This window comes from Cervus elaphus, chromosome 22, assembly GCF_910594005.1.
Source record: "Cervus elaphus chromosome 22, mCerEla1.1, whole genome shotgun sequence".
Taxonomy (NCBI): domain Eukaryota; kingdom Metazoa; phylum Chordata; class Mammalia; order Artiodactyla; family Cervidae; genus Cervus; species Cervus elaphus.
The window spans coordinates 49,222,787-49,449,002 of record NC_057836.1 but is presented as its reverse complement, the minus strand read 5'-3'; the positions used below and the strand labels follow the sequence as shown (position 1 = coordinate 49,449,002).

General features: G+C 44.4%; 1 protein-coding gene and 2 non-coding genes across 4 annotated transcripts; 2 read left to right on the top strand and 1 right to left on the bottom strand.

The window, feature by feature from the left end:
• The first annotated feature begins 22,290 nt into the window (after nt 1-22,290).
• Nucleotides 22,291-22,397, top strand: LOC122680942. Its single transcript, XR_006336850.1, has one exon. It is a non-coding gene; the product is annotated as a U6 spliceosomal RNA (small nuclear RNA).
• Nucleotides 22,398-43,781: 21,384 nt separating this feature from the next.
• RFX4 (regulatory factor X4) lies at nt 43,782-218,364 on the top strand. Of its 2 annotated transcripts, none has more exons than XM_043882365.1 (18): nt 43,782-44,220; nt 72,592-72,678; nt 91,961-92,021; nt 113,110-113,233; nt 142,236-142,297; nt 146,551-146,764; nt 150,622-150,699; nt 158,071-158,234; nt 165,986-166,086; nt 168,087-168,145; nt 172,281-172,425; nt 176,934-177,028; nt 177,458-177,575; nt 189,420-189,539; nt 190,016-190,174; nt 206,576-206,738; nt 208,417-208,555; nt 216,773-218,364. In XM_043882365.1, the coding sequence occupies exons 1-18, from the start codon at nt 44,178-44,180 to the stop codon at nt 217,043-217,045; spliced, it is 2,205 nt and encodes a 734-aa protein (XP_043738300.1). In that variant the 5' UTR covers nt 43,782-44,177; the 3' UTR covers nt 217,046-218,364. The 2 variants fall into 2 exon arrangements, with proteins under 2 accessions (XP_043738300.1, XP_043738299.1); XM_043882364.1 differs by having other exon boundaries at nt 190,013-190,174.
• On the bottom strand, nt 139,925-139,995 carry TRNAY-GUA. Its single transcript has one exon. It is a non-coding gene; the product is annotated as a tRNA-Tyr (tRNA).
• Nucleotides 218,365-226,216: the final 7,852 nt, after the last annotated feature.

Genomic DNA, 226,216 nt, shown 5'->3' with positions numbered 1-226,216 from the left:
GGTGTGGCCAAGAGGACAGGCCTAGAAAGGCCAAGATCCCAAATAGAAAGCAAGCTCCCTGAGGCGAACCCAGCTTCTCCACCACTTTTCCCCTCGTAGTAGTCTGCTCTGGATGCCGCAACTGGATGCCACAGACCGGGCGGTTACACAATAGACATTTATTTTCTCACAGTTCTGGAGATTCAGAGTCCAGGATCAAGGTGCTGACAGGTTTGGTCTCTGGTGCAGACGCTTGTTTCTTCCTGGCTGCAGACAGCCACCTCTCACAGTGTCCTCACATGACCTTTCTTCTGTGTGTGTAAGGAGAATGAGTGAGCTCTGGGTCTCCTCCTCTATTTCAAAGAACACCTGTGACGTCATTTAACGTCAATTACCTCCTTAAAGGCCCTGTCTGCAAATAAAGCCACATTGGGAGTTGGGGCTTCAACACAGGAATTTTGGAGAGGCACAGTTCAGTCCATCATACCCGTCAAGGCATTTGCCAGCTCATAGCAGCACTGGCTGGCCTGCTCGCAGTGTCTTTTAAAGCCGAAAGTGCCCAGCAGAAATGTGTGTGTATGTCTTATCCGTAGGCAGGAGCAGAAATGTTTCTAATAGTACTGTTGTAATAGCCCCAACTTATAAATAATCCCTGCCTATTAACAGTGTGATATAGAAGGAAGTGACAGCCCACTCCAGTATACCTGCCCTGGGAAATCCCATGGATAGAGGAGCCTGGCGGGCTACAGCCCATGGGGTCAAAAAGAGTCAGACATGACTGAGCAACAACTACTACTATTAATGATGAAATAGATCTGTTATAGGATGTTTGCAAGTGGAACACTATATAGTGATGAAAAGCCTCACACAGATCACAGATAATCTCACAACCGTAATAGTGGGTTAAAAAAAAAAAAAGCTAAATACAAAAGAATGCATACTATATTGATTCCCTTTAAATTCAGAAATAAGCAAAACTAATCTATGATCTAAGAAATCTTGATAGCAGTTCCTATGCAGAGTGGGTGGCTGGTGACTATGTAGTACAAGAAGGGGCTTCTAAGGTGCTGGCTGTATTTTTTTTTTACCTAAGTTGGTTATATGGGTGTTTATGAAAACATACTGAGCCACATACACAGGATTTTTCACTTTTCTGAATATACATTATGCTTCAACAAGTTAAGTTTTTAAAAAGAACACAGGTTCTAAACCTGTGGTTCAGCCTCTTCATCTAATGGCTTTGTTGCCCCAACTGTCATACGTTATCTTTGCTTGAGTTTATCCATTTTCAAAATGGGAAAAAGTAACAAAACTGACACTCAGGGCCCGTTTTAGAGGTTAAATGAGGTAATATGTCTAAATGACTCAGCGCGACGCCTGGCGCATGATGAGTGTTCACAAGCACTTGTTACTGTTTTCAGTGACGGAGTTCAGACTCCTCACTTAAACCGCCGCCAGGACGGGCCTCATCAGGAAAGGGTCAGGAAAAGTAAGCCCCTGGTTTCCTTTGGAAGAAAGAGTATGGGAACCAGGGCCAAGGGCAGAGACTGGAGGGTTCTACCAAAGCTGTTTGTGAAAGCTGCCCTGGTTCACGGTGATGAGGGGGAAGGAGGGTGGTGGGATTAGAGAGCACACTTCCCTGGAACAACCATTTTATCGCTGACATCAAAGTGAGGCCTGTCATCGGCTCGGGAGTCCCGGAAAAGTTTCTCGACGCCCACAGAACCAGATCTCAAAACACTTCCATGTGCGGAGAGTCTAGTCAAGGGGGGGAGGGGCTTGATTGGGTGCTATATATTAGGATAGTTTTCAGCTGCTTCAGAGCGTTTGGGGCCAACACCTTCATTTGCGGTAATGAGTCACATGAGCGCGCGCAGGAGGGCTGGTGGCCGAGCCCATCCGCAGCTCTGCCGGCTGAGGAATAGAGAAGCCAGGTTCCCAGAGACCTGTAAGTAATTCCTTTGTGAGACGGATGTTCAGAAAAGTGACTGTAAAAGTAGCACCTCCTCACCGTCCATATTTACTCCATATGTGTCTTGAAAACAGTTTATTTCATTTGCTGACTAAAAGTTGGACTTTTACTACACCAGCCCCACGGGGCCAAGATTGGTGGGAAATTACTGTCAAGCCTTTAAAGAGGCCATTTCAAATGGGGGGAAGAAAATCAGCGGTGGCAATCCAGAAGTATATATACTCTTTGTTATCGAAGCCAAGCTACCAATTTGGATTTCAGACATGGGCTCCAGAAGCAATTAGGAGATTTGCTTCAGCAAATCAAATTTATTGTGATCGGGATATCATGGCAGACATTCTCAGGACAACCTGAAACTCACATTCTTTACTCAGGTCTAAAATCTCATACCAGAGTCCAAGGACTTAAAGTGTTTTTCAAGTCCAGGTAGTAGATCTCATTCCATACATAATAAATTTTAGGTCTGGTAACTCCCGATCATCCATGTTAATGAAGGCAAGGAGTAGTGTGAATAAATTAAAACAGATGAGGGATCCAAAATCTTTTGTATGGGATGCTGGGGTGATGTTTACATTCACATTTTTTATATAGTTTGAGTGGAGGTTAGGTAAATTTACTGTGTGTTAAATAGGGACTCCTATGAACACTGTCTTTGAAGACACTGGAATGATGCTAATAATACCATTTATGGTTAAGTAATGATAACTGCTGTTTGGAGTGGGGCAGGTAGCCTCACTCAAAGTGTGGTCCCTGGACCAGTAGAGGCATCAATGTCACCTGGGAACTTGTTAGGAATTTGGGTGGAACACAGAGGTCTGTGGGGCTTCCCAGGTGGAGCCAGTGACAAAGAACCTGCTTGCTGATATAGGAGACGTAAGAGACATGAGTTTGATCCCTGGGTCAGAGAGATGCCCTGGAGACGGGCATGGCAATCCACTCCAGTATTCTTGCCTGGAGAATCCCATGGACAGAGGAGCCTGGCAGGCTACAGTCCATGGGGTTGCAAGGAGTCAGACATGACTGAAACAACTTAGCACATATGCACAGCAGTCTATGGATTGATGAACCAGCCCTCTAGGTGGTTCCAATGCAGTCTAAATGTTGAGACCCACTGTTGTAAGCTGCGTGAAGAGCTTTGGATTCCATCCTCTCTTAGAACCAGCCTTTGGATTTTTAGGGGTGCCAAAGAAGGCACACATTGAAAACTAACCCCCCACTCTCTCTCCTGTGGGGTGACTTCCCCTTAAGAAGCAGATTGGCTGGGCCACCCCTCCCACAGGGTTCCAGCCCTACCTTCCCACCCACCTGCGGCCCACCCCCACCCCCTGCCGGTAGAGAGGAAATTGATCATGAAAGGCCAGATTTCTGCGGGAGAAAACTCCCCTCCAGCAACCTAGGATGCTGCCGCCACTTGTGCTGACGGGATTCTGACTCTCCAGCCCTGAGGTTCCCCTTCCTCCTCCTGCAGCTTCTTTCCACTCAGTCCAGATCTGCCTGCCAGCCCCACAGACACATCCCACATCGAAGGTGGCCGTTTTCTCTCCAGAATACTCCAGTTTCTGTCTCTATCTCTGCTGGGCGTTTCAGTGACCTGTCCGGGTCCTCCCGGGGTACCACAGTGTCACCTCTCCCAAAGCAAAGCTCAAAGCCAGCAGAGATGCGCTGGGTGCCCCACAGCTTCTGTGGGCCCCGCAGGGCTAGTCTGGAGCTGTGCTTTTCCTGTTCTTTCCAGGTGCTGAGCCTGTAGGCATGGGTGAGGGAGCCCCAGAGCCACCAACCTTGGAGCTGTTGCCTGAACAGGCATCGGCAGTGGTGTTACCCACAAGGAGAGGGAGACAGCAAGCAGAGCTCTCTGCCCCTCCTGCACTGTGCGTGTGAGCACAGCAGAGGCGACGCCCGGCCCTGCGCGTCTCATCTGTTCCGTAGAGTGACCTGCCTGCCTGCCTCCTCCCCCCGACTCCATCTTGTGCAGGAGTGAGAATAGTGCCTACCCCACAGGTTTGGGGTGAGATGAGTTAATTCAGGTGAGCAGTGCCTGAAAGTGAAAAAGTTCCTTGCTCAGTCTTGTCCTACCACTTTTTGCGACCCCATGGACTGTAGCCCGCCAGGCTTCTCTGTCCATGGAATTCTCCAGGTAAGAATACTGGAGTGGGTAACCATTCCCTTCTCCTGGAGATCTTCCTGACCCAAGGATCGAACCCGGGTCTCCTGCATCGTGGGCAGATTCTGTAACTCCTGAGCCACCAAGGAAGTCCCTCCTGCCCCCCTGGTAAACACTCAATAGAGGTTAGCTTTCCTCTCCCCATATGTGTAAACATCTAGAGATCAGTTTCTCAACCTCTGCGCTACTGACATTTTGGGCCAAATAATTGTGTGTGTGTGTGTGTAGGGGGTGCTGACCTGTGCACTGTAGTATTGAGCAGCACCTCTGACTTCTACCCACTAGATACCAGTAGCTTCCCCCAGTTTTGATGATCAAGAACGTCTCCAGACAGGGCAGATGAAAGCGGTTTACATGACAAACCAGACGAGAACAGTTTCAGACTGCAGCTGTATGGATTGGCCCTCAGACGGGCAGCTCATATGCCTCTGGATGACGGAGTGACTATACTAACAAATGTTAACCCGAACCACAAAGCCCTTGTCTTCAATGTCCCCGTCGTAAATGACATTGGATAAAACACGTCAATCATGTTGGTCATTACATTGTTTCATTCCTATTGTAAAATGTGCTTTTATGTATGTGATGATAATGTTACAGATACCAAAAAAATAAGATTCGTTATAATCTACATTTCTATTCACATCTGCCCACAGCCTGACGTTTTAGATTTCTCCTATTTTTTGTTTTTGTCAAAGACGCGTGCTGATTCTCATCTTTTACCCAAGCAAAACTCAGCTTTGCATCTGCCTGCCATGTGGCAGGGACTCTTTAGCCCCCCATCTACTCCAAACCCAAAGACTGCCCTTCCTTTGAGTAATCCTAGGGGAGTAAACAGGGTCGTAGCCATCCCAGCAAGCCAGAGTCCCGCCTGCCCTGTATGGTGACAGCCCTGGGCCGAGGGCTGGAATCTCAGCAGCAGCAGCTGTCTTTCTGAGTTCCTAGAAATTTTTCTGAGTTCCTAGAAATTTTCCTTCATTGTTACTCTGGGTCTTGCACGTCCCATGTAGGTCTCCAACCTTTCAGAAACTGAGATAATATCAACATCAGGCCAGAAAATGAAACACAAGGCTCTTTGTGATCCGTTACCTGCTCTGCCTACAGGGAGAGTTACTCTAATTACCTTCCTCAGTGTCAGATGTTACAAAAATCTAGGAGTGAATATTTGCAGAGATTGAGACAGGCATGGTTGTGATATCACAGATGTTGTAAGACCTTTTTCTTTTCAATAAAATCAGGGATGCTAGTACCACCCATGTGCTTCTTTTCTGTGTCTGCATCCCTTTGGCAGCTCTCTAATTAATCATGACAGTCTACCCTGCTAAACCTGAATTCGGCCTCAGACCTACGGAGCTCAGACCACCAGCCCCCACCAGCTGGGAGGCCAGGACCATGGTTGGGAGCTAGGATGCTGCAGTCACACTGCTTGCCTTCAAATCCTGGCTCACCACCTACTAGCTGAATGATCTTGGGCAAATTATTTTGCCTCAATTTCCTCATCTGCAAAATGAGGTGAAAGTGGCTCAATCATGTCCAACTCTTTGTGAGCCCATGAACTATACAGTCCATGGAATTCTCCAGGCCAGAATACTGGAGCAGGTAGCCTTTCCCTTCTCCAGCGGATCTTCCCAACCCAGGGATCAAACCCAGGTCTCCCACATTGCAGGCAGATAGATTCTTTACGAGCTGAGCCACAAGGGAAGCCCAAGAATACTGGAGTGGGTAGCCTATCCCTTCTCCAGTGGATCTTCCTGACCCAGGAACCAAACTGGGGTCTCCTACATTGCAGGTGGATTCTTTACCAACTGCGCTATCAATGAGGTAAGAATATTCAATTCATGTGACCCACATAAATGAGTGCTCGATAAATATCAGCTCTCATTATAATTGATTGGAAGTGGCTTCCGTATGGAACCTATTTGCCTTTCCTGTATAATAACATCTCTCCTCTTTCTGAATCAAATCCAGTTCAGCTGTGTGATTTGTTACCTGCACGCGGCAGCCTATAATACCGATAAAGCAAGGGTTTGATCTTGGTTGGAGCGGTAAGTTTAAATTGCCTCTCACTTCTATTCAGATACTCCCAAGTGTGTGCCTTGGTTACAGTGGAGACTGGGTCAGAGGGTGTGGTTGACTGAAAATAAAGCTGTTTCCACTCTTGGAAGCAAAGAGCTTCAAGTATTTTAACCCTAACCCTAATACTGGCTTAGGAGCGCCATCTTTGCATGTGAAAGAAATTCAAGACATGCCCATAATGTTGCTGGTCTTCCCATCCAGCATCCTGACACCCTCAGTTACTAGGTTTTATATATTTATATTCATATATATGTATTCATTTTCAGCTGTGTGCATTGAACTCCACATTAATGTCCCCCACGCAAGAATCTGATGACCTGCGTAAGAAAGAATTTGTGCCTGAAAGAATCTTTGGCTTACGTGCAAAGGAAAAAGTCTCCCCTGGAAAAATGCAGGCCTTACACATTTAACAGACCCTCATGTCCACAGAAACAGTCATTGGCAATTAGGCGGCTGCCCAAAGATCAGAGGCAGGAGCCCGCACATGAAATAGAGGCGGCGTGCGGAGATCGCCGCCTTCTATCTCTGAGTTATGGGCGGCCCAGGCTGCTTCCCCCTGGGCCCAATCTACTCTGAGCTTTTCCTGCTGTGGACGGAGGCCCCAGGGACTTTTACGCACCCCAGTTTTCTTGCAGCTCGCTGATCCCTTTTCACATGAATGAAAACCGCCTTTGATTTTGAACACTCACGTCTGTTTTGTGTAACACTGAACTGATGTGCCAGAATCACTCTGTACCTTAAAGGGGGTCTCGCACTGGGTTATTAAAATCAGTCCTTCTGTGAAGAGTCACTTTGCTCACTTAAAGGATAACTGCCCTGCCTCTCTTAATGATGCTCATCTCGTTAAATCTGGATTAGGGAAAAGAGGGGCAAGCAGACCAGTGGCTGGAACACGGCCAGAGCCCATCGATGGGTTGGTCCAGCCACCAGAGAGGCTTCAGAGAGATATTATCTGCTGATCAGCTGATCTGGAGCCCTCTCTGCCTTTCAATCCTGCCCCTCTCTGGGAACCCTGCTTCAGAGCATTAATTGCAGTTAGAATCCTGGGAAGGGAATAGAGACCTTGAGCCAGTGGATCTGCTTCATTTGTTCAGGTGACATAATGGGCTGTTTCACTGTCTGTGGAATTCCCCACCCCTGGAGAGGTCCAAGAAGTTAAACCATCAGTTCATTCAACCAACATTCTCTATTTCTTCTAAGTGGAGGGCTTTCTCCTAAGTCCTGGGAATATAGTCATGAGTTAGATTCTCAAACTGGGAGGGAAGACAGAAAAGATACATGCTTCCCCAGTGGCTCAGCGGTAAAGAATCTGCTTGTAATACAGGAGCCAAAGCAGACACAGGCTTGATCCCTGGGTCAGGAAGATCCCCTGGAGGAAGGCTTGGCAACTCACCCCAGTATTCCTGCCTGGAGAGGAGCCTGGCGGGCTGCAGTCCATAAAGTCGCAAAGAGTCAGACACGACTGAAGTGACTTAGCACACACTCACGCACAGAGAAGCTATAACACGAGGAGGGAGGCTGCCCTTCACATACGTAACTTTGGCAAATTCAACTACATGCTCAGAGTTGGAAAAGAGAGGGAAGTGTAGTATTGCAACAAGGCAGACAACCCCTCATCTAGATTAAATAAAACATAATCTGCCATCCCCTGTGCCCCTCACAGTGTGTGAATCTCTGCTCTGGTGTGAGTTTCTAGAATTAAAATTGTAGGTGATTTTTTTTTTTTTTGGTACATTCTGGGCCCTGAATTTAAGATGCTGTCTTATTAGGTGGTCAACCAAAGAAATAGCCAGTTGTTCCAATGCTGAGGAGTCTATGTGGTCTTCAGGAGTAATTTTGACTTTTTCTCCCCCTTCCGTGCTCACTGTAGAAGCTAATTCCCTAGTGAGACTGGGTTCCTCCATCACACCCCAAAGGGGGAAGCCGGCCTGTGACGTCACAAAGTGGGATCTCCCAAGCAAGTTTCCCAGAGGATGAGACTCCCAGAAGTGATTTTTGATGAATGAATGGACATTGGCCAATGGAAGGATAGTCTGGGTTGGGACTGGAGGTGAGAAGGAGGAGGAGGAAGAGGAGGGTGGGTGGAGAGAATAAGGAAGTAGAATTGATGTTGTAGGAGGTGAGAGATGGAGAACGGAATCAACAAGAAACTCAGGAGTAGGGGCATGGAAAGGCAGCTGGGTAGTGAGCCACAGGGTGAGGAGTGGCTGGCAGAAAGCTAGTGGTGGGGGAAGTGGGTGATGATGTGTTTCACTGGGAATGTACTGAGCTGGGTGCCTATGGGCACCCAAGTCAGCGGCCCTTCCTGAGATGAGAGGCCAGGCTGCCAAGGTAGACCTGGAAGTCACTGGGGATCAATGTTTCCGCTGACAATGTACAAAGTTAGGTTAATTGGAATTTGGTTTTTAAGACTTTTATTTAATTTTGTGTGTTTTTTTTGTTTTTTGATTTTTTATTTTTTTCATTCATTTATATTAGTTGGAGGCTAATTACTTTACAATATTGTAGTGGTTTTTGCCATACATTGATATGAATCGGCCATGGATTTACATGTGTTCCCCATCCTGAACCCCGCTCCCACCTCCCTCCCCATCCCATCCCTCTGGGTCTTCCCAGTGCACCAGCCCTGAGCACTTGTCTCATGCATCCAACCTGGACTGGCTATCTGTTTCACAATTGATAATATACATGTTTCAATGCTATTCTCTCAGATCATTCCACCTTCACCTTCTCCCACAGAGTCCAGAAGTCTGTTCTATACATCTATGACTCTTTTTCTGTTTTGCATATAGGGTTATCGTTACCATCTTTCTAAATTCCATGTATATGTGTTAGTATACTGTATTGGTGTTTTTCTTTCTGGCTTACTTCACTCTGTATAATGGGCTCCAGTTTCATCCACCTCATTAGAACTGATTCAAATGCATTCTTTTTAATGGCTGAGTACTATTCCATTGTGTATATGTACCACAGCTTTCTTATCCATTCGTCTGCTGATGGGCATCTAGGTTGCTTCCATGTCCTGGCTATTATAAACAGTGCTGCGATGAACATTGGGGTGCACGTGTCTCTTTCAGATCTGGTTTCCTCGGTGTGCATGCCCAGAAGTGGGATTGCTGGGTCATATGGCAGTTCTATTTCCAGTTTTTTAAGAAATCTCTACACTGTTCTCCATAGCGGCTGTACTAGTTTGCATTCCCACCAACAGTGTAAGAGGGTTCCCTTTTCTCCACACCCTCTCCAGCATTTATTGCTTGTAGACTTTTGGATAGCAGCCATTCTGACTGGCGTGAAATGGTACCTCATTGTGGTTTTATATTAAGTCTAGTTTCTATCCCTGTCTTCTCCACCTTACATACTTCCTTCTCTAGGTAGCCATTTAAATGTTACACTTCTATTGATATATTTTTAACTGTATACATATATCCTCCTCCTTGAAAAACAGAAACAACTACATATACTTCTCCACCTTGATTTTTTTCTCATTTAACACTGTATCCATGAGACCTCTCCATGGTAGTGTATAGAATAAATGGGTCTCTGTCAGTGGGATCAGATATTACACACTACTTTGTAGGCTGCCTTTCATCACCTAATATCCCAGATGCCTCCTTCCCGCTTCGCCTCCTGCTCTGGAAATACAGTCAGATGCACACCACTTTGTGGGAGGATCCCCAAGACTACTTCTCAGGATTTCATTTTCATCCTTCAGCTAACGACTACACATATGCAGCCCATCAGTTTTATGTCAAATAATACATAGAGTTTCAACACATTTTGTAAACAATAAAAACAATGTTTTAAAATTATCTCCACTTGTTTTAAATCTGTGAAAGAGATGATATTTGCCTTTTTTTTTTAACCCAGGTTTTATATGCAGCATGATGATGAATGGCTGGAGACCTAGGTGAGGGTTTCCATCAGTTTTTTCTTTTCTCACTATTAATTTTTACTCAGTTAGAAAATCCTAAGTCACAAGTCATAAGTGGTTCTGATAGGTAGTTCTGATATTCATTGTGGAAAGTGTTTCTATTGCCACCTTGAACCACCTGGGAACTCAGCAGCTTAAAGCAACAGTTTATTTCTCATGATTCTGTGGGTCAGGAATGTGTGCAGGGCTCAGCCAGGTGGTTCTTCAGCTCCCTGCCATGTCAGCAGGCATCTCTAGACTGTGTTCAGCTCTGTCTGGTCCAGGAAGGCCTCACTCACATCTTGGGGCCTCAGCTGGAGTGTTTGGAATGACTGACAGCCTTTCCCACCATGTGGCTTCCCAGAAAGTGTCCAGACAGTTTACAAAGGCAGCTGGGCTCCAAGGCTGAGTGTTCCAAAGGGACAGCCCAGGTACTTCTCAAAGACAGCTTATTTGTTCATATCCCGTTGGTCAAAACAAGTCACATGGCCAAGTCCGGAGTCAGTGTGGGAAGGACCACAAAGTGTGTGAACCCTAGGAGGCATAACCAGGAGCCACCCATGCACCAGTATACACAGGAGACTTTCTCGTTTCAGCCTCCTTTTAGCACTCTGTGAGACTAGCTTCCAAATGTTTCCTGCCCAACAGCTGGAAGGGTCACTGTTTCAACTTGGGATGTAGTGATCAGGGCACCCTTTGTGGCAATCTTAGGATTTCACCCTTGAAAATGTTTCCCTTCCATTGCAGCACTGGGATGTGGCTTCTTTGTTTGTTTTATGCATGGCATGTAGGATCTACCAGGGATCAAACCCATGCCCCCTGTAGTGGAGGCACTGGAAATGCAGAGTCTTAACCACCACACTGCCAGGGAAGCCCCTGAATGTGCTTTTTTTTTCATATAAAGATGCCCTGATTTATTCTGACGAGTCAAGAAAAATAAAAGGGACTTCCCTGGTGGTCCAGTGGTTTAAGAATTCGCCTGCCATGCAGGGCACATGGGTTCTATCCCTGGTTCAGGAAGATCCCATATGCCGACTGAGCCCATGTGCCACAACTACTGAAGCCCATGCCCCTAGAGCCCCTGCTCTGCGACAAGAGAAGCCACTGCAGCGAGATGCCCAGGTACGGCCACTAGAGAATAGTCCCTGCTCACTGAAACTAGAGAAAGCCCATGCACATCAACAAAGACCCAGCACAGCCAAAAAGAAAAAAAAAAAAAAGGGAGGGGAGGGGATTGGAAAACATTCACACTTAGCATTTAAGTCATCTGCACCAGTTGTCCTTAAGAAGTCTTGATACCGGCTCCTCCTAGAAAAACTCACGGAATCCTAGCCCTGAAATGATAGGCTCTGGCTGCACAAAAGTACTTCCTGTTTCACTGAGGTGCCCTTGAGCAAGACACCTGTAAATCATCAAAACAGTCCTTTCTGGCATTGTCAGCATCATGAAAAATGTTTTATCTCATCCCTCACTTTAAAAACTCATAATAGTAATTACTCCCAGGGCAAGAGGATCAGGAATGGTTGTCAGGAGTCTTTAGTTTTATCCGACCTTTTTGGTTTTCTATAATCAGGTACTATTTGTATAATTAAAGATCAAATTAACAGAGAAGAGGCAATTTGCATGAACACCTTCACCTCCACAGCCAGCACACTTCGCTTTGGAAAAAGCCTGGTCTTGGGTTTATATTTCATATGGGTCCTGAGATTGAGCCCTATTCAGTTTTCACTATTTCCCTCAATGCTGAGTCCAGATTCAGAAGCTTATTACGCTGACTGTTTTCTGTAATTCCAGGGCTGTGTGTTGGCTTTTATGGGCAACTCCTTGTTAGAGAATATTTCTCTTAACCTTTTTATCACTTCTAGTCCCTGCATACCTTATCCTGTCCACACCACCTCAGATAGAACTAGCGATTAATCAAGTGGGTAAAACATCTTATTTCTTGTGTCAGTTTTCACTAATAAGAAAACCCACTTTCAATATGCAGTTCATGTTTGTCTCTGTGTGTACTGCGATACACTGTGAGCAGGACCATGATCTGTGATGTTTCATCCAGCTGCGTGCACATCCACACAAGGACTGGTCCATGTTATACACCACTGTTAATATCTACACCCTTCAGGTCATTTGAGAAAGGAAAGCCTCCAGATGATCACACCACTCTTTTTCAGAACATAATCTTTTTCTTTTTGACTGCATCCTGTGGCATGTGGGATCTTAGTTCCTGTCTAGGGATTGAACCCATGCCCCCCTGCATTGGAAGTGTGGAGTCTTAACCACTGGACCACCAAGAAAGTCCTTCATGCACACCAAGATAGTGCATGCATGCTCAGTTGCTAAGTCGTGTCTGACTCTTTGCAACCCCGTGGACTGTAGCCTGCCAGTCCCTTCAAGCATAATCTTAATAGTGCAGTTGGTTTCAGGTAGAGTGACCTGTGCTGAGGGCAGTTGAGGAGGAACTGCAGCGTAAAGCTTCAGGAGGCCAGAGGACCTGGGTTTGAAACCCAGTTCTGCCACTTACTAGCTACACGCATGGACCATTGGATAGGTGACCAAGGTCAACCAGTTAGTAGGCCCCATTTTGAGAACTACTGCCTGAAGCATAACATAAGAGTCCTTGGAACAGCCCGTGGTGGTGAGGAGTGAGGCTGAGTCCCCACATTCATACGCTTCTCAAAGGTGTTTGTGACCATAAAAACCTTTATTCATGTAAAGAAAGAATGCTTTTTGCAATCATTCTTACCTGGCCAGCAGGAAGAGAGGGCTCAAGAAAGAAGATACCTTTAGGGTTTTCTATATAGAGGATCATGTCATCTGCAAACAGTGAGAGTTTTACTTCTTCTTTTCCTATCTGGATTCCTTTTACTTCTTTTTCTGCTCTGATTGCTGTGGCCAGAACTTCCAACACTATGTTGAATAGTAGTGGTGAGAGTGGGCACCCTTGTCTTGTTCCTGATTTCAGGGGAAATGCCTTCAATTTTTCACCATTGAGGGTGATGCTTGCTGTGGGTTTGTCATATATAGCTTTTATTATGTTGAGGTATGTTCCTTCTATTCCTGCTTTTTGGAGAGTTTTAATCATAAATGAGTGTTGAATTTTGTCAAAGGCTTTCTCTGCATCTATTGAGATAATCATGTGGTTTTTATCTTTCAATTTGTTAATGTGGTGTATTACACTGATTGATTTGCGGATATTAAAGAATCCTTGCATTCCTGGGATAAAGCCCACTTGGTCATGGTGTATGATTTTTTTAATATGTTGTTGGATTCTGTTTGCTAGAATTTTGTTAAGGATTTTTGCATCTATGTTCATCAGTGATATTGGCCTGTAGTTTTCTTTTTTTGTGGCATCTTTGTCTGGTTTTGGAATTAGGGTGATGGTGGCCTCATAGAATGAGTTTGGAAGCTTACCTTCATCTGCAATTTTCTGGAAGAGTTTGAGTAAGATAGGTGTTAGCTCCTCTCTAAATTTTTGGTAGAATTCAGCTGTGAAGCCGTCTGGTCCTGGGCTTTTGTTTGCTGGAAGATTTTTGATGACAGTTTCGATTTCCTTGCTTGTGATGGGTCTGTTAAGATCTTCTATTTATTCCTGGTTCAGTTTTGGAAAGTTATACTTTTCTAAGAATTTGTCCATTTCATCCAAGTTGTCCATTTTATTGGCATAGAGCTGCTGGTAGTAGTCTCTTATGATCCTTTGTATTTCAGTGTTGTCTGTTGTGATCTCTCCATTTTCATTTCTAATTTTGTTAATTTGGTTTTTCTCTCTTTGTTTCTTAATGAGTCTTGCTAATGGTTTGTCAATTTTGTTTATTTTTTCAAAAAACCAGCTTTTAGCTTTGTTGATTTTTGCTATGGTCTCTTTAGTTTCTTTTGCATTTATTTCTGCCCTGATTTTTAAGATTTCTTTCCTTCTGCTAACTCTGGGGTTCTTCATTTCTTCCTTCTCTAATTGCTTTAGGTGTAGAGTTAGGTTATTTATTTGGTTTTTTTCTTGTTTCTTGATGTAAGCCTGTAATGCTATGAACCTTCCCCTTAGCACTGCTTTTACAGTGTCCCATAGGTTTTGGGTTCTTGTGTTTTCATTTTCATTCATTTCTATACATATTTTGATTTCTTTTTTTATTTCTTCTATGATTTGTTGGTTATTCAGAAGCGTGTTATTTAGCCTCCATATGTTTGAAGTTTTAACAATTTTTTTCCTGTAATTGAGATCTAATCTTACTGCACTGTGGTCAGAAAAGATGACTGGAATGATTTCAATTTTTTTGAATTTTCCAAGACCAGATTTATGGCCCAGGATGTGATCTATTCTGGAGAAGGTTCCGTGTGCACTTGAGCAAAAGGTAAAGTTGATTGTTTTGGGGTGAAATGTCCTATAGATATCAATTAGGTCTAGCTGGTCCATTGTGTCATTTAAGGTTTGTGTTTCCTTGTTAATTTTCTGTTTAGTTGATCTATCCATAGTTGTGAGTGGGGTATTAAAGTCTCCCACTATTATTGTGTTACTATTAATTTCCTCTTTCATACTCGTTAGCGTTTGCCATACATATTGCGGTGCTCCTATGTTGGGTGCATATATATTTATAATTGTTATATCTTCTTCTTTGATTGATCCTTTGATCATTATGTAGTGTCCTTCTTTGTCTCTTTTCACATCCTTTATTTGAAAGTCTATTTTATCTGATATGAGTATTGCGACTCCTGCTTTCTTTTGGTCTCCATTTGCATGAAATATTTTTTTCCAGCCCTTCACTTTTAGTCTGTATGTGTCTCTTGTTTTGAGGTGGGTCTCTTGTAGACAGCATATATAGGGGTCTTGTTTTTGTATCCATTCAGCCAATGAAAATTACTAGAGCTAATCAACGAATATAGTAAAGTTGCAGGATATAAAATTAACACACAGAAATCCCTTGCATTCCTATATACTAACAATGAAAAAACAGAAAGAGAAATTAAGGAAACAATACCATTCACCATTGCAACAAAAAGAATAAAATACTTAGGAGTATATCTACCTAAAGAAACAAAGGACCTATACATAGAAAACTATAAAACACTGATGGAAGAAATCAAAGAGGACACAAACAGATGGAGAAACATACCGTGTTCATGGATTGGAAGAATCAATATTGTCAAAATGGCTATTCTACCCAAAGCAGTCTATAGATTCAATGCAATCCCTATCAAGCTACCAACGGTATTTTTCACAGAACTAGACCAAAGAATTTCACAATTTGTATGGAAATACAAAAAACCTCGAATAGCCAAAATAATCTTGAGAAAGAAGAATGGAACTGGAGGAATCAACCTGCCTGACTTCAGACTCTACTACAAAGCCACAGTCATCAAGACAGTATGGTACTGGCACAAAGACAGAAATATAGATCAATGGAACAGAATAGAAAGCCCAGAGATAAATCCACGAACCTATGGACACCTTATCTTTGACAGAGGAGGCAAGGATATACAATGGAAAAAAGACAACCTCTTTAACAAGTGGTGCTGGGAAAACTGGTCAACCACTTGTAAAAGAATGAAACTAGAACACTTTCTAACACCATACACAAAAATAAACTCAAAATGGATTAAAGATCTAAATGTAAGACCAGAAACTATAAAACTCCTAGAGGAGAACATAGGCAAAACACTCTCCGACATAAATCACAGCAAGATCCTCTATGACCCACCTCCCAGAATATTGGAAATAAAAGCAAAACTAAACAAATGGGACCTAATGAAACTTAAAAGCTTTTGCACTACAAAGGAAACTATAAGCAAGGTGAAAAGACAGCCCTCAGATTGGGAGAAAATAATAGCAAATGAAGAAACAGACAAAGGATTAATCTCAAAAATATACAAGCAACTCCTGCAGCTCAATTCCAGAAAAATAAATGACCCAATCAAAAAATGGGCCAAAGAACTAAACAGACATTTCTCCAAAGAAGACATACAGATGGCTAACAAACACATGAAAAGATGCTCAACATCACTCATTATTAGAGAAATGCAAATCAAAACCACAATGAGGTACCATTGCACGCCAGTCAGGATGGCTGCTATCCAAAAGTCTACAAGCAATAAATGCTGGAGAGGGTGTGGAGAAAAGGGAACCCTCTTACACTGTTGGTGGGAATGCAAACTAGTACAGCCGCTATGGAAAACAGTGTGGAGATTTCTTAAAAAACTGGAAATAGAACTGCCATATGACCCAGCAATCCCACTTCTGGGCATACACACTGAGGAAACCAGATCTGAAAGAGACACGTGCACCCCAGTGTTCATAGCAGCACTGTTTATAATAGCCAGGACATGGAAGCAACCTAGATGCCCATCAGCAGATGAATGGATAAGGAAGCTGTGGTACATATACACCATGGAATATTACTCAGCCATTAAAAAGAATTCATTTGAATCAGTCCTAATGAGATGGATGAAGCTGGAGCCCATTATACAGAGTGAAGTAAGCCAGAAAGATAAAGAACATTACAGCATACTAACACATATATATGGAATTTAGAAAGGTGATAACGATAACCCTATATGCAAAACAGAAAAAGAGACACAGAAATACAGAACAGACTTTTGAACTTTGTGGGAGAATGTGAGGGTGGGATATTTCAAAAGAACAGCATGAATACTATCTATGGTGAAACAGATCACCAGCCCAGGTGGGATGCATGAGACAAGTGCTTCGGCCTGGTGCACTGGGAAGACCCAGAGGAATCGGGTGGAGAGGGAGGTGGGAGGGGGGATCGGGATTGGGAATACATGTAAATCCATGGCTGATTCATATCAATGTATGACAAAACCCACTGGAAAAAAAAAAAATAAAAAAAAAGTGAAAAAAAAAGTGAAAAAAAAAAAAAAGAAAGAAGATACCAAAGATGATTTTTGGTGTAAACAGAAGTTAAAATTGGATATTTTGTGACCCAAAAGGCAAGAGCAATGATGTGTTCCCATTTCCTAGGTCAAGGTGCTAGACCCTCTCCACAGAACGTACTGAGATTATGAAACCATTCCATCAGTAGCAGGAATCATCCATGTCTAGCCTACAGAAGGAAGGGGTGGAAGAGGCCAGAAGGAGAGAGTTTCTTTGGAGAGAGGAAGTGGATTGTTGCATCATTTCCCCTTCCCCTCACCTATGAAAGCCAGTGAGATAGGGGATTCCTCCCTCCTGTCAACCCCAAAGAGAGGGACTTCAGGGGTACAGTTTGGAGGCTTCACAGTGGTCCAGTCTGAATCCTGATACATGCCCAAGAAAGCAAAAAGTGAGAGCCTGTGGCCTTGGGGCTGAGGGAGCAGAGGAGAGGGGCAGGGCTCTGCACTTTCACTGATGACAAGGACGAGGCAATGGTGAATTTTCCCAAGGGCCAAGTGGACCCACAGGAGGAAGGCTGCCTAGTGATACTGTCACAGGGACGGCAGGCATGAGGACTGTTTCTAGAACTGAGACACAGACTTCCCTGGTGGCTCAGTGGTAAAGAATCCACCTGCCAATGCAGGAGACATGGTTCGATTGTTGGCTGGGGAAGATCCCACATGCCACAGAGCAACTAAGCTTGTGCATCACAACTACTGACCCCGTACTCTAGAGTCTGGGAACTGCAACTATTCAGCTCACACCACTGAAGACCGGTCACCCTAGAGCCCAACCTTCGCAACAAGAGAACCCATTGCAATGAAAAGCCCACGCACTGCAATGAAGAGTAACCCCCACTAGCCACAACTAAAGAAAAGCCCAAGCAGCAACGAAAACCAAAAATAATTAATTAAAAAAACTTTTTAAAGAGTTGATGCAGCTCCGAGAGAGTCAGAGTAGGAAAGCATTAGGTAAAATTTGTTTTACTGCAAGTGAGGACAAATTAACAATGGCAACACTTAAACAAAAAGGAAGTTAATTTCTATCAAGTAAGTATAAGCAAATGAGGGCTAATATGGTGGTTCCACAATCATCAGGGGTCCAGGATACTTCTGTCTTGTTGCCTTGCTATACTCAATACATGGCTGGCACCAAAGGACCCAGCATGGCTATTCTGGCTCCATCCATCACTTCTGCATTGCAGACAGCTGGAATAAAGGAGAAAAGCAGCCTTTTTGCATTTGAGGACAATTCCCAGAAATTGCAAATATGACTTTCATTTACAAATTATTGGATCGAACATGCTTATAGGCCACAGACAGCTACACGGCAGGCTGGAAAATGATACTATTCCAAGATTCCATGTGCTCAGCTACTTGGGGATCCTGAGTAAAAAGGGTAAAACTGATATTGGGAAATAATAGGTAGTCTCTATCACATTGGTAGACTGCCCATGATTAAGAATTGAGATATAAGAGTCTAGGCATATGAAAGGCATTACCCAGGTCAAAAAAAAATTGCAGGAAGCTTCCATCAAAAGCATTGCCAAGGGCTTCCCTGCTGGCTCGGTGGTAAAACAAAAACAAAACATCGGCCTGCCAATGCAGGGGACATGGGCTCGATCCCTGATCTGGGAAGATCCCACATGCCATGGAGCAATTAAGTCCATGCACCACAAGTATGGAGCCTGTGCTCTTGAGCCTGGGAGTCACAGATGCTGAAGCCCACGTACCCTCGGGCTCATGCTCTGCAACGAGAGAAGCCACCGCAATGAGGAGCCTGTGCACTGCAACTAGAGTAGCCCCTGTTCTCCACAACCAGAGAGAGACCCTCACAGCAACAAAGACCCAGCACAGCCAAAAATAAATAACTTAAAAAAGCATTGCCAAAAACATTCTCAAAAGCACTCCTCAGAGGGAGAAGGAGAGGGTGGGATGATTTGAGAGAATAGCATTGAAACATATCTATTACCATATGTAAAACAGATGACCAGTGCAAGTCTGATATATGATGCAGGGCACCTGAAGCCGGTGCTCTGGGACGACATGGAGGAATAGGGTGGTGAGGGAGGTGGGAAGGGGGTTCAGGATGGAGGGGACACGTGTATACCTATGGCCAATTCACATTGATGTATGGCAAAAACCATCACAATATTATAAAATAATTAACTTCCAATTTAAAAAAAGTCTGAGTGCCAAAGAAATCGATGCTTTTAGACTGTGGTGCTGGAAAAGATTCTTGAGAGTCCCTTGGACTGTTAGCAGATCAAATCAGTTAATCCTAAAGGAAATCATCCCTGAATATTCAAATACCCAACAATTCTGCTCCTAGGTATACACCCAAAAGAACTGAAAACGTAACCACACAGAAACTTGTCTGTGAATGTTCCTAGCAGCATTGTTAATAAAAACTAAGAATTCTGAACAACACAAATGTGCATCAACTGATGAATGGACAAACAAAATATGGTATATATCCACAATGGAATATTGTTCAGCCACAAAAGAAAGTACTGATGAAATTTGAAAACATTATGCTAAGTGAAAAAAACAGATACAAAAGGCCATGTATTATATGACCCAATTTACATAAAATATCCAGAATAGGCAAATCCGTAGAGATAGAATGTTGATTAGTGGTTGCCAGGGACTAGGGGGAGGAGAAAGTGGAGAGTGACAGCTATGGGTGTGGATATTCTTTTCGAAGTGATGAAAATGTTCTGGAATTTGTTGTGATTCATTGTAAAACTTTGCGAACATATTAGAAACCACTGAATTGTACACTTTAAGAGGGTAAATTTTATGGCATTTGAACTTTTAAAGTTTAATATATAATACTAGACAGGAAGTTATTAATCCTTCCTGAGATTTCATCCAGAGCTGGGGAAAGAATGAGCCCACAGGCATATCTAAGGGGACAGTGGGAGAAAGAGTTGTTTTTTAATTGTACTCAATAGAGCCCAGTCCTTTCAGTATAATGGTTACATCTGTGAGAGCTCATCTAGGATTCTTTGTATTAAACAGAAGTGATAAAAGTTTTTAAAAGATCACTTGTCATTCGATATTTCAAATTAAAACAATGAGATGCCACCACATACATATGGAATGGCAAAACTCCAAAAAAAACTGACACTACAAATTGCTGGTGAGGATGTGGAGTGGGAGGACTTCTCATTCATTGCTGGTAAAAATGCAAAATGGACAGCCACTTTGGATGACAGTTTGGCAGTGTCTAACAAAAGTATACATTGCCTTACCATATAATCTAGCAATCATGAGGCTAAGAATTTATCCAACTGATTTGAAAACTTATGCACAAAGGAAAGTCTGCATAGGTATGTTTATAGCAGCTTTATTCATAATTCCCAGAAGAAGGGAAGCAATCAAGATGTCCTTCAAGTCAAACTGTGGTACGTACATACAATGGGATATTATTAAGCAATACAAAAGAGCAATCAAGCCACTAAAAGATAAGGTTTAATCTTAATTTTATATTGCTAAGTGAGATTATCTGGAAAAGGCAAAACTGTAAAAATGAGATGGTAAAAATATCACTGATTGTCAGGTGATTGGAGATAAAGTAGGAGGTGGAATAGGGGATATGAAGCACAGATATTTTTAGGGTGGGTAAATTATTATATGTGATACTGTAATTGTGAATACATGTGAATACATTGATATTAGGCACTTGTCAAAATACGTAGAACTTTATAGCATAAAGTGTGAACCTTAATGTGTGCAAAGTTAAAACATTATATAATGTTTTAGATGGTTAGATGGTTAGATGTAATGAGGTTAGATGGGATATAAATGTGACTAAACAATCTCCATTACAGATGAATGAAGCAACTTTATTGAAGGGAGTGGGTAGGAAAGGTACCGTCCCAAGTTACTTTGGAAATCAGTGGTCTGTAAGACCTAGGCCCCGTCCTCTAGCTGATAAAGTTGTTTCCTTTGGGGGTATAGGTTAACGATTTCAGTGCCACTATACAATACTGGAATTGAACAGTTAAGAAAATGGTGGTATATGGTGAGAGCCAGATTTTTCACTGTTGGAGATGGAGGGGCAAGAGGAAGCCAGAGGACCCTAAGGAGACATGATTACCAAATGTAATGTGTATTTTGGATGGGATTCTGAAATAAGAAAAGGACATTAATCAATACTGAAGAAATGTGGATAAAGAGCTGAGTTTAGTTAATAATGATGAATCAATGTTGGTTCACTAGTTAACAAGTATATCATACCAGTGTGAGATGTTAACAAGGGAAAATGGTGTGTGGGGTTTATGTGAACTCTCTATGACCTTTGCAACTGTTCTGTAAATTTAAATTCTTCTAAATAAAAAGTTTTTTTGGAAAAAGCATTGTAGAAAATAAGAGTTCCTCAGAACTGTAATTAGAATGATCTAAACTGATATTTCAAAGAAGGTGATAGCAACCCACTCCAGTACTCTTGCCTGGAAAATCCCATGGACAGAGGAGCCTGGTAGGCTGCAGTTCATGGGGTTGCAAAGAGTCGGACACGACTGAGCAATTTCACTTTCACTTTATACTTTCATGCATTAGAGAAGGAAAGGGCAACCCACTCCAGTGTTCTTGCCTGGAGAATCCCAGGGACGGCGGAGCCTGGTGGGCTGCCGTCTATGGGGTCGCAGAGAGTCGGACACAACTGAAGTGACTTAGCAGCAGCAGCAAACTGATGTTTAATCTATTTATGGCAGTATAACAATAAATGAAACAATATTGAATGCTAAAATTTTAAAGAATTAGAGAAAACACAATGAAATACCAATAAGCCATTATTAGGATGACTAAGAATGTTTAAATTTGACAGTATCAAGTGATGATCTGAAGATGTGGAGACACTGGAACTCTCATGCTGATGGGACTGTAACGTGCTACACATGCTTTGGGAAACTATTTGACTTGTTAACTTATAATAACTTAACTTATAATATATATAATAATATAATATAAATATAATATAAACATATTTATATTTAATATATTTATATGAAAATTTAATATATTTATATAAAAATATAATATAAATATAATAATTTAATAACTTAACTTATTCTCATAAGTTAAACATGCACCAATCCTATGGCCCAACAATTTAATTTCTAGGTGTTTCCCCAAGAGATATAAAAGCATATACATATACAAAGACTTATTGTGAATGTTCGTACAAGTTTTACTCATACTTGCCCAAATTGGTGACTGACTAAACAAAGTGTGGTATTTTTATGTAATGGAGTACTACTCAGAATTAAAAAGGAATAAACCTATTGTATATGCAACAAAGTGTATCAATATAAAAACCATTATACTGTGCTTGCTTCGGCAGCACATATACTAAAATTGGAACGATACAGAGAAGATTAGCATGGCCCCTGCGCAAGGATGACACGCAAATTCGTGAAGCGTTCCATATTTTAAAAAAAAAAAAAACCATTATACTGAGTGTAAGAGAGACTTGAGGGAAGTCAAATCTAATCTATAGTGATAGAAAGCAGATCAGTGGTTGCTTAAGGCTGAGGATGGGAGGTAAAAACTGAAAACGGACAAAAGGAACAAATGATCACAGTAAGACACAGGCAAAAAGTATTAATGCAAATAAATAAAGGCAATTTAGAATAAAGGGCAAACTGCACAATGCAGACCTTACATTTATATTTATTTATGCACCAATTATAATAATCTAATTCATAAAGCAAAAATATTTTAAAAAATAGAGAAATAGAAGTAGGATACTTCATCTCTTTTAGCCTAAGAGATAAAGTTCACAAAATAATAAATAAGCTAAGTAAAACACATACAACAACTTGGAACTGTACACAACCAAAGCAAATAATTGTTATTTTCTTAAGAATCATGCAACATATGACATTCTCTAGTCCTAATGCAAGAAAACTAAAAATCAATGGCAAAACTAGGAGACAAAGAAAAACAAAAAAAATCACCAACTGTTGAATCAAAGAAAAAATTAGAGAATATTGAAAAAATAACAGTAATGAAAACATATTTAAGCTGGTGGTCTAGAGAGAAAAAGATAATATTTATAAATAATTTTAAACACTAATAATCTAACTCAAGAAATTAGAACAAAATAGAATAAATATAAGGGGAACAGAAGGAAAATCTAATTTAAAAATAGAATTTAAAGATTTAGTCAGCTTTCACCAAAAAAAAAAAAAAAGGCCCTCATGGTTTCCCAGGGGGAATTGAACTAAAATTTTAAGGAACTGCAATGCTTTAAATTTTCTTCTGGAAAATTAAAGAATATTGTTCTATAAATGTATGCATTGAGGTACTCCTTTTTTTCCCCCCCGAGATAGCAACAATGGACAAAATACTCAAACACAAAATTAAACAAACATAGCCAGATTAAAAGATGAATCAAATATGTCTTTGCACTGGGAAATAGGACAGTGATACATGAAATGCAAACCTCACCTAAAGAAACTGGCAAACTGGACCCAGAACCTGCCATGGCAGCTGAGAGTTTATCCTTTGCAGGGTTAACTGGGTCTAAACATAATCATATGTAGTCAAGGTCATGCCCAGAAACCAGAGGCTGTATTAGGGCTCCCCCATCTGTATCAGGAGACTGAAAAATCATTGCCAACTGCTGCCTTACAAGGCTTGCATGAAGCTGTGGTCCTGGGTAGGCATGACCAGGAATTAGACCAAGCTTTCCACCAACAGCTTGGCAGCAAACTTCCATTGCTTCAATATCACCATGGGGTAGGAACCCTTGCATTGCTAAATAAGACCTGATTCACGACCAAGACGATAGGGTAGAACCACTAGTCTGGCTGGCAAGAGAGTAGAGAAAGGGGAGGGTGGGATAGGGAATGATGGCAAAACAGACATTTTCCAACATACAAAGACTAAAAGAGTGTGTTACCCATTAAATGTGTTCTTTGTCTGTGCTGCCCTTAGGCACTCAGTCATGTCCAACTCTTTGCAGCCCCATGGACTGTAGACCACCATGGGGATTTTCCAGGCAAAAATACTGGAGTGCGTTGCCCCTCCTTTAGGGGATCTTCCCAACCTAGGGATTGAACCCAGGTCTCCTGCACTGCACACAGATTCTTTACAGTCTGAGCTACCAGGGAAGCCCAAGGATACTGGAATGGGTAGCCTATCCCTTCTCCAGGGGGGCTTCCCCACCCAGTAATCGAACCAGGGTGTCTTGTGTTGCAAGCAGATTCTTTACCAGCTGAGCTACCTAACAAGAAGAAAGCTGTGGGATTCAAGAAACAATGGTGAACATAGAAATTAATAAATGTGTGGATAAACTTAATTAACTCTAGACTATAAAAGTCATTAACATTCTGTGTATAGAAAAATGAAACATTATGGGAATCAATATTAGGTGGGGTTATATTCAATGGGCGGTTAGCATGTTAAGATTCTTGTTTTATTTGTGATTCTGGGATTTGTATAAGAAAATTGACTAAATATATTTGCTAAAACATCAAGGGCAACCATTAGAAGAAGAGAAATACAATCAGCACAGAGGGAGGTAAAAGAATATAGAAAATCTTATTTGTTATGTCATAATGAATTACCACAAACTCAGTAAGTTAAAACAATTGAGGTTTATTCTCTCTCGGTTCTTGAGGCCAGAAGTCCTCAATCAAGGTGTCAGTTGGGCCGTGCTTCTTCTGAAGTGTCTAGGAGAGAAGGCTTCCTTGCATCTTCCAGCTTCTTGTGGCTTTAGGAGTTCCTTTGGCTTGTGGCTACATAACTCCAACCTCTGCCTCCTTCACATGGCCTTCTCTTTTCTCTGTGTCTGTCCCCTGTATGTGTCTTATAAAGACACTTGTCATCAGGTTTAGAGTGCCTCTGGATAATCCTGGTTGGTCTTATCTCAAAACTCTAAACTTGTTTATATCTGCAAAGATCCTTTGTCCAGATGAGGTCACATTCACAGGCTATGAGGGTAAGGAAGTGGTCATGTCTTTTGGGAAGTCACCATTCAACCTACTATAAAGGTTAACTTGTTGTTCAGTCTCTCAATTGTGTGTGACTCTTTGTGACCCCATGGACTGCAGCACGCCAGGCTTCCCTGTCCTTCACCATCTCCTGGAGCTTGCTCAAACTTATGTCCATGGAGTTGGTGATGCCATCCAACTGTCTCATCCTCTGTCATCCCCTTCTCCACCTGCCTTCAATACTTCCCAGCATCAGGGTCTTTTCTAATAAGTTGGCTCTTCACATCAGGTGGCCAAGGTATTGGAGCTTCAGTTTCAGCATCAGTCCTTCCAATGAATATTCAGGACTGATTTTTCTTTAGGATTGACTGGTTGGATCTCCTTGCAGGCCAAGGGACTCTCAAGAGTCTTCTCCAACAGCACAGTTCAGAAGCATCAATTCTTCAGCACTCAGCCTTCTTTTTGGTCCAACTCTCACATCAGTACATGACTACTGGAAAAACCATAGCTTTGACTAGATGGACCTTTGTTAGCTAAGTAATGTCTCTGCTTTTTAATATGCTGTCTAGGTTTGTCAGAAGTTAACTTACCTATTAACAAAAACAGAGACTATCAAATTGGATTTTTATAATATAGCTATACACCAATTACAAATCACATATAATGACCAAAAATCAAGGGATTTTTGTATCCTGGTTCCTGGTTCACCTCAGACCATTCATTCTTTGATGACTCATTTCAACTCTGTATTAGTTCCTCATTCTTCCATCGAAGTTGAACCCTCAGTTTTTATACAGCGACATTAATGCTCAGTTTAAAAACTAGAGTTTCCAACCTCCCTTGTAGCTAAGAATGGGCATGTAACAGTTCTGAGTGATAGGAGGTAAGCAGAAGCATATGGCAACTTACAGGAAACTTCTGTGGTTGTTAACCTCCAAAGATGGCCCCCAATAACTCTCCCCCTCCTGTATATACCACTCTTCACATCAAGAGGTGGAATGTGTCCACTATCACCCCCTTCTTTGGGCTTGTCCTGTGACTGTTTTGACCAGTAGAATGCAGAGAATGGACATTTAGGCACTTCAAAGCTTAGGCTTTAAGAGGATTTGAGCTTTCATTTTCTTCCTCTTTGAATATCCATGCTTGGAGTGATATTTTTTTAAGTGCTATTCATTTTTCAAAAACAGTTTATTTATCTGGCTGCATCAGATCTTGGTTGTGACACGTGGGGCCTCTCATTGCTGTGCTAGGGTTTCTCTCTAGTCGTGCCGTGCGGCCTCAGTAGTTATTGTATGTGGGCTTAGTCGCCCCACTACAGCTTGTAGGATCTTAGTTCCCCAACGAGGGATCGAACCTGTGTTCCTTGCATTGAAAAAGGAATTCTTAACCACAAGCACTGGACCACCAGGGAAGTCCCTGGAATGATACATTTTGAATGCAACTTCCAGGCTGTGAGGGACCCCAAGCAGCTGTGAGGAAAAATCCTCAAGGAGGGGAATTGAGGCTTCAGGCCATGGCCCCAGTGAGCTTCTAGATAAAAGCCAGTGGTTGGGATCACCTTGGATCTATCTTTTGTCCCTGAATGCTGGCCAAAAGCAGGTGAGGCAGAACTGTGGTAGTCTGCTCACAGAATCATGGTGTAGAATAACTTAATAAATTATTGCTGTGTTAAGCCACTAAGTTTTGAGGTGGCTTGTTATGCTTCAGTAGAAAATAAAAACACTTTCCTTAAAATATGGTTATCATCAAAAAGTTGGCAGTCTACAACTTGGAAAAGGACAGTGACAAGAACCCAACCATACTGGCCCAGGGATCTTACACCTCCAGCCTTCAGAACTGTGACAAATAAATTTCTGTTGTTTATAAGCCTATATACATATATGGTTATCATATGCTGTTTGCCTCTGTTTTTTCCTGTATCCTTCATGTATGTGGGAATATATACATTATAAACAGAGCTGGCTATGAGGTAATCTTAGGACTGTAGGTCATGCAGGAAAAAATAACTTGAAGTATCTCTACTTCATAAAAGGAGCTTCTGTCTTGAATAAGCCTCTCCATTCAAGTTGAACCTAATTCTAACTATATTGACTCATTCTTAGGCACTGCTCAAATGATAACTTTTGCACATCCCCTCAGTTTTTTTTCAATTTGCTTGTTCTTCTGTTTATTTTTAAACTCAATTTTGTTTTATCAAATATACATGTGTATACAGTTTTAAAGTCCAAATAATTTGCTAGTTACAGTTCCTCACAAGATGAAGGATCGGTGTAGCCTCACTAATCCCTTCCTCTAAATCCTATTTCATAAAAACCAGGAGGAGGTTGTGTGACTCCTAACACAAATGCATGAGAAACCTCTGGTGCAATAGGAAGTGTTTAGGTCATGATGTGGGAGAAGTGAAAACCCAGAACCGAGCATGGCCGAGCCTCGGGGATGCAAACGGGGCAAGTGGATTGCAGAGACTTTGAGATATACCTTCTGCTCTTCAACATTGTCCTGGGCAGGCTTTGCTCATCTCAACGCCATGGTGAAGCAGGAAAAACAAACAAATAATCAGTGCATACTGTCAGGACTACCAACATAACATCAGAGTAGGCACTCCAGCCAAGCTGTATGGTTAAGAACTGGTTAATAATATGTGCAAACAGACTGGCTAACCCCTTAACGTTCCTTGCTAGGGGAAGAGGGAGACATCAATTCACAGTCTGTATCCTGCAAGAATGGGTGCATGCTTCAGTCGCGTCCAACTCTGCAGCCCTGCTACTGCTAGGGACTGTCAAAGCTACCAGAAGCCTGACCTTAGACTCAGAGCCCCAGACTGTGAAAAAATAAAATTCTGTTGTTTAAATGACCCAGTCAGTGGTATTTTGTTATGGCAGTCTGAGCTGACTAGTTTGGTGGGAAAAAAATGGTTAATTCTATTGAAAAGAAATATATATATATCTACTATATATGTAAAATGAACTGCAGATGGATTAAAATTTTGGATGGAATGATAATGACTAGATGGACCTTTGTTGGCAAAGTAATGTCTCTGCTTTTTAATATGCTTTCTAGGTTTGTCAGAAGTTAACTTACCTATTAACAAAAACAGAGACTATCAAATTGGATTTTTATATATCTATTATATATGTAAATGAACTGCAGATGGATTAAAATTTTGGATGGAATGATAAAAAGAGTAAACTAATGAAAGAGGAATAGAAACCTTATAATTTTGGAGAAGAAAAGATTTCTTAAATAAGACCATTAAAGCATAAACCACAGTGTGGGGGGAAAAAATGAAGTGACATCCCACAACTTGTGCTGAATTCTATTCATTAGAAATGAGTCAATAGGTCCAGCGCACACTCAAGGAGAGAATTACATGAGTGTCTGAATTCCAGAGGTGGGGATTTAAATGTTGCTTAACAGAACAGAAATAAGCAATCCACATGGGACAAAATGTTACCATCTAATTAATACAAGAAACGGTGCTGAGCCTCACTAGTTAAAACAGCAATTATTCACCATTTTTGCTCCCCATCTGGCTAAAAAAATTTTTTAAGTGATAACATTTAGCACAAGCAAGGGCATGCATGTATTTTCATTCACTGGTGGTGGAAGTGTGAACTGTTAAACTTCTGAGGAAAGCAGTTCATCCAGGTCCTTCAGATATTAAATGACCTAGTACTCCTGTTCATGGCAATCTATTTGATAGAGTACTTAAGTGCCAGTACTTAACATAAGTGCAAGGAGGCCTGTTGTAACATTATTCACGATGGCAAAAAAATAACAGCAAAAAAAACACAAACTGGAAACATCCCTAAAAACCTTCAATAAAAGAAACACCGGTGAAATTATAATACATCTACACTATGAAATAATCTCACCCAGTTCATTTGTTTCTGTTTGAGCTTGGAGAAATGTGTAGAATCACATATACTAAACTATTAATATATATTATCAAAATAGAATTATGGGGGAGGGAGAGTATTAATTTTTAATACATGCTTATATATAATTTGAGTTTTTATTAAAAACATATTACTGTTGTTATTTGCTTTGTTGCTTAGTCACTAAGTCATGTCTGACTCTTTGTGACCCCCATAGACTATAGCCTGCCAGGCTCCTCTGTCCATGGGATTTCCCAGCCAAGAACACTGGAGTGGGTTGCCATTTCCTTCTCTAGGGGATTTTTCTGACCCAGGAATCTAACCTGTGTCTCCTGCATTGACAGGAGGATTCTTTACCACTGAGCCACCAGGGAAGCCCTTTTGTTATTTAGCAAAGATGAAAACTCATTTTTAAAAAAGATAAATTTACATTTCCAGATGAATTAAAATTACTTTGGCGTTTCTTTTAGAATTGAAGTGCATAAATTATTTTCTACCAATCACTTTTGCCTTCTTAAAGCTTTATGTAGTCCAAGTCTGACCTGTCTACTATATGTAGAAGGACCTCCCAAGAGTAAAACATTTCATGGTGGTAAATCAGTTCTTATGATGAATAACAACAGGGAGAGATTTTTTAGGACTTGGACGTGGGTCTTCTTTGCACCTGTCAAACCAAACCAAGCAACTGAGTTTTGAAGATTCTATCTTGAAAAACGGGTGGAGCACAAAGCTTTGTGCCATTCTCAGTGAATATCTTTTCTCACAAATGAACTGTTGATAGGAATCAAACAGGAGAGTGTTGGAGGTCATGTGCTCCAGCAAGGCAAAGACCTGGAGCAAAGGAATTCATGGACAAGATGTATGTTTTGTTAGTTGAGTAGAGGGCCCTTCCCACTACCCAGCATGAAGTTATGCAAGGCTGATCCTCTTTTAAATGGTATGGTAGACACTATTGCCTCCCTACCCATTCCTCTCCTTCTTCCTTGGTAACTGAACACAGATTTGGCTCATGTATCGGGTGTTTGTGTATTTCGGAGGAAGATGGACCCCTTTCTACCAGGGGAGAGTTTTGGTTCATCTTAGCCTATTATAGTGTTTATATGATTTGCCCTTTGTCTTTCATCGGTTAAGCAATAAACAGGCAAATCAAATTCCCAATAGGACAGGAGGGAAAATCTTTGAAAATGTTTTTGAGAAAGTTTTCCTACTTTTAAGAAAAGACAAAGGAAGAGAGATATCCTCTTTTCTCCTTCCTGTCTTGGCAAGAGGTTATTTATCTTATAATTCTCTTTACTGGCAGTTCATCCCTTTCTCTTTCCTTTCCTTTCATACTTTCCAAAATTGATGACAAATACCAAATCACAGACCCAGGAAGCTCAGAAAACATCAAGCAAAATTTAAAAAACAAAACAGAAAACCACGCCACACATAGGCATGTCATACCCTAAATGCAGAAAACCGAAGACAAGGAAAAGTCTTGAAAAAAGTCAAAGGGGAAAATAAAAACACCTTACCTAGAGAGGAACAAGGAGAGGAATTACAATGACCTTCTCATTGATACCGTGCAAATAAGAAGAGAATGGACTGATATAAAGTAGGTTTTGCTTTTTTCTTTTAAAGAACACCAACTTGGAATTCTGTTTCTAACAAAATTATCCTTCAAAGTGAAGAGATAAAGACATTGTCTGACAGGCAAAAACTGAGGAAATTCATTGCAATAAATATAAAAAGAAGTTTTTCAGAGAGAAACAACAAAAAAAAAAATCAGAAACTTTGATCTGTGTATAAAACGTAAGAGCATTGGAGGAGGAAGAAATACAGGTAAAATAAAATCATTTATTTTCCTTATTTGTAATTGATCTAAAAGCTCACAGTTATTTAAAGGAATAATGGTAACAATGTAGTGTTAATGATACCATATGAATAAGTGAAATAAATGCCAGCAACACATAAGAGATGGGCAGGAAGAATCGGGACCACTCTGTTTTAAGGTGAACAATGGCAACCCACTCCAGTACTCTTGCCTGGAGAATCCCATGGAGGGAGGAGCCTGGTAGGCTACAGTCCATGGTGTTGCAAAGAGTTGGACACGACTGAGCACCTTCACTTTCCCTGGTGGCTCAGCTGGTAAAGAATCCGCCTTTAATGTGGGAGACCTGGGTTCGATCCCTGGGTTGGGAAGATCCCCTGGAGAACCTGCACTGCGTGTTAAATAGAATAGTGTCATTTGAAGGTAGATTAGATTAGTTAGAAATGTATATTTAAAACTCTAGAGCAGTTACAAAAAAAAATGTTTAAGGTATAATTTCCTGAGAGAGGAGATAAAATGCTTAATTAAGACTTAAAAATGAAAGAAGGCAGAAAAAGAAGTTTCTGGCAATGAATAGAAAACGGTTACAAATGTATTAATGTTTGGTTGATGTCAACCCAAGTACATCAATGATCACTTTAATACAAATATTTAAACATACAAATTAAAAGACAGAGATTGCCACAGTATGTTAAAAACATGAGACTCAACTATATGTTGTCTACCAAAACACTTTAAACACTCTGATAGGTTAAAAATAGAGGGATAGAGAAAGATATAAGCACTGTGCTAACACTAATCAAAAGAAAGCTGGAATACTATTAATTTCAGACAAAGCTGACTTCAGAATAATAGAAATTATTAGAAGGGTACAACTTAATAATAAAAAGATAAATTGTCTAAGAAGCTATAACAAATGAATAAAGTTATAACAAATGACAACTTATCTACAGATACCCTTCCCAAGGAAATTTAAAACAATTATTTGCACAGTCCTTGAAAAATATGCCCTAATAACCAAATGCACCAAAAAACCTTAAATGACATTCACTAAGTACACTGTTAATAATAATATAAATATTCTGAAACTATCACACACGCACACAACTATCAAGAGCACTGCCCGGTCGTTCAGGGACTTGGGACCAAATGCAAGAGACGGACATAAAAGCTATTAATCATGGACATGACAAGTAACGTAGGGTGTGAATAAGATGCTGGGGTGATAGCCAGGAGGAAACACAACTTTGCATAATAAGGTCAGGAAAAACTTCCTAGAGGAAGTAACAACTGAACCATTATTTTTCCTTCAGTTCAGTTCAGTTCAGTCGCTCAGTCGTGTCCAACTCTTTGTGACCCCATAAATCGCAGCACACCGGGCCTCCCTATCCATCACCAACTCCCAGAGTTTACTCAAACTCATGTCCATCGAGTCGGTGATGCCATCCAACCATCTCATCCTCTGTTGTCCCCTTCTCCTCCTGCCCCCAATCCCTCCCAGGATCAGGGTCTTTTCCAATGAGTCAGCTCTTCGCATCAGGTGGCCAAAGTATTGGAGTTTCAGCTTCAGCATCAGTGCTTCCAATGAACACCCAGGACTGATCTCCTTTAGGATGGACTGGTTGGATCTCCTTGCCGTCCGAGGGACTCTCAAGAGTCTTTGCCAACACCACAGTTCAAAAGCATCAATTTTGCGGCACTCAGTTTTCTTCACCATCCAACTCTCACATCCATACATGACCACTGGAAAAACCATAGCCTTGACCTGACAGGCTCTGTTCACAAAGTAATGTCTCTGCTTTTTAATATGCTATCTAGGTTGATCATAACTTTCCTTCCAAGGAGTAAGCGTCTTTTAATTTCATGGCTGCAGTCACCATCTACAGTGATTTTGGAGCCCAGAAAAATAAAGTCAGCCACTGTTTCCCCATCTATTTGCCATGAAGTGATGGGCCCAGATGCCATGATGTTAGTTTTCTGAATGTTAAGCTTTAAGCCAACTTTTTTACTCTCCTCTTTCACTTTCATCAAGAGGCTCTTTAGTTCTTCTTTGCTTTCTGCCGTGAGGGTGGTGCCATCTGCATATCTGAGGTTAGTGATATTTCTCCCGGCAATCTTGATTCCAGCTTGTGCTTCCTTCAGCCCAGTGTTTCTCATGATGTTCTCTGCATATAAGTTGAATAAGCAGGGTGACAATATACAACCTTGACGTACTCCTTTTCCTATTTGGAACCAGTCTGTTGTTCCATGTTCAGTTCTAACTGTTGCTTCCTGACCTGCATATAGGTTTCTCAAGAAGCAGGTCAGGTGGTCTGGTTTTCCTATCTCTTTCAGAATTTTCCAAAGTTTATTGTGATCCACACAGTCAAAGGCTTTAGCATAGTCAATAAAGCAGAAATAGATGTTTTTCTGGAACTCTCTTGCTTTTTCTATGATCCAGTGGATGTTGGCAATTTGATCTCTGGTTCCTCTGCTTTTTCTAAAATCAGCTTGAACATCTGGAAGTTCACAGTTCACATATTGCTGAAGCCTGGCTTGGAGAATTTTGAGCATTACTTTGCTAGTGTGTGAGATGAGTGCAATTGTGTGGTAGTTTGAGCATTGTTTGGCATTGTCTTTCTTTGGGATTGGAATGAAAACTGACCTTTTCCAGTCCCGTGGCCACTGCTGAGTTTTCCAAATTTGCTGGCATATTGAGTGCAGCACTTTCACAGCATCATCTTTTAGGATTTGAAATAGCTCAACTGGAATTCCATCACCTCCACTAGCTTTGTGCGTAGTGATGCTTTCTAAGGCCCACTTGACTTCACATTCCAGAATGTCTGGCTCTAGGTGAGTGATCACACCATCATGATTATCTGGGTCATGAACATCTTTTTTGTACAGTTCTTCTGTGTATTCTTGCCACCTCTTCTTAATATCTTCTGCTTCTGTTAGGTCCATACCATTTCTGTCCTTTATCGAACCCATCTTTGCATGAAATGTTCCCTTGGTTCTCTAATATTCTTGAAGAGATCTCTAGTTTTTCCCATTCTGTTGTTTTCCTCTATTTTTTGCATAGATCGCTGAGGAAAGCTTTCTTATCTCTCCTTGCTATTCTTTGGAACTCTGCATTCAAATGGGAATATCTTTCCTTTTCTCCTTTGCTTTTCACTTCTCTTCTTTTCACAGCTATTTGTAAGGCCTCCTCAGAGAGCCATTTTGCTTTTTTGCATTTCTTTTCCATGTCAGGCTCTCTGTCTACCAGATCTAGTCCTTTAAGTCTATTTCTCACTTCCACTGTATAATCATAAGGGATTTGATTTAGGTCATACCTGAATGGTCTAGTGGTTTCCCCTACTTTCTTCAATTTAAGTCTGAATTTGGCAATAAGGTGTTCATGATCTGAGCCACAGTCAGCTCCTGGTCTTGTTTTTGCTGACTGTATAGAGCTTCTCCATCTTTGGCTGCAAAGAATATAATCAATCTGATTTTGGTCTTGACCATCTGGTGATATCCATGTGTAGAGTCTTCTCTTGTGTTGTTGGAAGAGGGTGTTTGCTATGACCAGTGCATTCTCTTGGCAAAACTCTATTAGCCTTTGCCCTGCTTCATTCCGTACTCCAAGGCCAAATTTGCCTGTTACTCCAGGTGTTTCTTGACTTCCTACTTTTGCATTCCAGTCCCCTATAATGAAAAGGGCATCCCTTTTGGGTGTTAGTTCTAAAAGGTCTTGTAGGTCTTCATAGAACCGTTCAACTTTAGCTTCTTAAGCATTACTGGTGGGGCATAGGCTTGGATTGCCGTGATATTGAATGGTTTGCCAAACGAACAGAGATCATTCTGTCGTTTTTGAGATTGCATCCAAGTACTGCATTTCAGACTCTTTTGTTGACCCTGATGGCTACTCCATTTCTTCCAGGGGATTCCTGCCCCCAGTAGTAGATATAATGGTCACCTGAGTTAAATTCACCCATTGCAGTCCATTTTAGTTCGCTGATTCCTAGAATGTCAATGTTCACTCTTGCCATCTCCTGTTTGACCACTTCCAATTTGCCTTGATTCGTGGAACTAACATTCCAGGTTCCTATGCAATATTGCTCTTTACAGCATCGGACCTTGCTTCTATCACCAGTCACATCCACAACTGGGTATTGTTTTTGCTTTGGCTCCATCCCTTCATTCTTTCAGGAGTTATTTCTCCACTGATCTCCAGTAGCATATTGGGCACCTACTGACTTGGGGGGTTCCTCTTTCAGTATCCTATCATTTTGCCTTTTCATACTGTTCATAGGGTTCTCAAGGCAAGAATACTGAAGTATTCTATTTTTCCTTGGGGGTTGAAAAATATATTATTTAATTCTGTCATTCCTGCTGCATGTATTAACTGGAATTCTCAATTAAAAATGTTTCCATCAACTGTTTTGTTGCCTTGAGATAGATTTCAGTATGGCAAAAACCACTACAATATTGTGAAGTAATTAGCCTCCAACTAATAAAAATAAATGAAAAAAAAAAGATAAAGATGAGATAGATTTCATAGAGGAATATCAGGACAGATGTTTGACTTTCCCACTTTACTTACCAGTGTTTAAAATAATAATTCTATTCCCTAGATTGCTCCAAAGGTTAATCTCTTAGGGTATTTTATTGTAGAAGTGTTATGACCTCATAGCATTAACACATTTGATATGCTTCAACCCATTGTGGTGGTTTAGTCGCTAATTGTGTCTGACTCTTGTGACCCTATGGACTGTAGCCTGCCAGGCTTCTCTGTCCATAGGATTTTCCAGGCAAGAATACTGGAGCGGGTTGCCATTTCCCTCTCTGGGGGATCTCCCCAACCCAGGTATCAAACCCAGGTCTCCTGCACTGCAGGCAGATTCTTTACAGTTTGAGCTACCAGGGAAGCCTGCGTCAACCCATTAAGTTATTATTTTCAAAGCTAAAATTGTACCATTTTTAAGTTGGCCTCTGTACTTTTTGACAAGACCCTTGTGTTTTTCCCCTATCTTTTTAAAAAATCTTTATTGAATTTGTTACAATATTGCTCCTGCTTTATATTTCGGTTTTTGACCCTAAGACATGTGATATCTTAGGGACCAGGATCAAACCCACCCATTGCATTGGAAGGCAAAGTTTTAACCACTGCCCAGGGAAGTCCCAACCCTTGTGGTTTTCATAGCTTCCTTTCCCTTTGGCGCGACCAAATGATCCAGGATCATCTTATACATTTCTTGCCCCACACATGGAATCAATCATTTCTCTAAGGAACTTTGGTTCCTTCAAGGAAAGTGATATTTAGAGCATTTTGTAAGTTTTTTTTTTCCATTTATTTTTATTAGTTGGAGGCTAATTACTTTACAATATCGTAGTGGTTTTTGTCATACATTGACATGAATCAGCCATGGAGTTACATGTATTCCCCATCCCGATCCCTCCTCCCACCTCCCTCTCTACCCGATCCCTCTGGGTCTTCCCAGTGCACCAGGCCCGAGCACTTGTCTCATGCATCCAACCTGGGCTGGTGATCTGTTTCACCCTAGATAATATACATGTTTCGATGCTGTTCTCTCTAATCATCCCACTCTCGCCTTCTCCCACAGAGTCCAAAAGTCTGTTCTGTACATCTGTGTCTCTTTTTCTGTTTTGCATATAGGGTTATCATTACCATCTTTCTAAATTCCATATATATGTGTTAGTATACTGTATTGGTCTTTATCTTTCTGGCTTACTTCACTCTGTATAATGGGCTCCAGTTTCATCCATCTCATTAGAACTGATTCGAATGTATTCTTTTTAATGGCTGAGTAATATTCCATGGTGTATATGTACCACAGCTTCCTTATCCATTCGTCTGCTGATGGGCATCTAGGTTGCTTCCATGTCCTGGCTATTATAAACAGTGCTGTGATGAACATTGGGGTGCACGTGTCTCTTTCAGATCTGGTTTCCTCAGTGTGTATGCCCAGAAGTGGGATTGCTGGGTCATATGGCAGTTCTATTTCCAGTTTTTTAAGAAATCTCCACACTGTTCTCCATAGGGGCTGTACTAGTTTGCATTCCCACCAACAGTGTAAGAGGGTTCCCTTTTCTCCATACCCTCTCCAGCATTTATTGCTTGTAGACTTTTGGATAGCAGCCATTCTGACTGGCGTGTAATGGTACCTCACTGTGGTTTTGATTTGCATTTCTCTGATAAAGAGTGATGTTGAGCATCTTTTCGTGTGTTTGTTAGCCATCTGTATGTCTTCTTTGGAGAAACGTCTGTTTAGTTCTTTGGCCCATTTTTTGATTGGGTCATTTATTTTTCTGGAATTGAGCTGCAGGAGTTGCTTGTATATTTTTGAGATTAATCCTTTGTCTGTTGCTTCGTTTGCTATTATTTTCTCCCAATATGAGGGCTGTCTTTTCACCTTGCTTATAGTTTCCTTTGTTGTGCAAAAACTTTTAAGTTTCATTAGGTATTTTGTAAGTTTTTAAATGGCAGTCTCCTATGTCTAGTTTCCCTCTCTTTGAAAGCATTCTCCATCCTTTATGCTGTCTGATGATCTTTCTCTAATACAAATTGTGTCCCATACCTGATGATAATCATCCATGCTGCATCATCCTCCACAGTTTCAAGTCTCAGCCCCTTAGACTGGCACACAGGACCCTTGTTTTGGTCTGTCTTTGTGGTTTACTTTCTATCTACCTTTTTAGCCTACTTTCCTGGTCACACTCTGTCTTCCAACCATATCAAAGTATTTTGAAGCTTTCCAACTAAGATGTGCATTTTGTTTTTACAATTACATGCTTGTAACCATTTTCTATTCAATGCCAGAAAATTCTGTTTCTACCTTCTCTGGTTTTCATTGATCGTTTTCTGACTATCGATGACAACTGTAGGCAGAAATCAATTTAGCCCTCAGGTGGTTCCTGAGAGGGAGCTAGGGTGTCCCTTCCTCCCATAGCAGCTACAGGCACCCTCCTTGTAGATTCCCAATCCCGCTGTTTTATAGTTCTTCTTGACTCACCTTCGCTGAAACAAGACAATGTAAGATAAACACACTCTCACTGGATTACTTATCCCACCTTGCAGAGGTGCGTAGACGGTACCCCAGCAGTGTTTGCTGAAGTGATTACTTACCTATGTCAATAACAAATGAATCATTAACAAACACAAGTTTGGGCTCATATCTTTACTACAAGATCCACGAAAACAGGGATATTGTTTATCATTTGTTTGTTTATCATCAGACCTCCTAACAGCATGTAAACTCCGGGAAGTGCAAGTGAAGGGAAGGGAAGGGAAGAAACTTGTCTATCCTGTTCATCTCTAAACGTCTACTTAGAACAAGACTGATTCTTCATGTATTGGCTAAAATAAAGAAAAGATGGAAGGAAGAGTCAAGAGAGGGAGGGATGACGGCAAGGGAAGGGAAGGAAAAGTGAATCTTATTTAGCAGAGGTTTCTCTACTGAAGGTGCTCTGGGCCTAGAGCCACACATAATGCAACTCTAAGATATAAGTGTGCAATTGGCGATGTTGATAGAGGAGATATCGTCTTGCAGATTTCATTTTTAGAGTCAGTTGCACACAGGGACTTCCCTGGTGATCCAGTGGCTAAGATTCTGCACTCCCAATGCAGGGGGCTCAGGTTTGATCCCTGGTCAGGGAACTAGATCCCACTTGCTGCAACTGAGAGTTCACATGCCACAACTAAAGATCACGCATGCTGCAATGAAGATCAAAGATCCTGTGTGCTGCCACCAAATAAATAAACTAATTAAAAAATAGCCACACAGGGCTCTGATTTACACTTAGAGCGTTTCAGTGCTGTGCCAAATGTGAAGCTCGTGTCCAGGGACTTCACTGCATGAGGCAGCTCCATTAACCTATGCTCTAGCGAGTCTGTCACCTGCAACCAGTCAGACCAGTGGACGGACCATTCACAGGGATCAATAAATGCTGTCCAGAGAGAGGAAGGACAGCAGTGAGCAAGAGTTCCTGCCCTCCTAAGGCTTCTGTTCTGGAGTGGAGAGGCATACAGTGAAGAAGGAAACAAAACCATTTTAGATGGGGGTAAGTTCTGCGGAGGAAGTGAAATCAGACAGGTAGTTACAAAAAGGTGTTAGGACTGGGAAGTACGAGGGCCTGTGCAGACTGCAGTGGTGGAGGCAGAGCATCCCAGATGATCTCAGAGGGATCCGCCCTGCCCGACCTCTTCTGTGCTGCTCCTTCCTCCATTCCAGGGGCTTCAGCCACCGTCCGGGTTTACACAGCAGTGCCAACTCCGCACTTGTGTGGGGCTGCCTGCTCTCACTGCTACTGGGCTGCTGGGAAATTTTACGAGCTCTTCAAGTCACCTCTCTGTTGCTGCCAGATCCTCCCTCCTCCTGCCACTCCCTCCCACAACTGGACAGTCTCTGTGAATTGTGTCAATAGACCAAGCAGGAGCCCTGGCCATCACTTCACCCTGACCCTCACCGGCACATCATCCAGTCAACACCAAGGCTGATAAACTCGACCTTCTCAGTGTCTCCTGAATTCAGTCATGCCTTCCTGCCCCTACTGCCATGCCCCTATTTCAGGCCGTCAGGATTCCCCCCCCCCCCCACCCTCAGTGACCACCACCTCTAGCAGCCTCGTGTCACACTGTAGCCACGATGCTATCTGCAAAATGTGAATGTAGAGCTGACTCATTGGAAAAGACCCTGATGCTGGGAAAGATTGAGGGCATGAGGAGAAGGGGACAGCAGAGGATGAGATGGTTGGATGGCATCATCGACTCAATGGACGTGAGTTTGAGCAAACTCCAGGAGATAGTGAAGGACATAGAAGCCTGGCGTGCTGCAGTCCATGCGATCACAAAGATCTGGACGTGACTTAGTGACTAAACAGCAACAACAAGTCCTGTATGTTCAGATCCCTTCCAGGATGGGGTTAGCATGACCCTCCTGATCTGATTCCCCACCTATCTCCCAAAGAAATCACCTGTTCTTCCTTCCTTCCATTCTATGTGCAGCCACGCCAGGCTCCAACCCCCAAATATACCACACACTCTCCTCAATATATATACTCTCCTCAATATATAACACCCTCAATCCCCCTGCCTGGTGAATCCAGTTCCTGACTTAGTCATCACTTCCTGGAAGAGGTTGCCTTGACACCCGCCTCTCGGGCCCAGCTTCACTCCCCACTCTTGGTTCCCACAGTACCCACGCTCTCTCCACTGCCCCATCACCCATGTATTTATTTTGGAGGATAGGAGCTGCATCACTGATTGTATTCAGTGCCTGTCAAGGGCAAGGGAGCTCTACACTGCACCTGAGTTGTCCTCCTTTCTAAAAGTGGGGGCAACAATAATACTTACATGTTAGCTGTACTGTGAGGGTTAAATGAGATAATGAGTAGAAAATACCTATCACAGTTAATACATAAAGAGTAAAGGATAGCTATTATTACTAGATGATGTTGCTCACACAGAATTTAAACAAGCATTGACGTTTGAAATGCATCCAGAAAAAGGCATAAAATCACATGTGTACAGAGCATAATGAATTTTCACAAATGAATGCACCCTTGTCATCAGCCCCAGATAGCACTATTTTATTTTTTATTGAAGTATACTCAATTTACAATGATATGATGGTTTCAGGTGTACCGAAAAGTGATTCAGTATTTGATGTTGTTCAATCGCTCAGTCGTGTCCAACTCTTTGAGACCCCCATGGACCACAGCACGCCAGGCTTCCCTGTCCATCACCATCTCCTGGAGTTGGCTCAAACTCATGTCCATTGAGTTGGTGATGCTATCCAATCATCTCATCCTCTGTCATCCCCTTCTCCTCCTGCCTTCAATCTTTCGCAGCATCAGGGTCTTTTCCAATGAGTCAGCTCTTCACATCAGGTGGCCAAAGTATTGGAGCTTCAACTTCAACATCAGTCCTTCCAACAAACATTCAGGGTTGATTTCCTTTAGGATTGACTTGCTTGATCTCCTTGCTGTTCAAAGGACTCTCGAGATTCTACTTTGTATATACTAGTGTGTATCTGTTTATCCCAAGCTCCTAATATCCCTCACCCCCTTCTCCTTTTAGTAACCATAAGTTGGTTTTTTGTGAGTCCGTTTCTGTTTCTGATTGGTAAGTTCATTTGTATCTCTTTTTTAGATTCTGCATATAAGTGATATCATATAATATTTGTCTTTGTCTGACTAACTTCGTTTAGTATGATGATTTCTAGGTCCATCCACGTTTCTGCAAATAGGCATTATTTCATTATTTGTTATGGCTAGTACTTCATTGTGTATATGTGCCACATTTTTTTATCCATTCATCTGTTGATGGACATACAGGTTGCTTCCACCTCTTAGTTATTGCAAATAGTGCTGCTATGAACATTGGGGTGCATGTGTCTTTTCAAATTAGAGTTTCCATCTTTTCAGGATATATGCCCAGGAGTAGGATTACTGGATCATATGTAACTCTATTTTTAGTTTTTTAAGGAACCTCCATAGTCACTACACCAATGTACATGACCACCAACAGCAGACAGCACTTTAAGGTTCAAAGGTTACCTTCTCAGAGAGGCCCTCTGTTATGTCTTGCCCCCTACATAGAACTCATCATCAGACATCCTAAAGAATTTAACTATATATTTTATACATTATCTATCTCACCTGACTCCAACATAAACTGCAGGAGAATAGGATTTTGAGGCGGGGGATCTATTTTGTTCACTGCTGTATCCTCAGCTCCTAGAACAGCGCGAGACACAGTAGGTGCACATTCAGAGTGAGTGCACAAATGCTTATATTCATTTCTTTAAGATCCCTGGTGCTGCCGGCACTGTCCTATCTGAGAAACAGTGCCCTCCCACGTTAGACAGCGCAGGGCAGGGACTGGCTGCTCCTAAACTGCGCAGGGCACACAGCCCATCCTGCGTGGTCCACCTATGAGTTCTTTATCCTCACTACTCCCTGGCGAGCCTGGTCCACCCCGCCCCATTTCTGCGTGCCTAATAATTAAAATAAGAATACTATCTACAGCCATCGTCATAATCTGGTCCGCCGTCTAGACACTACCGGCCCGGCATCCCTCAAGGGCTTTCCCCCGGACCTGAAGCACTCCGGGTGGTGGTGGTCCTGCCACCTCCGCAATGCACCTGGTCAGTCTCCCAGCCAAGAGTTCTGCCTTCCGATGGAGAGTTTTATCATTCACCCCATTTCGTCGGGGGAGAAGCTGAGGCTGAGAAAGGACCCGGCCACTGGGATCTTCTGACTCCGAATCCCGCGGTCTTCGCCACCACGCCCACCCCGACCCCGTGCGGTGATTCACCACGATCGCCTTTGGTTGGTTTCATACCCCTTTCCCCTTCACCAACCATCGCGGCCGGAAAGAATGTGCAGGTGCGGCTCTGGGCTCAGAGCAAACGGCTGAGAGCAGAGTTGCTGCAGAAACAAACGCGTCAGGAACCAGGCGCTGGCGGCAGCAAGAGGGGCCCCTCACACGGGGTGGTCAGGCACACTCCGGGGGCGCGAGGCTTGGCTGGGACCAGGGTGGTGGGAAGGAGCTGGTCCCTCGCGGTACGTGTTGGGGACGGGTAGGTGGTAAGGAGGGATCCACGCGGAAACAACAGCAAGTACTCAGCTCCTTTTATATCCACTATCTTGTTTGATCTTACCGCACACTCTGAGGGGGATATTTCGGCCCCATTTTACAGACTAAGAAACAGAGGCCCATAAAGATGAAGATGAAGACTTTTACCGAGCTGGGATTCGAACCCGGCTCTCTGAAATACACTAAGCTGAGGCTCTGTCCAGCCCGCATTCCCCGCCCCCTCCTTCTTCCCGCACCGTGGCCTTAACTGGCACATGCTGGCCCCTCGCGCTCCCCACCTCCCCGCACCGTCCCACTTAGACCCGCTCGGGGAGGGCAGACTTGGGGTGGAGGCTCTCTCAGGGACCGCGGGAGCCGCAAGGGGCTTGGGGTCCCGGGTTAGAAACCCCTTGAGCCGGCGCGAGGGACCCCGCCGGCGCGCCCCGCCCCGCCCCTTGGGCGGCCGGCCGGCGCTGCCTCTGTCCATGGTCAGAGCACCCGGGTAATCCGCCTTTCTCTCCGCCCGCCGAGTCCCATTCATATTCTAATCACAGCGCGGCCGGCCCGCGAACGCCCGGCCACTCTATCCGGGCCCGCGCAGACGCAGCCTGCCCCCCGCCCCACTTCCACTTCCAGCCCCCCACCCCCAGCTCCTCGCCACCCCCCCCCTTTACTGCACTTTACACCCGGCAGAGGAGGGGGGTGCCTGGGAAAACCGCGTCCCCCCCTTCAGACGCCGAGGCTTCTCACCAACTTCGCGGCTGGCTGGGGGCGGGCGCGGGCGGGGGAGGGAGGGAGGAAGGGCCGGAGACACAGACAGACTGACAGACAGGGTTACGGGAAGAGGCGGGGGCTGCGGGGGGTGTCCGAGAGACCAAGGGGGATAGAGACAGAGAAGGGTAGAGCCCCAGGGGGAGACAAAGAGATGAGGGAGCAGGGGCTAGACAGAGACGCAGGCAGCCCAGCCCGGAGAAGACGCGGGAAGAGAGGGACAGAGGGACCGGGGAAGGAGACAGATATTCCCAGAAGACGGAAAGTTCTGGAGGGGATGAGTCAGCCCCCCCGCCCCCTCCCGGCCAAGCGGCCTTGTCGCCGCCCAGGTTGGGGATGGGGCGGGGGTCCTAGGGCCACCGTGCCCCCTCCCCTACCCCCCTCAGCTCTCCACCCTCCCCACGCGTGTCCGTGGATCCCCGTGGCTGGGACAAGGCTTGCTTCATCCCCAAGGCTCCCACTCAAAATCTAACCCGGGACCAAACCTGGGGCGGGGGCCACAAGAGGAGAGGGAAAGGAGTGGGGCCCACTCGTGGCCGCGAAGGCGACTCCCCAGGCTCCTCGGGGTCCCCTGCCGCCGCCCCCCACTCACCCCCTTCTCATGCCTGCGCCGTGCCGGGCCGGATCGGGGGAGGGGTAGGCAGAGGGGGAGGGGGCCACATCTAAGCCAATTTTGATTTCGCCTGTAATGAGTGCCGGGCGAAGGCTGGAGAAGGCCTCTGGAACTTTAAATAAGAAAAACGTTGCTAATGCTATAATAGAAGGGGGAAGTCGGAGGGCTGGGATTGCGTCGCTCTGAGCCCCCCTTTTCGGAGGCGGCTTTTCTTATTCAAAACAGGCCCACAATGGGCTTCACAGTGCGCCTCGCCACGGCCCCATCTGACGAGCGGCCATTCATCAGGCCGGCTGGCCTATCAATGACATTGCTCCCATCGGGGCTCCTATAAAATGATGCTTTTTCCCATGAAACATCCGCAAACATTTTGACGGGTTTGGCTTTGCCCGGCTGGATTACTGAGTGTCCCCTCTCTGGCTCGCTCTTTCTCGCTCCCCCTTCGAGCTCTTTCCCTTCTCTCTCTCTCTCCTTTCTTCTTTCTCCTTCTGCCTTTTCCTTTCCTTCTTTCTATCCTTTCGTCCCTGCACTCTCTGCGTCTTCCCTTCCCTCCTTCCTCCCTTCCTCCCTGGGCAGCTCTAGCACAGGGGATCCCCAAACATCAGGATTTTTGGGGGGCGCCTGTGCTGTCCATGGGAAGAGCATGCATTGTGGGTTACTGGAGGAACCCGACATGGATTCCACAGGTTAGTCCTACTGGTGGGGGTTGGGGGTAGACATTGGGAGGGAAAGGAGAGGTAGAAGGGGAACTTCAGAAAGAGTCGCAAAAAGTTCAGAAGGGTCAACTTGACAGTGGAACCCCAGGAAGTAATGGAGCGTGCAGAAGTTTTCAATACCGTGCGATGCGCGATGTGTGTAAGTGGATGCGTGGAAGTGTGTGTGAGTGTGTGTAAACGTGTGATTGTGTGTGTGTAAATGTGTGTGCGCGCGCTGTGAAGTGCGCTTTCGCTTGCCCTGGACATAAAGTTACGTAAAGATTCGCTGGCTCGCGGCGAGCTCGAGGTGCCACTTGCAGAAACTTTGCGAGCCGACCGCCCCCTCCCGGGTCCAGCTCCTCCCCCGGTTTGGGGGTCCCGGAATAGCGGTGCGTTCCGGGGCTGGTGGCTGGGGCCAGGAAGCCGAGCGGAACGCCCCAGAGGCGGGGGAGGGCGACGGCTCTGCACAGCGCCTGGGAGGTGGGGACAGAGGCTCCAACTGGTGGAGATGCGCAGCTGGAGGGAGTGGCGGAGGCGAGCCCGGTGGTCCTGTGGAATCCGCGCCCGGTCGGGAGGAGGGAGCCCCGGGCAGTCCGAAGTGCGGTGCAGCCTCCTTGTCCGGAAGGAGTACCTGACGGTGCGTTCCGCTTGGGGACAGTAACTCTACGGAAGAGAACAGGATGCTGCGCGGCTGGCAAGGCCTGGCGTCTGGGTCTGCAAACTGATCGGCACTTTGGGGTCTGTTGGCTGCAGGCGCCAGGTTTGGGGGTCGCGGCCGTCCGTAACCACGGAGAAAGTAAGCCAAGGCATCTTTTACAACGAAAAAGCCCAGCGTCTCGGTTCTTTTTCCAGTAGAGCCTCGCAGCTCTAGTACGTTTGAGGAGCCGCCAAACTTCTAGATCAGAGTTGTGCTCCCTACCAGGTGGAAGAAATTCTCCGGAAATTCACCTCCTCCCTCAGTCGCAAAGAGTCGGGCATGACTTAGCGACTGAACAAGGACAACCCTCAGTTGCAGTCTTCCAACCAGTGCACTCCTATCCCGGCCAGGTTGCAGCCTCGGAGTTTCTTGGAGAGGCAGAAACAGCAGTAAGAGCAGCCTGGGCCGAGACAGCAGCTAGACGCGATGCTTGGGAGAACGCCTACGAGCATCCGCTGCTGGACTTTGCCGCGCGGAGCAACAAGTGCCTTCCAGCCGCTGCCGTCCTTAACACACGCGCCTCTTCCCTGAGCAAATAAACAACACTCGACGGCTTCCCCACCTCCACCTGCAGGCTGGAAATGAATGTGGACTGGGAGTAGGGGTCATTCGGGCATCGCTCCAGATGTTCTTCTTCCCATTCTTGCAGAAGGGTTTCCAGCCCCTCCTAGCTTCTGCTGGGGCCCTGGTGGCCAAGATGCCCCCCCTCTGGCCAGGGGTATCTTTGATTTTCCAGGAAAATTGTCTATTTATGATCTAAAGAGATCAAACCTCTCCTTTGCGGTCCCCGCCAAGTGGGTGTGGGCCCCCTGGGAGTGGGATGGGCTGACCCCGGCAGCCTTCCTTACTACATGCAATGACAAATGAAGGCAAGGAGAGCGGTTAGGACTGGCTACCGAGTGCGGGGCCAGCCCTGACCGGGTTCTCTCCGCTGGCGGTAAAGAGGGCGCCCAGAGAGAGAAAGCATCCTTTCCCTCCATACTTCCATGAAAAGTATTTGTGCCACCATGCATGTCCTAGCACCCCAACTTTAGAGATGAATATCCTTGAACAAAAGTAAACCCATGTCTGCATGGTTTGGGGCCAAGTGTTGATATTTGAAAGGGGTCCAAGCAGGACTTGGGGTGTCTGTGCACCACACCAGCCACAGCCCAGCTGGGGGTTTTAGCAGCCACCTCAACAGGACTGGAACTTGTCTGTGCGTCCTGGGAGAGCTGCGGGGTTGTGGAGGCCTTCTGTTTTCTGTTCTACATTGTGGTCATGGAGACACCTTGTCCCATTTACTTAATGCAGACACCCTCAACGGGTTCTGAAAACTTTTCTCCCGTCCACCAAAGGGAAGGGCGTGGATGGCTAGATGGCCATCCTGAACTCAAAAAGTTCTGGGAAACGGCAGCGAGATGAAATGACACGAGGCGCACCAAGTGACATTCTCCTGCGGGTTTGCAAAACGGACGGCGAGGGAAGTGCAGCTGGCTCAGCGTGGTCCGGTCCAGAACCTTCCCTCACCTCGCTTCCAGAGAACTTAGCTTTTCTTTGGAGTTTCCCTTGTTATGTAAAGGTTCCTTTCTTCCCAGCTAGCTGGGACCAGCGCTCCTTGAAGCAGTTCGATTCTGCTCCTTTAACGGCAGATTGGGCGCAAATCTAGGGCCCAACCACGAATATTATTGTTAGTATTTCATTCCGAAAGGTCTGGCACAATCGATTAGCAGCAAGTGCTGAGGCGAACTCCGAAGCATCCCGGGCCAGAGAGGCCGGTGGGCCAGGCCTCCGTCCCCTACTCTTAAGAGGAAAATTCCCGCAACGTGCCTCGGGCCCTGCAGGACGGTTTTGCAGGGGCCGGGGCTCTAGTGTTGCGCCCGGGGGCCACTTCAGCGTGACCTGCGGCAACGCGCCCCTTTGTCCCGCGCACGGAGCCGGTAATATATTCCTCGAGTTTTCCCCAAATACTCAGCAAGTGTGGGTCTAAGACAATGGCCCCGTCGGAGGAGGTTGGGGAGCCGCCGGCGCGCGCCTCTGGGCCCTGGGCTAGCCCGCCGCCGAGCGCCACAAAGCAGAGCCGCTCTCCCCGGAGCTCCGCGGCGCGGCCGAGCCCGGAGAGGCGGTGGGGGCCTCAGGGGCGCGCGTGGGGCCCGGGACGCGCCGTCCAGCCGGTGCGCTGGTGGCAGTGATATTGTTCCCGGCTCGCGCAGAAGCCCCGCACCGCGCAAAGCCTCGCGGATCCCGGGGTGGCCAGCCGTCCCCACGCGGGCCGCCGCCGCGCCGACGTGTTGGTGGCCTGTGGGTCCAATCCCGGCTGTCCTGCCAGGCGAGCACGCTCAGTTACTCAAGGTGCCTGGAGATTCGAGAACGAGAGGGGGGAAAGTAGGTCGAATTTTAGGCCACAGAGAACTTGTGCAAAGTGGGCCGGGGCCAGGTTGGTCGCCTACGCAACAGAAGAATTGTTTCTTGTTAAACGGGATGGCGCCTTAGCGACGGGCACTGATGAGCCCGACCTAGAGACGTCTGCCTCTACCCGCTTTTCACCCGGAACTCCAAAATTCAGAGCCGCCAACGCACCCCTAGAGCCTGCTTTGAGGCCCCTGGACCACAACGGCGGGAAGGCACTCTGGTCTACAGGCTCCCGGCTCAAAACAAGGCCCGACCTGGCTCCGTGGGCCTGCAGGTGGGGACATTCAGTGGCTTTGGCGTGGGGCAACGGGACAGAGAGCGCCCGGGTGGGACGGGGCTCTAGGCCTCCTCAACCCTCTCCCAGGCACGGCCCTAGGAAAGGAGCCGCCTTCTCTGGCCCTGGGACACGGACTGCGGGCTTGGGGAACAAGGATCCGAGCTCTGAACTTGGCCCTCACGTCCAAACCGGACTATCTCGCCCTCCTTGGACCTGTGTGTGTGTCCCGTAAAGGAGGCATGCTCGCCCCACCCTCGCCACCTGCCAAGTGCCGGCGTCTGGCTTTGGCACCAGGATCCAGTAAGAGCCGCGCGGCTCCCCAAGCCGTGTGGCTGCAGCACTAGGCAGCACGGCGTGCAGCCGGGGATCCCGGAGTCCAGCTGGCGACTTGGTGCAAGTGGCCCAGGACAGCGCGCTTTCCCACCCGGCCTGCAGGGCCTGGAGACCCGGAAAAGTTTGCTGTGGCCGCCGCGCGGCTAGGCCCTGGGATTTCCATAGCTGCGCGCGCCCCCCTCCCCAGCGCGTCGCCATGGAGACTGCTGGAAGTTGGTGGTGGAAAACAGACCCAGCGCAAAGCAAAATATTATGAGTGCAGTTGGGGTGACTTCAGGGGGGCAGGGGACCGGAGGGCATGAGCGGGAGCCAGAGGCAGAGGCCGACAACAAAAGGCCGAGTACGCGGAGAGAGGAGTTCGCACGGGGCCTCCCTGCCGCTGTGTGAGACCCGGACCGTCCTGCTTCCCAGAGGCCCCGAGGTCTCTAATTTCTCTCCAGCAGCTACACCTTTTCTCATCCCGCTTGCGCCCCCACCCCGCCACCCCTCCTCCTCCGGGTTCTTGTCCAGCCTCCCTCCCCATCCCAAGGTTAGGCGCCAGCTGGGCAGTATGCCCGCCTCCCCCACGAGCCACAGGCTTTCCAACGTGAAAGGTTCTGGCATTTCTTCCCCAGGACCCGTGGGTCGCCCCGGATGAATTTCTCAGCCCCGCTTCTTAAACGGTATCTGAAACAGTGAGGGGTTAGAATAATGCGGGAAAGAGAAAAGCAGGAGGTGCCTGGTCAGAAATTTTGGAAGACTAGGACGGGTAGTAAAGAGAAGATTCTATGGATTTTTTTTTACTCCTTGTGCAGTGGGGAAAGCTCCAGGTTATAATTCTGATTGAAGCACTTTGGGTAAATCTTTGAGCTTTTACAAGATTAATTTTAATTGTCTGTAAAATGAAGGGTTAGACAGCTCCCAGACTGGGATTCTCTGACAAGTTAGACGGATCCTTCTCTACCATGGAGGCCAGGTTACCACTATCCCAACTGTGATCCACTGCACAATTAGGGAATCTCTCCTCAAACTAATAATATACTAAAATAGTTTTTACAAGTCATTTAGGATTTTAAGAGTCAAGAACCTTGGATAACCCCTTTTTAAAGGCCTATGCTTGCCTTTGTCAATTACACCTAAGGAGCATTCCTTAAGGCATTAGGTTTTATGGGGCTGTGGCTAGGGTCGATTTAAGAAACACTAAAATGCCTCTAGGTGATGAAGCCACCATCCCAGACCCTCACCTATGCTGGATAAGAAGACACACTGGCCCATGTGACGAGATGCTACCATCAAAAAAAAAAAAAAAAAACGGACTTTACTCTCCATTGCTCAAGCTTTTAGGAAGAGATGAGGTTCCTCTCACACCTGGCCACTCATGGTGATACATTCAGAGGGGAGTCCTTCCCTTCTCTCCAGATTCTGTGGCCTCATCTGTAAATGAACAGACTGGATATAGAGACTGCCATGGTCTGAGAGTTTGTAGCTCATTTACAGGCCTGTGTGTCTGTGAACTCTGCCTGGGACTTGGTTTATAAAGTCGTTAGTTTATCACGTATGTGAGCCTCATAGGCGCCCCACGAGAGGGGCATTTTTTGTGACCTGCGTCAGGCACAGGGTTTCTCTTCCATTTTCAACACGGCAAGGTAGTGATTCTAAGTCAAGCTGATGCTTGTGTTTGCCTGGTGTCTGTGCAACAAAAAGGCTGAAAAGATATGGAACAGTGACATCACTAGTTGGATGCCAGAGAGTCAGGTCTCCACTTGCCTAGGCCCCGATTGCTTGCCCCTGCCTGTTGTACAGGCCTTTGGGGACACTCTTCAGCTGCCCCTGGGGCTGCACGGCTCTGCAGGATAGAAAGGTGTGTGTGTGTGTGTCGGGAGTGGGGGTGGATCTCTGGTGTTTCTTTCCCACTCAGTACGAGATACTTGCAGTTTTATCAAGGTTAGGGGAGAGAGTAACGCAAAGATAATGTGGAGGTGTTGGGTAAAAGTAAAAAAAAAAAAAATACTTTGGATGAATTTATCAGAGTTTTTATTTTATTTTATTGAAATTTTAGTCTGTCTCACTCACTGAGCACCTGTTGGGTGGCAGAGCCTGGAGAGGAATAAGGCCACAGTCCTCGCTGTGAAGGACTTGAAAACGTTTTGATGAGGGAAGGTATGGGCATATTCAGAGCGGTGAGCGCTACAAGGGACAGAAAAAGAGAGTCCCCTTGGGGCCTGGAGGAATGCATGCTCTGTGTTGTTGACTGTCTACCATATGGCAGCCGTGTTTAGGGCATTTTCCCACACATTAGCCATTTATCTGTGTGCTTAGTCGCTCAGTCATGTCCAACTCTCTGCTGCCCCATGGACTGTAGCCTGCGAGGCTCCTCTGTCCATGGAATTTTCCAGACAGTACTGGAGTGAGTTGCCATCTCTTCCTCCAGGGCATCTTCCTGATTCAGGAAGCGAACCCATGTCTCTTGCATGGGTTGCCATCTCCTATTCCAGGGGATCTTCCCCACCCAGGGATTGAACCTGTGTCTCTTGCATCTCCTGCATTGGCAGGCGGATTCTTTACCACTAGGGCCACCTGGGAAGCCCTTGGCCACTTAAGGCTGATCACAATTCTGTGTTGTCCCATTTTAGGATGAAAGAGAGTCTGGAACTTCTGTGGGGGTCACAACTAGTACCTGGCAGAGCTAGATCAGAGGCCAGGTTGGGAAAGCCCATTCCCTCTCTCCACCCAGGCTGTCTCAGCTGGACACTCATAGAGTGCTAGGCTGGCGGGGCTTGGTGATGACGCTGGCCACCAGGTGGGATTGAATCCCACCTGGTGAGAAGGGAAATGCATGGATGAAAGTGAAAGAGCAAGGAATGTTGTGCCCTTGCACTCCAGAGAAAACCTCTCGGAAGCTGTCATGTGATCTGGATTTGAAGAGGATTTTAGATGATGGCAGTGATAGAGAGCAGTGCATCAAAATGGTTGAGAATAGCCTTTGGGTAAATGTTAGCTTGTTTCATTCCTCCATTCAAGAATTCTATGTGTCTTCTATGTGCCTGCCCTGCATTCTGCTAAATGCTGGGCTTAAAAAATGCCATCTTTGCTCCTCTGGAGCATACATTCTAGACAGACAAACAGATAAATACAAAAATAATCTCAGCCAGTGATACATACTATGAAGAGAAAATGTTCTCTAGATGAATGAAGATAGAGCGTGGTGGTGGGTAGGTTCCTGCCTTTCATAGGGTGCCCTTCTGCCCCACGGAGCTGTGTGTCTTTGGTCTGGAAGCTTGATATTGCTGGGCTTCAACTTACTTATGGAACTGATAGAATGGTTTGATAGGACAGTTGTGAGTATGCGATGTGAAAGTGGTACTAGGTAGCATATATTCAATACTTACTATATGTCTTTGATAAGCATTTTAATTTAAATGCATTATCTAAGTAATGCTTGCAATAATGCTATGAAGAAGAAACTATTATCACTCACAGTTTGAAGGAAGAAACTAACAGGCTCAAAACAAGAAAGTTTCTGAACTCTAGAAGCTAAGCTAAGATGCACCTTGACAGCATGGGAAGCAAGATTGATCTTAATTGTGTGTGCTATAGTTTCCTGGGAAAGAATGCAAGTAATTCATCTAGCTTTTTGTTTTCATTTTTAAAGCTAATGGTTGTCAAATGCCTTTCATATGCCAGGCATGTACTAAGCACTTTAAATTCATTATTAGTTATATTTTAAAATATATATTAGGGGTACTATTATTATCCACTCCATTTTATACATTGGAAAATGGAGGCAGATAAAGGATATCCTCGAAGTGGGTAAGTACCCTAACCAATAAGTATTCCACACTGTTGGTTACAAGGCTGTACTATCTTTTTCTTCTTTTTTGTTTTAGCAAGGGAGAGGGTTGTGTTGGACAGGATGTCCAATGAAGTACATATCATTTTAGCAAAACATGCTATTATCTCCCCATAAGAAAGTGTAAGGATAGTCCTTTATACTGTGGAGACAAAATTTTAAATTATTGTTGGCAAAAATAGGGACAAAAAAAGGACATCTCTTGGAGAAGTAAATGATAACCCACTCCAGTATTCTTGCCTGGATAAGTCCATGGACAGAGGAGACTGGCGGGCTGTAGTCCATGGGGTTACATGACTGAGCATGCATGCATGAGGGTAGAGGGAGATGGGTTGGGAGCAATAAGCTGGTAGAACTAAAAAAAAAGGGACATCTCTTTACTTCAGATGTGAAATGCACTGTGGGGATTCATTTGAAGTTTAGTTATCATTCATTTTGTCTCTGTGAATGTCTAGGCTTCATTCACGCTCATATATAGACACAACCAAAACTTGAGGCAGAAGCCGTTAAGTACTATGATTATTTATGTAGCCTTTTGGTAATTTAACAAATGATATATTGTTTGCTAGAAGTCATTCACACGTATGTGTGTTAATCCATGACTTCAGGTGGATGTGGGTGTGACTTAATGAAAAGGACCTGGGCTTTGCCATCAACAGACCAAGGTTGAAATCTCAGCTCAGTCACTTGCTCGCTGTGTGACCCGCGGAAAATGACCTAGCTTCTCTAAGCCTTGCCTTCCTTATTTTTGTGTGAAAAATCCCCTCCTTACCTTCCAGTGTGCTTCAGAGGATATAAGTGCCTGGGGAGGGGGAGGTTGTTAGGTGAAATAGGTGAAGGGGATTAAGAAATATAAGCTCTGGCTATAAAATGAATAAGTCACAGGGATGTAGTCAATAATACTGTAATAATTTTGTATGCTGACAGATGGCTACTGGACTTGTCATGGTGATTGTGTGGGAATGTATATGATTGTCGGATCACTGTGTTGTACACTTGAAACTAACAATATTGTATGTCAACTCTACTTCAATAAGAACAAAAAGAGGATATGATGAGATTGTGCACTTTAAGCTTGGCTCCTAGAAATTGCTCAGTAAGTGGCAGATCTTATTATTATTAAAAATAACTATCTGGTCTTTCTCTGCTAAATTCTAGGTGTCTAGTTGGGAAAAGGGGATAAGAATCCTGAAAAAATTTAGATTGTTTCAGCATATCTAGATGTTTTCTGTACTAAGTGTGGTGCGTTGCTCAGCTGCTTCAGTTGTATCCAACTCTCTGCCACCCCATGAACTGTAGCCCACCAGGCTCCTCTGTCCATGGGATTCTCCAGGCAAGAATACTGGAGTGAGTTGCCATTTCCTCCTTCAGGCGATCTTCTCAACCCAGGGGTCGAACCCATGTCTCCTTCGTCTCCTCCATTGCAGGTGTATTCTTTACCACTGAGCTACTGGGGGAGCCCCCCAATAGTCTCAATTCTCATGTCAGGATAAATAATTCTTTACTAAGAGGATTGGACTGAGGGATTCATGTTATTTTCATTTCTCTACCTTTTCCATGAACAAGGCATTTTCATGCTTCTGTTCGCCATGGATTTTACCATTGTGTTTTCCAGTTTGTTAAAGGAAGAGGAAAATGTGTCTTTGTAGAAGCAACACCTGTTGACGGGGATGAGACTCATGGAAGAGAGTTGCATGGCTCTCTCAGAGAAGCCTCTGGTAGAGGTCCTTGCACAATCCCGATGCCCTCTCAGTTCTGGGAGGTGATGGTCCACGTTCTTCATCCACCCCCTCCATACTTGTAGGCGTCAATCTTCTAAAGACTGAACCATTTTACACTTGGTTTTCAAGAAGTAAAGAATTCAATTTCAAGTGAGCCTTTCTCTGAAACTCGTTTCAACAGGAAACTGTTTAGTCCTTTTTGCCTTTCTTGCATATTTTTCTACTGTGAGGAGAAAATGTCCATTTGTTCTCTTTCTGTTTTTACAATTTGATTTTATCTACATTGTGCTTTTTTTTTTTTTTTTGCTTTTTTTTAGTTTTTGAACTATTTAACAGCTGTCTTTAAGAGAGAAAAAGATCACACAAAGCAGAAAAGAATGAAATTTGGCCCTTATGTTCTCACAGGGTCCAAATTTGGGCAACGAGGACTGGATTGACCTGTGCCAGTAGGTTATGTGGTCTCTGTTGTCAGTTCCGATCCTCAGAGCAGAAGTTCTTTAAAATAGGTGTATAGTTTCCGCTTTTGTGGTTGGTGAATCCTCAATGAAATATAAAAGCATAATTTGCCTCTGAGAAATCAAAAATCATTAGCAGACAAGTGAATCTGGATGTGTTGGGTTTATATTGTTGTGATTGTTTCGCTTTAATTTAAGGGGATAATGAGAAAGGCTTTGAAAAGGCTGCAACCCAGAGAAGGTTGTTTAGGGCGTAGTGTCCTGCGTGTTTTCTGACTACCGATTTGTGCTAAAGGTCAGCATTGTTTAGACGCAGCCTAAGTGAGATTGGTGAATGCAGCAGGTTTTTATTTAACTGGAAAGAATTACTACTTCATAAGCACTGATCCTCTGAATCCATCGTGTTGAAGGAAGTGCACTACCAGTGAACACAGAAGTGAACTACTCCTGAACCAGATTTTGGACTGTCATTTGAATAATCTCAAGAGTGATTAGTGATTGCTAATCATGCTGGCAACTAATTTTTGAGGCACAAGTGCATCTGGTGGAGAAACATGTCAGCACGTTTGTTTTGAATCTTGGGACCGCTGTGAAGTCATTTCAAGCTAGTATTAGACTTTTGAAGAAGGAAGTGTGTCTTTGAATGTTACAATTACAAGATTTATAATTTTTCAAAAATGAGCGTGGGAGATACTTGAGATATATTGATGATGTTCCACATCGTCTTTTTTTCCAGATGATTAGTCTAAATTAGTGTTCATGCATGTACTGTATTTATACTTTGTGTACTGCTTCTAAATGCTCATGGGTAAGTGAAATTCCTATTGAAGTTATTGGTCTTATAAAGTTCCAGAATTGGGCCCATGGCATAAACTCACATCTGTTTATGATGGAATTGATTAATTAAACATTTTGACATGTTTCCTTTGTGGTGTTCAGTTTCACTGCTGATAAAAAATCTAGAGTTGGGGGAGAATTTGAATGCCTCTTTAAGCTCTTTATTCGGCCAAAAAAAAAAATAACTTATTTTATGTCATCCTTATGCAACTACTAAAACAGCTAAAATTTCTGTTTTTAATTTTTTTTCTTTTACTCGATGACTTCTTTTATACAACCAAATAGTTTATACATAAAGCATTATTAGGCATCATAAAAAATAAATAACTTTGGCTGAAAAAGCCTTGGGAATTTTACAAGGAAAAAGATTCCAGAGGGTTTGAGGCTCTCAGTTAAAATGTTCAAATTTTTAAACATTGGAAAGAAGATTTCTAAAGTATTGAGCTGTTGTTGTGAGAGAGCCTTTGGTCTCCATGAACTTTTATTTTCGACTCAGTGGGCAAAGTTTTTGAGGTTGCTGTGGTTTGGGTAGGGGACCTTTTCAGAAATGCCAGGCTTTTAGAAAAAAAAAAAAAAAAGAAACAAACCCACAGCTTTTCTTCTAATCAAGGCTCTGTTTTAAAGTTTGAAAACTTTGCTGTGATTAGAAGAATGAATTATTTCTCTGTTTCATTGGGGTTTCCTCTGGGTGCCCAGGCTGAAGAGTGTTCTCCGCCTGGGTTACCTTGCAGGGCACCCCAGAGGCGCTGGGAGCCAGGAGGGCTGCCTGCCTGGATCTGGTCCCTGCCGCACCATACTGGGCCATGAGCATCGCTCAGAGGCAGGCTGAGCCCTGAGCATAGCTGGGAAATCACACTGGGCAGAGGGGGTCCAGAGAGATCCAAGAGATGAGGAACCTAAAGATAGCATTCCCAGTGGGTCTCTGTTTTGTTTAAAGTTTTTCTTGGTATTGAAAGGTGATTTAAAAAGAAGAAAGGGAAAAAACACACAAAATCCATCTAATTGTACATAGTACCTGGAGACTATATATTGATACATAGATTATTTTCGGGAAGGGAAAGGGAATGACGAGAGAAAGAAGGAAGAAAGAGACAGAGGGAGGAAAGGAGAAAAGTACAGTGAAACTATTTTGGTAATCAATGGCAGGCTGACCTAATGAGCTATTTTCAAAATTATTCGTTGCTTTTTTAACAAAGTGACTCACTTTTTGAAATTGGATGACAGGTTAGTAACATTTATAATATTTTCCAATCACTATGTGAAATGCTGATGCATGTTAACTCATTTAATTCTCGTACCCAACTTGTGGCATTAGTTACCCATCTTGTAGAAGAGGAAATTGAGGTGCAGAGAGCCCAGGTAACATCTCCAGGCCAAACAGCTAGTGGCAAATGAAGATTTGAACAGCAATTTTTCTGATTTCAAAATCAGGCTGCCTCCTTGCTGCCTAAGACCAGGAGTTAGAAGGAGACCTAGAGGTGTCCATCCTAGCTCACCTGCTCTACTACATAAGGAAGCAGGAGGTCCGGTCACCCCTGAACCTGGGGGAGACAGCAGCTCACTCTGCAGTTTCCTGGCGTGCACTGTATGGCTGTCCCTGGGCTTCCGGCTGCCATGGGCACCAGGACATGACTTTGGCCAAGGCTGCTGACTGAAGGCAGTCAGGGGCTCCTCCTGTGGGGCTGCCTTCATGTCGTGTGTTCCTTTCATCTGAGTTCCACCTGGCACCACCGCTGGGAAGGTATTCCCCGCCTGCCAGTCACTCTGGCCAATTTGACATCTTCCATCATCACAAGCTTCACACCTGTTTACTGTCGGACTGCTTTTCCTTATAATGCACATGTGCGTGCTCAGTCAAGGCCAGCTCTGACTCCACGGGCTGCAGCCCAACCAGGCTCCTCTGTCCATAGTGTTTTCCAGGCAAGAATACTGGAATGGGTTGCCATTTCATACTCCAGGGGATCTTCCCGAACCAGGGATCGAATCCGTGTCTCCTACATTGGCAGGCAGATTCTTTATTACTGCTTGGTTCGCCATAAAAACCTTGGTTGTTAAAATAACAGCCAGCCCCTCCCATTGCATAGCATGTTATCGTTTGCCATCACTGATATAATCATTAACTGCTCTGGCTCTGGAATCCCACAGGCTTAGTAAGAACCGGATTTGCCATGGGCTAGATAATTGGAACTCAGCAAGTCACATGACTGCTCTGAGCCTCAGTTTGCTTGTCAGTAAAGTGGGGCCATGCATAGCACCTACCTTATAGGGTGTTGTGAAGATTAAATGAATTAGTGCATATAAAGGGGTCTGCACAGGACGTTTGCATGTTGTAAAAGCTCAATAAACAAAGGGGTTTTGAGGACTTGCTTCTCCTTGAGTCCCCGTAATAACTTCCAAGGCCCTCTCTCCACTCCCTGTCTCTGCCCTCCTCCCAAGACTGCATAGGAGAAGAAAACACTTTCTACAGCACTTCTACTACGTTCAGTCTTTTCAACACATGACCACCATACGCCTGTGATCTGGGCGGGATCATTCCCATCCTGTACTTAGGGAAATTGCCACTCCGTGGGATTCAGTCAGGTGCATTGATTCATTTTTGTTGTTGCTGTTTAGCTGCTAAGTTGTGTCTGACTCTGCGACATTGTAGACTGTAGCCCACCAGGCTCCTCTGTCCATGGGATTTCTCAGGCAAGAATACTGGAGTGGGTTGCCATTTCCTTCTCCAGAGGATCTTCCTGACCCAGGGACTGAACCTACATCTCCTGCATTGCTTCATACGGCAAGAGTATCCAAACTGAGGTTGTTATGCTACCGAAGCTAATTGTACTTTTTAAAGCCAGGCCATCTCCATGCCAATTAAAAACATGCAGTTGCAGGGAAGGGGCTGGGGGTTTCTCTTGTGCCTCAAGTTCTGACGGCCTTAACTTTGCCTCTCAGTGCTCTTACCCACATGGGCCTACAGTGTACATGCTTCCCATCCTCGTTTTCCCTGTTGACTTGATGCTTCTTCCTTTCTCAAGATTTCCACCCGTGTCATTCTTCTCTGTGCTTAGTGAAGTACAAAGCATCTGCCAGAGTGTCTGACACAAGTCAGCACTCAATAAGTGTTTATTTAAGATAGTTATCAACACCTGTTTCATAATGTGAGGAATGCTGCATCTCTTTGCCTGCCTTCTAGAAAGCCTGACTCAAGGCTCTGTGCAAGCAAGTCCTTGATAGATTAACTGCAGATTCACGGAGCCCCTGTGAACCAGGCATGGAGCTGGTGCTTCATTCATTTATTTCTTTCCCTTCCTCTTCTCTCTCCTCATTGATCTGCTCTTCTGTGCCAAGCACTGTCCTAAGAGTGGGCAATCAGGTACAGTCAGCTCTTAAGGAGCTTATTCTCAGGAGCATATTAGTACTAAGTACTAATATTAAGTACTAAGCAGTTTAGTACTAAGTACTAATATTCAGTTCAGTTCAGTTCAGTCACTCAGTCGTGTCCGACTCTTTGCAACCCCATGAATCGCAGCACGCCAGGCCTCCCTGTCCATCACCAACTCCTGGAGCTTACTCAAACTCATGCCCATCGAGTCGGTGATGCCATCCAGCCATCTCATCCTCTGTTGTCCCCTTCTCCTCCTGCCCCCAATCCCTCCCAGCATCAGGGTCTTTTCCAATGAGTCAACTCTTCACATCAGGTGGCCAAAGTATTGGAGTTTCAGCTTCAGCATCAGTCCTTCCAATGAACACCCAGGACTGATCTCCTTTAGGATGGACTGGTTGGATCTCCTTGCAGTCCAAGGGACTCTCAAGAGTCTTCTCCAACACCACAGTTCAAAAACATCAATTTTTCGGTGTTCAGCTTTCTTCACAGTCCAACTCTCACATCCATACATGACCACTGGAAAAACCATAGCCTTGACCAGATGGACCTTTGTTGGCAAAGTAATGTCTCTACTTTTAGATATGCTATCTAGGTTGGTCATAACTTTCCTTCCAAGGAGTAAGCGTCTTTTAATTTCATGGCTGCAGTCACCATCCACAGTGATTTTGGAGCCCAAAAAAATGAAGTCTGACACTGTTTCCACTGTCTCCCCATCTATTTCCCATGAGGTGATGGGACCAGATGCCATGATCTTAGTTTTCTGAATGTTGAGCTTTAAGCCAACTTTTTCACTCTCCTCTTTCACTTTCATCAAGAGGCTTTTCAGTTCCTCTTCACTTTCTGCCATAAGGGTGGTGTCATCTGCATATCTGAGGTTATTGATATTTCTCCCAGCAATCTTGATTCCAGCTTGTGCTTCCTCCAGCCCAGCGTTTCTCATGATGTACTCTGCATATAAGTTGAATAAGCAGGGTGACAACATACAGCCTTGACATGCTCCTTTCCCTATTGGAGCCAGCCTGTTGTCCCACGCCCAGTTCATTAGGAGCATATTATTCTCCTAATCCTCATAATAACCTCATGGGGTGGATATTTTTAATATAGGAAGAAAATTGAGGTCCATGAAGTTAAGTAATTTTTCCAGGGTTGTGGAGTTTACCTAGTCCATTTTAAGGGGAGAATTAGAATTAATGCCCTCCTGGCTTGCCAGGCCATTCACCAAGAGATCCAAGTATCAAACAGAATGATAACAGGAAGGAGCTAAAGAGTAATGCTGGGGAGGTGGGCCTGATATAAGGATTATGTAGCTAAGACTTACATAGTGCTTATCATGGAAACACTCTATGTCTCACGATACAAATTCCATGAGGTGCCATTATTACCACTCCCATTTTGCAGATTAAAAAAATTGAGGCTCAAGGAAGTGGAGTTGCTCACCCAAGGTAATCCAGTAAGACAGTCTGACTTGAACCTGGCAGTTGAGCTCACGGTCTGTGTCCTTAACTACTACAATGTTAATTCAAATGAGCCAGAAAAGTGCCTCAGACATAAACAGATGCCTGGGACTCATGGTGGTTCCATGTGTCTATAACTTGCTCTGTGCCACCTGCTCTCCAGGTATGCTCTCCCCACTGCTAGAAGTGGAGAGAAAATGACATTTTTACCACCTGGTTATGCAATTATGTACATTAACTCCAGTGTTCTCAGGGATATTTTCAGAGCAGAGAGCTGCTTTTACATTGCGTTTATCTTTGACAGGGGATGGCACTGAACATCTTAGGTTTCGTTTTCTCTAGTCTCCAGAAACTGTTGGTGAATTCAGGATCTGTGAAATGTTGGCATTGGTGTATCCTTGGGCTTCCCTTGCTAATTCTTGTTATGTTGCAAATAATGACATCTTAATTAATCTTTGCTCACTTCAGAGTTTTCTATATTGAGTTTCCCTAAAGTAAGAAGGGGCGGTAACATTTTTGAGCACATATTGTGTGTCTGGTATTATCTTAGTTAGACACAGCTTAGTGCTCACAATGAGACTTTAAGGTGTGTGATTATGGGTCTCATAACATTGCCGGGAGAAATATCAACAACTTCAGATATGCCCATGGTACCACTCTAATGGCAAAAAGTAAAGAGGAACCAAAGTGCTGCTTCATGAGGGTGAAAAAGGAGAGTGAAAAAACTGGCTTAAAATTCAACATTCAAAAAACTAAGATCATGGCATTCAGGCCCATCACTTTGTGGCAAGTAGATGGGAAAAAGTGGAAGCAGGGACAGATTTTATTTTGTTGGGCTCTAAAATCACTGTGGATGGAGACTGCAGCCATGACATTAAAAGATGCTTGCTCCTTGAAAGGGAATCTATGACAAACCTAGACAGCATATTTAAAAGCAGAGATATCATATAGCTGACAAAGATCCATACAGTCAAAGCTATAGTTTTTCCAATACTCGTGTATAGATGTGAGAATTGAACCATAAAAAAGGCTGAACACTAAAGAATTGATGCTTTCAAGCTGTGGTGCTGGAGAAGACTCTTGAGAGTTCCCTGGACTGTAAGAAGAGCAAACCAGTTAATCCTAAAGGAAATCAACCCTGAATATTCATTGGAAGGACTGATGCTGAGGCTGAAGCTCCAGTAATTTGGTCATCTGATGCAAAGAGCTTACTCACTAGAAAAAATCCTGATGCTGAGAAAGACTGAAGGCAAAAGGAGAAGGGGGCAGCATAGGATGAAATGGTTAGATAGCATAGCTGACTCAATAGACATGAATTTGAGCAAACTCCAGGAGATAGTGGAGGTCTGAGGAGCTTGGCTTACTGCAGTCCATGGGGTCGCAGAGTTTCCCATGACTTAGCAAATGAACAACAACAACAAAACATAGGTTAACGCTTAGGTTAGAGTTAGCTGGCTCAGTTGCTAGGCTGTGTGATCGTGGGCAAGTCATTGCTCTGATGATGATGTTGACGAGGATGATGGTGCTTGCTTTGAGAGGCAGCATTCCAGGAGATGGTAATAGTGTCACCTTGGACTCACTCACATCATGCAGTGACTGAGACCCCAGCAGATCAAGAAGAGACATGGGACACCGTTGCTATGGCTAGGTCGGTTGGGTGTATGCAGTTAGCTAGAAAGAGGACACATTTCTTATCTCTTTTCATCTCATCTGTTCTGACTCAAGCCTTGAAGACTTAAACTCTTTAGCGGCCTCCTACTAGGGGGATATTAGGTGCCAGTTAGCCTGGGACAGTCCTGGTTCACATATAGTGTTTCAGTAGCTCAGTCGTGTCTGACTCTTTGTGACCTCATGGACTGTGTAGCAAGCCAGGCTCCTCTGTCCTTGGAATTCTCTAGGCAAGAATACTAGAGTGGGTAGCCATTTCCTTCTCAAGAGGATCTTCCCGACCCAGGGATCAAACCTGGGTCTCCTGCATTGCAGGCAGATTCTTTACTATCTGAGCCACCGTGGAAGCACCCAGTTTATGTATATGGTCCCAGCAAAATCCTTATCAGCATTGCTTTTCAATATCAGAAGTGTCCAGGTTTAGATGATAAGAGGTATGATCTCATGCTTCCCTTTCCCTCCCCCGCTAAGACTGTGTTTAGCAGCCCCTGATGGAGCTGCCCGCAGAGCTGATTTGCTTCTGCCACACTCTGCTCGAAAACTTTTAGAGGTTCTCAACCCTCTACTGAATAGAATCCAGACTCCTTAACCCAGCCCTGAGTATGAAGGCAGTGCTTTTATGTGCTCATACCCCATAGCATCTTACAGAGTGCTAGTTAAACAGGATAGTCTCATTAAACACATGTTGAATTAATACCTGTTCTTGAACGTGTCATTTTCCTGCCAGCTCCAGGGCCTTTGCACATGCTGTTTCTTCTGCCATCCTCCCTCTCTTTACCTGGGGTCGTAATATGTGTCTTCTTACTATTCAGCTGCCAGTTTGATGCTACTTATTCTGAGAAGCTTCTCTGACTCTCATGAGCTAGATCAGACCTTTTTTTTCCCCCTCTCCCCTGGCTTTCTTGGTAATGACATCTCTATTTGTGAGATTATTGAATAGCTGACTCCTGCACTAAATGCTAACGTTCCACAAAGACAGAAACAGTGTCTTCTTCCCTGCTATGTTCCTACTATCTAGCTCAGTGCCTGTAACAAGTTACCCCATAAAGAGTTGATAAAGAGACAGTGGGATGTATGAATGTAAGGCCCCTCGCAGGCTGAGGCTGTCCTTTCTGAGCCAGTGCAGTTCATGTCACCTGATTAAACCCTGCAACAGAATCTTAGCACACTTGGAATACATATGAGATTCTTACTCCGGCCAGCAAGTCCCTACAAACTTTGGGCGCATCCTAACTTCCTGACCTCATTTCCTTCGGCCTTCCCCCTTCCTCCCTCTCCCCTACCATGCTGGTTTCCCAGCTCTTCCTCACACCCTCGAGCCCCCTCCCACCTCAGGCCTTTGCACTTCAACATCACCTCCTCTGAGAGGCCCTCAGGGTCCCTGCCCCTTAAAACCGCGCCCGCATCTCTCTCTATCCTAGGTTCCCTGGCTTCATTTCTTCATGACACTCTGTGCTCTGAGTCGTCTTGTTTATTGGTTTTCCTCTGTCTCCACCACAGATTATAAGCTCCCTGAGAGCGGGGACCTGGCTGCATGTTCCCTACTAGAGCCTCAGAGCCTGGCAAACAGTCGGTGCCAAATCACTGTTTGGTGGGCCAGGGATGGAATGAGCGCAGGGCCAGGGTGGGGCTGCCCCTTGGAGACAGGGACAAGGGCCCCTTCCTGGAACCCAGCGGCCCCTGGGGCAAGGCCTGTGGTGTCGCCATGGCAACCCACTGACCTAGGCGCCCCCACCCTGGAGAGGCCAGGGCTGCCTGCCTCCTGGGCCCACTTCCCACACGAACCTGTGTGTCACCACCGTGGGGAGCCCCGGGGGAGAGAGGAAAGGGGCCGAGACAGAATGAGCCAGAGGAACGCACATCTTGGCCTGAGGGGGCACAGGAGCAGGCCCCGGCGGCGCGGGTCCACTGGTAATGACTGGGGTCTGGGGGAGGGGCGTGAGGGTGCGCCCTGGCACCCCCAGAGGGACCTGGGGCCCCATCCTCCCTGGGTAGCTCCACCTGTGGCCTGTCAGCTCTTTTATGTAGCATTTCTAAAGCTGCGTGTTCCTAAAATAGGCCCCAGCGCAGCGCCCCGGAAGACTGTTGATAGAAAGAGGATGAATGCCGCCTTCTATTAAAACCCGGTGACACTTTCTAAGTCAGGCGGCGTTTTCCTCAGGTATTGCATAAGTCAAGAACTCCCTGTTCTCACCCCGTTCCTCAGAAACAAAGCTCATCGTGTTATTCCCCCACTGCTTCAAAACCATGGCCGGCTCCCAGCTGCCTGCAGGCGTCTTGGCCTGGGAGAGGGGGCAGTGAGGCCCTTGCAGTCTGCTCCTAACGGAATCCCCCACTTGTCCCCTACCATGCCTTGGGTCACGGGTCAGTGGGTTCTTCACCTTTCCCAGAGCCCATTTTGGGCCTTTGTCCGTGACGGTGGCCCTCTTCCCCAGAATACCCTTCTCTCCTCCTCGCTCTGGCAGATGCTGACCCGTTTAAGGGCCTGGTGAAATGCCCTCCCCCCTCCCCTCTCTGAAGCAGCCCAGCTGAGCTGGAAGCCCCTTTTTGTCATCTAGATGTACTCCCGGTTCCCTGCTGGCTTAGCAAGGCGGGGTGCCGGGGTGACAGCCAACAGCACTGGGGTCAGACGTGTAGCGGTGACTTCACCTGGCTTGTCTGACACTCTCTTTCCTCCTTATATGTTGGAGCTGCTCAGGGCTCTGTTTCGGAACTGCTGTGAGGAGGAGAGGGAAAGCAGAGTGACCAGCGTGGGGCGGGCACTCAGTAAAGGCTGTGTGTGTGTGCTCAGTCCCGCGGTTGTGTCTGACTCTTCACAACAGAGCTCGTCAGGCTTCTCTGTTCATGGGATTTTCCAGGCAAGAATACTGGAGTGGGTTGCCATTTCCTCCTTCAGGGAATCTTCCAGACCCAGAGATCAAACCTGCGTCTCCTGCATTAGCAGGTGGATTCTTTACCACTGAGCCACCTGGAAAGCCCTCAATATATGCTTGACTGTCCCCACCACAGCTGTGAGCATCTGGTGGATAGAGACCATGCTTCCCTCATTTTCCCACAAGCCCAGCATGCTAAGTGCTTCACCTGTGTCATTTTAGTTAATTTTTGGAGAAACCTGGGAGGCAGGACTTTAAAAAGGTTCAGGAGCCACCTCAATGTTACATAGGTAGTCAGTGGAAGGACTGGGCTTTGAAAGCTAGTTTTTCTCACCACTGGCTCCACATTGTTCCTGGCCTGCCTCTATCTTCTCTTTCATCTTGTACCGTCTCCCTGGGGTCACTCTGCATCAGCCATAGACAGGTTCCATAAACAGATCCCTCATGATCCACCTGTGAGCCTTTGTCTCTGTGGTCCCAGGTCTCAGAACCTCGGAAGTCCTCACTCCCTCACCACGTTCAGTCTCTGCTCCAGTGCTGTTTCTTCCCAGAGGTCTGAGGAAGGATTTCATCCCCGAGGAAGGATGCCCTGCCCACTGCTCCCTCTTGTTTCATTCACTTCATCACAGCCATCACTGCCAGCTCTGCACTTGACACCGCTCCAGGCTCTTGGGGACTAGGTACCAAACAAGATACTCAGTGTTGTTAGAATTTACATTTTTAAGAAGGAGGGAGATGTTGTTGTTGTTCAGTGACTCAGATGTGTCTGCCTCTTTGAGACCCCATGGACTGCAGCATGCCAGGCTTCTCTGTCCTTCACCACCTCCCAGAGATTGCTCAAACTCATGTCCATTGAGTCAATGATACCATCCAACCATCTCGTCCTCTGTCGTCCTCTGTCGTCCCCTTCTCCTCCTGCCTTCAGTCTTTTCCAGCATCAGGGTCTTTTTCAATGAGTTGGCTCTTTGTATCAGGTGACCGCAGTATTGGAGCTTGAGTTTCAGCATCAGTCCCTCAAATAAATATACCAGGTTGATTTCCTTTAGGATTTACTGGTTTGATCTCCTTGCTGTCCAAGGGACTCTCAAGAGTCTTCTCCAGCACCATAGTTTGAAAGCATCAATTCTTCTGTGCTCAGCCTTCTTTATGGTCCAACTCTCACATCTGTACCTGACTGTTGGAAAAACCATAGCTTTACTATATAGACCTTTGTTGGCACAGTGATGCCTCTGGTTTTCAGTACACTGTCTAGGTTTGTCATAGCTTTCCTTCCAAGGAGCAGGCGTCTTTTAATTTCATGGCTGCAGTCACCATCTGCAGTGATTTTGGAGCCCAAGAAAATAAAATCTGTCACTGTTTCCATTGTTTCCCCCTCTATTTGCCATGAAGTGATGGAACCAGATGACACGATCTTAATTTTTTGAATACTGAGTTTTAAGCTGAGTGAGGGAAATAAATAAAAAGAATGCATAAGAAAACAACATCTTTTCAGGTCCTGAGACCCTCGTCCATCAGAAATATCCTGCTGTAATATATTGGTTTCCTGTTAAATAGCTTTTGTCCATCTCTTCTTCTTTTTTTTTTTTACTTTATTTTTTTTTTTTTTCTGTTTTTAAAACCTTTTCACTTTTTTTTTTATTATTATTATTTTTTTCCAGTGGGTTTTGTCATACATTGATATGAATCAGCCATGGATTTACATCTCTTCTTTTTAAAATTATTTTATTTTATTCTTTTTTTTTTTTTGGCCACACCACCTGACATGTGGGATCTCAGTTCCCTGACCAGGGATTGAACCCTTGCCCTCTGTACTAGAAGTGCGGAGTCTTAACCACTGGACCACCGGGGAAGTCCCTATTCATTTATTCTGTTAGAACTTTACACTGAAGACCTCTGACAAGTATTTGCAAAATGAATAGATGGATGGATGAGAGGGAACAACTGGCCTGTGCCTGATCTTGGGTGGCCTTGGATGCAGTGTCTTGAAGCAGGGTTCCCGGCCAGAGTTTGAAGTCAGGCCACGACAGTGAGAGCACTGAATCTGAGCCGCTAGACCACCAGGGCCAGTGGCCAGTGGCAAGGCCCTGGCCTATCCTAGAGACAGGAGTGAAACAAGTAACGTGTTTATTAGGAGGAAAAATGGTACATGCAGACAGACATGCAGGTAGGCTCAGGGAGACAGAGTGGTGGTTTGAATTACTTCTATGGGGCACTTCTGCTGGGTTTCCTTTGGCCAGTCATCTTGCTTTGCCTGGTTCTGAGTCTGTATTGGGTGTATCTTAGGGTCCTCCTCTGCGTGTATGCACATCTCTTAGCCAAGATGGATTCTGGGGAAGAGACCTATGGGTAGGTTGGCATCACTCACTACGGGTGGTGCCCCTTCCCCTTTTTGACCTCCAAGGAGCCTTTCTGTGCATGTGTAGTCAGGGAGGTCTCCTTGACTTCGAGAATGAGGAATGTGTGGTCTTTTATCTTTTATCTGGGCAGGGTCCAGCCTCCTCCATGATCCTGCTGTTATGGAGTTTCTGTCCACAGGGGAGAAACTATTCAGCCTGGGGCCCATCTATCTCCTGCCTCATGCCCAGGAGGGTGCAGTGGGAAGAATAAGCATAAGCTTTGGAGCCTGAAGATGTGGGTTTGAATTCTGACTTTAACACCTTTGAACTGTGTGACCTTGGCCACACCACTGCCAACAGGCCACAGCTCTGTGCAGCTTCCTTATCTGTGCCTACGCACTCAGTCGCTTCAGTTGTGTCTGACTCTTCGTGGCCCTATGGACTGTAGCCGGTCAGGCTCCTCTGTCCATGAGATTCTCTAGGCAAGAATACTGGAGTGGGTTGCCATGCCCTCCTCCAGGAGATCTTCCCAACCCAGGAATTGAACTCACATAACCTTCGGCTACTGTGTTGCAGGCGAATTATTTACCGCTGAGCCACTGAGGAAGCCATTCCTTATCTGTAACGTGGTGTAAATTTCTGTCCCATGAGGTCGACTGTGAAGCTCAGATCAGGTTCTCCGTGTCAGGGTGCCCTGTAAACTTCAAGGATTATGTGCCTTTTGACAACCAACGTGGTCGGCTCCTCCTGCCAGGCCAATGTATGTTCGTGAAGCCCTGCTCTGAGTCTTGGACGGGCTTGGATGTGCCATGCCCCCAGTGCAACTACTTCCTCATTGTTACTTGCTGCTGCTGCAAAGGGAAGCGAGATTTCCTCCTGGGAAGCCCAATAACCATTTAAGGCTCTGCTCAGCCTCATTTTAGGAACTTGAGAAAGTCACTTCAAATTGGGGTTTCCAAATCTCTGATCTGAAGTGGGGAGGCATGAAGATCGGCCTCTAAGGAATGTGGGTTAAACTCCCTGTAAGATGAAAAATCTATGAGGCATCCTCCTTCCTGCCCATGATCCCAGATGAGTCAGGTGAAAGGATGCTTTGCAGCCCAGGAGCCTATGCTCACAGTCATCAGTAAATCCTGCTGGACACTTAGAGCAAGCCTGGTCCTTCTCAAAAGGTCAGATGATTTTTATGGATCAAGTATGAGACAGGTGGGAACAGGAGGTTATCCAAGTGTGAAACTGCTTCTCCAGTGTCCCAGAGCAGAGTGCCAATAATGCTGTGCTGATCACAGTATGAGAACTTTTGTTTTTCATAACAATAAATATAGATATTAAGACATATCATATCATATTGTCCTGAGTTTTAATTTATGACTTTTGCACACATGCAAAAACTCACATAGTATCTGGCACATAGTAGGAACTTACTGTTGTTTTTCAAAAAAGTAATGCATTCAACAACATATTTATTACACTATATCTGTGCAACCAGGCACAGTGCTAGCTCCTGGGCACAGGTGAACAAAAATGACAGGGTCTCAGCAATCATGAGCTGATGGAGGAGCATCCGCCTTGTTTTTTTGATGGCAACTAGAGGGCAGAAACCAGTCTTATTCATGTTTATATCAGACTCACTTGACTACAGCTTCTTGATCTACATGGGACAAAATACATTTTTGTTGAATTTTTATTTGGAAAATTGCCTTTGATGTGTTGTCCTTTTATGCTGCATGTGGTAGAAAAGAAAGCGATCAGGAAATTCTTTAGACGTGTGGATATGTCTCCTTACACAGTGTGCATTTTTTTATATCATTCATGTCAATAACATAATGTTCGTTGAGGCCAGTCTATGGGAAAAACTTTATACCAGGCACTAGTGGAGAGTCAAGAGAAATAAAATAAAATGGACTGTGTTCTTAAGATGTTTAGGTTCTAAACTGTGGAGCCTGTTATGTAAAACAAAGGCTTGCAAAGAAACATGTAAATGAACTTAGCAAAACTTGTAATATGTAAGTTGAGTTTTAGCACAAGTTGTAACACAGGGCAGACTGTGATCATTGCTGCAATACTGGCAGTGTGTTCTGGAGACCATATGGGATATGGGATAAGGAGCGCTCAGAGCACACTTGGAGAGACAGCACTGTGGTTATGACCTGAGTGTGAATGCTAATCCTGCCTCTTACCAGCTGGATGACTTTGGACAAGTCATCTAATCTTTCTGAGCCTTAATTTCCTGATCTCTAAAATGGGCTTATTGATAGAACCTATCTCATAGGGCTGTTATGAGGATTATGTATTATGGTGTACCAAATGCATTTACATAATGCTTGACCCATAAGAGCTCATAATATGGTGGCCTTTGTTAAGCTACTTAATCTACAAATGAGGGCTTCCCAGGTGGCTCAGTGGTAAAGAATCCATTTGCCAACACTGAAAACACGGGAGAGGAGTGTTTGACCCCTGGGTTGGGAAGTTCCCTTGGAGGAAGGAATGGCAATCCGCTCTAGTATTCTTATCTGGAAAATCCCATGGACAGAGGAGCCTGGCAGGCTACAGTCCATGGGGCCACAAAGAGTGGGACATGACTGAGCACGCTCACACACACACAATCTACAAATGTATAAGATAGATGAATGCAGTGTTTCATTAAACATTCAATATGCCTGTCATTCTGGTTGATTAATTCTTGATCTTTGTAAAACCATAACCCATTATCAATAGTTTTAAAGTATGTAATGCTTACTTCAGGTGATGAATAGAGGCCTTTCAGTCCTATGGAGCAACCTGACTTATGAGACACGAGCTGCAGTTGGCACTGTTAAGGGTCCCCCTAGGGAAGAAGACAAACCTCAAAAATCACCTGTGACTCCAAGGCCTGGGGCCTCTATAGATTTTTCAGAATGTTGCGTTCATACAGTCTGGAATGCACGACCTTTGAAGGCTCTGGAAACCCCCATGTCGGTTCTGCCAGACCCGGCACTGCTTAGACCCCATCTGAACCCTCAGCGCTCACCGAGCCCCACGTGTTCAAACAGACGTTGATTAAATAGAAGATGCCAGAAGCAGGAGAACTGAATGGCTAAAAAATAGAGGAACAGTTTCTCCCAAGAGAGTGCTGAAACAAGTGGGGTCCATTTTGACTAGAAAACAATGCATACATGTGGCTTCCTCCTATATCTGACATGTGCCTCAGAGACCAGACCTACTCTGCGCTGCTCCAGGGGGCAAAGCTGGGCAGCGGAGTGGATACACGCTTAAGCCATGGGTCAGAGGGGCCTGAGTGCGGGCAATGGATGGGGGAAAGGAGTACTTGGTGGGATTTCTTCTCTCTCCTCTCTCTCCCTCCTGTAACCTTGTTTTCATCTCTCTCCAGGGTTGGGGTTGGGCAGTGTGGGGGAGAGGGACTGCCCTCAGGACAGCTCTTTCTTGACTCGAACTCTTGTGGATGGTTGTTGCATCTCTTGGCCCACCTGGTGACCAGAGCCAGCTCCTTTCCAGAATGCTGCGGTGAGCTCTTCAGAGAGGGTTCCCCCTCCAGTTGCTGGGGATTCTCACCTGCAAGAATAGGCCCTTTTTGCGGAATAACAACGATGATAACAAACCTGATTCTGGTACAGGCAAATGGGTGAGAGTGTTTCCTTTTACTGACGAAAGAGAGTGGCGGTGTATTTGTGAATGTGTGTGCCCACACGCGCGTGAGAGTGAGTAGGTGTGCATACCTAGCTAGGGAGACCAAGGGCTGGGCTCGAACAATAGAAATTGATTTTGGTGGTATGGTTAGGTGGAGGGAGGGATTGCAAATTTCATGGGATGCCATCTGACCTCAGCCACGGCTGTTGCCAGGGAAAATGTGCCAGGACTTGAAAGGGTTAGAAGATCTGAGGAGAGACATTCTGGAGAATTCTGAAAAGAATTCTGGAGATTTGTATCCAGATGTGGTTTTGCATAAGATGTGATGACAAACACCACCCTGTGTCATCACAGCTCCGAAACCCTTGCAAGCTGTTTCTTTCTACGTTGTGAATTTGCTCTCTGGAAGGGGGTAGCGTTTTAATGCTTTGAATCTCTCGCTGTTTGTTTCTATGTTGTGAATTTGCTGTCTGGAAGGGGGTAGCGTTTTAATGCTTTGAATCTCTCGGCTACTCCCTGTTTCCTTAGAAATACCAGATTTCCATATCCTTTTAACAAGCTGGTGCCTGTTCCACTCCTTGGATATTTCTCTGCTACTTATTTACAATTTTGGAAGCAGCTTTTTAAAAAGCAGTTTATTGAAACATACAATACCCACCAAACCCCAACGTTTCTCTCTGCTGTTGGCACTTGCCTTCCCCTCACTACATTGCTCACTGTTAGCGTGGTTTCCTTTAACAATATGTTACCAAGTAATGAACTTTTCCTTGGCTCTTTGAATTATGAGGCGTCACATTACTCGATTAAGCTTCAGTTGCTCTCTAGGGAAACTGGAGATGAAAATCCTTACTTCAGAGAGTTGTGGTCAGAATTCAATGAAATATGTTAGCATTAAAATAGGGGTTCAGTAAATGCCAGCTCCCGTATTATGAAGAAGGCAGCAGGTGACAGCACCGCTCAAAAGCACACATTCATAGGTGTAATCAGTTCTGCTCTAGTACTGATGTGCATCCCCCCGCGTTACCACCATTCTACAGAACTGCACAACAAAAAGGGCAGCATTCACTGGAATGATAAACTAGGGGCACAGCGCTTAAGAACTTTGTCAGCGACGCATGGGGAAAAAGATAGGACCCTAATAAAAAGGAAAGCACAGTTTTACACATGTTAAATGGTTAAGAGGCATATAGATACAATAAGTATGGCACTTGACCTTGAAAAAGACTTTAAATTTGCTTTTGGAAGTGGACTTTGGTAGGGCCACAGCTTGTGTTTTTTGTGAAATGGTGGAACATAGTCTATCTGGGCAGGTGTGGCTCACAACCCATGCCGTAAACTCAAGTAAGCTGGTAGATGTTTGAGGTGTGAGCACCTGTGTCTTTTGCATATTCCTACAGGGCTCAGTTCAGCTATGTGCAGTTTTTACATTCACTTCATGTTTTCTAAGAATGAAATCAAGCGTAAGCAAACAGAAAATTTGTGCTAGGCGCAAATGGTTCCCTAATGTATCACTTGCGTTGAACACATTTGTGGTTTCAAAACAAACATTGTAGCAGAACTGATGTACTTAGCTGATGCTGTTGAATGAATGAATGAATGAATGAATAGTGGATGCTCTGGATCATAGAAAAAGCATTACCCTACTTTGTGGAAAATACATTTGTAGTGTTTGGAATTGGATTTTTTTTTTTTAAATCCCATGATCTTTGGGTTTTAAAACTAATGGGGGGACTTCCCTGGTGGTCCAGTGGCTAAGATGCCATGCTCCCAATGCAGGGGACCGGGGATCTATCCCTGGTCAGGGAACTAGATCCCACACGACACAACTAAAAGCTCACATGCCACGATGAAGACTGAAGATCCTGTGTGCCACAACTAAGACCCGGCAGAGCCAACTAAATAACTTTAAATAAATAAAGTAATAGGTAACTATCACAGACCTTCTGAAGCCTCCTCCTGCAGTGACTTTCAGTCTGGGCTTGGAAGAGCCCCTGCAGGGGTCACTGACAGAGTAGGGGTGGAGGAAGCTGCAAGTTCCCTGCCCTCCTCTTCAACCAGAACCCTCAGGGTTGTATCTGCTTTTCTTTTTGTTTTCTTTTGAATTAAGGGTTCTGCTGCTAATTCACAAGTCTCCAAACCATCAGTGATTCAGCTGACCAAATTTTGTTTTACAAACTAGTTCTCAGGAATGTATTAATATCTTCTTTTTGAAGAAAGTTAATCCTCAGTGGATACTCAGTTGGTACTAATACTCCAAAATTAATTGAATTTGGCCAAGAAATACTCAAGTGGGCTTTTGAATTACCATTTTGCCTCCAAGCTACTCAGCAAAGTCTCATCAGCAATGATGCATACTGGGCTTCATGTTGAGGCCAACTCCAGTCTGGGCAGATCTCAGGTGAAAGTTGATGGGCATTTAAATCTAGTGCATTGATTATGTTCCTGTCTCTTTGCAAACACCAACAGTGTGATTTTCTTTATTTTTCGTTTTTAGAGAGCTGGATTGAAAGATGTCTCAACGAAAGTGAAAACAAGCGTTATTCCAGCCACACATCTCTGGGGAATGTTTCTAATGATGAAAGTAAGTGCTTAAAACTCAATCTTCCATGATGTCCTGGCTATGGGCTGTATTCTGATGAAGAATGGTGCTTCTGGAATGCTAGACTAGGGCATGTCACCCGAAACAAGAGGCTCTCCAACCGTCTATGAAATACCCAAGCCTTCCTTATAATATCCTCCAGGAGGGAGTTCAATGCATTCAGATGGATGTGGAAACTGAGGCCACAGCAAAAACTTGCTGTTTACACATTCTCATTGTCTGAGTCCCTAAAGACTCCATCTCAGTGATGCTCCAGTGGGGAAATGTGGACTTTGAATGGGAAAGGCCATTCTCTGTAGATATGGATTTAAAGGAGTGTGTCATGGGACTGTTGTTTTAAAGTCACAAATGTCTTTGGTGTTGGAAAGTAACAACTTCTTCTGCATCTTGAACTAGAGAATTGGAATCGATGGGAAGATATTAGCTGCTGTGTTTGCTCCTTTCCTGTGTTATGTCAGGCTAGGGCTTCTGGGTACCTTATATTAAGAGCAGAAGACGACTTGGGACTTGTATTTGCCCCTAAAGCATTATAAAAAGGGGGCAGCTTATTATAAAGTCATTTCCAACAGGGACAGAATGTCTTTCTTAGTTGGTAAAGTGCATCTCCTTAGTTCAGTTTTCTCAAAGATTCAGGGAATCTTCAGGGAAGATTTAGCGTTACTGTTGTATGTCACAGTAGTTTTCTTTTTCATTGCTGCATAGTACTCCACTGTATGCTTCTACACAGCATATGTATTGATTTACATGTTGACGGATATTTAAACTGCTTCGTTTTTGGCTCTTTAAACATCTCTGAACATTCTTTTTTAAAGTTTATTTTAATGTGGTAGAGTATGCCTGATGTAAAATTGATCATTTTAACCATATTAAGTATGTAATTCAGTGGCCTTAAGTACTTTCACCTCATTGTGCAACCATCACCACTATCCATCTCCAGGACTTTTTTCATCTCCCCAAACTAAAATTCTGTACCCATTAAACAATAGTTCTCCATCCTCCTTTCCCCCTAGTCCCTAGCAATTACTACTCTACGTTCTGCTATTCTTTATGAATTTGACTAACTGTAAGTTAGTCAATTCCATATTGTGTATTCCAATTAGTAAATTCCATGTAAGTGGAATCACATAGTATTTGTCCTTTTGTGACTGACTTATTTCACTTGGCATAATATTCATCCCATGTTGTAGCATGTATCACACTTTCCTTCCTTTTTAAGGCTGAATGACATTCCACTCTATGCGTATACACCACATTTTGTTTATCCATTCATCCATTTATGGACATCTGGGCTATTTCTATTTTTTTGCTATTGTGAATAATGCTGCTATACAGACAGGTGAACAAATAACTGGTTGAGTTCTGCTTTCATTCCTTTTGGATATATAACCAGAAGTGAAATTGCTGAATCGTATGGTAATTCCATATTTACTATTTTGAGACACTGCTGTAATTCCATGTGGCTGCACCATTTTACATTTTCACCAGCAATGTGCTAGAGTTCCAATTTCTCAACATTATTGCTAATATTTGTTATTTTCTGGGGTTTTTTTGTAATAGTCATTCTAATGTATAAGGTAGTATCTCATTGTGGTTTTGATTTGTAGTTTCCTAATGATTAGTGATGTTGAGCATCTTTTCATGTACTAAGTGACCATTTGTGTTATGTATACTTTGCAGTAATGCCTATTCAAGTCTTTCAGCCATTTTTGAAACATAGAGCTTGTGAACTTTGAAAATTTAATTTGTTTATTTTTGGCCGTGCTGGGTCTTTGCTGCCGCAGGCAGGCTTTCTCTAGTTGCAGCGAGCGGGGTCTCCTCCCTGGTTGTGGTGCACAGGCTTCTCATTGGGGTGGCTTCTCTTGTTGAGGAGCATGTGGACTCTAGGGTGCACACGGGCTTCAGTAGCTGTGACCCAGGGACTCACTTCCCCCAGGGCACATGGAATCTTCCAGAACCAAGGATCAAACCTGTGCACCCTGTGTTGGCAGGCGGATTCTCGACCATTGAACCACCAGTGAAGTCCTTTTGATCATTTTTAAAAAATCAGACAGTTTATTTCTGTGGTTGCTGAACTGTGGGAACTTCCATAATGATTAGTGATATTGAACAGTCTTTCATGTGCTTATTGATTATTTGTTTTATTCTTTGTAGAAATGTCTATTTAAGTCTCTCAACTGCTAGTTCTTTATATATTTTGTATGTTAACCCCCTATCAGGTATATGTGTTGCAAATATTTTTCTCCTGTGGGTTGCATTTTACTCTGTTGATTGTGCTCTTTGATGCACAGTTTTTTATTTTAATGTAGTCTAATTTATCTATTTTTTCTTTTTCTTAAATTTATTTATTTTTAACTGAAGGATAATTGCTTTACAGTATTGCCTTGGTTTCTATCAAACATCAATATGAATCAGCCATAGGTTTACCCATGTCCCCTCCCACTTGGACATCTATTTTTTCTTTTATCTGTGCTTTGGTGTCCATATTCAAGAAATCATTGCCAAATCCAATGTCATGAAGATTTTTCTTTGTTTTCTTCTGAAAGTTTTATAGTTTTAGCTCTTATGTATAGGTCTTTGATTCATTTCGAGTTAATTTTCGGTAACTTTTCACTTTTTTTTCCCTCAGTTTACATCTTTTTAAAATTTCATGTACTTCTGCTCTTATCTCTAGGTTTTCCTCCCTTGCAATTTCTTTGAGTTCAATTTTTTGCCTTTTTCTGTTGTGAGACAGACACTTAGATCATTGATTTTTCAACTTTTTCTAAGGTAGGCATTTAAAGTTATAAAAATTCCTCTAAGTACTACTTAACTGTATCACATAATTTTTCTGGTGTCATACTTTCATTGTTGTACAGTCAAACTTATTTTTTAATTCCTATTGTGATTTGTTCTTTTACCCATGATTTATTTAGAAATCTATTGCTTAATTTCTAAAAACTTGGGGATTTCCTAGTTGCCTTTCTACTACTGATTGCTATTATAATTCCACCATGGTCACAGAACATACTCTGTATGACTCCAATGTTTAAAATTAGTAAGACTTGATTTTTGTCCAAACATATGTTCAATTTGGCAAATGCTCACATATGCTTGTAAGGAATGAGTATTCTGCCATATTTGGATGGAATATCCTACAGGTATCCATTAGACCAGATTGGCTAGTCATGTTTTTCGGATGTTCCATATCCCTATGGATTTTGATTTTGTCTCTAAGGTACTGAGAGAGGTATTACAGTGTGATTACCTATCTTTTCAGTTTTGTTAATTCCTGCTTTACATGTTTTGAAGTATTCATTTCTTAGAAATTTAGGATTGTTGAATCCTCTTGTTGAAATGATATCCCTCCTCATATTGGGTTTCCCAGGTAGCTCAGTAGTAAAGAATCCTCCGGCCAATGCGGGAGACACAGGAAACTTGGGTTCGACTCCTGGTTGGAAAAATCCCCTGGAGAAGGAAATGGCAATCCACTCCAATATTCTTGCCTGGAGACTCCTGGACAGAGGAGCCTGGCGGGCTACAGTCCATGGGGTCACAAAGGAGTCACACATGACTTAGAGACCAAACAACAGCATCTCCTTATGTCTAGTAATACTTATTACCTTCATGTCTATTTTATCTGTTACTATAACTATACCAGCTTTCTTTTATATTGGGATTGTTGTCGTATATCTTTGCCTTTTTATTTTCAACCTTTCTGAATTCAATGTTAAGATTTTTAATATAGTTTTAAGAAACCAGTCAGATTATCTTTAACTGGAATATTCAGATCATTTAAATGTAATATAGTTACTTACATTGTTGAGCTTAAATCAGCAAACTTGCTGTTTAGTTTCTATTTCTCCCATCTGACTTTATTTCTTTATTCCTCCCTTGTTCCTTTTTTATGGGGGGGAGGGATTAACACAGTTATATTTTTTAAATTGTTTTTCTCTGCTAACTCTCCAATTAGATGTTCTTTTAGAGTGTTTCACTGAGGGATCACATTCTGCACCCTTCCTTTCATGTCTGCTTCACATGAATCCTTCCCCCACTTCAAATGCAGGGCATAGACACTCTCACAGCTTGACCTAATTGAACACTTTTCCAGCATCTGTGCCATTGCTTTAGTGTATTTTACATCTACCTATGTTATAAGCCCTATAAGACATTTTTATCATTGTTTTACACATTAGTCAATATATAATGATATTTATTCACACACTGACCCTTTCCAGGGCTCTTCATCCTTGTCAGCAAGTCTGTGTTTCCATCTTGGATAACTTTTTTCTTTTCCTTCATAGCTTTATTTATTTAGGCTGCAATGTGTGGCATGTGGAATCTTTGTGGGATCCTAGTTCCCTGACACGGGATCAAACCCATGACCCCTGCATTGAGAGCACAGAGTCTTAACCAGTGGACACCAGGGAAGCTCAGGGATCATTACTTCTTTAACCCAAAGAAATCCCTTTACTATTTCTGATAGGGACATATAGAGAAGTGTAGATCATGAAAACCATTGTTATTTCACCTTTATCTCTGAAAGATATTTTTGCTAAATAAAGAATTCTAGTTTGGTAAGATTTTAATTTCCCTTTCAACCCTTTAAAGTTTTCATTGCATGGTTCTCTGGTTTCTAAAAGTTAGTCATCAGACTTAATTTTACTCATTTGAATGCAGTGTGTCTTTTTGTCTCAGACAAAAAGATATCTGTCTTTAGTTTACAGCAGTTTGATTGTGATGTTCTATCCCAGGTTCAATCCCTGGTCCGGGAACTAGATCCTGCCTGCAGCAACTAAGATCTGGGACAGTCAAATAAGTAAATAAATATTTAAAACATTTCTTACCTCTTAAAAAAAAAAAACTGTCTCTTCTGTAGTTCCCTGCTCTCAAAGAATTTTCATTCCAGAAAGGAAGCTAAGGCACATGTTTGCATATTTGTAAGGCAAGGTTGTATGTGATAAATTCCACTTGAATTGTGCAGGGTGTTCACTTTGCCATACCAGTTTTGTTCCTGGACTCCAGTATGACCTCACTGGAAGCTTGTTAGAAATGCAGACTCTCAGGCCCACTCCAGACCGACTGAGGCACACTGCATTTTAACAAACCCCCAGGTGATTAGAATGCCTGCTAAAGTTTGGGATCAGTCACAGAGTTGGAGAATGACTAGGGAAGGCATCTTGAAGGAAGCAGCATTTGCGTTGGGTCTCCTAGGATCCATGTGGTTCCTTTAAGTTAAGGACTGGGAGGAAAAAACCCACAAGGCGTGTTTTGGACTTGAAGAGTTTCCCACACGGTCTTAAGCAGAGAGATGGAAGGGGCGTGGGGACCAGGACTGGGGAGGAGAGTTTGGGCCGTGTCCGTGAGGGACTTGGATTCTGATGAGGGGTTTGGAGCCGCAGTCACGGTGCCACTGCAGGGGCTGAGTGAGGGGTGTCAGACCCCAGTTTTCAGAAGGCGAGTTTGGTTCTCTGCAGGTGAATTGGAGCCAGGAAGACACTTCAGAGGCTCCCACCTGGTCCAGGTAAGGGGACGAGGCTGAAGCCCAGGGTGATATCAGTGGGACGGAGGGAACTGGACAGACTGGGGTGATGGGATGGGTCCGAAGAGCAGGAACCCAGTGGGATTCCTTGGGATTCCTGTTTCCCTCCATGGGAAACAAAACAAGTGACTGCACAGTCCTGTAACCCTGCTGGGCCCAAGTCCTCTGGGCTTCAGGTCATTGCTTCCTTAATAGCTAAATCAAATGACTTCGGCCTCTGTCTTAGAGCCTGGGCAGAGGTCTAGAGTTTTCCCTGTATCTCCAAGAGTTATCAGACTGTGTGTGTGTGAAAGTGTGTCAGTGTGTGTGTGTGTGTGTGTGTGTATTAGTGACAGTCCATACGAAGTCCTGTTCCTTCTGCTCTTTGACAACTCCTAACACCTAACTGTCAGACCCTTCGGCAGCTCCCTCCCACCTGCCCGGGTGCAACATCCGCTTCCCTTACCCTTCATAACCCTTCACCAGCTCATTATCCCGGTTACTGACAGACGGTGAAGGATGGTGAAGGAGGCTATTTATACCACGGGGACAGGAAGAGTTGGAATTCAACAGCACAGAGGCATAGAACTGGGGTCACAGTGGGTCACCACTTGATTCAACTCGTCATTAACATTAAAATCCCATCGAATTCCAAGGCTAGAGAGGTGTAAGTTACTTTTCTCTCCCCCTACTCGGCATGTCTGGTTATCATCCAGTTTGGTATTTTCTCACTCCATAAGACAGGGTTCCAGAGAAATGTGGTTAAACTGGTCCACATTCCCATGGGGTTGTAGGCAAAAGCCCCCAGCCCTGCCAACAGCAGAAAGGCTTTGGGACAGCTCCTAGAGCAAGAACAGGGGCTTAGAGCCAGAGGTCTGGGGTGGGAGGCATGCCACAGAGAGTCTGCCTAGGATGGCTTTCAAAAACTGGATTGCCCGTGTGGGATGGACCCTGAAGTGTCAGTCCCGGCTGAACACCTAGGTGCAGCCCTGCAGGCGGGCTTAGGAGGCCCAGTGCTTAGGTTATGATTTAAGACAACCTCCAACTCTTGCCCTTCCTTGGCCTCCATACCCATCATGGGCTGCCCTGTTTTTTTTTTTTTTTTTTTAATATTTTCTTGAACATGTCACATGGCATGTGGAATCTTAGTTCCCCAACCAGGGATCGAAGCTTGCATTGGAAGCTCGGAGTCTTAACCACTGGACTGCTAGAGAAGTGTCCCTACAGATTGCCGTTTCTGCCCCCTGAGTGTCTATCTGTCCTCTCCTTGTGGAGAATTAGGTAGTTTCTCCTCTGTACATGAAGCCCACTGCCAAGCCCTTCTGCACCTCCGCTTACTCCCTCCATGGCTGTCAGTCCCTGTGGGGAAAGGAGTGTGTCTGATGGACTGGGCCTCACTTAATATAGAAGGCCTGGGGCATCAGAGGTGCTTACTGAATGCTTATTAAGTAGTGGGTTTTAGCAAAGCAAAATACTGTACAAAAAAAAAAAAAAATACTGTACAGCCATGCTAGATTATGGTCTGTATCTGTTAATTTACTTTCAGCTTTTGGCACTCCAGGACCATTTTAACTATTTGAAGAGGTTCTTCCTCCTGATATTAACCTCCCCAATAGGATCTTTTAATTTGTTCAAAATTATAGTATTTTTGGATGGATAATTCACAATGATATGGATCTAAAATCAAAATGCCGTAAAGGTACTACTGAGAAGTCTTGGTCCCTCCCTGGTCTTCCCTTCTAAGCTTCCTAATGGAAAGCATATTTGTTTATTGTGCATTCTTCAAGCATTTCCAATGTTTATTGTATATTCTTCCAGCGTTTGATTTCTTTATGCAAACTAACATTCATATATATGTTCTTTTTTTTTTTTGCCATTTTCTCTTTTCTTGCCACTTTCGTACACACAAAAAATAGCACCTTATATGCACTTTGCTGTGACTAGCTTTTTTCACTATAAATCCTGGAGTGTAAGGATGGAGAGAGCATTCTCATTCTTTTCTTGGTTTTTGTCTCCTTTTTCACAGCTGTGCAGTATTCCACTGTGGTGTCATTTAGCTAACTAGATGAGCCCTGGGCTGTTTGCAACACTTTTGCTGTTATAGCCAAGTTGCAGTGAACAGTCTTGTGTCTGGTCATTTCCCACGTGTGCCGGAGTAGAGGCAGTGTCTGTTCACAGATGCGGGGCTGCTGGGTAAAGGACATGTAGAATTTCAGTGATTCTGTGAGATGTCTTTCCGCATTGGGGGAGGTCATCATTTTGCATTCTCCCTGCAAGATAGGAGTCATCTGTTTCCCACAGCTTCACAGCAGAGTTTTGTGATTGTGGTTTGGATTTTTGCCAATCTGATAAGTGAGAAATGGCATTTTAGTGTACTGTTCATTTTCATTAGAATCGATGATCTTTTCACATTTCAGGAACATTCGCATTTTCCACCAATCGTGTATCTTGTATGTATGTATCTCGTATGTATCACGTGTCTTTTTTAAAAAATATTTATTTATTTAATTTTGGCTGTGCTGGGTCTTCGTTACTGCATGGGCGTTTTCTCTAGTTGTGAGCACCGACCACTCTCTAGTTGCAATGCTCAGGCTTCTCACTGCAGTGGCTTCTCTTGTTGCAGAGCACAGGCTCTAGAACTTGCAGACTTCATTAGTTGCAGCTCCCAGGCTGTACAGGACAGCCTCAAGAATTGTGGCCCACGGGGTTAGCTCTTCCGTGGCATGTGGGATCTTCCGCCATCAGGGATTGAACCTGTGTCTCCTGCATTGGCAGGCAGATTCTTCAACACTGAGCCACCAGGGAAGCCCTCTTTCTGGTTTTATTGGAGCACTTTCTAATAAAAGAGGAGGGAGGTGAGACTGCTGTCTGTGGTATGATTACAATTTTCCCAAGAGAGTACTTACGGTGTGGGTTTTTTTCCCCCACATAGAGACTTGAGATTTTTCTCATGTAGTAAAATTTCTCAAAATTTTCTTGTATGGCTTTGGGCTTTGTATCAACATTAGAAAGGCTCTTTCCTGCTCCAAGATTATGAAGGAATTTACCCAGAGGAGGTGAAAGGAAGCAGGTGTGGGGCCCCCTCTGAGCGGTGCTGCCAACATCACAGTCTTGTTTGGGACTTAGCCCCATTCCCACGGGGAGAAGGGTTTGCTGCCAGAGGCTGATGCCCACTGCCAAAGGCCTAGTCCAGGCACCCTGATCATCAGCTGGTGCTCTTTGCAGGGGCTGGAAGGGAAGTAGATAAGGGGGAACGAAATGTTTGGCAGCCCCATTTGTTCCCAACAGGTGAGGTCTGGCCAGGTGCAGCCTGATTAGTATAATGAAAGGAAATAGAATTAGAACTTTGAAGTGAAACTTGAGGCTTACATAAATTTGAACCTTTCCTGGGATTTGAAAAGCAGTAATTAATTTAGAAATGTTCTCCATCCATATTAAATGCTGCCACACCAGCTCTAGGCAAGAAATATTCTAAAATAAAGTTCCCAAATATTGTGAATTCAGCCAGCATAGAGGCAGAAGACAAATGATAGGTAGGTAATACGCTCCCTAAAAGTCTTTAGTTCAGTTCTACAGGTTTGAAGGGAGAATGAGGCTTATAAGTGTTGGGGTTCAGGGAGGTTGGGGTGTCCATTAGCCTGGGTCCCTCTCCTGGCTCCACTGCTAAACTGTGTGATGTAAGGTAAACCACTTCACCTCTCTGAGCCTCAGCTTCTTCCTCTGTTAAAGGGGATAATAGTCATAATTAAACCTAACATTAACTAAGCACTAAGAATGTTTCAAGTATTTGATGTTTCACATTCATTAAATTATTCACTGTCTCAGGAAGCTATGACAACTAAATGCAGTAATGTGAAGAGCTTTGCCCAGTACCTGGCATGTTATAAGACCCCAGTGAACATTCCCTGATGAAAGTGAAAGTGTTATTTTCTCAGTTGTGTCCAACTCTGCGACTCCATGGACTGTAGCCTGCCAGCTCCCCTGCCCACGGAATTCTCCAGTAAAGAATACTGGATAGTCATTTGCTTCTCCAGGGGATCTTCACGACCCAAGGATCGAACCCATGTCTCCCACGTTGCACGCAGACTCTTTACCATCTGGGCCACCAGGGAAGCAGTACTGTTATTTTATATGCTTACTGCAATCAGATGGGTAGACTCAGCTTTTGATTGTGGTATTATCTTAGCCATTTATTCATTCCACAAATACCTTCCATGTGTGGGTATTAGAGATACCATGGCGATTGTGGTCTGTGCCCGCAGAGCTTACAAACCCCCAAGGCAGATGCGCTGGTCAGCATGTAGTGATCACATGCCGTGACAAGAGCTTTACTAGGGACCAGCCAGGGTGCTGTGGAGCCCAGGGGACAGAGTGGATAGCTGTCCAGGTGGCCGTGGATAACTGCCACACCCAGGCCAGTGGGCAGGCAGGGCAGGGCGGGTGCACACCTCTCTGGGGGGGTGACAACTGTAACTACCAGGGGCCCTTAGACAGTGCACACGTTGTGCCAGGGGGGTTAGTTAGCTCTCACGGTTAGTGCTTAGAATCATTATTACCCCTATTTTACAAATAAGGAAACTAAGGCACCAAAAGTTTGTTTGCGGTCACACAGCCAGCAAGTGACGGAGCCAGGATCTGAGCCTGGGCATTTTACTGCCAAGTTAATATTAGGACATAGATCCAGGAGGGGGAGTAGAGGCACTCACCATTGGGAAATGGACCAAGATTCCCTGGATGGGGATATTAGGAATTAAAACTGCAAGTGGGAGCAGAATAGAGGGGCAGAGAGAAGACCGGGCACTGGGCAGCATCTCAGTGGGAGGAATTTTAAGCCAATGTTGCTCTCCGGCTTTGGTAGGACGAGCGGTGTGGGCCTGGAAGGTGGATGGCTCAATGTGGGCTGTGAATGGCTCCAGGAACATTGTCGGCATGGAATTCTGCCTTACAGGGTGAATCTTATTTGGTTTGAAGCATTTCTGCCTGTTAAAATGAAGAGGTACTTGGCAAGGCTAATTCCAAAAGTCTCTATCAACCATGGCTATGTTCATTTTTCTAAAACGTGCTCTCCTGTCCTCTTCGCCTAGCTGACTCCTGCTGCTCCTTCAGATCCCAAGCCTGGGCTTATACCCCGACTCGGTGCTGCCGTAGCTTCTTAGGTCTGCCTTCTCAGCTCTTGCCCAAGACTTACATTTTATTGGCTGACAGTTTGAGCTCAAGAGAGTAGAGACCATGTCTGTTTTTTCTCTCCCTTTAGCCCCTGGCATGGGGCTGGAATATATGCAATAAATATTTGATGAATGAGTGTATTCCCCAGCACTTCTGGGGAATTAGGATTGAGAGCCATCAGATAAGAGGATGATGCCTGAGTGTGACACACACGGTCTTTGAGGAAAAGATGCTGGGAAAAGTCTTCGAGGAAAAGACCCCAGGGGTCTGGAGGGAAAGTGCCTGCAGAGGTTGGAGGCCTCTGTTTGATGACTGAGCCAAGGGTCTCTGTTGGCTCCAGGTAGACTAGCTCTTCTCTAAATGCTTTCAGTAGCCACCTGATGCCCATCATTGAGGGAAGTCCAGTCTCCATTCATGGGGTGCATGGCTTCCTACAAGTGTTTCAGTCAGTTCAGTCGCTCAATTGTGTCGGACTCTGCGACCCCATGGACTGCAGCACGCCAGGCCTCCCTGTCCATCACCAACTCCCAGAGTTTACTCAAACTCATGTCCATTGAGTCGGTGATGCCATCCAACCATCTCATCCTCTGTTGTCCCCTTCTCCTCCCGCCTTCAATCTTTCCCAGCATCAGGGTCTTTTCAAATGAGTCATTTCTTTGCATCAGATGGCCAAAGTGTTTCAGCCTCATGCAAAGCTTGGTTTCCTTACTTATAAAAGGATATAAAACAACTTCTTAACACTGTTGGGAGGACCAAAATAAGAGAGCAAATGAAAAATGGTGTACAGTGCCTGGTTTAAGTACTTAGCTGGTGAATGCTATCAGTATTTTTATGATCCTCTTTTTAAATGTTTCTAGTATTTTTTTTTACATAGTTTGTGATATTTAATCCTCAAACAATCTTTATGACATCAGTTATGATTTTCAGGTTTTAGGGGAGGGCCCTCCAATGTTAATGAGTCAAGTGACTACTTAGGCTCTCACAGAGTTGAGGATGAAGTTGGAATTCGAACCCAGGTCTGCCTGCCCTCAAAGCCGATTCTCTTACCAGTGGTTGGTATTGGAAATGGGGCCTTAACAAAGTTTAGTTGGGGAAAAAACCTGATGCAATAGAGATAGGTAACCCCTGAATGGGCTTCCCAGGTGGCTCAGTGGTAAAGAATCTGCCTTCTACAGCACAGAGACACAGGAGATGAGGGTTTGACCCGTTTTTCAGGAAGATCCTCTGGATTAGGAAATGGCAACCCATTCCAGTATTCTTGCCCGGAAAACTCCATGGACAGAGAAGCCTGGTGGGCTACAATCCATGGTGTTGCAAAGAGTCAGACAGGACTGTGCAACTGAACATACATGCATCCCCTGAACAGGAAGCACTAGGGTATAATCCTGGTAATGGGAAATTTTCTGGCTCCAGACAGTGGGCCATTAGCCTTTCCTCTCCCCCATGCCTTTCCTCATTCCGCTTGCCATCCATCCCCCCACCCCGAGCACCCCCTCCCTCAGCATCCCCCTCTCAAAATCTGACCTGTTCCTGTAAGTGTGACTGAGAGAGACAGTGTACAAGCCAGGATGTGTTATGTGAACGTCACTACCCTTAAGTTAGGTGTGTTGTGTGTGTGTGCACTTGGGTGTAAAAGAGAACACTGAAAAAAGACTGGTGGTAGATAGGATAAAGAGTTGCCAACAGTGTGTCCTATTGAGAGGCACTTGGATTTCCAGAGATTTCCATTTTCCATGTGTTTTCCAAATTAAAAAAAAAAAAGTGTATTATTTTTGCACACAGTAAACAAAGCTGTGTTTTAAATTCGGATCATCTCTTCAAGGTCAGCTCAAATGCCACTTCCTCTTTGGAGCTGTGCTGTCCCCTGCTGTGTGTTTGCCGTGCAGGGTCCCTATTAGTGCGGTTGTGTTTGCCCCCCGTAAATTTTCCCGAGCAGAGAGGCAGCCTCCCTTGCCTGCCTCCTGCGGCAGATTTCAGCTGAACAGAGACACTCCAAGGCCTGCGAGCCAGAGCAGCCCAGGGCAGCCTTTGCCGTGCAGCTCCGGCACTGATATTTCCCGGCTCTTAGCTCTGTGCCCTGCTGTGAGTCTCTGGCTGTGGATTCTCACTGTGGCGGCCTCTCTTATGGCAGAACACGGGCTCATGGACTCAGTAGCTGTGGTGCACGGGCTCAGCTGCCCCATGGCACATGGGATCTCAGTTCCCAGACCACGGATCAAACCAGCGTCCCCCTCATTGCAACGCGATTCTTAACTACTGGACCACCAGGGAAGTCCCTGAGTTCCTTTCACTCAATCTTCCCTAGTACCTTTCAAGATAGGCATTATTATTATTACCGTCAGGTTAGAGACCAGAGATTGTCTTAAAGCTCGAAGGGGATTACCAGATGTCATAGCACTTCTCCAGCGCCCTTGCACCCCTTCACCTCTTGACCAGGACCTTCAGCCACCTTGCTTCTCGGAAGGTGGCCTGATTTTTCAAGTGCCCACAGTTTTATCCCCTCACCTTCTCCACCCTACCCTTGACTTTATCTCACCTTCCTTGACATCTGGTTCCCATCTTTGGCCCAGTCCAGGGTTTGGCTTACTTGTGGTTTCTCTTAGGAAGTCTTTCTTGATTGGCCCTGCTTTTTCATGTCGTCTGGGTTGGCAATATCCTCTCTGCCTACCCATATCACAGCATTTATCACTTCTTATTGAACCTGATTTCTCTCGCTACTGTTTGTCTCTTTCCCCAACCAGACTCTAGGACAAGAGCTTAATTTCTTTATCCTCAGTGTCTAGTTGGCACACATTAGATATATAATGAATTTTTGTTGAATTAATTAACAGGATCCCTTCAATAGCCCTTTAAAATGATTAGGTTTACAAGTGAAGAAAAAATAAAGCCCAGAGGTTGAGGGGTTTTCTCAATCACGGCCAGTAAGGTTTTGAATTGATTTTAGAATATAGATCTTTTGTGACCCACGTTGACTGATGTGCTGAAATTTAAAGAAGCAGAGAAAAATAGCTACCCACTCCAGTATTCTTGGGCTTCCCTGGTGGCGCAGCTGGTAAAGAATCAGTCTACAATGTGGGAGACCTGGGTTCAATCCCTGGGTTGGGAAGATCCCCTGGAGAAGGGAAAGTCTACCCACTCCACTATTCTGGAGAATTCTGGAGAATTCCATGGACTATAGTCCATGGGGTCGCAAGGAGTCAGACACAACTGAGTAACTTTCACTTTCAGAGAAAAAAGTCCTGCCAATTCTAGGGGAAACAAAAATGTAAATCATGAGCCAGCACAAGCTGGACAGAGATATATTTAGGTTGTTTATATATTTTTCCTTGTTTAAAAAATGCAGTTGCTGTTGTTTTTTAACATAGCCTTCCTTTCAGTTATTTACTTAGTGTAATTCTTAGGAGTTGAGTTGTGGGGCCAAGTGACTGAATATTTTAGATAGCTGTCAATATTACTGCAAAATTACTTACCAAACTATTGTACCAGTTACCACTACCTTCAGAGAAATGTGACACTGTCAATTTGACCATTTGCACACTAGCATTGGGGATTATTATTTTTAAAATTTTTGTTCTCAGAGATATAAAGTTGTGCCTCATTATTTTCTTTTTATTTCTTTGTAAACAGTTGAGGTTGAGTATTGTTCTTTGCATCTGTTTACCTACGTTCTTATGAGACTCATATGTTCATGTTCCTTTTTGTGCAATTTTTTTAAGATTGTTGAAGACATTTGTGGAAGGCAGACTCAACTATTTAATTAAGTGACAATGGGAGGCATTGGCTGGAGGGAACACAGAGATGAATAAGATACCATCCTGCTTTCTTCTTTTTTAAATTGAGATGTGATTGACATACAAAACACTATATAAAGTTCCAGGTGTATAATATAATAATTCAATACTTGTATATATTACAAAATGATGACCCCAGTAATCTAGTTAACATCCATCATCATACATAGTAACAGAATTTATTTTTCTTGTGATGAGAACTTTTAGGATTTACTCTCTTAACAATGTTCAGAGAGTACTATTAATTATAGTCACCATGTTGTACGTGACATGCCCACAACTTATTTATTTTATAACTGAAAGTATGTACCTCTTGACTCCTTTCACCACTTTCACCCATCCCCTACCACAGCCCATGGCAACCACCAGTCTCTATCTGTTCTCTTTATTTATAAGTTTTTTGTTGTTCCACATGTAAGTAAAATCATATATTTGTCTTTCTCTGACTTATTTCACTTAGTATAATGCTCTCAAGGTCCATTATTATTGTTGCAAATTACAAGATTTCATTCTTTTTATGGCTGAATAATATTCATGTATCAGTTCAGTTCAGTTGCTCAGTCATGTCTGACTCTTTGCAACCCCATAAACCGCAGCATGCCAGGCCTCCCTGTCCATCACCAACTCCCAGAGTTTACCCAAACTCATCTCCATTGAGTCGGTGATGCCATCCAACCATCTCATCCTCTGTCATCCCCTTCTCCTCCTGCCCTCAATCTTTCCCACCATCAGGGTCTTTTCAAAGGAGTCAGCTCTCCACATCGGGTGGCCAAAGTATTGGAGTTACAGCTTCAACATCAGTGCCTCCAATGAACACTCAGCACTGAGCTCCTTTAGGATGGACTGGTTGGATCTCCTTGCAGTCCAAGGGACTCTCAAGAGTCTTCTCCAACACCACAGTTCAAAAGTATCAATTCTTCAGTGCTCAGCTTTCTTTATAGTCCAACTCTCACATCCATACATGACTACTGGAAAAACCATAGCCTTGATGAGACGGACCTTTGTTTGCAAGGTAATGTCTCTGCTTTTTAATGTGCTGTCTAGGTTGGTCATAACTTTCCTTCCAAGGAGTAAGCATTTTTTAATTTCATGGCTACAACCAGCATCTGTGGTGATTTTGGAGCCCAGAAAAATAAAGTCAGCCACTGTTTCCCCATCTTTTTGCCATGAAGTGATGGGGCCAGATGCCATGATCTTGTTTTTCTGAATGTTGACCTTTAAGCCAACTTTTTCACTCTCTTCTTTCACTTTCATCAAGAGGCTCTTTGGTTCTTCTTCACTTTCTGCCATAAGGGTGGTGTCATCTGCATATCTGAGGTTACTGATATTTCTCCCGGCAATCTTGATTTCAGCTTATGCTTCCTCCAGCCCAGCATTTCTCATGATGTGTTCTGCATATGAGTTAAATAAGCAGGGTGACAATATACAGCCTTGATGTACTCCTTTTCCTATTTGGAACCAGTCTGTTGTTCCATGGCCAGTTCTAACTGTTGCTTCCTGACCTGCATACAGGTTTCTCAAGAGGCAGGTCAGGTGGTCTGGTATTCCCATCTCTTTCAGAATTTTCCACAGTTTATTGTGATCCACACAGTCAAAGGCTTTGGCATACTTAATAAAGCAGAAGTAGATGTTTTTCTGGAACTCTCTTGTTTTTTCGATGATCCAGTGGATGTTGGCAATTTGATCTCTGGTTCCTCTGCCTTTTCTAAAACCAGCTTGAACATCTGGAAGTTCACAGTTCACGTATTGCTGAAGCCTGGCTTGGAGAATTTTGAGCATTACTTTACGAGCATGTGAGATGAGTGCAATTGTGCGGTAGTCTGAGCATTCCTTGGCATTACCTTTCTTTGGGATTGGAATGAAAACTGATCTTTTATAGTCGTGTGGTCACTGCTGAGTTCTCCAAATTTGCTAACATATTGAGTGCAGCACTTTCACAAAATCATCTTTTAGGATTTGAAATAGCTCAACTGGAATTCCATCACATCCACTAGCTTTGTTCATAATGATGCTTTCTAAGGCTCACCTGACTTCACATTCCAGGATGTCCAGCTCTAGGTGAGTGTGAGTGGTCATACCTTGGTGATTATCTGGGTCATGAAGATCTTTTTTTGTACAGTTCTGTGTATTTTTGCCACCTCTTCTTAATATCTTCTGCTTCTGTTAGGTCCATACCATTCTGTCCTTTATTGAGTCCATCTTTGCATGAATGTTTTCTTGAAGAGATCTCTAGTCTTTCCCAGTCTACTGTTTTCCTCTATTTCTTTGCACTGATCACTGAGGAAGGCTTTCTTGTCTCTCCTTGCTATTCTTTGGAACTCTGCATTCAAATGGGTATATCTTTCCTTCTCTCCTTTGCTTTTCACTTCTCTTCTTTTCACAGCTATTTGTAAGGCCTCCTCAGACAGCCATTTTGCTTTTTTGCATTTCTTTTTCTTGGGGATAGTTTTGTCCCTGTCTCCTGTACAATGTCACGAAGCTCCATCCATAGTTCATCAGGCACTCTGTCTATCAGATCTAGTCCCTTAAATCTATTTCTAACTTCCACTGTATAGTTATAAGGGATTTGATTTAGGTCATACCTGAATGGCCTAGTGGTTTCCCCCACTTTCTTCAATTAAAGTTTGAATTTGGCAATAAGGAGTTCATGATCTGGGCCACAGTCCACTCCCAGTCTTGTTTTTGCTGACTGTATAGAGCTTCTCCATCTTTGGCTGCAAAGGATATAATCAATCTGATTTCAGTGTTGACCATCTGGTGATGTCCATGTGTAGAGTCTTCTCTTGTGTTGTGAAATATTCATGTATATATATATATATAAACTATTTTTTATCCATTCATCTATGAGTGGACGCTTAGATTGTTTCCATACCTTAGCTGTTGTAAATAGTGCTGCAATATACGTAGGATTGAAATATCTCTTCTTATTAGTGTTTTCATTTTCTTCAAATAAATACCCAGAATTGCTAGATCATGTGGTAGTTATATTCGAATTTTTTGATGAATCTGCATACCGTTTTCAACAGTGGCTGCACCAATTTACATTCCTACCAGCAGTGCATGAGGAGTCTCTTTCCTCCGCATCCTCACCAGCACTTGTTATTTCTTGTCTTTTTGATAACAGTCATCCTAAAAAATGTGAGGTGATCTCTCACCATGGATTTAATATTGATCGTGTATATATCTCTTGGAAAAAATGTCTATTCAGATCTTCTGCCCATTTTTGAATCAGATTGTTTAGGGGTTGTTGAGTTCTTTATATATTCTGAATATTAACTCCTTGTCAGACATATGATTTGCAAATATTTTCTTCCATTCGGTAGGCTGCCTTTTTTGTTGTTGCTATTTCTCTTTGCTGTGCAGAAGATTTTTAGTTTGATGTAATCTCACTTGTCTATTTTTGCTTTAGTTGCCTTTCCTTTGGTATCAAATCCAAAAAAACCACATTGCCAAGTCCTATGTCAAAGTGCTTATTGCCTATGTTTTCTTCTAGGATATTTATAGTTTTAGGTTTTACATTCAAGCCTTTGGTTGATTTTGAGTTAATTTTTTTATATGGTGTAAGTTAGTGGTGCAGTTTAATTCTTTTGCATACTGCTATCCAGTTTTCCCAACACCATTTATTGAAGAGACTGTCCTTTTGCCATTGTGTATTCTTGGCTCCTTTGTCACAAATTACTGACTGTGCATGTGAGTTTATTTCGGGGCCTCTGTTCTGTTCCATTTATCTGTGTCTGTGTCTGCCGGTGTTCTACTGTTTTGATCACTATAACTTTGTAGTTTAGTTTGAAATCAGGCATCCTTGCCTTCTTAAGTGGGATCTTCTTAAGCAAGGTACTCAAGTCAGAGAGATGAATGTGGATATGTGTAGAAATAATAGTGTTGTACAGTTCAGATGGTTTTGGAGGCAGGGAAGTGAATAACCAATGAAAAGAGGTTTTATTAACTCAGAAAATTGTCTTATCTCACCAAACAAAGATGCAGGGATTTTTAGGGTTGGTTAATCAGAGGCCCAGCGTGATATTCAGAGTCCCCAGGATTTCCCCTTGTCCTTGCTGACTTCCTTGGCATTGAATTTGTCCTCAGACTGCTCTTTTCCCAGTTGAAAGTTTGCTACCTCACTCCAGTTATCATGTCCACTCACAGCCATGTTCAAAAGTGGGCCAAGCCATGGGATCACTCCTATTTCTTACCCTCTCCTCCCTCCCTCCCTTCCCCTTTCTCCCTCTTTTCTCCTTTCATTTCTTTTCTTTCCTTTCTTCCTTCCTCCCTCCCTCCCTCTCTCTCTCCCTCTTTCTTTCAAAAGCAGACTCCCCCCATCCCACAGTTTTGGAGACCAGAAATTTGAAATCAAGGCCCTTTTCCCTTTTTGTTAGGAAAAAAATAACTTTCCCAAAAGCACCACAGGGCTTCTTCTTAATCTGATAGTCCAGATCACCATGTCACATGCCCCACCTAATCCATCATGGGTTAGAGGATATAAAATTACCATGATAGATTTAAGTTGACCAACGTCCATGTCTCTAGGATTTGAAGGGGTGCAGTCATACTATTCAGTGATGGAGATAGCTCTTCAAACTATAATGTATTATGTCAAATAAAAATACAAATTGATATAAGATTTTTCTGTAAAAGTCAGTTTCTCCTTTTTTTCTTGTTAAAGTGTGATAAATCTCTTATGTTGAAAAAGCCAAAATGCCCTTGCTCTCAAAGCATCAACATTTGAGGACAATGTAGTCTTTTGAAACTTGGGAGAGGTGAAAGACCCGTGTGGTTTCCTACTGAAGTTCACTGCTTTTTCTTTTAACAGATGAGGAAAAAGAAAATAACAGAGCATCCAAGCCCCACTCTACTCCTGCTACTCTGCAATGGTAAGTTCCATTCTGAGCAAGTTTTCTCTTGATGCGAAGCTCATATAACTGGTCTTCTTGCCAATAGTACAGCATATCAGTTGGAATGTCATAGTAACTTGACCCAATAGCCCATTGCAATCAATTTAATTTTCAGGTGTGTAAAAAATACTCAACTTAGATATAGCCTGGAGATTTAAATTTTCATATTTATTTTATTTGGGAGCAGACTTATTTTCCCAACATCAAAACACTGACAAGGACTGGATTCCACATGGATGTTATTGACTTCAATAGAATCTATTATTTTAATAAATAATGTTGCAGCCAATTATAGAGGCAAAGGTCTGTTCTCCCTTACCAATGACCCCTCAATAAATTAATAATTAATTGCAACTATACTACACTTGGGGCTTCCCTGGTGACTCAGAGAGTAAAGAATCAACTTGCAATGCAGGAGATCTGGGTTCTGTCCCTGGGTCAGGAAGATCCCGTAGAGAAGGGAATGGCTACCGGCTCCAGTGTTCTTGCCTCGGAAATCCCATGGACAGAGGAGCTTGGTGGGCTACAGTCCATAGGGTCATGAAAGAGTTGGATGTGACTGAACGACTAATACTTCATACTATAATTATTTTTTGACATTAATAACGTGAATACAAATTATCTGCCTGAGTGGCTCTCCCTTTACCATCTGGAATTCCTGGACTTGATGTTAACAGTTAATGATGTGGTTTAAGTGTTTGTACTCATGTTTGATACGTACAGGTAAACGCTCCTCTAAGAGCTGGACTTACAAATTATGTTGTAGCTTTGAACACCAAGGCTACAGGAACACCCGACACTCACCCCTCAGAGGATTTTGTCAGTTAAGGGCTATTACTGCTTCTAGGAGTGCAGCCCACAAAGGCGAAGGAAGTGAGGAATTAAGGGGAAAGAGAGAGAAAGGGATGAATCTACTGTGTGCCAGGCTACATGTTAGGCACTTTGTACAAGTCTCTCACTTCATTCTTACAATTCTGTCAAGCTGGTATTGTTATGCCCATTTTACAGATGAGGAAAATAAAGCTTAGGGGGTTAAATCATTTACCCAAATATACACACAGCCATGAAGTGGCAGAGGCAGGAACCTGGCTGGATCCCTTTAACTGCAAAGCCTTTGCTTCAGAAAAAAAGGAAGAGAAAAATCAGGAAAGATGGAGAGACCAGATCAGAAAAGGAAGCAGATGGGCTTTAATGAGCAAATCATATTAGATTCTTTTGACTAATCCACCCACAGGTGAGAGGAAAACAACGTTGGGAGAAAGCATTCAGGAATGCAACTCAATCTTCTCCAACAAGAGTCTCAGTAGCTTGTTTTGCTGCAAGGATAGCAAAAGTTGTTTTCAAGAGCTCCATTTCCAGGCTTTTGGGCTGCTTCTTTCAATTTGTCCCTACATTCCTTTTCTCGCTGCATTTGCTGCTTTTTTGCTTTATTTAAAATTCTACTCTACTTCCCTCTTCAAATCTCTCCCCATACCCTTCTGCCCAAATTATGGCCACACAGATTCCCACAATGCCAGCACACTGAGTGAAGGATCAACATAAAAGACTTCGGGAGTGAGAGTTTCTAGAAATGCTAGAAATCAGCAGACACTCTTGGTTTAATCATCTGAACACATTGTACACTTCAGAGTGAAAAATTTGAAAGGCAGCAGAAGAAAATCACCTTGTTCACATCTGTTTTTCTGTGATCTTCTGACATTTGCCTGGCAACAGAGAGACTGTTGATAGTGTAATCTCTTACATCAGACTGCGTGCATGCGTGTTAAGTTGCTCAGTCATGTCCAACTCTGCAGCTCTATGGACTGCAGCCCGCCAGGCTCCTCTGTCCATGGGATTCTCCAGGCATGAATACTGTAGTGGGTTGCCATGCCCTTCTCCAGGGGATCTTCCCAACCCAGGAATCAAACCCTCATCTTCTACATCTCCTTCACTGGCAGGGGGTTCTTTACCACTAGTACCACCTGGGGAGGACTGCCAGGAATTAACTCCTAGCTGTGCTTTTCCGTGTGACCTTGGGCAAGGTCGCTCACCTCTCTGCGCTCTCCGTCTACTCACCTGTAAAACGGGGATGGCAGTCGTATTCTCCTCATAATGTAGTCACAAAGAGAAAATGAGAGAGTATGAACAGTGTCTGGAGAAGAGTGGGTGCTGGATAAACCTTAGCAACTGTGGATCACTCAGCAGGCATCTTCCTTCTGAGTCCCACAAGGACATCCTGGAATAGGGCTTCTCTCCTTCCTGATAAACTCATAGGCAGTTCTCCCACTGCACCTAAGTCTATACAAAATATTTCTTTTTCTAAATAAGAGGTCCCATATGTCATTCCAGAAGAAATTTCATTTTCCAATTCACAAAGCCAGGCAGTGGATTTGTTTTTGTGGGAAAAAAAATCTGTTTTCAGAGCCAAATCAGGTTTGAAAATTTGTAAAATTTAGTCTTATTATTATCAAGAGGCATCAGGTCGTTCAAACCTCAAATTTTCATATTTTTAAGATAGAATTTCAGTCCTTCACTAAATTAAGAAATATTAGCACCTACTGTTTGCTGGCCCCTATTCTAGGCTCTGAGAATGCAGTGGTGGATAAGACAGACCAAGAATAGGGGATGATGAAAGAAAAATTTGGGTGACAATTTTAAAAAGTATTAATTATAAATAAATAAACAAGGAATATACTAGAGATAAGCGCAGAGTGAAGAATTAGAATTAGCTGAGATGATAGTATCTCAGAGGCTGTTTTAGGTTGAATAGTGAGGGAAAGCTTCCTTGAAGCGGTGACATCTAAGTGGACATTTATGTGACAAGAAGTCCTCACTACACCACAATAGTGTTAAAATCAGGGAAACGTTCTCAGTAGAGGGGACAGTGTGGGTCAGGCTCTCCCAGAGGCAGACCCTGAGCAGAACTATGCGTGCAGGTGGTTTATTAGGGTGCCCAGTATTGACACCACAAGGGTGTAAGGAGGGTTATTGGGCTGCAAGGGGGGCTATGGCAGTGGCTTTGGTGATCCCACAGGGAGTTCTGAGCTGGGGTGGCCTGTCGGGGATAAGCCCTTCAGAGACTAACTGAGGTGATGGATCCGGGCCTTTATTCCTGCACCTCACTCATCACAGCAGGTAGGCAGCCCCCAGGAACAGGGCATAAATTTGGGCGAGGCAGTTCCCTTCCAGTCCTGCTGAGGACGACTCCCCGGGCAAGCTTCAGCCTCAGCAGTCAATCTCTCAGCAGTGGGGAAGAACGCCTCAGTCCTGAAAGGTAACCCAGGCATGCACCGATGGCCTGTTCACTCTCTCCAGGGTGGAGTAGGCGGAGCTTGATCAGGGAGCTGCAGAAGGTGGTCTGTGTGATGGGAGCTTAGCCAGTAAGGAAGACAGTGACACTGATGAGATGGGATAAGGAGGCAGGGAGACTGTAAACAGCAGGGAAGAAGCAGCAGGACATTTCTCTAAACTTAGGGACAGCTGTTGTTCAGTCGCTCAGTTGTGTCCAACTCTTTGTGACCCCATGGACTGCAGCACGCCAGGCTTCCCTGTCCTTCACCATCTCCCAGAGCTTGCTCAAACTCATGTCCATCGAGTCAGTGATGCCATCCAACCATCTTATCCTCTGTTGTCCCCTTCTCCTCCTGCCTTCAATCTTTCCCAGCATCAGGGTCTTTTCCAACAAGTTGGCTCTTCACATCAGGTGGCCAAACTACTGGAGTTTCAGCTTCAGCATCAGTCATGCCAATGACTATTCAGGATGGATTCCTTTAGGATTGACTGCTTTGATCTCCTTGCTATTCAAGGGACTCTCAAGAGTCTTCTCCAATAACACAGTTCAAAAGCATCAATTCTTCAGCACTCAGCCTTCTTTGTGGTCCAACTCTCACATCCGTACATAACTACTGGAAAAACAATAGCTTTGATTATATAGACATTTATTTGTCAGCAAAGTGATGTCTCTGCTTTTTAATATGCTGTCTAGGTTGGTCATAGCTTTTCTTCCAAAGAGCAAGTGTTTTTTAATTTCATGGCTGCAACCACCATCCACAGTGATTTTGGAGCCCAGAAAAATAAAGTCTGTCACTGTTTGCATTGATTCCCCACCTATTTGCCATGAAGTGATGGGACAGTCAAGCTCAAAACAATGGTGGAGGATATGTGACCTCTTACGTCGAGTTCCACATGAGTAAATTGTTTTAGACTAGAGTTTCAGTATAAAACTTCATCTCTCAGAAGGAACTGAAGACACCCTCCATTTTACAAGGGAAAGTGGCATAGTTTATACTAGGTCCCCTTTCTGCTCTGGCTGCCAAGAAGTCCAGAGCTAAATCTGATGCTAAATTTTCAACCTCTTTCCTTTGTCTAATTTTCTTCTCCTTTTTCTTATTTTGTTAGGTTTTTAGAAGAGGGAAGGATGCAAATAAATTCAACAGATACTCATTTACATTTCAATTTTATTTTCTTTGCACAAAATGCATTTCCTTATTGAAAAACAAAAACATTACAGATAAGGTGAAAGTCCTTTCTTCATGTAGTTCCTTCTCTTGTCCTCCAAAGCAACGCTGTTACCAGTGAGAAATATGCGGGTGTGTGGATGTTTGTGCATACATGCATACACGTGTGTGTATATATATGTGTGTGTGTGTTTACTGTCCCTTACCTATGCATTTACATGCATATGTACTGATAGGATGGACTTTCCTGGCAGTTCAGATGGTAAAGAATCTGCCTCCAATGCAGGAGACCCAGGTTCAATCCCTGGGGTCAGGAAGATCCCCTGGAGGAGAGTATGGTAACCCACTCCGGTACTCTTGCCTGGGAAATCCCATGGACAGAGGAGCCTGGTGGGCTACAGTCCATGCAGTCACACAGAGTCTGACATGACTGAGCAGCTAACACACATGTACTGATAGAAGTTTCTGAACTGTGTTTTTCATTTAGTATTTTCTCCTATATACAAGAATGCAGATATATAACACCAAAAATATAGTTCGGCAGCCTGTCATGCAGTCCTGATGCATAGCTGGCTTTCTTCCTCAGCTTGCTGTTCTTCTGCATATCCTAAGCTATACCAGATTAGTCCACAAAGAACAGCCTCATTCTAATCACGATGCAGTATTTCATGTAAGACCGAGACAGAATTCCTTTCACCATTTCCCTCTTTTTTTGAAAAAATTATTTATTTGGCTACATGGGGTCTTAGTTGAGGCAGGCAGTTTCTTCCTGTGGATTCTTCTGTTGCAGCTGGGGCTTAGTTGCCCTGGGGCATGTGGGATCTTAGTTTCCTGACCAGGGATCAGACAGACACCCACTGCACTGACAGGCAGAGTCTTAACCACTGGACCACCAGGGAAGTCCTGCGATTTCCCTCTGGACATGCATTTAGCTGTGTCCAGATCTCACCTTCGCCATTACACGCAGAGCCCCAAAGAACATCTTCATACGTCCCCTCACACACATGCTGAAGTGTTTCTTCTGCGTGGGTATCAGGCAGTGAAGTGCTGGATGCACAGAAAATGTTCACAGGATTGCAACATTGCCCACTCTAACAGCCTTACCATTTTATATACAGCCTCAGTACAAAATGCTTTTTAAAAAAAAGAACGTTGCTCCACGACAGGGCATCTCATCCTTTGAGGCATCTACATCCTTCACATTGTCACCTTTCTCTAAGGGTATTGGGCAGGCCCAGGAAGGGACCCTGGCCTCACCACCCAGGTGGTAGCTGCTGGCCTGACAATGCCCAGCTTTCCCGAGATGCTTGGCTTGTTTCTGATATTGGGTTAGGAGCCATCTGCTACTCTTGCCTTCCCCAGCCTGGCCGCAGCCCCCTCCCCACGGCCCCAGAGACCATCCCCGCTCTAAGCCAAGCTGCCGGAAATAAGCAGGGTCACGTGATCCGGAGGCACCCACCCCCACCCCCACCCCAGCATAAAACAGGCAAATATTGTCAAATGCCTTCCGCCAAACACTTTCCAGCATCCTCGGTCATGAGGTTAGTCAAGCCCAACCCACTGGGGATGCGGAGCCCTGCTGGAATCCTGGCCACACAATAACCTCTATTCACAAGGAGGATTTCAGCCGGGGAAGCAGCCCGTTCCACTGTCCTGGCCGGCTTGCGGCCAGCACATGTGCTCCTCCGCTGCTCCGCCCTCTCGGACACCTCCCCTGTGGCCCGTGTCACTGGGAGATTCTGTGTGCCGTCAGAGTGGGGACACTTTCCCATCTGCAGTTTCCAGGGAAAGGAAGGCCCTTCCCCAAGGGAGGGGAATGGAAGACCATGCTGTCACTTGCATGGGAGACATTTTCCTTTCTTTTAAAAAATAAAAATTAGGCTTGGATGATTGCTAGGCTTTCAATATCTCAAATCAATATGAAACAAGATAAATTTGGTGTTTCGGTCTAAAATGTCCTAAGAGGCCAGAGGTAGAAAATCGGGCTGGGTACTGTTCCAATACTTTGGCCACCTGATGCAAAGAGCCAACTCACTGAAAAAGACCCTGATGCTGGGAAAGATTGAGGGCAGGAGGAGAAGGGGACGACAGAGGATGAGATGGTTGGAGGGCATCACTGACTCAATGGACATGAGTTTGAGCAAGCTCTCGGAGCTGGTGAAGGTTAGGGAAGGCTGGTGTGCAGCAGTCCATGGGGTCACAAATAGTCGGACACAACTAAGCAACTGAACAACAACAAAGCGTAACCTTATTTGCTTCCATAATATGAGTTAGACCACCTCTTTCCAGAAAGAGAGGCTAAACATTCTTAGCTGTGAATGTAACCGGAAGTGATAGAGAGTGGTGGCATCTAGCCCATGTGACTTAGTCCTGCTAGAAACCCTCACCTAGAGATGGAGAAAGATAAACAGGACAACAGGAAGGGTGTAACCATCTCAGACAATGAGACGCTACGTTGTAGAGCTAGGTTCTCACTTTTAGAAAATATTTTATGTTGTGGGTGAAGGTATAAAATGGTAAAGCCTTTTGAGTGGGCAATTTTGCAATCCCGCAAATTAAAAACATGTTAATATATGCATCCACACCTGGATACTGACATGGAGAGACACTTTCCCAGGTGTGCAAGGGAGCACGTGTGATGTTCTCTGCAGTCCTGTTTGTAATGGTGAGGTGGAGGTGAGTAGACAGGGACTAGATGGAAAGGGAAGAGTGAAAGGGGTGGTTTATGGTAGAGGATGGTGCCAAAATCTGCTCTGCTGCCCGTCAGGGCCACCAGCACTCTGGCTGCCAGCCCCTAGCCTAGGCCCCAACAGATGGGTTAGCAACACCAAACTTGTGACACTCTCCTATTACACTGCCTGGTTTCTGTGGAAAAAAAAAAAGACTTGATTAATCAAAAAATGAACAGAGTGATTTTGATGCCAGACCGTGGCTAATGCCAGGCCTTTCCGGAATACCAATTCGGTAGCTTGTAGGAGAGAAACGAGATTTGGATTAGATTACTCCAGATTCCGGTCCGGTTGAGTCGTTACAATAGCAGAAATAAATCCCTGATTCAGTCCATGGCTGAGCATTGACCAAACTAAACAGATTGAGCCAACACCTGTGGTGTGCCAGGCTTGCCCCAGCTGATGTCACCAGCTGAGTTCCTTGGATCTCATGAATACTTGTAGAGGAGGCTGGACTGTTACCCCTCTTGGAAGAAGAGGAAAACAAGGGAGAGGTTCCCAGTTTCACTCTACCCAAGTGAGGGAAATGCCTGACTCCTAAGAAGACCCTCAACCAAGGGAGACGGGGCCAGCCGAGGTCCTGGGAGAAATACCAGGGACCCACCTGAACTCGTGTTTGTCTGAAGACAGTCTAAGTGTTAGTCATTCAGTCATGTCCGACTCTTTGCAACCCCGTGGACTGTAGCCCGCCAGGCTACATGGGATTTTTCTAGGCAAGAATACTGGAATGGGTTGCCATTTCCTTCTCCAGGGGATCTTCCCAACCCAGGGATAAAACCCAGGTCTCCAGCATTGCAGGTGGATTCTTTACAATCTGAGGCACCAGGGAAGCCCTTGTTTGTCTACCCAACAGCAAATCTTGATTTTAATGATTCGTTTAATAAAATAGATTTGGTGGGTTTTATTTGTTTGTTTTGGCCTTTTGGGGAATCTGACTCAAGCCTACCCAGAGCCCACGTGAGCCACCATTTTGTACTTACTTATCATCTGGTGATCGTCCTTCCAACTCTTTGTGACCCCAAGCAACATAGTCCATGGAATTCTCCAGGCCAGAATACTGGAGTGGTAGCCTTTCCCTTCTCCAGAGGATCTTCCAAACCCAGGGACTGAACCCAGGTCTCTGGCACTGCAGGCAGATTCTTTACCAACTGAGCCACAACGGAAGCTCCTTCCTCAGTGATCAGTGCAAAGAAATAGAGGAAAACAATAGAATGGGAAAGACTAGAGATCTCTTCAAGAAAATTAGAGATGCCAAGGGAATATTTCATGCAAAGATGGACTCAATAAAGGACAGAAATGGTATGGACCTAACAGAAGCAGAAGATATTAAGAAGAGGTGGCAAGAATACACAGAAGAACTGTACAAAAAAGATCTTTACGATCCAGATAATCACAATGGTGTGATCACTCACCTAGAGCCAGACATTCTGGAGTGTGAAGCCAAGTGGGCCTTAGGAAGCATCACTATGAACAAAGCTAGTGGAGGTGATGAATTCCAATTGAGCTATTTCAAATCCTAAAAGATGATGCTGTGAAAGTGCTGCACTCAATATGTCAGCAAATTTGGAAAACTCAGCAGTGGCCATAGGACTGGAAAAGGTCAGTTTTCATTCCAATCCTAAAGAAAGGCAATGCCAAAGAATGCTCAAACTACTGCACAATTGCACTCATCTCACATGCTCGTAAAGTAATGCTCAAAATTCTCCAAGCCAGGCTTCAGCAATACGTGAACTATGTTTCAAGCTGATTTTAGAAAAGGCAGAGGAACCAGAGATCAAATTGCTGACATCCGATGGCTCATTGAAAAAGCAAGCGAGTTCCAGAAAAACATCTATTTCTGCTTTATTGACTATGCGAAAGCCTTTGACTGTGTGGATCACAATAAACGGTGGAAAATTCTTCAAGAGATGGGAATACCAGACCACCTGACCTGCCTCTTGAGAAACCTGTATGCAGGTCAGGAAGCAACAGTTAGAACTGGACATGGAACAACAGACTGGTTCCAAATAGGGAAAAGGAGTATGTCAAGGCTGTGTATTGTCACCCTGTTTATTCAACTTATATGCAGAGTACATCATGAGAAATGCTGGGCTAAAAGAAGCATAAGCTGGAATCAAGATTGCTGGGAGAAATATCAGTAACCTCAGATATGCAGATGATATCACTCTTATGACAGAAAGTGAAGAACTAAAGAGCCTCTTGATGAAAGTGAAAGAAGAGAGTGAAAAAGTTGGCTTAAAACTCAACATTCAGAAAACTAAGATCATGGCATCTGGGCCCATCACTTCATGGCAAAAAGATGGGGAAACAGTGGAAACAGTGGCTGACTTTATTTTTTGGGACTCCAAAATCACTGCAGATGCTGATTGCAGCCATGAAATTAAAAAATGCTTACTCCTTGGAAGGAAAGTTATGACCAACCTAGATAGCATATTAAAAAGCAGAGACATTACTTTATCAACAAAGGCCCATCTAGTCAAGGCTATGGTTTTTTCAATAGTCATGTATGGATGTGAGAGTTGGACTATAAAGAAAGCTGAGCACCGAAGAATTGATGCTTTTGAACTGTGGTGTTGGAGAAGACTCTTGAGAGTCCCTTGGACTGCAAGACCTAACTAGTCCATCCTAATGGAGATCATTGCTGGGTGTTCATTGGAGGGACTGATGTTGAAGCTGAAACTCCAATACTTTGGCCACCTGATGCGAAGAGCTGACTCATTTGAAAAGACCCTGATGCTGGGAAAGATTCAGGGCAGGAGGAGAAGGGGACGACAGAGGATGAGATGGGTGGATTGCATCACCGATTCTAGGACATGAGCTGGGTAAACTCCAGGAGTTAGTGACGGACAGGGAGGCCTGGCGTGCTGCAATCCACGAGGTTGCAAAGAGTCAGACACGACTGAGCGACTGAACTGAACTGAACTGATTGTCCTTCCTGGGTTCCCACCTACCTTCTGAGAAACTGTTGGCTTCCTACAAGCAGAAGTTTGTGTCTCCTGGCACATAGTAGGTGCTCAATAGGTAAACACTGACTTATTGAGTGGATGGATATCAGTCCCTAGCACAGAGTGAGACCTTTATAATGGTCACCCCTGAGTTCATACTCCACAGCAGGCTTTTCCCAGCCTTGTGATTTGGGGCAAGTCACTTAATCTGCCATCTCTTCCTCCACGTCCTGGTGATAATGTTACCCATTTTGAGGGAATAGCGATAGCAAGTATGAGCATCTCTGGTACAGAGTAGGCACTTGGAAACATATATAAATCAAATCTGTTAATGTAAAAAAACAGGTTTCCCTTTGACCACCCAGGTGTTGAAGCTTTTGTAAAAAGTTTTTTGAGGGACTTTCCCTGGCTGTGAGGCATGTGGGATCTTAGGTCCCTAACCAAGGATCAAACCTGCATTTGCAGGGGGTGCGGGTTTGATCCCTGGTCAGGGACCTAAGATCCCACGTGCCTCAGAGTCAAAAAATAAACATAAAACAGAAATGATGTTGTAACAAACCCGTTAAAGACTTTAAACATAGTCCACATTTAAAAACACACACACATTTTTTTTTTAAGTTTTTTGTTTTTTGGATCTGTGCAAAACTTGCTTTTCTTTTCCCCATCCCCATTCTCTTCCTCTTTCTTCCATCTGCTGTTTTATTGACATGTTCAGGGCACAGTGCTAGGAACTACGTTGACTAAATAGGAATGTGATTTGGTCCCAGTCTTCAAAGAGCTTTCAGTCTAAGATGTGAAGCGTTACCTGAATATTCCACAATAACATAGTTACCCTCCATTGAGTGACTGGCGTATACCAGCCGGAGGGCTGAGGGCGGTGCATGGATTCTTGTTTTACCCTCACAGCAGCCTCGGGAGATGAGTATTGGATACCATTCCCTTCATTTTTACAGATGAAGGAAGTGAGAGTCTGAGGGTTCAGGTAACATACCTGAGACAGTAGCGCTTGTCAGTGATGGAGGAGGATCCACGTTCAGCGATCCCTGATGTAATAATGCCTTCTCTCAATGAAGCTGTGAGAGCCATGAAAAGATGGGAAGAGCTCTGGAAACCCGCAGGAGGCAGTGAGAGCTTTGGGAGCAGATGATGCAGCTCCTCAAGTAAGATGCTTTCTACAGACATAACTCAGCACTCTACGTATTATCAAATGAATGAATGTGTGAATTTGTCAAGGAAGAAGTTAGTGCTTAGCAGATGGGGCTGTGCGGGAATTAAACATGGCTTCGTGGAAGAGAAATTTCAACTGAGTGTTGAAGAATAAGGCCCAGAAGAAGGGGTCCCCTCCGGTGGTGGGAAGGCCAGAGAACGTGCATAGTAGGGTGGAATGTGGCAAGGTGTGTTTGAGGAGTGGCAGACAGTCCAGGGGTCTGGAGAGAAGTGTCTATGTAGGGGAGAGAGGCCAGAGAAGCTGGAGACAGAGAAGTAGTTAGGGGTCGGAGAGAAGGAGCTGTGGGTGTCGAGGCAAGGAGTTTGGCCTTGTGTGAGAGATAGAGAGGAGCCACTGACGGGACTAGACTATTGTCTGGCTCTGAGAGCTTGATCTGTTTATTTTTCCCGCTTTTTTCACAGTCTCAGATCTCTCTGATAACCTCAGTAATAAATTATGATGTTTAGCAAGTTAAAAATTAAAGAATCCTGGCATCTTTTTGTTATTCAGTTATTAAGTTGTGTCCAGCTCTTTGTCACCCTATCTACTGCAGGACACCAGGCTTCCCTGTCCTCCGCTATCTCCCAGAGTTTGCTTAAACTCATGTCCAGTGAGTCGGCGATGCCATCCAACCATGTCATCCTCTGTCATCCTGTTGTCTTTACTTTTGGTAAAGTAGAAGGAAAAAGTTTCTGTCCCAGACACGTCTACAAGGACTTGAGAAGCGGCGGCTGGACTGAAAGCTCATGTGAATATACAAGAAAAATAGGTTTAAAATGAGCAGAGGGAGAAATTATGCTACAAGCTGAGACATCTGCTCTTCAGCGCTAATACGAAGCTTCCAGCGCGTGCCCTCAGATGCTGTGTGCTGAAACTTAGTGAGGAGGCCTTTTGACAATGTATACTGAAGATAATGACTTGTGTTGGCGAGTGGATTGAGGTCATTATCCCTCCATAATAGGATAGGCTCAATTCAAATATGATCAAGTTGTTAAATAGAAGATCAGAAAATGGAAGAAGTAGAATGTTTTTGTGATCATTAAAGAAAAAAAAAATCCAGGTATAATGGAGTATTGTTCACCACGCCAGACTAATGATGTCCTGTAGAAGTGAGGAGGAAAAGGGGAAATTTCATCAGATATGAAGAGATATAATTAACTGCCTTTCTTTCTGCCATGCCTTGGGCAGGGAAGCTGGCATTCCAATTAGCAACTTCGGTACATGCACGGACCTTCTGCAGTTTGCGGGGAGGTTTGGGGAATGGTGTCATGATGCTATTACTGTAGAAAATCATCAAGCATCAAAGTCGCCCTTAATGCCAATTACATCTCTTCGCTCCTAGAGCTTATTAAAATGCTTCATAGTCATAAGCCACCTAGATACCTTGAGGCGAAGAAGCTCCAGTAAGGAAAACAAAACATAGATAAGAATGTGGTTATTTTAGAAGGCTGTGGTCTTTGGCAGGTAGCTGCTTCATTAGCTTAGCCTGTGTGAACTGTGACTTACACTCATATGATTCAAACTGTTTGTCGTAGCTATGGTTTCAGTTAACGACATGTATTTTAAACTTGATCTCATATTATAATCCTGATTCCATGAATGACCAGATTTAGTGAGCAAACAAGCCACATAAACAACAAATAGAAATTGAGGCACAGGGGCTTAGGTCTTCCCTGGTGGCTTAGAGGTAAAGAATCCCCTTGCAATGCAGGAGACACAGGAAACAAGGGTTCAATCCCTGGGTTGGGAAGATCCCCTGGAAAAGGGAATGGCAGCCCACTCCAGTATTCTTGCCTGGAGAATCCCATGAATGGAGCAGCCTGGTAGGCTACAGTCCATAGGATCACAGAGTCGGATATGACTGAAGTGACTTAGCACAGGGGGTTAAGTGAAGTAACCAGTGAGTAGGGGAGCAGGAATTTACCTGGGAGCCCGTGCCCTTAAGCACCACATTTGGAAGCGTTATCCTCCCCACCCCGCCTAGCCGCCATAACTTGCCTGCTGCTGTTGCTGCTAAGTTGCTTCAGTCGTGTCTGACTCTATGCGACCCCATAGACGGCAGCCCACCAGGCTCCCCTGTCCCTGGGATTCTCCAGGCAAGAACACTGGAGTGGGTTACCATTGCCTTCTCCAATGCATGAAAGTAAAAAGTGAAAGTGAAGTTGCTCAGTCGTGTCCGACTCTTAGCGACCCCATGGACTGCAGCCCACCAGGCTCCGCCGTCCCTGGGATTTTCCAGGCAAGAGTACTGGAGTGGGCTGCCATTGCCTTCTCCAATAACTTGCCTAGTTGGCATTTATTAATCTTGGGGTTGGAGCCCCCTTCCACCCATTCAGCCCAGTTAAACTTGAGGGCTACCCAAGGTGCTCTCACCCTCCTCACATCTGGCATGAGACCCACACGCTACGTGTTATCTCTGCCCCTTCAGCCTCTCCTTCAGTCCACACTCCATCATTCCCTGCCCCAACTATTACAGTCACTCCAACCTGATTCATTTGTTCACTCACGCATTTGACAGGCACTAGTGTCAGCCACCATGTGCCAGGCTTCATTAGTCCCCCTTGTCCAACCATCACAGAGGTACTAAGTGAGTTTTCCAGAGAATAAATTCCATCACGGCACTCCCATGCTTTGAAAAGTTAAGCTTCCTCTAATTTTAAAGATCATATGCTTTTTAGAAGATGAATTCCAAATGGTTTAAAGTGCATGTTTGTTGAATGTGTCTACAGATTTTTCTTGCTGAAATTAATTTTAGGAAATCATTAGCAAAGATAAGCAAAAAGTGGTATTTCCCTGCTCTGGGTAGCTGGTTATGCACAAGGTTCCAACTGCCCAGGTTGTTCTTGTGTATGCATTAGACTGGAAAATGTCCCACAACACAGTGGCCAAAAGAGTTGAAGTAAAGTTTTCTAAGGAAATCCGTTAATGGAACTCTCAATAGTCTAAGATGAAAATTATGACACTTGATTGGGTTGTTTTTTTTTTTTTTTAACCTTCTTTTATTCTCAATCTATTGCTGGGAAATACAACATACTAAATTTTCAATTAATGCTAGTTACTACTGTTGATTACATTTTAAATTGAAATATAGTTGATTTACAATATTGTGTTAGTTTCTGGTATACAGCAAAGTAATTCAGTTAAACATATATATTTGTTTTCATATTCTCTTTTATTATGGTTTATTACAGGATATTGAATATAGTTCCCTGTAATATACAGTAGGACCTTGTTGTTTGTATGTTTTATATATAATAGTTGGTATTTGCTAATTCCAAACACCTAATTTATCCCTTCCCCACCCTTTTTCCCCTTGGTAACCATAAAATTGTTTTCTATGCCCATGAGTCTGTTTCTGCCTTGTGAATAAGTTCAATGTATCGTATTTTAGATTCCACATAAGTAATATCTATGGTATTAGTCTTTTTCTGACTTACTTTACTTAGTATAATATTATAATCCCTAGGTCCATCCATGTTGCTGCAAATGGCATTATGTCATTCTTTTTTATGGCTGAGTGTATTCCATTGTATTTGATAACATTATTATTATTCCTACAGCATTCTATAAATACCTAGGTCTTCCTGCCTCTGAATATTTTTTTTCAGTTCTCTCAGTACCACTCCGCTGCCTTCTGAAAATAAAGCTATCATAGTAACTTATTTTTTAAAATATTTATTTTATTTTTGGCCGCGCTGGGTCTTTGTTGCCACTCATGGGCTTTCTTTAGTTGTGGCAAGTTAGGGATGTTCTATGGTCGCTGTGTGAGGGCTTATCATTTCGGTGGCTTCTCTTGTTGCAGAGCACGGGCTCTAGGGCATGTGGGCTTCAATAGTGGTGAACCGTGGGCTCAGAAGTTGCAGCTCACGGGCTCCAGAGCATAGGTTCATTAGTTGTGGTGCACAGTTGCCCTGTGGCAAGTGGATGTTCCTGGACCTGGGATCAAACGGGTACCCTTTGCATTGCAAGGTGGATTCTTAACCCCTGGACTATGAGGGAAGCCCTGACAGTTGAGGTTTTATTCTCTTTGTTTCATGCCCAGACGTTGGAGGTCCATGCTTGGAGCTGGTACTTCAGCAGGTCACCAAGGATGCAGGCTTCCTCTTGCTTCTTGCAACCCAGTCTTTATCCTGTGGCTTTGATCCTCAGAGTGGCTGGTCTACATCCGGGCACTGCTTCCGGCTGTGGGCATCCGTGAGCAGCCACTCGGGGCTCACCAGCACAGCTCCACAGCAGAGCCGGTTGCCTCTTGCTGACAGCGCACCCCGCCCACGGCTGACTGTGCCCTTGCAGTTGGTCCCATTCACCCTGATAGCTCAGCTGGTAAAGAACCTGCCTGCAATGCAGGAGACCCCAGTTCAATTCCTGGGTTGGGAAGATCCCCTAGAGAAGGGAAAGGCTATCCACTCCAGTATTCTGGCCTGGAGAATTCCACGGACTATACAGTCCATGGGGCTGCAAAGAGTTGGACACAACTGAGCGACTTTCACTTCACCATGAGGCTGCTACTGGTATCATCTGCCCCGGTGTACTTCTTTGCCCCAAGTTCGAGGTCCTGGGTGCTCCCAGAGGGCCTGATGGCAGAGGGGTTGTCTCTCGAAGCAACACCATTCTCACAGTAACTCTTCAGCTCTGGAGGTTGCTGACTCTTATGCCAAGCCATATTCTCTCATGTGGCATTCAAGGATTTTCCGTGCCCCCTCTCCCACAGTTCTCTCCTTGTAGATACTGCTTTACACACCCCATTCTCTACTCAGACCAGTGTCTCCATCATCCAAAGCTTGTGCCACATTGGTCTCTTATCCTTGCTGTTCTCCTTGCCTGGAACCCCCTCCATCTACCATGGCAGAATACCACAGTGGCTCAGAGTGTGAAAAACTCTCCCATGTACTAGCTGCATGACCATAGGGAAATGAATTTCACCCTCTGAGCCTCAGTTTCCTCATCTAAAATATGGGCATAACACTTCCATCATATGGTTATCGAGAGATAATCCATACCCAGTGCCTGGCACCTCACAAGAGCTCAACAGATGATACTGTTTTTGTTGTTGTTACAAAGATGGAACCATAATCATCTGTTCCCACCTTCACAGTAATTTCTGTTTTCCACCTTCCTCTGTACTTGTGGTTGGGAATTTGTAGTACTTAAATATTCTTATTTCTGCATGTTATTCTCCCTCAAATAAACTGCAAAGTAAAGTAGGGCATAGATTGTGTCTTATGTCAACACAGGAGCCTACAGGAGGCAGACAGGGAACAGAAAATAGATTGGGTGTAAGAAAAATAGTGAGGAGGGAGGACTCTGGCCAACCCCAGGGTACATGTAACTCTGGCCAATTGTTGTCATGCGGGAATATGGGCTGAGTGCTGCCAGAGCTCAGCCTTTTCAAAAGAAGCCAGAAATCCAGCTTCTTATGTGAAATGTCCTGAATTTTAAAAGTTGGGCCAACACTGTTCAGGCCAAACAAAGAATGTTTGTGAGACCCCACTTTGTGAAAGCTGCATTTTTCAGATGATCCCCATGAGTTTGTGCATAAGCCGGTTGTTTGGACCTTTGAACTTCACTTTTCCAGGGAGACGATACTGTGAATGGCATTGGCAGGCGGGTTCTTTATAACTAGTGCCACCTCAGAAGCCCGTTTATCCACTGTCCACATTCATCAGTTCTCCAAGTACAAACAAGGACCATCCTGTGCACCACAGCATCCCCCGCACATGGTGGGTGATAAGAGATCAATAAATATTTGCTGAAGGAATGTGTGACTGAAACAATCTATCCAGAGAACATTTACTGAACACCTGCTGTGTACCCAGAAGTCTGCTGGACTTTAAAAATGCAGAAGTGAATCAGACACCACCCCAGCCTCAAGGAATTAGGTTGCCTAGAAGGGATTGCATCAACTATTTCCTGGAACACTTCTAAAAATTGTCAGGCATTACTCAGCGTTCCCCTTCCCGGAAGAAGGGGGAGTGGGTGAGATGGATGACCTGGGACCAGTCGGTCAGCACAGGCGTCTTCACTTGTCCACGCGTCCCTCGGGTTGTTTGGCTGTCTGCGTCATCCACGCACTTGGAATATGAAATGATTGAACTGATTTTTCTCTCAACCACGTGTTGCAATGAGCCAAAGGACCACTGCCCTTTCAAGTGGGCACCTTGGGAGGCCGTGTCCTCATTCCTCTTCAGTTACGACAGCGCTGAACCACTTCTTTGGCAAGTGCCCTCAGAGAAAGTTAGAAGCCACTTGAGGACATTTGTTTCATTGCTTTAGCATCATGCCTTATTTCTGACCCCCTAGAAAAAATCATTGGGAGAAAAGGGTATTCCAGTCACTTAAGCCCTCAAACTTGGTTCCAAGTGACTTGGGATTGTTTCCTAAAATTCAATTCACCATCAAAGGAGAAATATTTTCTGTTGATGAGTTTATTGAACAGTGTGTGCCTCATGCTCTGATGGCAGCTGGGCTCAAAGAGAAGTCCCCAAATTGTCATGTGCCCCAGCAGTTTTGTTGAAAAAGAGGTTTAACCTTCCAGTGTGTCCACGACAAAGGAGGCTGATTCTTTTGGATGCTTACATTCTTGTTTTATTTCAATAGTGAAAACTTTTATATTTAGACTTAGCCAACTGGACTCAGTTTAGATGATCCCAATTTTGTTGGCAATATCCAAAGCATCGTAGTCAGGAGCTGGTCGAATATATGCCTTTTCCTCTCCATCAGGTCTGATCAGGGTGTGACCTCAGTCACATAAATGTCATAGAGCTTCTTCACAGGCTGTTTTTAATTTTATTTTTTTAACTTTTTATTTTGTACTGAAAAGTGAAAGTGTTAGTTACTCAGTGGTATCTGACTCTCTGCATCCCCATGGACTATAGCCCTTCAGGGTCCTCTGTCCATGGAATTCTCCAGGCAAGAATACTGGAGTGGGTTGCCATTCCCTTCTCCAGGGGATCTTCCCGACCCAGGGGTTGAACCTGGGTGTCCCGCATTGCAGGCAGATTCTTTACCTTCTGACCCACGAGGGAAGCCCCATCTGGGAATGAATAGCAAATTAACAAACAGTGTTGTGATAGTTTCTGGTGAAAGTGAAGGGACTCAGGCATACATATACTTATATCCATTCTCCTCCCAAAGAAAGGCACTGCCAACAAATGTTCAAACTACCACACAATTGCACCCATTTCATGCGCTAGCAAAATAATGCTCAAAATTCTCCAAGTGAGGCTTCAACAGTACATGAACCGAGAATATCCAGATGTTCAACTTGGATTTAGAAAAGGCAGAGGAACCAGAGATCAAATTGCCAACATCTGTTGGATCATAGAAAAAGCAAGAGAGTTTCAGAAAAACATATATTTCTGCTTTATTGACTACACCAAAGCTTTGACTGTGTGGATCACAACAAACTGTGGAAAATTCTGAAAGAGATGGGAATACCAGACCACCTTACCTACCTGCCTCCTGAGAAATCTGTATGCAAGTCAAAAATGAACAGTTAGAACCAGACATGGAACAACAGACTGGTTCCAACTTGGGAAAAGTATATCAAGGCTGTATATTGTCACCTTGCTTATTTAACTTATATGCAGAGTACATCATGCAAAATGCCAGGCTGGATGAAGCACAGGCTGGAATCAAGATTTCAGGGAGAAATATCAATAACCTCAGATATGCAGATGACACCATCCTTATGGCAATAAGCAAAGAGGAACTAAATAGCCTCTTGATGAAAGTGAAAGAGGAGAGTGAAAAAGCTGGCTAAAAATTCAACATTCAAAAGACAAAGATCATGGCATCTGGTCCCATCACTTCATGGCAAATAGATAGGAAACAATGGAAACAGTGAGAGACTTTATTTTCTTGGGCTCCAAAATCACTGCAGATGGTGACTGCAGCCATGAAATTAAAAGACGCTTGCTCCTTGGAAGAAAAGTTATGACCAACCCAGACAGCATATTAAAATCAGAGACATTATTTTGCCAACAAAGGTGCATATAGTCAAAGCTATGGTTTTTCCAGTAGTCATATATGGATGTAAGAGTTGGAGCATAAAGAAAGCTGAGTGCTGAAGAATTGATGCTCTTGAGCTGTGGTATTGGAGAAGACTCTTGAGAGTCCCTTGTACTCCTCCCTTGGAGGAGATCCAACCAGTTCATCCTAAAGGAAATCAGTCCTGAATATTCATTGGAAGGACTGAAGCTCCAACACTGTGGCCACCTGATGTGAAGAACTGACTCACTGGAAAAGACCCTGATGCTGGGCAAGATTGAAGGCAGGAGGAGAAGGGGATGAGATGGTTGGATGGCATCACCGACTCAATGGACATGAGTTTGAGCAAGGTCCAGGAATTGGTGATGGGCAGGGAAGCCTGGCATCCTGCAGTCCATGGGGTCACAGAGTAGAACATGATTTAGGCCTGAAATGAACTGAACTGATTCTCCTCCAAACTCCCCTCCCATCCAGGCTGCCACATAACATTGAGTAAAGTTTCCTGTGCTACATAGTAGGTCCTTGTTTGTCCATTTTAAATATAGCAGTGTGTACATGTCCATCCCCGACTCCCTAACTATTCCTATCCCTCATCCTTCCTGCTGGCAACCATAAACTTGTTCTCAAAGTCTTCACAGCCTGTTTAATTTTTTGCTTGTTGGTCTTGACATTCACAGTGAACACCAATGTGCTCTTGTCTTCTGTTTTCTTCATGGTTGACTTAGTGAGGGGGAACTTGATGATTGGATGTCTATGTTTTGGTATTTGGGTTAAAGAGAAAAAAAAACTGTCTAGTTTACTCTTATGTCCCCAGTATCTAGCACAAATTCTGGACATGTGAGTGTTCAAAAATGTTTTATGGAGAGGGAGAGTGGATGATAATGAAATCCAACACCTACTAAGTGCTCACCACATGCCAAGCCCCATGCTGGTTTTTGTCACACATTACATCTGATCAACAATCAGAGGTAACAGTCTGGCAGTTACAGTTGATACCTCCAGAAAGCAGCTGAGGGCTGAGGTGAAATAACTTGCCCAAGGTCACCAAGCCAGCAAGTGCCAAAGCCGGAATTTGAACCCAGGTGGAAATTCCCTGGGCTTCCTTGGTGGCTCAGACAGTAAAGAATCTGCCCAGAGAGTGGTACCCTGAACCCCTAACCTATAGTCATTAAGAAGGTGATGGCTATGGAATCATATGATATAACCTCAGTGCAGCAGGGAAGGTGAACCTAAAGGAAACAAGCAGTTTAGCCCCCTGCCGTGGTCATAAAACCTCCCTCAGTGAGCAGGTCAGAGCCTCTCGAGCTTCCCAGCCTGTCGCGGGGTGTTTGTTTTCCCTGGCTGTCTCACTCTGCTGCTCTCATTAGCCAAGAAGCTCCAAGATTTTGACACCTATTAGAGACGGCTACCCAGTGGGTAGCTTGGGTAAAGGGCGGGGGGCACCTGCAAGATTCTGGATCATTGCTTGGAGTTGGGGGGAACCTGATTCACCCAGAATGCGGTCAGGTCAGTGACCCCGCAGAGGAAAGGGATTAGGAGTTTGTGTTGGAAAAGTGACCTGAGGTAGTACCCAAAGTGGCCAGGAGTCTGATCCTGCCAACTCCATGCCCGACCTTAGGCAGGTGGCTTTGTCTTCCTGAGTCTCAGTGTTTCCATCTGTAGTAGAAGGGTTATTTCTCAGGCCTGCCCAGCTCTGAAGAAAGACTGGAAAGAACAGGTCCTTCTTGCTTGGGTTCTCTCATCAAGCTTTTATTTCCCCAGGCTGGAGGAGAACTACGAGATTGCAGAAGGAGTGTGCATCCCCCGCAGCGCCCTCTACATGCATTACCTGGATTTCTGTGAGAAGAATGATACCCAGCCTGTTAATGCTGCCAGCTTTGGGAAGGTGAGTCCAACCTCACCCACTTTATTCCTTGTCTCCCCCTTCTCAGTAACAGATACGTAGTTCTTAACCATGTTTTAAATAATTCAATTTTTTTTAGGTTACCAAAGTAAATACTTTGGTTACTTTGACATTAAAATGTCAAACAATTGTTAACAAAGTAGTACCAAACCAAATGCCAAAGCAGAGTAATACCAAAGATTAAAATTTTCAAACAATTCAGACATGTTGTAAAATAAAAGTGAATGTCTACCTTGAGTTTCCTCAGTACTTAATTTGCAAACAGTAACTTCTTTTCTCTGAGAGGTAGTTCTTGAACTGGAAAGTATGTCATGTGGATGTCAGTGGGACAGGCTTGGGTTAGCAACTCGAGAGACTTGGAGAAACTGTGAAGGGGCCTTGCATCATCAGCGTGGAAGTCTGGGAGTCCTCAGCTGGAGGTAGTACGATTTATACCATCACTGCAGCCCTGACTGTTCTCTATCCACTTATGATGAAAATACATTCCACACGTTTTCTGTAGTTATCTCTACAGAAAATCATTACCACTGAACGTTCATATTCAGCAGGCCAAGGCAGGCAGCTGGAACTTTCTTTAAGATTCACTTCATTGTACAGCAGAAACTAACACAACACTAAAAAACAATTGTAAAAAAAAAAAAAATTGTATTCCAATGGGAAAAAGAAGACTCATCGTGTTTATCTGATAGATTAAAACCTAGGTATTTTACATCCTGAAAGCACTCAATTTGAGTCAATACATCTAAACTCTTTCTCCTTTTATTAGCTTCTTTTTTACTATGTATAATTTTTTTTCTGCATCTGCCAACAAAAAACAGGCAGTCTTGTCCTGCACCATTATTCCTTACCAGTGTTCTGAGTGTGAGTGTAGTGGACTGAAACAAGAAGATGTTTAAGTTTCAGAAATTTCCTTTTCAGATCCCCAACAGATATATCATGAGCAAGAGAAAAAAAACCAAAAACAGAGCAATGTTAGGCCTGAAGCTACCACCCCGGAGAATCTGAAACCAAGTGCCTGAGAACTGGCTTCACTCAAAAAATGTGAAGATGCTCAGTGGTGATTTAGGGAGGGAAAAATGTTTGTGTGATGGATTAATGCTGGTTCTCCAAAGTGAAAAGAACTTTTTTTTTTAAAAAAAGTCAGTGAAAAAACAACTTTTGCCCATTCATTTATTCATTGGGCAGTATTGACTGAGACACGCTGTGTGGCAAGCATTATGGCAGGCAGTGGACTTAAAGGGAACCTGATCTGGGTCCCCCTGTGGAGAGGTTCCCAGTCCAAGGAGGGAGACTGTGAGCCCTTGGCAGTGGGAGAAGGAAGAATCCAGACGGAGAGCATTCCTATTCTGTGGTCCTGCAACATTCTCTCGGATTCACATGTGCCCTGGCAGAGACTGCGATGGGGAGTCCAGATAAAGCCTCTCAGATAGGAAGACAGGTTGGATGAACCAAACAACCAAGAATCCCAGCTCTCCTGGACTTATCACATAACCTTTCTGAGCCTCAGTCCTGTCAGCTCTGAAATGGGAATTAACCCCTGAATTCTTCCCAGGGATGTTGCAAGATACACAGGAGAGAATGGCAGTGGCTGATATAACCTACTGTGGTCTCAGTCATCTGGTTGCTCAGATATTTAGTAACACCTACCATGTGCATTACAACTGTCGTTCTTATGAATTCTCCATGAGATACTTGTGGACAGATACAAGCAGCCACTGGTTAGCTTAGGTTCTGAAACAAAAACAAACCAAAAAAATTCACCATTTCTAGAAACTCCAATTTCCCTGTATAAGGACCTTCTATCCCTTTTTCTCTCAAATACTTTTGTAACTCTGTTGTCAGCTCAGGGTCTCCTTGACCTTGTGATCTAGGTAAAATCGATTTATCTCTGACCTCTTCCTTCTAGCACCTCCTAGACCACCTCCACCTAGCATTCCAAGTCTTAAATCTGCCCCCAGGATTTCAACAAGTTCTAGGGTGTTTGCATCCTTCAGTTCAGTTTAGTTCAGTCACTCAGTTATGTCTGACTCTTCGCGACCCCATGGACCCCAGCATGCCAGGCCTCCCTGTCCATCACCAACTCCCGGAGTTTACACAAACTCACCTCCATTCAGTCAGTAATGCCATCCAACCATCTCATCCTCTGTTGTCCCCTTCTCCTCGTGCCTTCAGTTTCTCCCAGCAGCAGGGTCTTTTCAAATGAGTCAGTTCTTCCCATCAGGTAGTCAAAGTATTGGAGTTTCAGCTTCAGCATCAGTCCTTCCAATGAATATTCAGGACTGATTTCCTTTAGGATGGAATGGTTGGATCTCCTTGCAGTCCAAGGGACTCTCAAGAGTCTTCTCCAACACCACAGTTCAAAAGCATCAATTATTCAGTGCTCAGCTTTCTTTATAGTCCAGCTCTCTCATCCATACATGACCACTGGAAAAACCATAACTTTGGCTATATGTACCTTTGAGGGCAAAGTAATGTCTCTGCTTTTTAATCTGCTCTCTAGGTTGGTCATAACTTCCTTCCAAGGAAGGAAGTTTTTAATTTTAATTTTAAACTTTTAATTTTAATTTTAAACTTTTAATTTCATTGCTGCAATCACCATCTGCAGTGATTTTGGAGTCCCAAAAAATAAAGTCAGCCACTGTTTCCACTGTTTCCCCATCTATTTGCCATGAAGTGATGGGACCAGATGCCATGATCTTAGTTTTCTGAATGTTGAGCTTTAAGCCAACTTTTTCACTCTCTTCTTTCACTTTCATTTAGAGGCCCTTTAGTTCTTCATTTCTGCCATAAGAGTTGTGTCATCTGCATGTCTGAGGTTATTGATATTTCTCCTGGAAATCTTGATTCCAGCTTGTGCTTCTTCCAGCCTAGCATTTCTCATGATGTACTCTGCATGTAAGTTAAATAAGCAGGGTGACAATATACAGCCTTAACGTACTCCTTTTCCTATTTGGAACCAGTCTGTTGTTCCATGGCCAGTTCTAACTGTTGCTTCCTGACCTGCATACAGGTTTCTCAAGAGGCAGGTCAGGTGGTCTGGTATTCCCATCTCTTGAAGAACTTTCCACAGTTTATTGTGATCCACACAGTCAAAGGCTTTGGCATAGTCAATAAAGCAGAAGTAGATGTTTTTCTGGAACTCTATTGCTCTTTCTATGATCCATTGGATGTTAGCAACTTGATCGCTGGTTCCTCTGCCTTTTCTAAAACCAGCTTGAACATCTGGAAGTTCACAGTTCACGTATTGCAGAAGCCTGGCTTGGAGAATTTTGAGCATTACTTTACTAGCGTGTGAGATGAGTGCAGTCGTGCGGTAGTTTGAGCATTCTTTAGGGTCACCTTGACTTGGGACTCCTCCCTCTATATATACCACCTCTCTCTACACCTGTGCTCTTCAGTACAGTAGCCACTGGCCACATAGAGTTGTTTATCTTAAAATTAAAATTCAGTTCCTCAGACACACAGTAGTCACATGTAACTGGAGGCTACCATATTGGACAGTGCCAATAGAACATTCCCATCTGCACAGCAAGTTCTGTTGGACAGCCCTATTCTGTACCATCATGAGCTAGGGATGGCACTCAGGGTCTTCTTTGCTTTGCACAAAGCAGTCCACAGAAAGCATCTGTGATCCTAACAGACTGAAGTTTGCAGTGGTGGTTTACACCCCAAACATTGTCCCATGGAACAGATGTCCCCATCTCAGAATGCTCCCTGCTCCTCCTTCTGCCAGTTCCCCAAAGCTGATCCCAGCCCTCTCTGCTGCTGCATCCTTCCTCCTAGGACTCCTCCTTCTGTTCCCTTCACTCTCTCCTTCTTTCTTGGGATGACCTCCACCAAATTTCCTTTGCTCTCCAATCCTTAGTTCCTGCTGACATCTATACCCACAGGTCTCATTTATTCCAAATGGCTTTTCAAAGTATTTTTCCAGTAGTGAGTTTCCTCTCTAAGAATTATGGTGCCAGCTGCTTTCAGAATAGTCATTTTAAAAAGCATCCAAATGCCATCTTCTCTTCAGTCCCAAAGCAGGGAAATACTCTAATAGAATTAAAAGCATAAATGAAAAACTCTCTCTACAGCTGCCTTGCCATCGATTTCAAGTGCAGTGGGAAGGAGGGCTGTCCTTCCAGCCACAGAGAAGAAGGTGCCTGCTGAGGGTTTTTGCATTAAGTTTCTTGAATTGAAATCCCAGACACATTTGCCCTTCCTGAAGGCTCCGAGCAAGCTGCAGCTGCCATCTCCTAGAGAGAAAGGGACTAGTTGTTCTGAAAATCCTTGGAGGGGAATCGTGGACAGTCTTCCTTTGAGCAGTTCTGTCCGAATGTATGATTCATCTCTGAACTTTTAGCTCAGAACAAGCAAAATTCACTATTTCGGCTTAGGTTTTTTTTTTTTTTTTTTTTAATTTTTTTTCAGCTTAGGTTTTAGAGAAAAATTAAACTGGTGGTCATCTTCCCATCTGATTTGTAAGTGAGCTGAAATGAAACAGGCATTGGTAGTGAAGCTCTCCCAAAGTCATCTGGCTGAGATCCTGTTCTTGATAAAGTGGACGGCAGCAATTGCTCTGCTGCAAGTGAGATCTGAAATCGAAATTCTCTCTCCAACACTGTGGCCAAGCTCCAAAAGCACTGACTTCCAGTAATGTTGTATTGACTTTGGGTCCCAGAACTAATTTAGGAATTGCAGAGAATGCTTAGGCTGCTAGCTGAACTGGTCTTGTGCTTGCTTTTGCTGTTAACTAGGGTCATGAAAGGTCACCCAACTTGGAGACACTTAACTTTTCTGAGCTCCTGTTTCCTTACCTTTCCTTGGAAGCATCCCTCACCAAAATACTGTGTGGATAAAATGAGGCTGTCCTATGAGAACACTTTTTAAAACTTAAATTCTCTACCAAGGGGAAGACATCACTATCTAGAATTGGCTCCACTCTACTCTGTCTCCTCTGTTTTATTGTGCTCTATTTTTGACTTGTCACTGTCTGAACTATTTTATATATGTATGATGTTACTAGTATATATAGCTATCTATACTGTACTATAGTTATCTATGTATAGTTATCTATACTGTATTATACTGTGTGTACACTCAGCCATGCACATCTCCTTGTGACTCCATGGACTGTAGCCCACCAGGTTCCTCTGACCATGGAATTCTCTAGGCAGGAATATTGGAGCTGAGTGCCGTTTCCTACTCCATGGGATCTTCACGACCCAGGGATCAAACCCACATCTCTTGCATTTCCTGAATTGGCAGGCAGATTCTTTATCAGTAGTGCCACCTCTATTGGATACAATATATATATTGTATGCAATATATAATTACATAGAGCTAATGTATATGTATATATCTATCTATATATAAGTTGCTTGTGTTTTGTCTATCTCTTTCTTTAGAATGGAAGCTCCATGAGGACTTTTTTGTTCGCCATGCATGCCTAACCTCCTAGAATAGTGCCTGGCACATAGTAGGTCTTCAGATATTTGAAGACTGAATGATTCATATTATTGCTATTCACCAAGAACACTATGAATCATTTGACATATGGGAGTTTGTTTAACCCCTATGGTCACCATATGAAATTGGCATTGTACCCACTTTCCATTAGCCCACTTGCCAAGTAAGGATAAACTCGTTGAAGTACCAGTGGAAACGGTTGTATTTTCACTGACTTTGAAGAGTTGCCTTCAGAGTTCTCTGTCCATCTTTCCTATTCTGCCCTCTGACAATCTCGCAGGGAAATCCTGCATCCGACCATGGCATCAGGCCATGATAAGCCATCATATCAGCCCTGGATGGATTATTAAAACTCATTCTCAGCTATGAAAAAGCCCATGCATACGTGCTAAGTCGCTTCAGTTTTGTCTGACTCTTGGCGACCCTATGGACAGTAGCCTCCAGGCTCCTCTGTCCATGGGATTCTCCAGGCAAGAATACTGGAGTGGGTTGCAGTGCCCTCCTCCAGGGGATCTTCCCAACCCAGGGATCGAACCCAAGTCTCTTCTCCTGCATTGGTAGGTGGGTTCTTTACCATTAGCGCCCACCTGGGTTCTCTCCAATTTAAAACTTCCATCTGACTTCCATGGAAGTAAGAGTCTCCCCCTCTCTATGCCTCAGAGTTTGCTCTGTGCAAGGGGAGGGGGAGTTTTTTTCTTTCCTATTCTGACTCCTCCAGGGTTGGAGGAGGTGTCAGTGGGGCAGGGTGGCTAGAGGAAAGCAGTGGGAGTCACTTCACCCAGTCAGTGCTCTCCTAAGGCTCCTCCCAGCTACCAGGGTGCTCTGCTTGGATCGCCATCCGTGTGCTGTGGGCAGGCGTCCGGCAGTGTGTTTGCGGGCACCTCCTGTGGGTCCCCCTCCACTGGCTGCAGGGTGGTGCTCTCCAGCTGCCCTCCACTGCCCATCACTCCTGCTCCTCCCCTAAGGACTGACCCTGTGGCTCTGGCCTCGTGCTGGAGGGTTTTGCGCACCTCGTGTTGCACTCTTATTCTCAGAGACACCCGGATGAGTTCCCACAAGTGTAATGAGTGTGGAACAGGCCAAACGTGCAAACAGAAAATGGCTTTGCTTTGCTTCTCATCAATGTTCTAGTCAAACTGCCTTCCTGGACCCCTGATGGTTTTGTAGCAAGTTGAATAGCTTTTTGGTTATCAACTGAAAAAACAAGCCTCTTTTCAATAATGTAGATGCTCTTGTAGACACAAAAGTCCAGTCCCGTGCTCCAGTTAAAACTGCAGTCTCTCGTTTACTTCAGGACTCCTTCCCCCCACCCCACCCCATGAGTGGCCAGTTGATGGGGGCTGGAAACCTGAAGTGGGGGCGGGGAGGGGAATGGTCTGACCTTCTGCTCGTCCCTGACCTTTCCTTCCTGCTGCCAGTGCCTCCAGGCTTGCCAGGGTGAGAAAAAACACTTCCCAAGGGATAGCCCTAGTGCTCCAGCAGAGGCAGGGAAATAAATATTTAGAGAACAACAGAACTGTCAATTGAAACAAACGCAAGGTAATAGGGCTCAGAATTGGCCTATACCTGACATCATACTCAGTCAAATTACCCAATCTTATTAAAGACAATTCTTTTTAACAGATATTAGAAGTATCTGGCTGGGGATATGTTAGTCGGGGAGTTGTGTCTGACTCTTTACAATCATGTCCGACTGTAGCCCGCCAGGCTCTTCTGTCCAAATAGAATTCTCCAGGCAAGAATACTGGAGTGAGTTGTCATTCTCTTCTCCAGGGGATCTTCCCAACCCAGGGATCAAACCTGGGTCTCCTGCATAGCAGGCAGATTCATTATCACTGAGCCACCAGGGAAGCCCTAGAAGTGTCTAGCAATGTATAATTATAAATACAGCATTCATGGATGTTTAATGAAATTAATAAAATAGCAAACAGTTACATCAGTTCAGTTCAGTCACTCATTCGTGTCTGACTCTTTGTGACCCCATGGACTGCAGCATGCCAGACCTCCCTGTCCATCACCAACTCCCGGAGTTTACTCAGACTCAATTCCATTGAGTCAGTGATGCCATCCAACCATCTCATCCTCTGTTGTCCCCTTCTCCTCCCTCCTTCAATCTTTCCCAGCATCAGGGTTTTTTCAAATGAGTCAGTTCTTCATATCGGGTGGTCAAAGTATTGGAGTTTCAGCTTCAGCATCAGTCCTTCCAATGAATATTCAGGACTGATTTCCTTTAGGATGGACTGGATGGATCTCCTTGCAGTCCAAGGGACTCTCAAGAATCTTCTCCAACACCACAGTTCAAAAGCATCAATTCTTTGGCACTCAACCTTCTTTATAGTCCAGCTCTCTCATCCATACATGACTACTGGAAAAACCATAGCTTTGACTATATGGACCTTTGTGGGCAAAGAAATGTCTCTGCTCTTTAATGTGCTGTCTAGGTTGGTCATAACTTTTCTTCCAAGGAGCAAGTGTCTTTTAGTTGCATGGGTGCATCAGTGATTTTAGAGCGGCCCCCCCCAAATAAAGTCAGTCACTGTTTCCCCATCTATTTCCCATGAAGTGATGGGACCAGATGCCATGATCTTAGTTTTCTGAATGTTGAGTTTTAAGCCAAATTTTTCACTCTCCTCTTTCACTTTCATCAAGATGCTCTTTAGTTCTTCTTCACTTTCTGCCATAAGGGTAGTATCATCTGCATATCTGAGATTATTGATATTTCTCCCAGCAATCCTGATTCCAGCTTGTGCTTCTTCCAGCCCAGCATTTCTCATGATGTACTCTGCATATAAGTTAAATAAACAGGGTGAAATTATGCAGCCTTGATGTACTCCTTTCCTGATTGGGAAACAGTCTGTTGTTCTATGTTAGTTCTAACTGTTGCTTCTTGACCTGCATACAGATTTCTCAGGAGGCAGGTCAGGTGGTCTGGTATTCCTATCTCTTGAAGAATTTTCCACAGTTTATTGTGATCCACACAGTCAAAGGCTTTGGCATAGTCAATAAAACAGAAGTAGATGTTTTACTGGAACTTTCTTGCTTTTTCTATGATCCAACGGATGTTGGCAATTTGATCTCTGGTTCCTCTGCCTTTTCTAAATCTAGCTTGAACATCTGGAAGTTCAGAGTTCACATACTGTTGAAGCCTGGCTTGGAGAATTTTGAGCATTACTTTACTAGTGTGTGAGATGAGTGCAATTGTGCGGTAGTTTGAATATTCTTTGGGATTGCCTTTCTTTGGGATTGGAATGAAAACTGACCTTTTCCAGTCCTGTGGCCACTGCTGAGTTTTCCAAATTTGCTGGCATATTGAGTGTAGCACATTTTAACAGCATCATCTTTTAGGATTTGAAATAGCCCAACTGGAATTGCATCACCTTCACTAGTTTTATTCATAGTGATGCTTTCTAAGGCCCACTTGACTTCACATTCCACGATGTCTGGCTCCAGATGAGTGATCACACCATCGTGATTATCTGGGTTGTGAAGATCTTTTTTGTACAGTTCTTCTGAGTATTCTTGCCACCTCTTCTTAATATCTTCTACTTCTGTTCGGTCCATACCATTTCTGTCCTTTATTGAGCCCATCTTTACATGAAATATTCCGTTGGCATCTCTAATTTTCTTGAAGAGATCTCTAGTCTTTCCCATTCTATTGTTTTCCTCTATTTCTTTGCATTGATCACTGAGGAAGGCTTTCTTATCTCTCCTTGCCATTTTTTGGAAATCTGCATTCAAATGGGTATATATTTCCTTTTCTCCTTTGCCTTTCGCCTCTCTTCTTTTCATAGCTGTTTGTAAGGCCTCCTCAGACAACCATTTTGCCTTTTTGCAATTTTTTTTTTCTTGGGGGTGGTCTTGATCTCTGCCTCCTGTACAATGTCCCGAACCTCCATTCATAGTTCTTCAGGCATTCTGTCTATCAGATCTAATCCCTTGAACCTATTTGTCACTTCTACTGTATAGTCTTAAGGGATTTGATTTAGGTCATACCTGAATGGTTTAGTGGCTTTCCCTACTCTCTTCAATTTAAGTCTGAATTAGGAAATAAGGAGGTCATGATCTGAGCCACAGTCAGCTCCCAGTCTTGTTTTTGCTGACTGTATAGAGCTTCTCCATCTTTGGCTTCAAGGAATATAATCAATCTGATTTCAGTATTGACCATCTGGTGATGTCCATGTGTAGAGTCTTCTCTTGTGTTGTTGGAGGAGGGTGTTTGCTATGACCAGTGCGTCCTCTGGCTCCCATAAGCCTCTTATCCTTCTTCATTGGAGAGCAGACAGACTGAAAACCACAATCACGGAAAACTAACCAATCTGATCACATGGCAGCCTTGTCTAACTCAATGAAACTGTGAGCCATGCTGTGTAGGGCCACCCAAGACAGATGGGTCATGGTGGAGAGTTCTGACAAAATGTGGCCCACTGGAGAAGGGAATGGCAAACCACTTCAGTATTCTTGCCTTGAGAACCCCATGAACAGTATGAAAAGGCAAAAAGATAGGCCACTGAAAGATGAACTCCCCAGGTCGGTCAGTGCCCAATATGCTACTGGAGTTCAGTGGAGAAATAACTCCAGAAAGAATGAAGGGATGGAGCTGAAGCAAAAACCACACCAAGCTGTGGATGTGACTGGTAATAGAAGTAAAGTCTGATGCTGTAAAGAGCAATATTGCATAGGAACCTGGAATGTTAGGTCCATGAATCAAGGCAAATTGGTAGTGCAAACAGGAGATGGCATGAGTGAACATCAACATTTTAGGAATCAACGAACTAAAGTGGACTGGAATGGGTGAATTTAACTCAGATGACCATTATATCTACTACTGCGGGCAAGAATCCCTTAGAAGAAATGGAGTAGCCATCATAGTCAACAAAAGAGTCCAAAATGCAGTACTTGGATGCAATCTCAAAAATGACAGAATGGTCTCTGTTCATTTCCAAAGCAAACCATTCAATATCACAGTAATCCAAGTCTATGCCCAACCAGTAATGCTGAAGAAGCTGAAGTTAAAGGGTTGGTTCTGTGAAGACCTACAAGACCTTCTAGAACTGACACCCAAAAAAGATGTCCTTTTCATTATAGGGGGCTAGAATGCAAAAAAAGGAAGTCAAGAAATACCTGGAGTAACAGGCAAATCTGCCTTGGAGTACAGAATGAAGCAAAGGCTAACAGAGTTTTGCCAAGAGAATGCACTGGTCATAGCAAGCACCCTCTTCCAACACTTACATAGGACCTTCTACGTATCTAACCCTGTTCTAAGCACTTTACATATGTCAACCTTGTCTAATCCCCCAAACAACTCTGTGAGGTGGTAACTGTTATTTTCCCCATTTCATAGATGGGTAAACTGAGTCCCAGAGAGGTTAGGTAATTCACCCAAGGTCAAAAAGCCTGTAAGTAGATCTGTGATTCAGAATGTGAACCTGAGATGTCTGGTTCCAAAATCCATGTACTTAACCGTCTCCTTTACATAGAGCAAGTTATTTTGGGGGTTAGGGTCAGCATGTATAGAGGCAGGTTTTGCCTAAACAATTGTCCTTTAGACTTTGGTGTCATCATTAGCAGTCACCTGGGCACTTCCACACGATCAAATTTGGGAGTGAAGTCTCAGCCTCTCTGTCTCTCAGCAGTTAAGCGTGCTGGTCACTACAGTCGAGATATTCCCCCTTCAGCTCTTCCCCTCAGGGTGTTCCAGGCACTGGAAACCCCTACCAGTATTTCCCAGCCTGCCTCCCTCTCAGCCCGTGGGCTCACCCATTTATTAGGAGTGCATTTATCTCAGGAGATGGGCAAGAGGTTGGGAGTCCTCTGGGTGTGTGCACGTGAGAAACCGCAAAACGAGGTGACAGGTGTGCCCTTGAGCTGTGAGCACCCAGGATGGGAGGGACAGGCAGAGGAGGAAACTGTCACCTCCTCAGGGGGGTGGGTGAGGGGCAGTCTGAGAACCAGGTCAGTGCGGAAGACCTCTCGGTACCCAGTAATGCCTTCTCCCAACCCACAGCCTTGTGGGAAGGCGGAAGTGGGTGTTTCCGTTTCACCAGATGCTTCTTTCTCCTGCTCTTCTACTGGTCTTTTGCGTGCTAAGTCACTTCAGTTGTGTCCGACTCTTTGTGACCCTATGGACTGTAGCCTGCCAAGCTCGTCTGTCTATGGGATTCTCCAGGCAAGGATATTGGAGTGGTTTGCCATGCCCTTCTCCAGGAGATCTTCCTGACCCAGGGATCAAACCCTCATCTCTTAATGTCTACCTACCTTGGCAGGCGGGTTCTTTACCACTAGCCCCACTGGTCTTGTAGGAGTTCTGTAAACTCCACCCAGGCCACTCTGCTTTCTGAGGTGGCCCACACTCTTGTCTGCCAAATGTGTTTCTTTCTAAATAAACCCACTTCTTACCTAGCAAAGAAAAAATTCCATCCGTAAGACATCCCTTGTTGTCCAGTGGTTCAGAATCCACCTTTCAGAGCAGGGGATGTGTGTTTGATCCCCGGTCAGGGAACTAAGTACAAATGTGTAAAGATCTTTACCATATTAGCTGGAGACACTTTTCAACTAGGAATCATGATGACAGTAACAGTGACTCTTCTGCCAAGCACTGGGTCAAGCCCTCTGCATGTATTACCTCATTTAATCCTCCTACAGCTCTGTGAACTAGGTGCCTTCTTTGTTCCCATTTAAAGATGAAATAGTTGCCTCTAGGGCCACTGGAGCCTTTCCTATGAGGTAAATCCTGGGTAGAAATCAGAAGGTGTATCAGTTAGGAATGGTGTTGGGTTGTGGTTAAAAGATGCCCCTCCTCATTCCCAAACAAGGACTTAAATAAATTAGCGGTTTTACTTTTCTTCTCATAGAGCAAATCCAAAAGAAGATAACCTATGCTGGTATGACAGCTCTCCAGTAGCATCAGGGAGCTACCTGGACTACCTCTCTCTCTGTGGTCTGCCATCCCTAGCAGATGGCTTCTAATTTCTAGGTCCCCTCGTGGTCCAAAGTGGCTGCCTGACAACAAAGCCTATGTTCCAGGCCACTGCTGCTACTGCAAAGTCACTTCAGTCGTGTCTGATTCTGTGCGACCCCATAGACGGCAGCCCACCAGGTTCCCCCATCCCTGGGATTCTCCAGGCAAGAACACTGGAGTGGGTTGCCATTTCCTTCTCCAATGCATGAAAGTGCAAAGTGAAAGTGAAATCACTCAGTCGTATCTGACTCTTAGCGACCCCATGGACTGCAGCCTACCAGACTCCTCTGTCCATGGGGTTTTCCAGGCAAGAGTACTGGAGTGGGGTGCCATTGCCTTCTCCAATATTCCAGGCAAGAAGTATGAAAAAAGGGTGTAGGGAGAGAAAGGTCAAAACTTCAGCCGACTCAGCTCTCTTTATGAGCTTTCCCAGAGCCCCGCCCAGTGGTTTCCCTTTTGTCTCACTGGCTGCCGTTGACAATCAGGGAGGCGGGAAAATGTAGTCCATGGTCTCCTGGAATAAAAAATTAGAGTTTGGTTAGAGAGGGAAAGGGGTAGACATTTAGCCATTTTATCCATATAAGAGCTTTTCAGAAATCCACATAGCCCTTTTCTTTTAAAAAAAAGAAAAAGAAAAAAAGAGCTGTAATTGACATTTAGCATTATATTAGTTTTAGGTGTACAACACAGTGATTTGATATACGTATATATTTCAAAGTGATTGACATAATCAATTTAGTTGACATCCACCACTACACAAAGGTACAAGTTTCTTTCTTGTGATGAGAATTTTTTAAAATTCATAGTTAGCATGAGAAATTTGCTTGTTTATTTTTGGCTGCCCTGGGTCTTCCTGGCTGCACGTGGGCTTTCTCTGGCTGTGGGGAGCGCAGGCTACTCTCTAGCTGTGGTAGGTGGGCTTCTCATGGCAGTGGCTCCTCTTCTTCCACGGGTTCTAGAGTGCAGCCTCAGTAGTCGTGGTGCACTGATTTAGTTGCTCCACGGCATGTGGGATCTCCCCAGACCAGGGATCGAACCTGTGTCCCCAGCATTGGCAGCTGCATACTTAACCACTGGACCACCAGACAAGTTCCATGAGAACTTTTAAGATCGGCTCTCCTCACAACTTTCAAACATACAGTACAGTATTTTTAACTCTAGTCAGCATGCTGTATGTGACAACCCAGAACTTATTTATCTAATAAATGGAAGCATGCACCTTTTGATCACTTTCACCCGTTTCTCCCCCATGCATCCTTTTTTGTGTCACAACTAGGAAATGGACCCTAGAATCCCAAGAGCGGGTAGGGTGTACTCTCAAATGTGGAGCCCACGGGATCCAATGTAGGTGGCAACAGGTCACCAGCTTAGACTGTGTGTGGGTAACATGATTTATGGTCCACGGTTTGTTGAGCTTATCAGGAAGAGGCTGATCCACCAATAGGCAACTGGACACCTGTGACCACAGGGCCTTTGAATACATGCAGAGGCCCTTTGGCCTCGCAAATACCCTTCTCCACTCCCCACCCACCAAGGGCTTGTTGACTTCTCAAAATCCTTGATTCCTTTCATTTAAGGCCTTTCATTTGTCCTGCAACTGTGACAGAGCAGGATAATTCATTAATACTTACCAGTTACTAACACTTCAATACAAATAAGTTTAATCTATTAAAGGAACTTAAGAGATCTGTTGGTGAGACCTTCTCATCTTCCAGACCAGAACACTAAAAGTCAGAGGGATTGAGTGAGTTTCCTAAAGTCATACATGTAGCGGCAGGGCTGGATCTGAGCAGGTGGGGGGTCATCATTGGGTGTCTGCTATGGCAGCAACCCCCATTAGAGGTAGGAAGACTGGAGGAAGGAGATCTGGGGCAGCAGATGCACTTGTATGAATTGAATTTATCTATATCCTGCCTTTTCCCCGTGAGGCTTGAGGTGCTTGGAAATCTGGGCTGTGGGTAGCGCTTACTTGAGTGTATGGCTCTTTTCTTCCTGCCATCCTCGTTTGAGCAATGCAAAACACAAACGAACAACAATGTTCTGGGACCTGTGCTTCTGTCAGCCACATAAATGGGGAACACAGATGAGGCTAAAGATTCCTCTCGTTCTAAGTGACTGCCCTCCTCCTTGAGTCCTCACAATCTGCCCTGACCCCAGGTCGCTCGCACACCTGTGGAGGGGCACAGAGACAGACAGCAGGACTCATGAGGAATCTTTAGGATTCTTCAGGGATGGTCTTTTTTCAACTTGCAGAGGAAAAAAATTAAGCACATGGATAGTTTCCTTCTACTTCAATTTCTTGCATATGTTTTTCTTAACCTTTAGTAGCTGCTATAGTGTGTCCATATTAGAATGTCTAATTTCACACCAGATTCCACATTTTGCTACTTCAGGAGTCTTTGCTGACATGCAGCCTGAAAGTTCAGAAATCAAGTTGTGTGGGTTTGAATCCCAGCTCCAAGGTTTACCTGCTGCATGAACTCAGGAGATTTCTTGATAGCTCTGAGCCTCAGTTTCCGCCTCTGTCAAATGGGGACATGGTTCTAACACCTGAGGACTGTTGAGATAATGACTGTTAAAAGGGCTGCCTTACCACAGTGCCTGGTAAATATAAACCGTCAATGTGCTTCAGCTATAATTGTGATTTCAGTTTACCTTTGCAACATTTTATGACTTTAATACATCACGCTTTTAATATACCATCAGCAACATATCAATGTTTCAGCCCTTCTAGATGCTCTTCCTTCTGAACAGTTTTGAGAACAATTGTTCTAAAAATTTCTTACATTGCACACATGCTACCTTCACCACCCTCACCCTCTCTTATTATCGTCTTCAGAATTATTCCATTTTTGACTTAACCTTATCTTATGTAACTCACCTCATTCTAGCTAAGTCAGTGTATGATGACTGTTTCCTTTCACACTCACACACATGACACATCATCCCATCAGCCTAAGGACAATGTTGGGCTCACATATGGATTTTTGGACTTCCTGGAATTGTTATCCACAGTACTTATCAAGGGGCAACAGATTGTTAGATTGTTACCTTTCTAGCCCTGGGAGTTTTCTTGGAATTCTTCACCAGTCTGTATGCATGATTTGAAATTCCATTTCTGTCTCATTGCTCTAGATGTTTAAGTTTCTTGTAATTTTTTGAAATTTCTTTTGTGGAGTTTCCTGTGGAACCTGCAGCAGGATAGAACCTCCCTCAACCTCCAGTGCCTGGTACCCAAATATGCTACTTCTCCCCACATTGTTAAATGCATAGAGTTATAACAGTAAAATTACTCTGGCAAACATCCATTTCAAGGTGGTAGCATTGAGGTAAAGTGTTCAGGAAAACTTATTCATACTACCAGGCTTAACTATTTTTTGTTCTCTGAAAAAGGGACAAGGTCTATTGTCAACAAAGAGAATGTATATCCCACTTTCAGATGTCAAGTTGTGACAATTAGAATCCTTTTTAACTAACTTCTTCCCCTAATCCTTTTTCTCTCTTGTTCAAAAAATTGTTGTGTGATTTATGAGAAGGCCCGAGACTTCTACAATACGTGGTTGTAAATGAACAACTTGTCATTGTACCGAATTTATAATTTCGTACTATTTGAAAAGGCCCTTTTCTTTTCCCACACCGAAATGACCTCTGAAATAAGATGGGCAGCTTTTGTTTTAAAACTGTCTCCCGCAGACTTGATTCTTTGTACACATGAATTTGCCTCCATCGGACTCTGGGGGCATCTCCACTTCATTGCACTGGGACTTCCGGATTAGCGCTTGTCGGTGGCAAATCTTTGCCTACTGAGGTGGATTGAATTTGGGGGAATAACCCAAAGCCTTTTCTCAGCGCATCCCTGATGACTCAGTTTGGAGATCAACCTGCATCGGGACCGTACGACTTGGGGTCAAAATCAAATAAGGCCTGTTTGTAGAGTAATGAGGCCAAGTATGCGGCTCTGAAGGTGTCTCTTGAGGGGACGCTCAGAGGACACTGAGGGTCTCATGCAGTTTGTGGATGCCTTGCTGGCTCCCTTGGGTGTCAGCAAAAGTGATGAACAGAAGACACCGTGGAACTGGATCCCTGCTTCTTCTACTTGCTGGTGTCTGTGAGTCCAGGCAACCTGTATCACCATAAAGCCCCGTCTCTCATCTGTGGAATGGGAACCATCATGTTCTCCTCCAGTGTGGTTTTTAGGATTAAATTTAGTGCTGAAAGTAAAATACTTCATTTAGTGTGTGGGTGTCAGTTCCTCCTCTCACTCTTCCCTTTCCTTATCTTAAAGGAGGCCCAGGGTTCAAAGATGCCATTTTAGGAACATTTACCCCAAACTCGTTCATATCTCTTAAAAGACCACACCCACATGTCAGGAGAGGCTGTGTGCTGAGTTCCTTCTACCTAAAGCGATGTGTTGTATGGAGTGAAGAACGGCCCGTGGAGGAGATAACCCAACCAAGAAAAGTTTCCAGCAGCCCCCAGAGAGACAGCTCTCCAGAGCTTCTCCGCTTCCCACCCCCCCGGCCCAGGGAGCCCCCTGCCCTGCCTGCCCAGGCTGAAAGAGTGGAGGGTGGGATTCCCGAGTAATTAAAGGGAATTTGGAAGACTGGGATGTCGCGGAATGTTAGATCAGTAGCTAGAACAGCATGTGGTGTTCTTTAGGCAGGCTTCATTGAATCCATACAAAAAAAGAAAGAGGGGCTGCCTGCCGTCTGCTCATTTATCAAACAGCGAAGCTCCACTCTCACTGCTTCACAGAAGTGTTTGACTGTTTGCTGAGCCTTGCTCCAGAAATTAAAAGCTGAACAGCCTTAGCGGGGCTGAACCAACCCTGCATTTTGAGACTCCAACTAAATTGTGCTGGGCTTTCAGATTCTGGGACCAGTTGATTATTTGGTGAAAGGAGAGGAGAATAATTTGTAATTTTCAGCCCATAAGAAACACTTAAAAAAAAAAAAAAAAGCAAACTCCCTTCCGCACAGGTTTTTGTTGCGGCTGGAGGGAGGAGGTGCTGTCGGCAACAGCTTTCTTTGCTCAGAGTGGGAAAAGTCTTGACCTCCAGTGGGGCAGAGAGCGACGTGGTGCAGCGGGGCCTCCGCCCATCCCCCACCCCCCACTGCTAACAGACTTCCTCTCCTCTTCCTGCTTTATATTTGAAAGGACCTTTCTCTCTTTTTGGAGAAGAGGATTTGGCCATCAGATATTTTTAGAGAAAAAGCATTTTCACAAATGGAACTAAAGATGTTAACAGTGCAGATATATGGCTTTGGATACTGTTTAGTCACTGAGCCATGTGTGATTCTTTTGTGACCCCCCCCCCCAACAAACACACACACACACTGTAGCCCTGCCAGGCTTCTCTGTCCATGGGATTTCCCAGGCAAGAATACTAGAGTGGGTTGTCATCCAGAGGATCTTCCCGACCCAAGGATAGAGCCTGCTTCTCCTGCATTGGCAGACGGATTCTTTACCACTGACCAAGATACCACAAAAGCCTGAAAACTGGGTTAACTGGAATCCTCTGAAGACCTATCAAAATATGGAGAGATACAGTGCTACCTCTGCCAATGAAGAGAATGTGCTAGAAAAGGGTGATGGCTTGTGGAAGACATCATGAGGGAGGCAGAGATGTGTTAGCAGAGGTGACCCTCCCTGGCACCTCTTCGCCTGTCCAGCCAGTGAAATTCCACTGAGGTGGATCCTCTAGCCTTCAGGTTTCTCTTCCTCCTGGCTGACAAACCTCTAGGTCACTCTCTAACTTCTCGGACCCTGCTATAAGCCTGAAAGACAGGCCGAAGAAGTGTTATTATCCTCATCTGATAGATGAAAAAACCTGGTGTTCAAATGGAAGAAAGAGACATAGGTCATTTTTTTTTTAGCTCTTCAATTTAGCACATTTTTAAAAAGTGGGGTATAGCAGAAACTAACACAACATTATAAAGTAATTTTACTTGATCCAAAAAAAAAAAAAAGTGGCAATATCCTTCAATACTTCATGGGATGGGGAGAGGAGGAAGACGAGAGATGAGCCAGAATGAAGGAAGAACTGGTGGGTTTGGACTTGTCTGGAGGCTTCACTGAGAAGTAGTTAAGGTGAGGTGTGCCTGGCAGCAGCAGCAAAAGGAGACGGTTGCAGCAACCCAGGTGTGAGATCATGGCTGGTAAAGATGGAGATACAGGTTATGTTGACGACAGAGGGAGAGTGGAACTTGGTCCCAGACTGGAAGCAGTAGGTACAGCAGTTTGGAGACGGAAGAGCGCTTACCTGGTCAGGGAATCAGGAAAGTTGTGATGGAGGCATACGGTGTATGTGGGGTAGTGGGTTTGAGGGCACAGTGGTGAGGAGGAAGAGACAGATGCAGGTGGAATATACCGAGGTACGGAGCCCAAAAGCTGTGAAGCAGTCAGAGAACTCAGCTTCATGCAGTAGGCTGGTCTGGATGGAGCATGGGGCTCATGACAGGTAGTTTAAAGAGAAACAATGGCAGGAAAAGGTGGTATTGCACGGGGGTTGAGCTCCTGGTGAAGGAGCCTATGGCCACAGAGAATTGTCGGAGTCCACTGAGTAGACGGGTATTGACCGGGGTTGTCCTCCGCAGGTAAATTCACTTCAGTTCACTTCAGTTGCTCAGTTGTGTCCAACTCTTTGTGACCCCATGAACTGTAGCATGCCAGGCTTCCCTGTCCACCACCAATTCCTGGAGCTTGCTCAAACTTAAGTCCACTGACTCGGTGATGCCACCCAACGATCTCATCCTCTGTTATCCCCTTCTCCTCCTGCCTTCAGTCTTGCCCAGTATCCGGGTCTTTTCCAATGAGTCAGTTCTTCACATCAGGTGGCCCAAGGATTGGAGTTTCAGCTTCAGCATCACTCCTTCCAATGAATATTCAGGACTAATTTCCTTTACGGTTGAGTGGTTGGATCTCCTAGCTGTCCAAGGGACTCTCAAGAGTCTTTTCCAATACCACAGTTCAAAAGCATCAATTATTCAGCACTTAGCTTACTTTATGGTCCAACTCTCACATCCATACATGACTACTGGAAAAACCATAGCTTTGACTACATGGACCTTTGGGGGCAAAGTAATGTCTCTGCTTTTTAATATGCTGTCTAGGTTGGTCATAGCTTTTCTTCCAAGGAGCAAGCATCTTTTAATTTCATGGCTGCAGTCACCATCTGCAGTGATTTTGGAGCCCAAGAAAATAAAGTCTGTCACTGTGTCCATTGTTTCCCCATCTACTTGCCATGAAGTAATGGAACTGGATGCTATGATCTTAGCTTTTTGAATGTTGAGTTTTCAAGCCAGCTTTTTTCACTCTCCTCTTTCACTTCCATCAAGAGGCTCTTTAGTTCTTCTTCACTTTCTGCCATAAGGGTGGTGTCATCTGCATATCTGAGGTTATTGATATTTCTCCGGGCAATCTTGATTCCAGCTTGTGCTTCATTCAGTCCAGCATTTCGTATGATGTACTCTGCATATAAGTTAAATAAACAGAGTGACAATATACAGTACTCCTGTATGTGACAATTGATGTACTCCTTTCCCAATTTGGAACCAGTCTGTTGGTCCATGTCCGGTTCTAACTGTTGCTTCTTGACCTTCACATAGGTTTCTCAGGAGACAGATAAGGTGGTCTGGTATTCCCATCACTTGAGGAATTTTCCACAGTTTGCTGTGATCCACACAGTCAAAGGCTTTGGCATAGTCAATAATGCAGAAGTAGATGTTTTTCTTGAACTCTCTTGCTTTTTCTATGATCCAATGGATGTTGGCAATTTGATCTCTGGTTCCTCTGCCTTTTCTAAATCCAGCTTAAACATTTGGAAGTTCTCGGTTCATGGACTGTTGAACGCTGGCTTGGAGAATTTTGAGCATTACTTTTCTAGTGTGTGAGATGAGTACAATTGTGTTTGAACATTCTTTGGATTGCCTTTCTTTGGGATTGGAATGAAAACTGACCTTTTCCAGTCCTGGAGCCACTGCTGAGTTTCCCAAATTTGCTGGCATATTGAGTGCAGCACTTTCAGAGCATCATCTTTTAGGATTTGAAATAGCTTAGCCTGAATTCCATCATCTCCACTAGCTTTGTTCATAGTGATGCCTCCTAAGGCCCACTTGTCCACACTCCAGGTTGTCTAGCTCTAAGTGAGTGATCACACCATCCTGGTTATCTGGGCCATGAAGATCTTTTTTGTACAGTTCTTCTGTATACTCTTGCCCTCTCTTCTTAGTATCTTCTGCTTCTGTTAGGTCCATTCTGTTTCTGTCCTTTTTTGTGCCCATCTTTGCATGAAATTTTTCCCTTGGTATCTCTAATTTTCTTGAAGAGATCTCTAGTCTTTTTCCCATTCTATTGTTTTCCTCTATTTCTTTGCCTTGATCACTGAAGAAGGCTTTTGTATCTCTCCTTGCTATCCTTTGGAATTCTACATTCAGATGGGAATATCTTTCCTTTTCTCCTTTGCCTTTTGCTTCTCTTCTTTTCTCAGCTATTTATAAGGCCTTCTCAGACAACCATTTGCCTTTTTGCATTTCTTTTTCTTGGGGATGGTATTGATCACTGCCTCCTGTGCAATGTCATGAACCTCTGTCCATAGTCCAAATGCACCTGGGGACCTCTTTTATCCAAATGGAAGGACTTTTTACTTTGTTAGTATTTTCCTCAAGCAGAAAGAGTGTTTAGTCGCTGGATTTCCTCTTTACTGGCTGTGGGTAGATTCAACCCGGGAGGAGACCACAGTCTGCCTGCTGATGTCAGTCCTCTCCAAAGTTTCCCACCTTTCCCGCCTTTTAGGGGGCAGTGGTCTCAGATGCTGCTCATAGCAGAGGCCACCAGAACATTTCCAAGAGAGTCAGAGTTGGGGGGGGGAACTGAAGAAAGAAACCTTCCTGGAAGTATAGATGGGAACAAGAAATCATTTCCTTCCTCCAACACACCTAGCATGAACAAACGCAGGAATATGACATAAAAGAAAGACAAGATTCTGTGAAAAGAAGGCATGCGGGACTTTGGGGCGCTTTCATTCATCCAGAGGGAACCATACTCTGTGGTAGAGAGTTGTGTCAGACTGGGTGCGTTCACATCCCAGGTCTGCACCTTGTGAGCTACGTGGCTTTGTGTGGGTTACCTAGCCTCTCCAAGCTCCAGTTTACTCATCTGTACAGAGGAAATAGCAAAGGAACCTGGCTTGTAATGATTGACTGAGATAATATGTACAGAGTGATGGGCACAGTGCCTAAGCTACGACTTGCCTGTGTGCTTAACCAACTCACTTCCGTGTCCTACTGCTTCCCAGCTTACTAGGAAAAGAGAGGCAGGGGGCATCTAAGGGTTCATGAGTAGGGTCCCAGGGGAAGTGGGGGAGGCTCAGAGAAAGAGGAACTCCTTGGGGTGAGTGGGGAAAAAGGTGAGTTTGGCATTCCAGACAGAGGAATCAGCATGTCCCTGAAGCTCAGGGAGCACATTGGGGAAGAGGCCGGATTTGAGGCTGGGAGCTGGGCTAGGGGAGGTCACGGAGGGCATCCTGGGCTAGCCTGCAGATGCTGGCATTTTCTCCAGTGCGGGTAGCGAGGAGGCGCCCACTGTTTTCTACAAGGAAATGAAGTGATCGCACTTGGCTTTTAGAAAGATGCTGCTGGTGGGGCAGCAAGCCCGGAGATGGGGCAGCAAGCCTGGAGACAGGGAAGCCAGTCAGGAAGTTGGGTCTGTGGTCCAGGTGAAAGATCACAGGAGCTGGAGCTGTAGCAGGGCCTCAAGAGAAGTGGCTGAAATCGACTGGATGTCTTGGGCAGAACCAACGGGAGAGGGGTTGTGCAGTGCTGGGGAGAGAGTGGTCTGTCCTGCTTCGCTAGGTGACTCAGCGAAGGGTGATGCTGATCTCAGTGATGGTGAAACTGTGTGTACTGTTGTTGTTTAGTCCCTAAGTGATGTCTGGCTCTTTTGCAACCCCATTGACTGTAGCCCGCCAGACTCCTCTGTCCATGGGACTTCCCAGGTAAGAATACTGGAGTGGGTTGCCATTCCCTTCTCCAGGGGATCTTCCCGACCCAGGGATCAAACCTGCATTTCCTATATTGGCAGGTAGATTCTTTACCACTGAGCCACCAGGGAAAAGTGAAAGTGAAAGTCACTCAGTCGTGTCCGAATCTTTGCAACCCCTTGGACTGTCCGTGGAATTCTCCAGGCCAGAATACTAGAGTGGGTAGCCTTTCCCTTCTCCAGGGGATCTTCCCAAGCCAGGGATCGAACCCAGGTTTCACGCAGTGCAGGCAGATTCTTTACCAGCTGAGCTACCTGGTAAGCACGGGCTACCAGGGAAGCCACCAGTATCTGCACATATTTCAAAAGGAGTAAATAAAACCCACTGGCTCTGGAGGAAATTATAAGTTAAATTGTTTGTGAATTTACAGTTTCTTTTCCATGACTTGATAGTTCCTCAAGAACCTAATGCAAAAAATCACATACACACTGGTTATACGTTTTCTTGCCACACTAAGGCAGGACAAGAACAGGGCCTCCTGAAGGCCTGTTCTCATTTCCCTATGCCTCCAGGCATGTCTCCGGACCAGAATCTAGGGGCCAAGAGCCAGGCACTGCTGTTTGCTTGTGGACATTATGTTACACACCATTTGGATAAATATTTAAAAAGATTTCACGATTCTGCCCATTCTCTTAAATCAAGTAAGAATCAAGCCTATCAGTAAAAAAAAAAAAAAAAAAAAACCCAAAAAAACTACATATTGTCTGTAGGGAGTGATCTATTTTTTAAAAAGAAAAACAACCAGTATAACATTCTTATAGATTTTTTATGCTTCCTTCAAGAATATCTTGAACTTCCTTGTCAATTAAGAATATTTCTAGGAAGAATAATTCTTTTCTGTTTCCCAAAAAGAGTTGATTTTGTACACAATGTATTATACAAAAATCTTTTATTCTCCCCACCATCCTGCTATCCTGACAAATATCCATTTTTATGTTTTCATTCCTATATTTGTACAAAAATTAACTACAACCCTAGCATAAAGTTTGATGCCTGCTGTTTCAGTTAACATTTTGTCATGAGCATTTTCTGTGTCATAGCATAGATTTTGTTACCATAATATTCTTTTGGGTGGATATGCAATCATTTATTTAGCCAGTTCCCTGTCATTGTGCGTTTCCATTGTTTCCAGTTTTTCAGTCTCATTAGTAGCCCTGCACAGAGCTTTTCCTTATTTTAGCTTTTTTCCTTGAAATTAGTAGAATAAAAAGTATGAATATTTTGTGGCATTTGATATTTATTGGTAAAAATGCTTCTCAGAAGGCTTGTACTAATAACCAATGTCATCAGCAATCTATGAGCTTTTCAGTTTTACCACACCCTTGACAGGACTCGGTATCATTGTTTTCAAAATGTTTGCTAATATCAGAGCATTTTTAAACATGGCACCTTACTGTTGTGCCCATCGCATAGAAAAATTAACCAGAGTGAAAAATAAAAATAAAAACTCTCTGCTTTTCCTAAGCAACTGATATGCATTTATCTTATGGATGGTGCATTTATCTTATGGATGGGCTTCCCTGGTGGCTCAGTGGTAACGAATCCACCTACCAATGAAGGAGACCTGAGTTCGATCCCTGAGTCAGGAAGACCCCTTGAAGGAGGGCATGGCAGCCCACTCCAGTTTTCTTGCCTGGGAAATCCGATGGACAGAGGAGCCTGGCAGACTATAGTCCATGAAATAAAAAAAGAGTCAAACCTGTAGCTACTAAACAACAACATCTTGTGGATACTGGACTAACTAACTTGACTGTATCTACTTTTTTGCTTGAGTAGATAGAAAACTCAGAACCCAGATCACAGCCCACTTTTAACTAATGTGAAGAACATGTGCATCTGTCTTTATCCTCCCTACACTTTTCTCCATCTCTGCTGGCATGTCTATAGCTGCTCTGTATTGTACCCCAGGAACAGCTGCTTCGCATCTTGGCTCTGAAACCAGTCATGTGGCGAAGGTCTGGAGGGCATCCTGGGCCAGAGTTAATATAAGTGACCCAAGGGGATGAGGCCACCAAACCTTGGTGTGGTCTTAGGCTGCATGAGAAATAAAGTGTCATGGGGTCAAACCCCATGCTTAGTGCTACATTTCCTTGGGTGGCAAAAATTGAGATATAGTTGGGCAAACTCGGGGGAATGGTGAGGGAGAAAGAAGCCAGGTGTTACAGTCCTTGGGGTCACAAGGAGTCGGATTGATTTGGCGACTGAACAACAACAACAAAAATAGTTGATTTACAATACTGTGGTAGTATTAGGTGTACAGTAAAGCGATTCAGATATGTTTCTGTATATATATATAATATGTATTTTCAGATTATTCTCCATTATAGTTTATTCAGTTCATTTCAGTTCAGTGCCTCAGTCGTGTCCAACTCTTTGCATCCGTTGACTGCAGCATGCCAGGCTTCCCTGTCCATCACCAACTCCTGAAGCTTACTCAAACTCATGTCCATTGAGTTGGTGAAGCCATCCAACCATCTCATCCTCTGTCATCCCCTTCTCCTCCCGCCTTCAATCTTTCCCAGAATCAGGGTCTTTTCAAATGAGTCAGTTCTTTGCATCAGGTGGTCAAAGTATTGGAGCTTCAGCATCAGTCTTTCCAATGAATATTCAGGACTGATTTCCTCTAAAACTGATTGGTTGGATCTCCTTGCAATCCAAGGGACTCTCAAGAGTCTTCTCCAACACCACACTTCTCCAACTTCTCCAACACCACATACAAATCCAACTTCTCCAACACCACAGTTCACAGTTATAGTTTATTATAAGATATTAGATAAAGTTTCTTGTGTTATACAGTAAATCCTTGCTATTTAGCTATTTTATGTATGATACTACACATCTGTTAATCCCATATTCCTAATTTATGCCTCCCCATTCCATAACCATACATTTGTTTTCAATCTTAGTTTCTGTAATGTAAATAAGTTCATTTGTACTGTTTTTAGATTCCACTTATAGGTAATATCATGATATTGTATAATATTTGTCTTTGATTCACTTCATTTAGTACAATAATCTCTAAGTCCATCCATGTTGTTGCACATGGCAGTATTTAATTCTTTTTTTATAACTGAGTAATATTCCATTGTATATACACTATATCTTCTTAAATCAATCATCTGTGTCAATCATCTGTGGATGGGTGCTTGTGTTGTTTCCATGTCTTTGCTAATGTAAATAGTGCTGCTATGAACATTGAAGTGCGTATATCTTTTTGAATCAGGGGTTTCATATTTTGGGAGTGTATGGGTCACAACAATTAGAGAGGGATGTAGACAAAGTGAGAAGCTCACATCCTTGGTTTACAGGAGTTGAGATTAAAGAAACCAGGGATGTGTTGTCTCAAAAGTGACACCCTTAAAGAATTCGGAGAAATACTGCATCGCTTTGTTCTGTATCATCACTACAAGATAACATCTTAGAAGCCCTTTTTCTTACTTCCAAAAGTGGTATCATGATGTTATCTTATTAGATTCTCTAACCATCCTTGTGAGGATTTCAGCTTTTTTCATCCCTTTTCAAATAAAGAATTGCTGTGCCATCCATTCTCTACCCTGGAGACAGCAGCTTCCTGATATACAGAAATAATCAACCTTCATGCTATCTATTCCAGATTTTCAATTTCTCTCTAATTTCTCCACTTCTTTCCACCCTGCTGATGCCGATTCAGTTGAGGCCACCAAGATTTATCCCTCTGATGAGGGGAGAACTACAGAAGACCCCGAGTCCTCAGATGCTGGAGGAGGAGACTAAGGCACCGAGAGGTTAGATAGTGAGTCCAGGTTCACATAGGACCACAGTAAATGTTTGTTGAATGAATGAGCAAATCAGTCAATGAGCGAATCAATGTAGATGGAAGAGGGTGTGAGTGGACCAACAGACATGAATGAAAAGATGCTCATAGCTCATGCCCTGCTAGTGGAAAACCAGCAACAGCTCTCATGAAGGACAGTGTGCAGACTTGCTCTCTCTGACCACGCTTGCCTGCGTGATACTGTATTAGAAGGGAAAACGAAAGTGTTAGTTGCTCAATCCTGTCCGACTCTTTGGAATTTTCCAAGCAAGAATTCCAGTATTCTTGCCAAGAGAATTCCATGGACAGAGGAGCCTGGCAGGTTGCAGTCCATGGGGTCACAAAGAGTCAGGCATGATTGAGCAACTAACACTTTCACTTTCAAGCAAGAATACTGGAATGGGTTGCCATTCCCTTCTCCAGGAGATCTTCCTGACCCAGAGATCGAACCTGGGCCTCCTGCATTACAGGCAGATTCTTTACCGCTGAGCCAGCCAGGAAGGGAGCTGAAAGAATGTAGCTAGACTTAAAAGCCCCTGGAAATGAAACAGAATGAATGAACCATCAAGATAATCACTGGTAATAATGAATAATGTTTATTGATCACTTACTAAGTGCCAGGCACTGGTGCAAATTATTTACATGTTTATGATTTAGATTTTCACAAAGATTTTCTGTGGGGTTATTATCATTCCAATTTTACAAATGAGGACGCTGAGTTATTTGAATGTTAAATACCTTGCCGGAGGGCCCTAGATAACAAATGGCTGAGCTCTGATCTAATCTAGGTAATCTAACTCCCAAACCTTTGCCCAGAACCCCTTCACCATCCTGCCTGTTCACAAACGTCATTGCTCTAAACACCAAGAAAGATGCGAATTGGTTGTGTTTTCACCTTGGCAGATGGCCCCTCCTCCTAGATTTCTGGCAAATTCTTGTAGTTGTCCTAGGCAGCAACACTTTGCATTGTCCACTAGGCAAATGAGCAAAGGAGGCTCTCCAGACCCCCGGAGTTGGGCTTCCTGCCTTCATTCAACAAACACAGATTGAACGCTCTTTGCCTGTGGTCCCTGCCCTGGCGAAGCTTGTACTCAAGTGGAAGGAGATGTAAGAAGTACTCAGAGGATAAGAGCTCAGGACAACTTCAGAGAGTTCAAAGTGAGAGAAAAGAGGAAAGCAGGGTCTCATGATGGGGGTGGGAGGTATCTGCTTGTGTTACTCTGCACCTGCTAGGCAGAGAGGGCATAGGCAGAAGGACCTGGTCCACAGGCCCGAATGTTGTAGGAGAAGAAGCTAATATTGTGAGGATCTGGGTGAAATGGGGTACTCAAGGCAAGAAGAATCTCAAGAAATGGGGAATCTCAAGGCACAAGCTGGAATCAAGATTGCCGGGAGAAATATTAATAACCTCAGATATGCAGATGACACCACCCTTATGGCAGAAAGGGAGGAAGAACTAAAGAGCCTCTTGATGGAAGTGAAAGAGGAGAGTGAAAAAAGCTGGCTTGAAAACTCAACATTCAGAAAACTAAGATCATGGCATCCAGTCCCATCACTTCATGGCAAATAGATGGGGAAACAGTGGAAACAGTTAGAGACTTTATTTTCTTGGGCTCCAAAATCACTGCAGATGGTGACTGCAGCCATGAAATTAAAAGATGCTTGCTCCTTGGAAGAAAAGCTATGACCAACCTAGACAGCATATTAAAAAGCAGAGACATTACTCTGCCCCCAAAGGTCCATGTAGTCAAAGCTATGGTTTTTCCAGTAGTCATGTATGAATGTGAGAGTTATACTATAAAGAAAGCTGAGCACCGAAGAATTGATGCTTTTGAACTGTGGTGTTGGAGAAGACTCTTGAGAGTCCCTTGGACTGCAAGGAGATCCAACCAGTCCATCATAAAGGAAATCAGCCCTGAATATTCATTGGAAGGAGTGATGCTGAAGCTGAAACTCCAATACTTTGACCACCTGATGCGAAGAACTGACTCATCTGAAAAGACCCTGATTCTGGGAAAGATTGAAGGTGGGAGGAGAAGGGGACGACAGGGGATGAGATGGTTGGATGGCATCACCAACTCGGACTTGAGTTTGAGTAAGCTTCAGGAGTTGGTGATGGACAGGGAAGCCTGGCTTGCTGCAGTCCATGGGACCGCAGAGAGTCGGACATGACTAAGAGACTGAACTGAACTGGGTGAAATTGTATTCCAGCCAGAAGGAACTGCAATACCAGGGCCCCCAGTGGGGAGAAAGCCTGCCATGTTTCAGAAATAAGGGGGAAAAAAAGAAAGCCAGTGTGGCTGGGATCCAGGGAGTCAGGGTGAGAGTCAGAGGAGAGGAAGGCCAGGAGGTAAACACAAGCTACAGAGGCTGAGGTGAGGGTTGGTTCCAGGTGCATTGGAAGCCATCATTGGAGGTCTGTAAACAGGGGAGAGACAGACTCAGAGTCAATGTGTACACTGCCTTCGTTGTGAGCCGGAAGGGAAGCCCAGAGCAGCCAAGTGAGACCCTCTCAGGGTCCAGAGCCCCTGCATCACTCAGGTGGTCTCTTCCTGACCCCCCCGACACCTGTAGTCTTCTCAGGGGGCCTGTCAGACTCCCTCATTGCAACCCAGGGTCCACGTTTTCCTCCAGCCCAGGGTCCACGTTTTTCTCTGTTCTTTAGATTGCCGTTTGTAAACCCCATCACTGTGCTCCCAGCCTTTTCCAATGGGTAACTGATTCTCGTGTTGACTTGCAGATCATAAGGCAGCAGTTTCCTCAGTTAACCACCAGGAGACTCGGGACCCGCGGACAGTCAAAGTAAGCACCGACGGCCTTTCCACCTGCAGAGCGCGCGTCCATGGGCCTCCAGAGACCCAGACTCCGGGCCTCTCATCCTGAGCTCAGTCTGGGGAGAAGTCTGTGCCTGGTGGGAGTGGCCCCCTCTCCCAGGAGCCCTAACAGAGATGCTGTCCAAAGACCAGCTGCTTTAAGGAATCCGACTTGATGCCACCCTGCCTGTAGGTGTTTATGTGAAGTAGTCTTGAGCATCTTCTAAAAGGAGCACCCTGTGGTCTTTTGACCAGTTTCCAGGTTACTCGGATTGTTTTGACCAGCAAACTCTGTCCTCTCACAGAATCCAGTCAGCCAGAGAAGCAACACGTACCAGTCCCTGCAAGGGAGATGGGCCAAAAGATGCTGTGGTACCCAGGCATCCTGCTTCCCAGTCACCCATCCTGTCAACCAACCCTCCAATGTTTGCTTCTCATTTTTTGCTGTCAGATAATGGTGCTAAGTGCTGGGGACACATAAGCAGACAGGTCCCTGCACTCCTGGATGGAGCAAATATTCTCCAGGGGAAGACACACACACAAAAATATCATCAGATTGTGAAGGGGGTTGCCCTAGGGAATAACAAAAGGGTGACCTGATCTAGAAAGGGTAGCCTAGGAAGGTCTTACTAAGGAGGTGACCCGAGGAGTGAGAAGGCTGTGCAGATGTCTGTCTCCCAGGTGAGAGTCAATGGGAAGGGAATCTCTGCCTATCCTAACCAGGCTTCACGAAAATCTAGACTTATAAAGGCTCATTTTAAAGGGTATTTCAAAATACTGTTGGAAGTGACTAGGTGTTCCGTGAAGAAGGTCTGTTGACTATGAAAGTTTGGTAAGCTCTGAACTAAACAGGTTCCTTTATGCAGGATTTGTCAGAACCTTTATTATGCTAATTATACGTGGTGACTCCAGGAGGTATTATGCAGCATTCTAAACATTTTGACCATGTTGGGTGTGGATCAACACACACTGACTTATAAAATAATGAAACTTTTTATTAAAACACAACAACCACATATAGGACTTGTAAGACTTGTCACTTAAAGTGCTTCAGAAGCAGCGTATCCAATATTGTCCCCCTCATCCCAGCCCCCAGCTATCCCTGGGCAGCACATTCCTACCCTCCAAGGGTAGGTTTAACTTTGGAGCCAAGTTGGATAAACAATGTGGAAAGTAGATGATCAAACTGGGGAAACCCTTTTTAGTAAAGTTCTGAAAATCAAATGAGACTAATTTTTTTTTTTTAATGTGGCTCAGAAGTTCTGGGGGCAATTTTCAAAGAGAAAAATTTTGAGCAAGGGGTATTTTGGAATAAATTTCTAATAATTTTTCAGGGTGACTCCTCTGAAGAACAAATTTCATTCATACTGAAGAATTCAAGTATTTGTTTAAAATGAGTTTTCAGCCCTGGTAAGAGTATGGAGTAGAAAACCCAGATTCTTTCTTTCTTGTTTGCTGGTGAGCACGTGGTTGGCACACAAGGGCAATTCAATCTACAGATAAGTGGATGGTTGGAAGGCTATTGAATGAATGGAAAGGAATTATTTTTTTCTCCAGCCCATGGTCTTTTTTAGCATCACTGGCTCTAATACATTGCTGCACATTTCTGAGATAAAAGAGTTTAAGTAGATAGTAATGATAGACACATGGTAAAATTAGGCAATAAAAATAGTAAAGATAAAAGAGAAAATTTTCCCATCCTACATAAACTTGGAGAAAGTTCCATTCTGTCTACATGTAAGAGCCTGCTTTTGTTTTTTGTTTTCTTTTTCTTTGACCTAGAGGTTGGCAAATGGGGCAATGTCTTTAAAACTTCAGTTTCATTGTATCCTCTCCATAAGCATCCTCCAAGGTTGGTCACACCTCCAACCAACTGAAAGGTAATAAGAAGCTCTAGTCTCCAACATGCCACTTGGCCTTATAGAGACAGTCATGTCTGACTCTTTGCAACCCTATAGACTGTAACCTACCAGGCTCTTCTGTCCTTGGGATTCTCTAGGGAGGAATACTGAGTAGGTTGCCATGCCCTCCTCCAGGGTATCTTCCCAACCCAGGGATCGAACCTGAGTCTCCTGCGGCTCCTGCATTGCATGCAGATTCCTTACCACTGAACCACCAGGGAAGCCCCTTATAGCGAAGATCCCTCAGCAAATTTACCTGGATAGACTAAATGGGTGGGGGGTGGTGTGCTGGTGGAGAGTGTGTTGACCTGAAATAAAAAACTTACAGACCTGAAATAAAAGCTTGAGAAGTGATCAGAGCACTAGCGTCACTAGCTTCACTGCAGTTCTAGCAGTATACTCTGAAAAATCAAGAAGTGATCTGATCTTAGTACGTTATTACCATCTTGAGCTTAAGAAAGAATAAGGGTGGACTTTGTAAAGTTAGGGAGGCGTGTCATAACTACCTTCCCACCTGGAAGGGCTCCCAGAGCAAACGGAACTCTCCCACCCCACCCACCAAAGGAGTGCCTTCCAGGTGGAAAGGCAGTTATGACAGTTGGCAAGTAGAAGGCACAGAAGATAGAAATCAGCTCAACATAAGGAAGAACTTTCTGATCACTATACTGACCTAAAATGAACTGGCCTGCCTTTGGAGGGTCCGAGTTCTTCATCCCAGCAGGCATTCAGATAGAGGCGGGATGCCCACTCAGCAGAAGTATCACAGAATGGTATCCGGAGTGGAGGGGGCTTTGGGGGGTGGGGGAAGGTTACCTGTTTGCTCAGCTCTCCCCTCCCCGGGAAGGCTCTCCCAGAACTCACAGTGTTTTCTCCTTTGGTTATTTCCTGGCTATCACCACCAAGTCGCTACCAGTAGAAAAGAGTAGTTAACACATTACACAGCACTTCTGAAATCGAGGTCCAGAATTACTTACATTAATATTGCCATGTGATTGCACAAAATGACCCTGGACCTGCTAAATGAGAATCTCTGGGGGTGGGACCTGGGAGTCTGTATTTTAATATGTTTTCTAGGTGATTCTTCTCATTAGTAAAGTTTGAGAATCACTGGCTTAGTGGTGAAAAGCACCTTGAGAGGTTCAAATCCTGCCTCTACTGCTTACTCACTGGATAATCTTGGATGTCTTAAGTTCTCTGGGTCTTAGTTTCCTAGTCTGTAATATGGGGATATTAATCAGTTCCAGCCTCCCAGGGATTTTGTGAGATGAAATCAGGTAATGTGTGTAAAGCACTTAGCACCTTGTTAGCGACTGCATTACAAATAGAAGATAACGATAGTCTCATCCAGCCAGGACCGACCTGCAGGGCCACACCCAGCAGGCTTGTGGATCCCAGAGGGATGTGCATGAAAATTATCTGTGGTTTGTCTCAGTGCTGATTCCAGGGCCCTAGCCCCTGTTCTGGGAAGGGGCCTTAGAATCTGTATTTTTATCATGTTCTATAAGAGGCTCTGACAAACATCAAGTTTGTAACAGTGTGTTTCCTTAGTGCAGCACAGTGGCTCTGTGGTCAGACCGACCCACTTCCTCCCCTAAACAGCTGTATGGCCTTGAGCAAATTACTTAAGCTTTCTTGCCTCCAATTCTCATCTGTAGAAAGGTTATAATAATCTCCACTTCATAGCATTATTTTACAAATAACTGTAGGGAAAGCATTTGCCAAAGTGCCTAGCACACCATAAGTGCTGGATAGATCGTCGCTAAAATCCAAGCAAAATGCAGCCTCATTAGTGTTAATTAAAAACATTACTATTATTAAGCCCTTCCTGAGTTAATAAAAGGTTCTGGTCTTTGTTTTCCATTCAGTGTTAACTGAAACACTGAATTTATCTTTTTAGATACAGTTGTTTAAGACTGCTATTTATTGATTAAGAAAAACATAGGCCAAATGAATTTTTGTTGTTGGTACAGTTGGCAGCCATGAACACCCTCTTCTTGGGTCTTTGCAGAGGGGGACATTCAGACGCTGTGCCTCTGATACAAGAGATTAAGTACAAATGGAAATTTTTTCATCCCACTTTCTGCTTTGAAAAGTATTTGACTTAACATTGTCTGTAGGAGGCAATTCTGGTTATTTTTACCTGTCTGATTGACGGCTGGCAACATGGAACTTTGTTTTAATTCTAGATTTCTAAGATGTTGAGCCTGACAGGGGAGTTAACTCTTTTAGTTCAGGGAGGATGGGTCCAAGCCATCATTGGCCTTGGGCTCCAGTGGCTTAGGATCCCCCAGCTGATAAGGGTACACGTGGGTTTCTCTCTCTCTCTTTCTTTACGGCCCAGGTACCATTACTATGGCATCGCAGTGAAGGAAAGCTCCCAATATTATGATGTGATGTATTCCAAGAAAGGAGCCGCCTGGGTGAGCGAGACAGGCAAGAAAGAAGTGAGCAAGCAGACGGTGGCGTATTCACCCCGGTCCAAACTTGGAACATTGCTGCCAGAATTTCCGAATGTCAAAGATCTAAATCTACCGGCCAGTCTGCCAGAGGAGAAGGTGAGCACACCTGCAGGACTGCTGGAGTGGGTGGGTTCTCTCTCTCTCTCACAAACACACCACACTCACACACACCACACCCACACACCACACTCACACACATCACACACACCACACACACCACACTCTCACACACCACACACATACATGACACACACCACACTCACACACACCACACTCTCACACACCACACTCTCACACACCACACACATATACCACACACATACACCACACACACACCACACTCACACACACCACACACACCATGCTCTCACACACCACACCCACACACACCACACACACACACACCACATACACCACACACACACCACACTCACACACACCACACACATACACCACACACACACCACACTCACACACACCACACACACCATGCTCTCACACACCACACCCACACACACCACACACACACACACCACATACACCACACACACACCACACTCACACACACCACACACACCATGCTCTCACACACCACACCCACACACACCACACACACACACACCACACTCTCACATTACCACACACACACCACACACACACCACACTCACACACACCACACTCTCACACACCACACACACTACACTCTCCCACACCACACTCTCACACACCACACACATATACCACACACATACACCACACACACACCACACCCACACACACCACACACACACACACCACACACATATACCACACACACACCACACTCACACACACCACACACACACACACCACACCCACACACACCACACACACACACACCACACACATATACCACACACACACCACACTCACACACACCACACACATACACCACACACACACCACACTCACACACACCACACACACCATGCTCTCACACACCACACCCACACACACCACACTCTCACATTACCACACACATATACCACACACACACCACACACACACCACACTCACACACACCACACTCTCACACACCACACACACTACACTCTCCCACACCACACTCTCACACACCACACACATATACCACACACATACACCACACACACACCACACCCACACACACCACACACACACACATCACACACATATACCACACACACACCACACTCACACACACCACACACATACACCACACACACACCACACTCACACACACCACACACACCATGCTCTCACACACCACACCCACACACACCACACACACACACACCACACTCTCACATTACCACACACATATACCACACACACACCACACACACACCACACTCACACACACCACACTCTCACACACCACACACACCACACTCTCACACACCACACTCTCACACACCACACACATATACCACACACATACACCACACACACACCACACTCACACACACCACACACACCATGCTCTCACACACCACACCCACACACACCACACACACACACACCACACACATACACCACACACACACCACACTCACACACACCACACACATACACCACACACACACCACACTCACACACACCACACACACCATGCTCTCACACACCACACCCACACACACCACACACACACACACCACACTCTCACATTACCACACACATATACCACACACACACCACACACACACCACACTCACACACACCACACCCACCCACACACACCACATTCACACACACCACACTCATACACACCACACTCACACACCACAATCACACACACCACACACACACCCCACACTCACACCACACTTACATACAGCACACTCACATACCACATTCACATGCACCACACTCATCTGCACCACACACACATGCACCACAGTCACATGTACCTCAAACACACAACACACACACCACACACACACCACACTCATACACCACACACACACCACACTCACATACAGCACACACATACCACACTCACATACAGCACACACATGCCGCACTCACACACACCACACTCACATGCACCACACACACATACCACATTCACATGCACCACACTCATCTTCACCACACACACACACCACACACACATAATACTCACACACACCACACACACACACCACACTCACACCACACTTACATACAGCACACTCACATACCACACTCACATGCACCACACTCACATGCACCACACTCACATGCACCACACTCACATGTACCTCAAACACACAATACACACACTACACACACACCACACTCATACACCACACACATACCACACTCACATACAGCACATACATGCCCCACTCACACACACCACACTCACATGCACCACACACACATACCACATTCACATGCACCACACTCATCTTCACCACACACACACACCACACACATATAATACTCACACACACCACACACACATAATACTCACACACACCACACACACACACACCACACTCACACATACTCACACACACCACACACACACACACCACACTCATACACACTTTTATTGCAAAATAGTGAGTTTAAAAGTACAAGGACAGAATCAAGTTGGTCCGTTAGTTGTGACAAAGGTAGCTTCCCAAAGCAAGATGTCAGCAGTAGAGGTGATGGGGTGTGAGGTATACAGAGCCTGCCTGAACTACCTTCATAACTGTCCTGCAAACCCAATCCTACTCTAAAATAAAATGTTTACCCTCTCCCTATCCAGCTTGTCTACCTACCCACCCATCTACGATGCTGCACTGGTCTCATTCCACAAGGGGAGGGCCCCCTCCTCTGCATAGCTCTTTCACAGGATTAAGTTTATTTTCCCAAGTGCTGCAGAGGATGTGGTGACATTGCACTCCCACAGAGAAAGAAGATTTTAAAGGTGGTAGAGATTCAGATAGTTTGGGCCATGGTATTGGGGAGAAATAATTGGAAACACCAATTTGGAGACTCTCTCCTGGGTGACACCATCCTAAGTGATCTTTTTTTTTATGGGAGTATAGTTGCTTTATAATGTGTTTCTGAAGTGAATCAGTTATATGCACACATATATCCCCTGTTGTTTTTTTATTTTCTTCCTGTTTAGGCCATCATAGAAGCATTAAGTAGAGTTCCCTCTGCTATACAGCCTAATGCATGTATCTTGATGTGGCCCAGGGTACCAGTAGGTGTTGAGTTTCTACATATCACACTGGAATGCAGTGATGAATGAGACTTGATTCCTGCTGTCAGGAAGCTTACAGTCAAGCCAGGGAGACAGATGCTTATACAGTCAAACTAAGTTTATATGACACGTATATCTATGTTCTCAAACAAAAAGAATAAATAAATCCTTATTTTCTCAAATTTGCTTTCTTTTCTCAGCACACTTCCTGCACCATCACTTTAAAATTCTTGGGAAAGTGAAGCTAGAGATGCAATTCTTCTGCTAAGCAGATTCCAGAGAATTCCCAAATGTCTTTTTTGTGATTTTGGCAAAAGCACCTCTTCTTATAGATATAGGCTGGATGTTAACTTTTCAGTATCTCAGCTGATGAGAATTTAATCCAGTAGGCCTTACTGAACTCTATCTACAATGTGCCAGACACTGCACTAAATGCTTGATACACAAGCATGAATAATGTGCTATTTTTATTAGCATTTTCCCCAAATCCACAGTAGGGGTAGACATGGAGCAGAGAGAGAAACCTGTGCTTTCTCTACAAGAGGGTGAGCGCTCTGAGAAACATTCGGGTGCTATGGAGCACAGAGGAGGGAGCAGAGGGTCAGAGGGCCCCACCTAAGGAAAATGAGTTTCACTGGGACCTTACAGGATGCATCCCCTCAACAGAGAATAAATGACTTGAAATTCCAAGGGCAGCAGTAATGTGTATTAATGCATGCTTTTATTGTTGATCCTTCCCCACCCCCACAGGTTTCTACCTTTATTATGATGTACAGAACACACTGTCAGAGAATACTGGACACAGTAATAAGAGCCAACTTTGATGAGGTAGGTCAATAAGTGTTAGGCTGTGAATACTCTGCATTAAAATGTTATATTACAATAACACTAGCTTTGACTAGTTTCCAGGTCTCTAGAAACCCCTGATGTACACTAGCTCTCTGAATCCTCAGTGATCCCAGAACGCAAGCACTATCATTACCCCCATTTTATAGATTTTCTGTGCGGGCAGTAGTTGGCATGGCTCTTTCCTTGTTCTAATGAGTGAACTACTTCCTGCCCAGTTGGCCTGCTGGGAACCCAGTTTTGTCAAGGTATCGTTATGCCAGAATTCTACATTCAGAAAAACTAAAGGAAAGCTTGTCTATGTTTTGGGTTTAAACTTTTCCTGAGGCTTATCTGCTTCAGTGCATTTGGAGCTGATTAACCTTCCGTTCTCAAGTTCTGGTCCCTATGTCCATCTAACACTGCCCATAGGGCCATCTTTGAATACAAACAGTGTAAGGATTTAATTTTGATTTAAAAATATTATAGTTAAAGAATGGAGAGAAATGAGAGGATAGAAGCACTGGTTATATAAACAGAGGCAATAAAATATTCTTGTCTAAAATGCCATCTGAAAGAACTTTCCAAAAGGATGGCAGGAAACCACACATTTCACCCCATAACGTGAGGCCGTTCTGTTTAAAGAAAATGCCTTTCAGACAAAAACAAAAACAAATAAAACCACTTGGGATCAGACGTGGACATTGAATCTGAGGGAAGATAACCTAGATTCTGGGCTTCCCGGATAGCTCAGCTGGTAAAGAATCTGCCTGCAATGCTAGAGACCGCAGTCTGATTCCTGGGTGGGGAAGTTCCCCTGGAGAAGGGATAGGCTACCCACTCTAGTATTCTTGGGCTTCCCTGGTGGCTCAGATGGTAAAGAATCTGCCTGCCATGTGGGAGACCTGGGTTCGATCCCTGAGTTGGGAAGATCCCCTGGAGGAGGGCATGGCAACCCACTCCAGTATTCTTGCCTGGAAAATCCCCATGGACAGAGGAGCCTGGTGGCCTATAGCCCACAGGGTCACAGAGAGTTGGACATGACAGAGTGACTGAGCAGAGCACAGCCTAAGCTCTAGAGGGGCTACAAGAATTGTTGTTATTGGTGAAAAAATGCATGAGGTTTCCTTTTGTAGAGTGGGGGGTTCATGTGCTGTTGGAGATGGATGGGACAGGATGAGGTAAGGCAGTGAAGACTTGTTGAGCTGGTGTCTGTGCTGAGCTTGCTGAGCTGGTGTCTGTGCGGCTCCTTATACTGTTCCCTCTGGAGCCTGCTGCAGCAGTGGTACCCCCATATATGAGCTGTCACTTGGTTCATAGACACAGCTCCAGAAGAGGGATAGATGTGTTGATAGAGTAGGACTCTTCTTCCTGCTCTTGACTTTCATCCACTAGGTTTTTAAATCTCCCAAATTCCTTCTGTGACCATTTAAGTGGAATTTTTTGTCTTACAGAAAGAAAGCTCATTGCTTTCTCTCATACTGTGGTTTGGCTATTGCCTTACATATCAAAGAACCCTGAGATCTGGGCAAATCATGACTCGTGATTGATTAAGACAACACTGGCTTCTGTAACACACAAGCCCCAAGTCTCAACACAATTTGACAAGACATGTCACAATCCAATGTGGACACCCTCGATTGGATGGCTGGTTGCTGCGGGTGGTTCAGGGACCCAGGCTCCTCCTACCTTATGGCCGTACACTGCCCTAGAGTCTTGGCATCCTTTTTGTTCAGCTGATGGATCCGAGAAAAAGATTACAGGGAAGACATCCTCCCTTCTTGAACTCATTGGCCCAGAGATAAGCTGCATCACTTTTGTCCATATTCCACTGGCAAGAGCAGGTCTCACGGCACTCCCCCCACTCACCTCTGCTTCTTGAGGTAAGGGGAGCTGGGAAGTGTGGCTCCTCTCTGGGCAGCAGCTTATTTACTAGAGGAGATCTAGTGGTCCCTCTCTGCCACAAGTACTCACAACAAAACTGGTGATAGTCTTCCCTTAACATTCTTATCAATACGTACTCATCGTCTCCCTTCACTGGCTTCCATTTCTTAACTCTGACACTTATTGGGCATCTAATGACATACACTGCAAGATTCCAGGAATGGGGTGATAAGATAAGCCTCGAAGGGAAAAAAGTCATGCATACCAGTAACTCTGGAGAAGAGAATGGCAACCCACTCTAGTACTCTTGCCTGGAAAATTCCATGGACAGAGGAACCTGGCAGGCTACAGCCCATGGAGTCACAAAGAGTTGGACACCACTGAGAAACTAACATACACCAGCAGTTAGGATGCAGAATATATGGTGAGAGGTCCAGAAACCTTGTGAGGGCTTGAGTGTTCCTGTGGGAGAAGGGCCAGACTGGGAGCTCAGGCTTGGATTCAAGACGTGGCTCAATTCCTCATCCTAGGAATGAAGATAAAAATACCACCCCGCCTATCCAGTTCACAGGATTGTTGGAAGGAGGAGATGAGACAATGCCTGGTAAAAGGTCATACAAATGCTTGCTTTTATCAGATATGTTAATCAGAGAGTTAAGGGAGGTCACACAGTTGGTTAGATCCTTGTCACCTAACACTGCTGGTCCAGTATTTTTTCCACCCCACTGGCAGGGGTATTTGGTGGCTGTTTTTGAGGTGGTTGATGAAAATGTGGTTGATTCTACCCAAACACAAAAAGAATGAAGGGGGATATTTTACCTCTGAAGAGAATGGCTTTCTCTCCTACAGCTGAGAAAAGTCATCGGTAAATAGATGGTGGATGTCTTTGGTACATTTTGATGATATTGTTTGTTTCAGATCTTCAAGATCTTTAATATCCATTGAGGTCACAATGTATGCTAGTATCACAGTCTTAAATTACCTTGTTTCCTTGTTCATTGTTTGTCTCCTGCCACCAGAACAGAAGCCCTTGAGGGCAGGGATCTTGTTTACTACTGTATCTAGGTCAGCTATACTCTCAGGCTCTCAGTAAATATTTCTTGAGTGGGTGAGTAGATGAACTGATGGATGATGGATGGATAGAAAACCTCCACAGACTTACAGCATTATCAGGAGAGTGCAAAGAAGCCAAATCTGTATGTAGGGGACTTCCTGTAAAGCCTTCTCCTAACTACATTGCACAAAGAATTGTAAACTCAGATAGCCCTGTGTTTGAGTCTCAAATCCACCACTTAACAGCCTGTGACCTTGAGAAAGGCACTTAACCTCTGTGAGCCTCAGTTTCTTTTGCTGTAAAATGGAGGTAATAGCTATATCTACCTCATAGTAAAATTGTGATAATTATATGAAAATTATATAGATTAAAGTATCTAGTTTCAAACTGAGAGCATAATAACTACTAGCTATTGTTTTGTCAAGTTCCTTTTAACACTATAACAATTAAGTACCCATGACTGGAAATCATCAGATATGTTTCCACAAGATGCCAATATACCAGGAATAAAGTAAGTATGGACATGGAAAAGAAATAGAAAACTTACCTAGGTATTCTTAAGGAAATCACCTTCTGATGCTTTATTGAGCAGAGAGGGAAAAGGCTGAGAATTCAAGGGACTAAAGTAGATAATCCAGAAAACTTGTTTTAAATAATCATTTTCAATCATTTACCTGTGATTCTTTCACCATTTTTGCTTGCAAGGAGTAAGGAGAACTTTTTCTATCTAATTATGTTTCCATTTGTTAAATGCCTTCATGATGCCTGGCATTTTATAAATAATCTTATTTCATCCTACTAATAGGTAAACAACATCTCCCTCTTGTTAAAGCTGATAACTCTCTTATTTACATAATTATTTAGTCCCGAGCCCCAGATTCAACTGACTTGCCATCTAACATACATGGCCTAATCAGAGCTCTGACTTTCCGCCCTAAATCTGTTTTTCCCAAGTCTTAGATAGCCACTACCACACACCCAACTGCTCAAGCCGCAAACCTCAATTCTTCATATCTAGTCTATCAGAATGTCCTGTTGGCTCCACCTCCTGATAACACTGTGTCTGTTCATTCCACACCTAACTTCCAAGTATTAGCCCTTGAGCTTTGCGGTGTTTTCCCTCCTTCTGAGGAACCAGCCCGTCGGACGCTGTTGTTGTTCAGTAGCCCAGTCATGTCCGGCAGACATTAAATGCTCTTAAATGCAGAGTAGCAAGAGAGGTTGAAACTGGATAACACGGCATCTACAAATGCTGCTCCAGTGACAGAACTGACGGCGGCTCTCAGTGCCAGGCAGACTTGAAAAAGACAGATGGCTGCTCGTGCGAGTGATCTTCGACAGATTTGTTTTAATGTACACAGTCGCTGATGCTTTCCAGAATTTCTGCTGGAAACTGACTCATAAAAAGAGAGTAGGGCTACATGCAAGGAGAACTTAGAAAGGCAAATGAATTCAGAATCTACCAAATATTAGGAATCAACTGGGCAGTGCTTCTTATTCAGAGTTGGAAGGCAGGCAGGGAGGTCCAGGACCTGGCCAGAGGCCAATATCCTGGGATGACATGGGATCTGGGGACAGCAGAGGGTTGTCTGGAGGGCGAGTACCTTGTCTAAGAGATGTGGCCATCTCCAGGCCCATGTCAGCGAATAGCCGTCCGGTGTCCCAGTGACAACAAGGGCCTTGATAGGTGAGCAGAGCCACCATGGAGATCCTGGCTGGGTGATGCTCAGAAACTTAGGCGACGGTGTCTCAAGTGTTTATGGCAGTACAGTGATTTCTTGGGGCTTCCCAGGTGGCACTAGTGGTAAAGAACCCACCTGCCAATGCAGGAGACATAAGAGATGTGGGTTTGATCCCTGGGTGGGGAAGATCCCCCGGAGGAGGGCATGGCAACCCATTCCAGTATTCTTACCTGGAGAATCCCATGAACAGAGGAGCCTGGCGGGCTATAGTCCGTAGGGTCGCAAAGAGTCAGACATGACTGAAGTGACTTAGCACATATGCATGCACTAATTTCTTGTGCCTGGAAGTGGTAGTGCCTCCATAATATAGTAATAGTAATAGAATTTAACCTTTATTAGGCATTTACTATGTGCTGACCACTATAATAAGTACTTTTGTAGGAATCTTTACCAAAATCTACTTAATACTATTTTAATTCCCATTTCACTGATAAAGAAACTGAGGCATAGAGATATTACCCCTCTAGTTGGTAGTGGGAACTTTAAAGGCAGTCTTCACTCATCTGATTTTTTGTTGTTGTTGATTTTAATTTTCAATCAGGTTGAAAACTTTGCCACATTTTCACTATCATGGAATTAACAGAACTGTGACTTGAGTTTTACAATGTACAAACCTGACCTCATTCACCGTGATCATGTTTTTGGCAATTAACCATTTTCCCTCTAGGAAGTCAGGGGGCATGCTTTTCTCTCTGTTCCTCATCCACCAAGCCTCCCATCCAGTGTTTACACTGAGAAGTCCAGCCAGGCCATGGACATCAGGACAGTCTGTCCACCTGAGGCTGAGCTGATATCACCAGGCTGGGGTCAGAGGTAACCTGTAAAGAGGAAAGCAAGACCCCACTCCTGATAAGGGTTGAAGGACATCTGCAGGTTCTCAGGGTGTGGCCAGAAAGCTGGGAGGCAGGTGACAGTCCAGGAGAGCCATAGCTCTCAGGAATGGGATAGAAGTCCAGTTACCAAGAAAAGAGCAAAGTAGCCACGAGATTGATTTATGGAAAGATAGGCAGACTTGCATTCTATCCATCCATTCCCTGACTTGCTGTCTGGCTTTGGGCAAATAAGTTAATCTCTACAAAATGGGAGCAGCAATCCTTAGCTGTAGTATCAACTGGGAGTAACTGTGCTTAGTTTCTGACGTATGGTAGCACTCGATAAATACATAATGCTGACACCAATAATTATACCACCTCCAAAGTGTTAGCTTCAAGTACTGAATTACTTCCTGGTTCGGATCAAGACTGACTTAGGAACCAGGAATATAGGCAGTGCTGTGCTTGGGGTTCAGGAGTGCCCATCCTTGGAGGAAAGAATGATACCTGGTCCAGGAACCAAGTCGAGCTTATAAGAATTCACAGCAATTCAGTTATTTCTTCCCTAACCTTAAGATGAGTCATTCCTCAATGTTAGTTGCGTCTGACTCTTTGTGACCCTGTGGACTGTAGCCCTCCAGGCTTCTTTGCCCCTGGAATTCTCCAGGTAGGAACATGAAATGGTGTGCTGTGATTAGTTGCTCAGCTGTGTCCGTCTCTTTGCGACCTTGTGGACTGCAGCCCGCCAGGCTCCTCTGTTCATGGGGATTCATCAGGCAAGAATACTGGAATGGGTTGCCACACCTTCCTCCAGGGGATCTTCCCAACCCAGTGATGGAAGCCAGGTCTCTCACATTGCAGGCGGATTCTTTACTGACTGAGTCACCAGGGAAGCCCAGAGTGGGCAGCCTATCCCTTCTCCAGGGGGCCTTTCCAACCCAGGGGTCAACCCAGGGGTCAAACGTTGCAGGTGGATTCTTTACTGAGTCACTAGGGAAGCCCCTTGAAAATGTTATTATATGCACTGAGTAAACATCCTCACTTCCTTTGTCTTGTCCCCCACCTCCCCCCCCTCCCCTGCTCTCTCACTGACCTCCAACTCACACCCGGGAAGACAGAGATGTAGGGGCCTGCTATACTGGTATTTACAAGAATAATTCCATTTTGAGTGCCTACTAGATTTCTGTTCTGTGCTAGTGGTTAGAGTTGTGGGTTGGGGTGTTGTCATAGTTTACCGTCCAGATATCACCATCTAGCATCCCATAATAACACCAGCCAGCCAAGGCTGCACCAAAGGCTCTTTGAGAAAACGGTAGACTCTGGATACAAAGAGGCCCTTGCAGTTTATCAATTTTGGGGGCACATGTGCATCAGGAGACTTCAGTTTGTGGCACCTACTCTCTTTCCTTCTAGACATATTCCTTTTACCAGCAGCTCATACACTGTTCTCTTCCTTTCCAGAACTCTTTGGGGCCCCCAGGGCACCAACAGACTCAAAGAGTAGTTCTAGTGCTTGCTCCAAGCTTTTTAGAAGCCATGTCCCACTTTCCCTTTCTTAACCTTTTTACGCAGACCCCAGTAAGCATGAAGGGGCCAATGGGGTGACAAGCTACTCCTCTCTCCCAGGGCAGAGCAGACCCCAGGCTGCCAGGCCAGGTGCTCCTCCCACAGGGGGTATGCGGACTGATGGCCAGGGTCAAGACTTGGGATGGGAGAACCTTCCAAAGCTCCTAATCCACCCCAGGCTGAGACAGCCTCTGCGTCTGCAGGGGGAGCAGAGAAGAGCACTGTGGACTGGAGTGGCCTTGGCCAAGTCCCCAGGGTCTGCTGGGAGGGCCCTGTGTAACCTCACGGTTCTTCTCCTCTCTGTGGGTCGATACAGGTTCAAAGTTTCCTTCTGCACTTTTGGCAAGGAATGCCGCCCCACATGCTGCCTGTGCTGGGCTCCTCCACGGTGGTGAACATCGTCGGCGTGTGCGACTCTATCCTCTACAAGGCTATCTCCGGAGTGCTGATGCCCACCGTGCTGCAGGCGCTACCTGACAGGTGGGCACACTTTTTCTCCTAGCACCGTGTGGCAGGTCCTCGGCCACTTCTCAGTTATGGAAAGTAACTGTGCGTTCTTTGGGGTCCTCCCTTGTAAAGATCATTAATTTTGTTGTTGCTGTTCAGTTGCTGTCATGTCTCACTCTTTGCAACCTCATGGGCTGCAGCACACCAGGCTCCCCTGTCCTCCACTATCTCCCTGAGTTTGCTCAAGTTCATGTCCATTGAGTCAGTAATGCTATCTAACCATCTCACCCTCTGCCGCCCCCTTCTCCTTTTGCCTTCAATCTTTCCCAGCATCAGGGTCTTTTCCAATGAGTCAGTTCTTTGCATCAGTTGGCCAAAGTATTGGAGCTTCAGTTTCAGCATCAGACCTTCCAATTATTATTCAGGGTTGATTTCTTTTAGGATTGATTAGTTTGATCTCCTTGCTGTCCAAGGGACTCTCAAGAATCTCCTCCAGCACCACAATTTGAAAGCATCAGTTCTTCAGCACTCAGCCTTCTTTATGGTCCAACTCTAATGTCTGTACATGACTACTGGAAAAATCACAGCTTTGACTGTACAGACCTTTGTCAGTAAAATGATGTCTCTGCTTCTTACTACACCATCTAGGTTTGTCATAGTTTTTCTTCCAAGGAGCAAATCTTTTAATTTCATGGCTGCAGTCACCACCTGCAGTGACTTTAGAGCCTCCCCCACTAAAAAAATATCTGTCATTACTTCCACTTTTTCCTCTTCTATTTGCCATGAAGTGATGGGACCAGAGGTCCTGATCTTAGTCTTCTGAATGTTGAGTTGTAAGACAGCTTTTCCACTTTCCTTTCCCTCTCATCAAGAGGATTTTCAGTTCCCTTTCTGCCACTAGACTGGTATCATCTGCATATCTGAGATTGTTGATATTTCTCCTGGCCATCTTGATTCCAGCTTGTGAGTCATCCAGTCTGGCATTTAGCATGATGTACTCTGCATAGAAGTTAAATAAGCAGGGTGACAATATACAGCCTTGACATACTCCTTTCCCAATTTTGAACCAGTCCCTTGTTTCATGTCTGGTTCTAACTGTTGCTTCTTGACCTGCATACAGGTTTCTCAGGAGACAGATAAGGTGGTCTGGTATTTCCCATCTCTTTTAAAATTTTCCACAGTTTGTTTGGATCCACACAGTCAAAGGCTTTAGCATAGTCAATGAAGCAGAACTGGACTTTAAATTTTAAAGTATAAGACATTAAATTTTATTTATATTTTTAAATATAAGTAAAGAAGTTTAATATTTTAAGCCACTTGTACCTTTCAAAAATCTCCTGCGGTCCAGTGGTTGGGACTTCACTCTCCAGTACATTGGATGTGGGAGCTTCCCTGGTGGGGGAGCTAAGACCCCACTTGCCATGCAGCCTGAAAACAAAAAACATAAAACAGAAGCAATATGGTAACACATTCAATAAAGACTTTAAAAACTGGTCCACGTTTTTAAAAAAAAGTCTTAAAAAACAAATACAAAACATTTAAAAAATTTAAAAAGTATGACATGATACACAGCGAAATGTCTCTGTTCTACTCTTCTTCCCGACACCCAGGTCCCTGCCCACAAAACATCAAATATAAACATTTCCTTGGGGGGGGGGCATCCAGATCTGCTATTAACATGTACCCAGTGCATGACATATACTTTTTATTTTTTAATTTAATTTAATTTTTAATTGGAGGATAATTACTTTACAATATAGCGATGGTTTCTGTCATACATCAACATGAGTCAGCCACAGGGATACATACCCATGTCCTCTCCCTCTTAAACTTCCCTCCCACCTCCCACTCCCCATCCCACCCCTCTCGGTTGTCACAGAGCACCGGCTCTGGGTTCCTGCATCACACAGTAAATTCCCTCTGGCTGTCTGTTTTACAACTGGTAACGTATATGTTCCAATTCTACTCTCTCAAGTCTTCCCACCTTCTCCCCCCCCCCCCCCCTGTGAACAGTCTGTTCTTTATGTCTGTGTCTCCTTTGCTGCCCTGAGAATAAATTCATCTGTACCATCTTTCTAGATTCCACGTATATGCGTTCATATACAGTATTTGTTTTTCTCTTTCTGACTGACTTCACTCTGTAAGGGCTTCCCTTGTGGCTCAACTGATAAAGAATCCGCTTGCAACGTGGGAGACCTGGGTTCGATCCTTGGGTTGGGAAGATCCCTGGAGAAGCGAAAGGCTACCCACTGCAGTATTCTTGCCTGGAGAATTCCATGGACAGTCCATGGGGTCTCAAAAAGTCAGACATGACTGAGCAACCTTCACGCACTTCACTCTGTATAATAGGCTCTAGTGACACCCTGTTTATGCTGTTTTCTACCTTGTTTCTAAAAGGAACAAGTCCTGAAGATTGTGTTGGACAGCTTCTGTGCCCCGGCAGAGGAAGGCTCCGCTGTCTTCTGTGCCGCCTTCTGCCCTGGGAGGTGCAGCGGGGGAGGGTGGACGGTGTGAGCCCCCGATGGGGCTCCATTTCCCTGTGGCTTCCAGCTCAGATCAGCCAGTGTAAGGGTTGGGGGCCAGAAGGAGGGAGAAGAGTGAAGTCAGGAGACAGCCTCTCTGCCTCCCTCCCCGTGAGGTCACCGCTGGCTGGCCACGTCCTCCTTGGGGCTCTGCGCCCATTCAGGCAGCCTCTCTCTCTCTCCCTCCATGCTGTCCTTTGGCTGTGAGGTGGGTGACAGCCTGCTGGCCCTAAACCTGGGTTGCTGCAGTCAGCCTTATGGGTTCACCTATGCCTAGCCACGCCTTTATGACTTGTCCCTTATAAATAAACTCCACTATTTTGAGTGGCATCTGTTTCCTGTTGGGACTGTTACAGAGAGCATTCTACATCTGCCTATAATGAGGTTTGTTTTTTTCTTCTTTTTTAACACCTGCATATTGTGCCTTTGTGTTGAGTTGAATTCGTTGTCTTGATGTTCCCTGTCTTGTCCCACTGCTGTACAGGGCTGTGATGAATAATGTTCTCAGGACATTCTCCTACACAGTGCAGTTTGTTAGTTTCCTAGGGCTGCAGTAACAAAAAGTACCACAAACTGGGTGGTCTGAAAAAAAACAAATATATTGCCTCACAGTTCTGGAGGCTGGAAGTCTGACATCAGGGTGCTGTCAGGGTTGGTTCCTTGGGCTTCCCAGGTGGTGCTCGTGGTAAAGAACCCACCTGACAATGCAGGAGACATGAGAGATGCAGGTTCGATCCATGGGTCAGGAAGATCCCCCAGGAGGAGGGCGTGGCTGCCCTCGGCAGTATTCTTGCCCAGAAAGTCCCACGGACAGAGGAGCCTGGCGGGCTGCAATCCATGGGGTCGCAGAGTTGGACGTGACTGAAGCGACTTGGCGCACAGGGTTGGTTCCTTGCAGAGACCGAGAGGAGATCTGTCCCACACCTCTCTCCCAGCTTCTGGCGGCTGCCATCGGTCCTGGGCACTCCGCGGTTTGCAGCTGCACCGCTCGTCTCTGCCTCCATCTTCACATTGACCCCCACTCTATGTCTCGCTGTCTCTTGTCACTGGCATTGGGTTTAGGGCCCACCCAGTTAATCCAAGGTTTCATCTCAAGATCCTTAATTTAATCACATCTCTAAAAACCCTTATATCAAATAAGGTCAACTTAATGGGTTCCAGTGGACTTATTTTGGGGGAAACAACCCTTCATCCTACTGCACAGAGTATACATGCAGGATCAATTCCCAAAGGGCTCAATTCCTAGTTCAAAGCCTATGTGACTTAAACTTTTCTCAGTGAAGTTTTAATTTGCATTTATCTTATTATGAATGGTGTAGAATATCCCTTCATGCCTTTAAGAGTGACTTTTATTTCTTCCCTGTGAACTCTCAGCTCTTAATCTTTGACTGTTTTTCAATTTGGTAGTTGATGTTTTTCTCATTGATTTTTAAGAGCATTTTAATTTTTAGGGATATTAACCATTTATCTGTAATAAGAGTTGCAAATATTTTCTCATTTTGTTCTTTTATTTTTGCCATACAGAAAATGTATTCGCGTAGTTGAGTTTATCAGCCCTAGTTTTTATGGCTTCTGGATTTTGTATCATTGTTTTAGACCTCTTCCCCACCTCAGTTACAATACAATTTTCCCATGGCTTATCCCACAAAACTTATTGTTTAATTTTGTACCTTTGAACTTTTATTCAATTTATAATTCATCCTTGTGTAAGATGTAAAGTATGCCTTTTTCCCCCAGTGATTCTTCTTATCCCAATACATATGTTAATTATTCTATCTTCTCTTCACAGATTTAAGGTGCCTCCTATTTTATGTAGTAAATGTTATACATATTGGTACTATTTCTAGCTTTCCTAGCCTATACCATTTATATTGCTGTATATTCATGTTCTGTGCTTCCTAGGTGGTGCTAGTGGTAAAGAACCCAGCTGCCAATGCAGGAGACAAAAGAAACATGGGTTCAATTTCTGGGTCGGGAAGATTCCCCTGGAGGAGGGCACGGCAACCCACTCCACTATTCTTGCCTGGAGAATCCCATGGACAGAGGAGACTGGCAGGCTATAGTCTATGGAGTCACAAAGAGTTGGACACGACTGAAGCGACTTAGTACACACCCACGCATATTCATGTTTCAGGGTCATGCTATCTTTAAGCTCTGTGCTTTAAAATGTATTTTAATATTTGATAGGCTAGCTCCTCACACTTTCTTTTGTAGAATTTTACTCTCATTGTCAACACAATGGCATGGTGGTTTTAAGTGTTTGTGTGTGCATGTATGTACATATTGAATATATGTACATATTTAAAACTTTTCAGTTAGAAATGCATACTCTGTTTTTAGGGGTGAAATGATACAAGATCTTGAATTTGCTTAAAACACTCTAGAAAAGAAAGAGTAGCATGTTGCAAATCAAACCAGCAAAATGTCTCTAATTATTGATGCTGGGTCATGGGTATTTGGAGGTTTAAAGTTTTTCATAATAAAAGTGTTAAAAGCAAAACTTAACAGAAAGTAGAGTGCCCACTGAAATAGAGAACACAAGAAAAGAACCGGGTCTGATGGGGAAATGATGAATTCTGTTTGAACGTGTTTAATTTGATGAATCTTTGAGGGCTTTGAAATGGTGGTGTCTGGAGTTCTGAAGTCATCTGCTCTGAAGATATGAAAGTGAGTGCAGACGGTGACTGAAGCTGCAGGCATGGAGAAACTATCTAGGGAAGGAATACAGCATGATAAAAGAAGGCTAAGGACTAGACTTGGAAGAACTGGAAGACGTAATGGCCAAATAGAGGGGACTAAGCTTTGATCTGGTCCCATCACTTCATGGGAAATAGATGGAGAAACAGTGGAAACAGTGTCAGACTTTATTTTTTTGGGCTCCAAAATCACTGCAGATGGTGATTGCAGCCATGAAATTAAAAGACGCTTACTCCTTGGAAGGAAAGTTATGACCAACCTAGATAGCATGTTAAAAAGCAGAGATAGTACTTTGCCAACAAAGGTCCAGCTAGTCAAGGCTGTGGTTTTTCCAGTGGTCATGTATGGATGTGAGAGTTGGACTGTGAAGAAAGCTGAGCACCAAAAAATTGATGCTTTTGAACTGTGGTGTTGGAGATGACCCTTGAGAGTCCCTTGGACTGCAAGGAGATCCAATCAGTCCATCCTGAAGGAGATCAGTCCTGGGTGTTCGTTGGAAGGACTGATGCTAAAGCTGAAACTCCAGTACTTTGGCCACCTGATGGGAAGAGTTGACTCATTGGAAAAGACCCTGATGCTGGGAGGGATTGGGGGCAGGAGGAGAAGGGGACGACAGAGGATGCGATGGCTGGATGGCATCATCGACTCAATGGGCATGAGTTTGAGTAAATTCTGGGAGTTGGCGTTGGACAGGGAGGCTTGGTGTGCTGTGATTCATGGGGTCGCAAAGAGTTAGACACGACTGAGCAACTGAACTGAACTGAAGATTTGTGACTGAGGAGAAAGAAGATGGAGGGGTCACAGATACCAAGGGAAGCAAAGGTTTCGGAAAGGAGGAAGGGCTCACAGAACTGAATGCTGTCAGATGTCAAGAATCAGAAACAACACGAATCAGAATGAATCCATGGCGTTTGTGTCATGGATGGAGGTTGCTGCCTGGGTGGGACCTGTGGGCAGGTGGAGGGACAGGAGTGAGGTGAGGAGTAAATAGGAGGTGAAGAAGAAGAGACAGAGTCTAAACAACTGAAGAAGTATGTCTGAGAAGTGGAAGAAAGAGGGCAGTAGCTTGAGGAGACAGAGTGATGAAAGAAGAGGGGTTTTTGTTTTTAAGATGAGATTCTTGAACCCATTAAAACACCAAGAGAAATGATGGAGAGGGAGGAAAATGTGAATAATCAAGAGAAGGGGCAGTCAGAAATGGAAGGTTCCTGAGAAGGCAGGAGGGGAAGAGATGGGGCTGGCTCCTTGATTCCATCAGGAAGGCTGACTTCTTTGGGGGTTTGTTTTCCCTGAGAGGTAGGAGGTGATGCCACCTGCTGGTGGACGGGGTGGGGCGGGGGCGATGTTGGGAGATTGGAAGCGTGAAGGGCACCGAGAAGGTTGGAATAAGTCACAGAACAGGAAAGAGTGAGCGAGCAGAGAAACAGGACTTTCCAGCTTGGGGGAAGAATCAGAGGGAGACTGAGTGAGGGCAGGTAGGTGGTGTTGGTGGAAGGCAAGGATGGTGTGGGTGGTCAGCAGAGGGAGAAGTCCTTGTGGCCGGCATGGCTGAGGACCCCACAGAGGACACCGAACCCAGCGTGAAGAGTGGATTCTTTTGATGGCAAGAGCCTGAAAATGGTGCTCAATGTCTCCTCAACGGCGAATTCCCATCTCAGATTGCAAGCAACTGCCCCCTCAACCCTTCACCCCTCTGACCCCCCTCCCACCTCCTGCCCCTAAACAGTCCTTGACTTTCCAAATAGGACATGGTTTCAAGGTCTGTGTCAGTATTGTCTTTGTCGGTTTAAAAATGCACGGTTGCTTCCCAGTTCCTGCCAAGAGGAAGCATCTGAGCAAGCCCAAGCCCAGCTGGGTGTGCAGGCGTGGCGGTAAGTGGCAGACAGGGTTCCTGCCCTGCTGAGGGGCTTGGACAAGACTGGGCAGCCTGAAGAGGAGACTGCAAATTGCAAATGGTGCTCTCAGGCCCACAACCCACTCTCAACACCCCTCCCACAAGCCTCTTCCAAACTGTGAAGGATGGAGTCTTACTTGCAGAATCCTAGACGCCGCCAAGCCTTGCGGCGGGCTTTTCCCCACCTGTGTACATGTGTCTCCTCGTCCACCAGCGTGAGCACCGCCGCATGCTCTGTCTGCACCCTTCTTAGACCCACTAGCTCTCCTCAGAGCTTGGGCTGCCCGCACTGTCCCTGAGGTTGCTGCTTTCAGTGACTCCTAATGGTTGCAGTCAAAACACCATCAGAGATCCTGAGACTCTGTAGGGCCCCACAGGGAGGCCTGTGGCCTGTACTGTGGGGAACACATGAGGCCCTTTGTTGCTATTGTTTAGTTGCTAAATTGTGTCTGACTCTCTTGCAGCCCCCATGGACTGTAGCCTGCCAGGCTCCTCTGTCCATGGGATTTCCCAAGCAAGAATGCTGGAATGGGTCGTCATTTCCTTCTGCCCGAAATCTTCCCTACCCAGGGATCGAACCCACATCTTCTGCATTGGCAGGTGGATTCTTTAACCACTGAGCCACCTGGGAAGCCCTCAAGGCACCTACCATGTGTCATTTGTCTTTCTAGCTTGACTCAGGTGATCCGGAAGTTTGCTAAGCAGCTGGATGAGTGGCTAAAAGTAGCTCTCCATGACCTCCCAGAAAATTTGCGAAACATCAAGTTTGAATGTAAGTACTCAGTTTGGAAGCAGAGGGGAAGGGAGGGTAACATTTTAGTACCAAGTATTTTACACAGGTTGTTAATAAAATAACAATTAGAGCTAACAATTTACTGGTGCCTACAAAGCACCGAGTACTATGCTTAGCAGTTTCCATGCATTAATTTAGTTAATCCTTACAAAATGTTTATTATGGGTGGCACACCTCTCCTTTACAGAAAATGAAACAGGCTCAGAGACGGAGTCAGCGGCAGAGGCAGGTCTGTCTGTCTGACATCCACGTTTCTGCTGTCACTGCCACACTTTTTATTCTAGTTAATCCTCACTCACTTGCTGATGTAGAAAACAATATCCCTCTGATGAGGCTCAGAGAGGCAAAGAAAGTTCCCCAAAGCTACATAGCCACATAGCTGGTAATTAGGGGCCAGAAGTTGAACTCACATCTTTCTGACCCTAAAACTGAGATTTCCCCGAAGCTCCTGCCCACAAAATGGGGCTAACAGAAGACAAAAAACAGCTTCAGGGGTCCACATATTTAGTTCTCTGCCTAAGGGGAAAGCAAAATTTATATTTCTCACAGGGTACTGAGACTGTGGATCTTTTCTCTGACAAGCGTCACCACTCAGTCCACGAGCATTCATTTTGCCTGAGAAAACTGGGCCTGTTTCTCTGGCTTACTGTGTCCATACTTGTGGGAAGTCTCACGTGCCGTTAAGTAAAGATGAAATGATTTTAAGTAAAACAGAGTTTTGAGATATATGTTTCTTAGAGCCCCATTTGAATACAGATTGCCATTCTTGCCCGAAATAAGTGCCAGCAAGAAAAATGAAGGAGATCAAATTACCCTCTCTCCACAGGCAAAGGGGGCCCTTTCAGACTCCCTTTGAGGCCGCCTGCCGTGCCCATCACCTATTGATAAAGCCCGCTTTATTTCACGGCTCTCAGTTCTTTTCTTTTCACGAGCACTAAATTCCACATCACAAAGTTAAAGAAAAAGTAATTAAGGAGAAGGATTAACGATTGATCGCCCTGGAAAATTAGAAGTTCATCTGTCCCCCCACCCCACCCACCTACCCCTCATTCCTCCACCCCACGCCCTATTTTTCCAACCAAGCTGGCTCTGAGCACAAATTGGAATAATCCCAGGGAAATTTCTGACTGTTTCTTGACCAGTTCAGAAATTAATGAGAAGAATGCCCCGTGCCCATTTTAATTACGCTGGCAAAACAAACCTGGTGAAAGTCTGAAGCCAGGAGGTTTGTCGCACCTGCCACCTGTCCATGCCTGGAGGCACCCACTCTCCCCAGGGAGCCTTGGGGGTGCACTTGGAGAACTTACAAGGAGTAGAGACATACACCTCTCCAGAGGACTCTGTAAGGACGAAGATCTCGGACTGGCATGTGGCTTCTCTGCTTCAAAATCTACAGATCACCCCACTTCAAAGCATCAGCCTGTTATGTTAGCAGAGGACCCAGTCATCAAAACACACCAATAGGGCATGGAGACCGTTGGTTGAAAACGACAGATTGTGAATACAAAGCCATATTCAAGGTGCTGCCCAGGGTTCCATCCTAGAAGCAACCCTGCTCAATCAAGGTTTCCTAGTAGATACACTACTTTTTAAAGGGCCTTCTTCAAAGCTTCCACTCGATTCCTGCAATTATTTATGGGGAGAAGAGATTGAACTTGCAATTAGCGAAATGAAAGACAAGTAAATAATTGCTTTTACTCACGGTTGATTGACGCCACAATTTCTCACACCTGCCAGTGTGGAGTGCAGGCAACTTTGAAATATGTACCCCAGATATCGCCATCTTAGGACATAGTTGTCCAAATGGGAGAACAAAAGAGCAGATGCAGGGTTTCACCAGTGGGTAATAGAAAATAGTGTTGGATCATGAGACAAAGTTAGGCAAATAAGGAAGCTACTTTTGAAAATCGCTCCCGGAAAATCCCAGGTCAGACCATAAAGCATGCAAGTATTTCACACTCACTCTTTTCTTCTTGCAGTGTCAAGAAGATTTTCCCAAATCCTGAGACGGCAAACATCACTAAATCACCTTTGCCAGGTAGCTGTCCTGTGTTATACGTTCTAACTACTGCTAAGTCATTGCAACTGAGGGGCAAATCCACGGGAAACTCTGGAGAGGCTCCATCAGGATGTGGCTGTTTAATAGTACACTCTCATGGGACTTCTCTGGCGGTCCAAGGACTAAGACTTCACCCCCTCCACCCCAATGCAGGGGGTCCAGGTTCTATCCCTGGATTGGGAGCTATGGTCTCACATCCCTTGTGACCAAAAAACCAAAACATGAAACAGAGGCGATATTGTAACAAGTTCAATAGAGACTTTAAAAATGATTCCACATCCAAAAAAGTCTTTTAAAAAACACTAGTACACTCTCACTATTATCTTAAATTTCTACAGATGAGGAATTGAAATGTCAGCCCATCACTAAATGGTTTCAGCCAACATAGAAAATAATTTCTGACGTCATTTGTCCATTAACCCTTCAGATACTCTAGGTCCGCAAGCTTGTGTTTTGCTTGAGTACGTCGGGGTTTCTCAGCCACTGCTGCCTTTTGGGGCTGGGTGATTCTTTCCTGTGGGGAGTTGTTTTGTGTGTTGTAGATGTTTAGTAGCATCCCTGGCCTCTATTTACTCAATGCCAGTAAGGCCACCCACCCCCAAATACCACTTCAGTTGCGATAGTCAAGAATGCCTTCACCATTGCCACATGTAACCTGGGGTGGGGTGCAGAATCACCCCAATTTTGTTTTTGCCCCAGATTTCTGTTCTTTTTAGCATGCAAGTGATATGTACTTACTACTAAAAAAATAAAACTAATGAAAGTATATATAGTAAAAATTAGAAGATCCCACTCTAGTTCTATAGTTCTAACTGAAGGCATAAATCTTTGCATTTCTGTTCATTTTGCACCTCAAGGAAGTGACTCTAAGTCTGTTAAGGCAGCCCAAAACATTCATTAAAATATGAATGACCTTAAAGCAGAGGGGACAAACTGGTGGCTACAGGTCAAATCTGGCCCTAGATGTGTGGTGTTATTTTTGTTGAACTGGCATAGGTTCAAAAATATTTTTTCATTTAGTCACTAACAGTTGAAACTAGGAGATGACAACTAAACACCCATATTTTCTGTAGAAAACTTTTAAGACCTGCAACTCCAGAACTAATTTCCCCAGGGTAGCAAGCAGCTAGATGGGCTGAGCTTCTTCATCATCACCCCCACTTCCTCTTACGCTTGGCCCACCTCGCTCCTGAGTGTCACCCGTCTGTCTTGTTTATGTGTTCGGGTCTGTAACCTCTGCCTTACACTGTTGGTTTCAGGTTGGTGCTGGTTACTCAAGGTGGTGATGGGGGTATCTAGTTGGAGTGGCCTGAAGGAAGGCTCCAGGCCAGGAACCAGAAAGTATAAAAGTACCCCCCTCACCCACCCACCACACACACCTCACTGTTCCAGCCCTGCCCCTGGAATGAAATGGCACAAGGGTGATTTGGAGATCAGAGGGAGACCCTCCACACTCACGCGGTCACAGAGGCCACTCCCGGGCACTGTTCCTGGGTAGGGTAGAGCCTCACAGATGAATGGGGTTCAGGAAATAAGAGGAATATTAACAAAGTAAACACTGCCAGGGTTAGTTTTCAAATCCTACCTCTCTCCATCAAAAGGTTTTAGGACTCAACATAAGTCTGAGGATTCCATTAATATCACTAAACACATAACATCTACACATAAAGATCAAAAGTTTCTTGTTAAACGTTTTCTGCTAAATTTCTATTGCATAAATGTGTATCTTTTTAAACAAAAACAATAATACTTTTATAAAACCAAAATTAGCAATTTGATAGAAGCAAACATTTCCAGCCGTTAAGGATGGTAAATTCTAGTTCATGGAAAGTCATATTCATCATGGGTATTGGGTCTTGGGAATTGTCATTTTTGTCTTTGTAGCTTACATATTTATTAAATATAAAATATTTTAATGTGTGTATAAAATTAATTGATTTGAGATATTCTTTAAAAAGGGAAAAAAAGAAACATTGTCATATTTCTGAGGGTGACTCTCTTCTGGTCCTTTTCCCCAGCTTGGAAGAGCCAATCTTAGGGTCATATCAGGGAAATAGATATGGTTTTAGGACATAGAACTAGACATTTGGGAAGTGTGGAAAGGCTTGACCCTTTAATGTACCGTGTAGTAAAAGCATCTATTTGCATGCCCACAACAGCCTACATGCTCACGTGCACACACAGACACACTCTCTCCACTTTCCACACAGACAGTACATAAGTTAATCAGCGATTGCTACCTTTCCCATCTTCACTGGACAGCCACCAGACACATTCCTGGACCAGCCAAAGGATCAGGATTAGTAAGGGGGATGAAACATCATGTAACATCTCAGCTAATATCCTGGCGAGCTTTCCTAAACATACACAAAGCAAGTCAGACTTAACAACATCTGACCAAATGCCCACCCCTACCCCTGCCCCCCCAGATACTCAAAACCAAGAGCCAAATATTCATGCCCTTCTGGATACACTAAGGAGGCAACTTGTCATTCATATCTCAGTCATTCATCCCACAAAACCCTTTGAGTGCCTACTGTGTGTACCAGACACTTATGCTTATTATATGCCAGACACTTGGCCTCAGCAGGAAAAAAAAAAAAAAACAACACCAAAATAATAAAAAGTGATAAGTGTTGTGAAGGAAAGTGAGTGGAAATAGAGAATAACCAAGCATTTTAGATGCTATTCAGATGACGTGGCTAGAGAAGGCCTCTGCGTGGGCGCTGCCCCTCACTTGGAGCATACATGAAGGCCGGGAGGCCAGGGCAGGGTGAGAGGAGAACGTTCCAGCACCTGGAGCAGTCAGTGCAAAGGCCCCGAGGTGTCAGTGCCCTCCCAAAGGGCTCTTACTCCCTAAACTCTGCACCTTGCAAACGTTACCCCAAGGAATATCCCACAATAGCCCTCCTAAAGAGATGCATACTATTGTATCTCTATTTTAGAGGTCAGGAGACTGAAATTACTCTCCTTGCCTGCCTCTGATCAATCAGCTGATCAGCAGCAAGGTCAGGATTTGAACTCAGTATGTTTGAATCCAGAATCTGAAATTTCCATATTCAGTTGTTCTCATTATCATTAGAAATCAACCCAACTCACCTTTCATGTCTTCATATATTCTGGCTGCCTATGTCCTGCAAAGCATTCTACACTGATATGAGGAAGATTTCACCTGTGCTCAGACAGTCTACATGTTAAAGGGGCTGTCAGTATTTACATCTGATTGGAAATTCACGAGCATTAGCAGACTTAAAAGGTCCACGTGTCTTTGAAATCTTGTTTTATTAAAGACATTTTTGAAAACATGCAAGGAAAGGAAATGATTCTGGAAATGTTTTTCTTTGCTTTTATCAATATTGTTCCAACTTGCTAGTCCCAACTATTGTTCCGAGTATTGTTCCAGCTCTCAAATTTAAATTACTATGAGGATTGCTGGGGAAGCCACAGATTAAACACACATACACTCATATTCACACTTACATTAACAAACCACTCAGCTTAAGGTATAGTTTTCCTTTTCTTCTATCTCAATTATTCATCTTTGTTTTAGTCATTATAGTCACATAAAAACCGAAAAACAAAAACAAAAAGGTAGACCATAAACTGCTTCAGAATGTATTTAGATGAAAAATACACCTTGTAACATTTCTGAGGCTGAACTCTATCATAGTCCCAAGGGTAGTGGGACCTTTCCAAAATCTGAGCCTGTCAATCATCAGGTGCTAGAGACATGGGTTGTTAAACACAGAGCTCTCACCAACAAGCTCCCATCAGGAGGCTGACAGATCTCTGGGCCTCATCCCACTGTTCCACCGGGTCAAGACCAAAGTTGGGATGGGAAGGTTGGGGGGAGGAGGGGTGGGGAATAGCAGGTTTGTTCTGGCCTAGGCCACCGTGGGGTAGTTTCTTATAAACAGAGACATGAGGAGAGAGCCACAGAAAACAGTATACAGATCTTCCAAGTTACAGACTCATCTTCTGAGTTTTCTTGAATTTCAAAGCACTTTGCGAAGCACCATGAGCAGATTCATTAAAAAGAACTGAAAGGAAATAAAGGGAAGGGTTTGAACCTAACAACCCATGAGCTAATGAGTTGATTGGATTGGATTTCCAGGCATCTCGAACAGTGATCCACAGTGCAGACATCACGTTCCAAATGCTGGAAGACTGGAGGAACGTGGACCTCAACAGCATTACCAAGCAAACCCTTTACACCATGGAGGACACTCGTGATGAGCACCGGAAGCTCATCATCCAGTGTAAGATGCTCCACCAGGGCGTGTGTCTTTCTATTTGTTTAAAAAGAAAGAGTATGTTGGTTAACAAAGTGGCATTCCCAACCTGTCCTCCTCCCTGGGATCCCATCCCTCCTGTTGTTCCTGTTAAAGGGGTCGGCCCAGGTGGAGGAACCAGTTGATTTACAAGGACATGGGTCCACACTGCTGGGGAAAATGGGTTCTGGGATATCGGGCAGGACACAACGTCAGGCAGAAGGCCCCACACAGGACCCTTGGTGCCAGCTGCCATTCCCTAGGTGGCATCAACAAATGAGGAACAAAGCTTGCCACCTCTCTTGGCGTATGGCAGCCTGGAGGCACTAGATGTGCTGCCTGCTTTTCCGTGGAGAGTCACGGGAGTCAGCCCACCTATTGGCAGATGGACCTGTCAATCACAGTAGATGTCTAAGAAGGAAGTGGATGGTGACTTACTTCTCTGAACTTGTGGCCCCTGTGGACAAAGACTGGGAGACTAATGCTCCAGATATTATCCTGATATGGTCGGGTTGCTGTTCTTAGCAGCAGAGGACATGGGAGGACTACAGAACACCACCATCCTAAACATATCTGTGCTTTCCCTCAACAGCCCATCGCAGCCTCTGCCTGGGAAATCCCCTAGGCCAGAGTCTGTTGACTTCTTCCTTCCTTTGTTCAGCTGGCCCTGCTCATGCCTCGGGGGTTAGGGGCTGGGAGAAGCGAGCATGAGGACAGAGGGTGAGTCCGCATTAGCTCTCAGGCAGCTTCCTGGAGGAGGGGTTATGGCAGCTTGGGAAGACCCAAGACCTTCACAGTGACATCACTCGGGAAGCTGCAGAGTGGGGTTCCCCTGAGAAGAGGGGCAAGCTCTCCTGAGAGCCCCCAGCCCCTTCAGTTTCCACTATACCCCCTCAACACTGTTGTATTGCAGGAAGACTTTCTGCCTCCAACCTAAGTAGGTCATGTTTATAAACAGAGTTCAAAGGTGCTCCTATTAGAGACCTCTATTCAGAAGAAAACGGAGCAGCTGAAACATTGGGCCACATCCCTCAAGTTTCTTTCCTGGTGACCCCAGAGCTCCTCTCAGGTTCATATTTCTTCCTCTGCAACAGCCTCCAGCCTGCCTTCCCCTGTTGAGAAAGTTAGAGATGGTCACTAAAATCATAATTCAGCTGATAGACTGCCTAGTTTATGCCACGTCCTGTGTCATGAGGGAAGACTCACTTATCACCCCCAAATCACAGATGAGCAGACTGAGCCTCCCCGAGCCGGTGAACCTTGCCCAAGGCAGCAGAGCTGAACCTGGAACCCAGGTCTAGTCTCCATGTCCCTCCCATGCACTAGTGCATGCCAGAGCAGTGGGCAAGCTTCCGATGCTCCAGGACCATTCCAAGTTTTTACAGTCATGCTCCCTGTCCTGTTTTTCCTTCTAGAAGGCAATGGAGAGCATGACTGTGAGCACCCTAACAGTGCTGGCTGTACCCATGATGGTCGTGCCCCTAGGGCCTCACACAGGGCCAGGTGTGGAGGAGGGGCCCAGCAAAGTTTGTGGAGAACTGAACAGAGGGGTGCAAGCCCAGAGTGGTCCAGCTTCCTGGTTCTACTCACCATTCCTAGCAGCATTGGACTCAGCTCTCTTCTCCTCTCGCCAGCTTTCGTGGGGCGAGAAACTGTGACCCAGACTCGTAAGGAAACATACAATCACCACTGCTTGTTTTGGGGCCAGGCGCTGAGCCTCTGCTGGAGCGGCATGCAGGTCACTACTGCCTCTCCCATAAAGAAACTGTTGGGCCTTTTTCTTCTTGTTTTCTTCCCTGGAGGAGGGCACGGCAACCCACTCCAGGATTCTTGCCTGGAGAATCCCATGGATAGAGGAGCCTGGCAGGCTACAGTCCATAGGATTACACAGAGTCAGACATGACTGAAGCGACTTAGCATGCGTACACGCTTCTTGTTTTTTCAGGGTAGGGGCAGAATGTTGCCCTTTGAATCTTTGTATTCTTCTAAAGGAAGGGAGTCGTAATGAAGTTTAGGTCAAGCCACCTGGTACTTACTGAATGCCTGTCCTGGGTCGAACACTGGGCTAGATGCTAAGCAGAGAGCAGTGAATAAGATAGACACTGCCCTTCCCACACAGAGCTTAGAGCTAATGGCAAATCAGAAGTCAAACAACCTCCAAATGGCTGCTTGTGTGCATGCTAAATCACTTTGGTTGTGTCTGACTCTTTGTAACCCTGTGGACTGTAGCCCACCAGGCTCCTCTGTCCATGGGATTCTCCAGGCAAGAATACTGGGGTGGGTTGCCATGTTCTCCTCCAGAGGATCTTCCCCACCCAGGGGTTGAATCCATGTCTTTTACGTCTCCTGCATTGGCAGGCAGGCTCTTTACCACTAGTGCTACCTGGGAAGCCCTTCCAAATGTATGAGTTTTACCAAAGGGAACATACTAAGTGATGCAGTGACAGGATGAGGGGGACTGAGGAAGTCCAAAGGCAGATGGCCTGGCACATGGGTGTCACCCTTGCTCCTTCCAGACAGCTGGGAAATCAGTCCCTGAACACAGTGAGCTGGACAAAGGGCCAGTCTGAGAAGGACCAGGGGCAACTGTGAACTGCACTCTTCTTCCCTTACAACCAATTGACAAGTCTTCAGATTCTTGCTTGAGGGGGTTACCATGATGTCCATGATGTAGATGCTGGCTGGGGATGCTCATTTACCTTCAATTAAAAAGTGCACATAAGGATTTGAGCATGCTGATTAGAAGGAGTGTTAAGTGGTACTGTGGTGAGAACATGGGGTTGGGATGCCTGACAGACCTTAAGTCAAACATTGGCTCTGGTAGACTCTGGCTACCAGGTCTGTAAAATGGGGATAATACAAAGAGATTAAATGGGACAATGTGTGCCTTGCTCTTGGTACATAGCGTAGAGCTAGTGTAGTGAAGAGGTTTCAAGGCAAGTGCTTGAGTCCCACTGTGTTTGAAACTTGCCTCTAACCAGAGGTGAAACCTTTGGAAAGTCACTCATCTCTGAGTGCCTCTGTTTCCTCACTTGTCAAAGAGGGAGGTAATAACAGTACCTACCTCTAGGGGCCATTCATCCTTCCAAACAAACATTTGAGCAGCTACGAAGTATCAGGCACTGTTCTCAGTTCTGGCCTCGTGACATTCACATACATGCTGGAGGTTGTCTCAGGTTAGAGGGTGTCCATATGAAACATTTTAGGGCAGTACCTGGCATGCGGCAAGCACTCAGTAAGTGTTCACTCAGTAAGTGAAAGTTGACACTTTCACTGCAACCACGATCATTATCATCATATCATCATTGACTGAAGCACAGTAGCTCGGGCACACAGACCGTGCCAGGAAGGGGGACGTGCCACCAAGGAGAAAGTGGTGCCAGGTCCTGTTCTGCCACCACCTCACCCTCTGACTCTGAGGGGGTCATTTGACCTCTTAGACATAGACGTGAGACATCCTCACCTCTAAAATGACACAGATCAACGAAACGGGTTTGGAAAGCCTTTTCTCGTTCTGAAGAATTTGACTTTGGGTCCTGCAAGCCGACCTCTTGCAGAAGCTATCACAAGTAAAGTAGAGCAAATTGGTCAGTCCTAGAAAATGGAACAACAAAAATTGCTCAGACAAATGAAAACTGTAAGAATGTGTGGTTCCTGAATTATGGCTTGATTTATTGAGCCCCACAAACAAAAATACACAAAAACATAATAAAACAAGATTTTTTTGATTGGAGATCATCACAGCAATATCTCTACTTTCTACAGTGCTTCAGTGATTACAAAATCCTTCTAGATTCAGTTGTTTGACTCGTGCCTGAAGAAAGGTTGTGAAGTGGTACGATTATCCTCCTGTTAGTAATGTGGAAACTGAAGACACAGAGATTGCTCCCTCTACTCCACAAATATTTATTAAGCATCTACTACATGTCAAGCACTAAGAGGCTGATTCAGCTACTTGGCCAATACCATCATGGTTCAGAAATATTTGAATGACCAAATGTGCCAAGAGAGTGCAACAGAGAGCATTAGCATGTGTCTGCCTGTTTGCAAAAGCAAGCACTTGCTGGATAAGAGCTATGTCACAGGGAATGCACCAGCTAATAAAGATATCAGACAAAGAGGTGGCAGGGGGAGACACCCATGCACACCCCTAACTATAGCAAAGGGCTTTTCGTGATATAGTGAAGGTAAGAATACAAATAATTAAGGGCTATGAAAATATAGAGGAAGAATGATCAGCTCTGCTGACAAGGGGCATAGGAGGGTAAATAGAATTTCACAGGAAGATCCATTTCCGCTGTTTTGTGATAGACTAAACAATCCAAGCAGAGGTTTGCAGGAATGACAAGTAAGCTGGGGGTGGCCATGGTTGAAAGTGTTCCTAGGCATGGAAGATGAGCCTGAAAAGGTAAGTTGGGGTGTATTCTCTAAATCATTGAATGTGTCTCTGTTTAAACCCAACTACATGGCGTGGGGGGCTCTCCTTTGTTTTACAGTGTATCAGGAATTTGACCACCTCCTGGAGGAGCAGTCTCCCATCGAGTCCTACATCGAGTGGCTGGACACCATGGTGGACCGGTGTGTTGTGAAGGTGGGTCAGCTGAGCGGAAGGTCCCTGTCCTGGATGGCAGTCCATCACTCGTGTTGGTGGCACTTGGGTCACCAGAAGCAAGCTAGCTGAGTGTTTCCTCGGCGGCCTCAGAGCCCTAGGGATCCAAGGCAAAACTTGGGCCTCCCCTTAGGAGGTAGGCAGCAAAGAGAATCAAAGGAGGTAAGATTCTGAGGCTCCCTCCCCTGGTTCAACCAGGCCAGGATCTCTTTTTTCTGTTGTACACATTGAGTCTTGACTTAAGATTTCATTTCTTAGAGTGTACTTCTGCTGCTAAAAATAAAAAGTAAAAAACCACCATTCCATGACATTGAACTTAGAGACCCATAAACCTTCTTGTCATATTTTATAAGAAAGAATAACCAGTGAAGATCAAATCAACCATTCCTAAAGCTGTTCACTCTCTCTTAGGTGGCTGCCAAGAGACAAGGATCCCTGAAGAAGGTGGCCCAGCAGTTTCTCTTGATGTGGTCCTGTTTTGGCACAAGGGTGATCCGGGACATGACCTTGCACAGTGCCCCCAGCTTCGGTAAGTCCACCCCAGCCCCCTCCAAACCAAAAATGTCTTCACTGGGCTCCATGGATCAAGTCCATCTCTCCAGAGTTGGGCATGGTCTTGTTGTCTCTAAGACCATAAGGACATTACCCAGAAACATCCTCTGTTCTGGGGGACATGATGTTAGGACTTTTGGGGAGAAAGATGGCATTGCATGCTAAAGGAGAAGTATTTATATCTGAAGATGAGAGGTTGGTACACACTACCATTTGAGTTTAAAGAGGAATAAATAGCAGTGGCTGTGCTCCCCTTTTTATGGAAGCCTCAGTCATGGCTACTTTTATAGGGCTATTTTGACAAATTTCATAGTGTGGATATGCCAAGACTGGGCACATGAAGAAGCCCCTGAGTCCAAATATTTGCAAATGGCTTAATTGACAGGCCAGCGGTGGGTAGACAAGTTTCTTTGACGACATGCCCCAGGCTGATGCCTCGTGAAGGACTTCTGCATTCATTTTCCCCTTTGCTTTATTGATCCCTTGGGTTTGCACCACCTCCAGGAGACATCCCTACCCCAAGTCCTTGTCTTCTGTTTTCCAGTGTTAACGGGACTTGAAATTTCTGCCCAGAGGTGCTTCTAATAGTCTCTGTGGGCAGGAACCTAATCACTGACTTGGGGGGATTATTATGTTTCATTAGAAAGAATGACATAGGCACGGAGTTCAGGTCATCATTAAACAAGTGACATAGGACTTCTAGGCATCATCCAGACATTTGAAATCTCAAAAACGCTCTGGCCTTCAATTTTCTAGGCATTTCAGCAAAGGGCTTTTGGTAAATTTTCAGGGTAATTTCCTTGTTCTCTAACTTTGCAAGTAGAAATGTGATTTTTGCTTCTCATTATCTCCAATTAAGTCAATCAGCTCTGGGCTTTGCTCTGGGTTTAATCTGACACTTTTCCATCTACTTTTTTATGGTCTTGTCAGTATTTTCCAGTTGTGCTATACAACGTGGTGAATATGTGTTGAAACAAAGAATGCACTAATTTTTCTAAACAGTTCAGTCCGTGAAAGACTGTGTTTACCCAATTGGAGAAGTGTTTTGTTGTGGATTTCTTTATCTCAGCATTGGGAAGTTCTCTGAACCTGCCTGCACCATGGCTACAGACGGAAATTCTCTTTGAGCTGTGTATGGAAATGCTCTGGTGACTGCTACCTGGGCAGTGACATCATACACGGCATTTTGATGACTTCCAGTTCAGCATAGTTAGTGTTAGCACATGTTACCTCTGGCTCTGGGAAAACCATTTGTGCATAACTGCTTTCAGTTAAGCCAATGGGTAAAAAATACTCGAGATTTTTTCATTGCTTTAGAATCAAAGAATGAACGATGCCACACAAATAAATATGTACACATCCACAAAGCAAGCATCCTCTCCTTGTTTTAGATCTTATGCTTCAATTTGCTAATTCTTGAACTGACTATATTATCAAATACCCTTCATTAGGTAGGGAACATAGTTGATGTTGTAATAGTCTTTGTTTGTATTTACTAAGTTAACAGTCGATGTTATGGACAGTAGAACAATGAGTTCAGGGAATAAGTACTAAGAAATACTATTCCTTAAAATGTGTTTGTTTCTTTTTGAACCACACACTATTCTAGGATACACCAGAAACTCAGGCAAATGGCAAAGAATGGTCACAAAACTTTTAGAAATGGAAAGAAAAAAGATATGAACCCAATTTCACTTTTACAGTATTTTTCAACCCTGAACAGATGGAAATAATACCTGTCTCCAAGTCTGTTTAGCAAGCTCTCTGAAATGGTCCTGCTCATCCGACTCATTGTTGAGTTTTGCAGCTTGGGGTGACAGGCAAGTTGAAAGAATTTGCGGCAGACAAAAGCCCAGCTCCCCCTTTCTGCCTGTATATGTCAAAGACACAGTTGGTGGTTGTGTTTGGGTCATGTGTTCCCTGTATAAAAACAGCTAATTAGGAAAAAGAGCCCTCTGTTCCCTGGCCCCACCCCCAACCGCAGGGGCCAGCTCTATATATCTTATAACTCCCAAACGATCCTGGCCCTGTGAATGGTGCGGGCGTTTGTGTGTCTGCGTAGCAGGCTGACCGTCACAATGATCGTGTGGAATATCACAATGATCCCGCAGGGACTCTATCACCTCTTCCCAGAAGAGCCTCTTTCAAAGGTAGTTGACTCCTTTCTTCTCCTTAATTCCTTTTCACTCTTTTCTCCCTAATTCCTTTTCACTGAAAGAGCCTATGCTGTGAACTAAAGTAGCCAGACTTTCTTTCTTTGCTGCAAGCAGCACTTTCTAGCAAAATTAGTCAGCAAAGGTAGGGTGGTGGGCAATGAACTTTTCATCCTAATGGAGCTGAGGAAATTAGAGACTCTATTTAAACAACAACAACAACAACAACGCATTTGCGGTTGACGGCCCTGAGTTCAGTTCCTAGGACACCTGGCTCCCGAGGCAGTGCAGGTGTCTTTACCCTTCACTCTGGGTTTTCACCAGATGCCCCTGTTTTCACTGTTTGGGAACATCCAGAAGGCAAACATAGTTCCCGGAAGTGCTTCAGCATGAAATGGTGTGGAAAGTTGCCTTGGATTTGAAGGCTAAGGGGGTGGGGCTATGTATCATTTCCCAAGTTTTCACCTCTCTACACACTTTTGTTCTGGCCTAGAGTCAAAGCTCACCCACTCAGGCAGGGCAGGGGAAGCCACGTGGGAGCAGCTCCCAGGCCAAGTGACTGTGACGGACGGAGCCTCCAGACTGCCTTCTCAAGGTTTAGATGTCCTGGCCTGGCTCTCTTACCCAGAACCGGCTAAACTGCAGAATCTTGACCTTCAAAATGTCACTCACAACCCTGCTGAGCTCCAGGAGGCAGGACTTGCTTTCCCTGTATTAGGGAGAAAAAGCAGAAACCCAGGAGGTGCCGGGGCCCCGGGGTGTACGCAAACTGAGCTAAGCTCCCTCGCCCAGGGTTTGATCCCACGCTAGGGCCACACTGCTGAGGCTGCTTCTAACTTTCTTCAGCCAAAGAGCAATAAGAAAAACAAAGCAATGTTTATTCAGGGCCTAGTATACACTAGACACAACATTAGGCACCTTCTCATTGAATTCTCACAACTTATGAGGTCAATATAACAGACAAGAAAGCTATGATAGAACAGGAAGCAAAAGCAGGATAATGCTACTCTTTTTGACAAATATATAGGAAGCACACAGTACAATTTAATTCTCACATCAACTCTGCCAGGCAGACAATAATAGATATCTTTTTTACTGAGATGGAGAATTTTCTTGCCCAAAATCAATATGGTAAGTGGCAGAGCACTGTTTCAAAATCAAATCTGCCTTGCCACAAAAGCCATGCTTTCTCAATTACCACAATTAAGACAAATATCCTGGGCTCAGATGCATGGCACAAAAAAGACTAGATAAACTGTTTACCCCTCGTTGATGGTTTTCTAAAGCCATATTGATGGAATAAAAAAAAGTTTAAGCTATGAGAGAAAAGAACAATAATTAGATGATCATGAGTAATAAGAGATGCCAGAAGACAAGTGTTGAGAACAAAGAACTGTCAACCATTATTGAAAAGTGAGGGCAAAGCAATTTTCAGTTATTAAAAAACTCAGAGAACTGTGGTACCCATAGAACTTCACTTAAAAAAATTAAAGGGTGCATTTCCATAAGAAGAAAAATAAAACCGTCACTAAGTTCTGGGATGCAAGAAACAGGAATGTTCTAGTTATTGTTGTTTACCAAAAGTGTAGTGATTTAAAACAATATTATGCCTACAGATTCAGTGGGTCAGGAATATGAACGGGATCCAGCAGGGACGGCTGGTCCGCTGTTCCATGATGTCTGGGACCTCAGGGTCCAGCAGGGATGGCTGGCCTCTGTTCTGTGATATCTGGGACCTCAGGTGGGAGGACTCAAAAGCTGGAGCTCACCCAGCTGGAGGCTGGAATCCTCTGGAATCCTCAGGTGCCTGGTGCCTGGGCTGGGATGACTTGCAGCCTAGGACAGCTGACTGGGGTGCACTCAAATGGCCTCTCTCTGTGGCTCACTTTCCTCACAGCACGGTGGCCTCTGACAGTTGAATTCTCTCGTGGAGGCTCGGGCCCCCGAACGAGTGTGCCAAGGAGGGAGCGGCAGTGCCTCTTGTGACGCAGTCTCAGAAGTGAAAGTGTCACTACCCTTGCTCTGGTGATCAAAGCAGTCACAAACCTACCGAGACTGTAGGAAGTGCATAGACCACCCCCCTCCCCACCCTGCACAACACACACAGTTCTCCCAGGAAGGCTTGTTAAAGAATTTGGGGGCCTTCTTTAAGATGAAAGAAATTTTAAAATATATAAGCAAATTTAAGTAACTTTTGGTTGTAATTTAAAAACTAACTTTTGTTGTGTGTTTCAAAAAGGTAAAATCAAACTCTAGGAAACAATAAAACACAGGGAAGTGGGGAGAGACTCTTTCAGGAATAGTTAGAGCATGCTAAAGGTCTTTGTCTTGAAATACTATATAACTTTATATTTTGTTGAAAAGAATGTGTAGTTTGGACTTAATAGATGTGTAGGATATAGAATCATCACTAGAAGAATAGAATCATAATTTGCCAAAGAAAAATGGAAAAATGTGAAAACTTAACTGGCAAGAATTGAGAAGATAAAGGAAGTTTAGAAAAAAATATAGTAAACTCAAAACATGAAATAGGATGCTAGAAATAAGATCAACTAATAATCACAGTAAATAAAAAGATCTTTTCCCTCAAAAAAATCAGGCATAAATTGTAACTTTTACTAAACCTTTAAGAAGCATAAAATCCTTAGTTTATGAAAATTAATATGAAAATCAGTGTTTTAGAGAATAAAACAAAAGAAGGAAAGCTATATAGTTAATTTTATGATGCTGATATAATCTCAGCTTCAAAAACTTAGAAGAGCTGTGGAGGAAAAGGAAATTATGACTCAACCACACATAAATATAGATGAAAATATTCTGAATAAAATACTAGCAGATCAAATCCAGGGCAAATTTTTGAAAAATCATGGTTGATGAGTCTGATGCCAAGAATTCAAGTATGATTCTAAGTCAGAAAATTACTCATTACCATACATTACAAATTAAAGTTCTTCCCTGTTAAAGAGAAAAATCATATGAACATCTATAGATACAGAGGGAAAAAATGTATTTGATACAATTCAGCTCTCAAGTATAATTTTTTAAAACTCTTGGCAAACTAAGAACAGAAGGGAATTCATTTAATATGTTAAAGAGTATTTTAAAAACCTGCAGGAAAAAAAAAAAAGAAACTGAAAAAAATAAAAATAAAAACCTGCAGAAAACAATGTACTAAGTGGTGGAACTTTAGAAGTTTTCCCATTTCAGTCATGAATAAGAAACAAATGCCTTTTAATACTGTTTCTGATAGCTATGTACTGGAGGTGCTAGCAAATGCAATAAGAAAAGGAAATGAAGTGTAAGAATCAGAAAGGAAAACACAAAATTTTCTTTATTTATAGATGTCATGGTGGCTGACAAAAAATAATCTACAAACTAATAGAACAAATAAGAATTCAGGCAGGTTACTGACTTCAATTTCTAAAAAATTCTTAGCACTCTTACCATTAAATAGAAAATAGCTATCTCTATGTATCAGTCTATATGTCCATATCTATATATTGCATTCATAACAGCAACAGAAAGGTGTCCATAAAATAAGTCTAACAAAAATTATTTTAAGGCTTTCAAGGGAAAAATTTTAAAGTATTATTGACATGTACCCTGTTCATGTTTGGAAAAGAATATGTGTGGTGTGGAGATTCCTTAAAAAACTGGAAATAGAACTGCCATATGACCCAGCAATACCACTTCTGGGCATACACACTGAGGAAACCAGATCTGAAAGAGACACATGCACCCCAATGTTCATCGCAGCACTGTTTATAATAGCCAGGACATGGAAGCAACCTAGATGCCCATCAGCAGATGAATGGATAAGGAAGCTGTGGTACATATACACCATGGAATTTTACTCAGCCGTCAAAAAGAATTCATTTGAACCAGTCCTAATGAGATGGATGAAACTGGAGCCCCTTATACAGAGTGAAGTAAGCCAGAAAGATAAAGAACATTACAGCATACTAACACATATATATGGAATTTAGAAAGATGGTAACGATAACCCTATATGCAAAACAGAAAAAGAGACACAGAAATACAGAACAGACTTTTGAACTCTGTGGGAGAAGGTGAGGGTGGGATGTTTCAAAAGAACAGCATGTATACTATCTATGGTGAAACAGATCACCAGCCCAGGTGGGATGCATGAGACAAGTGCTCCGGCCTGGTGCACTGGGAAGACCCAGAGGAATCGGGTGGAGAGGGAGGTGGGAGGGGGGATCGGGTTGGGGAATAAGTGTAAATCTATGGCTGATTCATATCAATGTATGACAAAACCCACTGAAATGTTGTGAAGTAATTAGCCTCCAACTAATAAAAAAATTAAAAAAAAAAAAAAAAAAGAATATGTGATAAATCACTTTAAATACAATCTTCAAAGAAAATACCCTAGTAGAAAAATGGGCAAAGAATATGAATAGAGAGTTCACAGGAAAATAAATTCAAATGGCAATAATCATATAAAAAGAGGTTGCACCTCTCTAAAAATTAGGGTACTGCAACTTATAAAGACAGTAACATTTCACACCCTTCAGATGGCAAATACTGTGTTGCCTACACTACCAGTAAGATTATGGAAAATATTAGTGAGTAGTTTGGCACTACCCATAAGACTTAAGAATGCAGGTGCTCTTGGACCCAGAGATTCTACCTCTGGTCCTAAACACAAGGAAGGCAACAGGTACAAAACAAAAAAAGATTCATTAGAGCCAGTTTCCAATAGTCAAAAATGTAAATAACCTAAATTCCATCAACAGGAGACTGGACAAATAAATCATGCTATAGTTACACAATGGCCATGGCCATTAAACGAGAGCAACGTGTCTTAGTGTGGATAGATCTTAAAAAACCCAAGGTATCAAGTGCAGGTTGCAGAATGCTCTGTAAAATATGGCACCATTTCTATCAAGTTTGAAAATAAAAAACAATATCATTTGCTTTTGTGGATATATAAATGTATGTAGAAATGTGTTTGAACAATAAATGGCAGATTTGAGACAGTGATTAAATAAGGGCGTGCTATGTCAGGGCATGCTATGTCAGAGCATGTTAAGGAAGGGAACACTGGGGCTTCATTTTTATCTTCAATTAAAAAAACAAATATGTGAAATGTTAAAATTTTATAAAGCTTGGTATTGAGTACACTGGGTGTTCATTTTAAAATTCTCTCTCTTTTTTGGAGGGGCCTTCCTTTGCAGCATGTGAGATCTTAGTTCCCCAACCAGGGATCAAACCCAAGCTCCCTGCATAGGAAGTGCAGAATCCTAACCCCTGACTGCCAGGGAATTCTCTTAAAGTTATTTATACTTTTCCGTATGTTTGAAATTTTTCAGAAGGAAAAAGCAATGCTTTGATTCTATAAGATGTCATTAACTATGTCATCATATAACAACAATAATCTTTTGTCTGTATCCTAATACCTTTTTCCATAACAGACTCCAATGCTCAATAGCTCTGTAACTTTAGGCAAGTGCTTTAAAATCCTCTGAACCTTCATTTCCCTATGTGTTAATTGAAGATAATATCTTCTTCACAGTGTTGTTGGAAAGTTAAAAGGGCTTAGCACAGTGCATATGGTAAATGGTCAGTGCTTGCTCATTTGATTCATTTGTCTAACAAATAACCATGGAGCCTCCACTGTGCCTGACACGGTTCTAGACACCAAGTATAGAACAGTGGCCGGGAGGGGGAAGGGAGGTAAAAAGACATAAAATTCCCTCCTTTTATGGAGCTTACAATCTAGTGTAGGGAGGCACATAATAAAGATAAATAAGTTCAGTCTATAGAATAGCAGATGGTGTTAAGTGCTAAGGGAAGAAATAAAGCAGGAATGTTAGCTATAATTGCCTCTCTCCTGTCTGTCTTTGATGCTTCTTTCCATCTCCCTCCCCTCTTCTTCTTCCTCTCATCAGTCTTTCTGAATCTCCTTCTTTGCTTTCCTCCCTTCTATTTGAACTGCTCCCATGATCATGACACTGAACTGCTTGTTGCCTAATAATCTTAAGGATGGATTTCTGCTCACCAAGGACACTGTAGCTTTTGTGGAGTCAGTGACTGAGCTTGAAGTTTCCTTTGGACTCAAGGCACTTATCCCAGTGGTGAGTGAGCAGCAATAGCTCTACAAACTTCCCTTGTTTGAAGGATGATTGAAATTACCAGACCAATTGGGTAGCTGATCAGAGTCATTAGGAGGAGAGCTTGAACCCCCAAATCAACACTTCCCCTGGAGTACTGGCCTCCAAGCCCAGCTCTGATATCTTCTAAGAGGGTGATCTTAGTGTCTTCACTTCATCAGATCTTGTTTCTTTATCTACTAGACAGGAGTATTGTGTAGATGATCCGAGGTGCCTGTCTGTGCTAAAACTACTAAATCCATTTTTATTATCTAGGGTTTTCCATTCTAATTTGGTTGCATAATGTCTTTCTCTCTATCTATCCCTGTTGACTTAGAGCCACATCTCAGCAAATACTTCTTCATTGTGGAGACCCTTTGGAACTTTTTGGTATATGCTGCTGTCTTTTGATTTCTTTGACTCTGTGAATGGAACAGTCATCCCATAGGACTTAGAAGGTTAGAATGTTCTAATCTTAGAACATTAATAGCAAAAGGGACCTTAGCCACTGTTCATTAAACTTTTCCTCCTTACGGCACTTCTGTAAAATAGAGTTGACTGTTCCCCTCACAGAGAACCTTATTGCATGATTGATTGAAGAACAGCTTCAGAGTCAGCCAGACTTGGGTTCAAATCCCATGTCTGACACTTAATAACTGTGTGACATTGGAGAGTTAACTTTACCCATCTGAGCCTCAATTTCCTCCATTGTAGAAGGAGGGTATCCCTCACCTCAAATGGTTGTGATGAGGATTAATGCAGTAGTAAATCTCCGGCAGTTAACCCAGTGGCTGCCACAGAGCAAGAGCTCAGTAAATAGCTGGTTTTGTTTCTAACATTTCCAAGGAGCAACTCATCCAAGTCTTACTAAGTCTTACTAAGTAGCAGAGCTGGAGTTCAACCTGGGTGGTTTGATCCAGCCCCACGCAGTTACCCACCACGCTCTACCTATGGCTCACAGGACTCATTCCGGGGAAGTGGATGGAAAGTTTAGTTGTGGAAGTCTGCATCTCACAATGACTCAAAAACACCTGAACGTTCTGAATTCCAAATGGGGTCAAAGAACAGACACAGCACCCTGGGAATGGAGGAAGAATGGGGACCAAATTCAGAATGGGGGACATGGTCCTGGAGTTCTGTGGAGGGACTGGAGTAGATGTGCGTGACCTGGGGGCATCTGAGGGCCTCAGAGTTAAGCCAGGAATCTTATTCTGTAGCAGTTCTGGACCAAAAGAATCAATCTACCTGAACTGAAAGGTATTGCGTGTGTGTGTGTGCACGTGTACAAAGAAGCCAGGTACAACTAAAAAGGAGAAAATAAATTCCACCTAAGAGGAACCATCCTAAAGCCCCCAACTGGCCCTTATCAACTTATTTCTGAGACCTGTAAAAGCATAACACCCAGCTCACATGGCCCTTCTGAGGACCAAATTCTTTAGTCTTCCCATCTATGCTATGAGGAAACTGAAACGGATGGATCTGTAGGGGAAAGGGGAACAGAGTTTTGGAACCAGACCAACCTGAGACCAATCCCTGCTTAATTCCAATGGAGAGGCTCATTTCCTCATCCATAAGAGAGTATAATGGGCTTCCCAGGTGGCTCAGATGGTAAAGACTCCACCTGCAATGCTGGAGACCTGGGTTTGATCCCTGGGTTGGGAAGATTCCCTGGAGGAGGGCATGGCAACCCACTCCAGTATTCTTGCCTGAAGAATCCCCATGAGCAGAAGAGCCTGGTGGGCTGCAGTCCATGGGGTCATAAAGAGTCAGACATGACTGAGTGACTTAAGTACAGCACAGTTCAGTTCAGTTCAGTTCAGTCGCTCAGCCATGTCCGACTCTTCGCGACCCCATGAACTGCAGCATGCTAGACCTCCCTGTCTATCACCAACTCCCAGAGTCCACCAAACCCGTGTCCATTGAGTCGGTGATGCCATCCAACCATCTCATCCTCTGTCGTCCCCTTCTCCTCCTGCCCTCAATCTTTCCCAGCATCGGGGTCTTTTCAAATGAGGATAATACCACCTATCTCACAGTTTGTTGAAAGAATGAACCCTCTGTTAAGTGCTTAGCAAGGTCCTTGGCATATAGTGAGCATTCAATAAATGTGTGATGACAGTCATAGTGGTGTTGAGGATGATGATCAGATCATGAGATAAATAATGCTGGGGAGTCTCAGAAGGCCTCTAAAAAAAAGCAAGGGAAATGGGGAAAGGAGATGTCAGTGAGAAGTGCTGGACACTTCACAGGACAGCAGGATATCCATGTGGAGATGTCCCTTTGAGAGGTGGAAACACGGGACTAGAGATGAGGGCTCGGCCCCTCTCTCTGACCACAGACATGCATTCCCTCCCACATGTGGACCCATGTCCATGGAGGCAGCACAACATGCAAGAAAAGAGGGTTTTGAAATAATGTATGCTGTTATCTTGAACAACTTGACTTTGCAAAACGGAAATAAAAGCACCTACTTTTACAAGGTGGTTATAGAAATTGAATTACTGAATATAATATTTTGAGCACAAAGACTGACACATTGGAAAAATCTTTCAAAATGATTGTTCATATCCCTTTTTACGAAATAATCTACTCCAAGTTTAAGATGAAGACTACTACTTGAGGATACCAAATCTTTTCAAGCAATACCTTTTGTAAACATCATGTGGTAAACAGAGTCTCAGAAACACTCAAGGAAATAATTCATTTGTTGCTAACTTAGAACATCAATTATGCTCCTAGAATTATGTCACATACATTGGTAGACACCAGTGAGTTAGAAGACAAAGTCCCTGCTGTGGATATCCTTACAGTCTAGTCAGGGAAATAAGAAGCTTGTGGAACAGAGGAAAATGCAAGACACTATGTCCAGAAATGCTGAACAAAGTGAAGAGTGCCTGGACAAGGATGAGGACAGTGTGAGTGGAAGAGCTCAAATGCATTTTGACAGATGGCTCAACAGGTGCCATTTTTGATGACATCCTATTAATAAATTGAGCAAGGAAGAGTTCAGTTCAGTTCACTCAGTCATGTCCAACTCTTTGAGACCCCATGGATTGTAGCACGCTAGGCTTCCCTGTCCATCACCAACTCCTGGAGCTTACTCAAATTCATGTCCTAGAGTCAGTGATGCAATCCAACCATCTCATCCTCTGTTGTCCCCTTCTCCTCCTGCCTTCAATCTTTCCCAGCATCAGGGTCTTTTCCAATGAGTCAGTTCTTCACATCTTGTGGCCAAAGTATTGGAGTTTCAGCTGCAGCACCAGTCCTTCCAATGAATATTCAGGACTGATTTCCTTTAGGATGGACTGGTTGGATCTCCTTGCAGTCCAAGGGACTTTCAAGAGTCTTCTCCAACACTTAACTTTATGCTAAACCCCAGGCTAGGAGAGGAGAGGGCAAAGGAGAGCAACCTCTGACAACAAGGTCATTCGTACCTGAGCGGGAATGAGGGTCTGGTCCAGGTGGTCAGAGCACCACTCAACGTGTGGTCAACCAGACCAGAGGGCACCGCTGAGCTGAGGTGGCTTACCTTCCACTTGGATCTCCTCTTACCAGGGTCTTTTCATCTGATTCACTTGATGTTTGATGACTACGTGCTGTACCTGTTAGAATCGCTGCACTGCCAGGAGCGGGCCAACGAGCTCATGCGGGCCATGAAGGGAGAAGGAAGCACGGGTAAGCGGCGCTTCACTGGGGCGCGCCCTCCTTCTCACACTGACTTGTGTCCTTACGTCTGCGCTCTGCGTTTCCTCAGCTCCGCACCCCAGAGAGTTTAGTTTTGGTGAACAGGTCAGATGGCGGGAAACCAACACTGTCTTCTCCTTCTTGAGAGTGGGCATGTGTGTACGCAGGAATTGCCTCGTGTGCCACCATGCTGATGGGAAACCATCAAAGATTTTAATCAGAGGAGAGACATGATAGGGGCTTCCCAGGTGGCAGTAGTGGTAAAGAACCCGCCTACCAGTGTAGGGGATACAAGAGATGTGGGTTGGATCCCTGGGTCGGGAAGATCCCCTGGAGGAAGAAATGGCAACCCACTCCAGTGTTCTTGCCTGGAGAATCCCATGGACAGAGGAGCCTTTTTAAAAGTCCCTTAAGGGTAACTTGCCTTGACCTTTGGCTCTAAGAATCCACCCTTCTTCCCACAGCAGAAGTCCGAGAAGAGATAATCCTGACAGAGGCTGCCCCGCCAACCCCTTCACCTGTGCCGTCATTTTCTCCAGCAAAGTCTGCCGCGTCGGTGGAAGTGCCGCCCCCCTCCTCCCCTGTCAGCAACCCATCGCCTGAGTACACTGGCCTCAGCACTACAGGTAATGAACGTCCATCCGAGGCTCTGAGCAGGGAGATGATGTGTAAAGCCAGAGCTCTATGGAGAAACATTCTCCCTCCAGCGCCCTCCCAGAACAGTGCCAACATCTGAGTATCCTCCTGGATTTATCCATTTATTCGTCTGCTCATATTCCTAATGCTTCTGTTTTCAAGTTGGCAGATTAAGTACATCTCCAGATTCCCCCACCAAAAAAGAGAAACTAAGTCACTGACATGATTGAAATGATATAAAACATAGAACACAGACATTCTGGGAAATGAGAAAGGGTTCTCCATGAACCAGAAACTGAGAGGTATCTCTGGAAAGTGGGGAAACAGGAAGCTATATGATAAGCTGTGGCAGTACTAAGGTAGGTGGGGCAGTAAGCAAGGTTCAAACTGATGCTGTGGGTCCCCAAGGAAGGGGAGAGTCCATCTAGCTGTGGAGACCTCACAAGGGAGGCGGTTTGAGCTGACACTTGATTTTAACTGATAAAGGTATTACAGAAGGGCCTCTGGGCAGAGGACAGTGTATGCAAACGCACAGGGGCAGGAAGTGTGGGACCCTTGCAGGGGATGATAAACTGTCTAAAATATGGGCGGTCATGAAGGCTTGTCATAGGCCTGGGAAGGTAAATTCGAGTCCCATCCCATAGGATATTGCATGCCAAGACAACGTTTGAAAATGGAAGAAGTGTTACAAGGATAATCATAGCTAGTTGCTAATATCTAAGTGTTACTTTACCATGAGCAAAGGACCCTCAGCATAATTGTTTCACTCGATTACAAGGTAACTATTGTCCCATTTTCTGGAGGAGGAAAAGTAAAGGGTGGAAAAGAGTTAAATTCCCGGTCCCTGGCAAGCAACAGAGTCAGCAGTTGCCATAAACAAATTTATTCATTCGGTCATTCAGCAAATGTCCTAGCTCTCAAGACTTGTGGAAATGATATATTGTATGTGGAATATGCAGTAAGTGTGAGATAATACATAATAATGAACAGAGTGCGTGTGTGTATGGGTGTGTGTGCGCACCTCCAGGTTTTCTCACGTGGTTAGAAACATGGGGATTAGATGAGGTAAGAAAAGCCCAAGTGCTTGGTTAGCAGTGCAGTGCTATCTAGACAGAAGCGGTTACCGTTTGGATTGCCTACAAGATGAGGGCTGCGGCCAAGCGGGCTGTAGGAGTTCAGAGAGAAGAGCAGACCCTGCCCATCCCACCAGAACCCGGGGCAGGCAGGAGGGAAGTCTTCGGGAGAGGGGTGAGACTCAAAGGCAGCCTCGAAAGATAAGAAGGACTCAGCTAACAGAAGAGTGAGCGCATAGGAATGACAGGCAGAGAAAACTTTCTGCTGGATGGGCCTGGCTGAGGGTGGGGCAGGCGAAGAGACCAGCCTGTGGAGTGGAGAGCTTGGTCAGTCTGTGATAATCATTCATTATCTTTCCCTTTTTGTTTCTAAAATATTTACTTGGCTGTGTCAGGCCTTAGTTGTGGCACGCGGGACCTTGGTTAAGGTGCACGGACGCTCTAGTCGTGATTTGTGGGCTCAGTAGTTGTGGCACTTGGGCTCTCTAGTTGTGGCAAGTGGGCCTAGTTGCTCTGCAGCATGTGGGATCTTAGTTCCCTGACCAGGGGTCAAACCTGCCTCCCTGGCAATGCAAGGTGGATCCTTAACCACTGGACCACCAGGGAAGTCCCTCATTATCTTTTCCACCCAAACCTGCTCTTCCATTCTGCCATTTGCCCAAGTACCAAATCTGAGAATCAGCTCTCCTCTCCCTCAACTCCTCCTGGATTAGATAGGGTAGGCTAAGCCACTGTAACAGACCCGAACATGGCTGGAGTTAACACGATGGGAATCTGTTTCACACAGGGTGTCTAGTCAGAAAGGAGGCTGTCTTTAATACAACCATTTGGAAATGCATGTTCCTTCAGTGTGGGGCTCCACCATACCCCAGGGCATTGCTTCTCAAAGTGTGGTCCATGGACCAGTGGTATGAGCATCACCTTGGAACTTTTTGGAAATGCTTGTTATCAGAGCCCATCACAGACCTACTGAATCAGAAAGTCTGGGTGGTGACTTTGCTGGTGGTCCAGTGGCTAAGACTCCATGCTTCCAATGCAGGGGGCCCAAGTTCGATCCCTGGCTAGGGAACTAGATCCCGAACACCACAATGAAGATCAAAGATCCCAAGTGCTGCAACTAAGACCTGGATCAACCAAGTAAATAAATAGATTTTTTTTTTTTTAAAGAAACTCTAGGGTGGGGCTCAGCCATTTGCTCAAGAAGCCTCCAGGTGATGGTGAGGCTGACTAGTTTGAGGACTACTGGCCTTGGGCTTTGTTAAGTCTGCAACCAGCTGAGAGAAATGGAAAGTGGATCTGAAGGAGGAAAAACCCACTCACAGAAGCCCTGGCCTGAAGGCAGCACGTGCCACTTCCCCTTACATTCTCTCAGGGAGGACTTTGTCACATGGCCTCATGCACCTGCACACAGAAGTGGGGAATGTGGACAGCGAGGCCCCAGGCGGGAGGAGGGACAGATTTGGGGGAGACAGCTGGCATTCGCCTCCACATCTCCCACCGCCAGTTGTTCTAACCCAGACGTTGACCCACCATTCCTTCCAGCCCACTGCTGCCACCAGGTTCAGGCCTTCCCCACCCCTCATGGGCATCCACAGTGACTCTGGAGCTGGGTTCCCTCCAGGTTAGAATCTTGCTCCAGACCCTCATAGTATGGGCTTAGTTACATCGCAGTTCCAATTAAAATACACTGGGAACAAAATTATGTGTTTGTGAAGATCAAATATGATGAGACTGTCGTGTTTAGGTAGGTCCTGTCTTTTATCTGTTCATTCAGTCACATGTCTGTCCATTTATCTATTCATTTATCCAATAGATACAGTGGATATCCAATAGATATTTTTTGGGGCTCCAAAATCACTGCAGATGGTGATTGCAGCCATGAAATTAAAAGACGCTTACTCCTTGGGAGGAAAGTTATGACCAACCTAGATAGCATATTAAAAAGCAGAGACAGTACTTTGTCAACAAGGGTCTGTCTAGTCAAGGTTATGGTTTTTCCAATGGTCATGTATGGATGTGAGAGTTGGACTATAAAGAAAGCTGAGTGCTGAAGAATTGATGCTTTTGAACTGTGGTGTCAGAGAAGACTCTTGAGAGTCCCTTGGACTGCAAGGAGATCCAAACAGTCCATCCTAAAGGAGATCAGTCCTGCGTGTTATTGGAAGGACTGATGTTGAAGCTGAAACTCCAGTATTTTGGCCACCTGATATGAAGAGCTGACTCATTTGAAAAGACCCTGATGCTGGGAAAGATTGAGGGCAGGAGGAGAAGGGGACGACAGAAGATGAGATGGTTGGATGGCATCACCAACTCAGTGGACATGAGTTGGGTAAACTCCGGGAGTTGGTGATGGACAGGGAGGCCTGGCGTGCTGCGGTTCATGTGGTCACAAAGAGTCAGACACGACTGAGCGACTGAACTGAACTGAACTGATCCAATAGATATTTCTCAAGTGGCTTCTGTGAGCTAAACACTTCAGAAGTTGGTGACACAAACAGGTGAACTGTGGTGCCTGCCCCTGGGAGTTTATTGTTAGACGTCAGGGTTCTGATGGGGCGTCCCCTGGTAGCTCAGCTGGTAAAGAATTGGCCTGCAACACACGGGACCCCGATTCAATTCCTGGGTTGGGAAGCCCCCCTGGAGAAGGGATAGGCTCCCCACTCCAGTATTCTTGGGCTTCCCTGGTGGCTCAGACAGTAAAAAATCCACCCGCAGTGCTGGAGAGAGACCTGCATTGGGATCCCTGGGCTGGGAAGATGCCCCAGGGGAGGGCATGGCAACCCACTCCATTATTCTTGCCCGGAGAATCCCCATGGACAGAGGAGCCTGGCGGGCTACAGTCCATGGGGTCACAAAGAGCTGGGCAGGACTGAGGAACTAAGTACAGCACTGGGTTCTGACGAGCAAGACAGTAGTTATAACGGAACAACTGCTGAATTGGAAGCAGGTAAAGAGTTACGGATCACAAAGCAGGGCCTCCAGCCTGTATGTGAAGGGCCTGGGGAACCTAATAATGAGAGAAAAGGTATTCCAAGCAAAGGCTTGGAGGCAAGAGACAGCATGTCCTTTTCAGGGAACTTCAAGTATTAATATGCATCCCAGGAGACTTTTGTTTAATTCTTTCCCAAATGTTTCCAGAGCCAGAGCTACTCAGAGAGGAAATGAGCAGATACTTAAAGCCTATAAGGGGCCTGCCCTCTTTTCCACATTGCCGGGGACAGAAAACATGCTGGCCATCCCAGTGGCCCTTCGTCAGGGACAGTTCAGGAGACTGGGTCCTTCAGAGCAGTGATGGAAAGCAGGGTTGTCCATAACTGGCATTAGATGGAGCAGTGGTTTCACTTTGGGTCCAGAGCTTGAGACGGTCCTCGTCTTCAGTGGAAATTTAGATGTGAGCATCGCCACGTTTATTTACGTATGTGTGTGCTCAGTCATGTCCAACTCTTTGCGACCCTAGGGACTGTAGCCCACCAGGTTCCTCTGTCCACAGGATTTCCCAGGCAAGAACACTGGAGTGGGTTGCCATTTCCTTCTCCAGGGTATCTTCCCCACCCAGGGTTTGAACGTAGGTCTCTTGTGTCTCTTGCGCCTCCTCCATTGCAGGCGGATTCTTTACAGCTGAGCCACAGGGGAAGCCCTTATTTACGTAGATGCACCTCAAATCACATTTCATTTTCTACTTTGAGGATGAAGAATTTGACTCCCTCCCACCTCCCTCCCATTTTTCCCTCCACAGTAGGTTGTTGTAGTTCCTGCTTAGAAGGTTCAGAAAGAAAAGTTGTGCAGAAAAGAACAACTTTGTCCACTGAAAATAAAAAGGGATGAGAACTCGAGCACTGTTCAAGCTCTGCTGCTGCTCAGGGGTTCTTTGGAGGCTGGAATCAGGGGTCTCCTGCCTCACTCAGGAAGGGCAGTGAGAGCACCTAGAAGCCACTTACCTGAATGATCCTGCCGGTGCACACCCCTCCCCCCGCCACCACCGCCTGGCAGACAAGCACGTCAGTCAGCCAGTGATAACATCCATACTTCTAAAATCAACAGGGAAATTATGCAGATGGGAACAGCTGTGCATTATGAAGCAGAAACAATTTGAGTGGAATCTTTTGGCCAACCTAGCAACAGATCAAACAAGAAGACTCCAAGGCAGTAAGGGGAAGGAGGAGTGTGAAGGAAAGACTTCTAGGATCTCATCATCTTTCTCAGCCAGCTCGCAAGTCTGCCGCTGGCTTTCTTTGTACTAATGTGGAGGCCTCGAGGTATGGCAGGTGTGATAGTCAAAGGCACAGGAATATCATAAATGTGTTGAGAGATTTCTGTGCAATGTGTTCAGGCGTCGTAAAAGTAGCTTCTTAGAAACACAAATGTGAAACAGGTTCTCCTCAGATGACTGTAACCTTTGAAGATTTTGGCACATTCCAGCTTTGTTCTCAGATATCTCCAGGGGGCATTAAAAATGTCATCCTGTATAAAACTATCTGTAATATTTTTCTCAAGTACCACTTTTGAAATACTCCATTGCTAAATTGGACTGGACCTTGGCATGCATTGTGGCTCATGGTCTTGGAAGAACCACAGGCATAATTTCCTAACAACATGTATGGTTTTATAGATACTATAATATAAAGCACGAGTTGTCCATGGTATACACCTGGATATTAGGAAATCTATTACAGTAGGCTTAAATTTAGGAATTTGTGTATTTTTTGAACAATATTGTACATTGGAAAGCAATTATTAGAAATCTTTTAAAATGCATTTGTCATGTTTTTTTTAAACTCAGCATATGGTTTTCATGCTCAGTTAATTTTTATTTCTATCTTTAAATTATTGCTTGATTTATATACTATTACTTTCCAAAAAGTGGTTAACAATTTTAAAAAAAGCAAAACCATTTTGTTTTTAAAAGGACCCAAACCAGGAAGCAAGAAGAAGTAAAAAAATTAAACAAAACAACTCTTGGCTGAAACAGCTTATTAACATCTTAAATGAAATTTTGTGTGATTCAGTGACTCTGTTGGGCTTCCAGCACTCTGAATATCATTGCTCAGATGAGGTACATATTATCAAGTTCAGCTCCTTGAGTGTTAGAGCCAATCAGGTGTTTGCAGGTCTTCCACAAACCAGCATCTCACAGTTGATGGACACTTCCTCTTTTTTTCAGTTGTGAAAAAGAGAACAGTATTATGTCTGCTTGGTGAGCACAAAGAGAACATTAATTCATTGCACATAACCTTTGGGGGATCCTTTGATACAAGGAATACAAAGTAGTGTGAGAATGAGCTATGACTCACTAGGAAAGCCACATCCCATCTATATCTGTATGTAGTGCTCTGTCCATCCCTATACAGATTTCTAAATAAGCTTTTTAGAAAGATTTATTTATGTATGAATTTCTGGCTGTACTGGGTTTTCACTGCTGTGCCCCGGCCTTCTCTAGCTGCAGCAGGCAGGGACTGCTCCTCCTTGCAGTGCACAGGCTTCTCATTGTGGTGGCTTCTCTTGTTGCGGCTCAGTAGTTACGGCACACAGGCTTAGGTGCTCTGTGGCGTGTGGACCAGAGATGGTCCTGTGACGGACCTCCTGGGCCAGAGATGGAACCTGTGTCCCCTGCACTGGCAGGTGGGTGCTCAACCACTAGACCACCAGAGAAGCCCTAAATATGTTTTAAGATGGTATTTATTCATTGTTTTTAAAAGTCAGAGGGAAAAGGAAAGGCATATCAGGCACCTCGAATTGCACCTGATGCACGGCCAGTTTTGACTGGGTATGTCAGAGTCTATGGCAATGCCTTGAGAGACTGCGTAAAGGGTTCCATTTTAACAGATTTCCACAAGGCAGAATCAAGCCCATTTATCCTTTCTTTTCCCCCTAATGTTGGTGGCATGCCAGCTCCCTCATGACCCAGCAAGGTTCAGAAACCTTAGCTTACTTTAAGGAAAACTGGCACGTCTCCTCTTGAGGAGCATGGCAGGTGGTTCCAAACTGAGCAGCCCACTTAACATGACACTGGGCTGCAATTCTTGACTGTCTTTAAAAGCAAAATGTTAAGATCCCACTCTCTCCAGGTCAGGCCACCAAAGGATTCTAAGAGCTCGTTTATGATGTCATTTTAAGTATGCCCTCTTTCAGCAATGACAATAAAAGTTAACTATTAAACTCATGTTTTCAACTTCCCATCATGGGTTCCCTACAACACAAAACCAGCAAATTAAATCACTGAGATGCTAGGATGCCTAAAGAAGTAGAGGCAAATTCCTCATAAATAGCCCTAACTGTAGAACATCTGGCCTGCCCAGCTGCATTTTCTCTGCATCCGTTGAGGATGTAACAAAGATAACAAAAGCTCAGTTATTCTGAGGGAAGCCAAAGTGAGTGGGAGCTGGTGGTCACCACAGCCCCGCCACAGAGCTGCATGACTCACTCACAGAACTCAGAACTGTCCCTGCCAGTGAATTCCTCCTCTTCCATCCCTGTTGCTTCCTTTTCTCTAAAGCAACAGGATTAGGAAATAGAAGCTGGCATTGAAAATAGATTGTTTAATCTGCCCCTGACTTCACACCACCGAGGTCTTGGCTTCATGTTGGGATCTTTAGATTTGTTCGTTCATTCATTTGGTCATTCAGTCACAAGTAATTCCGTGTCTAATCTGTGCCATGTCCTAGGGTACAAAAGTGAAGAAAAAAAAAAAAAAAAACAGGTGCAGTTGCTGTCCTCATGATACTTATATTCTAGTGGGTAAAAGAGTCAATATGGAAGTTAAGCAGCAGGTAACTATATAATTTCAAACAGTCGTAAGTGCTATGGGGGCATCATCTTAGTTGGGTGGTCAGAGGAGGCCTCTCTGAAGATGTGACATTTGTCTGAGACCTGAAGTGTCACAAGGGGCTAGCCACATAAAGACTGGGGAGAAGAAAAGATCACTTTAGGTAGTAGAGAATAGCACGTGTATGGGTTTGAGGCAGAAAAGCGCCTGGCATAATGAGGACTGACTGATGGGTATAAATGAGGGGGAGGGTGCAGGAGAGGAAGCTGCAGAGATGCACAGGGGCCAGGTCATGAACCAACTTATCTCTCTGGGAACTGATTCATTTGCTGCCCCTGATCGGTTTTGTCAGTCTCATTTAGGCCATGGAACTATTGGTAATGTGTAATTCAAACAGATGAGCTTTTCAACTTAGAAAATATTCTCCTTAAGCACAACTACCTTTAGGATAGATGGATGATAGCCAGTGGGGGTAGAGCTAGATGTAAAATCTTTCTCTTCTCAGTTTTGAATGTTATGGGAAATGTTTGTTTAGTGTCAAATACTCTCAAGCAATCCTATCCAAATAGAACTTTCTGTGATGATGGGAACTCTTTTTTTTTTTTTAACCTGAGCTGTCCAAAACAGTAGACACCAGTTACTTGGGGCCACTGAGTAACTGAATGCAGTCAGCGCAATGAAGGAACTGAATTTTTAATTGTATTTAATTTTAGTGAATTTAAATTCATACTGGCTATTGTATAGGGCAGGCAGCTCTAGAATCTAGATGTACTTCTAGGAGCTTATTTCTCAGGAGGGTACTAAGAAAGGCTTGAAAAGTGAAAAGTGAAAGTGAAGTTGCTTAGTCGTGTCCGACTCTTTGCGACCCCATGGACTGTAGCCTGCCAGGCTCCTCCGTCCATGGGATTTTCCAGGCAAGAGTACTGGAGTGGGTCGCCATTTCCTTCTCCAGGAGATCTTCCTGACCCAGGGATTGAACCCAGGTCTCCCACATTGTAGGCAGATGCTTTACCATCTGAGCCACCAGGGAAGCCTCAAGAAAGGCTTAGGTTGGCCCAAAACCTGAGCAACATCTGTGATGGTTCATAGAATCCTTGTGGGGAAAAGGTTCATATGATTTAGTCTAAGACCTGAAGGGAGGGTTTGACCAGATAGACTAGGAAGCAGTTTAAATGTTCACAAGTCTGTACTGGAGTCACAACTTGTGATCTGTAATGGCCCCGAACATGTAAAATGCATGATAGGAGGCAGTGTTTCCTAGAGGCTTGCTGCTCAAAGTGTGCTCCATGGACCAAGAGCATTGTCATCATTTCAGTTCAGTTGCTCAGTCGTGTCCGACTCTTTGTGACCCCATGGACTGCAGCACATCAGGCTTCCCTGTCCATCACCAACTCCCGGAGCTTGCTCAAACTCATGTTCATTGAGTTAGCAATGCCATTCAACCGTCTCATCCTCTGTCATCCCCCCTTCTCCTCCTGCCTTCAATCTTTCCCCAGCATCAGGGTCTTTTCCAGTGAGTAAAAAATATTGGAGTTTCAGCTTTAGCATCAGTCCTTCCAATGAATATTCAGGACTGATTTCCTTTAGGACTGACAGGTTTGATCTCCTTGCAGTCCAAGGGATCACTTAGATGCTTGTCATCATTTAGAAGCTTGTTATACATGCAGAATCGATGGCTCAACTCCCAGTCTCCCAACCAAATCAGATTTGCATTTTAACAAGATCTCCAGTGATCCAAATGCACATGCAAGTGTGAGAAGCAATTGTTACTGTTGGGTTCAGATCCCCCTCTGCCACTCACCTGACCAAGTTTTGGGCCTCAACTTTCTCACCTGAAAAAGGCGGTAATACTGCTTTCTTCAAAAGGTTGTTGTGATGATTCAGTGAGTCAATATATAAAAAGAAACTAATGTGAGGCCTTGTCTATGTTGGATGATCATTCATTCATTCATTCATTAACAAATTCATTATTGATTTCCTATTTTCTTCTAAGCTTTCTCCCTGTCCCGAGGCACCCCCTTTTTAAAGCAACGCCTTTCAAGAAAAAAAAAAAAAAACCATATAAAAAACTCAGGGAAGAAGAATGTTATATTGAGGATGGGAATGAAGGAAAGTATTCCTCTCCAGTAGTCACAATATTATCACATGGACAACAACTATCATTACAGCATTCTCAAATCCTATAGGATCTTTAGAGGATTCTCAAAGATCAAGGATGTTCATCACTATTCTCAGACTTTTAATTAGAGGTGGTGGACCAGGGAGGGGAGAAGAAGAGAAAGATACGGAAATTAGACAAACAGGGAAGGTTCGTTATTGTTTTACCAACAAATAAAAAGCATTAGAGCTGTCTTAGAAATGAGACACAAACTGTTAACTGCGCAGATTTTCTTTTATTAGTTTCCTTAAGAAGCAGTAGCAATTCTCACTGGAGGTCCCACCGGTAGGAAAGGGAATGCAAGGGGTGTTCTTTTCTGCTCCCTAGGCAGAGAGGGTTTCTCACCCAAGCCAGTAGGTGTTAATCTGCTTAAGCCTGCCTGAGTGGATCTGTTAGCTTGCTGGCACATGGCCATTTAGGGGTTTTGTTTCCCAGACCACAGGAGCCCATTTTTCCAAGAGTTCCACTAGCTTTTTGTTTGATAACGTCTATTTCTAGCAGCATTTACTCCTTCAACAACAAATTCAATGGAACAAAAATTTACTGAACACCTACTATTTGGCAGACCCTCTGTTGGGGATACAGAGATGAATAAGGAGCAGTTGCCATGCTCCAGAAACTCACACAAAAGTAACTTCTGCATTCTCTCAGGTGATGGCTATTCTCACTGCGTCTTCCTACTGCTTGAGGGTGGGTGGGGGCAGAAAATCCTTCGGCGTCCTTGGTTGCCCCTCTTAAATAGCCACCGACCTCACTGTGCTCTCCTGAGGGCCCCGGGGCTTTAAGGGTTAATTACTTGCTTGCTGTGGCTGGTTCATTGTTTGCCCAAACTTCTCACCCCCTCCAATTCCATTTCTAATTGTGAAATTTGCTTCATATATTTTAATAATGCTTTTCTTTTCACAGAGGCAATATACATTCTTTATAGAAAAATACAGATAAACCAAAAGAAGATAGAATATTAAAATCGTTCTCAGCAATAACCTGTTTTTAATAAAAAGCGTACTTAAAATTATAAGTTATATAATTTTATATGAAGTTCAAAATATAGAGGAGAGCAGTCACCCATAATCCAATCATCTGAGACACGGGCATTTTGTTTTCATTTTTTTCCTTCCAGTCTTCTTGCAATTATTATAAATGACAGCTAGCATACAGCCTGCTAAAGTCATTATCTTTGTGGGGGGAAATATGGTATGGATGTCTAAACGAGGAAGGGGTACTTTTAGCTGTACTGGTGGATAAGGATTTTGTGATTTTGCAGAAAGACATGAGTTTAGAAGTTTACTCACTGTTAGTTAAGTCACTGTTGCTATTCAAACATTTCATCCCTAATGACAGAATCTGACCCAAGAAACTTGTCTTCTTTGGAATCTGAAATGGGAAATAAAGAAATGTTTACTTTAATAAAGTCTGACTTCCCCAGTGGTCCAGTAGTGAAGACACCATGCTCCCAATGCAGGGAACCAGATCAGGGAATTAAGATCCCACAGATGGCATGAAGAGGCCAAAAAAAAAAAAAAAAAAAAAGTCTGATAGAAGAATACCTGAGTTCATAAGAGTGCTTGAATAACATTAAAAGCCTACCACGTGCCAGGCTCTTTGACATATATTATCTCAGTTAATCCTCATTACAGTCATATAAGATAGGTGTATCTATTCCTAATTTACAGATGATGAAATAAAGGGATATAAAATTTAAGAGGCTAGCTCAAGATCTGACAACCAGTGCGTGGCAGAACTAGGACCTGGAGCAAAGAGACATTATGGTAGAATTCCACTTTTAAATGAAAACCTTTCCTTTATCTTCCCAGAAGAATTTCAAGATAAAAATGGTCTGCTGCAGAAAGTACAAGATTGGAGGACCAAACATTTCTCTTTTCAGTTCAGTTCAGTTCAGTCGCTCAGTCGTGTCTGACTCTTTGCGACCCCATGAACCACAGCACACCAGGCCTCCCTGTCCATCACCAGCTCCCGGAGTTTACCCAAACTCATGTCCATTGAGTCGGTGATGCCATCTAACCATCTCATCCTCTGTCGTCCCCTTCTCCTCCTGCCTTCAATCTTTCCCAACATCAGGCTCTTTTCAAGTGAGTCAGCTCTTCGCATCAGGTGGCCAAAATACTGGAGTTTCAGCTTTAACATCAGTCCTTCCACTGAACACCCAGGACCGATTTCCCTTAGGATGGACTGGTTGGATCTCTTTGCAGTCCAAGGGACTCTCAAGAGTCTTCTCCAACACCACAGTTCTAAAGCATCAATTCTTCTGCACTCAGCCTTCTTTATAGTCCAACTCTCACATCCATACATGACCACTGGAAAAATCATAGCCTTGACTAGACAGACCTTTGTTGGCAAAGTAATGTCTCTGCTTTTTAATATGCTATCTAGGTTGGTCATAACTTTTCTTCCAAGGAGTAAGCATCTTTTAATTTCATGGCTGCAATCACCATCTGCAGTGATTTACTTCACCTTAAAAATGACCTCTGTTTAACAAGTTCTTTAGTCTTCCATGTGCCTAAAAGGAGGTGTCTAATCCTATTCCCAGTACCTTTCAAAATCGGTTTAATCATTTCTATTGTATCAACATTCTAACACTTATCAGAAATTAAGTTGATGAATTTATTATCACTATTAGTGATTTCTTAAATTACCCTTTTTTATTCTCACCATCTCATAAAGTTCCTAAGCCTCTTGAAGGTTTTAAATTTTGTCAGGTTCTTTCCCCAATCCCTAGCACTTTCAAGGTATCCAATTAAAAAGCAAATTAATGGAGTTAATAGTATGTATGGACTAGGTCAACATTAAGGTCACTGTCTAATAATCTTCAAAAAGACTTGGGTAGGTGGAGCCCAATAATCTCCTTACGTTTGTTTAAAGCAATTTGTTGGATCCTTAACACCTGTTGAGTTTAGTGTTGAGAAGTTATTCAGAGAGCCCATTGGAGCTACATCGCCCAAGCTTTTTTTGTCCTCTCTCTGCTCTTCAATCTTTTTTTCTTCTTGTTTTCCCTTTTTCTTTTTAAAAAATTTGTTTATTTTAATTGAAGGCTAATTACTTTACAGTATTGTAGTGGTTTTTGCCATACAGTGACATGAATCAGCCATGGGTGTACATGTGTCCCCCATCCTGAACCCCCCTCCCACCTCCCTCCCTATCTCATCCCTCAGGGCTGTCCCAGTATACTGGCTTTGAGTGCCCTGTTTCGTGTATCAAATTTGGACTGGTGATCTATTTCACATATGGTAATATACATGTTTCAGTGCTATTCTCTCAAATCATCCCACCCTCACCTTCTCTCACAGAGTCCAAAAGTCTGTTCTTTATATCTGCGTCTCTTTTGCTATCTCGCATAGAGGGTCATCGTTACCATCTTTCTAAATTCCATATATATGCATTAATATACTGTATTGGTGTTTTTCTTTCTGACTTACTTTACTCTGTATAATAGGCTCCAGTTTCATCCACCTCATTAGAACTGATTCAAATGCATTCTTTTTAATAGCTGAGTAACAGTCCATTGTGTGTATGTACCACAACTTTCTTATCCATTCGTCTGCCGGTGGACATCTAGGTTGCTCCCACATCCTAGCTATTGTAAACAGTGCTGTGATAAACACTGGAGTACATGTGTCTCTTTCAATTCTGGTTTCCTCAGTTTGTATGCCCAGCAGCTGGATTGCTGGGTCATATGGCAGTTCTATTTCCAGTTTTTTAAGGAATCTCCACACTGTTCTCCATAGTGGCTGTACTAGTTTGCATTCCCACCAACAGTGTAAGAGGGTTCCCTTTTCTCTGCACCCTATCCAGCATTTATTGTTTGTAGACTTATTGATAGCAGCCATTCTGATTGGCATGAGATGGTACCTCATTGTGGTTTTGATTTGCATTTCTCTGATAATGAGTGATGCTGAGCATCTTTTCACGTGTTTGTTAGCCATCTGTAATTTCTTCTTTGGAGAGATGTCTGTTTAGTTCTTTGGCCCATTTTTTAAATTTTTCTGGTATTTAGCTGCATGAGCTGCTTGTATATTTTTTAGATCAATTCTTTGTCAGTTGTTTTGTTTGCTATTATTTTCTCCCATTCTGAAGGCTGTCTTTTCACCTTATAATCTCCTTTATTGTACAAAAGCTTTTAAGCTTAATTAGGTCCCATTTGTTTATTTTTGCTTTTATTTCCATTACTCTGGGAGGTGCGTCATACAGGATCCTGCTGTGATTTATGTCAGAGAGTGTTTTGCCTATGTTTTCCTCTAGGAGTTTTATAGTTTCTGTCTTACATTTAGATCTTTAATCCATTTTGAGTTTATTTTTGTATATGGTGTTAGAAAGTGTTCTAGTTTCATTCTTTTACAGATGGTTGACCAGTTTTCCCAGCACCACTTGTTAAAGAGATTGTCTTTTCTCCATTGTATATTCTTGCCTCCTTTGTCAAAGGTAAGGTGTCCATAGGTTCGTGGATTTATCTCTGGGCTTTCTGTTTTGTTCCATTGATCTATATTTCTGTCTTTGTGCCAGTACCATACTGTCTTGATGACTGTAGCTTTGTAATATAGTCTGAAGTCAGGCAGGTTGATTCCTCCAGTTCCATTCTTCTTTCTCAAGATTCCTTTGGCTATTCAAGGTCTTTTGTATTTCCATACAAATTGTGAAATTATTTGTTCTGGTTCTGTGAAAAATACCATCAGTAGCTTGATAGGGATTGCATTCAATCTGTAGATTGCTTTGGGTAGTATACTCATTTTCACTATATTGATTCTTCCAATCCATGAATATGGTATATTTCTCCATCTATTTGTGTCATCTTTGATTTCTTTCATCATTGTTTTATAGTTTTTGATATATAGGTCTTTTGTTTCTTTATGTAGATTTATTCCTAAGTATTTTATTCTTTTTGTTGCAATGGTGAATGGTATTGTTTCCTTAATTTCTGTTTCTTTCTTCTCATTGTTAGTGTATAGGAATGCAAGGGATTTTGGTGTATTAATTTTATATCCTGCAACTTTACTATATTCATTGACTAGCTTTGGTAATTTTCTGGTGGTGTCTTTAGGGTTTTCTATGTAGAGGACCATGTCATCTGCAAACAGGGAGAGTTTTACTTCTTCTTTTCCAATCTGGATTCCTTTTATTTCTTTTTATTCTCTGATAGCTATAGCTAAAACTTCCAAAACTATGTTGAATAGGAGTGGTGAGAGTGGGCACCCTTGTCTTGTTCCTGATTTTAGGGGAAATGCTTTTAATTTTTCACCATTGAGGGTAATGTTTGCTGTGGGTTTATCATATATGGCTTTTATTATGTTGAGGTACATTCCTTCTATGCCTGCTTTCTGGAAGATTTTTATCATAAGTGGATGTTAAATTTTGTCAAAGTCTTTCTCTGCATCTATTGAGATAATCATATGGTTTTTATCTTTCAATTTGTTAATGTGGAAGAAATAGAAAATCTTAACAGACCCATCACAAGTATGGAAATCTAAACTGTAATAAAAAATCTTCCAACAAACAAAAGCCCAGGACCAGATGGCTTCACAGGTTTCACAATTTTTCTACCAAAATTTAGAGAAGAGCTAACACCTATTGTACTCAAAGTCTTCCAGAAAATTGCAGAGGAAGGTAAACTGCCAAACTCATTCCATGAGGCCACCATCACCCTAATACCAAAATCAGACAAAGATGACACACAAAAAGAAAACTACAGGCCAATATCACTGATGAACATAGATGCAAAAATTTTCAACAAAATTCTAGCAAACAGAATCCAACAACATATTAAAAAGGTCATATATCATGACCAAGTGGGCTTTATCCCAGGGATGCAAGGATTCTCCTTTTTCTTCTTTTAAAATTTTCATTGAAAACCCTTTGGCCACCAGTCTCTGTACTAAGCACTGAGGACCCAGTGGTGGGCAATATAGGCAAGGCTCCTACCCTCATGTAGCTGACAGCCTGGTGGGGAGGGGATCAGACACTAATTCAATCACACTCATGAATGGCTGTAAGGTTACAAATAGTGGTAGGCATAATCATGCTGTATGGGACCTGACTTAATGGGATCTGGGTTTAGGAGACAGCTTCTTCATATTAAAATATGAAGAATGAGTGGGTACTTAGGGAAGACTGAGGGTTTCAGGCAGTGGAAATGGCTGTGCAAAGGCCTTGTGGTGCTGGGAATTGTGGTACTCTGGAAAAATGAAAGAAAGCTATGGTGGCTGGATCAGAGGTACAAAAGCAGTGAATGAGGGATGCTTCTGGTGAGGTCAGCAAGAACCATGACACAGGATGTGTAAAGATTCTGGCTTTCAGCTAGAGAGCAGTGGGAAACCACTAGCATGCTAGGGAAGAACTGGGGGAGTGAGAACTGCTGGTGATGATGCATCTTCGCTTATCTCTGCAGGAGCGATGCAGTCGTACACGTGGTCTCTAACGTACACAGTGACAACAGCGGCAGGGTCCCCAGCTGAAAACTCTCAACAGCTGCCCTGTATGCGGAGCACGCACGTGCCTTCCTCTTCGGTCACACACAGGATACCAGTTTATCCCCACAGAGAGGAGCACGGGTAGGCGGCTTTCCTGGGATGTCGTCTTACTTTTGCTCTGAAAGGGCAGGGTTTACTCAGCAGTGGTTTCCGCAGAGGACAAGAAGGACTTGCCCTTTGTTGTGGTCTGCCCACACCTCGTACGACTATCTCATGCAGTCCCCTCAACAACCAGATGAGGTGGGCAGGTAACCCACTTGACAGATGAAGAAACTAAGTTCACTTCTTCAGGCCACATGGCTGCTAAGGGTGGGGCTGATTGAGATTCTGTCTGCCTCCTTTAGGAAGGAAAATGGAAAAGTCCTTTTCACCAGCTCCCCTGGGTGGCTACTTAAAAGGCATATAACATACAGCTTCATGGTGGGTCCAAGTCTCCATCAGTGGGGTCTTCCCCATCCAAGGCTGGGGGTCCCCGGAGGGCAGGGCTTACTCACGGGGTTCAACTCCAAGTGGGTCCCAAAGGTGATTTGGACCCTGAATAAATAAATCATTTGTTTTGCCCATGTTTTCCCCCAAATCTGTAGTGGTGTTACTGGGATGAATAAGTTACAAATCCCCTTAAAAGGGTAACCTGAATTGTAGCAGCTTTTTGCCATTTTGCATTGTCTTTATGAAAAGACCTTCCTCCTCCAGAGTCTACTGTGCACTGATCTGAGAAACACTGATGATGTTATAAAGGGCCCTCCTTCTCAAGAAGGTGAGACCCGGCTCTGAGGGCACCGTGAGCCTCACAAACCAGGTTCCAACAGACCAGCTGTGGGGGACACAGGAGGGGAGGGAGGAGGACCACTCAGGTCCCTTCCACGCAGTAACTGAGACCTGACTGTGGGCATACTTGGAGTTAATTCCAAAGGCTCAGGAGTCCCTGCAGTCAGTGGGACAGCCATTATTTTCTCAGGGGACCCCTGAGAGTATTTCCCCCACACATGCAAAGTCGGCTTAGCATTGTTTCAGAGAGCTTTCAATTCTGCAGAAATGACAGAATATAGGCACTCACGTGGTCATACACCAGCATCTTTGATGTAAAGATGTTATCAAGAATAGTGGTAACAGTATACTATGTTTCCAAAACAGTATCCTATGTTTATAAAGTGTCTGCACATATATGACTCTCAGAGAAGCCAGGTGCAGCATTTTTTACAGATGTGAGAAACAAGGATGCAAGTAGCCCAGGGCCCCACAGCTAGGAGCTGGTGGAGCCAGGCTTAGAACTGGAGGCTGACGCCTGGCTGGCCATGGTGTTTTCCCCAGGAGAGAGCACAGAGAAACACACTGCATCCTTCCCCAAGATGGAGAAGCAGAGGCCTGAGCAAAACAAAAACATAAGTCCCGAAGTAATTTCTTTTTTCCCTGTTTGACTTCAGGCTATAATGTGGGGCTTTTTGCCACAACAGGAGACGAGGTCTCCATCACTAATGATGTTTTGCTCAGGGCTGGTTTTCATTCCCTGCACACTCACTGGGCGGTGAGGGAGGTATGCTGAGGCAACAAGGAAGAGCCACCTGGGGATTTGACACTATCACAACAAAACCAGAGTGGAGACGGTAGGAAACAAAAAGAAAAACAAAAATGAGAAACAAAAAGAAAGAGAAAGAAGAAGGAGGAAAAGGAGTAGATGAGGTTGTTTTTTTAAAGGTGTCAAACTGCTCTGTTCTCCCTGCCATTACTCACAATATTCCACGCGCCTCCTGCGTTTTAGATACACGGGCAGCTATAACTATGGGAGCTATGGCAACCAGCATCCTGCCCCGATGCAGAGCCAGTACCCAGCGCTCCCACACGACACGGCCATCTCAGGACCGCTGCACTACCCCCCGTACCACAGGAGCTCCGCGCAGGTGAGTCGGGGGTCCTGCCTTCCTTGCCCAGGCCTTGGTGAGCTTGGCGCCAGGTCTAGTCAACACAGTTAACAAGCACCTTCTGCATACTGTGCGTGCAACCTCCGTGCCTCCAAGGGAAGGCTGGTCTTTTCCTCAGTGCCACTTCGTCCCTCCCGTGGCTGCCTGCAGTGGGTGCTCAGTCAGCGTAACCCCGACTTGCTTTCACGGACGTGGGTACCGACCGTGTGCCTCTAGTTCTGTCCTCCCTGTGACCTCTCTCCTGGGAGCCAGTCAGCAACGAGGTCTGTTACCCTTTCTTCGGGCGGCCACCTTCAGGCTGGATCTTTTGTCTCCTCTCCCATTGCCCCTTCCTGGTGCAGTCAGACCTTCATCAAGGGCTGTCAGGACAGTCATCTCGCATCATCCTAACTGGTCTCTCAGTTTCACGTCTGTTCCTGTTCAGTCCAGCAGCCCAACCACAGACTCTTAGTAGAAGAGTCTTCCTGAAATGGACCCCTAACACATCATTCTCAGGCCTTTGGCTCTTCACTGTCTCACAAGCCACACTGATCCTCTGTGGCCTTGGTGAATGGGGACAGTGGCTGCCACTGTTACACCAGTGTTAGGCACTCTACATGCCTCAGACGCTTTGCTATCTACTGGCCCCAAACACAAGTGGTCACCAATTCCATCCAGTTCTGCATCCTTGGTGTCTCTGGACCCTCACCATCCTTGCCTCAGATCAGGTCTTTATCCAACTTAGATGATGACCAAAGCCTTCCCGTCTGTCTGTCTCTGTGTCGGTAACTTGTCCCATCCTTGGTCCATCCTCAGTACTGCAGCTGTGAGAATCTTTTGGGTAAAACAAAACAAAACAAAAACCTGGCCACAACACTCCTCTTTTGCGTATCGTCGCTTTGAGGGTCAAGTTCAATTCCTTAGCACGTCTCTCAAGACTCAGGACCACCTGGGCTCTGCCTGCATTTCTGGCCTACCAGCCACACCCCACCTTTGTCCCTCCATGCCAGCTCACGTGCAGCTCCCTCGGGTCTCTTCCTCAACTTCTTCTGCTTGTTGCTCAAGACAAGCATCCCATTTGCTGACACTGCCCTTGTCCTTCCTCCAGAACCATGTTAGGTGACATTCCTCTGTACTCAAATGGTGTGTTGGGCCTTCCTCTATTGGTACACTTCTCATCAGTGACTTTCCTGATACCCGCAAGAGATCCCAAAACTTCTTGAAGGCAGAAATTAAGTCTAGGATCCTCGGGTCACTGCACTCATCAAAAAGAAAAGCTAACTGTTACTGAATGCTGTCCTGTGCCAAGCACCTTCCACATCCCCATGGTAACCCTTGCAGCAAGGAAGTGAGGGTAACTTGGTCGAGGACTTAACCCTGGGCAGCGTGACCCCAGCCATACAGGCTCCTAAGCCCTCGCCTCTGTCACCATTCAGAGAGAGCACGTGCTGCTTAATTTAACAGAGGAGTGAACAGGAGGTGGGTCAGCAGAGACAACTGTGGTGTGAGGCAAGCAGGGTGGGAGCCGAGTTAGGTCTGGGAGACATGATGAGAGTTCAGCCTAGGAAAGAGCTTCTGCAGCACTGCTGAGACCAGGAAGTAGAGAGGGGACCGGCAGAGCAGAGAGGCTGCCAAGGAAGCACGTGTAGGAGTCTTAGAACAGAGGTGGCAGGACGTGAGCTGAAGTGGAGGCTGCAGTGACATCAGCTGTCAGCACAGACTTGCCTCTGAGGGACGGCACCAAGCAGAGTGTATCCACAATACACGGGCACTTGGGGCAAATAGGTGTCTGGTTTGATTTCTATCCGCAATCCCAGGGGAGCCCTGGGATAATCCCCAGACAAGCCAAGAAGTTGATTCCTCTAAACCATCACCTGGGGCATTATTATAGGTCTCCATCTGCGTCACACAGAGACACCCGCTCCCTAGGTCCTGCTTCTCTTGGGACCAGGGTCTGTGCTCCCCATGGTGATCCCCTAAATGACAAAAAGCTGCCGCCATAGACTGGGTCACACTTTCACAGTATAAGCAACCCATCCATCCATCCATTCATTCATTCCCCCATGACCACTGAGTCCCTACTATGTGGCAAGCACTGCCCTAGCCTGTGAGAATATAGGGAGAAGGAGATGGAGGCAAGCCTGCTTTGAGAAAGCTTCCACTCCAGTAGGAGACCCTGGTGAGACCAAGCTGAGATCCCAAGCCACAACTGCTGGCATTATCTTCCCCCTTTCTTCACCCCCTCATCTCTCCTCATGAAACTTCTGGAGCTGGTTTTTCTGGGTATTGAATTTTTAAAGCCTTTTGTCATAAAAAGAAGCCACGGGCTCCTAAATGCCCATGCAGCCGCCAGTGGTCCAAGACAGGCCGCAGCATCCACTCTGGAAACCACAATGGTCCCCAGCTGGAGCACCATCATCTAATCACTCATCCTAATTGGAGAGCTGAGGACTAAACAAACGCCATGAAGGAGCTGCTGAACCCAGGCTGGGTGTGGGAGGCCACAGGGTCCTGCAGCCCCTTCACCACCATGTTCTGTGACTCTTAGGTCCTTTCACAACCTCTGACCCCCACCACATACTCACATCCTACATTTTAAGGTTAATGCCTCCGTCTCCATTTGTAAAGTGGGGTGGAGAGACGTTTAGTTACACCACATCTCTGCCCAGGTTGATGGACGAGGCCGGGGTTTCTCCCGGGGAAGGTACTATCTAGTACTATCTAAATCCTTGCTTTTATTTTTCATTCACTTTGATGCACTGTTGAGGCACCTGGAAATACATAGGCTCACTCAAATCTCAGAGCAACCTCCCAAAGAAGGCATTTTTCCCACTTTTTAAAGATGAGGAAAACCTGAGAAGGTAATTTGCCCCAGGTCATGCATCCAGTAAGTGACCAAGCAGATTCAAAGGCAAATTCTCCAAATCTCAACCCCAAGCCCGTGGCACTGAACACTACAGGGTGTGTGTTTTGGAGGGCAGGAGGTAAATCCAAGAGGTTACTGCAGCTATTCTCAATAAGTTTCAGGTTCCCAAAGAGAAAAAACACACACGAAGATACTGTATTTCTTTCCTTTCCTGGTACTGTGATTTAAGGTTGAGCACACAGGGGAAAATCTACTGTTGGGCTAATTAGTTTTAGCTTCCCAGAGCAGAGGTCAAGCCATTCCAATCCTGAATACCAAATATCACACTTCATCATGGCAGACTCAGCGGGGAAAAAATTAGTCTGAAGAAAAATCATAATGATAAAATATGGTTAAAGAATGCAATTGGTCATTAACACAAGACACTACTTTCTGCAAATAAATGCCTACCAGGTTAGTCTTAAAGAACTAATACAACATTTTTGTGAAGTCCAGTAATTGCAGACATCCCAGCATTTATGTACTCAAAATAATGTGAAGTCATTTGTTTTTTGAACTATGGTACCATGTGCCCTTGTTTCTACTATTCATTTGTACAAGACATGCTTTCTTCATGGGTACTACAAAGGTAAACCTCCACTCCTGCTTGAATGCTCATCATTTCTCAATTAGCAAGTCCAGATGGATGAGGCTGCGCAGGGAAAGGTTTGAATTATTCCAGAAAAATACCCTTCTTGCTGCTATGCTGCACTTGTCCCAGATCAAAGTAAGTGAACATGGAACAGTATCAGCTGCCCCTTCCCAGGCTCCCCATCCTCATGCCCAACCAGAAAGAAAACAAACATGGAAAACAAGCCTGTCAGCAGCAGCCACGAATGTGAACTGGGCTCTTGAGCTCAAAAGCCATTAGACCAACCATAAGCAAACTGGCTAGAAAGACACTTAGAGTGAACCAGAAACTGTTGCTCGTTTCTCAGCTGTGTGGCCGAGACCCAGCCTCACCAGCTGGGCACACAGCTCTCACAGCGTCTCCCGTGGGCCACGTCCGGCGGGTCCTTGACCTCAGAGGCACAGTGATTGCTCCACTTTGGGGTAGCATCCTGGGCCAAAGGTGAGTAAAAATAGAAAAATAGATTTTCTCTGGCTGTAGAGCCAGGCTTCTTGAGTTCACATCTCAGCTTGGCCTCTAATTAACTCAGTGCCTCAATCTCCTCATCTGAAAAATGGGGATAATTCTAGTACTTATTTCATAGGGTTGTTGTGAGGGTTGACTGATTTAATAAAAGTTAGGACAGGGGCTGGCTCAGAGTTAACACTATCTGTGCATATTATTATAATTATTCTTTGTAACACCACAGTTACAAAGACCTCAGTATACAATGGTCAGTGAATGAAGGGATGAATGGATCCTTACTCTGGCAGTAAGTTGTGTGTGCCCTCAAGAAGATCATTTATCCCTCTCTTGACCTCAGTTCCCTCATGTGTAAAATGAGAGGTGGGATCAGATGGTCAATCACTTAAGGCTCTTCCTATCATTAGTGGACCACGATCCTATGACTCGAGGAAGAAGAATATTCATAATTGCAATTATGTTTTGAAAACTTACTGTGTGGAAGCTCTGGGGCTTCTCAGGTGGCACTAGTGGTGAAGAACCCACCTGCCAATGCAGGAGACTTGAGATATGGGCTAGATCCCTGGGTTGGGAAGATCCCCTGGAGGAGGGCATGGCAACCCACTCCAGCTTCTTGCCTGGAGAATCCCACGGACAGAGGAGTCTAGCGGGCTACAGTCCATGGAGTTGCAAAGAGTCGGACACGACTGAAGTGACTTAGTATGCTCGGACACACTGTGTGGAAGCCCTAAGTATTTCACATGTACTAACTCAGTTAATCTCAACCCAAAAAGCTCAGCAGATGTGGACCATCTGGCACAGATTTGGGGGAGCTGTGTCCTGGGTGGGGGATGCCTGTTGGCAGGACTTTGGGCAGTGAGAGCCGCCTTTCATGGGAAAACAGGGGGCCACCTTTCACCCGTTCTCCAGTAGAGCCCTGTTTGGTGAAGGTCAGGGATAAAGGGCTCATTCTTCTCTCTCCACGTGCAGGAAAGTCAGCGCTTGGTGTGAAAAGTCACTTCTCAAAATAGTACTTCCTAATATGGTTCCAAAGAGGTTCGGGGTCAGTCTCAGCAGAGGCGGACTCACACCCTGGTCCCTTGAGGGAACCTTTGCCCACTTGTGCACACACACACCCACACATGCCCACAGGCACCCCTCACACACCTCCCACAGGGTGGGGACCGGGGACTCACCTCCATTTTCCCATCAGTAGCAACAGTCCTTGATCTGACCTAGAAAAGGGTAACTTCCAATTAGGGCCTTCAACAAAAAGCACTTTTATCCTGGACAGAGCTCTGGGGGACCCCAGGGTTTGTGCCCAACATCTGGAGGAGCCCCGTGAACCCGGATGTGAAGTGTGAGAGGTGAGGCGGGTGCTTCAGTCCCGCCGGACTGAAGAGCAACTTCACTGGTAGCTTTAACGGCAGGGCCGGGCAGCGGGCACTCCAGCCTCTCAGCTTTCAATGGTCTCTTCACCAAGGGGAAGACGAGGCACTGACTCATTTGCAATTAGCTGACCTAACGGGACAGAATTTTCCAGGCCGGATCCTGTGGTAACAGAATTTTATTGTCACACTGGAGATATTTTGAGCCCGTCTCATTTCCAGGCAATTACTCTTTTGAGCCTGTGACACAACCCCTGGGCACAGCTGCATTGAGGGGCCTTGATTTGGCACAAAAGCCACACTCTCTTGGGTTCTGTGGGGAGGAGGCTGCGAGTCCACGTGGTGATACAGTCCCTGTGCAGGCCAGGCAAGCGAGGCACCTCTCAGGAGCATCAGGCTGAGGCCTGGTTGGAGTTGCCAGACCCTGTGGTCTGCAGGGGGAGGAAGGTACTTAACGGCAGAGGGACAGATTCAAGTTTAATGCGCTGTGTTCCAAGGGAGAGTCTTCCTGTCTGAATTCTCTGGACTTCAGTTGTGTGGTGGCTCCTGCCTTGTTTGGGCCAAACTGACATGGGGGTAAAGTGCTCGCCCAGGCCCGGGCTCCCCCGCCAGCTCATCCACTAGCTCACCATGGGCCCCGCACCTCATCCTGGTTGGATCCTAGCTGTCTCATCAGTGCAACGTGGGGTCGGAGTACATGATCCCTGAGGTTATTTCTAGTGGTAACCACCTAGGGTTCATTCACTGAATAGTTATGTGGCACCTGCTAGGTACCAGGCATCATTCTAGATGTTAGGAACACAGTGGGGAAGACAACACCGTCCCACCAGGAGCTTAGGAACATAAGCCAGTGGGAAGAGATAGCTGACAAGCAGGATGCTAAGATCCTGCCCTGAAAGGTGAGGGTGGGGCACTTAGCTTGGAGAGACAGGATGTCCAGAAAAGTCTCTTTGAGGCAGTGACATTTGAGCTGAGACCTGAAGAATGATGAAAGGGCAAGCAGAGAAGGGGCTTGGGGGGAGGGGTGGGAGAGACGTGCTCCAGGCGGAGGGAGCAGGTGGAACAAAATACTCTGAAATGGGAACCAGCCTGGTATGCCTGAGGGCCAGAGAGGAGGTCTCTGTGCCAGGGAGGGGACATGTATCCGAGGAGTTTACTAGAGAGGCTATTGGGAGGGGGGAGCAAACTTTTGGGAAAAATTAAAGACCATTTTGTAATAATATACTTTAATATTACCTGTTTAATACCTGGGGGCTCATTATCTTGGTCAGGACCCAGTCTTATCATGGTCTCTTTGGGGTTCAGAGGGACTGCCCGCCCCCAAAGCTGCTTTGGGGAGTATGAAAGCCTCCGGAGGCTCCCCATGGTCTCCTTGGCAACAGCCCTGGGTGCCTCCTCTCCCCCGAGCTCCAGATACCTACCACCTCTGCCCTTCTCACTCTTTTCCTACCTGTTCTTCTGACTGTGTAAGGCAAGCTGTCTGTCCTGTGGAGGACCAAGCCCTCACTACCGGACCTTGGAGCCCTCCTTAGGCTTGACCGGTGAATAGCTGGTTCTTTTCGCCTGCTTTGGGCCTAACAGCCTTCCCCCACTGCCCCTCAGGCTCCCACTCAAAAGGCAGAGAACAGTTCACTTGGCCCCCTCGACGACAGGGAGCAGCCATCGCTGTCATAACCCCTTCTCCTGGCTTGTCTAGGCTTCAGTCTGTCTGTCTCCCTCACAAGAGGCAGCCTCCCACCTAATCCCTCGGGGCTCCACTCTCCAACTGTCAGGGAAGACAGATGGGAGAACAGAAGACTTTGCACATTCGCAGGCAGACTCTCTCCCTACTCGCTGCCCTTGCCATCCTGGCTGACTGGCTCCTGTTCATGTTGGCGTGGCCCTTAGCACAGCAAGGAAATCTTTGTGTTGACCAGCCTGCAAACGGAGAGCTCTAGCAAAGGGAGCCCAGAACTCCTCCCCTTCCTCCCCTCTGATCTACTAAAAGCAGCTCGTTTGCATAGCTGTCTTGGAAACTGAAGAGAATGTAAACGAAGCAGCACTTTGGGGCACTCCTCTTATTTCTGATTCTTTCTAGAACTGTTTCCCCTCTTCTGGTAGCTATTCACACCTTTTTTCCTGAACTGCACAAAAGCACCTTCCTCCCCTCCCAGAGGCTTATCTTAACCCCTTCCACATTCATACCAAGGCCAATAACTCACCATCCTATCTTCTAGGACTTCAGTGAATATGAACCCCAAAGAGATGTTCTCTAAATGATAGGCACTAATGATAACCTTCGACGCTGTTGACTTGCTTCCTCTTCAAAAACCTGCTTTTACGCTGCAGTTCATAATTGGATTCAATTGCAAAATGCTATTTTTAATGAGGTCGTTGTGTTTTTCTTGGCAGTATTGTTCTCTTGGGTTGATGGAGTGGGACCTATCACAGCTCCATAAATGATAAAATGATACAGCTCAAACCCATCCATCCATCCATCCATGTCTATTTGGACATTCTGTGATTCAGGTACACATGCACTCACTCTCTTTCTCTCTCTCTCCTGTATTCCCAGTGGGGTTATTCCTTCTTTGGGGTTTGACTTCCCCAAACATTGCAGATGAAGAGCACAAAGTCTGTATGATTGGTTGAATGAATATCAGCCCAGCTCTGGCTATGAAATGTTTTGCCCTTCTCCTGCTGGATGCTTCCTAGACCAAGAGTCAGTCTTGCAGAATCTCATTGATGACTTCCCACCAACTTTCATTAACAGAGTCTTAAGAATTTAACGTAAACTGTGAACATGACTGATACTGTGTATGTGCAACTTCAAGCTAATTTTAACTTTGTGGAATTTCTTTCCCCTCAACAAGTACCCTTTTAATAGCCCCAGTTCCCGGATGGAACCTTGTCTGATGAGCAGTACTCCCAGACTGCATCCTACCCCAGTCACCCCCCGATGGCCAGAGGTGCCCACAGCCAACACGTGCTACACAAGCCCGTCCGTGCATTCCACGAGGTATGGAAACTCTAGTGACATGTACACACCCCTGACCACGCGCAGGAATTCTGAGTACGAGCACATGCAACACTTTCCTGGCTTTGCTTACATCAACGGAGAGGCCTCCACAGGATGGGCTAAGTGACTGCTTTCATAGGAATTCATATTTAATATTAATAATAATTAATAATAATAATAATAAACCCATCACCCACCCACCCCCAGAAGACTTTATCTCTCTACATCGTAACTCCTGGACTATTCCTAGGCATCCACTTTCCTAATGAACATGAGGCTGGGTTTCAGTGCGGGATGAATAAACTTTAGTTCTGAAACGGGGCTCACTAAGAGTCAGCGAGATTGGGCTCCCGTAGCCAAGCCAGACTTGACTATTTGTACAGAGCACTATCTCGGGCAGGCCGACCCGTGACATTTCCCTCTGTTCCATGACTTCACAACCACTCCTAGTAAACCACTTAGTTTCCTGTTGACAAAAACTCTTTAGTCTTGAAGGATGGATACTAGAGACAGAATCTTGGCACTCTTGGATGGGCACATAATTGACCAAGAGCATTCACCTTTGCATCCGGCTGTCATCTTACTGTACAACGCACAGCCTTCAGAAGTGTCTTAAACATCCCAACTTGCTGGTGGTGTCAGCACTGCTTCCTGGAACACCAGGGCTAAATGGAGGTGTCCAGAAACCCTAGAGTCCCTGTTACACTCACGCTGTCACCGTCCCTGCCTGGTCTTGGAACGTAAGCACTGTTGAGAGGGAAGGAAGAGGCCTGTTCCGTACGCCTTAAGTAGACTGAGGTTTGTAGGGGACCGGTTCTTCTACATACAAGTATTTGTCTTAAGTTTGCACAATGGCTAGTGTCAGCAAAAGGCAGAAGAGGGTTTTCTAAAGTTCTGTCAGAATGCGGACTTATGGCATTGAGTATCACACTCAGCTCTGCTGTATTAACTTTGTGAACCTGAACGGACCAAACTTGTAACTTACCAAGCACCAAGTGTGAAGACGACTTTCACGGTTCCTTCCTAAGACTATAATAATTTCCGACACTTTGATAGAAAAAATTCAAAGCTGTGCCTTTGAGCCTATACTATACTGTGTATGTGTGGAAATAAAAAAAAAATGTATTGTACTTTTGGAAAATTTTTTCATAGGCATTTTTCTGTCAGATTTGTAGCAATTTGTGAGGTTTGTTAGAGATTAACATAGGTTTTCTTTCTGTATTATAAAAAACACCAAGAAATTATGGTGGACCTATTACCCTATGGGTAAGAAATAAATGGAAATATGACATCGGATGTTTTAGCAATTGTTCTGTAAATAAAATCTTTGATCACACCACTTAGTGTGATAATCATGTCTACAGCTAAAATGGAAATAGTTTTATCTGTACAGTTGTGCAAGATATGAATGGTTTCACACTCAAATAAAAAGTATTGGAATGACCTTTCTTTTTGTTCATTTAGCATTTGATATGACCTCTGTGTGTGTGTGCGCATATGTGTTTTTTTTGTGTGTGTAATATATATGACATTCTAAATACCTAGGGTGTAAGAAGGCAAAACAAAAATAAATGGTCTTCTATGGTTGTGCTTATCCAGTTCCTTGTGATCTTGTCATTATTAAAATGTGGATAGGCCACACACACAGTCCTTAAAAAATGACTTAGCACCTACAACCTGATTGTAAGAACCAGTCCTACATACAAGGATTGACCTGAAGTTTTCATGATGGCTAGTGTCAGCAAAGGGCAGAGCCTTTCAGCTCTTACAGAGGATATTATTCTTCAATGCCAGCATCATTAGGAGGTCCCCTGACACTCAGTTCATTATGCTTTAATGATCACTAGGCGTAAAGATATTTTGAGCACAGTGGTTTAAATGCTAATAAACATTTGAAACAGGACAGTAATATTATTAAATAGTTAATAAATATCAACAGATTTTTTTCCCCCAGAACTGCATTTTGATTCTAGGACTGGAAAATGAGGCAAAATGATTAAATGTTTTGCCCAAATATTAAAGAATCTAGGATCTATGAGAAATTCAGAGCCATAGATTTCCAGAAATGGCAGTACTGACTATTTTAACTAAAAGGCATGAGAATTTGACAACTCGATTTGCATTTTAAAAGGTTTATTTTTAAAACCAGGCTCTTACTTGCTATTACATAACATACATACACCTGAAAATGCTTTGGGGATTATAATTGTACATTTTATATAGTATCCCCTTTAAAAAAATTAGCTGTGTTGTTCTAACAAAAGAAAGCAGATGTTGGATTTCACTCTCTGATGGTAATTAGTTTGATCTTTCAGCCAAGGTCCACTAGTTGGCTTTATCTGAGGAAAATAAGGGAGAGGAAGGATGAAATTTCATATTTAGTCAGTGAAAATAAGCCTGAGAATAACCAGACCTATTGCTCTCTTTACAATCCAAAGCTCATGCTCCAGAAATGAATGGGTGTAGTAAGTCTGACTTTTGACCTACTAAGCACAAAAAATTAAGCAGTTGCCAAATTCTCTGGCCAGGTAGCAGCAGTACATAATACTGAAATAAACGACACCCATGTACACAATAACCACAAGCTCTTTAAACGCACAGATATTTTAGGCAAAAATAGTCACAACCAACAAGGGCCTGAATCCTAGAAAATACAGTGATTGCTCCAAGAACTTTGCAGAGGAAAGAATGTGTTCACAACACAGCCAAGAACCGAGAGTCATCAGCACCGCAGGAAGAAGGCAGCTTCAGGTGAGGCAAGTGGCCCCTGAGCATTTCTCTCCAGACCACAAGGTACCCATCTCTTGGGAGATGAACGGACTGCCTGTGTTCCCAATTGTTCTAACGCTTCCACTTCAGAACATAGAGGGATGTGAGTAAGAAAAGATGATAACTGCTGTGAGTTCATGACTCAGCTGCACCTTCTCTCCCTCTTGACAGTTCCTAGCCAGTCACCAAGATGGGAATGGGCAAGGTCGGCTGCTGGGAGTGGGGCCAGCCACTTGTCAGAGGAAGAACAGAGGAGTCTTGGCAATAAAGCGACCCTCTCCTCTTCAGGACACTCTCTGAAAAGGACCCTGCCAGCTTGAAACTAGCTGAAGTCATGAACGGCAGCCAGGATGGCTCACCCACGTCGCAGGCCTGTGGAGTCCAGGCATCCATCCTGCTGAGCCCTTGTCAGGCCTCTAGCATAGCCCAGGTCTGGGAAGAAAGGGGAACTGTGGCCCCTCGGAGACCACAGCCTGGTTACAGACCAATCAAAAATGTGCATCATCAAATAAACCCAACCTCACTGGAGAGAGGGCCTGAAATCATAGAAAGGTGACCTTGGAGGAGTCACCTCCCCACTCTGGGGCTTGAGCAGGCCTGCTCTATGACTATGACATCCTGAATTACAGTCTGTGTGCTGATGGACCAGGGCGGGCAGATCTGGGTGAGGAGGGTGGACAGCTTAGGGAAAAACAAAGAACAGACTGGCAGCTGGGCAGTGATTCAGGGAGGCAGCCACGAGAGAGAAGGCGATGGCTCCACCAGCTGGTGCTAAAGAAATGGCCTGAGGTTCACGTCCACGAGCTAAGCCCATATCCCTGCAGCACCATCATCAAGCAACACCCCTTCCTCATATCTGACCCCACTCTCTCTTTCACGACTCCACTGAGGCAGTAGTCTCCTGCTATCTCCCCCACCCTGCAGATCTGTCCTATTTGCTTTAACGTGATATCAATCAAAATGAAGCAAATCTGGAGAAGTAAAGATTAAAAACGAACAGGCTATTTGTCCTAGCTTTTCATACCTCTTAAAGGCAGAATGGAAAGATTGAAAAAAATTAAATCCTAGGAAAGGGCTAAACACTCCCTTTATCACATGGGAAAGAGTGTGGGGGTGGGGCAGCTGTAGAACTCCTGAAACTCAGAGTTCAGACTTGGTCAAGGGCCTGAAGTATGCAAATCATCATTATCATAAGCTTAAAGGAAAAATAGATGGATGTCCTCATTGGCTTCGAAGTGAGGTAGAACCGAGATTAAATCTTGGTTCCACCAGAGATGATGTAGAAGGGACATTCCTACTCTAAGTAGGATTAGACGTCATCTGTTCTGAGTTCTAGCTGCCCATTAGCATTACTCTATCAACTTTGTAAAAACAGGGATGTGTAGGCTTCACCCACAGTCAATAACTGACATGGAATGTGTTGGGGAAATCTTTTAAGCTCTCCAGATGATTCTAATATGCAGCCCAGGTTAAGAAACATGACCTTTGCCACCTTGAAGTTCTAAGATCCAGGGACTGCTCTCCCCTGAACAGATACCTCGAGTTTCCTTTTCATAAGGTTCCGGTCTGTGAGAGTGGCAGACACCAATCATCCACACTGTTTATAGTCTCCCCAGCTGACAAACCTCTCCCTGACAGCACTGTTTTGTTTGCCCTTCAGCCCAGCCCACCTCCCTACCACTCTGCCGCCTGCCCTCCTAACCTGGACCTTCTCTGCTTCGGTTCCTTGGCAGCCTCCCAAGCTAAGCCAGCCCTTGTGGTTTCCTCTTCTTCCAAGGAGGTCAGAACCTTTTGTGCTTCATCAGCCTCCTCCCTGAAGCTCTTCCTCCATCCCTCCTCCTGCATCTCGACTCCCCCCGCCCCGCCAGCCCTCTCACCCCCATATTTTGCTGCTACTGGTGTAGGTGGGACGGAAGATGTAGGCTCAAGAGTTGAGAAAAGAGCTGTTGCTAGGAAAGAAGTGTGGGTGAAGAGAGTGTGGGCGGGAGAAATAGGGCTCCCCAGTTTTATTCCTCCCTTTGTCATCATAAATGCCTCCAGAGCTAAAACCAGTTGTTTTAAGAACTATTATGAAAAATAATAAGGTCTGACCATGACAGCAGGGGTGAGACAATCAGCTTCAGAACAGATGCAGTGCTGATCCTTGATATTTATAACAGTCTCCTGATAGATGGGAAAGCCACTGAGAGAAGTTTCTAAAAGTGAATTCTCCAAGAACTACCAAACGGTGCCCTGACCAGAGACAGTATCCAAAACATCCTGGACTGTGCTACACCTTTTGCAAACAAGAACCTGCCAAATGTCTTCTTAAGGAGTGAAATGTAATTACAACAGAAGGCCAAGTTTTAAATGAGGAGACATACTTCCTTCTTCTCACACTGAGCAACGCATGGTCCATTCCTGAACCAGCTCTAGAGGTTCCTGTTCCTGGGGGGTCTGCAACATGCCAGCCCCACCAGAAGCATCTTTCCCACTTCTTATAACCTCCTTGAGATGTCAGTGGTGTAGTCATTTCTGTTTACAGGTGGAGAGACAGAGGCTATGACCGGTTTAGTGTCCTGCCAGAGTCAGGATGTACAAACTGCACTGTTCCACTCCAAAATGTTTTTTCTGCTACAGCACCCTGCCTTCTTCCTCCTCCCCACTTTTGTTTCCATGCCATCCTGCCCCCATTCCTCTCTCCTAAGTGGCTTTGCAGTTTATAAATCAACCTTGACCGTGGTAAGAGAACCTGCTGGGGTTGAAGAGTTTCAGAAGTTCTGGGAAATTTCTGTGTGTTCAATGAAGGCAGCTTCTAAGCTGCACCAGCTCTTTCTCCCACACCCAAGGTGGCATCCACTCACTGTAAGTTCACAGCAGACACTAGCTTCCCTCCATTGCTTCCCAGGGTATATACAAACCAATACATTATCAAGAATCAAGACTTGGTCATTCTACAGAGAAAGAGGAACAAAAGAAAATCAATAATAATGTAAAAAAAAAAAAAGCAGGGCACAGGAGGATTTTTATTACTAGGTCAAAAAAAAAAGCTCTGCAGGGGAGATGCAATGAGCCAAGCATTCTCTAGAATGAAGTCATTGGAGGGGGTGGAGGAGGGGTGCTGGCTACCTCTTGCTGGTCAGGTCACTACCCTTTGACAGCAGTGGCCTCTGACCTCAACAACCCTACAATTCTGTTTGGACTGACCCTGAAACCCATGAAAGTCAGATGTAGGCAGTGCCCCAAAGTTGAGATAAAGCTGACTAATATGGGAAAAGCTCCCGGTATGTGCCCCCAGCTGAAAGGAGCTGGCAGTTCTTTGGCGGGAGATGCAATTTATTCTGTCCTCCTCCTTTCAGGGAAATGCTAATCCTTCATAGGCAACTGGAGGGGAAGACTAAAAAGTGGTGATGATGAATGACAATAATCCTTTGTCCACTGCCACCTCCTCCTAGGGCTGAACCTTAAGAGTTTAATCAAATGTTGGTAAGTAAATTAATGCTTTACTGCATTAAGAGTTAAAAAGGAAGTGGCGGGAAGAAGGGTTGTGAGAAGGTATTTCCTCTGATACGTGACTCTCAAAAGCTTAATTACAAAGACAGTGGTATAGAGTGTGTGTGTGTGCACATGTATGTGTAGTGTTTTAGCCTCCTTATTTACATACACATACATACGACAGTCACTATCCCCAAACTCTTTTGTCAAAGCATATCAGTGTTAAAGACATTAACTTCAAGGTTTAAAGATCAAAGCGGTATGTTAAAATTACTTTTCTGTTGTTAAAAACATCAAGCATTTGTTGACAAAAACTCAAGCATTTGTGCACCAATAGTAATAACATGACCTTTATTCTCACATCTTCCAGCATCACTGTGAGGGAGGTTGCATTTTTCATTCCAGTTCAGCTAACATCTGAGTGGCTACTCCATGCCAGGACTGCTGTGCTGGTCACTCGGACAGCCGTCTCTTTTAACCCTTATGACATCCTGCAAAGTAGGTGTTATCATGTTCGTCACAGTTGAGAAAATCAGTGCTCAAAGAAGCCAAGTAGAATCTTTTGGCTTTCAAGTTTTTCTCTGAGATACAAAAAACTGGTTGCCAGAATGGTTTTAAGGAATTTGACAAATGATGGGCTACTGAGACTCATGCAGTGAATTGGGACTAAACACCAGGTTTTCCAATTCCCAGTCCAGCTCTTTCACCACATTACAGCACTGCCACCCAAAGTGATGGGTTTTCCCAAGAGGTGTTTGGATGGGAGTCCAAGCCAGAGAGATGTAAATAGGTCTGACCCACATTCCAGCTCTTGGATAAATAAAAACTCCTAAAGGGCAGAGCCCATTTCGTGTGCTTAATTGGAGAGCCCCACTGTGGACAGTCAATCAGTATTAAACAACTACAGGTACATTTGCCAAGGACTAACAGCATGGGCTCAATTTTAGCAATTAAAATACTGCAGAGGAATATTACAGAGGAATCTCACACAGGTACTGAAAGGCTGGATCAAGTAATCATAAATTTCTAAGAGTTTAAAAAAGAAACCTCTGAAGTCACCTAATTAAACTCTAATTTTATAAATAAGATCCAGAGAAATTAAAATAACACACACAAGGGTTTGACACCAGTCAGCAACAGACCTTTTCCTGTCTCCCAGTTCTATTTATGTCATATGGTATTGTGAGGTAGTTTTCAGGAATGGAACATGTTGTAAGCTGAAACTGGACTGGCTGGTTATATAGAGTCATAAGTGATAATGACGTCTCCCGGATTTAATTATTCCTTATCCCACTCGACCAACTGACCTCTAAATCTCCCTTGCTGACTTTCAAATTCAGCTAAGTCGGTTTTCATTTCTGAATAAGTGTTTCATTAGTTCTGGCCTCTTGAACTTCTCTCTCGGCATTTTCTCCATCTGCTAGCCCTCTAAGCTCTCTGTAGTATTCTCTATATAGTTCTCCAAGAAGGCTTCTCTGATTACTCTTCTTCCCATAATGTTTATCTTGCTTTGATTTGCATAATATTTACATTCAATTTGTTCCTTCCTAACAGTAGAAAAGATCTCCCAACTGCCTGGATGCTTCTTATATTCCCAAAGAACAGGATCAATTGACTCTACTTGTTTTTATTTTTTATGGTACCTAAGACAATGCTTTTCATACTGTTCATGGGGTTCTCAAGGCAAGAATACTGAAGTGGTTTGCCATTCCCTTCTCCAGTGGACCACATTTTGTCAGATCTCTCCACCATGACCCATCTGTCCTACACAGCATGGCTCATAGTTTCATTGAGTTAGACAAAGCTGTGGTCCATGTGATGAGTTTGGTTAGTTTCCTGTGATTGTGGTTTTTCACAACAAACTGTGGAAAATTCTTAAACAGATAGGAATACCAGCTCACCTGACCTGCCTCCTGGGAAATCTGTATGCAGCTCAAGAAGCAACAGTTAGAAGTGGACATGGAACAACACACTGGTTCCAAATCAGGAAAGGAGTACGTCAAGGCCACATACTGTCACTCTGCTTATTTATTTATAAATAAGCATTTAACTTATATGCAGAGTACATTATGCGAAATGCCGGGCTGGATGAAGCACAAGCTGGAATCAAGATTGCTGGGAGAAATAGCAATAACCTCAGATATGCAGATGACACCACCCTTATGACAGAAAGCGAAGAAGACTAAAGAGTCTCTTGATGAAAGTGGAAGAGGAGAGTGAAAAAGCTGGTTTAAAACTCAACATTCAGAAAACTAAGATCATGGCATCTGGTCCCATCACTTCATGGCAAGTAGATGGGGAAACAGTAGAAACAGTGACAGACTTTATTTTCTTGGGTTCCAAAATCACTGCAGATGGTGATTGTAGCCATGAAATTAAAAGATGCTTGCTCCTTGGAAGAAAAGCTATGACCAACCTAGACAGCATATTAAAAAGCAGAGACACTACTTTGTCAACAAAGGTCTGTCTAGTCAAAGCTATGGTTTTTCCAGTAGTCATGTATGGATGAGAGCACTGGACTATAAAGAAGGCTGAGTGTCAAAGAATTGATGCTTTTGAGCTGTGGTGTTGGAGAAGACTCTTTAGAGTCCCTTGGACTGCAAGGAGATCCAACCAGTCCATCCTAAAGGAAATCAGTCCTAAATAGTCATTGGAAGGACTGATGCTGAAGCTGAAACTCCAATACTTTGGCCACCTGATGTGAAGAACTGAGTCACTGATGCTGGGAAAGATTGAACACGGGAGGAGAAGGGGACAACAGAGGATGAGATGATTGGATAGCATCACTGACTCATTGGACATGAGTTTGAGTAAGCTCTGGGAGTTGGTGGTGGACAGGAAAGCCTGGCGTGTTACAGTCCATGGGACTGCAAAGAGTCAGACACGACTGAATGACTGAACCGACTGAAGACAATGCTATGTTCCAGGGAGCCCCAAATTATTTGTTAAAGGTACAAACCATGTCAAATAACTTTGCTACAGAAAAGAAACTTAATTCTTAATAGAAAATGAATTTAAGGTAACTTTTAACCTCCTAGATTATTCTGATTTCTCA

Bases quoted from the DNA above. Each gene is read 5' to 3' on its own strand.
- RFX4 (XM_043882364.1), top strand. From the start codon at position 44,178: ATGCATTGTGGGTTACTGGAGGAACCCGACATGGATTCCACAG. The intron at 150,700-158,070 runs GTAGGTCAATAA...GGGTCGATACAG, and splicing joins TAAGAGCCAACTTTGATGAG to GTTCAAAGTTTCCTTCTGCA. The intron at 177,029-177,457 runs GTGGGTCAGCTG...ACTCTCTCTTAG, and splicing joins TGGACCGGTGTGTTGTGAAG to GTGGCTGCCAAGAGACAAGG.